Source organism: Oncorhynchus keta, chromosome 19, assembly GCF_023373465.1.
Source record: "Oncorhynchus keta strain PuntledgeMale-10-30-2019 chromosome 19, Oket_V2, whole genome shotgun sequence".
In the NCBI taxonomy this organism is placed as follows: Eukaryota; Metazoa; Chordata; class Actinopteri; order Salmoniformes; family Salmonidae; genus Oncorhynchus; species Oncorhynchus keta.
The window spans coordinates 33,072,838-33,361,195 of NC_068439.1; the positions used below are offsets into that span (position 1 = coordinate 33,072,838).

The 288,358-nt window shown below is 42.2% G+C and overlaps 6 protein-coding genes, 1 long non-coding RNA gene and 1 pseudogene across 11 annotated transcripts; 5 read left to right on the forward strand and 3 right to left on the reverse strand.

Moving 5' to 3' along the window:
- The first annotated feature begins 5,035 nt into the window (after positions 1–5,035).
- LOC118398087 (protein rapunzel-like) lies at positions 5,036–7,638 on the forward strand. Its single transcript, XM_035793096.2, has 2 exons — positions 5,036–5,130; positions 6,137–7,638. The coding sequence occupies exon 2, from the start codon at positions 6,157–6,159 to the stop codon at positions 6,853–6,855; it is 699 nt and encodes a 232-aa protein (XP_035648989.1). The 5' UTR covers positions 5,036–5,130; positions 6,137–6,156; the 3' UTR covers positions 6,856–7,638.
- A 4,627-nt stretch (positions 7,639–12,265) lies between these two features.
- LOC118398088 (krev interaction trapped protein 1-like) lies at positions 12,266–29,277 on the forward strand. Of its 4 annotated transcripts, XM_035793098.1 has the most exons (17): positions 12,267–12,464; positions 12,994–13,172; positions 13,669–13,825; positions 13,987–14,079; positions 23,435–23,564; positions 24,064–24,307; positions 24,497–24,612; positions 24,867–25,010; positions 25,259–25,415; positions 26,722–26,829; positions 26,945–27,101; positions 27,240–27,391; positions 27,656–27,822; positions 27,987–28,074; positions 28,177–28,383; positions 28,619–28,735; positions 28,945–29,277. In XM_035793098.1, the coding sequence occupies exons 2-17, from the start codon at positions 13,071–13,073 to the stop codon at positions 29,032–29,034; spliced, it is 2,229 nt and encodes a 742-aa protein (XP_035648991.1). In that variant the 5' UTR covers positions 12,267–12,464; positions 12,994–13,070; the 3' UTR covers positions 29,035–29,277. The 4 variants fall into 4 exon arrangements, with proteins under 4 accessions (XP_035648992.1, XP_035648990.1, XP_035648991.1 ...); XM_035793099.1 differs by lacking the exon at positions 26,722–26,829 and having other exon boundaries at positions 12,266–12,464; XM_035793097.2 differs by lacking the exon at positions 28,945–29,277 and having other exon boundaries at positions 12,266–12,464; positions 28,619–28,921.
- Positions 29,278–35,553: 6,276 nt separating this feature from the next.
- LOC118398089 (lanosterol 14-alpha demethylase) lies at positions 35,554–41,484 on the forward strand. Its single transcript, XM_035793101.2, has 10 exons — positions 35,554–36,049; positions 36,233–36,331; positions 36,555–36,731; positions 36,917–37,043; positions 38,042–38,216; positions 38,510–38,629; positions 38,789–38,984; positions 39,318–39,413; positions 39,671–39,839; positions 40,125–41,484. Exons 1-10 carry the CDS (start codon positions 35,882–35,884, stop codon positions 40,301–40,303), a joined length of 1,506 nt encoding a protein of 501 aa, XP_035648994.1. The 5' UTR covers positions 35,554–35,881; the 3' UTR covers positions 40,304–41,484.
- Positions 41,485–41,689: 205 nt separating this feature from the next.
- LOC118398090 (A-kinase anchor protein 9) lies at positions 41,690–162,809 on the reverse strand. The gene is given in 55 exon segments (XM_052470292.1): positions 41,690–42,455; positions 42,638–42,895; positions 43,232–43,326; positions 43,465–43,697; positions 43,875–44,081; positions 44,325–44,510; positions 44,740–44,845; positions 44,994–45,223; positions 46,180–46,485; positions 47,101–47,457; positions 47,596–47,746; positions 47,960–48,173; positions 48,438–48,567; positions 48,806–48,973; positions 49,826–50,026; positions 50,159–50,280; positions 50,635–50,695; positions 50,951–51,673; positions 51,789–51,833; positions 52,051–52,191; positions 52,367–52,411; positions 52,510–52,650; positions 52,860–53,906; positions 54,334–54,420; positions 56,296–56,448; positions 56,800–56,904; positions 57,805–57,972; positions 61,812–61,931; positions 62,237–62,469; positions 65,410–65,448; positions 66,587–66,704; positions 67,021–67,115; positions 77,910–78,072; positions 89,295–89,533; positions 92,513–92,703; positions 93,110–93,243; positions 99,808–100,049; positions 100,052–100,085; positions 100,745–101,077; positions 102,144–102,204; positions 116,113–116,350; positions 116,522–116,633; positions 124,214–124,311; positions 124,625–124,754; positions 125,236–125,315; positions 125,596–125,731; positions 127,267–127,353; positions 128,801–131,707; positions 131,998–132,195; positions 137,752–137,907; positions 138,841–138,990; positions 139,922–139,981; positions 140,573–140,617; positions 143,948–144,217; positions 162,542–162,809. Coding segments are annotated over 55 exon segments (12,441 nt in total). The 5' UTR covers positions 162,590–162,809; the 3' UTR covers positions 41,690–42,411.
- A 4,830-nt stretch (positions 162,810–167,639) lies between these two features.
- On the reverse strand, positions 167,640–170,560 carry LOC127909355 (uncharacterized). The gene is made up of 3 exons (XR_008070897.1): positions 169,299–170,560; positions 168,575–169,179; positions 167,640–168,437 (listed from the first exon to the last, which is right to left on the reverse strand). It is a non-coding gene; the product is annotated as an uncharacterized LOC127909355 (long non-coding RNA).
- Positions 170,561–179,271: 8,711 nt separating this feature from the next.
- On the forward strand, positions 179,272–186,129 carry LOC118398091 (interferon-induced protein 44-like). 2 transcript variants are annotated; one of them, XM_035793108.2, is made up of 8 exons: positions 179,272–179,772; positions 180,707–181,220; positions 182,022–182,073; positions 182,175–182,370; positions 183,610–183,762; positions 183,878–184,049; positions 184,488–184,588; positions 184,743–186,129. In XM_035793108.2, the coding sequence occupies exons 2-8, from the start codon at positions 180,740–180,742 to the stop codon at positions 184,926–184,928; spliced, it is 1,341 nt and encodes a 446-aa protein (XP_035649001.1). In that variant the 5' UTR covers positions 179,272–179,772; positions 180,707–180,739; the 3' UTR covers positions 184,929–186,129. The 2 variants fall into 2 exon arrangements, with proteins under 2 accessions (XP_035649001.1, XP_035649002.1); XM_035793109.2 differs by lacking the exon at positions 179,272–179,772 and adding an exon at positions 179,894–179,971.
- A 7,576-nt stretch (positions 186,130–193,705) lies between these two features.
- Positions 193,706–197,303, reverse strand: LOC118398093 (frizzled-1-like). The gene has a single exon (XM_035793110.2). The coding sequence runs from the start codon at positions 197,012–197,014 to the stop codon at positions 195,359–195,361; it is 1,656 nt and encodes a 551-aa protein (XP_035649003.1). The 5' UTR covers positions 197,015–197,303; the 3' UTR covers positions 193,706–195,358.
- Positions 197,304–243,321: 46,018 nt separating this feature from the next.
- LOC118397673 (tRNA-dihydrouridine(47) synthase [NAD(P)(+)]-like) lies at positions 243,322–258,199 on the forward strand (annotated as a pseudogene).
- The last annotated feature ends 30,159 nt before the right edge of the window (positions 258,200–288,358 follow it).

Here is a 288,358-nt window from a genome sequence, read left to right on the forward strand (position 1 = left end):
TCATACCACTGTCATGACCCATATATGTTGTGACATATATTGCATTATTTTATGATTGGTTATGACACCTACAAAGGAGTGTCAAACCCACATTTTTGAAAAGTGTTTTTTCCCTACCAAGAAGTTTTCTTTTGTTTAAAAGTTGGTTTCTTAAGTCCTTTGTTGTTGTTATAATTAATTCTCCACAGTTATGTTTGTTTCATCATTAAATAACTTGTAGAAAATGCACTTTATGACACTGTCAAGAAACATTATGACCATCATAATCATATAAGCCAGATAGACCTACCTATCACGTACATGCCCTTATGTCAGTCATCAGTCAAAAAGAGGGTGTCTTGTCCTGCTCCTGAAATCTGTTCCTGCATTCATCCCAGTCACCAGAAACAGAGCATTGGGGTATGTGCATGTCTCACTTCAATGTGTGCGCAATTACAATAATAATTCAACATGGTTAATCTCACAAAATGTTATATAACAAACATACTGTTCAGAAAATCTAATCAAATTTGATTTGTCACATGCGCCGAATACAGCAGGTGTAGACCTTACAGTGAAATGCTTACTTACAAGCCCTTTACCAACAATGCAGTTTTAAGAAAAATACCTGAAAAACTAAGAAACACCGGGGACCGGTAAGTTGAGGTAATTGAGGTAATATATACATGTGGGTAGTGTTATTTAACTGACGTATGCATAGATAATAACAGAGAGTAGCAGCAGCGTAAAAGAGGGGGCAATGCAAGTAGTCTGGGTAGCCATTTGATTAGATGTTCAGTAGTCTTATGGCTTGGGGGAAGAAGCTGTTTTAGAAGCCTCTTGGAACTAGACTTCGGTACCGCTTGCCGTGCGGAAGCAGAGAGAACAGTCTATGACTAGAGTGGCTGGAGTCTTTGACAATTGTTAGGGCCTTCATCTGACACCGCCTGGTATAGAGGTCCTGGATGGCAGGAAGCGTGGTCCCAGTGATGTACTGGGCTGTACACACTACCCTCTGTAGTGTCTTGCGGTCGTAGGCCGAGTACGAGGCAGTGATGCAACCAGTCAGGATGCTCTCGATGGTGCAACTGTAGAACCTTTTGAGGATCTGAGGACCCATACCAAATCTTTTCAGTCTCCTGAGGGGGAATAGGTTTTGTCGTGCCCTCTTCATGACTGTCATGGTGTGCTTGGACCATGTTAGTTTGTGGACACCAAGGAACTTGAAGCTCTCAACCTGCTCCACTGCAGCCCCGTCGATGAGAATGGGGGTGTGCTCGGTCCTCCTTTTCCTGTAGTCCACAATCATCTCCTTAGTTTTGATCACGTTGAGGGAGAGGTTGTTGTCCTGGCACCACACAGCCAGGTCTCTGACCTCCTCACTATATGCTGTCTCGTCGTTGTTGGTGATCAGGCCTACCACTGTTGTGTCATTGGCAAACTTAAAGATGGCGTTGGAGTCTTGGCAGGCCGTGCGGTCATGAGTGAACAGGGAGTAAGTACCCTTACCACCTGGGGGCAGCCCGTCAGGAAGTCCAGGATCCAGTTGCCGCGGGGGGTGTGTAGTCCTGGGGTCCTTAGCTTAGTGATGAGCTTTGAGGGCACTATGGTGTTGAACACAAAGCTATAGTCAATGAATAGCATTTTCACATAGGTGTTCCTTTTGTTCAGGTGTGAAAGGGCAGTGTGGAGTGCAATAGAGATTGCATCATCTGTGGATCTGTTGGGGCAGTATGCAAATTGGAGTGGGTCTAGGGTTTCTGGGATAATGGTGTAGTCATTTGGGCAGGTTACCTCATGGTTATTGGGGCACAGGAACTATGGTGGTCTGCTTGAAACATGTTGGTATTACAGACTCAGACAGGGAGAGTTAAAAATTACTATTATTTATTTATTTAACCTTTACTTAACCTTGCAAGTCAGTTAAGAACAAATTCTGTTTACAATGACGACCTACCGGGGGACAGTGGGTTAACTGCCTTGTTCAGAATGACAGATTTTTACCTTGTCAGCTTTCGGTTACTAACCACTAGACTACCTGCCGCCCAAATGTCAGTGAAGACACTTGCCAGTTGGTCAACGCATACTCAGAGTACACAACCTGGTAATCCGTCTGGCTCTGCGGCCTTGTGAATGTTGACCTGTATAGAGGTCTTACTCACATCGGCTGCAGAGAGTGTGATCACACAGTCATCCGGAACAGCTGGTGTTCTCATGCATGTTTCAGTTGTGATTTAGCTCGTCTGGTAGGCTCATGTCACTGGGCAGCTCTTGGCTGTGCATCCCTTTGTAGTCTGTAGTAGTTTGCAAGCCCTGCCACATCCGACGAGCATCGGAGGCGGTGTAGTACGATTCGATCTTAGTCCTGTATTAACGCTTTGCCTGTTTGATGGTTCGTCGGAGGGCATAGCGGGATTTCTTATAAGCTTCCGGGTTAGAGTCCCACTCTTTGAAAGTGTCAGCTCTACCCTTTTACTCAGTGCGAATGTTGCCTGTAATCCATGGCTTCTGGTTGGGATATGTACGTACAGTCACTGTGGGGACGACGTCCTTGATGCACTTATTAATAAAGCCAGTGACTGATGTTGTGTACTCCTCAATGCCATCGGAAGAGTCCCGGAAAATATTCCAGTCTGTGCTAGCAAAACAGTCCTGTAGCTTAGCATCTGCATCATCTGACCACTTTTTTATTGACCGAGTCACTGATGCTTCCTGCTTAAATTTTTGCTTGTAAGCAGGAATCGGGAGGACAGAATTATGGTCAGATTAAAAGTGGTCAAGAGTTTTTTTCCCTCTGGTTGACAATTTAACATAGAAATGAGGTAAAACAGATTTCCCTGCATTAAAGTCCCCGGTCACTAGGAGCGCTGCCTCTGGATGAACGTTTTCCTGTTTGCTTATGGCAGTATACAGCTCATTGAGTGTGGTCTTAGTGGCAGCATCAGTCTGTGGTGGTATGTAGACAGCTACGATAAATTCAGATGAAAACTCTCTAAGTAGATAGTGTGGTCTACAGCTTGTCATGATACACTACCTCAGGCGAGCAAAACCTTGAGAATTCTCTAGATATCGTGCACCAGCTGTTGTTTACAAATATACATAGACCGCCACCCCTTGTCTTACCAGAGGTTGCTGTTCTATCCTGCCGATGCAGTGTGTAACCCGCCAGCTGTATGTTAATCATGTCGTCGTTCAGCCACGACTTGGTGAAACATACAGATATTACAGTTTTTAATGTCCCGTTAGTAGGATGTACGTGCTTTTAGCTCGTCCAATTTATTTTCCAGCGATTGTGCGTTGGCCAGTAGTACGGATGGAAAGGGCAGATTAGCCACTCGTCGGAAGATCCTCACAAGGCATCCCGATCTCTTTCCGCGATCTCTTTTCCGTCTCTTTCTCCTGCGAATGACTGGGATGAGGGCCTGTTCCGGTGTCTGGAGTAAATTCCTCTCGTCCGACTCTTGTACTGTTGACAAGAAGGCTAACATGTAATGGAATGTTTTGCCTTGTGTGGTAGGTTTTGTGGGTTTTTACACTCTTGTGTAGTTGTCATAACCAGCAATAAAATAACTTCTGTGGTAGGTTTTGTGGGTTTTGACACTTTTATGTAGGTGTTATAACCATCCATATATTAATGCAATATATGTCACAAAAGGTTATGTCAAGGTATTTCAGCTGTTATGACATTTTATAATAATATAATAATAATAATAATATATGCCATTTAGCAGACGCTTTTATCCAAAGCGACTTACAGTCATGTGTGCATACATTCTACGTATGGGTGGTCCCGGGGATCGAACCCACTACCCTGGCGTTACAAGCGCCATGCTCTACCAACTGAGTTTATGACATGGTTATGACCGTGTCGTAACGTGTTATGACGCTGGGTGTCAAGTAAAGTGTTAACAAATTTTATTTTTACATCACAATGGCAATGTTATACCACCAATAAAACTCTTAAATAATTGAAGAGGAAAATAATGGAGTCAACGTTTGTTGTCATTGGACAATGAAAACAAATGAATATAGATGAGAAAATTTGAAGGGGGGCAAGGAGACATGTATATTGTTATAATCTTTGATGAGCCTTTATGAACAAGGCTAATTATGTATCTTTATGTTTTCAACTTGTCTTTTTGACTAGAGAACATATGTAGACACTAGTATGATGCTAGAGATAATGAATATAAGGTTAAAAAGTGGTGAAATGCACCTCTTCTTATACCTTTGTAGTAACAGTGTAATTACTACAGTGTTGTTGCATAGTAACTTAGTGATTGCTTTGTAATTGAATAACAAATGGTTGAGCAGTTTTTGTAATTAAATATGTTTAATGAGTCCCTGATTGTTGTGTGAAAAACTGCTTCATTTCATTTCTGTACAATTCAAATGAAATTACTGAAATTCAATGTAACATCAATAATATGTTATTACTAGTGTAATAACAGTGTTACACAGGTATAAGATACATTTAATGTAAAGTGAGTAATACAGGCTTACAACGTATTCCTAACATGTGATCTCATAGGGCTGCTCACTTTAGGACCTACAGTATCTTCTCTCTAATCATAATACAGGGCAGGCTACTGAGAGTGTGGCGGCAGCCGGAGGGTTGTTGTCATTAATATCCCATATGCTACCCACTGCCATTGTGGCCTTGAGTAAGGCACCTAACCCCCCAACACTCATTCAGGGGGGCTGCTCTCTCTCTCTCTTTCTCACTCTTTGTGTGTGTGTGTGTGAGATAGTTGTGGTGTGTTGGTTTTGTACTATGAGAGCAGAAAATAAAGAATTGCCATGCAAATTGTACACATATATTCTATTCTGATGGATTCCCTCTACCCTTATCCCTACATTCAGAGCACTATTAAAAACTCTTGCTACTGAAGGTGTGGATGCATTTGATATGCCTAAAACAATAGACATCCTGCTTTGCCTCTGCTTGGTTTACAGCCACAAAGCAACCAGCTGCATTTCCCCCTCCATCCAATCAGCACAGCCCAAACAAGAGTCATGTTTCCTTGTTCCTCTGTCCTTATATGGCAGAAAGTAGGCTGGGCTTCTCAGACTGGGGGATTCTTGGAAAATGGTCGCTTGGAAATACTGACAGCTTGTATAAAGATAAGGATAACAACAGCTTGACCTCAGGTAAACAGAAGATATTTAGCCTTAAGGGCTTTGTATTATCTTTTGAGATTTTATCTGAAAAATAACACTTTATATTTAAGTCAAAAGGGAATCAGTGGTTCATGATACATGTTTGTGGTTGGAGAAACAGGAAATGAGTGTAGTTAGATCAAAATTAATGTGATTTACTCAAATGGATCTCTGAATTGATGTACAGTACATTGGCATGTGCCTTTATCATTTTGTTTTTCTTTAGAAAATCCTGCCGGTGTAATAGGAGGTCAATGATTGTATTTAATGTATCCAGGCGACACACCCACTGGTCTTCCAGATTTTTTTTCCTTGGGCATGATGAGTAAGAGCTAAGCTATGAACTAGGGTTGTATACGATTTGCAGAGCCACACAAATCAGTTAGTGTACACACACAGGACAACATACACTCCCTTTCATAGGTGACCCAAATGTATGTTGTCCTGTGTGAGGTTTGAATTTAGAAGCCCTGTATCTGAATGAAATACTGTACTTGATTCCAACTGATTGCTAACAGCCATAAATATGAAAAGAAAAGATTGATAATGAAAGATATGTTCTCTTAGAAAGACATGGTCTCTAATTCTATCTCAAACAAGATATAACAGTTAATCTTGGCTTCTGAACCGAAGTCATTATTGACTTGTTGCCCTGGCCTAGTGACTTGTTACTTACTACACAACTAGAGGCTTTGTGAGAGGTGTTACTCTGGAGTATTAAAACTGTAGCTTGATACATAAAGCTAAAAGACACAAAGTGACATAATGCATGTGTGGAATGCAACTTGAGAACTAAGATGCCCAATTTTTTCAGCAGCATTAAAAGTAATAAGATTATTGTGAAACATTGGTCGATCTCCCCCATCTACAAGACAAACTGAAATAGAAACTGTTCAGTTCATTGACTACCCTCACACAACAGCCTGACACTGTCTCTCTCTCTCTCCTTTTGCTTTCTCTTTCTCTTCATCATTATATTTTTCGCTCTCTCTGTCAGAGTCACAGACGCTAACAGCAATGGCTGAGGCCGGGCAAATCAGAAAGACAGCGGCCAAGGTGTTGGGTTGTGTGGAGAAGGTCTCCTCCTTCGCCTCATCCATCGACCCCCTCTTCGGCATCGTCTCCTCCCTGGTGGGGGTGGTGCGCACAGGCCTGGTGGGCGAGGAGGCGCACGCCCTGGACAAGGACTTCCAGGTGGTACACGGCAAGTTGCAGAGCATTTCGGCGAAAAACCATCAGTGCCTGCGGCAGATCCGTGTAGACGAGGTCAATGAGACGTTCGGCAAGTATGAAGAGTACATCAAGCACCAGTATACCGCCTTCAGCTCCATGGTGACGATGGTGAGGAAGGACCCAGAGGGAGCACGGCGCCACATGGCCAACTTCGAGCGGGCCTACGAGAGGGACAAGAGTGACCTGAGCCTGGACGTGTACTACCGAGGCGTCATGGGCACCGGGTCGGTGTTTGGAAGGTCCCTGCTGAAGGTGTACCTGGAGCACTGCGACGGAGACCGCAGGGTTATGGAGCACCGGTGCTCTCACCTGGGCCACCTGTTCCACATCGGCCTGATCGCTCTCATGGCCTACACAGCGGTGACGGAGGACGACGAGGAAGAGGTGCGGGAGAAGTGGGCCAAGCGTGTGGAGGACATCCAAGCCAAGATGCAGGAGGTTTTGGGCCAGTGCAAAGAGGAGGAGGAGAGGAGTCCGCCCTAAAGCTTGGGAAAGGGGAGAGGAGGGGGCCCTGTCCAGAAATAACCCCTACTCCCAGTCCTGAAGTGCTACTGGGTGTGCAGTATGTCCTGGGTGTTTCTGCCCTGCTCTAACACATCTCATTCTACTAATCAGCTGCTCATCTTGAGCCTAATTAGCTAAACCAGATATGTTAGAGCAGGGATGGAATAAAAGCCTGCAGACCCCGTTCCAGGTGTTGTTATTCAGGAGGAGGGATGGCCACCCCTGCTCTAACCCCCTTGTTAGAACTGGATAGTTACGCACAATATGGCTGTTGCTCCACTGTGCCCTCTGAGAGGCATGGTGGAATTTTTGCAAAATATTTTGCTTAGACCTGTCCAATTTACTCCGATCAACACAAGTGCCAAGGGGTAGGGGCTAAGGGTTGATTGTCGACAGGGCCAGCGATTGAAGGGAGCTTCGGTGGGTTAGAAGTAGAGTTTTGTGGTTAAAACTGTAGAGAAGTGGTTCCCACTTTCTCAGCAACCACACTCATTCAAGTGGACCAAGTAAAACAAGGAAATCATATATTATGTGTATTATGAAGATGGAAAACCAGATTCACAGTTAAAGCAATCAAAATACGTTTTCTTTGTTTGTCCACAAAAACTGCATGTTTATTTTGGTTAACTGAACTCTCTGTTATTGTGGTAATTGTTCCTAGTTTGAATTTGTGTTCATATATTAGGCTACCTGCCAATACTTGCTCTGGTCTGGTAATCTATTATACTCTGTCTTCAATAAAGAAGTCTAAATTATGACCAATATTAGAGTATGTACAATATATATGACTGAAAACCTAGTACCATTTCTCTCTTTCTCACACACAGAATTGTAGAGCACTGCCCCTATTAGTTATCTTGACTTGACCTAAAGATTATGGATAGACCTAAAACATGATATATTGGTCTTACAGTAAAGAATAGCCATACATGGGGAAAGTTTGCTATGTTGCCTATGGCACCATACATCAGGGGTTCCCAACCTAGGGACCTTTCTTGATTTGAGAGATACAGTTTGCGATTGATAATACCGATCAAAAACTGAGCTAACCTACGACCTTCTAAAGTCGAGGAGTCAAATAAATCGAACGTTGCTTGGGAAGTAAATGCATACACAACCTAGGTTTCCATCCAATTGGCGACAGCTTTTCATGCGAATATTCTAGAATGCGCATTTTCCCACCAGTGGTGTTTCCGTCAAATGGAGTTGTTGCAAAAAAATAAATAAATGCGTGATGACGTTATACACACAAAATGGACTTATTCGCTTAAATGTTCACGTACCGAATAAAAATCAAACGTTCAATATGTTTACATTACTTTTTCAACTATAATGATAGTTTTGTCACAAAAACTTTTAATTAAATGGTAAATGGTCTTGGCACCTGCGCTCTAGCCAACAGCTCCCAGATACAGTGCGGATAGGCTTTGCGATTTGTCTAGTTTACATGATATTATTATGGATAAAAGCGATAATATTTGTATTTGTCAAACGGCAGCGAAACATCGATCATCATGTCAACAGAATAAGACCCTCGGTAGGGCTATTTATTGGAAAGCAGCATCAAGCTCATCACCGTGCACTTTCACCATCCTGTGAAGTTCATCATTATTTATTTCATCTGTAGCCTAATAAACGGCATGGTTTCCCGAGTCGTGGTGGCAGAACTACACACCATATCATTGCGTGACCAAATGTACTTCGATATGATGGTTATCATGTCAATATTTGCGCATAAAGGCGTTTCCACCGCCATATCCCGCATAATACATTTTACTGACAGAAAAAGATCCCACTGTGTCAAACGAACAAATATACCTATCTACATGTTTTTTCCATTACACCGACACTTCCTGTTTCCATCACAGAGTTGTCGTGACTTTAAAAGAATTACAATATCACTTTACTCGGGTAAAAACTGTGGATGGAAACGTGGTTAGTGTGTGATTAACACTTCATCGAATCACTTCGGGTAAAATAGAACATGTATAATTAAATTAAGGGTTCCTATAAATTATCATAGTAAATCATATGTAATTCACATTAAGACCACTAGATGTCCCAATTATTTCCCCAACATTTTCCCTGGCAGCAACTGCTCTTACTCAACAAAAACTGTCCTCTGTATCATATCACAACTTTTGGAGATATTTCAACAAAACGATTTTGTGGTATTAATTTTAATTATTATAATTATTATATATTCTTTAAATGTATAATTAGGAAAGCCTTAAAATAAATAATCCGCTTGTTTCGAGAGAAAAAAATGTAGATCATTTTTTGTAAAGTAATATGGTGGATGAGTGTGTTGGAGAAACCCCCCCTGGTGGCTAGTTACCGCTTTATGGTTATGAATGTGTCATTTAGACAATGACTAGCCCGGTTGCCCTAGTTTATGCTAACTTGCTAGCTAACAACTTCACTAGTTGATTTGCATAAGCGGCTAGGATTGCTAGCTAGCAAGCTTACTACTAAACCCTCTGAGGTAAAATACATTTAAAAAGATAACATAACTTAATTGCAGTTGCAAATGTTTCCACAGGTGACTGATAGGTTTACAGTTAATGTTATTTTTTAGCTATTCTACACAGCATTTTATTTCATATAGCTAGATAGCTACATTTTTAAGAGAGAGCTTTTCAATTGACATCTCTCCCCCTGTTTTCAGTTACAGGTGGGGACTGGATTAGGTGTGAGCAGTGCAAGAGGTGGGCTCATGAGTTGTACTCCACTTCTACTGGAGATAGCTTTGTTTGTGACCTATGTACAAATTAGCAATAGCAGAGCATAAGAGAGTTGCCACATCATGATTGATTTTTTAATTTACATTTACATTTAAGTCATTTAGCAGACGCTCTTATCCAGAGCGACTTACAAATGTATTTCCTTTTTCCTTTATTTAACCAGGTAGGCCAGTTGAGAACAAGTTCTCATTTACAACTGCGACCTGGTCAAGATAAACAAAGCAGTGCGACACAAACAACACAGAGTTACACATGGGATAAACAAACATACACTCAATAACACAATAGAAAAATCTATATACAGTGTGTGCAAATGTAGTAAGATTAGGGAGGTAAGGCAATAAATAGGCCCTAGTGGCGAAATAATTACAATTGAGCATTAACACGAGTGATAGTTATGCAAAAGATGAATGTGCAAGTAGAGATACTGGGGTGCGAAGGAGAAAAAAAACAATATGGGGATGAGGTAGTTGGGTGGGCTATTTACTGATGGGCTGTGTACAGGTGCAATGATCGGTAAGCTGCTCTGACAGCTGGTGCTCAAAGTTAGTGAGGGAGATATAAGACTCCAACTTCAGTGATTTTGGCAATTCGTTCCAGTCATTGGCAGCAGAGAACTGGAAGGAAAGGCGGTCAAACGAGGAGTTGACTTTGGGGATGACCAGTGAAATATACCTGCTGGAGCATGTGCTACGGGTGGGTGCTGCTATGGTGACTAGTGAGCTGAGATAAGGCGGGGCTTTACAAAGAGCAAAGACTTATAGATGACCTAGCATAGACTTATAGATGGCCTGGAGCCAGTGGGTTTGGCAACGAATATGAAGCGAGGGCCAGCCAACGAGAGCATGCAGGTTGCAGTGGTGGGTAGCATGGATGGATTGGAGATGCTTAATGCGAGTCTGGAAGGAGAGTTTACATTCCAACCAGACACCTAGGTATTTATAGTTGTCTACATATTCTAAGTCAGAACCGTCCAGAGTAGTGATGGTAGGCGGGCGGGCAGCGATCGGTTGAAGAGCATGCATTTAGTTTTACTTGCATTTAAGAGCAGTTGGAGGCCACGGAATGAATGTTACACTGAATTAATTAGTTAATTTATGAGCTGTTGTTATTAAATGTTATATTCCAATGTTATTTAATGGTATTAGTTATTCCATTCCAATATTATATTATAATGAATATTTCTTTTAATTAATTTACACCTGAATGACATTTTTCAAATAATATTTAGGGCATCATTGTAGGGCAATTGTACATTATTGTACATTTAGGGCAATTGTACAACAACAAAGAAAATGTATGTGCAGATGAGTTAAAAAGAGGGACTTTACATCAAATCTCCTCATAGTGCGGATATTAATGGTGACATGTGCAAAACCATTTCCCTCGGGGGCCTGTTACCCCGGTACTTTTAAAAATGCCCCTTTTCTAATAACAACTTTTCATGAATATCTAAAAAAGTGTAAACTGTAGCCATTTATTTCCCTTTATAGTTTATTTGCCTAAGCAGTGGTGTAAAGTAAAAATACAATTTAAGTAGTTTTTTGGGGGTATCTGTACTTTACTTTGCTATTTATATTTTTGACTCCTTTCACTTCTACTTCACTACATTCCTAAAGAAAAGGATGTACTTTTTACTCCATACATTTTCCCTGACACCCAAAAGAACTCGTTACATTTTGAATGCTTAGCAAGACAGAAAATGGTCCAAATCGCACACTTATCAAGAGAACATCATTACTGCCTCTGATCTGGCGCACTCACTAAACACAAAATGCTTTGTTTTTAAAGCCCTATGGCTAGGTCACACCCCAAGAAGAAAATTGTGCGGTATAAGGAATTTTCATACATAATATAAGGAATTTTCAATTATTTGTACTTTTACTTATGATACTTAAGTATATTTTAGCAACTACATTTACTTTTGATACTTAAGTATATTTAAAACCAAATACTTTTACTTAAGTAGTATTTTACTGGGTGACTTTCACTTTTACTTGAGTCATACATTAATAGAACATCATTTTCCTCCACTGCGCCGAAGCATGATCTTCATCTACATACCGATTTTTTTTCCAAACGTTGCTTTTTTGGGTCAGCAATTAGACATTGTTTTTAGGGGGGGCTAGTTACCCCCTATTAACCTAACATTTGGGGAAATATTATTATTATTATTATTATTATCATAATCATTAAATAGCCTACCTAAAATATATCACGAGTCTTGTTAAACTAGGTAGAATTGCAAGAAATTTGCTTCAAAACAACATATTCCTAGATCATCAAATTAAACAAAATTAAGCTGTTGTTCCATTCAAATGTGAAAAGGGGGTCCTTGGGGAAAAATGGTTGGGAACCTCTGCAAAACGTAACCTGAAACTGGCAAAAGTGTACCTTAACTATTTAACATACAAATATTAGGAAACATGGACAATAAATGTACACTAGAATTGCCTGAATGCAATAAAAAATAATTCAGAAAAAAATTACGAGTCAATGGCGTTACATCATACCAAAGAAAATTACTTTCACATCCGATTTGATTTCTGTCGCCTTTCATTTCTTTTAATCTGTCTACATTTTCACAAGAAAATATGCGCACTAAGTCCACCCGACCAGCAGAGTTCCCTGTTGTCAAAACGAGTCAGTCCAGGCATAATGTGACTCTTGTCTATTTCGCTTGCTGTGGTCGGCAACCGATGTTATGCTTTTAGGAAACACAAATATCTACTTAGAAGTTTGCCTAGATTATTTATTCTGCATGTCTATGATTTATTCCACCCGGGAAAATAAAGACACCGACACCATATACTTTTTAAAGTTTGTGAGAAATCATAACATCAGGTATGTTTGAAAGCGTTTCTCAAAATGTAGTTATCTGACGCATAGTTTCACGTCTACTTCTAAGGACACAATGTAGCTTTACTGAAAATTCGTGCTGCATATTAATTTTCATGTTGTATTTTACACTGTATGTGATATCAATAGTCTTCAACTGAGGAAGGCAACAGTGTGCTTGGTTTCCGGGGCGTGACTTTTGTTGGGACAGAATAACTTATTTTAGACTTTTAAACGCAATCAAATGTGCCCTTTGAAAAGATTTTCAACCTAATAGTGCTACTATCATTATGCTATTTTATTTGCATGCGTTAAAGTAACAACCTAGGCTAATGTTGACATTATTAAGTCATTTATTACAAGTTAACAATTTAGAAGTCTTTCAAGATTGATCAGTGATGAGAACGATATAGCATACTGCTTTTAAATAATTAAAATACACCCTGCAATAGAATATAGATTATTAATAGAATAATCATGTTTTGCTGGCTCCCAATTAGATTCTGATTATATTTGATTATTTATAACATTTCAGACATGGTGCTCCTCATCTTCCTCATAAATCGGTCCTTATGTAGGATACCTGATAAAAATTGAAGGCAAGTCAACGCCATGGGCAACCAAGACATCTTGGAAGATGTGTTTGTAGCTGTCGTTCGTCCAAAGAACCATGTCAGTTTGAGCTCTAAGGAATATCGGGCTAAAGCCTATGAGGTAAGACTACAGTACCTTTCATAAGATACAGTAGTGATTAGCGACCATTCAACACCTAGCATCTGAAGGTTAGGATCTCTTTGCATAACAGCAAGGGGTTGGACTGAGAGTCGCAGGGTGCTGTGTTTGAGTCCCGGTCTAGACTACTTCCTGGATTTGTTATGTTGGTGTCAGAAGTGGGATACACATTATTTTGTATACATGCTTAAGTATCCTTGCGAGTAGCAGACTATGGTTACTGCAAAGTGGCAACACCTTTATTAATACATTTAGTGTAAGGAGGCTCAGTTCTGGAAAGCTCCCTGGAAATGCAGCTATAGTTTTTGCCATATCATCCACCCCAAATCTTCTGCAATATAATTTTACTTTAACCCAAATATTGTTAATGGCAAATCGCTATTATTTAGCTTATGGTTTGATTTCATAAATGTGTTTCTAGTTCAGTTTATCTTCACCAGTGACATCATGTGTAATTCTGTTATTACCCCTCCTTTAGATCCTGTTGATAGAAGTTCCTTTGGAAGGAAAAGAGAAGAAACGGAAGAAGGTCTTACTGGCGACCAAAATTCAAGCCAATGGGGACACAGCCAGATCCATTTTGGATTATGTAGAAGAAATGACTAAACCCATATCTAACAACAAGGGTTTTATTGGTAAATAAATATCACTTAGTTGCTTTTCTGTAATTATGGTGGCTTTCCAGATTTGGATGTGATTCATTTGTTAATATAAATTTTCTATGAAGAGTAGAAAGACATTTCAAATAATAATTGTGTCAAAGTACTAATCCCTCTTATGCTGTTGCTCATCACAGGAAAGCGTGTGGTGCACATGAAGAAATTCCATCTCGATGGTGACAATGAAGGAAAAGAGGTCTCCCTCTTTTTTGTGCCAATTAATGTCAAAGGTAGAACTTGACACTAACTTGTCAGCACATAAATCATTTGGTTTACAATAACTTATAAATTATTAGAAATGTTATAAATGGGGGCCTCCTGAGTGGCGCAGCGTTCTAAGGCACTGCATCACAGTGCTTGAGGCGTCACTACAGACCTGGGTTTGATCCCAGGCTGTGTCACAACCGGCTGTGACCGGAAGTCCCATAGGGTGGCGCACAATTGGCCAGTGTCGTCTGAGTTAGGAGAGGGTTTGGCCGGGGGGCTTTACTTGGCTCATCATATTCTAGTGTCTACTTGTGGCGGGCGGGGCCCGCGCAGGCTGACTTCAGTCGTCAGTGGAACAGTGTTTTCTCCGACACATTGGTTCGGCTGGCTTTCGGTTTAAGCGGGCGGATGTTAAGGAGTGCAATTTGAAGGGTCATGTTTTGGAGGATGCATGACTCAACCTTTGCCTCTCCCAAGCCCGTTGGGGAGTTGCAGTGAAGAGACGATCTTAATTGGATCGCAATTGGATATCACAAAATTGGGGTGAAAAAGGGGGTAAAATCCCTTAATAAAATAAGCAAAAAATGAGGTAGAAAATAAATAATGCTAATACTGAGCATTAGTATAGTGCCTTTAGAAAGTATTCAAACCCTTAATTTATTCAACATTTTGTTGTTACAGCTTGAATTAAAAATGGATAAAATTTGATTTTTTTCTCGCCCATCTACACACAATACTCCATAATGACAGTGAAAATATGTTTTAGATTTTTAGCAAATTTATTAATAAATGACATACAGAAATATCTCTTTTACGTAAGTATTCACACCTTTAGTCAATACTTTGTAAAAGCATCGTTGGCAGGGATTACAGCTGTGAGTCTTTCTGGGTATATGTCACTAAGAGCTTTCCACACAAGGATTGTATAACATCAAATCAAATCAAATTGATTTATATAGCCCTTCGTACATCAGCTGATATCTCAAAGTGCTGTAAAGAAACCCAGCCTAAAACCCCAAACAGCAAGCAATGCAGGTGTAGAAGAAGCACGGTGGCTAGGAAAAACTCCCTAGAAAGGCCAAAACCTAGGAAGAAACCTAGAGAGGAACCAGGCTATGTGGGGTGGCCAGTCCTCTTCTGGCTGTTCCGGGTGGAGATTATAACAGAACATGGCCAAGATGTTCAAATGTTCATAAATTACCAGCATGGTCGAATAATAATAAGGCAGAACAGTTGAAACTGGAGCAGCAGCACGGCCAGGTGGTCTGGGGACAGCAAGGAGTCATCATGTCAGGTAGTCCTGGGGCATGGTCCTAGGGCTCAGGTCCTCCGAGAGAGAGAAAGAAGGAGAGAATTAAGAGAACGCACACTTAGATTCACACAGGACACCGAATAGGACAGGAGAAGTACTCCAGATATAACAAACTGACCCTAGCCCCCCGACACATAAACTACTGCAGCATAAATACTGGAGGCTGAGACAGGAGGGGTCAGGAGACACTGTGGCCCCATCCGAGGACACCCCCGGACAGGGCCAAACAGGAAGGATATAACCCCACCCACTTTGCCAAAGCACAGCCCCCACACCACTAGAGGGATATCTTCAACCACCAACTTACCATCCTGAGACAAGGCTGAGTATAGCCCACAAAGATCTCCGCCATGGCACAACCCAAGGGGGGGCGCTAACCCTGACAGGATGACCACATCAGTGAATCAACCCACTCAGGTGACGCACCCCTTCCAGGGACGGCATGAGAGGGCCCCAGTAAGCCAGTGACTCAGCCCCTGTAATAGGGTTAGAGGCAGAGAATCCCAGTGGAAAGAGGGGAACCGGCCAGGCAGAGACAGCAAGGGCGGTTCGTTGCTCCAGAGCCTTTCCGTTCACATTCCCACTCCTGGGCCAGACTACACTCAATCATATGACCCACTGAAGAGATGAGTCTTCAGTAAAGACTTAAAGGTTGAGACCGAGTTTGCGTCTCTCACATGGGTAGGCAGACCATTCCATAAAAATGGAGCTCTATAGGAGAAAGCCCTGCCTCCAGCTGTTTGCTTAGAAATTCTAGGGACAATTAGGAGGCCTGCATCTTGTGACCGTAGCGTACGTGTAGGTATGTACGGCAGGACCAAATCAGAGAGATAGGTAGGAGCAAGCCCATGTAATGCTTTGTAGGTTAGCAGTAAACCTCGAAATCAGCCCTTGCTTTGACAGGAAGCCAGTGTAGAGAGGCTAGCACTGTAATAGTAGAGTAATATGATCAATTTTTTTGGTTCTAGTCAGGATTCTAGCAGCCGTATTTAGCACTAACTGAAGATTTACATTTGCCCATTATTCTTTTCAAAATTCTTCAAGCTCTGTTGAATTGGTTGTTGATCATTGCTAGAAAACCATTTTCAGGTCTTGCCATAGATTTAAGTTCAAACTGTAACTCGGCCACTCAGGAACATTCACTGTGTTCTTGTTAAGCAACTTCAGTGTATATTTGGCTTTGTGTTTTAAGTTATTGCCCTGCTGAAAGGTGAATTAATCTCCCAGTGTCTGGTGAAAAGCAGACTGAACCAGGTTTTCCTCTAGGGTTTTGCGTGTTCTTAGCTCCATTCTGTTTCTTTTTTATCCTGAAACTCCCCAGCCCTTAATGGTTACAAGCATACCCATAATGCATAATAAAAACATAATGCAGCCACCACTATGCTTGAAAATATGGAGAGTGGTACTTTGTAATGTGTTGTATTGGATTTGCCCCAAACATAACGCTTTATATATGCTGTTCATTGACTACAGCTCAGCGTTCAACACCATAGTGCCCACGAAGCTTATCAATAAGCTATGGACCCTGGGAATAAACACCTCCCTCTGCAATTGGATCCTGGACTTCCTGACGGGCCGCCCCAGGTGGTAAAGGTAGGCAACAACATGTCTGCCACACCTCAACACTGTACTCCCACAACTGCGTAGCCAAACACGAATACCACACCATCATTAAGTTTGCTGAAGACACAACAGTGGTAGGCCTGATCACCGACAACGACGAGACAGCCTATAGGGAGGAGGTCAGATAACTGGCAGTGTGGTGCCAGGACAACAACCTCTCCCTCAATGGGAGCAAGACAAAGGAGCTGATCATGGACTACAGGAAAAGGCGGGCCGAACAGGCCCCCATTAACATTAACGGGGCTGTAGTGGAGCGGGTTGAGATTTTCAAGTTCCTTGGTGTCCACATCCCCAACAATTTTTTTTTATTTTTTTTATTTCACCTTTATTTAACCAGGTAGGCTAGTTGAGAACAAGTTCTCATTTGCAACTGCGACCTGGCCAAGATAAAGCATAGCAGTGTGAACAGACAACACAGAGTTACACATGGAGTAAACAATTAACAAGTCAATAACACAGTAGAAAAAAAGGGGAGTCTATATACATTGTGTGCAAAAGGCATGAGGAGGTAGGCGAATAATTACAATTTTGCAGATTAACACTGGAGTGATAAATGATCAGATGGTCATGTACAGGTAGAAATATTGGTGTGCAAAAGAGCAGAAAAGTAAATAAATAAAAACAGTATGGGGATGAGGTAGGTAAAAATGGGTGGGCTATTTACCGATAGACTATGTACAGCTGCAGCGATCGGTTAGCTGCTCAGATAGCAGATGTTTGAAGTTGGTGAGGGAGATTAAAGTCTCCAACTTCAGCGATTTTTGCAATTCGTTCCAGTCACAGGCAGCAGAGAACTGGAACGAAAGGCGGCCAAATGAGGTGTTGGCTTTAGGGATGATCAGTGAGATACACCTGCTGGAGCGCGTGCTTCGGATGGGAGTTGCCATCGTGACCGGTGAACTTAGATAAGGCGGAGCTTTACCTAGCATGGACTTATATATGACCTGGAGCCAATGGGTCTGGCGACGAATATGTAGCGAGGGCCAGCCGACTAGAGCATACAGGTCGCAGTGGTGGGTGGTATAAGGTGCTTTAGTGACAAAACGGATGGCACTGTGATAAAATGCATCCAGTTTGCTGAGTAGAGTGTTGGAAGCAATTTTGTAGATGACGTCGCCGAAGTCGAGGATCGGTAGGATAGTCAGTTTTACTAGGGTAAGTTTGGCGCCGTGAGTGAAGGAGGCTTTGTTGCGGAATAGAAAGCCGACTCTAGATTTGATTTTCGATTGGAGATGTTTGATATGAGTCTGGAAGGAGAGTTTACAGTCTAGCCAGACACCCAGGTACTTATAGATGTCCACATATTCAAGGTCGGAACCATCCAGGGTGGTGATGCTGGTCAGGCGTGCGGTGCAGGCAGCGAACGGTTGAAAAGCATGCATTTGGTTTTACTAGCGTTTAAGAGCAGTTGGAGGCCACTGAAAGAGTGTTGTATGGCATTGAAGCTCGTTTGGAGGTTAGATAGCACAGTGTCCAAGGACGGGCCGGAAGTATATAGAATGGTGTCGTCTGCGTAGAGGTGGATCAGGGAATCGCCCGCAGCAAGAGCAACATCATTGATATATACAGAGAAAAGAGTCGGCCCGAGGATTGAACCCTGTGGCACCCCATAGAGACTGCCAGAGGACCGGACAGCATGCCCTCCGATTTGACACACTGAACTCTGTCTGCAAAGTAGTTATTGAACCAGGCAAGCCAGTCATCCGAAAAACCGAGGCTACTGAGTCTGCCGATAAGAATATGGTGATTGACAGAGTCGAAAGCCTTGGCAAGGTCGATGAAGACGGCTGCACAGTACTGTCTTTTATCGATGGCGGTTATGATATCGTTTAGTACCTTGAGCGTGGCTGAGGTGCACCCGTGACCGGCTCGGAAACCAGATTGCACAGCGGAGAAGGGACGGTGGGATTCGAGATGGTCAGTGACCTGTTTGTTGACTTGGCTTTCGAAGACCTTAGATAGGCAGGGCAGGATGGATATAGGTCTGTAACAGTTTGGGTCCAGGGTGTCTCTCCCTTTGAAGAGGGGGATGACTGCGGCAGCTTTCCAATCCTTGGGGATCTCAGACGATATGAAAGAGAGGTTGAACAGGCTGGTAATAGGGGTTGCGACAATGGCGGCGGATAGTTTCAGAAATAGAGGGTCCAGATTGTCAAGCCCAGCTGGATTTGGGTAAAGGAGAACCTGGAGAGGCTTGGGCGAGTAGCTGCGGCGGGTGTGGGGGGTGGAGCGGTTGTCCGAGGTTGGAGTAGCCAGGCGGAAGGCATGGCCAGCCGTTGAGAAATGCTTGTTGAAGTTTTCGATAATCATGGATTTATCGGTGGTGACCGTGTTACCTTGCCTCAGTGCAGTGGGCAACTGGGAGGAGGTGCTCTTGTTCTCCATGGACTTCAGTGTCCCAGAACTTTTTGGAGTTGGAGCTACAGGATGCAAATTTCTGCCTGAAGAAGCTGGCTTTAGCTTTCCTGACTGACTGCGTGTATTGGTTCCTGACTTCCCTGAACAGTTGCATATCGCGGTGACTATTCGATGCTATTGCAGTCCGCCACAGGATGCTTTGTGCTGGTCGAGGGCAGTCAGGTCTGGAGTGAACCAAGGGCTATATCTGTTCTCAGTTCTGCATTTTTTTGAACGGAGCATGCTTATCTAAAATGGTGAGGAAGTTACTTTTAAAGAATGACCAGGCATCCTCAACTGATGGGATGAGGTCAATGTCCTTCCAGGATACCCGGGCCAGGTCGATTAGAAAGGCCTGCTCACAGAAGTGTTTTAGGGAGCGTTTGACAGTGATGAGGGTTGGTCGTTTGACTGTGGCTCCGTAGCGGATATCATGGTCCAAACACACCAAGGCAGTCATGAAGAGGGCACAACAAAAACTTTTCCCCCTCAGGAGACTGAAAATATTTGGCATGGGTCCCCAGATCTTCAAAAAGTTCTATAGCTGCACCATCGAGAGCATCTTGACCGGTTGCATCACCGTCTGGTATGGCAACTGCTCGGCATCTGACCATAAGGCGCTACAGAAGGTACTGCGTACGGTCCAGTACATTACTGGGGCCAAGCTTCCTGCCATCCAGGACCTATATACTAGGCAATGTCAGAGGAAAGCGCAAAAAATTGTCAGAGACTCCAATCATAGACTGTTTTCTCTGCTACCGCACGGCAAGCAGTACCTGGAGCACCAAGTCTAGGACCAAGAGGCTCCTTAACAGCTTCTACACCCAATGGCCACTGGACTATTACATTGACCTCCCTCCACTTGTTTTGTATACTGCTGCTACTCACTGTTTATTTTTATTTAATTTTTTATTTAACTAGGCAAGTCAGTTAAGAACAAATTCTTATTTTCAATGACGGCCTAGGAACAGTGGGTTATATGCCTGTTCAGGGGCAGAACGACAGATGTGTACCTTGTCAGCTTGGGGATTTGAACTTGCAACCTTCCGGTTACTAGTCCAACGCTCTAACCACTAGGCTACGCTGCCGCCCCATCTATGCATAGTCACTTCACCCCTACCTACATGTACAAATTACCTCTAACCTGTACCCCCGCACACTGGCTCGGTACCCCCTATATATAGCCTAATTTTTGTTATGTTATTGTGTTACTTTTTATTATTCTTAACATTCGTTTATTTGGTAAACATTTTCTTAACTCTTCTTGAACTGCACTGTTGGTGCCATTTCACAGTAAGGGCGGCAGGTAGCCTAGTGGTTAGAGCGTTGGATTAGTAACCGAAAAGTTTGCAAGATCGAATGCCTGAGCTGACGAGGTAAAAATCGGTCGTTCTGCCCCTGAACAAGGCAGTTAACCCACTGTTCCTAGGCCGTCATTGAAAATAAGAATTTGTTCTTAACTGATTTGCGTAGTTTAAAAAGGTAAAAAATAAATACAATTAAAATAAAGGTCTACACTTGTTGTATTTGGCACATGTGACAAATAAAGTTGGATTTGATTTGTATACAGGACAAAAAATGTATTACTTTAGTGCCTTGTTGCAAACAGGTTAGAGGTTATGAAATATTTTTATTCTGCACATGCTTCTTTTTTTCACTCTGTCAATTAGGTTAGTAGGGTTTGAATACTTATTCAGTTAATTTGTAAAATAAAAATAAAAAATCCACTTTGACATTATGGGGTATTGTGTGTAGGCGAGTAACAACAAAACTCAATTTAATCTATTTTAAATTCAGCCTGTAACAGTGGAAAAAGTGAAGGGGTGTGAATACTTTCTCAAGGCACTGTGTAATTTAAAAAAAAGTTATGACTTGTATAGTAATACAATTGCTCAGAGGAAGAGATTTTGTTTAACAAGAAATATCGTGGTCAAAATGATTGGATCCACTGTTTACAATTCTCAAGCACTCTCCCCTTGCGAGGATAATGACACCTTGAACCTTTTTCTAAAATGTTTTATGAGATTGGAGAACAAATTGAGAGGGATGTTAGACCATTCCTCCAAAGAGAATATTTCCAGATCCTTGATATCCTTCATCTGCAGTTACAGTGCCTTGCGAAAGTATTCGGCCCCCTTTAACTTTGCGACCTTTTGCCACATTTCAGGCTTCAAACATAAAGATATAAAACTGTATTTTTTTGTGAAGAATCGACAACAAGTGGGACACAATCATGAAGTGGAACGACATTTATTGGATATTTCAAACATTTTTAACAAATCAAAAACTGAAAAATTGGGCGTGCAAAATTATTCAGCCCCTTTACTTTCAGTGCAGCAAACTCTCTCCAGAAGTTCAGTGAGGATCTCTGAATGATCCAATGTTGACCTAAATGACTAATGATGATAAATACAATCCACCTGTGTGTAATCAAGTCTCCGTATAAATGCACCAGCACTGTGATAGTCTCAGAGGTCCGTTAAAAGCGCAGAGAGCATCATGAAGAACAAGGAACACACCAGGCAGGTCCGAGATACTGTTGTGAAGAAGTTTAAAGCCGGATTTGGATACAAAAAGATTTCCCAAGCTTTAAACATCCCAAGGAACACTGTGCAAGCGATAATATTGAAATGGAAGGAGTATCAGACCACTGCAAATCTACCAAGACCTGGCCGTCCCTCTAAACTTTCAGCTCATACAAGGAGAAGACTGATCAGAGATGCAGCCAAGAGGCCCATGATCACTCTGGATGAACTGCAGAGATCTACAGCTGAGGTGGGAGGCTCTGTCCATAGGACAACAATCAGTCGTATATTGCACAAATCTGGCCTTTATGGAAGAGTGGCAAGAAGAAAGCCATTTCTTAAAGATATCCATAAAAAGTGTTGTTTAAAGTTTGCCACAAGCCACATGGGAGACACACCAAACATGTGGAAGAAGGTGCTCTGGTCAGATGAAACCAAAATTGAACTTTTTGGCAACAATGCAAAACATTATGTTTGGCGTAAAAGCAACACAGCTCATCACCCTGAACACAACATCCCCACTGTCAAACATGGTGGTGGCAGCATCATGGTTTGGGCCTGCTTTTCTTCAGCAGGGACAGGGAAGAAAACCTGATGGAGTCTGCAAAAGACCTGAGACTGGGACGGAGATTTGTCTTCCAACAAGACAATGATCCAAAACATAAAGCAAAATCTACAATGGAATGGTTCAAAAATAAACATATCCAGGTGTTAGAATGGCCAAGTCAAAGTCCAGACCTGAATCCAATCGAGAATCTGTTGAAAGAACTGAAAACTGCTGTTCACAAATGCTCTCCATCCAACCTCACTGAGCTCGAGCTGTTTTGCAAGGAGGAATCGGAAAAATGTTTAGTCTCTCGATGTGCAAAACGAATAGAGACATACCCCAAGCGACTTACAGCTGTAATCGCAGCAAAAGGTGGCGCTACAAAGTATTAATTTAAGGGGGCTGAATAATTTTGCACGCCCAATTTTTCAGTTTTTGATTTGTTAAAATAGTTTTAAATATCCAATAAATGTTGTTCCACTTCATGATTGTGTCCCACTTGTTGTTGATTCTTCACAAAAAAATACAGTTTTATATCTTTATGTTTGAAGCCTGAAATGTGGCAAAAGGTCGCAAAGTTCAAGGGGGCCGAATACTTTCGCAAGGTACTGTATAGAATGCCCTCTTCAAATCAAAACAGGGGATCCAATATTTGTTTTTTTATTACTTGTTAAACATAATGTCTTTATCTGAGCAATTGTATTACTATAGTTTATTACCATATACTTTTTTTGTTTTTTTGAGCATACAATATCGCTCAGTATTTTGTATTACCGGTATTTATTTTATAGTCTTTTTTGCTGATCTTTATCAAGGGATACAATTCCTGACCCTATGGTAAGTGTTAGAGCACTTGTATCTGGGGTATCTGGGGTACTTTTTAAAGCGTTCCTTAGAATAATTCCTTAATAATATTGTTTAGCTAACAATGTTTTTTTATTATTGTGTGCTGCTTATTGGTCTTTCGGGAACAGATAATAGCAAGCCTATCTACAACCCTGGGAGCCCAAGTTTTTACTGCCTCCAGGATATCATGCGTGTGTGTAGCGAGACCAGCACTCATTTCTCCTCCATCACCTCAAAGATGCTCCTGGCCTTGGACAAGTAAGTCTTTGTCTATGATTTCATATTGAAGTAATTTAGCAGGTGCCCTGATCCACTGTTTTTTTCTGTGTATCAAGAGAGCTTAAAACCAGTGTATATGGTAGCTTCACTTACTCTACCATCTTCATGGCTGTTGTATTAATGCCACTTCGGGGGCGGTAGGTAGCCCAGAGGTTAGAGGTGGACCAGTAACAGAAAGGTTGTTGGTTTAATTCCCGGGCCGGACGATGAACTAAGTGTTGAACTAGACTGGTTACTGGAGGCCTGCTGGTTTCAGATTATTACTACTATCCACTGCTGTTGTGCCTTTGAGCAGTCTCGTGACTGTGTATGTGTGGTGTCCGGGGGTTGGGATTGGAAATAACATAAGATATTTAAAACGACTTACAGTGCAGTGAGTGACACAGTAGATATTTCACCCACCATAGAGACATTGGTAAGCCTTACCAGAACGTCACCACTAAACCTTGACCTTTGAACTTGTACCTGCCCTATACAGGTGGCTGGCAGAGAAGCACACCATGCCTCACGCCATTGCAGCTCTGTTCCGGCCCGCACCGGTGGACCGAGTCAAGACCAATGTGAGTAACCCTGCATACACCAGCGAGGGCAAACCCAGTGATGGAGATTTGCACATGGGCTACACCGCCTTGGAGATCAAGAGCAAGATGCTGTCACTGGAGAAGGCCGACATGTGCATTCAAAACCCTCTCTACGGCTCAGACCTGCAGTATACCAACCGGGTGAGAGCCCAGATACCGTTTTTTCCAATTCCTACCCTCTCCCGAGGGACGGCTTACAAGACAGTTCACATTTTTGTTTTAGCCCTGCACGGACACACTTTTATTTGAACAGAAAGTGTGTATCATAATCAAAATATGTGAAGATAAACTACAGTGTTTACGTATCCTCTCTATTTTTGCCATTTCTAGGTGGACAAAGTTATCATCAACCCTTACTTTGGCCTTGGTGCTCCAGATTACTCTAAAATCCAGATCCCTACTAGAGAAAAGTGGCAGCACGGCTCTAACAATGTGACAGAGGAAAAGTGAGTGTGCCTCCCAAAATTTAACTTCAAAACAACTTAATGAATTCTCCAGACCTGGGTTCAAATAGTATTCTTTTCCCTTCAAATAGTTTGAGCCTGTCTGGATTTGCCAAATAGGTGACATTTCCACATTTGGGACTATTCTATCAGTTCCATTGCGCCAAGCAATCTGGCAGTTTGGGCCTTTTCAAATGCCTCATGACATTGTGACGTTCAAGTGATTGAACGAGGCCTATTCTCTGTCTCCTCCATAGGGAGCACCAGTGGGTGGATGACTTCCCCCTACACCGCAGTGCCTGTGAAGGTGACACAGATCTGCTCACCAAGCTCCTGGAAAGTGGCTTCTCAGTCAAACAGCTGGACAGCGACCACTGGGCCCCCATCCACTACGCCTGCTGGTACATCTCATACGAGTAGTGTTTTGTTCTAGCACGGCTGTACACCAAAACAAGTGGCAGGGCTGCCATTTTGCTGAAAAACTCATCCTAGATTGTAAACCAACCTGTAAAATAAAGTAAAAATAAAGTGTTACCCAAATTCCCTAAAGAAAATTAAAGTCTCTAAGGACGTTAACATTTATATATATATATTTTTATTGTACAGCTAACGTCAAATAAGAGTAAAATGTCTGTTGTTTTGAATGTAGGTATGGCAAAGTGGAAGCAACAAAGCTACTGCTGGAGAAGGGAAACTGTAACCCCAACCTGCTGAATGGCCAGCTGAGCTCCCTGCTGCACTTTGCAGCTGGAGGGGGCCACTCAGAGATAGTACAGCTTCTGCTCCAGCATCCTGAGATAGACCGGGTAAGACTGAGACAGATGCACTAAAACAGGTTTAGATCCTGACAGGGGTCTCCGACTCTAGTCCTGAGGAGCTATTAGGTGCATAGGCTTTCATGCTAACCCTCCAGTAGCACATCTGATTCCCAGGCTGAAGATCATGCTTAGTTGATTATTTGAATCAGGTTTGTTTGCGATGTGCTCAGTGGTTAAATTGAGCCAAAGCTGCCAGGAGCCAAGCTCCTGCACCTTGGGTGAAATGGAGAGCCAGGCAGAGCCAAGCTTCTACACCTAACAGGTCAAAAGACAACAGTAGGATAAAAGTATGCTAAATCAAGATTAGGGTTAGTGTTGAACATAAGGCTAAGGTCAAGGGTTAGATTTATGGTTCAGGGACACAGGTTAGGAGAGAATTTTTGCTAACCCTAACCCTTTCCCTAACGTTAAACACAGTCTCCTAACCTGCTACATGAATTATCCTAACCTGCTGCATAAGTTCTCCTAACCTGCTACGAAAAAGGAACTTTGGTATCAGTGGCTTGAAAAGAGTGTTTCCCTTATGGGTAAGGTTATGAATGGAACACTAGTCACTTGAATAATGTTTACATATTTTGCATTACTCATCTCATATGTATATACTGTATTCTATTCTACTGTATCGTAGTCTATGCCGCTCTGACATTGCTCGTCCATATATTTATATATTCTTAATTCCATTCCTTTACTTAGATTTGTGTTTATTTGGTATATGTTGTGAAATTGTTAAATTTTACTTATTAGATATTACTGCACTGTCGGAGCTAGAAACACAAGCATTTCGCTACACCCACAATAACATCTGCTAAACACGTGTATGTGACCAATAACATTTGATTTGTTGACTAGTAGGCTCGTGGTTGAGTCGGGGCGTGGACATGAACCTCGGGATAGGTTTAAGTTAAGCATTATGGCTATGGTTAGAGTTGAGCCAGGGTGTCGACGTGAAGCTAGGGTTAGGGTTGAGCCAGGGTATGGACAAGAGGAAAGTGTGGAGAGACAGCAGAAGACAGTGAGCATGGCTTAACCATAATCCGTACACTTTTGAATTCCCAATTCAACCCCTAAATGTGCTGGAATAAAAGCCTGCACACCCAGTAGCTCTTCAAGACCTGCATTGGAGAACCCTGGTTGAATCCAGTATATCCGCAATCCTATTTGCATTATGACCACATACTGTAGGGTGTGCTGGTACCAGTGGAACTTCATAGCTGAGTATTTCAATATGTTCCCAGTAGTAAGTAGCAGTAAGAAAGTCAGTCACTTTGCTTGCTTGTTTCTATACTCTTATAAGCACATAGAGGATCAGCAAAACAGATCGCCCCTGCAAATCTGTGAAGAGAACAAGCAAAACGAATGGGAGGAGACAGTGAAACTCCTACAGCAAGCCAATAACAAACCAGTGAGTGTGAAGTGTGTGTGTGTGTCAGTGTGCGTGACTGTATGCTACTCCAACAGACTTGTCAAAGTATTTTATTACCATTAGCAGTTGATGAAACTGTGTGTTCGTTCCGCAGTACGAGAAGGTACGCATCTACCGCATGGACGGCTCGTACCGCTCGGTGGAGCTGAAGCACGGCAACAACACATCAGTGCAGCAGATTATGGAGGGCATGAGGCTTTCCAAGGACACCCAGCAGTACTTCACCATCTGGATCTGCTCCGAGAACCTCAGTGAGTCACACATACACAGATCCAAAATGGCTGCCCAATATTTGGGCATAGGTTATATTATTGTATCTGTAGTATCCTATTTCCATGCTACCTGTGCTCATGACACCCTTTGTGTGTGTTTGTCTTGTCTTCCATCAGACCTGCAGCTAAAGCCCTACCACAAGCCCCTGCAGCACCTGCGTATCTGGACAGAGATCGTCACTGACCTCACTGTCCTAGACCCCCAGAGGGAGAACCCACAGCTCTTCCTCCGTAGAGATGTCCGTCTGCCCCTCGACATTGAGAAAAAGGTTTGTAACCTATTTGATTCTGATCAACTTTATTATCCCCTTGGGAAATTCTTCTTGCTGCATCTGTAAAGCAAGGATTTGGGATATTGAATATTGCTTAGATCAGTGTTTCTCAACTCTGGTTAAGGGGGACCCAGAGGGTGTGCATGAATTTATTTCAGCCCAGTAATAATAAACATGATTAAACTGATCAAGGGTTTGGTGTTTAAGTTCATTCATTTGTTCATTAATCCATCCACGATTGGCTTGAATCTTCTCCTCCAGATTGAGGACCCCCTGTCCATCCTGATCCTGTTTGATGAGGCCAGACACTGCCTCCTCAAGGGCTTCTTCCCCTCCCCGGACAGCAAGCTGATCACCCTGGCCAGCCTTCTGCTGCAGATTATCTACGGAAACTATGAGAGCAAGAAGCACAAGCAGGGTTTCCTTAAGTAAATATCTTAAATTGGTCCCCGAATTCAGTCAATCTAGCATAATACTCTTCTTTAAAACTGGGGAAATCTTGGTATGATATTTGAAGATAAGGTACATAAAGCTGTGGTAATATGATATACTATTGACATAACTGTCTGTGTAAATGTTTTGTTTTCAACAGTGAGGAAAACTTGAAATCTATTGTCCCAATATCCAAGGTGAAAAGCAAAGCACATCATTGGACAAGCAAGATTCTTCATGAGTATAAGGTCAGGTTTATTTTCATTATTTAGTTTTTGTGAAATAACTTGTAAACATTTATATCTGTGGGGTCAAACTCTTAGCCTTACTTCACCTTATTGGCCCCACAGTGCTTCAGTATGAGTGAGGGTGTGAGCAAAGAGATGCACCACCTCCAGAGGCTCTTCCTGCAGAACTGCTGGGACATCCCGACCTATGGTGCCGCCTTCTTCACAGGCCAGGTCTTCACCAAGGCTAGCTCCAGCAACCACAAAGTGATCCGCGTCTTCGTGGGTGTCAACACCAAGGGCCTGCACCTCATGAACATGGAGACCAAGGTACCCCGGGGCTATTTGTTGGTTGGGGACAGATTCATATGAATACAGAGAGAACCATGTTTAACCATGCAGTATACAGAATACATTCTTATTTAGTTGTCACAAAGTAAGCATGGATGTAAATATCTAAGCATATAAATAAGGCTCAAAAGTATCCAGCTTTGTATATTTTGAATGTTTTCATGTAAATGCCCTCTTACTGATACTGTGCATATGTTTTACTGTGTATTTATAGGTACTTCTTATCAGTCTGGGGTATGGCTCTTTCATGTGGCAGCTAGGGCATGCTGATCAGTACTTTCAGATTCACAGTCTGGAAAATAAGATGAATTTCATTGTGCATACCAAACAGGTAAATATAGGACCTTTCCCAAGTCATTCCAATGGATGTATCTGTGAATATGTTGAATCAATGTGTTGTAGCCTGGAAAACAGTGCAGATTGTATGATTTATAAGAAAATATTTACCATAGCATATAGCTCTAACTGAAGAGTTGATTGTGGGCAATATTACATGAAATCGCTTGTATTCATTGGATCCTTTTCTTCTTTCCTCAATAGGCTGGCCTAATTGTTAAACTGTTAATGAAGTTGAGTGGACAAATGACTCCAAATGACAGAAGTTTAACAGACAAGTATGCATATGGTTGATTCACCATGTACTTTTCCCCCCATTTGTTTTGCTTTCTTGTATTGTAATTAGCTTTTTTGAGGAAAAAGTATTTTTCACCAATTACATAGTTTTGTATCACAATAGAACAAGACATGTTTCACATTTGGTTTATTTGATATTAAGATTTGTTACATTTGACATTCTTACATGCTGTAATTTTTATGGTTGTAAATAATGTGTATTTAAAGATTAAATAAATTTAATGATTTAATAAAATGAATACTATACGAGTGTAATTCCTTCTGTTTTGATGAAAATAGCACTGCCCATATAACTCAATCTTATGAGCACAATTTATTTGTTATCTGTGTGCATTTTGTGGCTAGAAAGGGTTTCAGTTCTGCAATGCAAAGTAAAACGACATTAGGACAAATTAATTCCCTAAAACTTGAAATCAGTGAAAGATAATGAAAATGTAATGTCAGAAATCAGACGGACTGACATCGGTAACATAAGTAACTGACACATGAGGGAGCTCTGCTAAAATAAATGACTGAACTTGTCCACAGTACGGTCATTTCAAACGGCTTGAACAAGATAACGTTGTTAAATTTGTATTAAAACGTTTAAAACCATGTGAAATTAATTGAAGTGAGTAATAAGACATTCTGCAAGATTCAGCCAATTTCTAAGCACAAGGGGAGAGAACGTCATTGTTTACATTATGTAACCATGGTAGCCATGATAGTAGCCTGCTGACATCTTCTGTATCACTGAAAGTCAGTGAAATTGATTTAACTTATTCATTTATATGGCGATGTTGTGGACAAACCAAAGGTAACATTAAAATGATATGCTTGGCAACGATACGCTTTAAATTAGTGACATGCGAAATTAGCCCTGCCATCTTGTTTGGAAGCTTGCCAGCCGAGAGCATTATAACAATATCTTCACTCAGCAAGTGTTGTAACAATTTGTGGAATGAGACAGGCACAAGTATCATTACTGTAACATTCACCAACAACAGTATCTATAATTGTAACAGTATGGAAATGACAGATGCACTTTGGGCTCTATAGAGCCCCACTGTGGAGGTATCATAATACCCATAAAACCTAGGGGTCAAACAGGGAAATGGTTCCAGTCATTTTTCCACCATTCTTTTTCCCATAGAGAATTTTAGGAACACTTCAAATAAGGTCTGTGTTTTGATAGCCATGTATATTTCTCTCGGACAAGGTGACTTTAATCAATATATTTGGTTCTATTTACTCTCAGATTTCGAAAACACTAATTAGCATCAAAGTAGACATAATTAAAGACTACAAATCCCTGCAAGCTCCTGCACGTCGTGTCTCTAGCTGACACCTTTGCTAACAGGTATTGTGTCAATTTAAATAACATTTAATTTTTGGGTTGTAAATACAGGTGAATATATTGATTAAAGTCACCTTGTCTTAGAAAGATTTACACGGTTATAAATGTCACGCCACAGCCCTTATTTTAGGTGTTTCTAAAATCCCCTATGGGGAAAAACTATTGGAACCATTTCCTTGTTTGACCACTAGGTTTTATGGGTATTATGACTCATACTGTGGTACTCTATTCCATAGCCATGGGAAGTAAGGGTGCTGTAGCACCCCCTGAAAAAACAATCTGTAGCGTGGGCAAAGAAATTGCACATCCCTACCCCAAACATCTTCCCGCTGCTATGCTCTATTCAATCTGTGCTACAAATGTAAAGGTAATTTCTGGTTGAGCCGACATATGCTGTGTTTACCGTGAATGCAGTCTCTGGTAACATTGCCTTTACATTTCAATCACGCTGTAACGCTGAATTTACAGATTGAATACAGTCCAAAATCTAACCGCTATCTTGTTTCGCAGGGTTAATACAAGTCAGAGATAATGTTGGAAGACATGACTGACCAAAACTCTCCTTTGGAATTAATTCAGGAAAAACCTGTGACATTCCTCACTTTATCAAACAATGAGCTAAAACACTTCCAGAAGAAATAGGAGACTTGAACAATGTGGAATTATTATCTCTCCAAGGAAACAAATTAACTTCAATACCTTCAGCTGTCCACTCCCTGCACATCCTCAAAGCCCTTGACATCAGTAATAATACAATTGTAAGGCTTCCGGATGAAATCTGTCAGTTGGAGAATATCACACATCTCAATTCAAGCAACAACAAACTCAAACTCCGATTTGACACACTGAACTCTATCAGAGAAGTAGTTGGTAAACCAGGCGAGGCAATTATATGAGAAACCAAGGCTGTCGATTCTGCCAATAAGAATGTGGTGATTGACAGAGTCGAAAGCCTTGGCCAGGTTGATGAATACGGCTGCACAGTAATGTCTCTTATCGATGGCGGTTATGATGACGTTTATGACCTTGAGCGTGGCTGAGGTGCACCCATGACCAGCTCTGAAACCAGATTGCATAGCGGAGAAGGTACGGTGGGATGCCCGTTCCATGATCTCGCCATCACAGTTGACAACTCCATTGTGTCCTCCTCCCAGAGCGCTAAGAACCTTGGCGTGATCCTGGACAACACCCTGTCGTTCTCAACTAACATCAAGGCGGTGGCCCGTTCCTGTAGGTTCATGCTCTACAACATCCGCAGAGTTCGACCCTGCCTCACACAGGAAGCGGCGCAGGTCCTAATCCAGGCACTTGTCATCTCCCGTCTGGATTACTGCAACTCGCTATTGGCTGGGCTCCCTGCCTGTGCCATTAAACCCCTACAACTCATCCAGAACGCCGCAGCCCGTCTGGTGTTCAACCTTCCCAAGTTCTCTCACGTCACCCCGCTCCTCCGCTCTCTCCACTGGCTTCCAGTTGAAGCTCGCATCCGCTACAAGACCATGGTGCTTGCCTACGGAGCTGTGAGGGGAACGGCACCTCAGTACCTCCAGGCTCTGATCAGGCCCTACACCCAAACAAGGGCACTGCGTTCATCCACCTCTGGCCTGCTCGCCTCCCTACCACTGAGGAAGTACAGTTCCCGCTCAGCCCAGTCAAAACTGTTCGCTGCTCTGGCCCCCCAATGGTGGAACAAACTCCCCCACGACGCCAGGACAGCGGAGTCAATCACCACCTTCCGGAGACACCTGAAACCCCACCTCTTTAAGGAATACATAGGATAAAGTAATCCTTCTCACCCCCCTTAAAAGATTTAGATGCACTATTGTAAAGTGGCTGTTCCACTGGATGTCATAAGGTGAATGCACCAATTTGTAAGTCGCTCTGGATAAGAGCGTCTGCTAAATGACTTAAATGTAATGGATTCGAAATGGTCGGTAATCTGTTTGTTAACTTGGCTTTCGAAGACCTTAGAAAGACAGGGTAGGATAGATATAGGTCTGTAGCAGTTTGGGTCTAGAGTGTCACCCCTTTTGAAGAGGGGGATGACCTCGGCAGCTTTCCAATCTTTGGGAATCTCAGACGATACGAAAGAGAGGTTGAACAGGCTAGTAATAGGAGTTGCAACAATTTCGGCAGATCATTTTAGAAAGAGAGGGTCCAGATTGTCTAGCCCGGCTGACTTTGCAGCTCTTTCAGAACATCAGCTATCTGGATTTGGGTAAAGGAGAAATGGTGGGGACATTGGTGGGTTGCTGTGGAGGGTGCCGGGCAGTTGACCGGGGTAGGGGTGGCCAGGTGGAAAGCATGGCCAGCCGTAGAGAAATGCTTATTGAAATTCTCAATTGTAGTGGATTTATTGGTGGTGACAGTGTTTCCTAGCCTCAGTGCAGTGGGCAGCTGGGAGGAGGTGCTCTTATTCTCCATGGACTTTACAGTGTCCCAGAACCTTTTTGAGTTAATACTACAGAATGCAAATTTATGTTTGAAAAAGCTTGCCTTAGCTTTCCTAACTGCCTATGTATATTTGTTCCTAACTTCCCTGAAAAGTTGCATATCACGGGGGCTATTCGATGTTAATGCAGAACGCCACAGGATGTTTTTGTGCTGGTCAAGGGCAGACAGGTCTGGAGTGAACCAAGGACTATATCTATTCCTAGTTCTATCTATCTATATGAGGAAGGCACTTTTAAAGAATAGCCAGGTATCATCTACTGACGGGATGAGGTCAATGTCATTCCAGGATACCCCGGCCAGGTCAATTAGAAAGGCCTGCTCGCAGAAGTGTTTTAAGGAGCGTTTTACAGTGATGAGTGGAGGCCGTTTGAACGCTGACCCATTACGGATGCAGGCAATGAGGCAGTGATCGCTGAGATCTTGATTGAAAACAGCAGAGGTGTATTTGGAGGGTGAGTTAGTTAGGATGATATCTATGAGGGTGCCCGTGTTTTCGGATTTGGAGTTGTACCTGGTAGGTTCATTGATAATTTCTGTGAGATTGAGGGCATCAAGCTTGGATTGTAGGATGGCCGGGGTGTTAAGCATGTCCCAGTTTAGGTCACCTAGTAGCACGAGCTCAGAAGATAGATGGGGGGCAATCAATTCACATATGGGAGTGGAGCTAGGCACTGCAGGACCTGGATTAACCTCTACATCACCAGAAGAACAGAGGAGAAGTAGGATAAGGGTACGGCTAAATGCTATATGAACTGGCCGTCTAGCACGTTCGGAACAGAGAGTAAAGGGAGCAGGTTTCTGGGCACGATAGCATAGATTAAAGGCATAGTGTACAGACAAAGGTAAGGTAGGATGTGAGTACATTGGAGGTAAATCTAGGCATTGAGTAATGATGAGAGAAATATAGTCTCTAGAGACGTTTAAACTAGGTGATGTCATCGTATATGTAGGAAGTGGAACAACATGGTTGGTTAAGGCATATTGAGCAGGGCTAGAGGCTCTACAGTGAAATAAGACTGTAATCACTAACCTGGACAGTAATGGGCAAGGCATATTGATATTAGAGAGAGGCATGCATAGCCAAGTGAACATATGGGTCCAGTGAGTGGTTGGGCTGACTGGGAACATGGCGATTCAGACAGTTAGCAGGCCGATGCTAACACGCTAACAGTTAGTAGGCCAGGGCTAAACAAGCTAGCAGTTAGCAGACCGGGTTAGCAAGCAAGCAGTTAGCAGGGGCTAGCAGTTAGCAGACCGGGGCAGGCAAGCAAGCAGTTAGTAGGGGCTAGCAGTTAGTAGACCGGGGCTAGCACGTTAGCCTTTGGGGGACGTCGCGGTGGGGGTAAATCTGTTTTTGCCGATACACCAGTGATCTGAGATCACTTGAAAAGTTGAAAATCTGCCACAGAAGAGGCATCAAGGTAAGCTATAGTAAGCATAAATTAAGATAACTTTTTTGCACCAACCATTAGAGCTAAAATACAATTCATTAACATTTTGGACAGATATCAGAGCTAAGGTTTTCCTCAAAAGTTTCTCATCTGTGTGTCTTCTTGACAGCTAACCACACTGCCAAAGACCTTGTCGAAACCAAGATGTTTGAGAGAACTGGACTTTAGACAACGTAGGGTAGCAGATTCCTGAGAGCATCGGATTCCTGAGAACAGTGGGGACAATACACAAGCATTCCACAGTACATTTCATATTCAAATTGTATTGTTGTTTACTGTATGCTTAGCAAGTGAGGTAATGTTGCAACTTTGTTATTTTGTTATAGAGCACATCTTACAAAAGGCTTTCCGGTCTCTGGCCAATAACTTGCAGGGCGATGACTTAAGATACACACTAAGGAGTTTAAGTCCAAAGAGAATAAACGGTATGACTTGAATCATCGTATAAACCTCTAATTTGGCATAGAATTTCAGTGATAATGTTCCTCAATTTCATTTCAGTGTCCAATTACAATCAAGGAATTGATAGGAAATAGAATCACTCAATTTGATTTGACACTCAATTTGATTACTTTGTGTGTGTAGGGCATCCCAGAAGGAAAAAAACATGCAGGCCCTGACTCTGTGGATAGACTTATTCCATAGTGACCAGGAGGCATCTGTCATAGCTGAACAACTTGTGAGGACTCTGATCTTGGCAGGCCTATACACACTCTCCTCTCAGGTTCAGGCCATCAAGATATATGCCAAAGCCAGAAGACAATGAATACACTATGCCAAATGTGCTATATGAATAGAGGCGTAATTCATGACATTGTGAAGTTGGAAAGTGAGAGGAGTCATTTGTTTTTCATAAATGTACATTTACCAAGTGAATCCATACCAAAGTATTGATTATTGTTTGACCATGAGAATAAATGCAATTGGATATGCATCAACATTGTGTGAAAGTGGTTATTGATGGATTACAAAATCAATTATAATCATTCAAAATCATAACAGCAACCTACACGAACATAGCCTAAATCTAGGCATATTGCTTTGTAACGTTCACTGGTATAACAAATTCGATTGAATTTGACACCCTTTAGTGACTACAGTAGCTACATCTATACCTATTCTACGGTGTATGTAGTTCAACCAATGTGATTCTCCTATTGGGGCAGTGACATCATATAGCCAGACATCAGTCTAGGTAGTGATAGCCAACCAGAGTGCAGGAAGGCAGCTGCGGAGCGTGGAGTTATTTGACCGACACACAGCACCTAGCAAATGAAATAGCTTTATTTGTTAGGCGGGGGCACGACTAACTTCAGATCTACAGGTGGAGATGCCAATGAAACAATACAATCTGTCACGTAATTTCATTTAGTGCTATAATGACAATGGATGAAACTATGCCTTTGGACTAAAGAGGGATTTTACTGAGCACTGGGGAACACTATTTTCTGCTAATACTAATAGCTGGGGCCTTCTGGAAAACCGAATTAGATGTGGTAGAAACGACACCACAACCGGGTAACAGATTTGTTGCAAATTCAAGGAGTCTGGCGCAGTAGCCTACAATATTTTACAACATTAAAAAAAAACATAAGACGTAACAATGGCTATGCATTTATATCAAGTTAGTAGTATGCTAATAGAAAATACAGTCGGGAAAATGAGTGACAACTTGACATCAGTGGTCCTTGCAGTGTCTGTGATCACCCTAACGTTGGGATATATTTCTAAACTGGTGCTCAAACAGTCACAATCTTCAGAAGAACACAAGGTATGTACATGAAGAATAAATCAATTGAGTTACAGTATATATTACATTATTATTAGGTCCGCTACAGTGAATGTTACAGCATCACGGCGCATTCATAGCCCATTGCATATTGTCCAAAATCACAAAATCATTTGACCTGTGTATTTTATTTTTGTAACTAAATTAATGTTTTTATTTTCTCAGAAATACCCACCATACATACCTTCTAGCATTCCATTTCTGGGTCATGCCATAGCATTTGGGAAAAGTCCCATTGAATTTCTGGAGAATGCATATGAAAAGGTAAGAATACAGTACTGCTGTAAAGTATACTTAATATATTTTAGTGCTCAAAGTGCTACCTATTTTGTTTATAAAACATGCAGTAATAAATTGCATTCACTTTACAATAACTTATTTCATATAATACAGCTTTTGAATCTCTACCTTACTGGTGTATAGTGCCATGTGAAAGTGCCCTTTATTGTAGGTGCTAAAACAAGGTTGATTTTCTTTCTATTCACAGTATGGGCCCGTTGTCAGCTTTACCATGGTGGGCAAAACCTTTACCTACCTTCTGGGTAGTGAGGCAGCCACACTGATGTTCAACAGCAAGAACGAAGATCTCAATGCAGAGGATGTCTATTCTCGATTGACCACGCCAGTTTTTGGAAAAGGGGTTGCCTACGATGTACCAAACCATGTAAGCGAATAAATACTTACAGAGATACTCCCTGTTGCACTCACAAATGTAGAGAGAATGTTACCACACACAACAAAGTGTTGACATAAGTTTGTTTGTCTCGTGTTTCATCTCATAAACCTATCATAAACTAAGTATTGATTTATCTAATTAAGTCCAATTATGCCGCTCATTTTCTTTTGTAGATCTTCCTGGAACAGAAGAAGATGTTTAAGACAGGACTGAACATCGCCCATTTCAAACAGCACGTTGAAATTATAGAGGAGGAAACGAAGGAGTACTTTTCACGATGGGGAGACAGTGGGGAACAAAGTAAGATTTACCGAGCCATTACAATTGGTCGGAGTTTCTACAGTATTCCATGTGGAAAGTAATCCAAATGCCCAGTTCCAAATCGACCCCTAGCCCCTACTGTAGCTACTTCATGTAGACCTAAAAGGATTGAAAAGCCGTAAGCAGAATGACACATTTCCCACGTGGCCTATAAGATGACAAAGTTGAATTATTAATGCAGTATGCTTATCCTTTCAGACCTATAAGAAGAGCTGACTGGATAGGGACTTGGGTGAAGCACAGTGGACTTTAGGTGTCAGCAGTGTAAACTGTTCAGAAAATGAGCCATTCAACACAATTTCCCATCAACATGGTTCTCTAGTAATACCTCATGTTTTCAAAATCAAATCAGTTTATTGATCGCGGACACAGATTTGCAGATGTTATCGCAGGGGCAGCGAAAGCTTGTGTTTCTAGCTCCAACAGTGCAGTAATACCTAAACAATACACCATAATCAATGTGTTGTAACTACTGTAATACAGTTTGAACCTTGCTATCCATTTTAATATAGCTACTTTTTTAATCTGTAAAAGGTAGGGTAGCGATATGATATTACCAAAAGTAGCATTTAACAGAGCTACCCCTGACACGAATAAAGAGAGTAAGAAGCAAATCAAGTCAACATTTGCTGTCATTTATTGCAGCTATTACATTGCTCAAGAGAGCAGTGATCTCCCATGCACATACTCAGATACTTAACGGGTTACTAATGACCGCAGCCTTTTGCTTCACACTCTTGATAGAATCTGTTTGCAATGTGTCGCCGTTTATGAGTACGTCATAACGCTTGTTTACACGCCATAACATTTGAGCCATAGCGCAGTCAAAGTTATCCAGTCAGCAATTCTGACCTCTGTTCTCTCTCCCTCTCTGTCTCACTCATTCACTATTTCCATCCATCTCCATCTTCTTATCTCTTCCGCTCTCTCTCTTTCACACCTTCCTTAACACCCCATCTCTTCTACTCCTCCCTCAGACCTGTTTGAGGCCCTGTCGGAGCTGATAATCCTGACGGCCAGTGCCTGTCTGCATGGGAAGGAGATCCGCAGCATGTTGGACGAGAAGGTGGCCCAGCTCTACGCAGACCTGGACGGGGGCTTCAGCCACGCTGCCTGGCTACTGCCCGGCTGGCTGCCCCTGCCCAGTTTCAGGTAAGAGAAAGACTTCATTCATACTGTCCTTTCCTCAACCAAGGGTAATTTCAAACTGTTCCACCTTCAGGTTAGGTTTTTTGTTTGACAGACCAAGTTAGACTGAGTTACCAGAACAGTTGCTGGAAATTAATGATTCATTAAACTTTATTCATTGTTCTATCCTCAGGTTAACGTTTTTGGTGATCGACTGAGTTGGACTTAATTATTATTGTATTCATTCTGTAATAGCAATATGAGAATATCTTATTTCTATAAGGCAGGAAAAAACAGGTTTTGTCATTTTTGTACAGACGACGGGACAGAGCACACAAGGAGATCAAGAACATCTTCTACAAGGTCACCCAGAAACGCAGAAGCTCTGGAGAGAAAGTGGACGATATGCTGCAGACCCTCATAGATGCCACCTACAAGTAAGACATAAGTGGAACAGATGCCAGTATTACTACATGTGGTACAAGTATATGCCTCCCAACATAACTGAAGTGAATTGATATTTGGTTTAAAGGTGTTCTACAACTGTTGTACCATTTTAGACTGATTCAATCTTAACCATTTTTGCCCTTTTTAAGAGATGGGCGGCCCCTAAATGATGATGAGATAGCGGGCATGCTGATTGGTTTACTCCTGGCCGGACAGCACACATCTTCCACTACTAGTTCCTGGTTGGGCTTCTTCCTTGGCAAAGATAAGGCCCTACAGGACCGCTGCTATGCCGAACAGAAAACTGCATGTGGAGAAGATTTGCCCCCACTCAACTTTGACCAGGTCAGAATCGGCATATTAGACTACACTACAGCTTTGTTGTTGAAAATATGAATTATGTTCTTATACTGCCTTACAAGTGTTGACTACATTCAATCCATTATATTAAATATAGGTACATACATCTTTCTGAATTATTTTGTTGAAACTTATTTAGATCCGTTTATTGACCATATTCTATTTAAACTGGGTAATTTTATATTGATGTAAGCAACTTCAGTGTAGAACCTTTTTTCTAGACTGCTAAACCCACAAGTTCCGGTTTTCATTTGGACAGTTATCATTTAAATATTTGACATGGTCTTTTACTTACCTGTTCTCTTGTTCATACATCAGCTGAAGGACCTGACTTTGTTGGATCGCTGTTTGAAAGAGACCCTCCGACTCCGTCCACCCATCATGACCATGATGAGAATGGCACGCTCTCCTCAGGTAAGCTCAATATCATTATTTGTTGGGAAGTTAACGAATACCCATTAAGTCATTCCTTCTGTCAAGAGATTTTACAAATCCATTAGAATAGCAGTTAATTGAAAAAACGTTTTAGACACTGAATTTAACAGAGAGAAATGGGAATAATGTAAATTGTCCATATATTTATTTATTTACATTAAAATGGAATGTTTTCCCAACCCAGCTAAATGCATGTGTGTACAATAGGTTTTTGCTTTGCTTCAATCCACTCCCAGACTGTAGCAGGCTACACCATCCCAGCTGGTCACCAGGTGTGTGTGTCCCCGACAGTCAACCACCGTCTGCAGGACACCTGGACAGAGAGGATGGAGTTTAGGCCTGACCGCTACCTTAACGACAACCCTGCTGCAGCGGAGAAATTTGCCTATGTGCCCTTTGGTGCAGGTAAGAATACTTAGTAGTTTTTTTCATCCCTATTAGCATCTTATACGTTAGGTGATCTGCCGTCTTTAAGAGGAAACATAAGTGTCAAAGCATGTACACAATGGTAGGGGAAACATCTTTCATGCAGTATGCATTTTGATTCGTAAAATTCTGTCACTAAGTGGGGCTCTTGCTCAATAAATGAACTTTACTCCCATTCCAAGCTGTCTCATGCCACAAAGTTTCAGATCAGACCCTCATTTCCATGACAAAAAAACAAAAACACAGATGTTCACTGTCTTCTAGGCCGTCACCGCTGCATCGGGGAGAACTTTGCCTACGTTCAGATCAAGACCATCTGGTCTACCATGCTGCGCCTTTACGAGTTCAACCTGGTCGATGGTTACTTCCCCACAATCAACTACACAACCATGATCCACACCCCACACAACCCCGTCATCAGATACAAGAGGAGACAACACTAAGAGACACTGAGTGCAAAAACACAGCAGCGAAAAGAGCAAGGCTTTGTCCAACATGGTTTCCTAGTCTATATGGTACTACTTTCGGCCATAGCCTCATAGGGCTGGCTCTCATAAGGGTCTGGACAAAAGTAGTGCACTATATAGGAAATAGGGAGCCATTTCAGATTTGCCCCAACAACCTTACCTTTAACGGTTTTATTTAGAGAACATTCTTGTACTTGAATTTAGGAACTGTTCAAATTAACGCAGAGTTCTGTCTGAAAATCTAATTCACTTTACTTTTTGTTGCCCCCACCTTATGTTTGCTGTGTTTTTAATTTGCTGGAATGTATTGTAAGCCACAGGAGGATGGTGAGGGGAGGACGGCTCATAGTAATAGCTGGAATGGATTAGTGTCAAACACATGGAAACCACTTGTTTGATGGGATACCATTCCACTTGTTAAGTTCCAGCCATTACTATGAGCCTGTCCTCTGATTTAAAGGGACACCAGCCACCATTGATGTAAGCCTAAACTGAATCAGTTAGTTTATTCATCAAAACCTCATCTTTTGTAGCCTGATCCCAGATATAGTCCAACTACCATAGGATTTGGCTATACAACACAAACCGATCTGGAACCAGGCCTCAGCTTTTGGCCGTTCTATTTCAAAATGTCATGGTAATGCATATAGCTTTCAAGCTTCCACTGTCTGAAATGTGGTATGGAGTCCACTGTGTAGGAGTGAAAATACTACTGTAAGAATGAATATTACTGGAGTAAAAAAGCACTTAAGCACTGCCTTTTCTAGAGCTGTGAGAAATATTAAAACCACTGATCCTTATCCATTGCTTCATAGAGATCAGTGATCAAACCGACCATCACTGACTTTGTATGTACTGTCCATTCATAATTGTACAAAGATAGAGGACCTAGGCTGGGTCAAACAAAGACCAAGGACTTTAAAAGGGGAGGGACAACCTGCACTTGCTTAACAAAAGACACATTTTCTGTTGTGTGCCCTAATAAACACGACTTGGCATATCGAGTGGGAATGTTGGGAGGTCATAGTGTAGTTTGACCAATGTAGTGCCTTGATGATGGAAAATTATTACTCCATTTTATTTAGATTGATTTTACTGCTTGAAGCCTAATTTTGTGAACATTTGCACCTTTTAAATAAAAATTATATCTGAGATGATGCCATGTGAATTCCAGGAGTCGAAATCATGTCCAATTTGTCTTCACACCATAATTGCATTGACCGTACATTTCCCCCATACCAGATTCACATTTTAGCTATAGTTTTATTTTGTTTTACAACAGTTAGAACTAATTACATGCGTACTTGTAAAATCGGATTGTGTGTCAGTGATGCTGAATTGAAAAAACAGTGTGACCACATATTTCAAGTGTTAAAATGCATCTTTAATTACATTTCTAACAAAATACCCAGAAAATTCAAAGTTCCTACCTTTACAAAAATATGTCTTCTACAAATTGTAGTCAGTCCAAGAAACCATTCTAATAAAACAGTGTAGTGTATATAGATCCTGTAGCAGCCTCCTCAACAGTAAAGTCAAACATTCTCCACGTCAAGAGTTCTCCTAATTCCCGTCTTGGAGAGCTACTGGGCGTGCCAGCCCGGCACTAACAACAATTTCCAATAAATCAACCAATCATGGTCTTCCATTTAAGAAACCACGGTTACTTTAATCAGGTGTGTTAGAGCTGGGCTGGAGCAAAGACCTGCACACCCACCCGGTACGTCTCCAGGACTGGAGTTTTCCGGCAAAGCCTGCACTACATATTCTTCCACCCACACAGTATAAATTAAGTTAATCAATGTTTTTTGTTTAAATTAGCATTCCACAAATATACATTTAACGTGATTGTGTTTATCCACAACAAAGAGGCAGACCAAAGTTCACAAACATAGAAGCTGTTTCAAGTGCTGGCGACAAAAAGCCTGATTATAAGATGTCCACACACAAAAAAATTGTTCTTGGTCCCCACGTAATATATATAGATATATACTGTACACAGCAGAATGATACAAAATACCAAAGCTCAGCACAAGAAAAGGCAACAGTTTCTTCAAGACAGTTTCAATGTAAATTATAGACTTCTATCTTCTTATTCCAAAGTGCAATTGAGCATATGAAGAAGAACCTAGGAAGGGAAAAATGAAGTTGTTTAGATCCCAAGACGTAACTCTTGACAAGAACATTGGAAGCATCATCTGCACATATTTTGTGGAGTGATTGAATGAGAGGGCAATTTCTGCTTATGGCATTACATTATTTAACATTAGATCGTATGAGGTAGTATAGTTGGAAGTGTGTGTGTGTTACCTGATTGCACACTCCCCAGTCTCCTCTGCAGGGCCTCCAGTCTGGAGATGTAGTCGGTGAGCGCTCGGTCAGGGTCGTAGTTCTGGAGGTGAGAGCAGGTCAGAGGGTCCCCAGCCATGTGGAACCTGTGTTGTGCAGAGGAAAGGGCGGAACTGGGGGAGTCTCGTCCAGTGCGCCCCATGCTGGCCCCTCTGATTTCCCCGTACACCTCCACACTCCCTGGATGCAGGTAGGGTGAGTCTGTCCTCATCTCGATACCTGAAGAGGAAGAGAAACAGTTGTCAGTCCTCTGTGTGGTTTTTCTCTCAAAAAAACGGATTAATGAGTCAGCAGGACAACTTTGAATACCAATGAAAAGGTCATTATTAATTTTCTGCTTTTGTTTGAACCTGGCACTTTAGAATATTTAGGTTATTTATTTAGATTAGCTAGCCATGTGGACCACCTGACCAATCAGCACTTAATTGATTACAAGTGTGTAAGCCTAGGTTAGCAGAGCTTGGTTCTTTACCATTTAACTCAATAACCAGTTCATTCATTCCCAGTTAATTTTCTTTGTGTTGGGGTTAGTGTGAGGGAATGTGATTTCCATACCTGGTGACTGTCCCAGACCGTTTCTGTTCACATTGCCAGATGTTATGGACTTCATCCCCGTAGCTTTATGCCATCGCTTGACCAGGAAACGCATTCTGAAAGAACAGAACAGTTTGATTCAAAAAGAAGGGATAGAGGACCATTAGAGTACATATATCATAAGTATTAGCTATACCATAGCCTCTTCCTAACAGTTGCAACACCATCCTACCACTTCAGTTCCCATTTTTTACCTGGAGAGGGCGATGGAGACGCGGACAGCCGAGCGGAAGCGCGTCAGCCCTCGGCGGTGCTGCGTCGGGGACTCCAGGCTGCAGTGGGAGGGCCGGCCGCCCATGCGAGCAATAAGCGACAGCGTGGCTTCCTCACACTCCTGGAAGCCGCCGAGCAGCAGCAGCAGGTACTTCTTCTGGTAGATGAGGGCCTTGCGGAAACTCTCGGAGCGCAGGTACTTGCCATACATCCTCTAGAGAAGGGGAACAGAAGAGAGAGAGAGGAGTGTTGTAATAGTGTAAGTTAAGTGGGTTTTATAGATGTGCAACAATTATTTTCTATTCAACTCTGACAAAGAGTGGAAAAGTGGTCAATTTGTAAAGAGGTGAGTATAGTGTTATGGAGAGATGCAGGGCAGCTTTAAACTCACCTTCAGTGTGGCGTTGTCTGTGTCCGGTCCGGTCATGTCTCTGAGGGACTCTGTCCTGATCTCTCCCCTCATTCGGGTCACCTCGGCCTGGGCTAGACGCAGGCCCTTCTCCAGCCGGCTCCTCTCCCTGGTCCAGGACTCGCGCTCCGATGAAAACAGAAGGCTGGCCGCCTCATGCTGCTTGTTCACGCCGCCTCTCCTGCTGGACTGGAGGGAGGGATAGAGGTAGAGAGGAGTGATGTTGGGGTGGTGCAAATTAACACAATGTCGCCACACATGTTTACTTCTCTGTCATTTCTAGGTGCTTCTGCAATCCAGTATTGTACTCTCTCTGTCCCATCTCTAGATTCCCACCCTGCCACTGGACCTGTATAGTATTAGACTATTATTGTACTGGTCCCAGACCCATCACCAGCCCTGAATTGCATTAGATCTAGTATTGTAACTCACGCTGTCCCCTGATCCCAGACCAGCCTGGCGGTAGCGTCGAAGCTCATCTTCCAGGCGGAGGACCTGGTTGCGCAGATCGTTCTTCTCCTCTGTCAGACGGCTGACGAAGCCTGTGAGCTCAGCATTCTGCCTCAGCAGCCGCTCTGTCAGGGAGCTGGACTGGCCTCCCGCCAGCAGGGCGGTGCTCTGTAGACACAGCAGAGAAGAAATGTCAGTACTCAGTAGCCACTGAAATGGAATAGCTTATGTGCAGGTGTTGGGCAGGGGGATACTATTTAAGTCTGACTAAGACCAAGGTTTGTTTCCTGTTGGGTTTTCTATGTGGTTTATGTATATAATGTGTGAGCTGTGCTAAGATATTTTTGTAGGACAATAAACAACAATCTAATCAAAGTAGTCTGAAGTGCCATCTCACCTCAGGGACCAAGGGGAGTGCTGGAGACTGCTGCAGCATAGTGATGACCTCATCAATATTGGTCTGCAGCCACGACAGCACTTCACTGTCCACCTCCGAAGTCAGCCTGTACATACACACATATATGGATTAATCCACACAACATCAATCTACACCTGCACATACGGATCAGTTCACTTCAAAGAGAAGTTGAACGGATGTATATAACATGTATAAATGTGTTGAGACAAAGTTGTTAAGTAATTGTGAGATACCTGCCAGAGCCCTTGCTGACCATGGTTCGGATCTTGGCTGCGATGAGCTGCAGTTTGCCCAAGACCTTGTCTGAGTGTTTTGGGTTATGGTGGGGGACGAGGTTGACCCCTGTCCCAGTGACCTCAAGGAGGGAAGGTGCGCTGGATTCGATAGTAAGCATGTTGCCAGGTTTCTGCTGGAACACCCAGTCTCTGGTCCGGTCAGTGGGAATGCCTCGCCACACAGCCTGCTGCTGGCACAGACACGGTACAGAAAAGTTTCAGCTCAGAAGACACATAGCATAGTAGAGTTTAAATAACTTATGACCAACAGACTCTCAAATGGCCATAATTGTGGATTATAATACATTATAATTCTGTTGCTGAGCATAAAACAGCTCCACCTTAACATTATTACACTACATGGCCAAAGGTATGTGGACACCGGCTCGTCGAACATCTCATTCCAAAATCATGGGCATTAATATGTAGTTGGTCCCACCTTTGCAGCCCTAGACCATTATTCCGACTTCACCAAACTTTACAGTTGGCACTATGCATTCGGGCAGGTAGCCTTCTGCTGGCATCCGCCAAACCCAGATTAGTCAGATGGTGAAGTGTGATTCATTACTCCAGAGAACGCGTTTCCACTGCTCCAGAGTCCAATGGCAGCAATCTTTAAAACCAGAGCTTGTGTGGCTGACCACTTTGTGTTGTTGCTCCTAGACGTTTCCACTTCACAATAACAGCACTTACAATTGACCGGGGCAGCTCTAGCAGGGCAAATATTCCGAACTGAATTGTTTGGAAAAGTGGCATCCTATGATGGTGCCACATTGAAAGTTACTGAGCTTTTCAGTAAGGTCATTCTACTGCCAATGATTGTATATGGATTGTATGGTGTGTGCTTGATTTTATACACCTGTCAGCAATGGGTGTGGCTGAAATAGCCGAATCAACTAATTTGAAGGGATGTCCACATACTCCTGTATAGTATATAGTGTGATTATTTTATCATACATAGCCGGGTTCTAACAACAAGAGCTTAATAATCGCAATATATTGTAGTACCAATAGCTAAGAAAACAATACAATATTCCTATTGGATTTTTCTATAAAATGCATTTCAATTGTACCATCTGATTCAAAAGCGCTGTATTTGGTTCATTCAAAGTGTATGAATGTAGGATATAGGAATGTGACCCACGTTTTGGTTATCAGGCTGCTGCTGCGTCCCGCTCCCAACCGTCTCCCCCCCTCTCATCTCTCCCAGCCGGACCACTTTCTCCTGCAGCATCTCCTTCTCTTGCTCCAGTCGCTTCCCCTGCTGCACCTCTCTCACCAGCTGCGCCATGGCGTCCCGCGCCTGCTCCCCCAGGCTTTCCAGCTGGCCCCTTGCCTCACGAAGAGCCTCCTGGTCCTGGCATGACCTCTGAGCTGCCGAGGTCAGCTTCTGTTCCCGTCCCACAGCCTCCAGCTTCTGGGCCTCCACCTCGTCCAGCAGACTAACCACCTGAAGAGGGAATAAATAGGAGGTCACATGATTTTGTGGGAATGCAGAAGTGGAGGTAACTATTGTTACTATAATAGTAATGCCTATGTAATGTTGTCATGACAATTTGAAGAAAGCAGATGCACCACCTGATAAGCCAATAGGGTGGCACAATTTAGTAGGGGTGCAGAATCACATGACATAACTGGTCATAATGCCAACCCAATATTTTCGCTAGCACTTTCAGTGAATCTCCTGTGTGCAGGGCATTGATAGCAGCCTGGCTGATGCGACCACACAGCGTGAAAGAGCTGTGACTCACTGATCTGGACAGGAGGCCGTTTGTTAATGCTCAGAAATTGTGCGGACTTGATTGGTTCTCTCATCCAGAAGAAAAATCCTGGGGGGTTGAGACTTTGTTGTTTGGATTTGAAAATACAACAGTTGTAATGGAAGGGGGTGGCGCTTGGGGGCCGTGTGTGGCTGTGGGTGTTTGAGTGAGAAAGACACAGTGAAGAACCAACCGGTAAAAGTACAGCCCCCTTGCATCATAAGACTTATTGTAAGTAAACTAGTGTGAATGTACTTGTGTGTGTGTGTGCATCTGCTTCAGCTACAAACAAACAAACAGCCCACCTGAGCATGCTTCTTGTCCATCTCCCTCCGCAGTCCCTCCAGAAGAGCTTCGGATGACATCGCCCCTCCCACCACTTCATCCTCCCCACTCTCAGCCCCCTTCCTCTCTGGGATTTCACTCCAGGAGGAGCCGTGCTGGCGGAGCTCCTTCTCTCTCCCCAGGGCGCTACTCAGCTCCTGGGCCCGGGCTCGCTCTGACTCTAGTTGGATGTGGAGCTGCGAGGCCTGGGTCTGCAGTATGGAGCGCTCCTGTTCGGCCTGGACGGAAAGCTGGGAGGTGGACTGGCGCTCCTGGTCTAGGGCTGAGGTCAGCTGGGCTACGTGACTCTGCTGCTCCTCCAGGGCCAGTTTTAGATCCTGGAGGAAAGGGGTGTAAATACAAAGTGTGAAAAACACAAGTAGACCTATTCCAGTGACTAAGGTGAACACTAAAGTGAAGACGTGTGAAATTACACTGGGACACCTGTCTACTACCTCCCCTAAAAACTGTCTTACCTCCAGCTCCTCGCTCTCCAGCTCCTCTTTCTTGTCAGATTTACACTTCTCCTTCTCAAAGGCCCACTGCATCTCTCTGGCCTTCTTCTGTTCGTCTGCCAGTCTGTCCGTCAGGGTGTCCACCTCAGCAGCCTTCTGTGACACCTCCATTCTAGAAAAAAAGACACCGGTCTGGATCCATCCAACAGCAACTAGGAAGGTAAACTAGATGTGTATGCAATACCAATGCTGGGAAGGTGAGTGTAAGTCGATGTTTGTTTCTGTACATCTCTAAATAGTCTTACCTGAGAATGTTCTGCTCTTTTATGTATCAAACTAAGACACTGATGGTGTGTGTTTGTGTGAGCGTGCATTAAAACCTTACCTGACTGTGTCCAGTTCCTTCAGGTGTTTTTGCTGGGCCTGGAGCGTGGTCTCCAGCTCTAGTTTGGTCTGGGACAGCTCTCCCTTCAGCTCCTCCAGCAGAGCCCTGTCAGCCTGCTGCAGTGTGGGGGGCTCCTGAACGCCACACAAACCAGCCTGAGGGGCTCCTCTCTCCCTCTGCTGCTCAATACCATGCGACACACTGGGCTGAACACCTAAGTGGGACAAGCAGCCAGACAAAACAACATGCAAGACATTAGAATCAGCTGCTGTTTGTCCTTTTTAGATTCATTAAATTGGTTGCATTGAGTTGAATAACTGTGACCTCATCTAAGACAATTTACTATAGATATTACTCAATCAAAAAATCAATGAATTTATCCATCCATCCAGCCCCCACAATTTCATCCATCATCCCTATGTGTCCTTACCACCCACCCACACAGCACGAGAAGCAATTGGAGGGCCAGACTACAGACCTTGATTGGATCTGCCAGGCTCCTGGGCTTGGATTTGTTGTAGCTGGACCCGGAGCTCCCGGACCTCTGTCAGCAAACTGCTTCTGTCTGCAGCCTGCAGCATCCCCATGGCATCCCTATGATGGGCATCCTGTAGATTTACACACAGACACAGTTTAGCCTTGGAACTTAAAAACAATGCATATGACCACCAAGTTTTCCTACGAAGTGGAGAAATAGACCCTAGACTAAAACTGCTCTATATTTCTTAATTACCTGTTGGCTATATCCCACACTCCAGCTAGCTAATAGACTGATACCAAGATAAACAGGTAATGTCTAAGGCTAACCTGAGTTTTAAGTTAAAGTGTACATAGTTTTTCAGTAACCTGCTCAGCTAGCCTGTGCTCCAAATTGTTGAGGTGGATGACACCGTCGCTAGTGTCCAGCTGGTCCAGACGGGCATAGAGGGTGCTCTTCAGCACACTCCGCTCCCTCACAAACACCTGCTGCACTGCCCCCAGCAGCTCTCCACGCCAGTCCGCACTACCTGGAGTCTGAACATACACAAGCACATAGACATGCATATTTACAGACAATGAGGGGGAAAAGGGTTTCTGAAGGCTTAATTAAGCCTTAAAAGCTGTGTTTCACTGAACCCATCAAAGTCTTAGCCCGGTCTAAGCCAGGGGAGGGGGGGTTCTACTAAGCTTTATGGAATTGTTTTAAGAAGGTCATACCAAGGATAATTTTGCTATTTTATTTGGAATTTTAAGACCCCTTGAAGTACCAAAAAAAGTATTTTATGAAAATATTTATTTGGCCTTACTGCTATTAGCCCAGACAAACGCATTGAATAACAGATTCACTAAACTTCCAAAGGGTCTATCCTAGATCTCAAAGATATAAGAAAGATCAGGAAACATTTGTTATATATACATACATGTTTTTTATGTATTTATTACATGTATTTAACCTCTTATTTTTGTCTCCATATATATTTCCACAATTATTTTTTGACTGGGACCTTCAGACGAGTCTTGTGAGGCCTGTGTGTTTCCTAGAGCCCAAACTCTTCGGACGCTACAGACAGAAGTTGGTAGATCAGCTGTACCAACTTCAGACGAGTCCCAAAATGCTTGTGGGGGTCGTAGAGCATAATGTCTCATGGTCTGACAAACACCGCTCTAGCTTTGTCACCTTTCATGCAGATGCAGAAGTGCGACAAATATCTCTAACTTAAACTGATGTTTTCGGGGGGGATTTATTATGCTAATTCGATTTTAACAGGGACACAGACATCAACCTTGGGGGTTAAACTGAGACCAACAAAACCCCTACGGTATTTAAGTGAGGCTACTAGTACAAAGTATCCACGTCCCACAGTACAGATGCTACCAGTACTGTACCTGTGTTTCCCTGCTGTGTGTCTGCATCTGGGCAATGAGGGCCTTGAGGGACTCCACAGTGGCCAGCAAGGCCCCTCTCTCTTTGGGCCAGCCCTGAGCATGGTGGATCAGGATGGCTGGGTCAGCCTCGCCCTCTGGGATTGGCAGCTCCGACAGGGATAGCACCTGCATACCCTCCTGGTGCACCTCGCGGAGCAGGTTCTGGAGGGGACACATGTACAGAGATACATCTCATAAACATTAAACCATGTGCAAACTAGACATCTACACTAATACACAGATTGGCATACAAAGACATGCTTAACTTTACATTTCCAAATGCAGTTCTTGTACCTTAATTCTGTCAGGCAGGGCTTCATCTGTCTCTATCCTGGCTCCCTCTGGCGTGGTCCTGAACTCCTGCTGCAGATTAGGCAGGTCATAACCTGTCCGCTGACTCCATTCAGAACTGCTGTCTGCAATAGGGTACACACAAGGTTAACATTGCATACCAATGGAAGCAAAAAACTCTTTCTTTGAATAGACATGAAAAATAACATTTTTTCAAATCATGAAAAGCATCCTTCGTCAAACACTAGCAAACATACGCATCAACTCAAAAGACACACACCATGACTCGTAAAATGCTGTGTTTGTTGATAATGTATTGTATACATATTTATGCATTGATTGTGAAGGTGTTATATCGCCTAAGGTATTGTGATTACTAGGGAAAGCATGCAACCTCTTGAGAGACACTTGGCATAGCATTGAATACAGAGGCTCACATTTGGCATGGAGGTGCAATGTGTGACACTACAACAACTTACCACTGGTGTAGCCGTCTTTAAATTGCGATCCTGCGGGACGCTCTGGTCTCGATGAGGGGGCCTGGAGGGCATGAAACCAGGTCAGAACACAGAAGAGTTTGAGTTCCTTTACCTTCCCACTCCCCCATAAAAATGTCAAGCTCATCATATCGGTCATGTTTATTAAGCACCAAATGAAAGAAAACAGACCAAAACCGGGTTCTGCAACAGAAAACGAAAACAAGCTTCCGGGTAGACTTTTGTTCTGTTACTCACTTCTGTTTTGTGCCTAATGAACACAACTCAGGTCTGCTGAGATGTCACCCAACAAACTCACCTCATGAGAGCGTTGCAGCTTCTCGATGACGGTCTTGAGAGCCCTACACTCCTCTTCCAGCATCTGAGCGTCCTTCTTCAGGGCCTCGCTCTCTGCGATGTGCCGGGCCTCCATGTCCAGGATCTCCGCCGCGTGCAGCTCCTGCATCTGTACGATCTTCTCCTGGTACTCCCCGATCATCTCCTCCACCTCTTCCTCTGACACAGACCTGGGATGGTCAGATGTCTGGGAGGAAAAGGTCTCCGTCTGGGTGCCAGCATCTGTACGAGGCAGACGTTGAGATACATTAAGACCAGACGATTTGTCGGAGGACGTTTGGTTCTCCGCGGCAGAGATCTTCCTGGAGAGCGATGGTTTGTCTTTGGCAGTGGCGGACATTTTTCCCTTGGCTCCATGGCGGTGGTCTTGCGGTTTGACTCCTTTCTTTTTCGGATTGGAGGCTGGTACCGGCTGCTGCTGCTGGGGTGAGGGAGACTGAGATGGTGATAGTGGGAATAGTGGTGACGGTGACTCTGTGGTTTTCGCCAAGGCTATTCTGAGCTGTTGGAGCTCCTCTTGGAGCTGTGCAATGGACAGGTCACGGACTTGGAGTTCGTTCTGGAGTTTGTCGCTGCACTCCCTGAAGCTGTTCAGGTGTTCTTTGGTAGCAGCTGCCTCTTCTCGGACCTCCTGGAGCTCTTGGAGAAGTTTAGACGCGGTGGCACTGTCACCTTCCGATGAGGCCTGTAAAAGTTCGGAGACACCAAAATCGATACAGAAGTGAAGATATGCCAATAGATATTTTTCCATATTGTTGACTAAAGTTGGAATATTCTTCCATGCAGCAATATACACTTACCCGGTGGAGTTCTCCCTTGAGATGTGCTATGGTCATCTCTCTCTCCTTCGGTACAAAAGAAATATTTAAATGGTCGGATTGGTTAATTACTGAAAAGACTACAAACATACAACTTCCCATTTGATCAACATTTTTAAATGTACAGTTTTCCACACAAAATGGACAGTTAATAAAATTGACAATTGAGTTTGGCACCCGAAGACTGCGACTCCCATAGTTCTTTGCTCTGCTGAACACTGGTTGATTGGGACTGTGTTCATACCTGTAGCAGCTCCTGTAGTTTGTCACAGCGTTCCCTGTAGCTGCTGAGCTCCTCTTTGGTGGCAGCGGCCTCCTCTTTGACCTCCTTCAGCTGCCGATGGAGCTCAGACACCTTGGCCTCACTGCCTCCCAATGACACCTGCTGTCAAAGGTAGATGTGTTAGATGTTAGAATTTCTAGAATTTGGATTTCAAGACAATGAATTTAAGGGAATGTCAAGAACAAGAAAGTATCGCAGTACTTTAGCAACACTGAGACAGTAGAATTGTATTGTGTCTGTGCCTATGGTAAACGGAGGAACTCCCTTTGTTTCTTACCCTTTGAAGGTCTTCTTGAAGCTTTGCTATGGCAACCTCTTTTGCCTAAAAAAGGAAAATATGTGATAATTGTAACTCCCTTTCAAGCAACAAGTTGAATAGAGCACTAATCAAACATGGTTGTTGAGTGTGATATGACATACCATGAGCTCCTGCTGGAGTTTATTGCTGTTTTCCCTGTAACTGCTGAGCTGTGCTTTGGTGGCTGAAGCCTCGTCTTTGACCTCCTGTAGTTCCTGTATAATCCCAGATACAGCTGGCTCGTTTTCTCCAGAAGATGGAGTCTGGTTCAGAGTTCAAAGAGATAGCAGCTTGTCAGCAATTAAACTGTGAAAAACATTACAGGCAGTGTAGGCTACAAGTAATCCAATCATCGATGGGAAGTACTACAGGCTAACACTAACACCTAAAAAGTTAATTTATAGGAGGCAGTGCAGGCTAGAGCTAACTTAACCTTAGCCTTAACTTATTGCCTATGGGAGATAAGGCCTACCTCTTCGGACAGAAATGTTCTCTGGAATCCACCAGGCTTGGTCGTCCTCATCTGATTGAGCAAATCCATGAGCATGACCAGCCTCTTCTCGTACTCCAACACCTCCTCCTCGGAACTGGAGAGCAGCTGCTTCTGCAGCTCCTGGTCCTTCTGTATGCCACTCAGTCCCACCTCCAGCTCGCGAAGCTTCTCCGTCAGGAGGACCACCTTCCCCGTGGGGCCCTGTTTGGCTCCTTGGATCTCCGCTGCTCGGGACGTTCCTGCAAACCCAAAGTCCGGTACCTCCATCTGTCCCTGGGGATCCTGGTGGCCAAATTCTTTGGTTCTCTGGCCCTTGGACTCCTGCGATTGATGCAACTGTTGCTGGATGGCGCCCAGTTGGGCCTGGCTGACAAGCGCGGCCGCCACCCTCTCCCTCAGCTTGTCCTCCAGATCCTGGACCTTGCGCTGGAGCTCGTCGGCGTCCTCCTGGGCACGCTCCACCAGGAATCGGCAGCGGATCAGTTCAGAATCCCTTTCTCTGACACAGGCTTCAAGTTCCTGGATGCGGAGGCTCAGCTCCTCCAACCTGGAGGTGGCGCTCTGTTCCAGCGCCTGGATCTGAGCCTGCACCACCAAGAATTCTGCAGTCTTCTCCCTGAGGGCATCTTGCAGCTCCATCGCGGTGTCGTCCGACTGCTCCTTTTCCGATTCGGCTAATGCTAGCCTGCTCTCCTGCAAGCACCGGTACCTCTCCAGGAGCATGCATTGCTCGGCTTTGATGGTGTCCAGCTCTTGGGTGGCCAGGTCCATCTTTTGCTTCATTTCGTCGTACTCCTCCTTGCTGGGACCTCCGACCTGGCTCTCCAACTGGCCCTTGAGCTCCTCGTCCGTCTCTGAGGATTGCTTCCGCTCGATGTTGGCTAGCTCCTCCTGGAGCTTGTCGATGACAGCGTTTAGCTGCTCCAGCTCCTCCTCGCTGTTCTTCTTCAGGCGCTGCTGCTCGCTCCGCATGCACTCCACCTGGGACTCCAGCTCCCACAGTAGTTCGTCCCTCGCATTGATTTCCTGAAGGGAAAGATGGAGCAGCGAATGTAGGCATAAGGATGAAGATGTGGAGGAAAAAGACTGGCTCATGCTTTCTGGTAAACCTCTGAGACAGTTGTGCCACGGCAAGATAGTTAATATTGATAACATTTTTGTGATATATTATCTATGGTTGAAACTCAATCAGGTAACAACAGTACTTCAGGAACAAATTCTGATTTGTTGGACATTTCTAGGGTGTTCCAAGTGTTCTCAGATGTTTAGTAAGCCAACATAAAAACCATATATCACAAGACAACAGAGCATGGGAGGCCCACTTGTCAAAACAAAAATAAAAAATAAACGGCTGTCACACAACACACACGCTGATCCACTATCACAGAGATATACATATATGTGGACAGAAGATCAAATGGTCTGTCTGTAACATATATGTATATGGGGTTACCTTGTTATCAGGGGCTGATTCCGTGTGTTGAAGCTTAGCCATCTGCTCATTAAGAAGGGCTATTTCCCTGTCCTTCTCCTCCATCACCTTCAAAAATGTATCATATGTTCGGAGATTATAATCTGCTGGCTTTCAACACAAAAAAAAAAATCACCCTTAATAAACTGGGACTAAGACAATAGGGAAGGAACATTTATGGGGGATTTGTTTATCTTTAGGGTGGGGATACTACCTATCACTTCTACCATATTAGCCTAACAGGTCCCACATTTGTTGCTTTGGCTAATGTGGCTTTGTTTAGCAGATGGAAACCATGTGTCAACCTTGTTGGATTAAGGATTACCTATAGTAAATGTTAGCCTTTTTCGTGGCTATTTGTTGTGTTTTACCTGGTTGCTGCTAGTCTAACTGTCTGGCATATCTAAATGTTAGCCTAGCTGTGGCTAAGCTATCAACATGCTATCCTAGCGTTGTGTCCCAGGCTACCTACATGCTAGCCTAGCGTAGTGGCCCAGGCTGCCTACATACTAGCTTGGTTATGTGGTGGCTAAGGCTACCTACATGCTAACCTAGCTGTGTGGGGGGCGAAGGCTACCTACATGCTAACCTAGCTGTGTGGGGGGCGAAGGCTACCTACATGCTAGCTTAGCTGTGTGGGGGGCGAAGGCTACCTACATGCTAGCTTAGCTGTGTGGGGGGCTAAGGCTACCTACCTACATGCTAGCCTAGCTGTGTGGGGGCTAAGGCTACCTACAGTTGAAGTTGGAAGTGTACATACACTAAGGTTGGAGTCATTAACACTTGTTTTTCAACCACTCCACAAATTTCTTGTTAACAAACTATAGTTTTGGCAAGTCAGTTAGAACATCTACTTTGTGTATGACAAGTTATTTTTCCAACAATTGTTTACAGACAGATTACTTCATTTATAATTCACTGTATCACAATTCCAGTGGACCAGAAGTTTACATACACTAAGTTGACTGTGCCTTCAAACAGCTTGGAAAATTCCAGAAAATAATGTAATGGCTTTAGAAGCTTCTGATACTCTAATTGACATCAATAGAGTCAATTGGAGGTGAACCCGTGGATGTATTTGAAGGCCTACCTTCAAACTGAGTGCCTCTTTGCTTGACATTATGGGAAAATCAAAATAAATCAGCCAAGAAGAAAACAACATCTTAGAAACAAAATTGTAGACCTCCACAAGTCTGGTTCATCCTTGGGAGAAATTTCCAAACGTCTGAAGTATCACGTTCATCTGTACAAACAATAGTATGCAAGTATAAACAGCATGGGACCACGCAGCTGTCATACCGCTCAGGAAGGAGACGCGTTCTGTCTCCTAGAGATTAACGTACTTTGGTGTGAAAATTGCAAATCAATCCCAGAACAACAGCAAAGGACCTTGTGAAGATGCTGGAAGAAACAGGTACATAAGTATCTATCCCACAGTAAAATATCAACATCACCTGAAAGGCCGCTCAGCAAGGAAGAAGCCACTGCTCCAAAACCGCCATAAAAAAGGCAGACTACGGTTTTCAACTGCACATGGGGACAAAAAAACGTACCTTTTGGAGAAATGTCCTCTGGTCTGATGAAACAAAAATAGAACTATTTGGCCATATTGACCATCTTTATGTTTGGAGGTAAAAAGAACACCATCCCAACCGTGAAGCATGGGGGTTGCAGCATCATGTTGTGGGCGTGCTTTGCTGCAGGAGGGACTGATGCACTTCACAAAATAGATGGCATCATGAGGTAGGAAAAGTATGTGGATATATTGAAGCAACATCTCAAGACATCGGTCAGGAAGTTAAAGCTTGGTCGCAAATGGGTCTTCCAAATGGACAATGACCCCAAGCATACTTCCAAAGTTGTGGCCATTTTGTTTTTGGCTAAGGTGTATGTAAACTTCCAACTTCAACTGTACATGCTCGCCTAGCTGTGTTGGCCGATTACCTGGAGCAGGTGGTCCTTGGTCTCCAGGTCTTTCTGCTGGGTGCTCAGCTCCTTCCTCTGGATCTCCAGCTGCATGTCGAGCTGCTGCACCTCATCACTCTTGTTCTCCAGCTCCTCCCGGAACTGCTCCAGCTGCTCCTCCAGGTTACTGATCTGGAAGGGAGGAGGGGAAAGGGGAGAGTCAAGCTGGAGTGTTGTGTGTTCTTATCCATCTAACTGAGGACCAGGGCAACGACACATGAACAGGGGACTTGAAATCTAAGTGGGACCTGTCTTGTGTCCATCATTGGCTATTGTATGAGCGTGATTTGAGGCGAAGTGAAAGATGGCGGGCAAAGGGTTGCAACAAGTAGAGGAAAGGTCTACTTTATGTAAACCATCGGGGGAGGTGATAACCAATCAAGGTTTTCGCTGGCTAGCTTTGACACAGTGCTGGACTGGCTACTTAGAAATCCCCTTCCAAACATGTGAAAGAAAGAAACCCCCATAAGAACAATACATTACCTCTTTCTCTTTCCTGTCCAGAGCCTCTCTTTCAGTCTGTAGCTGAGCCTCCAGTGATGAGTCCCCAAGCTCACAAACAGACACATCCTGCCTCTTATCATCCACCTGAAACAGACATGCATGCAAGCAAGCAACGTGCACACGCAATACGTTATTATTTAGCGACCAGTCATGCGCGGCGCATGCACACACAAGCAAACATACACACATCACACGCAAGATTATATACAAGCATACACACAAATATCAGGATAGCCACACACACACAGCCATACATCATATACAGTATCTGTGATGTCATGCACTTAATCAGCTGTGCAGTAGCAAGGTATGGGGACATTTCTTTCACTGCTCTGTTTCAGCCTGCCAACAGTGATATTGGTTTCAATACTCATTACTATGGGCACACACATTCTCAGCCATGATGTCGGGTATGCAGGTACACTCAGTCTCCTTTATCAATGCACACATACACCCATATATATGCAAATATAGCTTCACGCTGTCACTCACACTCTACCAGAACACATACTCATTCTGACACTAACATGCACACGCACTCCATTCTCTCTCTCACACACACGTTATGTTCTTCTATTCTCGTGCGGACTTAAAATGTATTTCCATTGAAAATCCTATCCCTAATAGTAACCCTAACCACTAAGCTTAAAATAGCCTTTATCCTCATGGGGAATTTTCCTTGTTTTACTATCCTTCTGGTGACTGAGATTTTAGGTCCCCCCCCAACACACTCCCTCTGGGGAGCAATCTTGGCAGTCGCTAGTCTTAACACAGCATCATCAACAGCAGTGGCGGGAAGGAGTGGGGGAACTGTCTCTTTCTCTCTCTCCCTTTACCTCTCCCCACTCCTCTTTTTCCCACTCCCTCTTTCTCTACTTGTCCCTCCTCTCTTTTTCCATCTTCCTCTCTTTGTTGTTCTCTCAGTCTCTATCCCACTTCATCCATCCCCCCTTCCTCTCTACCCATCTCTCTTTTCTCTCTCACCGTCTCAGTGCTGGCCAGCAGCGCCTGCTCCAGCTCGCGGATGCGACCCTCCAGCTTGTCAATCTCCTCGTTGCGCTCGCCCACCTCGCGCTGCAGCTGCTCGGACGCCAGCAGCAGCTCGCTGCACCAGTCCGCCTTCTCCCTCAGCTGCTGGGTCAGCTGGTCCACCTGCGAGAGGAGAGGGATGAGGAGGAGGAGAAAGGAGAGGGAGGGAAAGAGGGGTTTCAGTCTGGATCGTACAGTCTGTAGCTTCAGTGTATCACTGTGGCTAGCTTCTGTAGCTCAGTTGGTAGAGCATGGCGCTTGTAACGCCAGGGTAGTGGGTTCGATTCCCGGGACCACCCATACGTAGAATGTATGCACACATGACTGTAAGTCGCTTTGGATAAAAGCGTCTGCTAAATGGCATATATTATATTATATTTAGTAGTAACAACACAGTAGCTGGGAGGTCAGCTGATCCACCTGCCATTTTGAAGAGAGGGGGAAAAGAGAGGAGGTAGTAGGGCTGGGAATTGCCAGGAACGTCACGGTACGATATTATCACGATACTTAGGTGCTGTTGCGATTGTCATGATTTTATATGTATTGCGATTCGATACTGCGATTTTATTGCAATTTTATGTTCCAAACATATTGCTCACTAAATGTCTGCTGCAGAGAGCATTAGGAAATTAGTTTTGATGAGTCATGGAAATAAAAGTGCTGGAAAACACATTGGCTCACGCTATAAGATTAAACATACCAGAGTTTTGGTATAGGTACAGCCGGCCAGCACCAGCTAACGCCACATAGCAAAAAATGTGTATTTTTTACTAATCGATACTTTGCGTCAAAGTCACCCCCCCCCCCCAAAAAAAACTGCGATATGTAACTATCAATTTCCCCCCCATCACTAGGGGCTAGAGGGAAAGAGGGAGAGAGGATAATGTAAACAGGAGCAATATTATGAGGTCAGATGATCCTCACCTGCTATATGGTGGGGAAAGGGAGATGAATAGGGGAAAGAGGGAGATGAATAGGGGAAAGAGGGAGATGAATAGGGGAAAGAGGGAGATGAATAGGGGAAAGAGGGAGATGAATAGGGGAAAGAGGGAGATGAATAGGGGAAAGAGGGAGATGAATAGGGGAAAGAGGGAGATGAATAGGGGAAAGAGGGAGATGAATAGGGGAAAGAGGGAGATGAATAGGGAAAGAGGGAGAAAGGGGGGAAGAGGGAGGTTTTGAATGCAGCTAATGATATTTAATGGAAGCTCCTTTTCAATGACGCTAGCACCACTAATCGCTGGGATCCACCTGCTATGGTAGACAGAGGAATATTCAACGGGACAAAAAGGAGAAAAAGAGCAGAGGAAGGGAAAGAGGGGGGCTCTAATGTGGTTTGCAATGACAGGCTGCTACCATGCAACTGATGGAGTTTTGTTAATAGAGAGAGGCTGTTTCAATGCAACTAATAGCAATACCTGGGAGGTCAGCTGATCCACCTGCCATGGGAGAGAAGCAAAGAGGAAGAGAAGCAAAGAGGAAGAGGAGGAAAAAGGGAGAGAGAATGGCCTTTAATGAGCATAGCAGTGACTAATAGGAGAAGGTGATGGGAGAAGGAATGGTTCTATGATTCTGATAGCAGAGAAAGGCTGCTGTGACATTGTCAACTGCATATATCTTAGCGAAAACAAGCCCTTACAGTATCAATAATGGTGTTTAAATAATTCTGATAATTATGAGTTACTTGTAGTGACACATTTCCACAACACATGCCACTATAATACAGTTAAAGACTGAACACAAACAACAGTATGGTAACAAATGTAAAACATAGCTGATGGCAACAGCAAGGAGAGCCACTGCCACAGCATGCCAAAGAGATGTGGAGCTATGATGATGCTAATGACTTTTAGCAGAAACCAGCCGCAACAACTCTGTTGACGTACAGCAAACCAGAGAGAAGCAGTATATCACAGCTGTTATGATAGCAGATGCAATTATAATGCAAAGACAGACCTCCATGGTCCAGATGATGATGCTCAGCAGAAATATCCTAATGTAATATCTAATTACATTTACTAGCTACAACATGGTGCGAGAGTAAATACAACCTCTCCATGGACACCGCTTTTTTTGAAAGATAAAAAATATATTAAGTGTTTAGGACAAGACCACTGTTAAAACCATTAATGTTCAATAAAACGTTCTATAAAAAAAAAACTAGAATACTAGTTGTACAAAACGCATTACAAATCACACAATACCCACAGCCCCCTCAGTTAATATACAAATCACACAATACCCACAGCCCCCTCAGTTAATAAACAAATCACTATGGCGATGATTGACAAATCAGCCCTCACCCCAAAAAAACACATCAAAAATCACATCCAGCATATAAACTCAGCAAAAAAAGAACCGTTATTTCACTATCAACTGCGTTTATTTTCAGCAAGCTTACCATGTGTAAATATTTGTATAAACATAAGATTCAACAACAGACATAAACTGAACATGTTCCACAGACATGTGACTAACATAAATGGATTAATGTGTCCCTGAACAAAGGGGAGGGGTCAAAAGTAACAGTCAGTATCTGGTGTGGCCACCAGCTGCATTAAGTACTGCAGTGCATCTCCTCCTCGTGGACTGCACCAGATTTGCAAGTTCTTGCTGTAAGATGTTACTCCACTCTTCCAAGGCACCTGCAAGTTACCAGACATTTCTGGGGTGAATGGCCCTAGCCCTCACCAACAAGACCCAGACGTGCTCAATGGGATTGAGATCCGGGCTCTTTGCTGGCCATGGCAGAACACTCACCGAACGGGCAGTATGGCTGGTGGCATTGTCATGCTGGAGGGTCATGACAGTATGAGCCTGCAGGAAGGGTACCACATGAGGGAGGATGCCTTATAACACACATCGTTGAGATGACAACAAGAATGACAACAAGCTCAGTCCGATGATGCTGTGACACACCGCCCCAGACCATGACGGACTCTCCACCTCCAAATCGATCCCGCTCCAGAGTATAGGCTTCGGTGTAACGCTCATTCCTTCGACGATAAACGCGAATCCGACCATCACCCGTGGTGAGACAAAACCGCGACTCGTCAGTGAAGAGAACTTGCCAGTCCTGTCTGGTCCAGCGACGGTGCTTGTTGCTTGCCAGTGATGTCTGGTGAGGACCTGCTTTACAACAGGCCTACAGCACTCAGTCCAGCCTCTCTTAGCCTATTGCGGACAGTCTGAGCACTGATGGAGGGATTGTGCGGTCCTGGTGTAACTCGGCAGCTGTTGTTGTGCAGGTGTTGTTACACGTGGTCTGCCACTGCGAGGACGATCAGCTGTCCGTCCTGTCTCCCTGTAGCGCTGTCTTAGGCATCTCATAGTACAGATATTGCAATTTATTGCCCTGGCCACATCTGCAATCCTCATTCCTCCTTGCAGAATGCCTAAGGCACATTCACGCAGATGAGCAGGGACCCTCGGCATCTTTCTTTTGGTGCTTTTCAGAGTCAGTAGAAATGCCTCTTTAGTGTCCTAAGTTTTCATAAATGTGACCTTAATTTCCTACCATATGTAAGCTGTTAGTGCCTAAACGACCGTTCCACAGGTGCATGCTCATTAATTGTTTATTGTTAATTGAACAAGCATGGGAAACAGTGTTCAAACCCTTTACAATTAAGATCTGTGAAGTTATTTGGATTTTTACGAATTTTCTTTGAAAGACAGGGTCCTGAAAGAGGGAGGGTTATTTTTTTTGCTGAGTTTATGTCCATTATCCTTCAGTTCCAGTTTGACAAGTCTGGGATCATATTTGGGTAACCACGGGCAATTCTACCTCCCCACTGTCTTGGCTGACACTGAGCCCTCATGTACAGAGCAACAACAGTCAATTTTTACAAGACGAGCATATACATTACTGCCTTTCCCATTGTGAGGGAACAAAAGGAGGGAGAAACTGCCTGTGGGGTCCAACAGGGCTCAATGCTGGGGCTATTGCGGAACTGAACTGTTACCTCTCTGCTTCTTTGCTCAGAGCCGGGCTGCAGCTTCTGGCTGTTCTTCAGCTGCTGCTCCAGATTCAAGATCTCCTGCTGGAAGACGTCCCTCTCGTGTTCCCGGTCAACGGCCTGCTCCTGGGGTTCAGAGATGAAGACAAAGCCTTTAAAGGAGAGTTGCTATGGGAAATACCCATTACATATCAAATTAAATTATATATACATTGAATCAGAAATACATGGATGATTAATAAATTATGGATCAAGTGTAGTGCTTTATGCACTGCCTAACCCCCAATAACCAAAGTGCACATTCATATAACATTCATGTAAATCTATATTCTTTTAAACGATAGACTTCCCTATGGTCCTCCCCCATCCACCCATCTCTCCCATCTCTATCCATATCCATCCATCCCCATTCCCTGCCCTCTATTTCTTACATCCAGGAACCTCCGATTCTTCTCCAGTTGTTTCTCCAGAGCCTGGATCTGCTGCAGCAGGTCGCCGCTCTCAGTCTTGCGGGCATGCTCCAGCTCGATGACCCGGTTGATCTGCTCCTCCAGCTCAGCCTCCAGTGTTTTCACCTGGTGCAGAAGGTCCAGGCTCTCCTTCTCCGCCTGCCGCTGCACCTCTACCTTCTCAGCCATCAGCTTCTCTGTCTCCTCCAGGAGGTCTGGGGTGAAGGGAGGGAGGGACAGACGGAAGGCGTCACATAAGGTGGCTTTGGAGGGGAGGAGTCAATGATTTTGGACATACAGGTTTGATTCCAGCAATGAACAGGACAGGATGCTGAGATGGAGGTGTTGTGGACTGTCAATAATCTGCAAATCAGTTACAGGCCTGTCAGCGTTACGATTTGTTTCAAATCTAAGTATATTTATCTGTTTTTGTCTCAGAACTTCTAAACTTGTGTTTTACGCATTTTAACAGCATTACAGTATTGAGATGGCTGCTTTCAGCAAAATGTCACCAATACAGTCCTCCATTTCAGAATCATGTAGCTACTGTATATAATAGACAATCTCACACCCAGTATCTTCCCAACATATCCCTTTAGTAACCCACTGCCATCATTTAACCAACATTGAACATCGCTTACCCCCAGAGAAGATCGAACCCCATTGTATTAGTACAACAGATAAAAAGGTAAGAGAGTGCAAACCACAGACCAACGACGTAGACAGTGCTGTGATGGTGCAATATCCATGCCCCATATGCATTTGCAGGCAAGGGGTGGGACAAATTCCTAATTGAGCAATCATCTTACTCCAAAGGTAGCAGATATTGTCACGATGTTAGCATGGAAAATGTGAAGTAAAGTTAGGGTGAGCTAAACTCTTCTGAACATCTCCATCAAAGGATTTTAATTTAGGAGCAAAGATGATTGCCAATAAGGAAATACTTATGCTTACAGTACCAATGTCTCAAAATACAGTTCATCAGATTCCTTCAATCGTGCTCAATCATAAATAAAATGAGAATGTTAACGCTGACCCATAAGACATTAACATGACAAACCATGATATAGAAAAGGGAATCAAAAGAAAAAGCGTAAGCAAGGGTTAGTGATTGAGTGAGTGAGCCCATAGCAAGCAAGCTCCAAGCTTTTTTTGTGAGTTGCTGATTCTGGCGTTAAAAAAAAAACAGTACCAGTCAAATGTTTGGACACACCTACTCATTCAAGGGTTTTCTTTATTTTTGATATTTTCTACATTGTAGAATAATAGTGAAGACATCAACACTATGAAATAACATATGGAATTGTTATGGGATTTTTTATGAATAATGGCTAAATGATGTATACATTTAACATAGAACTATAACTAAAGAGAATACTACCCTGTCACTGTATGAATGTATGAATCTTATTATAATCGTAACACTGAATATAATGCGTTGCAGTTTTAGTCAAGAATTAGAACAAGGACTTTCTGTTCCTTGTTAGAAACGAATGGAGCTATCGTCAGACCGGCTGGAATACTGTGTTCCTTACAGGACATTCTGTCCCCACCCAGGGAGGGGAGAGACCTTGGGCTTGTAGTAGATTGTTTAACAGGTGGCAGACAATTTGTGAGTAGGAGAAGACTTGTTAACTATATTGCCCTTATATCTGAGAGGGACATTTATGACGAAATGTGAGGTATATAGACCAATGTACCGGAAATGATAGGGAGAACGTCCCCGTGAATAAACATTTAACTATTGTACTATTGTAGACTGGGCCTCTGTCTGTCTTCATTTCTATCAGTATCCTACAAATCCTGATCAAACAGACTGGTTAATGAACACGAGAACTAAATTCTCCTGACAGGAATCGTGCCTTGTTAAAAGTTAATATGTGGAACGTCTTTCCTTAATGCGCTTGAGTCAATCAGTTGTGTTGTGACAAGGTAGGGAGGTATACAGAAGATGGCTCTATTTGGTAAAAGAACAAGTCCATATTATGGCAAGAACAGCTCAAATAAGCAATGAGAAATCACAGTACATCATTACTTTAAGACATGAAGGTCAGTCAATACGGAACATTTCAATAACTTTGTGCTGTCGCAAGAAACATCAAGCACTATGATGAAACTGGCTCTCATGAGGACTGCCACAGGAAAGGAAGACCCATAGTTACCTCTGCTGCAGAAGATAAGTTCATTAGAGTTACTAGCCTCAGAAATTTCAGCCCTAATAAATGCTTCACTGAGTTCAAATAACAGACAACAACATCAACTGTTCAGAGGAGACTTGTTGCAAAGAACCCACTACTAAAGGACACCAATAATAAGAAGAGACTTGCTTGGGCCAAGAAACACAAGCAATGGACATTAGACCGGTGGAAATCTGTTCTTTGGTCTGATGAGTCCAAATGTGAGATTTTTGGTTCCAACCGCAGTGTCTTTGTGAGACGCAGAGTAGGTGAACGGATGATCTCCACATGTGTGGTTCCCACTGTGAAGTATGGAGGTGGTGTGATGGTGCTTTGCTGGTGACACTGATTTATTTAGAATTCAAGGCACACTTAACCAGCATGGCTACCACAGCATTCTGCATCGATACGCCATCCCATCTGGTTTGTGCTTAGTGGGACTATCATTTGTCTTTCAACAGGACTATCACCCAACACACCTTCAGGCTGTGTACAGGCTATTTGACCAAGAAGGAGAGTGATGGCATGCTGCATCAGAAGACCTGGCCTCCACAAATCACCCGACCTCAACCCAATTGAGATGGTTCGAGATGAGTCTGACCGCAGAGCGAAGAAAAAGCAGCCAACAAGGGCTCAGCATATGTGGGAACTCCAACACTGCTGGAAAAACATTCCTCATGAAGCTGGTTGAGAGAATGCCAAGAGTGTGCAAAGCTGTCATCAAAGCAAAGGGTTGCTATAAAATATATTTAGATTGGTTCAAAACTGTTTTAGTTACTACATGATTCCATATGTGGTATTTATTAGTGTTGATGTCTTCACTATTATCCTACAATGGAGAAAATAGTATAAATAAATAAAAACACTTGAATGAGTAGGTGTGTCCAAACTTTTGACTGGTACTGTATGTATTTGTGAAGTGCCCTCGACTAGAGACAAAAAAGTAACAGACTGGCCATGCTCTGATGTGGGACACACCTGCTTCAGGTGCTGCATCGACTGCAGCTTCAACTAGGCCTATAGGAAGAATAAGAAAGCACAGTATTTCAACATGCACTTGTTTTGTCATAAAAAGGAGGAAGACTGGAGGAGAAAGGATGTGAGAGGTGAAAGCGAGAGGGCGGGGCCTCCCTGCATGTGCTGTGGTGGTATTGGTTAAAGCTGTGTCGGCAGAGGATGGATGAGCCAATGCTGTAACGTGAGAGCCGGCGTGAGGTGTTCCTAAAATGGCCCCCTGTACATTGAATTCATGTGCTTGTCGAATACTTGCCATTTCATTATGGATTATTCCTTAACCTTTGAAATAGTACTGGATAGAGGTAATGAATCAGAAAATTATTTTAAAATGTTTTGCAGTGTGTGTCTTATTAGACAAGTCAAGGTAGTTCCTCCCTGTTTCAGTCGACTTAATTCTATTTGTTGCCTAATGAACACGACGCAGGTGAGACTTTTCAGATGCAGTACTTGTGTAACACATGTTCCAGGATTCTGTTTTATCCCAGAGGATTTCCATCAAAAACAGTTATCAATTGTAAACTTCATTACAACATGAATTCATCATGGTCACCCTTTCTACAGGAATGTAGCAAAGTACAGTAATAACAAAGTACATTAATAAAAATGCCAAGAATTTATAACACAGAATAAAAATTGTTACAACGTCATTGAGTGGTAACACAATAACAATGAGTGGCTCCTGCTAAGCTGACATACTGTGTGATGACGAGTCATACAAATAGTCAAATGTAGATCTAATCAAGGAAATAAACCAACCTTCTGTATGCAAAAGAACATGGGCCTGTTTTATCTTCGTCATAGGACCCACAGAAATAAAATGACTGTCAAATTGCGATGGTCTGAAGGGCTTTTCTCATAATACCAGTATTTCTATTTCAATGATACGAGCCCCACTTCACCCTGCCCACTCTTTGGAGTAGTGATGTCATATAAGACGTAGTCACAGTTCTCTATTATCATCAACTGCTTGTTTTTGAGCATCTGTATTGGAATAGGCACTGTGCATATCCAATACACTTTACATGATATGAAAGTAACATTTTTACGATTATTTCACTGTGTAGAATACTTGAATGTTTGTCAAAATGTATATTTTGTTCCATTCAGACCCACAAGGAGTAAGTGGTGGGGTACATACGTAACTCGCGGGGGCCGGCATGCTCCCTCATGGCGTCCTGTTGCCGTGACAGTATCTCACGCTCTTCCTGCATCTGCAGCCTCTCCTGCTCCAGTTCGTGTAGGCGGCTGCTCGTCACCTGCAGGAGCCAATGACAATCAGTTAGAGTCAGGTTGACGATATGGTTAGCCAATTAAAAAATGACAAAGAGAACAAACTGCCCTTGCAGTGTGCGAAGTTGCCCGACAGAGGTAAAATTTGAAACCTATGGGAAACAACTTGCAACATAATTGTCCACCATTTTCTTTAAATCTGCATGGATAGTTTTGAGACAATATTTACCTAGTGGGCATAACTGCTTGAAATGACATAATTACATCAGAGCATGTCACCCTAAACGGTTATAAAACACAGTGATTATGGTGGTTGTAGACTGAAGAGTGGGTCTGTCTTACCTGCAGCTCCTGCTCCAGGCTTAGCTGTAGCTCCTCCTTCTGACGCACCTGCTCCTCCAGCGCAGCACGTTCCCCTGTGTAGCCATCAATCAGACCTGGGGGGGGGGGTTAATATATAGATTTAGAGATTGTTGAGTGAAACATTCACACAATCACAGACATAGTATCAGTTCAAGCACACATCAAAGCGAAAATACAGACTCACACAACCAAAATCAATTGATTGATGCAATTGATTGGACATGATTTGGAAATGCACACCTGTCTATATAAGGTACCACAGTTGACAGTGCATGTCAGAGCAAAAACCAAGCCATGAGGTTGAAGGAATTGTCCATAGAGCTCTGAGACAGGTCAGATCTAGGAAAGGGTACCAAAACATTTCTGCAGCATTGAAGGTCACCAAGAACACAGTGGCCTCCATCATTCTTAAATGGAAGAATTTTGGAACCACCAAGACTCTTCCTACAGCTGTCCGCCCGGCCAAACTGAGCTATTTTGGGGGAGAAGGGCCTTTGTCAGGGAGGTGACCAAGAACCCGACGATCACTCTGAAAGAGCTCTAGAGTTCCTCTGTTGAGATGGGAGAACCTTCCAGAAGGACAACCATCTCTGCAGCACTCCACCAATCAGGCCTTTATGGTAAGAGTGGCCAGGCGGAAGCCACTCCTCAGTAAAGGGCACATGACAGCCTGTTTGGAGTTTGCCAAAAAGGCACCTAAATACTCTCAGACCATGAGAAACAAGATTCTCTGGTCTGACGTAACCAAGATTGAACTCTGAATGCCAAGCGTCACGTCTGGAGGAAACCTGGCCCCATCCGTATGGTGAAGCATGGTGGTGGCAGAATCATGGTGTGGGGATGTTTTTTCAGCGGCGGGGACTGGTAGACTAGTCAGGATCAAGGGAAAGATGAATGCCAAGCGTCACGTCTGGAGGAAACCTGGCCCCATCCGTATGGTGAAGCATGGTGGTGGCAGAATCATGGTGTGGGGATGTTTTTTCAACGGCAGGGACTGGTAGACTAGTCAGGATCAAGGGAAAGATGAATGGAGATCTTTGATGAAAACCTGCTCCAGAGCTCTTAGGACCTCAGACTGGGGCAAAGGTTCACCTTCCAGCAAGACAACGACCCTAAGTACACAGCCAAGACAACGCAGGAGTAGCTTCGGGACAAGTCTCTGAATGTCCTTGACTGGCACAGCTGGGGCCCGGACTTAAACCTGATCGAACATCGCTGGAAACACCTAAAAATAGCTGTGCAGCAACACTCCCCATCCAACCTGACAGAGCTAATACAGGTGTGCCAAGCTTGTAGCGTCATACCCAAGAAGACTTGAGGCTGTAATCGCTGCCAAAGGTGCTTCAACAAAGTAATGAGTAAAGGGTTTGAATACTTAAGTAAATGTAATATTTGTTTATTTTTAACACATTAAAAAAAATGTTTTTTTTGCTTTGTCATTATGGGGTATTGTGTGTAGATTGATGAGGAAAAAAATATATTTAATCAAATTTAAAATAAGGCTGTAATGTAACAAAATGTGGAAAAAGCCAACGGGTCTGAATACTTTCCGAAGGCACTGTTTGTGCACAACACTATACAAATATGCTACATCCAAAAAGCACTCACATGTAACACCCACCCACTCCTCCCCAAGGAGCACACAAACACAAAAATATTCAGACAAACAAACACAGGTAGAATGTCAGACCAATTTAACTAGACAGAGTGTAGTCTAGAGGGCTAAGCTGCCAACAAATGCAATGAAATATTCTATTATTAAACATCTTGTTACCGGTCACTAGGCAAATGCACTACTGGCATGTAATTCAGCTGATGATAAATCTGTTTGGAAGACGTGAGTGCATACTAGCAATGTTCCCAAAGATCTGAGAGATTCCTTACAAAATCATATCTAGTATGTAGTAGCTATACTAAATAGGTGAGGCGAATATGTTTGTCAGATGTTCTTCCAAGAACATTGTTGTGTTGATGAGTTACATAAGGTTGCGGTGCTCCAAACTCTTTGTTTACTGTAAACACAAATCATTTGAATGGGTGGCTCGACCCTTCTGTCTTCATTTATTCTGTTAGTATTACAAAAGTATACGACCCCACGTAGAAGTAACACATTTATCACAACTAAGGAATGCATCTTAGTTACATTCCCAACATTTAATCATTCACAGTGGATTAGACCACTCCAAGAAAGCCTTCTACATAAAAATGACAACTCATATATGGGCCAACCTTTAAGATTTCAATGCTGTCACTAACGAGGTTTCCATCCAACCTTTTAAGCGAGTAAAGTACGTCAGTTTAAAAAAAACATCACGACAGGCCTGATGGAAACAGCTAATTTGTCCGTAAACTTTCCAAATGTTCACAAAACAAAATAGACAATATTTTTTATTTATTTAACCTTTATTTATCCAGGCAAGTAAATTAAGAACAAATTCTTATTTACAATGACGTACTGGCCAATGTGGGATCTTTGTGTCTGTAAAATTAATTATGCAAGAAATGGCGGTGGAAACGATTTTATGTGCAAATGTTGATAAAATCACCATATCAAAGTAAACTTGGAGTCATGTAATCATAGGTTGTGTTGCCCTCCCACTTGGACTTGGGAAAGCATGCAGTTTATTAGGCTACAGGTGAAAAAAGTTACGATTAACTTCACAGGGCGGTGAAAGTGCACAGCGATTTACTTTGTATTTTTTGCAATTTTACCCTCTTTGACACAATTTCGTGATATCCAATTATGATCTTGTCTCATCGCTGCAACTCCTCAATGGGCTTGGGCTCAGGAGAGGCAAAGGTCGAGCCATGCGCCCTCCAAAGCATGACCCTCCAAGCCACACTGCTTCTTAACACCTGCCCGCTTAACCCGGAAGCCAGCTGCACCAATGTGTCGGCGGAAACACCTTTCAACTGACGACCGAGGGTCAGCTTGCAGGCGCCCGGCCCGCCACAAGGAGTCGCTAGAGCGCGATGAGCCAAGTAAACCCCCCCGGCCAAAACCTCCCCTAACCAGGACGACGCTGGGCCAATTGTGCATCGCCCTATGGGACTCCCAGGCTGTAGTGACGCAACACTCCGATGCAGTGCCTTAGGCCGCTGTGCCACTAGGGAGGCCTGCACGGTGAGGAGTTTGACGCTCCTTTCTAAATCGAGGGTCTTATTCTGGTGACATGATGATAGATGCTTGGCTGCAGTTTGACAACTAAAAATAATCGTGCTCTTTTGTCAATAATCTCATGTAGGCTATACCTGCACTGTATCTAAGACCTGTTGGCTAGAGCGTACATGCCAACACCAGAGTGAGCACATTCGCTATATAAATGCCATTTGTGTGACAAAACCATCAGTAGAGTTGAAAATGTGATGGAAACACATTTACCCTGTTTTTTTATTTGTATTTTTTATTGGTAAATGGTATTTTTATGCACACTACGTCATCACGCATAGGCTTTAATCCGTAACAAGTAAATTTGATGGAAACATCTCCGATGGAAAAACGCTAGAAGAAAAATGTATGCAAAAAAAATATATATATTCACATGAAAATCTGGTCACCATTTGGATGGAAATCTAGCTAGTGTCAATTGATACAAATATTGTTTGTGTTGAATTAAAAGGTTAATGAGCACAGCAACACTATATTAATTGATTACTTGTAACTATGCACCATGTTAGCTAACACAACTAAAATGACAGGGTAGTTTAAACAATAACTCATGTGTTAACTCATTACTCATATGTTGAAACTTGGAATGCTGCTCTCGTGGCAAGGGGCCGTTTACCAGAAACTCAGCACTCTTGGATCTGAATTCCTCTGGTGATAAGAGGTTGATTGTCACAATCAATCCACCAACCAACAATTCACGGTTTGTTAAGGAAGTTACGATTTATAATAAAGCTGAAAAAATAAAAGTTGATAATCGAGTACTGATGAGACGGCTCTGGTCTTACGTATCGTGTCATTTCATTAGACCACAGTCATGAAGCCTATATGCATCTTGATAATATCAGATGTCTGATATAGCCTAACACTGGAAGCTTGTGATGGCCTCCTGGCTTCACCCTCCAGGTACTGCAACAGCCAAAACTGGTTGACATGATCTCATTAAAGACAGAAATGGCAGTTTTGCCCTCTGGGTAGTGATGGGAGGGGGGAATCAATACACTTACAGATAGCAATATTATTTTGGACAATATAAATTACTTTGACTCCAAGTATAATTTTTTGTTGTTGTTGCTTGGTAGTGTTAGACGGCGCTCGTCAGCTGTACCGGCACCAAAACTATATTTTTCATCCTATTGCTTGTTCTCCATCTTCTTTTTAAATAGTGAGCCAACATGTTTTCAGCACTTTTATTTCCATGACTGATCAAAACTAAATTTACTCATGCTCAGGAAGGAATCCCTTATGGCTGAAACGCATAAGGCTCTTCTAGTCTTATGAGAGAATCTGTGTCATCTCTGTCTCATGGAAACAAATTGCGTATGATTAGGTGCAAATAGAGGACCATCGATCAGGGTGCAAATCAAACTAACCACTGTGCTGACACTGGCTGTCACACACGCATGCACACACTATAACTCACTTGCATTAAAGACACTTTAAACTTTTAGAATGGACAGCACTGTCTCACCAAATGTGTAATCTCTGCACACACTTGAGGTCCTTTGCTACAAAATGTCCACAATGGCATCCCGATGTCATTATATTTCCTTGAGCAATGCAGTTAAACCCCACAACAACTAGTCCCTGGGCACCGATGACATGGATGTCGATTAAGGCAGCCCCCCGCACCTCTGATCCAGAGAGGTTGGGTTAAATGTGTTGGACAAATTTCGGTTGAATGCATTCAGTTGTGCAACTGACTAGGTATCCCCTTTCCCCTTCTTAAAAGGTCTATGTCTCGCTCTAATGCTCTACTATAAAACCTATCCTCTGCAAAACATAATACAGAACTACATCATAACTCCCCCCAAGAGACTTGAGTGGTCTCAGAGCCTGGCTAACATTTTCAGAATCAGGCGACCATGATCCTGTTCCTCAGTCTTCATTGAAATCAGTTTTCCACACCAAAAGCTAGGTATTACATAGTGAATCAGACAGGACAAAAGCAGGAAATCATTACGGCTTGACATTAACCGTGTTTGAATATGTGGATGGGGGAGCAAACACAATGGAGGAAGACCGAGTCATTTTGGATGGAAGCGTGCTTGAAAGCTTTTAAGCGCCTGAAATGCATGTTGAAATATGTAGGCTAATACAGCCGGTCAAATCACGTAATTGCACGTAGTAGTGATTTATTAAACTTTAAATGTCTGGGTGATGTTTTCTTTTTAGTATACGAGTCTGAATAAGAATGTCCTTCTACCCTATGCGTGAGTCATGAAAAAAAGCAAATGTAGAGGCAGAAACACTTAAAGTACTCTCCTTATCTTATTTGTCCAGCTACATTTGGCTGCGTGTATTTACTCTATTTAAAAAAAAAACTGCAAGTCGCATTTCAGAAACGTACGCAGATGAAGACATATCCCAAACTTCAACATTGCTGGTGAACATTACAGTTGAAGTCGGAAGTTTACATACAGTGCCTTGCGAAAGTATTCGGCCCCCTTGAACTCTGCAACCTTTTGCCACATTTCAGGCTTCAAACATAAAGATAAAAAACTGTATTTTTTTTGTGAAGAATCAACAACAAGTGGGACACAATCATGAAGTGGAAAGACAATTATTGGATATTTCAAACTTTTTTAACAAATCAAAAACTGAAAAATTGGGCGTGCAAAATTATTCAGCCCCCTTAAGTTAATACTTTGTAGCGCCACCTTTTGCTGCGATTACAGCTGTAAGTCGCTTGGGGTATGTCTCTATCAGTTTTGCACATCGAGAGACTGAAATTTTTTCCCATTCCTCCTTGCAAAACAGCTCGAGCTCAGTGAGGTTGGATGGAGAGCATTTGTGAACAGCAGTTTTCAGTTCTTTCCACAGATTCTCGATTGGATTCAGGTCTGGACTTTGAATTGGCCATTCTAACACCTGGATATGTTTATTTTCGAACCATTCCATTGTAGATTTTGCTTTATGTTTTGGATCATTGTCTTGTTGGAAGACAAATCTCCGTCCCAGTCTCAGGTCTTTTGCAGACTCCATCAGGTTCTTCCAGAATGGTCCTGTATTTGGCTCCATCCATCTTACCATCAATTTTAACCATCTTCCCTGTCCCTGCTGAAGAAAAGCAGGCCCAAACCATGATGCTGCCACCACCATGTTTGACAGTGGGGATGTTGTGTTCAGGGTGATGAGCTGGGTTGGTTTTACGCCAAACATAACGTTTTGCATTGTTGCCAAAAAGTTCAATTTTGGTTTCATCTGACCAGAGCACCTTCTTCCACATGTTTGGTGTGTCTCCCAGGTGGCTTGTGGCAAACTTTAAACAACACTTTTTATGGATATCTTTAAGAAATGGCTTTCTTCTTGCCACTCTTCCATAAAAGGCCAGATTTGTGCAATATACGACTGATTGTTGTCCTATGGACAGAGTCTCCCACCTCAGCTGTAGATCTCTGCAGTTCATCCAGAGTGATCATGAGCCTCTTGGCTGCATCTCTGATCACTCTTCTCCTTGTATGAGCTTAGAGGGACGGCCAGGTCTTGGTAGATTTGCAGTGGTCTGATACTCCTTCCACTTCAATATTATTGCTTGCACAGTGCTCCTTGGGATGTTCAAAGCTTGGGAAATCTTTTTGTATCCAAATCCGGCTTTAAACTCCTTCACAACAGTATCTCGGACCTACCTGGTGTGTTCCTTGTTCTTCATGATTCTCTCTGCGCTTTTAACGGACCTCTGAGACTATCACAGTGCAGGTGCATTTATACGGAGACTTGATTACACACAGGTGGATTGTATTTATCATCATTAGTCATTTAGGTCAACATTGGATCATGCAGAGATCCTCACTGAACTTCTGGAGAGAGTTTGCTGCACTGAAAGTAAAGGGGCTGAATAATTTTACACGCCCAATTTTTCAGTTTTTGATTTGTTAAAAAGTTTGAAATATCCAATAAATGTCGTTCCACTTCATGATTGTGTCCCACTTGTTGTTGATTCTTCACAAAAAAATACAGTTTTATATTGTAACGGCGTTCTTCGTTTGTAGAAAGAGAGTCGGACCGAAATGCAGCGTGGTGGTTACTCATGACTTTAATGGAAAAAGTGACACATGAAATAACTATACAAAATACAAAACAACAAACGGAACGTGAAACCTAATTACAGCCTATCTGGTGAAACTACACAGAGACAGGAACAATCACCCACGAAATACACAGTGAAACCCAGGCTACCTAAATACGGTTCCCCATCAGAGACAACAAGAATCACCTGACTCTGATTGAGAACCGCCTCAGGCAGCCAAGCCTATACTAGACACACCCCTAATCAACCACAATCCCAATGCCTACAAAATCCCCAATAAGACAATACAATAACCCCATGTCACACCCTGGCCTGAACAAATAATTAAAGAAAACACAAAATATTAAGACCAAGGCGTGACATATATCTTTATGTTTGAAGCCTGAAATGTGGCAAAAGGTCGCAAAGTTCAAGGGGGCCGAATACTTTCGCAAGGCACTGTACATCTTAGCCAAAAACATTTAAACTCAGTTTCACAATTCCTGACATTTAATCCTAGTAACAATTCCCTGTTTTAGGTCAGTTAGGATCACCACTATTTTAAGAATGTGAAATGTCAGAATAATAGTACAGATAATGATTTATTTCAGCTTTTATTTTTCACATCACATTCCCAGTTGGTCAGAAGTTTACATACATTCAATTAGTATTTGGTAGCATTGCCTTTAAATTGTTTAACTTGGTTCAAACGTTTCGGGTAGCCTTCCACAAGCTTCCCACAATAAATTGGGTGAATTCTGGCCCATTCCACCAGACAGAGCTGGTGTAACTGAGTCAGGTTTCTAGGCCTCCTTGCTCGCACACGCATTTTCAGTTCTGTCCACAAATGTTCTATAGGATTGAGGTCAGGGCTTTGTGATGGCCACTCCAATACCCGACTTTGTTGTCCTTAAGCCATAACTTTGGAAGTATGCTTGGGGTCATTGTCCATTTGGAAGACCCCTTTGCGACCAAGCTTTAACTTTCTGACTGATGTCTTGAGATGTTGCTTCAATATATCCACATACTTTTCCTACCTCATGATGCCATCTATGTTATGTTATGTCGATATAGGTCATTGCTAAACATCCATTTTCAGGTCTAGCCATACATTTTAGAATTGATTTAAATCAAAACTCACTCGCCCACTCAGGAACATTCAAAGTCTTCTTGGTAAGCAACTCCAGTGTAGAATTTGCCTTGTGTTCTAGGATAAAGCAGACTGATCCAGGTTTGCCTCTAGTATTTTACCTGCTATTCGGTTTCTTTTTTATCCTGAGAAGCTCCACAGTCCTCATGATGCAGCCACCACTATACTTGAAACTATGGAAAGTGGTACTCAGTAATGTGTTGTATTGGATTTGCCCCAAACATAACACTTTGTATTCAGGACAAAAAGTAAATTGCTTTGCCACTTCTTTTGCGGTATTAATTTAGTGCCCTGTTGCAAATAGGATGCATGTTTTGTCATATTTTATTCTGTACAGGCTTCCTTCTTTTCACTCTGTCAATTATGTTAGTATTGTAGAGCAACTACAACGTTGTTGATACATCATCATTTTTCCACCCATCACAGCCATTACACTCTGTAACTGTTTTAAAGTCACCATTGGCCTCATGGTGAAATCCCTGAGGTTTCCTTCCTCTCTGGCAACTGAGCTGGGAAGGAAACCTGTATCTTTGCAGTGACTGGGTGTATTGATACACCATCCAAAGTGAAATGAATAACTTAACCATGCTCAAAGGGATATTCAATGTCTGCTTTTTTTAAAACCCATCAACCAATAGGTAACCTTCTTTGCGAGGCATTGGAAAACCTCCCCAGTCTTTGTGGTTGAATCTGTGTTTGAAATTCATTGCTGGACATAGGAACCTTACAGATAATTGTATGGGTGGGGTACAGAGATGAGGTAGTCATTCAGAAATCATGTTAACCTCTCTTGGGTAGGGGGCAGTATTTTGACGTCCGGATGAAAAGCGTGCCCAAAGTAAACTGCCTGTCACTCAGGCCCAGAAGCTAGGATCTGCATATAATTGGTAGATTTGAATAGAACACACTCTAAAACTGTTAAAGTTGTGTCCGAGTATAACAGAACTGATATGGCAGGTGAAACCCAGAGGACAAGGCCAAGTCCTCCCAGATTGCAGATCCTAGGGCTTCCACTAGATGTCAACAGTCTTCAGAAAGAGTTTCAGGCTGGTTTTCAGAAAAATTTGCCAGAAATTTTAGCTTTTCTAGGTGGCTCCCATTTTGGCTGTAGTGTTTCCAAGCGCGCGGACGAGATCATTTATTTACGTATTAGGGTACCTAAGGTTTGATTATAAACGTTGACTTGTTTGGAAAAGTTTATTAGTAACGTTTGGGATTCATTTTGTATGCATTTTGATGGAGGGAAACTGGGTAGATTATTGACTGAAGTGCGCCAGCTAAACTGAGTTTATATGGATATAAAGAAGGACATTATCGAACAAAAGGACCATTTGTGATGTAACTGGGACCTTTTGGAGTGCCAACAGAAGAAGATCAAAGGTAAGGCATTTTTTATATCGCTATTTCTTACTTTCGTGTCGCACCTGCCCAGTTGAAATGTGTTTTTCATGTGTTTGTATGCAGGGCGCTGTCCTCAGATAATCGCATGGTATGCTTTCGCCGTAAAGCTTTTTTGAAATCAGACACAGCAGCTGGATTAAGCTTTCTTTTATGTATTACACTTGTGATTTTATGAAAGTTAAATAATACTGTAGTTTGAATTTCACGCTCTGCAATTTCACCGGTTGTTGGCCAGGTGGGACGCTACCTGAAGTAGAACACTATTATTGCACACGAAGTTGCACATAAAGTGAGTCCATGTAACTTATGTGACTTGATAAGCAAATTTCTACTTATTTAAGCTTGCCATAACAAAGGCGCTGAACATTTCAGCTTTTAATTTTTTATTAATTACTACAAAATTCCAAAAAACAGAATTCCACTTTGACATTGAATATTGTCTGTATGCCAGTGACAAAAACAATCTCAAATGAATTTAAAATTCAGGCTGTAACAACAAAATGTTGAAATAGTCAAGGCGTGTGAATACTTTCTGAAGGCACTGTACATGTTACTATTAACAAGCCAATGGATGAAAATATGTCTTAATTTGCTTAACAGTGTGTGGAACTGAGCGTTGTTAGTGAATCGGGTGGGCTGTGTCACGTGTGTGAACCTGTCACGCCTCTCGTCGGTCAGCTGTTCCTGATAGGGATGTCACATCATAATCTCTACCTCCGACAAGGATGTTTGGCATGGAGCAATTGAATGTGCTGATGGCGCAGAATGTGTCACTCCACTATTAAAAACATGGTAAATTGGAGCATAAATCTCTTAATACTAGATTTCAAGTGTAGTGTATGGAAATGTAATTGTTCACAAACAATTGCTACATCTTTAATTACACAGACACTTTCCTTTGCCATCTAAAGTACTCACACACCCTCTCTACAGTATATATTAATTTCTGTTTCACCCACAGATCCCCTAGCCATATGACTCACCAAATCACACAACACACACCATCCCCCACAAACAACCCCAGACACACACTTCCACTCGTCATATGGCATTCTCACTGTCCTTCAAACACACACACACCCACCCACATTTAAAAACAACCCCAACACCATCCACAAACACAACACCCCCCCGCCACTCACCCTCAGCCCTGTGGAGCTCCAGGGCCAGCTGCTCGCGGGCACGCCCCTCCTCCACCAGCCTCTCCTGCAGATCCTCCTGCCGCCGCAGCAGATCGCCCATCTCCTGGTTGTGGCGGAAGGACTCGCGCATCAGCTCCGTCTGGGTGACGCGTGCATGTTCCAGCTGATCAGGGTTGGTAAGATGGGTGGAGAGACAAAGATAATGACTTTAGTGAGCAAAGAACCTATAAGGAAATACTGGTTGAGGTGGTGAATAATTCTGAGTTAGAAGTTCCGATACATAAAGCCTTGAAACAAGTTGGTCCACACAGTGTGGCTCAGTTGGTAAAAAAGCATGGCACTAGCAACACCAGGGTTGTGGATTCGATTCCTACTGTGATCACATATACAAGAAATGTGCGCACTCAGTGCACTGAAAGTTGTTTTGGATTTTAAAAATCTGCTCAATGGAACATGTTATATTATTAAATATATCCCATGCCATGAATGAATGGGCATCTCTTCTGTCATTTAGGACATAATCTCTCATTATGGACAATATGCTGAGCCTTGTGACAGTCAGTATATAATGTCATATTTATGATCACCAGTAATGGTTTCCAGTTAGTGTCCTAAGAGAAAGTAAAACAATTATGACCACTTAATCAAAGCTGTAGCCCACTTCAGGATAATGGATGATTTCACTTAGCACATAAGATACACAGAGTGAAACAGTGGGTTCACAACACACATGGCCTGTATTGTTATGCTTAAAGGAGTATCCCAATAACAACTACAGGGCAATGTACAGATGTGTGGAGATGGTTAGCTGTGTACAGTTCAGTGGTAAATCTTGAGTTGTACAGTGGCACATCATGACAGTGTAAATATTCTCACTCGCTTCAAGTACTAACATACTGAACCTGCATAGCTACAACTAGGCCTATTGCCTTATCATTGTGGGATAATTGTACACATGCAGTCATTTTCTATAAAGTTATGTTGGTGAAAATGCATGCCATATAAGTATTCTTATTCAAATGAGTAAACCTATGCAGTTTGACACTGATCAAGGAACCAACATAACATGTATGACATTTCAATCATAACCCTTTAACTTGGGACACAGATGAGGCACGTTTAGTAGACATTGCCCTGTGACGCATTCACAAAAGCCTTCTTTCCTGGCTGAATTATCATGGAATTGCTATTGTGCAATAAACCCCTGACTTATTAGCACCACAACTCACATGCAGTTGGTTTTACAGGGCGAGACTCCCACAACAGCAAAGGTCATACTGCAACATTATGACAACCAGGATGTAGTCACGCGACTGTGCCACGCTGAAATCTTGAGAGTCATTTTTTGCTCACCTGCTCAGATGAACGCAGAGCAGGGAGATCTAGGACTGTATACAATACTCTCACTGTGTTTTACACTGCACAAGTTGCCCAGTCAAAACTATTGCTGCCAATTAAGTTAGCAGGATAATGTATACGTGTAGACTCCCGATATAGCAGGGGTATGCAAGTCATGAAATGTATAAAATAATGGACAAAACTGCAGTTTAGAAGATCAAGTCAACCAAATGAAAGACACTTTCATTCAGATAAATAAGATAACTGTCCAGACGGAGTGAGATTTACTCACTAGTTATACAGTTTCATATAGGTTACATGGCAGGCCAGCAGCTGAATGGTAACTTACTGTATAGGGTGGTGTGGGGAGGGAGATCTTAGAGATCACCTTAAGGAGGTGACCATTGGTCCTGTGGTTGACGTGTGATATTTGAGTCTGTACCACCACCGCGTTTTTCTCATTGAGGACGCTCGAGAGGGGGAAAGGCCGGGGCAGGGGCACACGAGATTCCACCTCGTACACATCCTGATCTTCCCCTTCCACCCACATGGCCTGGTGGCTCGAATTCCAGTATGAGCGGTAGGAATCCATGGTGGTAGACAATTTAACTGCTTTCAATGACCTACTAGTTTATCCTTGTAGTGCTTTCCATCCTCTTCCCTCCAGTGTTTCTTTGAAGCATCTACAATGCACCTGCTACCATGGATGGAGTCTTCAGCGGAGGCCCAAGAGGGAACAGCAGCGGAGAGCAGACAAGTCCCGATGACGTAGCCGGGTTCTAGGCAACAGTTTCTACGGAGCTGCCAAGCACAGAGCCTTGGGTAAACACACGAGTCGCAGTTCAGACTCAGATCCACGAGCATGGCGTACCACAGTGAAGAGACAAAAAAGGTCCCAGGTAAATACTGAGAACTAGGTAAACCCTTGAAACAACAAAACAAAATTTTAAGTCAGAAAATAAGAGATACCGGTAGTGCTTCTCCTCGTGTAATCCTTCCTGGGGGAGAAAGTTTGAAGTCACATCTTGCACATGTGAATCCTGAGCGCAACTGGGGAGGGATAAAATAAAGAGAAACCTAGCTTTAAGATCCTGTGCATCTCTCTCAGTCAGGCTTTTCTCTCTGTCTATTTTACTCACTCTTTCAGAGCACAGCGTGACCCTGCCCCTCAGCAGTACTCACTCCCACTCCCTCGCTTGCCCTCTCCCTCCCTATGGAAGCTCATTAACAATTCCATGCCGCCACAGCAACACAGCACCGATCCGCAGGGAAGGGAAGCCTCCCGGTCCCCCCTTAACTGCTTTACACAATGGGCAGCCAACCAAGGGTGAACTTTGAAGCCGCCAGTGGGGCTCTCGCTGCACTTCTTTCTCTTCTGTCAAACTCTCTCTCCCTCTTTCATTCTCCCTCTCATTCTTGATCTATCCCTGTAGCCTCTAACTTCTTTCTGTTGTTTGTCACCAGTTTTCTAGCTCATTCTAGCTCCATGTTCCTCACTCATGCCCGCTCCCCGTCTCTACTAATATCCCAGCCTGACTTTCACTGTGTATCTCGGTCTCTCGAAACAGACACAAAAGAAGAGGTTGCGGTCTAAACTGTTCTCCCAGAGGGTTTTTCAGCAGGCAGTCTTTCTCTCTCTTTCACTTCCTGGATGCATAGCATCGGCAGGGTATTGTTCAGTGAAAAGGGGGAGGGAATAGTCAGCGTGGTTTCAACCCCCTGGGCTAGTTGGGCAGGTATAGCTTTGCAAATAGACATTTTCCCTCTCCCTCACACCCTCATACACACACAGCCTTTTTGCAGGAGCTTGTCAAACCAGATTTATATTCCACGTCAGTGCAGATGAACTGACTTAGGCATTGTCTCCTTCGATCTTGTGAGCAAGTGAACTGTAAAACAGTAATGGACCTACACAATCAACACGTCGGCCCAACATGTCGCTCTCAATGATCTATAATAGGAGGATTAGTGAGCAACACCTACTCCAGCAAATTATTTCCAAAGCCAACCGACAGGACACTTAACATTCCAGAGAAACTCATTACATTAAGCCTTATTCACACAACCTGGCCCTCCAGACAGGAAGCAACGATCCACAATCATTAATGATCATTCAATCACAAGGAACCAATGCAGATCTAATCAATTCATTCTGGAAGGAATAACATTAAAGGGATAGTTAGGAACTGTCCCCAGAGTCATATGAACACCTGGAAACAATTTGTTATGTATCTGTGTCCAGTATGAAGTAAGTTAGAGGTAGTTTCGTGAGCCAATGCTACCTAGCATGGTAGCTATTCCCATACAGTGGGCCAAAAACGTATTTAGTCAGCCACCAATTGTGCAAGTTCTCCCACTTAAAAAGATGAGGCCTGTAATTTTCATCATAGGTACACTTCAACTATGACAGACAAAATGAGAAAAAAAAATCCAGAAAATCACATTGAGATTTATGAATTTATTTGCAAATTATGATGGAAAATAAGTATTTGGTCATCTACAAACAAGCAAGATTTCTGGCTCTCCCAGACCTGTAACTTCTTCTTTAAGAGGCTCCTCTGCCCTCCACTCGTTCCCTGTATTAGTGGCACCTGTTTGAACTTGTTATCAGTATATAAGACACCTGTCCACAACCTCAAACAGTCACATTCCAAACTCCACTATGGCCAAGACCAAAGAGCTGTCAAAGGACACCAGAAACAAAATTGTAGACCTGCACCAGGCTGGGAAGACTGAATCTGCAATAAGTAAGCAGCTTGGTTTGAAGAAATCAACTGTGGGAGCAATTATTAGGAAATGGAAGACATACAAGACCACTGATAATCTCCCTCGATCTGGGGCTCCACGCAAGATCTCACCCCGTGGGATCAAATTGATCACAAGAACGGTGAGCAAAAATCCCCGAACCACACGGGGGGACCTAGTGAATGACCTGCAGAGAGCTGGGACCAAAGTAACAAAGCCTACCATCAGTAACGCACTACGCCGCCAGGGACTCAAATCCTGCAGTGCCAGACATATACTGGCTTAAGCAGGGGGACATGCCCAGGCCAGTCTGAAGTTTGCTGGAGAGCATTTGGATGATCCAGAAGAAGATTGGGAGAATGTCATATGGTCAGATGAAAGCAAAATATAACTTAATAATAATATAAAGTATTGAGATAAACTTTTGTTATTGACCAAATACTTATTTTCCACCATAATTTGCAAATAAATTCATTAAAAATACAATGTGATTTTCTGGATTTTTTCTCTCATTTTGTCTGTCATAGTTGAAGTGTACCTATGATGAAAATTACAGGCCTCTCATATTTTTAAGTGGGAGAACTTGCACAATTGGTGGCTGACTAAATACTTTTTTGCCCCGCTGTATATGTCCAGTAATTGCTCTAACGCAAGTTAGCAATTGCGATAACGCTAGTTGGCAACCTCCATCAAACTGAAAGCTGCGACATAGAAATGGCATCCACAAGTTTCTGACTCTGGGTAAGTAGATAAAAAGGGCCTCAAATCCCGAACTATCCCTTTAAATGAACCATTCGGTCTTGTGAAGGCGGAGAGCTTGATTGATTTCTGAGCTTGCCTTCCCATTACTAGGCAGTTACAGTGCCTTCAGAAAGTATTCATACCCCTTGACAAAATGACTTTCACTTTCTTGTTCTGAAGTTAATCCAGCATTTATTTGGCTGTATGCTTGGGGTCATTGTCCTGTTGGAACGTAAAATCTTTGTCCCAGTCTAAGGTTGTTTGTACTCTAAAGCAGGTTATCATCAAGGATTTTCCTGTATTTTGCTCCATTCACTGTTTCCTCTATCCTTACCAGTCTTCCATTTACCTGCCACTGAAAAGCATCCCCATAGCATGATGCTGCCACCACCATGCTTTACGGTAGGGATGGTGTTAGACAGGGGATGAGCATAACCTATTTTTCCTCATAGCACTTTGCATTCAGGCCAAAGAGTTTTGTCTCACCAGAACACCATCTTTTGCCTTATGCTCTCAGTCTTACACGTTCCCTTGAGCAAATTCTATGTGTGCTGTCATGTGCCTTTTTCTCAGGAGTGGCTTCAGTCTGACCACTCTCCCATAAAGCCCAGATTGGTGAAGTGCTATGGAGACGGTTGTCCTTCTGGCAGGTTTTCCCATCTCAGCCAAGGAACTCTGAAGTTCTGTCAGAGTGGTCATTGGGTTCTTGGTCACCTCCCTGACCAAGGTCCTTCTTGCTCAGTTGCTCAGTTTGGTCCGACAGCCAGCTCTACCCACAGTCTGGGTAGTTCCATATTTTTTCATTGATGGAGACTACTTTGCTCTTGGAATCTTTCAACACTCTAGAAATGCCAGTTCCACTGTGTTTTTTCACTGTTCCCCTCTAATCTGACTTAAACGTGAAAAGCTGTCATCAAGGCAAAGGGTGGCTACTTTGAAGAATCTCATATAGAAAATATATTTTTCTTTGGTTACAACATGATTCCATGTGTTATTTCATAGTTTTGATGTCTTCACTATTATTCTATAATGTAGAAAATAGTCCAAACAAAAGAAAAAGCCCTGAATGAGTAGGTGTCTAAACGTTTGACTGGTACTGTATGTAAATGAGATATTTCTATAATTCATTTTCAATAAATATTTTCACTTGTCATTATGGGGTATTCTGTGTAGATAAAATATCAATTTTGAAATCAGGCTGTAACAACAAAATGTGGAATAAGTCAAGGGGTATGAATACTTTCTGAAAGCACTCTCTCACTATTTTGAAATTACACTTAGTATTTGACATGTATTCACATAATCCTCGCTCAACATTCCATACAAAAAAATATATATTTTATTGATTTAAGGTTGAAACTTTAAACTCGCCGACTGGTTCAGAGTACACAAACTGCTGACTTTATTGGGCTGTCCGGGTAGGGAGCTAGAGATATTGTATTTATCTCCACACACGGACACACGCTCACACAGTCTATCTGTGTAACATCAAGCTAAAGTTGCAGGTGGCTTGTTTGGTTTTTAAACACCTGATATGAGCTTTCTTAAAAGGCGTATTGGAATATGCTTATATCATACATGATTCAAGAGAAGTTTCCACACAAAGTTGAGCCTTTTTCCATCAAATGGAAGCAAGCAGTGAATCACTAAAACCTACACTGACCCTAGCACAACATTATTTCAATGTTAAACCAATGTTGATGTTTTATGGATCAACACAACCATCATAAACTCAGTGATTTCTGTAGCGTTGACACTACATTAATTATTGTCCTCAACTACTACACTGAGTAATAGGACAAACGGAAAAGAAGAAGTAGCATGATGCAGAAACTGTACCACATTTGAATGATGTATAAAGTATCTCTAGGTTGGCAGAGGACAGATGCACAGTGCACGGGCAGTAGTAGTAGCCTGAGGGGGAGGAGTCGTCAGAGTTCAACTGGATTAGAATAGGGGGAGGAAGGGAGACAAAGCTCTATGCAAATCGGCCAGTATCTACAGGCAACCGCTAGGAATGAGACAGCCCTATTGTGTGGTGAATGAATTCTAGCTACAGCTATCTTCTTGCAAAGAGGATTCTGCAGTCTCATCTCTAAAGGGACTGGGTGTGACCAGACTCAAATACCACAGGGGGTTATGACTGTGCAAAAGGCATTGTGTATTGTCAGTGACTGGCCATTTACACTTTTGACAATAACTGCATGCATGTCATGTATTTCACGAAGAGTACATTAATGTAGTTGTAGCTTCCTAGAACTTAACAGCCACAGCTAACTTGAATTAAGTAACAATATGGGAATATTAAGACCATGTTTAGGTGACAAAGCCATTCATTACCAACAGTTGTACAGCGCTGGTATTTTGCTCACACACAGTACCCGGAACGGTGTATTTACAGTATGTGGCCTACCGCCAGGGTAGTGATGATACCAGTAAAGCAATATTATTTTCATGCCAAAAATGAAAACACAAAGCAGACTGAACACTTTGGTCCTTTAAAAACCTGCTGTATGTAAAATATTGTGTGCTATAGCTTGCAAAACAAATGTGACTCTGGATGACAACATGATGTTTGTTTCCAACATCAGAGCCGTTTTCTTAAAGAAGTTAAATTCGCTATGTGTTTTGTTTCCTTGCCGCGATGTGAATAGCAAAACTGATATTTACTGATATCGCTAGAATTTTAAAAAAAAATGATAACGCTAGATACAGTGAGTATTGGGACAATTACATTTTTTCATGTTGTACCTGCTCGTCAAACATCTCATTACAAAATCATGGGCATTAATATAGAGTTGGACCCCCCTTTGCTGCTATAACAGCCTCCACTCTTCTGGGAAGGTTTTCCACTAGATGTTGGAACATTGCAGCAGGTACTTTCTGCCATTCAACCACAAGAGTATTAGTGAGGTCGGGCACTGATGTTGGGCATTTAAGCCTGGCTTCGCAGTCAGCGCTCCAATTCATCCCAAAGGCATTCGATAAGGTTTGAAGTCAGGGCTCTGTGCAAGTCAGTCAAGTTCTTCCAAACCGATCGACAAACCATTTCTGTATGGACCCCACTTTGTACACAGGGGCATTGTCGTGCTGAAACAAAGTTTGAAGCACAGAATTGTCTAGAATGTAATTGTATGCTGTAGCATTAAGATGCCCCTTCACTGGAACTAAGGGGCCTAGTCCAAACCATGAACAGCAGCCCCAGACCATTATTTCTTCTCCACCAAACTTTACAGTTGGACTGAATCATGGTGAAGCGTGATTCATCACTCCAGAGAACGCATTTCCACTGCTCCAATGGAGGAGAGCTTTACACCACCTCAGCCGACGCTTGGCATTGCGCATGATGATCTTTGGCTTGTGTGCGGCTGCTCGGCCATGGAAACTAATTTCACAAAGCAGTTATTGTGCTGATGTTGCTTCCAGAGGCAGTTTGGAACTAGGTAGTGAGAATTGACTCGTACGCGCTACGTGATTCTGCACTCGGTAGTCCCATTCTGTGAGCTGGTGTGGCTTAACACTTCGCGGCTGAGCCATTGTTGCTCCTAAATGTTTCCACTTCACAATAACATAACTTACAGTTGACCGGGGTAGCTCTAGCAGGGCAGAAATTTAACAAACTGACTTGTTGGAAAGGTGGCATTCTATGACGGTGCCATGTTGAAAGCCACTGACCTCTTCAGTAAGGCAATTCTACAGCCAATGTTTGTCTATGGAGATTGCATGGCTGTGTGCACAATTTTATACACCTGTCAGCAACGGGTGTGGCTGAAATAGCAGAATCCACAAATTTTAAGGGGTGTCCACGTACTTTTGAATATACCGTGCATTCGGAAAGTATTCAGACGCCTTAACTTTTTCCATATTTTGTTACGTTAGAGCCTTCTCTTTTTTCCCCCCTCATGAATCAATTCATTTGATTGGACATGATTTGGAAAGGCAAACACCTGTCTACACCTGTATGTCAGATCAAAAACCAAGCCATGAGGTCGAAGGAATTGTCCATAGAGCTCCAAGACAGGATTGTGTCGAGGCACAGATGTGGATACCAAAATAATGTCTGCAGCATTGAAGGTCCCCAAGAACACAGTTCCATCCTTAAATGGAATAAGTTTGGAACCACCAAGACTCTTCCGAGAGCTGGCCGCCCGGCCAAACTGAGCAATCAGAAAGACCTTGGTCATGGAGGTGACCAAGAACTTGATGATCCCTCTGACAGAACTACAGAGTTCCTATGTGGAGATGGGAGAACCTTCCAGAAGGACAATCATCTCTGCAGCACTCTACCAATCAAGCCAAGATGATTGGGGCGGCAGCGTAGCCTAGTGGTTAGAGCGTTGGACTAGTAACCGGAAGATTGCGAGTTCAAACCCCCGAGCTGACAAGGTACAAATCTGTCGTTCTGCCCCTGAACAGGCAGTTAACCCACTGTTCCCAGGCCGTCATTGAAAATAAGAATATGTTCTTAACTGACTTGCCTGGTTAAATAAAGGTTATAAAAAAAAAATTTAAAAAAAAATTGAGTGGAGAGACGGAAGTCACTCCTCAGTAAAATGCACATGACAGCCCGCTTGGAGTTTGCCAAAAGGCACCTAAAGATTTTCAGACCATGAGAAACAAGATTCTCTGGTCTGATGAAACCAAGATTGAACTCTTTGGCCTGAATACCAAGCTTCACTTCTGGAGGAAACCTGGCACCATCCCTACGGTGAAGCATGGTGGCAGCAGCATCATGCTGTGGGGATGTTTTTCAGTGGCAGGGACTGGGAGACTAGTCAGGATCAAGGAAAGATGAACGGAGCAAAGTACAGAGAGATCCACCTGCTCCAGTGCTCTTAGGACTTCAGACTGGGGTGAAGGTTCACCCAACAACAGGACAACGACCATAAGCACACTGCCAAGACAACACAGGAGTGGCTTCGGGACAAGTCTCTGAATTGCATGACATAAGTATTTGATACGTCAGAAAAGCAGAACTTAATATTTGGTACAGAAACCTTTGTTTGCAATTACAGAGATCATATGTTTCCTTTAGTTCTTGACCAGGTTTGCACACACTGCAGCAGGGATTTTGGCCCACTCCTCCATACAGACCTTCTTCAGATCCTTCAGGTTTCGGGGCTGCCGCTGGGCAATATGGACTTTCAGCTCCCTCCAAAGATTTTCTATTGCGTTCAGGTCTGGAAACAGGCTAGGCCACTCCAGGACCTTGAGATGCTTCTTACGGAGCCACTCCTTTGTTGCTCTGGCTGTGTGTTTCGGGTCGTTGTCATGCTGGAAGAGCCAGCCATGACCCATCTTCAATGCACTTACTGAGGGAAGGAGGTTGTTGGCGAAGATCTCACGATACATGGCCCCATCTATCCTCCCCTCAATATGGTGCAGTCGTCCTGTCCCCTTTGCAGAAAAGCATCCCCAAAGAATGATGTTTCCACCTCCATGCTTCACGGTTGGGATGGTATTCTTGGGGTTGTCCTCATCCTTCTTCCTCCAAACACAGCAAGTGGAGTTTAGACCAAAAAGCTCTATTGTCGTCTCATCAGACCACATGACCTTCTCCCATTCCTCCTCTGGATCATCCAGATGGTCATTGGCAAACTTCAGACGGGCCTGGACATGTGCTGGCTTGAGCAGGGGGACCTTGCGTGTGCTGCAGGATTTTAATCCATGACGGCGTAGTGTGTTACTAATGGTTTTCTTTGAGACTGTGGTCCCAGCTCTCTTCAGGTCATTGACCAGGTCCTGCCGTGTAGTTCTGGGCTGATCCCTCGCCTTCCGCATGATCATTGATGCCCCACGAGGTGAGATCTTGCATGGACAGAGGGTGATTGACCGTCATCTTGAACTTCTTCCATTTTCTAAAAATGTCAGTCTCTCGATGTGCGAAACTGACATACCCCAAGCGACTTACAGCTGTAATCACAGCAAAAGGTGGAGCTACAAAGTATTAACTTAAGGGGGCTGAATAATTTTGCACGCCCAATTTTTCAGTTTTTGATTTGTTAAAAAAGTTTGAAATATCCAATAAATGTCGTTCCACTTCATGATTGTGTCCCACTTGTTGTTGATTCTTCCCAAAAAAATACAGTTTTATATCTTTATGTTTGAAGCCTGAAATGTGGCAAAAGGTCGCAAAGTTCAAGGGGGCCGAATACTTTCGCAAGGCACTGTACCTTTGGTCCCTTAAAATAGGAGACTATGTACAAAAAGTGCTGTAAATTTCTAAACAGTTCACCCGATATTGATTAAAATAGCCACAAATTAAAGCTGACAGTCTACACTTTAAAGTCATTGTATCCTTTCAAATCCAAAGTGCTGGAGTACAGAGCAAAAATAATAAAATATGTGTCACTGTCCCAATACTTTTGTAGTTCACTGTATGTCAGAGTGCCTTTAGATTGCTCCACCTTGATTTAATCAAAAACGGCCTTTTAAATGACTGTCAATTTGTACAAGACATCAAAAATAGCTTTTGACACTTTGATTCACAGGAAAATGTATAGTTAAACAGAACAGATACATTTTCTGTGTGGTCCCACAATTTATTATGCTGTGATGTACCTGATTGGTCGTCTCAGTAATGGCCACCAGCAGTTTCTCCACGGCAGCCTGGAGGCGGGAGCTAATATTCATGAGGTACTCCTCGTTCTCCAGCTGAAGCTCCGGCAACAGGCTGTGACTGTCCGTCATCATCTGCTGGGACATCTCCAGGCCCTCGTCCGTCTCCGTCTCGCCCGACCACACGCTCAGGTTGTCCACCCCAGGCTCGCTTCCCTGGCAACTCTCAGTCGCCAACGCATCTGGGCATGAACGACCAAAATAGAGGGCAAGGTTAATTGTCAGGAGAAAACACTTAATTGGAAACAATAGTGTTAATTGTCACCAATATCAACCAGTCATTAATTTTATTATTTTTATTCAAAGAATACATTTTTGGCCAAAGCATTTATCAACATATTATAATATAAGGGATAGTATCCCAGATGTTAATCAGACACAAGGCTTCCGAAGACTGGAGTTGCCCATCCCTTCCCTGATCTAGTAGACGGAGCACTGTCCTTGTGCCAATATCACATTCAAACTGCTACATAATGTACAAGTATAATCCATGAAAACAGAGGTTACAGACTATCCTAGCTGACTGGTAGTGCCACCCTAGACACGACCACACACAGAACTAAACAGCAAATAACGGACATGATGCGACTGAACAAAATCAGAATAAAATATCTTAGAATCTTTAAAGGAGTCAGTACTATTGTGCACATTGATAATTATTTTGTTCACCCAAACATCAAGTTCACTTGACAGTCAAATTAACCCTGTCAACAGCTCTAATTCATTGATAAAATACCAGACCGTATGAAAAGTTGTAAAAAGGTAAGGGGTTGGTTAAATAGCTAGTTCTCTGAACTGTAAAATCTAACCACAATAATTCACCTAATTTTGCATTAATGCATAGGTGTCTGTGTGTTTGTTTTATGTGTATATGTGCACACTACAGTATCTGTGTGTACACACATATGCATGTTTTGTGTGTGTCGAGAGGGCAGGCAGCTGTTTACTTGACTTTGGAGCTTAAAAGGATACTGCGAGGTTCTGGCATTTAAGGCCTTGTTCTACTTACCCAGTCAGATGAACTTGTGGATACCATTTTTATGTGTCTGCGTACAGTATGAAGGAAGTTAGAGTTAACATCACAAGCCAATGCTAACTAGCGTTAGCGCAATGACTGGAAGTCTACAGGTACGGTAGCATTGCTACTGTACCTGTAGACTTCGTCATTTCACTTAAATGCCAGAATCTGGCAGTATCCTCTTAAGCCTGTAGACACAGAAGGGAGAGAGATATGGCTACGCTTGGCAGGGTGTTGTTTCTTAAACACACTTGTCACATTTAACGACTCCACCTTTGGGCCACATAACAACATATGAGAGATGAGACTATACTGTAGACACTAAGGAGTATAATGGCATAACGATTATTGTCTGATAGTTAGGGAGTGGTTGGACCATAAAATTGCAGGTTCAAATCCAGGGTAGGGTATACTGGAGGTTGTGCCCTTGAACAAGTGCACCTGACCTCAATTGACCAGGAAAAACTCTGAGCTCTACAATAAGAGTCTGCCATGTCACCTTCAGAGTTGGATTCATTCCTATGATTCATCAGTTACAGCATGTGATTCTGAAATGATGCCTACTAGTGACAGGTCTGTCAGTCTGGCTGGACTGCTTTTCCTCTGGCAGCTGTGGGAACTTGATTTTTAACAATGTTAGGCGCAGGGCAAACAAAATGCCATGAATTCTATAGTCCCTGGGGGATCAAGTGTATTTCTCTCTCAGTCTGCATAATGAAACAGATTTTTGTGCACTAAGCAGCCATTGGCTGTAATGATGAAAAGATACAAACGTGATAATATTTCATGTTTTGGTCAGCCTGACGAAGGTTGTATGATGAAAATATTTGTACAATAAAGTGAAATTTGCATTGATATTACATGTATGAATTTCCCCTGTATCCTAGCAGCCTTATTAGGATCAATGCCATTTAAATTCCATTCAATTCAGGAAGTATACTAATATTTCAATTCCAATTATCTTCTATGATTTTCAATGAGGAACATTTTGAATTGGAGTTTGGTTCACTTGTTGAATTGACTTGAGTTTAAACGGAATTCACCCCAACTCTGTAATCCAGTTGACTTCCACACAAACTGCATATTGGCAAAATTGATGATACTGTACACACCAAGAGCACAAAACATTAGGAATGCCTTCTAATATTGAGTTGCAACCCCTTTTGCCCTCAGAACAGCCTCAATTCGTTAGGGCTTGCACTCTACAAGGTGTCGAAAGTGTTCCACAGGAATGCTGGCTGGTGGAACATTCTTGATACACACTGGAAACTGTTGAGCATGAAAAACCCAGCAGTGTTGCAGTTGTTGACACTCAAACCAGTGTGCCTCCCATACACCGTTCAAAGGCACTTACATATTTTGTCTTGCCCATTCACCCTCTGAATGGTACACATACACAATCCATGTCTCAATTGTCTCAAGGCTTAAAAATCATTGTTTAACTTGTCTCCTCCCCTTCATCTATACTGATTGAAGTGGATTTAACAAATTACATCAACAAAGGATCATAGCTTTCACATGGATTCAACTGGTCAGTCTATGTCATGGAAAGTGCAGATGTTCCTAATGTTTTATACGCTCAGTGTACATCCACAATTAATTCAATGTGATGCGTAGCAACTCCTTTATATATTTTAACCTGACTTCCCTTACTCTGATGCCATAGAGAAAGGTAGAAGGTAACCAGTCAGTCAGGACCTCTTTAGATTTTCAAACCAGTATTGCTACTGGCAGGCCTTGTTAGCAGCCAATTAAAATTCATATAAAATTAAATCTGACATTTTCCATGGCAATAAGTATTCTCTCTCTCCCCATCTTTACTTCCGGTCCTGTGTATATTTCTGTCACACAGCGAGCCCTCAACCCTTGCACCTCTTCTGGTTTTGTCTGGATCTATTTAATAAAACCTAAATCATCTTGATGGAGAGAGATATAGAGCTCTTCCAAGACTTCGATCCACAAGGTGGCCTGATTGGTGTCAAACGTTTGTCACAGCCCTAGCTACTAATCATGGTCTTCAGTTAAGTGTAATCAGATGTGTTGGTTAGAAATTATGGCCCGGGGAGCCATAATGCTCACTACATTTTACTACAAAACATGCACAGGTGGTAGGGGTTGATTTGGAATTGGCTGCTCAACTAACCTCCCGCAGCCTCTGTGGCAGGCCTGAAGGGCTCGCCAGCAGCTCTCTTCCAGGTGGGTCTCTGTGAGGAGGATGGGGGTACCAGCAGCCCCTCCACGTGGCGTCCAATGGTCTCCTCAGCGGCCGCTGTGGTCTTGAGCACATCACTCAGCACCTGGCGGAGGCTCTCGTTGGCCTTACGCAGCAGATTCCTGAGGAAAGAAGAGAAGAAAAGTTGGTGGGACAAAATATTATGGTCTTTCATTCACTTGAAACAAATGTTTTGGATACGGGTGAGGTTGGCAAGATGCATATCGCACAAGTGCTTTGGTTGTGGTCCTTTGTCATCGTCACTACATAAATCTGTTTTTGAATGAACTCTTTGTTTGTGTCGTAATATTGTTCTTTAAGAGCTCCTGTTGAACTAACCCACTTATATAAAAATATTACATTGTCATATTCAGTATAGAACACAGCTTATACTTAGACATTTTAGGATAGGTTGGGTCCAATAAAATGTGCAGAGGTAAAATCATGACGTGCACTGGAGTTAAATACATTTTCTACAATATAAATGAAATAGAAACTTGAAACATTTATATCGTTCTATAGTCAAACCTCTCAGTAGTGATGACCTGATGATCTGGACAGGAAGAGCCATCCCCTCCAACTTGTGACGAAACGATTCCACTAACTGCCATCTTCCTCCTGACCTCTTCATCTTCCTCTCCTTCTTCCTCATCTCCTCTCTTCTTCAGCAGACGGACCGGCAGGAGGGAGAAGAACGACAACAGCCCTGTCATCATCACCCGTTTACAGACAAGCACACACTTTCACACTGTGTTGACGATCCCTGGAAACATGCGATAGTGACGGCTAGGCAAGCTAAAGGCATGACCATTATAAGGATGGTGGATTCAAATCAGATGAGTCCCAGTGTGCCCCAGTACAGACACACTCACAAACACATTTACTTCCATGGAAGCGAGGGAAAGACTAGTATCTGTGCTGTTATGGCAACAAGTGCACCTGAGACAATGGGCTGATGCAGGAAGTAGAGTGGCTCCCTCTCTTGGTGAGGGAACAGAAATGCTGCTAATTCAGATATACAATCGAGAGATGTTGTCATTTAGGAATGGACGTGAACATTGTGTATACTGGTTGAGGCTGTTGAGGTTTCTGCCATAATCTTTTAACCTTTGAGCAATTTGACATTTAAATGAAATTAAAAACGGTTATAGAGTAGGTACTCTTCATGTCATAATAAGTTAGGCTATAATGCAAAGAGTCCCAACTGAACATCAGTAAATGCAGTCAATAGATTAAAGGGATTGCATGAATTGCAGGTATAACATTAATAACGAAACACATCAAGGGGCCAAAAAGGTTGAGTGACCGCCATCATGGATGTTCCAGGGGCTGATTGTATAAACATAGCCTGAAGACATTTCAATTCACACCACTGAGTGAGTCTCCATTCATCAAACACTGCATAACATAATGGATTCCGAACGCAATTCACTTCCATTCACACCCCGAGGGGCAAGTCTCCATTCATCATCACTGAAAAACTGTATTATTATAATGGGTTCTGAACAACTCTGATAGGCTGAGGCGGAAAGTAGTAGAGGTGCAACTGAACTGTAAAATAAATATGACCTTTTCTTTCTGTGAGCCTCTGCTTTTCATTTGTGATTTTGCCCTTTCCTTCTTTCCACTTTGTTTTCTCTCGTTCTCTCCATCGGAGGAATATCCCATCTGCAATCAATAAGCAAGTAGCTTTAATTTATTCAATGATCAAAAAGATAACATTCACGACAACTTAGAATCGTTGTTCGCCGCTTCATATTGTCTTTGAATCAAAACGTTAGAACATTTGTGATGTAGTGGCTTAAACATTAGCTGGTCGCTTAGCTCACCCCTAGTATCAGTTTGTCAAATAACTGGTGAACTTATTTATACATGCAATCTCTTCAATGCAATGAAAAATGCTCACACACACTCAAACAAAGGGAGAAAGTTGCCTGAATGCAATCAAACTCTAGCTATGAACAACCCCAAAAAATACAATCAGGTAAATTGCAGTTAAATAACTTCTTTGCCAAGTTGTCCTCAACATTACAAGATTAGTCTTGAGTGCGTGTGAGGACGCTCGTCACATCACGAACATCGTACCCGGCATCCAATGTCATCATGCAGGTAATGACTAATCATGCAATAAATGTTTTGAGAAAAGCCTGCCGGAGCAAGGGGGTCTGTGTGTTTGTGTGTGTGTGTTGCACACCTTAAGTGTGGTCAGGTCTTCCCACAATCATCTTTCAAAATACATTAATATTTAGTTCAGCATCAATGTCTCAATGATGTAAAACACAGGGCTTGAATGACAGCTCAAGTACTCAGGTACTCACATCATACCATGATGGTGCTTCAATTCCATCCCACACATCACTTATGAGGACATGGAAAAATTATATCAGGGAAAGTAGGCAAGCACTGTTACATTGAGGCTTGCTAGACCCTTTAGCAATGCCAAAAATCAAAACGAAAAGTTACTATGGCATGGACATGATGTAAAAGGCTATGGCTTAGGCAAAAAAATAAAATTGATAAAAAGGGCTAGAAGGAGAAGGGGAACAACTAGAGTAAGGACAGTGTTGTCCTTCAAAAGGCCCCTAGAGGGTTTGTACAAAGCAAACCACACCACGTGAGGTATAATAATATCCCTCAGGTGATCAAGTGGTTGAACCCACTAAGTGCTTCTCAATATGAAGAGCAATGGGATAGAAGAGACAATACCTGGCAGGTGGATGAAAATCATTGTCAAACTCCTCAATTAACACATAACTACATTCAGCTTCTACTCAGGGTGGTTGCATTTGGTCTTTTAGATTGCATGCTTTGTTGAGCTTAAGACCTATTCAAAGTACCAGTGACTCCCTCAATACGGAACTGGTCAGATGATGCGGATGCTACGCTACAGGGCTGTTTTGCTAGCACAGACTGGAATATGTTCCAAGATTCATCCAATGGCATTGAAAAATATACCACCTCAGTCATCGGCGACGTCCCCACAGTGAATGTACGTACATATCTCAACCAGAAGCCATGGATAACAGGCTACATCCACATTGAGCTCAAGGCTAGAGCTGCTGCTTTCAAGGAGCGGGACACTAATCCGGACGCTTATAAGAAATCCCGCTACGCCTTCAGACCAACCATCAAACAGGAAAAGCGTGAATACAGGATTAAGATTGAATCCTACTACACCGACTGACGCTCGTCAGACGTGGCAGGGTTTGAAAACTATTACGGACTATAAAGGGAAACCCAGCCGAGAGCTGCCCAGTGACGTGAGCCTACCAGACGAGCTAAATGTATTTTATACTCGCTTCGACGCAAGCAACACTAAAGAATGCATGAGAGTTCCAGCTGTTCCGGAGGACTGTGTGATAACGCGCTAGGTAGCCGATGTGAACAAGACCTTTAAACAGGTCAACATTGACAAAGCCGCGGTGCCAGACGGATTACCAGGACATGTACTCAAAGCACGCGCGGGACAACTGGCAAGTGTCTTCACTAACATTTTCAACCTCTCCCTGTCTCGAGTCTATAATACCAACATGTTTCAAGCAGGCCACCATAGTCCCTGTGCCCAAGGAAGAGAAGGTAACCTGCCTAAATGATTACCGCCACATAGCACTCATGTTGGTAGCCATGAAGTGTTTTGAAAGGCTGGTCATGGCTCACAACAGCATCATCCCGGATACCCTAGACCCAATCCAATTCGCATACCACCCCAACAGATCCACAGATTACGCAATATCAAATCGCACTCCACATTGCCCTTTCCCACCTGGACAAAAGGAACACCTGTGAGAATGCTGTTCATTGACTACAGCTCAGCGTTCAACACTATAGTGCCCACAAATGTCATCACAAAGCTAAGGACCATGGGTCTAAACACTTCCCTCTGCAACTGGATCCTGGACTTCCTGACGGGCCGTCCCGAGGTGGTATGGGTAGGCAACAACACGTCTGCCACGCTGATCATCAACACTGGGGACCCTCAGGGATGTGTGCTTAGTCCCCTCCTGTACTCCCTGTTCACCCACGACTGCGTAGCAAAACACGACTCCAATACCATCATTAAGTTTGCTGATGACGGGGGGCGCTGGTGAGCAGCAACATGTGAAGATGCTTTTTCTTGGTGCTCCGATCCAGGGGCAACAATTTACTATTAATACTTGACCAAGACAGTGTTAATTTTGTAACATTTAATTTGGAATCGAACCCAATTTACTAATCTGTACTTTTTCCCTGAAATGTTTTGCCTTTTAATCGTAAAAACTTGAGACAACAACGGCTACGGGCCACAAAGGAGCAGGCCTCTGCTGAAGCCTCGGGATCACCTGACAAGGACTCTGATCCCCCCCCGACCTAGCCATGGTAATGGCGGCTATCATTAAACAGACTGTGCTGGCTAAGGTGGAGTCACGATCCACTGACCTATCCATACAAATAGCTATTATTGCCACCGAGATCAACAAAGATTGACTCCGTTAACGAAGACTTGGCGAGACAAGACACCCGTCTGAATAGCCTGGAAGATGGTTCAAATGTTTACTCCGACAAAGTGGTGACACTGGAAGAGCAAGTCAACCGGCTATCAACAGATGTCATCAAACTCCCTTCCAAGGTTGAGGACCTCGAGTACAGACAGCGCCGGGGGAACGGTTGCATTTTCAGCTTGAGGGACTCTAGACCATAGGCGGAATGCGGACAACCCAGTCCATAGCTAAACTGCTACAGGAAATCCTATGCCTTGATTACGCCCCCACTCTTAACCATGCGCACTGAAGCATATAATCCGCACCGAAGAATCGGGAGCCTCCCATAGTAGTTAAATCCCACTACCTTTAGGAGAAGGAGGATGTCTTCCGTAAGGCAGCGCGAGCGGCTCCCATCACCCACGACGGCCAGAATATTAGCATTTACCCAGACTACATGGCGACAGTCATGAAGAAGAGGTCAGCCTTAAACGAGGTGAGGGGGTTCCTACACCGCTGTCTAGACACCAAGTACGGCATTCTTTACCAGCTGTACTGAAGATCACTACTCCCTGCCGCAAGCAGAAGACATTCCTAGACCCAACCAAGGACAAAGAATACATTGTCTCGCACCTACATCCACAGGAGGACAGACGACATAAACCTAAGGCTAGCCAGTCTCTTTCTATGCCTGAATAGGATACCATTTTTTTTACACTACTACTGGTCAGCAAATAAATCTAAATGTGTTTATTGGGTTTCTACATTTGAAAACAAGGATGGCCCAACTTGGGCTATCATGGAGTTACAGTCTCCGGTCTCACACCTGTGCTCCCTAATGCCCATGAACCTTGGCACCCATGTTTTAAACCCCATTGTTAAGTACTCCCTTAAAATCTGGTCCCAATTCCATAGTCACTTTAGCCTTAAACAAGCAAGCGGTGTCTCTCCATTAACATCTAATAATCTCTTCCCAACAGAGTGACACGGCATTCCAGTTCTGGCATAGGAACGGTCTGGTGTTTTTTTTGTGACCTATTTGTTGATAACACATTCATCTCATTCGATACTCTGAGGGTTGACCATAACATTCCCAATACCCACTTTTTTTTAGATACCTGCGAACTCGCAGCTTTGCTCCAAAACAATTCCCTTAATTTCCACTCGAGCCAACTAAGTGTCCAGTCGAGTGGTGCTTAGATCTTAACCCTTATCTGAAGGGCACAATCTCCAGATTATATGACATAATACAGAACATTAATCCACCTTCCTTTGCAAATACAAAATCTGCATGGGAGCAAGACATAGGTGGCTAGCTACCCAATGATATATGGCAACAAAGTGTATCTACACTAGAAGTCGCCCGATTATGATTTTTCAACGCCGATACCGATTATTGGAGGACCAAAAAAGGCGATACTGATTAAATCTGCCAATTTTGTATTTATTCATTTGTAATAATGACAATTACAACAATACTGAATGAACACTTATTTTAACTTAATATAATACATAAATAAAATCAATTTAGCCTCAAGTAAATAATGAAACATGTTCAATTTGGTTTAAATAATGCAAAAACAAAGTGTTGGAGAAGAAAGTAAAAGTGCGCTATGTGCTGTGTTCAGTTCCTTGCTCAGAACATATGAAAGCTGGTGGTTCCTTTTAACATGAGTCTTCAATATTCCCAGGTAAGAAGTTTAAGGTTGTAGTTATTATAGGAATTATAGGACTATTTCCCTCTATACCATTTGTATTTCATTAACCTTTGACTATTGGATGTTATTATAGGCACTTTAGTATTGCCAATGTAACAGTATAGCTTCCGTCCCTCTCCTCGCTCCTCCCTGGGCTCGAACCAGCAACACAACGACAACAGCCACCATCGAAGCAGCGTTACCCATGCAGAGCAAGGGGAACAACTACTAGAAGGCTCAGAGCGAGTGACGTTTGAAACTCTATTAGCGCGCGCTAACTAGCTAGCCATTTCACTTCGGTTACACCAGCCTCATCTCGGGAGTTGATAGGCTTGATGTCATAAACTGCGCAATGCTTGACGCACAACGAAGAGCTGCTGGCAAAACGCAAAGAAAGTGCTGTTTGAATGAATGTTTACGTGACTGCTTCTGCCTACCAACACTCAGTCAGATACTTACATACTAGTATGCTTGTATGCTCAGTCAGATTATATGCAACGCAGGACACGCTAGATAATATCTAGTAATATAATCTACCATGTGTAGTTAACTAGTGATTATGATTGATTGTTTTTTATAAGATAAGTTTAATGCTAGCTTGCAACTTAGCTTGGCTTACTGCATTCGCGTAACAGGCAGTCTCCTTGTGGAGTGCAACGAGAGAGAGGCAGGTCGTTATTGTGTTGGACTAGTTAACTGTAAGGTTGCAAGATTGGATTCCCCGAGCTGACAAGGTGAAAATCTGTCGTTCTGCCCCTGAACAAGGCAGTTAACCCACCATTCCTAGGCAGTCATACTGGTACCACCTGTACATAGCCTCGTTATTTTATTGTGCTACTTTTTATTATTTGAGTTTAGTTTATTTGTTAAATATTTTGTTAACTGGCGCATGTGACAATTAAAGTTTAACTTGACGTACTAAGCCAGTGCAACCTTACACCTAATGCCAACCTAGATGTCGTAACCCCAAATACTAAGCAAAGTCTGGTATCAACTGCCTCCATCCAAGACATTCTGCTGTGGAAATCAAACTCACTCATGAAAGCGCAATCTGGAAAGCCCCATTGCTAACCTGCTCAGATCCAGGACCTCCGTGCCAAAGCTTCCCTTCAATCCTACGGAGCTCCGCAGTCCTCTCTTCCAGCTCTCTCTCCAGCCTCTCTTTATCCTCCACGAACGTCCTCTGCACCGCCTCCGGAGAGATCCCCTTGGCGAGTGAGCTCCTGGGGGTCTGCGGCTCCTCTTCCTCCTCAGATTGGGTCTGCATGGCCGAGGTTGTCTCGCGGGCGCTCTTGGAGATTCGGGCCAATCTCTCTGCTGGGCAAACTCCACTGACATCTGAACTATGACCTAGGAGAGATGCGTATGAGGAATCATAGTGGAATGCTTTAGTGAAAGAAAAAGATTCAATAAAAAGTAGATTTTCAACTAAATTTGAAAGGCAATTCAATCTAGATAGTACTTAAAGCACTACTACCCACAAATAAATGCTAAAAGAGCATATTTGTAACAAAAAACTTTTGGTGCAGCTTAAATGGTATGCTTGGTACATACGTACTTATGACTACTGTGTGTGTGTGTGTTATTTTTAGATGCTCACAGGATTCACTGTGCCCTAGGATACAGTTAGTGCTTTAAACATAAAGGCTACTCATTAAATGAATGGCCAAATGTCTGCACTCTCCAAATTCTCCAAGATTTGTTTCCATGCTTGTTAGTCGTTTAAGTCATTCTACAAGAAGAAAATTGTATTGGTTTATACTCTTCAAAGTACAGTAGGACCTTGTTCAGAAAACTAAAATATTTGTCATCATGAAATCGACTTAAACTATGTAGAAAATCTGAATTGCATACCTACACATATTTAACCAGACACTCACTGTATGATTGAACTGTTGTTAGTACATGAAAGCAACATTTAAGTTTGTCTGTACCTTCAAGAACAATTTTTTGCGGGGTTTAATAATTGTCCCCGTTCAATATTGCCTGTTCGACAATCAACTTCTTACCTTAGCTATCTCTTCCTCCACCCTCTCCTGGTGTCTCCTCTCCTCCTCGCTGGGCCCTTCGATAGAGCGGACACCCCCGTTGATGCCCTCTGGATCCTGCTTCACCTGTGACCACACCTCCTCCCTCCCCTTCTCTCTCTTTTCCTGCTCCCTCTCTTCTCGGAGTCTGGTGAGCTCGGCACAGTGTTGCTCCTTCAGCGCGGCCACCTCCTGGAGGTACTTGTGGTAGAGCGCTCTCCTCAGCGCCTGCAGCTGCGCCGTCAGGCTCATAGACTTTGCCGGCCCGCGTAGCTCCGCACCCAGGCCCACCAACAACGCCTCCTCCTCCACCAGCTAGATGAGGTGGAGGAATGGACAGGGAAAAGGACAGGAAAAGGATGGACACAGACAAAAATCAATGCGCCGGAGAGAAACGTGTATGGAAAGAAAAATAGGAGAGAGAAACAGGGATTGAGCAAAAGCCAGATGAGAAAATAGAGGGAAAGATCCAGAGGCTTTTCAGAGTGTGCCCCCTCACTTTCCCCTTACGCCTCAGCCACCAGCTAGAGATGAATGCACCAATTCTACTTCCTATGCCTCCAAGGCTGATTGACACACACTGATAAATAGATGTCAGACATCCCATAGAGCAGAGTTTCAGTTCGGATAGAGCACCAGTATGTCCAGCTACAATAGTAAGTCTTTCCTTTTTCTCTCTTTCAGTCTTTCACTCAGTGACTCGTTATTGTGCTATAATGGCGCCTGGTGTTGGTTGCTCTCGTTGCTCCATCAATCTCCCTCCCCCTATTTTTCTCGTCCTTTCCCTCCACCTACTTGTGTTCCCCATCTTTCCTTCCCTCACCTGACACCTCTCCATTTCTCACCCTTTCTTTCTGTATTTTCTTTCTCCCTCAATCTCTCAGCTGCTCTCTTCTCATGCTTTCTCCTCGGATGTGCGGGACAGCGTCTCACGCTGCTAGACTGGAGAGCAAGGGAGGTAGAGGGAGAGAACAAGCGGGTGGTGCAGTGATAGTGAGCGGGAGGCTTGACTGAAATGAACCGGGTCACTCACGCAGATAGAATCATGCAGCCGTAGTCTGGCGTACCGTAGTACTATATTGCCAACACTAGCATCAGCGCTACGCTAACCATTTACATAACTGGCACCTCGACTCTGAAACTTCCCCTCAGATAAAAATCCATTTGAATGTGGCCTCTCACTGCAGCAACCACCCAGAGATCTGGGGCAGGTTTTAGCCAAAGGCTGCATTCTCCCCCATCCCCCTCCATCCATCTCTCCTCCTCATCCTTTGCTCGCAGTGACGGCTAATGGAGTGTCTTAATTCAAATCAGCATTTGGGCTCAGATCGAGGGGGAGGTGGTGTGTAATGGGGAAGATTTGGATAGTGAGTGTGCAAACCTTTAGTTCCTCTGCATCCTCTTCCTCTGTCTGCAAGCCAAGCTGGGCAGCACTGAACAGGCTGAAAGACAAGTCAGTTCAAAATGTAAGAAATTAGTAGTCTTAAAAGCAAGCACATTAAAAAAAAGACACCTTCACTTATGAAATGTAGCACCAATAGGTACCGATAACAACTTCACAATGTGGTCAAAGAAAGTTTGCTACAGCAGAATTCAATATAAAGGCCAAAGACAGTGAAAGGTAAAGGGTAAACAAACATCCGCTATAGTGAATAGCCTACTGGTGAATCTACTAGTATTATCTTTCAACATCTGACTTTTTTAAAGGATGGAATTCATGGTCTGATCCAAGTTCAGTTCATTTCCAACCACCCAGTGTATGAAATGTACAGGGAACTGCTCCACCCGGGGCGGCAGGGTAGCCTAATGGTTAGAGCGTTGGACTAGTAACCGAAAGGTTGCAAGTTCAAATCCCTGAGCTGACAAGGTACAAATCTGTCGTTCTGCCCCTGAACAACCCACTGTTCCTAGGCCGTCATTGAAAATAAGAATTTGTTCTTAACTGACTTGCCTAGTAAAATTAAAATATATATATATTTTTTTAAATTAAAATTCTCCTTTGGGATTAGCTAACTGGCACCATTCTATCAATCAATGTCATCATGGAGCATGTTCAGTGGGCTGCAATGTTTTAAAATTTGCAGATAGGAATGCAATGTATAAAACTGACACACGATTAGAAGTAATTTGAGGGTTATTCAGATAGAAATGTATCATGTAAAAAATAAATGCTTATCTGATTGTTCGGTCACCTTACCCTGCCCTAAATAAGCCTTCAGGCCTCAATGCCAAAAGGTTCCAAGTATTAATATAATTTAACAGCAGGGGGCAGTAGTAAATTGAATTATACCCATTAGATTAGAAACGGGTTGGGCAACTGGTGGCCCGCGGGCGAAATCCCCTCCCCGTGAAGGCCCTTGGATCAATAATTTTTTAGGATAGCAAATCAGTTGGGGTCTCAACTTACTGTTGCAAATTAGAATAGTAGAATACACAAGGCGCAATTTCAAAATTTGGTTGTGCATGTTGGTACGCAGACCAGAAAGCAACTGCTCCCCCTCATGATGAGTTTCGATTTTGTGGACACCCCCATCAAAGTTGCCCATCCCTGTATTAGAATATGGTTTATCATAGTGTAACCTAACAGCAGGCGTAGAGAGACGCTGGGAGCGGAGTCCACACTTCCGTTTTTCAGGAGAAATGGAAGTTAGGTTGAAAATACTGTATCCCCAAAAACCAGAAACATCTGCTTTCTGCCAACACCCCAAAGGGTGATCATAGTGAAAAAGGACTCTAGAGTAGATGGTAAGCAATACTGTACTCAAATAAAAACCAGTGGAAGTCAAAATATTCCAAATTAGCATGCGTCAACTTGCATGCCCAAAGCGTGGAGACTGAGAGCAGTCTATTTGTCCAGACTATTTACAGGGCAAATAACAAAATGTCATTTTCAAATTTTGGAGAATTATCCCTTCAATTTTCTATTGATATGAAAACACCTTGAGGAGGGCCAACTGGGGAGACAGATATTTATGCTCCTTGCCTAGATCTGTTGGGCAGAAGAACCCCTACTTTTTGGGGTTAGTGACTAACATGACTCTAGTCTAATGCTTTTAACCACCACCGTAAATATTTCATAAGCTGGGCTGTGCTGCTGGCATATAAGGTATCATTGCTTCACTACTCTTCCAATGTTTTACATAAGGATAAAAGGTTAACTCTAAGAAATTACATTTGCCACTGTCTGGAAGCGCAACTATTGGCTTTATCATACCCTCTAGGGGTTAATAAAATTGATTCAATGCAATTAAATTGCAACAGGATAAGTAAATGGATCTTAAATTTTCAATATAGCCAACATTATATAGGGATTATAGGAGGGAATTATATAGTAGAGGAGATCACTCCATAAAAATGTCAAAATCATTTGATTTTGAGTGAAATCCAAAGTTGTGCTATATATTCATTGGCTATGTCATAGCTAACTTGGAAAATATAAATATTGATACATTTCCCTTTGAAGATAATAGGCATCTAGATACACAGGCTCCGATACGATTCGGTGCAAGTCAGTTTGATTAGAGAACGAATCGATGCGATTCAGTTCGATGCAATACAATTCAATGCACTAACATTTGTTGCATAAACACATTCATTTCCATTCTAATATAAAATCTGCTGCTGATGGAACTCATGAGCTGGACCCAGCTGAGCGTACGTCTGTGGTCTGTAAATTATGTATGTCTATGGTGTATGTACTGGGGGAATGTTTTTGTCCCCCCACTTCGGTTCTGACATCCTCATCATCCTCTGATTAAATAAATGTGATAGAAATTGTAATCTACATAGTCACCAAAAGTATTTATTTATCATACTGCATACTCAAAGAAATGTTCAAATCTCACCTTTCTAGTAAAAATAGTTATACATTGCTGAGGTGTAGTCACTTGAGGACACAAGCTCAAGTACAAATAAGAAATATTTTATGATGCATTTCCAATTCAACAAAAATGTATGAATAAGGCTTGAAATGACTTGGATGCTTTCTAAATATAACACAATCAAATTATAAAATGACTAAGAATTCCTCTTTATAACTGTAAAATACAAGGTCTCTAGATCAAAACGTCTGCCCCCATCGCTGTGAATGTCTCACAGAGCTCTAGCTTGTTAGGAACTCTCCTTTCATCTCATAATTAAACTTGTCCGTTTATGACAAAAATAAAAGGGATTGTTTAAATTCTATGAATTATTTTAGATTAATGGCAATAAATCGATCTCTGAATGTACTACCCTGATGAAACCACTCTCTTCTGCTGCACTACAATGTAACAATTGCAGGCATATGCTTTGTTAGTGGCTGTGACTTAGGCTTCATCCAGGAGTTAGACAGTCGGAAGAGCAAATTAAATAGTAGTGGTTTCAGATTTCACATCATATGCTACACAGGCTCAGAAAATATACTCGTGTCCATGGGAACCAGATTGATTTAGAAGCAAAAATGACAGTTCGAACCAGTACCAGATGCACACAGCTCCACTAAAATGGAGACCTTACATCCAAGAGATTTCAACTTGTCATTTTTGTTGATTAACTGTTTGAGCTAGTAACGTATCAATATTTATATTTTACAAATGAACTATGACATAGCCAATGAATACATAGCACAACTCTGGATTTCACCATCCATATCAAAATTAAATGGTTTTGACAGTTTGGAAGCTATTACGGAGTGATCTTATCTTCTCCTCTCGCTTAGGCCATGAGCCTCGCAAAAGTGATTGCAGTCCTTGTTATGAAATCATCACCTTCACCCTGTATATCTAAAAATTACCATATACACTGAGTGTATGCTATTTCCATGACAGACTGACCAGGTGAATCCAGGTGAAAGCCATGATCCCTTACTGATGTCACTTGTTAAGTCCACTTCAATCATTGTAGATGACAGGGAGGACACCAGTTTAAGAAGGATTTTTAAGTCTTGAGACAATTGAGACATGGATTGTGTATGCGTGACATTAATAAGGTGAATGGGCAAGACAAAGATTTTAATGCCACTGAATGGCGTATGATAATAGGTCCCAGGTGCACCAGTTTGAGTGTGTCAAGAACTGCAACGCTGATGGGTTTTTCACGCTCAACAGTTTGTGTGTATCATGAATGTTCCACCAACCAAAGGACATCCAGCCAACTTAACAACTGTGGGAAACATTGGAGTCAACATGGTCAGCATTCCTGTGGAACACTTCTGACACCTTGTAGAGTCCATGCCCGACGAATTGAGGCTGTTCTGAGGGCAAAACAAAGTACAACTCAATATTAGGAATGAGTTCCAAATGTTTTGTACACTGATTGTTTAAAGCAAAACTACCAAACCTATTGCTGATGGTGAACCTGAACGATCAAAATATAAATATATTGTAAGCTCCGTCCAGCAGGTATAGCCAGATGAGTTCTCTCTCCGGTAGCTTACCTTTATTTCAGCAAAACACAATTTAAAACAGAGCATTTGATAATACCTATCAAATTACAGTGACCTAATATTGCGCAAGCCATTTTACAAACATTTGAATGTTGAGTGCAGATGTGTCAGATCTCATTGGTCAGGCTACTGGCATTGCCTGGCGTTGTTCGGCATGCAAAATGACTTGTAGATAAATGACTGTCAAAACAGTTACATGCAGTTCAACACCGAAGGAGAGGACGCATCAGTTGTCATAAAAGTGGAGAGGTCTTTTCAGAAGGTAGAAAGAATGTAGTATGATCAACAAAAAAATGTGACCCGGCCGTCAGTTGGACCTCGGTAGTCAGTTGAACAGTGTTTCCTCCGACACATTGGTGCGGCTGGCTTCTGGTGTAAGCAGGCGGGTGTTAAGAAGCGCGGTTTGGCAGGTCATGTTTCGGAGGACGCATGACTCGACCTTCACCTCCTGAGCCCGTTGCTACAATGAGACAAGAACGGAAAGCGGGCAAAACACCGCCCCACCCCACAAATTTCTTTAAATAAAAAATGACATGGAGCGAAAGGACGAAGAGTCCTGTTTACTGTAGCAGTCTTAACATAACTTACATATGGACCTAAAGGCATACTTCAATATATATCAATCATTCATGCAAGTCATATAGCACACATACATCTTGTCGACATCTACATGATTACATCGGGGAGATGTTAATTTTACATTTTACCTTCATTTAACTAGGCAAGTCAGTTAAGAACAAATTCGTATTTTCAATGACGGCCTAGGAACAGTGGGTTAACTGCCTTGTTCAGAGGCCGAACGACTGATTTTAACCTTGTCAGCTCAGGGATTCGATCTTGTAACCTTTCGATTAGTAGTCCAACGCTCTAACCTCTAGGCTACCTGCCACCCGTGTGGAGAGTGTTTGCACATTGGCAAGATGTCACAGAAACTTCGGCATTAGATTGCATTTGCCCTTCAGCCCTGTTTGGATGATGGGTGTCAAAGCGGCTAAATACATATATATATATTTTTTTACATTTTAGCAGTGGTGTAAAGTACTTAAGTAAAAATACTTTGAAGTACTACTTAGGTTTTATTTGATTTAGCCTATATTTAACCAGGTAGACGAGTTAAGAACAAGTTCTCATTTACAACTGTGACCTGGCCAAGAAAAAGCAAAGCGGTGCGTACAGGTGCAGGTGCAGTGATCTGTGAGCTGCTCTGACAGCTGGTGCTTAAAGCTATTGAGGGTGATATGAGTCTCCAGCTTCAGTGATTGTTGCAATTCGTTCCAGTCATTGGCAACAGAGAACTGATAAGAAAGGCGACCAAAGGTGGAATTGGCTTTGGGGGTGACCAGTGAAATATACCTGCTGAAGCACGTGCTACGGGTGGGTGCTGAAATGGTGACCAGTGTGCTGAGATAAGGCGGGGCTTTACCTAGCAAAGACTTATAGATGACCTGGAGCCAGTGGGTTTGGCGATGAATATGAAGCGAGGGCCAGCCAACGAGAGCATACAAGTCGCAGTGGTGGGTAGTATATGGGGCTTTGGTGACAAAACGGGTGGCACTGTGATAGACTACATCCAATATGCTGAGTAGAGTGTTGGAGGCTATTTTGTAAATGACATCGCCGAAGTCTAGGATCAGTAGGATAGTCAGTTTTACAAGGGTATGTTTGGCAGCATGAGTGAAGGATGCTTTGTTAAGGAATAGGAAGCTGATTCTAGATTTCATTTTGGACTGGAGAGGCTTAATGTGAGTCTGGAAGGATAGTTTACAGTCGAACCAGACACCTAGGTAGTTGTCCACATATTGTAAGTAAGAACCGTCCAGAAAAGTGATGCTTGACGGACGGGCAGACGCGGGCAACGATCGGTTGAAGAGCATGCATTTAGTTTCACTTGCATTTAAGAGCAGTTGGAGGCCACGGAAGATGAGTTGTATGGCATTGATGCTCGTCTGGGGGTTAACACAGTGTCCAAATAAGTGCCAGAAGTATCCAGAATGGTGTCGTCTGCGTAGAGGTGGATCAGACACTCACCAGCAGCAAAAGCGACATCATTGATGGGTACAGAGAAGAGAGTCGGCCCAAGGATGGAACCCTGTGGCACCCCCATAGACTGCCAGAGGTCCGGACAACAGGCCCTCTGATTTGACACACTGAACTCTATCTGACAAGTAGTTAGTGAACCAGGCGAGGCAGTCATTGACAGAGTTGAAAGCCTTGGCCAGGTCGATGAAGACAGCTGCACAGTATCGTCTCTTATCGATGGCGATTATGATATCATTTAGGACTGAGGTGCACCCATCACCAGCTCGGAAACCAGATTGCAAAGCGGAGAAGGAACGGTGGGATTCGAAATGGTCGGTGATCTGTTTTTAACTTGGCTTTCGAAGGCCTTAGAAAGGCAGGGTAGGATAGATATGTCTGTAGCAGTTTGGGTCTAGAGTGCCTCCCCCAGCAGCTTCCCAATCTTTGGGGATCTCAGACGATACGAAAGAGGTTGAAACGGCTAGTAATAGGGGTTGCAACAATTTCAGCTGATAATTTTAGAAAGAGAGGGTCCAGATTGTCTAGCCCCACTAATTTGTAGGGGTCCAGATGTTGCAGTTCTTTCAGAACATCCAGATAGCTGATTTGGGTGAAGGAGAAATGGGGGAGGCCTGGGCAAGTTGCTGTGGGGGGTGCATGGCTGTTGACCGGGGTAGGGGTAGCCAGGTGGAAGGCATGGCCAGCCGTAGAAAAATGCTTGTGGAAATTCTCAATTATCGCAGATTTATCGGTGGTGACAGTGTTTCCTAGGCTCAGTGCAGAGGGCAGCTGGGAGGAGGTGCTCTTATTCTCCATGGACTTTACAGTGTCCCAGAATGTTTTGGAGCTTGTGCTGCAGGATGCAAATTTCTGTTTGAAAAAGCTAGCCTTTGCTTTCCTAACCGCCTGTGTATTTTGGTTCCTGACTTCCCTGAAAAGTTGCATATCGCGGGGGCTATTTGATGCTAATGGTCAAGGGCAGTCAGGTCTGGAGTGAACCACGGGCTATATCTCTAACTGGTTCTATATTTTTTGAATGGGGCATGCTTTTTAAAGATTGTGAGGAAAGCACTTTTAAAGAATAACCAGGCATCCTCTACTGATGGAATGAGGGCAATATCCTTCCAGGATACCCGGGCCAGGTCGATTAGAAAGGCCTGCTCGCTGAAGTGTTTTAGGGAGCATTTGACAGTGATGAGGGGTGGTCGTTTGACCGCGGCCATTACGGACGCAAGCAATGAGGCAGTGATCACTGAGATTCTGATTGAAGACAGCAGAGGTGTATTTGAAGGGCAGGTTGGTTAGGATGATATCTAGGAGGGTGCCTGTGTTTACAGATTTGGGGTTGTACCTGGTAAATTCATTGATAATTTGTGTGAGATTGAGGGCATCTAGCTTAGATTGTAGAATGAATGGGGTGTTAAGCATGTCCCAGTTTAGATCACCTTGCAGCACGAGCTCTGAAGATAGACGGGGGGCAATCAATTCACATATGGTGTCCAGGGCACAGCTGGGGCCAGAAGCTGGTCTATAGCAAGCGGAAACGGTGAGAGACTTGTTCCTAGAAAGGTGGATTTTTAAAAGTAGAAGCTAAAATTGTTTGGGCACAGACCTGGATAGTATGACAGAACTCTGCAGGCTCTCTCTGCAATAGATTGCAACTCCGCCCCCTTGAATGCATGTAACCAAGGCTTTTACAGAAGTCAACAAATGAGAGGGCCTGGGGAATGGGAGTGGAGCAAGGCACTGCAGGGCCTGGATTAACCTCTACATCACCAGAGGAGGAGTGTGCTAAGGGCTATAAGAACTGGTCGTCTATTATGTTTGGAACCGAGAGTAAAAGGAGCAGGTTTCTGGGCGCGGTAGAATAGATTCAACGTATAATGTACAGACAAAGGTATGGTAGTTTGTTAATACAGTTGGTATTGTCTCTAGACATCAATTAAACATAGTTTTTTGGGGAATCTGTACTCCATACATTTTCCCTGACAACCCAAAGTACTTGTTACATTTTGAATTGCTTAGCAGGACAGGAAGTGTGTGAAATTCAAGCACTTAACAAGAGAACACGTGGTCATCCCTATTGCCTATGGTCTGGCAAACTCACTAAACAAAAATAAATGTCAGGGTTGGAGTGTACCCCTGGCAACCGTACATTTTAAAAACAAGAAAATGGTGCGGTCTGGTTTGCCTAATATGGAATTTGAAAGTATTTTTACTCTTACTTTCACTTTTGATACTTAAGTATATTTTAAAACAAATACTTTCACTCAAGTGGTATTTTACTGGGTGACTTTCACTTGAGTCTTTTTCTATTAAAAAAGGTATCTATACCTTTACTCAAGCATGACAATTGGGTACTTTTTCCACCACTGCATTTTAGCAGATGCGACTTACATTTCCATTTTTTTTTAAAAATATATTGTGTTATTGTGTGTGTACAGATGAGGGGGGAAAAACAATTTAATACAATTGAGAATAAGGCTGTAATGTAACAACATGTGGAAAATGTCAAGGGGTCTGAATACTTTCCGAATGCACTGTACATCACTTTACAGTATATGTTACATCCCTACTATATACACTGATAATAATTCATATATCAGGAGATAAAAGCTATGCTAATAATAATGGACCCAGGACAGGGTGAGAATAAAACTGAAATTTACTTTCAAATTAATAAGGAGATGGCCAATACCTTGGCAATTAAAGTGGGCCTGAATGGCAACTGTAGAAGTTCACTGCCTGGTGCTTTCAGGTAACAGTGATCTGATAAGTGCTGCTGCACTCTTTCTATGTATGCACAGACACACAGATGAGGGAGATGAAACATCTCTCACTTATGCACTGGCGGTGTTTCTTCAATAAAATGTACAGTACCAGTCAAAAATGTGGAAACACCTACTCATTTAAGGTTTTTTCTTTATTTTTCGACTATTTTCAACATTGTAGAATAATATTGAAGACATTAAATATATGAAACACATAAGGAATCATGTAGTAACCAAAAAAGGGTCAAACAAATCAAAATATATTTTATATTTGAGATTCTTCAAAGTAGAGATCCTTTGCCTTGACAGCTTTGCACACTCTTGGCATTCTCTCAACCAGCTTCATGAGGTAGTCACCAGGAATTAACAGATGTGGCTTGTTACAGGTAATTTGTGGAATTTCTTTAAGCCAAATCAGTTGTCACAAAACAAAGTAGGGGTGGTATACAGAAAATGGTATTTTACCAAATATGGCTAAGTCCATATTAAAGCAAGAACAGCTCAAATAAGCAAAGAGAAACAACAGTCCATTAACTGAAGGTCAGTCAATCAGGAAAATTTCAAGAAATGTAAAAGTTTCTCAAGTGCAGTCACAAAAGTCATAAAGCGCTATGATGAAACTGGCTCTCATGAGGACCGCCACAGGAAAGGAAGACCCAGAGTTACCTGTGCTACAGAGGATACGTCCATTAAGAGTTACCAGCCTCAGAAATTTCAGACCAAATAAATGTTTCAGAGTTCAAATAACAGACACATTTCAAAATCAACTGTTCAGGGGAGACTGTGTGAATCAGGCCTTCATGGTAGAATTGCTGCAAAGTAACCATTACTAAAGGACACCAATAAGAAGAAGAGATTTTTGAGATGTGCTGGTCCCCACGGTAGAGTGTAAAACGACGAGCCACATAGAAAGGACAATATGAAGTGCTGGAGAGAATAGAAGAAGTTAATGATTGGATCTGACAGCCAGGTCGTCGGCCCCCGGGAGCAGATGTATCACATAAACCTGTTAAAAGCATGGAGAGAAAAACCCCAATTGTCACGTACCCCACACCCACTCAGGAGGCAGCCGCTGTGTATGTGTCACCTACTCTGTCCCCTGCACAAGTACAGGAAGTAAAGACCCTGATCCAGAAAACAGATGTGTTTTCAGGGACACCAGGCCGAGTAGATAAACTGTTGGAGAAAATTGGTCAAGTTCTGTACATTACGACCCTGCACCTAGCCAAAGGTTACTGCCAAACTCATCTGACTCCCAGAGTCAAATAAAGACAGCCTTTGCAATCCCTGATGATTTGTTTCAATACACAGTCATGCCATTCGGCTTACACGGGGCCCCAGCCAACTTTCAACGCACCAGGTCCTAAAACCGAACAGAGCTTACGCCGCAGCCTATTTACATGGCGGATCTACAGCCCAGATTGGGAATCCCACTTACCTAGGGTACAGGCAGTGCTAGACGCCCTTAGGAAAGCAGGACTCACGGCAAACCCTGCCAAGTGTTGTGGGGTTAGAGGAAACCGAGTATCTGGCAAGAGGGTTCATCAAACCCCAACTTAAGGTCGAGGCAATTAGAAAGTGGCCAAAACCAGGAAATAAGAAGCAGGTTCGAGCCTTCCTAGGGTTGACCAGTTACTTCCGGAAGTTCATCCCAAGTTATGCAATAGTGGCCGCCCCACTCACCGACATGACTAGTGCCAGAGGGCCAAACATGCTAAGATGGGATGAAAAAGCCAATAAATCATTTAGAACATTAAAGGAGGCTCCCTGCTGTAATCCAGTGCTGGTGATACCAGACTTTGAGCATGAGTTCATTGTTCAGACGGATGCGTCAGAGGTCGGCTTGGGAGCCGTGCTCTCCCAAGAGGTAGATGGGGTGGGAAAGCTGGAACCACGGGAGGCCAACTACTCAGTCTTGAGAAAGAGACTGTGGCAGTAAAGTGGGCTCTAGAAAGCCTGAAATACTACCTGCTAGCACGCCACTTCACTCTACTCAGTGACCATGCCCCACTCACCTGGATGCAGGTGTTTTTTGAGTCTCCAACCGTTTCACTTTGACATAAAACACAGAGCAGGGAAGGAAATGGGAAATGTGGATGGGTTGTTCCGCATGCACGCCTATTTTGCTGCGGTAGCCCGACCTAGGGGATGCTCAGCATATGTGGGAACTCTTGTAAACTGTTGGAAAAGCTTTCCTCATTAAGATGGTTGAGAATGCCAAGAGTGTGCAAAGCTGTCATCAAGGCAAAGGGTGGCTACTTCGTAGAATCTCAAATATAAAATATGTTTTGATTTGTTTAACACTTGTTTGATTACTACATTATTCCATGTGTTATTTCATATTTTTGATGTCTTCACTAGTACTCTACAATGTATAAAATAGTAAAAATAAAGATAAATCCTTGGTGTGTCCAAACTTTGGACTGGTACTTGTGGCAAAGAAGGGGGCCGAGTGATAAATGGCAGATATGTGAGGGCAGAACTAATAAACGGGCTCTGCCCTCACACTAAAATGGCCATCCCTGAAAAGAACGACATATCACAAAATGTCCGACCGCCAAAAACAACAATCCCCAGAGGAAAGGGGAACGCTCAGAAGGTGGGGGCGACCCACAGATAAGGGGTCAAAACAAACCAGGAAGAGAGAGGAAGGGGCTGGTGGATCTGTGAACCATAGAGAAAGAGAAAGTAACAATATATAGTAGCTGGTTTATACCATATATGAACTGGACTGTTTGGACTTCTGTTTGCATTTGGACTAGAGGTCGACCGATTAATTGGCATGGCTGATTAATTAGGGCCAATTTCAAGTTTTCAAAACTATCGGTAATCACATTTTTGGACGCCGATTACATTGCAATCCAAAAGGGGACTGCGTGACAGGCTGACCACCTGTTACGCAAGTGCAGCAAGGTGCCAAGGTAAGTTTCTAGCTAGCATTAAACGTATCTTATAAAAAACAATCAATCTTAACATAATCACTAGTTAACTACACATGGTTAATGACATTACTAGTTTAACTAGCTTGTTGCATATAATCAATGCAGTGCATGATAATTTATCATCGAATCACAGCCTACTTCGCCAAATGGGTGATTTGGCCTTTAACAAAAGCGCATTTGAGAAAAAAGCAATCGTTGCACCAAAGAACCTAACCATAAACATCAATGCCTTTCTTAAAATCAATACACAAGTAAAAAAATGTTTAAACCTGCATATTTAGTTAACAGAAATGTATGTTAGCAGGCAATATTAACTTGGGAAATTGTGTCGCTTCTCTTGCGTTCAGTGCAAGCCGAGTCAGAGTATATGCAGCAGTTTGGGATGCCTGGCTCGTTGCGGACTGTTTGAAGACCATTTCTTCCTAACAAAGGCCGTAATTAATTTGCCAGAATTTTACATAATTATGACATAACACTGAAGGTTGTGCAACGTAGCAAAAATATTTAGACTTAGGATTGCCACCCATGTTCGATGAAATACGGAATGGTTCCGTATTTCACTGAAAGAATAAACATTTGTTTCCGAAATTATAGTTCCCGGATATGACCATACCTAATGCTCGTATTTCTGTGTTTATCATATTATAATTAAGTCTATGATTTGATATTTGATAGAGCAGTCTGACTGAGCGCAGCAGCAGGCTCGTAAGCATTCATTCAAACAGCACTTTCCTGCATTTGCCAGCAGCTCTTCGCAATGCTTGAAGCATATCGCGTTTATTACTTCAAGTCTATCAACTCCTGAGATTAGGCTGGCAATACTAAAGTGCCTATAAGAACATCCAATAGTCAAAGGTATATGAAATATTAATGGTATAGAGAGAAAGTCTGATAATTCCTATAATAATTACAACCTAAAACTTCTTAACTGGAAATATTGAAGACTCATGTTAAAAGGAACCACCAGCTTTCATATGTTCTAATGTTCTGAGCAAGGAACTTAAACGTTAGCTTTTTTTACATGGCACATATTGCACTTTTACTTTCTTCTCCAACACTGTGTTTTTGCATTATTTAAACCAAATTAAACAGGTTACATTATTTATTTTAGAATAAATTGATTTTATTTATGTATTATATTAAGTTAAAATAAGAGTTCATTCAGTATTGTTGTAATTGTCATTATTGCAACAAAATATATTTTTTTAAATTTTATTTAAAAAATGGCCGATTAATCGTTATAGGCTTTTTTTGGGGTCCTCCAATCGGTATCGGCGTTGAAAAATCATAAACAGTCGACCTCTAGTTTGGACCTGGACATACAGAGAACCCGATTCATATACCGGACCCTGCAATCCTTGACCACGCCTGCGGCCTGGGCGGACCAGAACGGAGAAACCAACATACAGGTACTGTACGGTCTTGCTCTAAATTTGTCCTGTTCGATTTTGGTGACGGTCTCCGCTTAATTTGTGACAAACTCTCCTAACCTTGAAGAGGTTACTGTAATACACATACTGTAATACCCATGAGGTGTTCGTGGACTAAGCAATTCATATGTTGACTTGGATTCCATAAAGTTGGATTTAGTTTGAGCTCAATTATTTGTGTTTATGGGCAATGTGAAAGGGTCGATGGTGATCTTTTGAGAGGCTACTCAGATTCCTTGCTCCGGCCACACCCACAGACAGTCTCTTCTCCGGAATGAGTCTGGATCTGTGTACCTCCCCGACCATTCACAGAATGTGAGCACATTCATGGCCATCTGATTGGTCCAGAAACCAATAGGTTGGACCAGAGCCAAAACCCATGTGGGTAAAGAAGAGGTTTGAAAATGTGTCATTGGCTTTGATACTCTGATTGGTTAGACGAGCTACTCCTCACCAAAAACATCTTCAATGATGGCTTCCTCAGAATAAAGTATGTAGTGAACAACAGAGCAGGGGTCTAACATACCACCTAGATACCAGGGGCTTGTTCAGGTAGATGCAATGGTAGAAAAAATTCAGATAGAAAATGCATCCGTCATCCATTGAAAATGACTGATTCCATTAGTTTGACAGAAGTAGTGCCTAGTATAAACACTGAGAAGTTCATGCATGTGATTTATGTACAGCTTTGTCTTGGCCAGGTCGCATTTGTAAATGAGAACTTGTTCTCAACTAGCCTACCTAAATCAGTTATCACCATTACCTGAACTGGGCCTCAGTGCCTGTGACCTCATCAAGGTGCTGCTGTAGCACTAGGAGTTCGGTAGAGTAGCGCTCCTCTGTCTCTTTGGCATGCTGCTGGTAGTAGGCCCTAAGGTGCTCCACCTCCAGTCTGTGGCATTCCTCCAGCTGGGCCCGCTGCTGCTGGACGTCGGCCCTCAACTTCTGGACGTCCTCAGCAGTGTGGGAGGAGGGCGAGGCAGTGGTCAGCTCCCTCCCATCTGGGTAGAGAGAGATAGTGTAAGCATTAGCATGGCTATGTCGACGGAAGCAGACGGGCTCTATCTTTCCCATTCATTTTGGTATTGAGGCTTGCAGACATTCCAAATGCAGATGGTATAGAATATGGGCACCACATAATTCGGCACCATTTTGGGGTGATCAAGATTTACCATCAAGGCCGTGTGTGGAAGTAATAGAGCTGTCGATAATCTTGCGCAGGCTGGCGATCTCCTCCTGACTGCTGCGCTTCAGATCATTGTACCCCAGCTGTATCACCTCAATCTAAGAATAACAAGTAGTTTGACAGCAGAGTTCATTGGCGTTATCATTAAAATCAATTAGCTAGAGTGCCTTCTGGAAGTATTCACACCCCTTGACTTTCCCCCCCAAAAATCAAAATCGAAATTGTCACCGTCCTACACACAATACTCCGTAGCGTCAAAGTGGAATTGTTTTTTTCTTTTTATAATTTTTTACAAATTAATAAAAAATGAAAAGCTGAAATGTTATGGCAAACCAAAATAAATTCAGGAGTAAAAATTGACTTAACAAGTTGCATGGCCTCAGTCTGTGTTCAATAATAGTTTTAGACTTGATTTGTGAATGTACCCCACACATACAATTATCTGTAAGGTCCCTGAATCAAGCAGTGAATTTAAAACACAGATTCAAACTCAAAGATCAGGGAGGTTTTCTAATTCCTTAAAAAAAAGCACTACTGGAGGTTAAAAAAAGAGAAAGAAAAAAAAATAAACATTGAATATGCAAGTTATAAATTACACTTTGGATGGTGTATCAATACACCCAGTCACTACAAAGCTACAGGTGTAGTTTAAGGCAAGAGTTTAATTGCTGTGATAGAAGAAAAATTAGATCAACATTGTATACTAAACAAAAATAAACATGTGACGTGTTGGTCCCATGTTTCATGAGCTGAAATAAAATCCCAGAAATGTTCAATAAACACAAAAAGCTTATTTCGCACACATTTGTTTACATCTCTGACAGTGAGCATTTCTCCTTTGCCAAGATAATCCATCCACCTGACAGGTGTAGCATATGAAGAAGCTGATTGAACAGCATGATCATTGCACAGGTGCACCTTGTGATGGGGACAATAAAAGGCCACTAGAATGTGCAGTTTTGTCACAACACAATGCCACAGATGTCTCAAGTTGACAGTGTGCGCAATTTGCATGCTGACTACTGTAATGTCCACCGGAGCTGTTGCCAGAGAATTTAATGTTAATTTCTCTACGATAAGCCACCTCTAACATTGTTTCAGAGAATTTGGCAGTACATCCAAGCGGCCTCACAACCGCAGACCACGTGTAACCACGCCAGCCCAGGGACTCCACACCCAGCTTCTTTACCTAAGAGATCGTCTGCAGACCAGCCACCAAGACAGCTGATGAAACTGTACGTTGCAAAAAAGGATCTGTACACAATTCCTGGAATCTGAAAATGTCCCAGTTCTTCCATGGCCTGAAAATGCAGACATGTCTCCCATTGAGCATGTTTGGGATGCTCTGGATTAACGTGGACCACAGCGTGTTCCAGTTCCTGCCAATACCCAGCAACTTCGCACAGCCATTGAAGAGGAGTTGGACAACATCCCACAGGCCACAATCAACAACCTGATCAACTCTACGCAAAGGATATGTGTTGTGCTGCATGAAGCATATGGTGGTCACACCAGATACTGACAGGATTTCTGGTATCTGTGACCAACAGATGCATATCTGTATTCCCAATCATGTGAAATCCATAGATTAGGGCCAAATTTATTTATTTCAATTGACGGATTTCCTTATTTGAACTTTAACTCAGTAAAATCTTTGAAATTGTTGCATGTTTCGTTTATATTTTTGTTCAGTGTAGTTACTCCACAATTCTAACCTCAATGACAGTGATGAATGAAAAGAAGGAAGTCTGTACAGAATAAAAATATTCCAAAACGTACAGTAATACTGCAAAAAACAAATTGGAAATGCAATTAACTTTTTGTCCTGAATACAAGTGTTATATTTGGGGCAAATCCAATACAACACATGACTGAATATCTCTCTCCATATTTTCAAGCATAGTGGTGGCTGAATTATGTTATGGGTATGCTTTAATAGTTAAGGACTGAGGAGGTTTTCTGGATAAAAAAAAGAAATGCACAGGCAAAATCCTAGAGGAAAAGCTGGTTCAGTCTGCTCTCCGCCAGACACTTGGAGATGAATTCCCCTTTCAGCAGGACACAAGGCCATATCTACAGTGGAGTTGCTTACCAAAAAGACAGTGAATTTTACCCATAGCGGCCTAGTTACAGTTGTGACTTAAATCTATTTCAAAAGCTATGGAAAGAGCTGAAAATCGTTTTCTAGCAATGATCAACAACCAATTTGACAGATCTTGAAGAACTATGAAAAGAATGGGCAAATGTTGCACAATCCAACCCAGCTGTAATCGCTATCAAAGGTGATTCTAACATGTATTAAAATACTTATCTAATCAAGATACATTAGTGTTTTTATTTGAAATCTATTTTTACTTTTAAATTTTTTTTTTTTTTTTTACAAATGCATCATCCAGGTTAGGGGAGGATTTGGCCGGCTGGGTTGTCCTTGTCCCATCGCTCACTAGTGACTCCTTGTGGCGGCCAGGCGCATGAACGCTGACTTCAGCGGCCAGTTGTATGGAGTTTCCTATGACACATTGGTGTGGCTGGCTTCCAGGTTAAGCAGGCAGTGTGTCAAAAAGCAGTGTGGCTTGGCAGGGGTCATGTTTCAGAGGACGCATGGCTGTCAACCTTCACCTCTCCCAAGTCCATACGGGAGTTGCAGCGATGGGAAAAGACTAAATACCAATTGGATATCACGAAATTGGGGAGAAAAAGGGACATAGATATACACACACACACAGTTGAAGTCGGAAGTTCACATACACCTTAACCCAATACAACTAAACTTAGTTTTCACAATTAATCCTAGTAAAAAAATCTCTGTTTTAGGCCAGTTAGGATCACCACTTTATTTTAAATTTGAAATGTCAGAATAATAGTAGAGAGAATTATTTATTTCAGCTTTTATTTATTTCATCACATTCCCAGCGTGTCAGAAGTTTACATAAACTCAATTAGAATTTGGTAGCATTGCCTTTAAATTGTTTAACTTGGGTCAAACGTTTCGGTCAGATTGGTAGGCCTTCTTGCTCGCACATGCTTTTTCAGTTCTGCCCACAAATGTTCTATAGGCTTGAGGTCAGGGCTTTGTGATGGCCACTCCAATACCCTGAAATCCGAGCAAGGGTAGCATTCCAGAGGGACATCAGAGACTGTAACGTTCTTTGCTTCACGGAAACATGGCTCACTGGAGAGACGCTATCGGAGGCGGTGCAGCCAGCAGGTTTCTCCACGCATCGCGCCGACAGAAACAAACATCTTTCTGGTAAGAAGAGGGGCGGGGGCGTATGCCTTATGGCTAACGAGACGTGGTGTGATCAAAGAAACATACAGGAACTCAAATCCTTCTGTTCACCTGATTTAGAATTCCTCACAATCAAATGTCGACCGCATTATCTACCAAGAGAATTCTCTTCGATTATAATCACAGCCGTATATATTCCCCCCCAAGCAGACACATCGATGGCTCTGAACGAACTTTATTTGACTCTTTGCAAACTGGAATCCATACATCCTGAGGCTGCATTCATTGTACCTGGGGATTTTAACAAGGCTAATCTGAAAACAAGACTCCCTAAATTGTATCAGCATATCGATTGCGCAACCAGGGCTGGAAAAACCTTGGATCATTGTTACTCTAACTTCCGCGACACATATAAGGCCCTGCCCCACCCTCCTTTCGGAAAAGCTGACCACGACTCCATTTTGTTGATCCCTGCCTACAGACAGAAACTAAAACAAGAAGCTCCCACGCTGAGGTCTGTCCAACGCTGGTCCGACCAAGCTGATTCCACACTCCAAGACTGCTTCCATCACGTGGACTGGGATATGTTTCGTATTGCGTCAGATAACAACATTGACGAATACGCTGATTCGGTGTGCAAGTTCATTAGAACGTGCGTTGAAGATGTCGTTCCTATAGCAACGATTAAAACATTCCCTAACCAGAAACCGTGGATTGATGGAAGCATTCGCATGAAACTGAAAGCGCGAACATGACCGAATACAAACAGTGCAGCTATTCCCTCCGCAAGGCTATCAAAGAAGCTAAGCGTCAGTATAGAGACAAAGTAGAATCTCAATTCAACGGCTCAGACACAAGAGGCATGTGGCAGGGTCTACAGTCAATCACGGACTACAAGAAGAAAACCAGCCCAGTTACGGACCAGGATGTCTTGCTCCCAGGCAGACTAAATAACTTTTTTGCCCGCTTTGAGGACAATACAGTGCCACTGACACGGCCTGCAACGAAAACATGCGGTCTCTCCTTCACTGCAGCCGATGTGAGTAAAACATTTAAACGTGTTAACCCTCGCAAGGCTGCAGGCTCAGACGGCATCCCCAGCCTCGCCCTGAAAGCATGCGCAGACCAGCTGGCCGGTGTGTTTACAGACATATTCAATCAATCCCTATACCAGTCTGCTGTTTCCACATGCTTCAAGAGGGCCACCATTGTTCCTGTTCCCAAGAAAGCTAAGGCTGAACGACTACCGCCCGTAGCACTCACTTCCGTCATCATGAAGTGCTTTGAGAGACTAGTCAAGGACCATATCACCTCCACCCTATCTGACACCCTAGACCCACTCCAATTTGCTTACCGCCCAAATAGGTCCACAGACGATGCAATCTCAACCACACTGCACACTGCCCTAACCCATCTGGACAAGAGGAATACCTATGTGAGAATGCTTTTCATCGACTACAGCTCGGCATTCAACACCATAGAGACCCTGGGTCTCGACCCCGCCCTGTGCAAATGGGTACTGGACTTCCTGACGGGCCGCCCCCAGGTGGTGAGGGTAGGCAACAACATCTCCACCCCGCTGATCCTCAACACTGGGGCCCCACAAGGGTGCGTTCTGAGCCCTCTCCTGTACTCCCTGTTCACCCACGACTGCGTGACCACGCACGCCTCCAACTCAATCATCAAGTTTGCGGACGACACAACAGTGGTAGGCTTGATTACAAACAACGACAAGACGGCCTACAGGGAGGAGGTGAGGGCCCTCGGAGTGTGGAGTCAGGAAAATAATCTCACACTCAACGTCAACAAAACTAAGGAGATGATTGTGGACTTCAGGAAACAGCAGAGGGAACACCCCCCTATCCACAACGATGGAACAGTAGTGGAGAGGGTAGTATAAGTTTTAAGTTCCTCGGCATACACATCACAGACAAACTGAATTGGTCCACTCACACAGACAGCATCGTGAAGAAGGTGCAGCAGCGCCTCTTCAACCTCAGGAGGCTGAAAAATTCAGCTTGTCACCAAAAGCACACAAACTTCTACAGATGCACAATCGAGAGCATCCTGGCGGGCTGTATCATCGCCTGGTACGGCAACTGCTCCGCCCACAACCGTAAGGCTCTCCAGAGGGTAGTGAGGTCTGCACAACGCATCACCGGGGGCAAACTACCTGCCCTCCAGGACACCTACACCACCCGATGTTACAGGAAGGCCATAAAGATCATCAAGGACAACAACCACCGAGCCACTGCCTGTTCACCCCGCTATCATCCAGAAAGCGAGGTCAGTACAGGTGCATCAAAGCTGGGACCGAGAGACAGCTTCTATCTCAAGGCCATCAGACTGTTAAACAGCCACCACTAACATTGAGTGGCTGCTGCCAACACACTGACACTGACTCAACTCCAGCCACTGTAATAATGGGAATTGATGGGAAATGATGTAAAATATATCACTAGCCACTTTAAACAATGCTACCTAATATAATGTTACATACCCTACATTATTCATCTCATATGCATACGTATATACTGTACTCTATATCATCGACTGCATCCTTATGTAATACATGTATCACTACCCACTTTAACTATGCCACTTTGTTTACATACTCATCTCATATGTATATACTGTACTCGATACCATCTACTGTATCTTGCCTATGCTGCTCTGTACCATCACTAATTCATATATCTTTATGTACATATTCTTTATCCCCTTACACTGTGTATAAGACAGTAGTTTTGGAATTGTTAGTTAGATTACTTGTTGGTTATTACTGCATTGTCGGAACTAGAAGCACAAGCATTTCGCTATACTCGCATTAACATCTGCTAACCATGTGTATGTGACAAATAACATTTTATTTGATTTGACTTTGTAGTCCTTAACCCATTTTACCACAACTTTGGAAGTATGCTTGGGGTCATTGTCCATTTGGAAGACCCATTTGCGACCAAGCTTCAACTTCCTGACTGATGTCTTGAGATGTTGCTTCAATATATCCATATAATTTTCCTCCCTCATGAGGCCAGCTATTTTGTCAAATGCACCAGTCCCTCCTGCAGCAAAGCACCCCCACAACATGATGCTGCCACCCCCGTGCTTCGCGGTTGGGATGGTGTTCTTCGGCTTGCAAGCCGCCCTCTTTTTCCTCCAAACATGACAATGGTCATTATGGCCAAAAAGTAATATTTTTGTTTCATAAGACCAGAGGATATTTCTCCAAAAGGTACAGTCTTTGTCCCCATGTGCAGTTGTAAACCGTAGTCTGGCTTTTTTATGGCGGTTTTGGAGCAGTGGCTTCTTCCTTGCTGAGCGGCCTTTCAGGTTATGTGGATATAGATACTTTTTTACCTGTTTCCTCCAGCATCTTAACAAGGTTAATAGCACGCTGTTGTACTGGGATTGATTTGCACTTTTTGCACCAAAGTACGTTCATCTCTAGGAAACAGAATGCGTCTCCTTCCTGAGCGGTATGACGGCTGCGTGGTCCATGGTGTTTATACTGTGTGCTGTTTGTACAGATGAACATGGTACCTTCAGGCATTTGGAAATTGCTCCCAAGGATGAACCAAACTAGTGGAGGTCTACAATTTTTTCCCCCTAAGGTCTTGGCTGATTTCTTTTGATTGTCCCGTCATGTCAAGCAAAGAGGCACTGAGTTTGAAGTTTGGCCTTGAAATACATCCACAGGTACACCTCCAATTGACGCAAATTATGTCAATTAGCCTATCAGAAGCTTCTAAAGCCATGACATCTTTTCTGGAATTTTCCAAGCTGTTTAAAGGCACAGTCAACTTAGTGTATGTAAACTTCTGACCCACTGGAATTGTGATAGAGTGAATTATAAGTGAAATAATCTGTCTGTAAATAATTGTTGGAAAAATAACTTGTGTCATGCACAAAGTAGACGTCCTAACCGACTTGCCAAAACTATATAGGTTGTTAACAAGAAATTTGTGGAGTGGTTGAAAAAATGAATTTTAATGACTCCAACCTAAGTGTATGTAAACATCCGACTTCAACTGCATGTGTGTTATATATATATCTCAATAAATACATGTTAAACATTTTCTTCCAATTTGAGATGTGATTTGTGTTGATCGTTGACAATAAATCCATGTTAATCCCACCTTGCAACCCAACAAAACGGGTGTGAATACTTTTAAGGCATTATCATCCATCATAACATTATTAACAAGCACAGTTAGAAGTTAAAAAGCTAAGTGCTAGTGTCCTAGCAATTACTGTACAATAATCAAACCATTGTTGCTTTCATCCCAGTCATAACACTGTGATTATATGTCAAACCCTGACAAGAGGTTGGTGTTGTAACGTCTAAACACAACCAATCAATGACGTTTCATGTTTTTTTCCCACCAATGCATAAATTGAGCCTAAACCTCACAAAATGTTAACTAAAATCAACAGTTTTACACACACCGTATTGCCATCTGCCTTCAGTAAGGACTGGAGCTGTAGTAGACGACCATGCTCCTGTTCAATCCTTTCCTTCACCTGCTGAAGGTCTCTACACATTTCTATTGAACGAGACAGAAGAAATGCCCATTACAAATATGTCCTCATGCAGTTATTCTCAGGTACTGTATTTGTATCTTAATTACTAAAAGATATTTCATTTATCATTCATGTAGCTTTATTTGATGTATGTATGCAAATGAAAACTGGGGGAAAATACAATATATACTAATTTGTAATTTTATCATGCCACAGTCAAAATCGTTTGGTGACTTATTTATTTGGACTTTTCCGTTAGTCAGCGACTCATCTCATAGGCTGCATGTTTATGTAGCATTGTTATCATTCGGGTAGACATCCCAACCAATTCAGCACCTTTTGCATCCTGTAAAACAGCACTGGGATCCCTGGTTTCTTCCTTTTCACATGAATGAATCGTCCAGTCCTCAACATCAGTGGGGTGGAGATACTTCAATAATTCCTCCCCGAAAAGTTTAGCAAAGGACTGTGAAGAGAACGGCAAAATAGCTCTCAAACATCGATGTCTCAGTGAATATTTGATGCACTCGTGTGGTAATAATCAATGTCCAAACCTGAAATAATTAGGTCAAATAACATTCTCAGAAATCGAGAAGTAATTGACAATGCAAAGGAACACAAACCAATACCTGGTTTATTAGGTTTGCTCTGTGTGTCTTATCCTTGTGGGGACATAAAATTACCAAAGGTCCCCATAAGGATAGTAAAACCAGGAAAATTCTCCGCTGTGCAGACATTTCCCACGTCCCCATCAGGACAAAGGCTATTTTAAGTTTAGAGTTACAATTACAGTTCCGGTTAGAATTAGCGTAAGGGATTAGTGGTTATGGTAAGGTTTAGATTTAGGAGTTAGGTTTACAGGTTAGGGAAAATTATTTTCTGGAAATTAGGTTCCCACAAGGATAGAAGAACATAACACATGCGTGTGTGTAATTAATGTTAACTACCAGGATGAGCTGATTGCATTCTTCAGACACAATTTGCACCACATTCTGGTACTTGGAGCTTTTGGGATCATCTGTGAAGTCTGAGAAAAACGACAAAAGCATACAGTATTATTGTCTTATATTGAGCATAAATAGTACACCATAATTCAATTACTAAAATAAGATGAAAGCAAAAGTGACTGAATAACTTGTGTGTGAGTCAGTGTCCTGTTTTCTATCTACAGTTTGTAGCATGGTTTAAGTCATGAATGATAGATTAAAATAAACTTCAATGTGGCCCGTCGAGCTCCATAACCCCAGATACACACACACAATGAAAAATGCATGTGCGCACACACAGTGAAACACACACGCCCGTACCCCTTGGTTCTTTGAGGCGGCCCAGCTCAAGTATGCAGGCACGGGCGTCTGTCTGCTCCTGGAGCAGCTCCAGCTGCGCAGCGTGTATCTGAGACAGGCTGATCCGCTGGGCCTCCAGCTGCAGCCTGCACTCCACCTTCACAAATAGACAAGAGTGGAGAGAGCATAAAATTAGATACACCAGAATGTATACACTCACTCAGTCTACCTACTGTGGCACAATATAAACTGTTTCAGGAGTAGGACACAATTCCACAGGATTATATGTACTTGTTGCAACTTACACACAATGAATTTAAGGTATTTTTCAGCAATATGACATTATAGAGGTAACACAATTGTCAACCAATATTGGCCTCTCCAAATGTAGGCATGCCTGTTGTTGTTGATATCTGTAAGCAGGAAGTCGGCCCGCTGTGTATGATGCCATATTGCTGAGTGTACCTTGTGACCACCATCCCACTCTGTCTGCCGAATTCTCTCTTTGCTCTCGTTTTCCTTAATAGGATGTCGGTGGGCAGAGCTAGGAGGGTCGTCAGTGAAATGGGACACACCTGGGCTCGGGTGTATCCCGTGATAAATACACCTCTTCCTCAATTATTGAGGAGACTCTCTCCATGCAGACACAATGATAGAGGTTGGTTGTGGCATTTTTGTGGCAATTTTGTTTGTTTGCTTTGGCACCTTTTAACACCCCTCATTATCACATTTATGCATGCAAACACTCACACACCATTGCTAATTGTATTTAGTTTACATCAGTTAATAAATATATTTTGTTATTCCTTTTGTTGTCTCCCTTTTTGTTACGAACTTCATGCCGGTTCGTGACAACCTTTAAACAAACATTCCAAATGGACAGTCCATCCAGCACCTTGTTTGAATGAGAATGCCTGTTTCCCTGATTCAGATTTTATACGCGAGACAGGGGGGAGCACCTGGGCTTTAGCACAACAAATGAGGGGCAAGCTATTATCCATTCTTCAGCCAACAATACAATGGGGAGCTGGCAAGGGTTTGTGGATGTGGATGGATGTGTAAATGCGGATGTGTAAATGCAGATGTGTTGCAGCTACACTAGCGTGAAATTGTGATTTTATTTTATTTTGATGACAGTGCATTTTGCTGTGCACAGTGTTTTTGTGCTGGTTGGCAACACTGTTGTTTTCATAGTGCTTTGTAAGACAAGAATTGATCCAACCAATTTAAGCGCTATACTATAAATATTACAGTAGGACATCAAATTGATAAAATTGATGTCAAGCACATGCCTGGTAGCCTCATGCATGTAGCTATGTAGAATATGATCCTGTTCTTTAGCAAATACTGCTATGAAACAGATTGAATAATTGCATACTGCAACTTCCTAAACAAATTCATAGTTCTTACTTTGGTTATTTCACACTGATTATTAGCACAGTCTGGGTAGTACAACACTTGCTGACACAATAACAACCAAGCATATGACTCTTGAAAATAAATATCGGTGTCAAAAGAAAAGCTTTGCCTTTCATCACAGTCTTACTACTGGGTGCCCATAGTTTCTCTATGAAGCTTTGCCACCTATTGATTGACCTTCCCAACCCGCTGTACTACTCTCTGATGGATCAAAGGCAGCCACTCAGGCCGGAGCTAAAAGCACAGGCGGATGTGAGCTCAGGTGACATTTACATGCTCTATGGTCTCGTTGTCCCTTTCGTCCTCCTCTCGCTTCGCTACATGGTCCGCCCGACACTCCATCCCATCTACTCTCTTCCGCTGAAAAGAGGAGAAGAGGTCGCCATTGTAACAAGAGTTTAAACATGTGAATATAAAACACATGTTAACAGTGTTGATGAGGTCTGGCGACAACACGTATGGCATATAACACAATGAAGCGCTTACTGAGAAGGCTACACTGTAAACATTGAGACAGCTTTGGAAGCATTTCACAACATATTTTATTAGCGATTCATTAATATCAATGAATACTATGTCATCTCAAATATGGTGTACTTCACTTGCACACAGTACTGATAACAAAAACAAGAGGCAATAGCACCATTAAGTTGTTTTTATAAAGTCATTGATAAATAGATGTAAATGTTGCTTATGAAGATGCTCATGAAGATGCTACTGTGTATAGTCTATTAAGGGGTCCTTCCCAGTAAGAGAAATTGAACATAATGTGGTGCACTGATGCAAGATGAGGGACAAATGCTGTGCATCTTTGACAATGCTCTACTGAGGTGAAGCCTTGGACATGTATAACACAGGTGAGACACATATGAGTGGCAGTGACATAAAATGGCTTCTCACCTTCGAGCACTTACTCCCTGCAGGACGGAAAGAAACTACAATGTATACATTTCTCTACATAAAAGCAAAGAAGTTCTTCAGCGAGAGAAAGACATTGATGAAAGATAACGACGTACATGTCATGTCTTTTCATGCTCTTTTTAATCTTTGAAGAGAATAGTTGTCACAGAATCTAATTCTTACATAACAGCTTGAGTAAAGCTTGGTGATTTCAGCGTAATAATTTAAACAATCTGAAAATGTTACATAGAGTGGAGCGTCAATACTCTGTGTGTTTATGCAACAGGCTCTCCTCCAGACTCTCTGTGCATTGAACCAATTGACGCTCCCCCTTCAGCTTCTCCTGCTTTACAATGAGTGGTATGTGTGGCCTGACAACCACAGACAAAATATTGAGCCTCTTCTTACCTAAGGGTGTACTTATGAGAGCCAGCATCTGTCAGGTGCTTTGTAATCAAGCCTATCAATCACTAGAGTCACAGGCTGAATGAAAGAAACCCGTCAGTGCTAGAACAGGCAAACCTCACCTCAGCCAGGTTTTTAAATAAGCCTTCGGTTCAGTCTACGCAGCGTATGAATACAGATACCATTCACCTGTATCAAGTAACGATCAACAATTCTAAGATTTAACAAGGGAGTAATGATACATCGTTGCGTAGTACTGGTTGTGAACGTGATCAACTGTTAACCTGGTTATTTCAACAATAGTGACGATTGAACGAATGAAAAAAACTCTATAAAACATTAACAGTTCAATCAGAAAGATTGTTTCATCAAACTTATTAAAAGGCAGGGATTGCGAGAGAGACATAAAGACAGAAATTCAGCAAGGCACTTAACGTTTCGGTAGTGGGGGCCATTCCAGCTAAGAGGACTGCAGCAGTAGCTGCTGCGTGTGAATGCCTACCTGCTTCCCAATGTCGTCTCGCTCTCCGTGGTACCCGAAGCTGGAGTCCTCCTCCCCGGTCCTCTGCTGTGAACTCGACGGAACCTGGCTCTCCATCTGAGCCCGCGACTCCCACTCTGCTGCAGCAGTAGAACCTCTAGCTTTGTTTCTCTCCACCACCACCTCCTTCTCTCTCTTCTCTTTGGACTGGGCAGAGCTCTGGCGTTTCTTCTTGCCTCGCCGCTGCTGTGTCTTGCGCCTGTCTGACCCAGAGGATGAAGGCTCTACAGCGGAGCTATGCTCAACAGGTCCCTCCCCCACAGTCGAGACCTGAGATGGGGCTGTAGACGGAGCGAGTGTTTGGCTCTGGTGCCGAGCCTCCGGGGTGTGCCGGAGGCGATCTCGCTCTATTTCGGCAGCATGTAAGGAGGAGCGGAGCACCTCTACCTCCCCTTGGAGAGATTTAATCTGGAGATGATGATCCTTGATGGAGCAAGCTAGGACTGCAGACTGAACAGGCTGCTCTCTCTGTTGGAGATGTGATTGGCTCAGAGCAGCTCTCCCTCCCTCCTCTCTCTGCAGTTCCATCTCTCCCTTTCTCTCCTTCAGAGTCTCCCGCTCTCTTTTGAGCTCTTCCTCAAGGTTTTCGTTTTGGGCAATGACCTCTTTGTTTTCCCTCTTGACCTGACTGAGCTCTCCTTCCAGCTCATCCAATTCGCCTTCTGTAACAGTCAGCTGCTCGGTAACTTCGGACAGCCTCACTGCGAGTTCCTCCTTTTCTGTCAGAGATACCTTCAGCTTCTCCATCAGCTCAGTAGTGTCTTTCTCTATCGAAGCACCGCCGTTGTCCTCCATTTGGATATTTTCCTTGCTCTCCCTCAGCTCCTGAATCTGCGACTGAAGGCTGGCAAGTTGAGACTCAAACACAAGTGTCTCCTTGAGAATCCTCTCTTCCAACTGCGCCTTTACCTCAACAAGGCACGTATACTCCTCCGTGAGCTCCTGATAGTTCTTTTCGGCAAAAGAGAAAGTGTTCCTTTGCTTTTCAATCCCCTCTTGCAACTCTACCACTTGTCGCTGCTTTTGTTCATTTTCTGTGGTGAGAGATATACATTTTTTCGTCTTGGACTCCACTTCCTCTTTCATGGTGTTGTTGGTTTCCATCAAAATCCTATTTTCTGACTCCTGCCCCCTCCATTTGTTGTCCCAGCTCTTTTCTCTCTCCTTGGACTCCTTTTCTAGCAACTCATTTTTTTTCAACAGCATTTGGATTTCCCTTTCCTTTCTGACACTTTCTTCTCCACGCTTTCGCAGTTCCTCAACCTCCAACTGAAGTTCCTTGAGTTGCGCCACCAGCTCTTCGGCTTTTGAGCTGTGCAGTGCCATCTTTAGGTCGTCTTTCAGTGTAACAATTTGGTGTAACAGCTCGTCCCGCTTGACCTCGTAACCATTCCGCAGTTTCTCCAGGGCTCGGCCGTGCCGAATGGATGCCTCGTTGAGGAGGTTCTCAGCATTGAGATGGCTTTCCCTCTGGAGGTCCTCCCGAAGGAGAATGAGCTCCTCCTCGTGGCTGAAGAGGAGCTGTGTCCTCAGCCTCTCCAGTTCCGACTCCTGTGACTCTGCCATGCGGTCCAGCACTGCATCCTTTTCACGCTCCATCATCTCCAGTTTGATCTTGTAGTTGGTTGTCTCCGACTCGTGCTTGGCCTCAATCTCTTCTGCTGACTCTGCAGCGGCAGCTAGCTGGGCCTTCAGGTCATCAATGGTTTCCTGGAAGCGCTGCAGATCACCCCGACAACGCTCATGGACAGCAAAGTTATGGGAGGCCTGCTCCATTTTGGCATGGGCTGAGCGGAGGTCCTGGAGCAGGTCAGTCACCTGACCCTGAAAGTTGAGCTTCTCCTGCGCCACCTGGGTCAGCTCCTGTCTGGCCTTCTCATGGAGAGCCTGGGCCTCTAGGAGCCTCTGCTGAAGCTCTGCGATCTTGCCCTTAAGCTCGATCACCACCTCGGGACTGGGCGTGGGTTGCTGAGCTCTTAGAAGTGCTAGATCTTCGCGATGCTGCTCCGTGACCCGCTCCAGGGCCGCAGAGTGCTGCAAGCGAAGTTCCAGCTTCATCTGGACGATCTGCTCACCGTACATCTCATCTAGCTCTGCCCGAAGATGCTCCAGCCTGCGGGCTGAGTCCTCCTCTATTCTCTGGACGGTGTCGCTCTCTGACAGGCTCCCCTGATGGTATCGCTTCTGGAGATCTTCCACAGTGCCCATTAGCTGCTGGATTTCACTGGAGGACATCCGCTCCTTCTGCCTAGAGGCTGAGAGTTCGCACCTGCATGACTCTAACTCATCCCTACAGCTATCCCACTCACCCTTACTGATCTCCAATTCAACCCTACAGCTATCCAACTCACCCTTACTGCCCTCCAGCTCAACCCTACAGCTATCCAACTCACCCTTACTGCTCTCCAGCTCAACCTTATAGCTATTCAACTCACTCTTACTGCTCTCCAGCTCAACCCTACAGCTATCCAACTCACCCTTACTGCCCTCCAGCTCAACCCTACAGCTATCCAACTCACACTTAGTGCTCTCTAAGTCCCTCTTACAGCTCTCCAGCTCTTGAGCCTTTGAGGACATTTGCTGGTTGAGGCCGTTTAAGTATTTCTCAGAGGCCGTCAACTCACCCTTTAGCTGGTGGAGGGAGGAGTCATGTTCTGACATGACTCTCTCTTGCTCGGCAATCAGCAGTTCTTTCTCGTTCATCTTCTGTGCAAAAGTCTCCTCAGTCATCCTTCCCACCTGTGTAAGCTCCACCTTGAGCATGGTCAGTGTACGCTCATGTTCTGTTATTATTGCAGTTTGTTCCGAAATCAGCAGGTCTTTCTCATTTAACCTTTGTGCAATTGATTCTTCTGTTCTTCGTCCCACCTGTGAGGGAAAAGTAAGAATTAGACATACAGGTAAAATGTCAAATATAATTCAAATCTCATACTAAAACGGTATAAATAAAACTTCTACAAAACAGCCCTTAAACTAAATTATGTTTTTGTAAGGTAATAAGCTAATAATAGTAAGAAATGTAATCAGATTTCAAAATGCACCCTGTAATCAACCACCTTTAAAAGAGATCCATTGAATAGATCAATACATTTCATACAAGAAGACATTTTCACCTGAATGACAGACATTGACTAACAGCAAATACGCAGCCGTCTCACCATCTCAGCCTCGTTGAGCCGGTGCTGAAGCTGGCTGACATGCAGCAGATGCTCCTTGCTCATCATTTGCTGCGCTCTGACCTGGCCATCCATCTCCTCCAGCTGCTGCTGGTATTGGACAAGCTGCTGCTTGGACTGCAGGAGGTCCTGTGCTGTGCTGCTGTGGCTGGTGTTCCTCAGTGTCTCGCCTGCCTGCAGCTGTCAATCAAACCAGAGGGTGTTCATTTCCCATGAAAACTGGGGAAAACAACAATACCACCACCACATCTGTTGTATAATTATTAGAAGGGTAATAAAAATCCATGAAATGTTGATAGAGCAGGGTAAAGCTTGAGACAGAATAAGATCGCATAGGACTAGCACAGGTATGTCTAACCTAGAATTGCAAAATTCCAGTAACTTTCCCCAAATTCCTCGGTTTTCCAGAAATCCCAGTTGGAGGATTCACAGAATTCTGATTTCCCCCCACTGTTTAAAGGAATATTCCAACAAGGTTCTCTGGAAAACCAGGGAAGGATACCGAAATTTTGCAAACGACCGATGGTTCTCCCAATCACGGCCAGTTGTGATACAGCCGGGAATCGAACCGGGGGCTGTAGTGACGCCTCTAGCACTGAGATGCAGTGCCTAAGACCGCTGCATAGACCGCTACTCGGGAGCCCCTTCATTAGGAATGCTTTTCCACATATGCTGAGTACTTGTTGGCTGCTTTTCCTTCACTCCATGGTCCAACTCATCCCAAACCATCTCAATTGGGTTGCGGTTGGGTGATTGTGGAGGCCAGGTCATCTGATGCAGCACTCCATCACTCTCCTTCTTGGTTGAATAGCCCTTACATAGCCTGGAGGTGTGTTGGGTGATTGTCCTGTTGAAAAACAAATGATAGTGGGACTAAGCACAAACCAGATGGGATGGCATATCGCTGCAGAATGCTGTGGTAGCCATGCTGGTTAAGTGTGCCTTGAATTTGAAATAAATCACTGACAGCGTCACCAGCTAAGCAACCCCACACCATCACAACTCCTCCGTGCATCACGGTGGGGACCATACATGCGGAGATCATCCGTTCACCTACTTTACATCTCACAAAGTCATGGGTTGGAAAAAAATCTAAAATTTGGACTCATCAGACCAAAAGGACAGATTTCCACCGGTCTAATGTCCATTGCTCGTGTTTCTTGGCCCAAGAAAGTATCTTCTTATTGGTGTCCTTTAGTAGTGGTTTCTTTGCAGCAATTTCGCGATGATGGCCTGATTCACGCAGTTTCCTCTGAACAGTTGGTGTTGATGTGTCTGTTACTTGAACTCTGTGAAGCATTTATTTGGGCTGCAATCTGAGGTACAGTTAACACTCATGAACGTATCCTCTGCAGCAGAGATAACTCTGGGTCTCCCTGTCCTGTGGCGGTCCTCATGAGAGCCAGTTTCATCATAGTGTTTGATGGTTTTTGCTTCTTGCAAGCACTTGAAGAATCTTTCAAAGTTCCGGAAATTTTACGCATGACCTTCATGTCTTAAAGTAATGATGGACTGTCGTTTCTCTTTGCTTATTTGAGCTGTTCTTGCCATAATATGGACTTGTTTTTTTTCTATCTTCTGTACACCACCCCTGCATTGTCACAACACAACTGATTGGCTCAAAAACATTAAGTCAAGACAATCCACAAATTATCTTTTAACAAGGCACATCTGTTAATTTAAATGCATTCCAGGTGACTAACTCATGAAGCTGGTTGAGAGAATGTCAAGAGTATGCAAAGCTATCATCAAGGCAAAGGGTGGCGAAACAATATATTTAGATTTGTTTAACACTTTTTTGGTTACTACATGATTCCATGTGTTATTTCCTAGTTTTAAGTCTTCACTATTATTCTACAATGTAGAAAATAGTAAAATATTGAAAAACCCTGGAATGAGTAGGTGTGTCCAAACTATGGACTGGTACTGTACATATGTCTAGTTTCCTGAAACGGGTCACATGTCGCAATTCCCGACTTCACAGGTGAGCAATTCTAACTTAACTTTAACTGCATTTTTGGGTGAAAATGTGAACTTTCATGTGCCTTAATTACAAACCTGTATGAAAACTGTAAATACGAATAAAATTGTTAAATTACCAACCTTGTTGGTTAAGCCACAGAAACAGACAGCAACCTTCCCACTGATGGATGGGCTGGATAATGAGTGGGCTGGACAAGCCGAGGAGAGAGGATTGGTTTGCCATATAGACTGCTTCCGTCTATTTGAGCCGGTCAGTCTGATGGTAATCCTGTCAAACGCTGCTTTTTAAATAAAAAAACTGATCGCGTAGTGGAGCTGCATAAGTGTTTCTCTCCACTTTCTGGAGGACCGAGTTTCGAATTCAGTGGAATTAGATTTATGATAGCTAAAGAGATGTTGTACTAATGTTAGCTGGCTGGCTCCCTAGCTAAAGTTATTTGTACTATTCGTATCCCAGAACCATTTGCTTTGCTAGTTAGAGCCCAATGTTAGCTAGCTAGCATTGAATCTGGTTGGTTAGCTCCCAGCAGATTCATGCAGGGTAGTAAGGACATGATTTGGCACTGTGTTCATTGTTGTTTAACTAGCTAACATTATCTGGCTGGCGCGTTAGCTAACGTTACGTGATATGTGTGATCTTACACGTCGTTTACCTAGCTAGGTTCTTGTTAACCTAGCTAGCGAGCTAGATACATGTCTTAAGCTAAAGTGTACAACACCCGTTGAATATGGCCGGTGTCAGTAAAATTCAGCAAAAAAGATAAATGAAATTGTTGCCATCAAAGCTCGTTAGACTGTTGCCATGTTACCCAGGAGGTAAACAAATCATCGGCCAGAGCATCAAGTGCGTGCTCTGAACGCACCGAGAGCAAAACGAGATGGGTGGGGCAAAAGCTTAAGACAGTGTGAACAATGCTGAATGGGAGTAGACAAAGAGCTCTTCACTAGATACCAAAACATTCAAAGGTAATTTTCTCAAAAGTGAGTTTATCATCAACTTTCAAAGCAGAATTACTTTGGAGTACTTAGAGTACAATAGGCTGAGAGAGGCTGGACTGAAGGCTTGTAGGCCTGTTGTAAGGCAGGTCCTCACCAGACATCACCGGCAACAATGTCGCCTATGGGCACAAACCCACCTCAAAACTGCCGTGTACAATATACCATTTTGTGGCTCTACTTTTATCCAATGTAAAAAGCACTTTTTCAAATTTTGTTACGTAAGACCAAATCCGGGTGGTAAGTCACATTTACATACATAAACTCAGCAACAACAAAAAAACGTCCCTTTTTCAGGACCCGGTCTTTCAAAGATAATTTGTAGAAATCAAAATAACTTCACAGATCTTCATTGTAAAGGGTTTGAACACTGTTTCCCATGCTTGTTCAATGTACCATAAACAATTTATGAACATGCACCTGTGGAATGGTTAAGACACTAACAGTTTGCAGACGGTAGGCAATTAAGGTCACGGTTATGAAAACTTAGGACACTAAAGAGGCCTTTCTACTGACTCTGAAAAACACAACAAAAATGCGTGAACGTGCCTTAGGCATGCTGCAAGGAGGCATGAGGACTGCAGATGTGACCAGGGCGATACATTGCAATGTCCGTACTGTGACACGCCTAAGACAACGCTACAGGGAGACAGGACGGACAGCTGATCGTCCTCGCAGTGGCAGACCACGTGTAACAGTTCCTGCACAGGATTGGTACATCCGCACATCACATCTGTGGGACAGGTACAGGATTGTAAAAAACAACTGCCTGAGTTACACCAGGAACGCGCAATCCCTCCATCAGTGCTCAGACTGTCCACAATAGGCTGAGAGAGGCTGGACTGAGGGCTTGTAGCCCGGTTGAAAGAAAGGTCCTCACCAGACTTCACCGGCAACAACGCCGCCTATGGGCACAAACCCACCGTCGCTGGACCATACAGGACTGGCAAAAAAGTGCTCTTCACTGACGAGTCGCAGTTTTGTCTCACCAGGGCTGATGGTCAGATTCGCTTATATCATCGAAGGAATGAGCGTTACACCGAGGCCTGTACTCTGGAGTGAGACCTTTTTGAAGGTGGAGGGTCCGTCATGGTTTGGGGCGGTGTGTCACAGCATCATCGAACTGCGCTTGTTGTCATTGCAGGCAATCTCAACACTCATCTCATCCTGACATGACCCTCCAGCATGACAATGCCACCAGCCATACTGCTCGTTCTGTGCATGATTTCCTGCAAGACAGGAATGTCAGTGTTCTGCCATGGCCAGCGAAGAGCCGGGATCTCAACTACTACTTTTGCTCCCCCCCCTTTGCTCAGGGACACATTATTCCATTTCTGTTAGTCACATGTCTGTGGAACTTGTTCAGTTTATGTCTCAGTTGTTGAATCTTATAGTCATACAAATATTTATACATGTTAAGTTGACAGTTTCTTTTTTTGCTGAGTTTACACACACACACACACACACACACACACACACACGTTTGGGGTCACTTAGAAATGTCCTTGTTTTTTAAAGAAAAGCACATTTTTTGTCCATTAAAATAACATCAAATTGATCAGAAATACAGTGTAGACATTGTTAATGTTGTAAATGACTATCGTAGGTGGAAACAGCAGATTTTCTTTGGAATACCTACGTACAGATGCCCATTATCAACAACCATCACTCGTGTGTTCCAATGGCACGTTGTGTTAGCTAATCCAAGTTTCTAATTTTAAAAGGCTAATTGATCATTAGAAAACAGTGTCTAGTTTGAGAAACAGACGCCTCAGGTCCTCAAATGGCAGCTTCATGAATTAGTACCTACAAAGCACTTGTCTCAACATCAACAGTGAAGAGGCGACTCCGAGATGCTGGCCATCTAGGCAGAGTTGCAAAGAAAAGCCATATCAGACTGGTCAATAAAAATAAAATGTTAAGATTGGCAAAATAACACTGACACTGGACAGAGGAACTCTGCCTAGAAGGCCAGCATCCTAGAGTCGCATCTTCACTGTTGACATTGAGACTGGTGTTTTGCAGGTACCATTTAATGAAGCTGACAGTTGACGACTTGAGCCATCGGTTTCTCAAACTAGACTCTAATGTACTTGTCCTCTTGCTCAGTTGTGCACCAGGGCCTCCCACTCCTATTTCTATTCTGGTTAGGGACAGTTTGTGCTGTTCTGGGAAGGGAGTATTACACAGCTTTTTCTGAGATCTTCAGTTTCTTGGCAATTTCTCACATGGAATAGCCTTCATTCTCAGAACAAGAATAGACTGAGAGTTTCAAAAGAAAGTGCTTTGTTTCTGGACATTTTGAGCCTGTAATCGAACCCACTGTAATCGAACTAGTCTAAAGGCCAATTTTATTGCTTCGTTAATCAGGACAACAGTTTTCAGCTGTGCTAACATAATTGCAAAAGGGTTTTCTAATGATCAATTTGCCTTTTAAAATGATCAACTTCGATTAGCTAACAACGTGCCATTGGAACACAGGAGGGGTTGCTGATATGGGCCTTGGTACGCCTATGTAGATATTCCTTTTTTTTATTTTTTCTGACGTTTCCAGCTACAATAGTCATTTACAACAATAGCGTCTACACTGTATTTCTGATCAATTTGATGTTATTTTAAATGGACAAAAAAAATTGCTTTTACTTCTAAGTGACCCCAAACTTTTGAACGGTAGTGTTTTCTTCTTGTATTATAGACTAGGGTGGGATAATATGGTATAGTGTAGTGTAGTGTATAGATTAGACAATAATGTCTTACCTGCTGGAACTGAATGTGCAGTTTCTGGCTCTGCTCAGTCATCTCCAAGAACTCCCTCATGACCTCATCCTTCTCTTTGCGAGACTGCTGCAGATTGGCTGTGAGTTGGGTGATGATGCCGTCTCGCTGCTTTAAGGCAGCCTTGAAGTCCTGCAGCTGGAGGAGAAAAAGAAGTGCAGTGTGTATACATTGCATAATAAACATCAGTGATTCACAAGTCACACTTTCGTATGACAAAGAAAACAGTACACTGGCTTGACTTGATAAAGACAAAATGTGGTCTCAAAAACAGAAGTAGCAAGTTGTGATATTTAAGGGTAGAGGTGATTTTTGTATTTTATTTTACCTTTATTTAACTAGGCAAGTCAGTTAAGAACAATTTCTTACTTTCAATGACGGCCTAGGAACAGTGGGTTAACTGCCTGTTCAGGGGCAGAACGACAGATTTGTACCTTGTCAGCTCGGGGATTGGAACTTGCAACGCTCTAACCACTAGGCTACCGTAGCGCCCCATTTAAAGGAGTATGGATGGTAATACAACCACCAATCAATGTTTTTAAACCAAACAACAAAAGGGATGCATTCCATTGAAAAGGGAAATAACAAGAATAGTTTATGTACTTGTTCCGAGTGTTTGACAATTCACTTGATCTTCTCAGAAATCTCATATATTTAAGTAGTAATCTGAATATCAGTATATAAATGCTTAGAAATAGGTTCCTTGACAGATAAGAACAAAAATAAGTAGGCCTAAACTACAAAACTATACAAATGATTGAAATAGAGAACCACAGAAGTGAAAAAAGGAAATATTAAATCGTAACATGAATTTTTAACAGTGACTCCTGCTGGGTAGCAAAATTATTATCAATATGAGAGCTGCACCCTCAAATGAAGTTCAGCCCCTTAGTGTGGGCTCAGCAAGGCAAACCCCTTATGCAATCTGGTTGATGAATTAAGACTCAAACACACACTACAACCAATGTTTAATGTTTCATGAACAGTTGCAGATGACAGGTGAAGCAGGTTATCTACTACTTTCTAACTACCAATCTTAATTCCTTCATACATACACAGAGTGCATATTACCTGTTGTACCCCCTCTGAGCCGAAAGCCACTCTAAATTCCTCCAGCTCTCGGCTCAGCTCCTCTACCGCCAGAGTCTTGGCAGCCAGCTCTTCCTCCATGACCTGTACACTTCCACCCCTCGCCTCCTGCTGAACAGAGCCCACTTCCTCCTGTCGTGGGGGGGGGGGCGGCTAGATTAGCAATTACCTAACATCCAAAACTGACACAGAATGGAGGGAAATGGTAGCTAGCTTAGCATTTAGCTAACCTACAAAACCACCACTAAAGCAATTAGTTAGCATCCAAGGCCGTCACAGAACTGAGGGGAATGGTAGAAATTAACTAGCCAACATCAAACTGCCAAAGACCTGGCAGCCATTAAAGAGCACGGTGCTGATAATGGTGCCCTCTTTCGCTTTACCTCTGTACTTCACTACTCTTTGCTTAATCCATCACACTCTTCATTTTTCTACCTCGCTCCCTTTTCTTTTCCTCAGAATGATTTTACTTCTTTACTCTCAAGCAGAAACAGTCAATCACTGCATTTGTTGTCACTCAGACTCTGTCCCCTCCTTCTCCCTTTTCTCTCTCCCTCCATCCCTCCCTCTTCCTGCCTGCAAATGGCAGGATTACCCGTGTGCCTTGAACAAATGAACAGCTCTTGCATCCCTGTCCAACGCCCTCTTCTCTAGCCACTTCACCATTCCATCCTCCTATCCCTCTTTCTACTTCTCTTCTTACCTCTGTTTTCCTCTTTATGGTCTGACTTCCAGAGTAATTTACACATCTGAAATGTCAAGCAGCCCCCATTCCATACTCCCCATCTCTGCTGTTAAAATGGGGTGTAAAAGTTTAAGTATGACTGCTGCAGCCCACGGACAATGCTGCACTGTAGTCCCTGGCCTTGAATCAAAACCACTTCACAAGCGCACACTGAGGATTCCAGGAGTAGAGAATAAAAAAGCAACTTAGTTAGTGAGTTAGTCGGAGGACACTCTCAGGGTTAGGAGGTCAGAATGCAGTGTGGAGACAGAGCAAAAGTGTTACAGTAAAAAAAAAAAAAGACAGTAGCTGGTTGCCTATTTAATTGTTGTACTGTACCCAGATAAACTCCTTGTAAGTCTCCATTGGGTTCTCGGTCATCTCAAGGCAGCCATTCACCTGTTAATTCACAATACTGTTTGGTAAAGCAGGGAGATTTCATGGTTCAGCTTCCCACTGTTCACTGGTGTACAGAGCACAGAGTGAAGGATATAATTCAATTTAGAATTTTGGTTCTGTCGTCCATGTCAGGCTTTAAAATACTGACTGGCGCCTTCTCCAAACCGTTATACTCGGTGTCACAGGCAAAGCTTTTAATGGCGGCTCTGTAGAAGAGGGGAGGGGGTGAGGTGCGACGGGACTACTTTGACTTGTCGAGTTCAGATAAATGCCAGGCGGGGACTTGGGGAGCTGAGTGTCTGGCAACAAGCTAGCTAAGTCACATTGTCTGTTCCAAAAGGCAACCTGGGAAAAGGCAGGCCTGTCCAAGGACCTAAGCCCCAAACCGTAACACTAATCCTAGCAAAGGACCTTATTAACAGATCTAAGATCAGCTTACCCTCTCAAATCTGAACCTTAACCACTAGGGGAAATAGTTTAAGGTGAGATAACAAGACATTTTGCAATTTGGGTGAACTATCCCTTCAAGTACAGTGTATTAACTCCATTTAAAAGTGTTCTCTGGTATAAACTACAACGAAGTTAACTCACCTCGGAGGAGTAGTCTTCGGCTGTGGTGGACACTTCACTATCTGGCTGAAATAGGAAACAAGAAGGGGATTCATCAGATCCTGCATCGGGAGGACCATAATAGGCCCCATAATAGTCACCAGTACAAGTGGCCCACACAAACAAGCAGAGGGAACGGGGCCTCCCAAGTGGTGCAGCGGTCTAAATGCTAGAGGCGTCACTACATATCCAGGTTCGATCCGGGCTGTGTCGCAGCCAGCCGTGACCAGAAGACCCACGAGGTGGCTCACAATTGGCCCAGCATCGTACATGTCAGGGGAGGGTTTAGACAGCCGGGATGTCCTTGTCCCATCGCACTCTTGCCTACTTTATAAGACAGCTCCTTTTCAATGGAATAATGGCCATGATCATTAGAGCCTATTCTCGATGGGCTAATTTCACTTGAACCAGATCAAAAGCTGGAACACCATGGTGCAAGACGAGGAGAAATGAAATGAGAGCTTTTATTGTCCGAGTTTATGGAGCAGTAGGCCGATAGTTCCTGTGGCGGGCCGGGCGCATGCACGCTGACACGGTCACCAGTTGGACGGTTTCCTCGGACACATTAGTGCAGCTGGCTTCCAGGTTAAGCGAGCAGTGTGTCAAAAAGCAGTGCGGCTTGGCAGGGTGTGTTTCAGAGGATGCATGTCTCAACCGTCGCCTCTCCTAAGTCCCTACAGGAGTTGCAGCGATGGGACAAGACTAACTACCAATTGGATATCACGAAATTCAGGGGAAAAAGGGGCAAAAAAAATTATACATTTTTAAATATAATTTAAAAAACAAGCATAGGGAAAAACAAAGCTTCAAAGTGCATTAAAACTGATGGACCATAACATGAGTATGCAGTTTTAGCTAAAACAAGCCCATCCTAGGTCAATATTGAGTGTACAGTTAGAATTCTGCTGTTCATGATATGACAAGGCTATTGCCCTCTCATTTCCGATTAGCCTTTGTGCAGCCAGTTCTGGTCAGTTTCGGAAGAAGAATGGGTTAATTATGGCGATGTCAAATGCTGTCAACCCGTTTGACCGACATTCATTGGGGCATTTTGGAAGCATGGGGTGCCACATTCAATAACCGGGCGCAACCTACTTCTATAAGACAGCTTCTTTTCAATGGAATTATGGTTAGCACTCGCACAGATCTCTGTGAACCAGTCTGCCTATACAAGTAGCTTGGAGGGGAACACTTTGAAGCTGGTGTTTCCACAGCAACCCCTCTCTGCAAGGGAAGTTGTATGGCTACTTAGAACGTCTCCGTGTTCATTCAATGGTGCGCCCAGGGCCAATTACACCCTTTGTCTTGGAAATGAAAACCCATTGTTTGGAGAACAAACAGACTTAAAAACAAAATGGTTTTAACTAAATGTTTGAACCATTTATCAGTCCCATTATTACAAATATGGATTCAGGTAAGTCTGAACTCAAAGGCATGAGTCTAAACTCATGAGCATCTTGGACCTACCTATTTTATCATAAATGACAGAAGTAGGAATTCATGACAAACAGGTGCTGCTCAAAATGTCTGCATGCCTATAGAAATACAGTAGGAGAAAGTGCTGAGCTATACCTCAAGAATACCGACCACCAAAAGAAAAGACAGGAAGGAGCCACTCTATTCAATCACCTCCGTGTCCATTTTGTGCTGCAAGGCCACAAAGCTCTCCAACCAAAGAATGAGGCGGCTTAAACAGTTTAAAGGCAATTCTGTTGCCACGGCAACCCATCATTTCCTAGTCACATTCGGGTGGCAAGGAGAGAAGAAATACTGTGTGGTTTTTCAGCAACAGAGGGAATGAAAACTAATGTGGTTCGTGACACAAGTAGTACAAAGGAACAGAAGGGAGGGAGAAAAGAGAGGAGTTTGCATTGTTCGGTGTAGGTGCAGAGTTGGGGGTGGCATGGTGCATACAGCCTGGTTGATGCTTGTGAATGCGCTCAAGGTTGTGAGGGGCTTGCCGATTGTCTGTGAAACAGACATTTTTTCACATTGGTGATGTAACGGCGAGCTATATTAAAAATGACAGGATAAGACGGTCATTTGAACGAAGGAGAGAATCATTGAGCAAGCTTGCAATGAAGCTTTATAAAGAAATGTCTGAAGAGACAGGAAGAAGTCTGAACAAAATTTTCACCAAATCCTTTACTTATCTATTTGGTTATTATTTTGCTCATTATCTAACCAAAGTTGAAAGAATACTCCAACCCAACCCTCTAACAATATTCACACAAATAAAATAAATGCAGTTTGCCAGCTGTAACTCAGGTGTTAAACTCAGCAAATCAAGAGGTAACACAGCACTAACAAGGACACTTATTAGCTGCTCATCCCTTTAACCCAGAGTTTCCCAAACTCGGTCCTAGGGACCCCACGTAGTGCACGTTTTGTTTTTTGCCCTAGCACTACACAGCTGATTCAAATAATCAACCTTTAATCATTTGAATCAGCTGTGTAGTGTTAGGGCAAAAATCAAAAGGGTCACCGCTTAGGGCCCTTAGGAAAGAGTTTGGGAAACACTGCTTCAATATTGCGCCTTCGAAAAACGGCACTCACAAAAGTCGCTCATAGCAACGCATAGGTTGATTCCAGAGACTGTTATCTGAGACTTGAGACACTGCCCATTCTGCTCGAACGGATTCAGACAATGTCTTTTATGCAACAAAATGTGAATCCCTTATCAGGCAGTGAATATGCGTGATTACCAAAACCTTTTTATGTCATGTTTGGACAGCATTTTATTATCCAATGTTCTATTCAACATTTCACATGTACATCTTAGTCATTTAGCAGATACTCTATCCAGAGAAACTTACAGTAGTGAGTGCATAAATTATCATACTTTTTCAAGCCAAGCAATTAAAATGTGCATCTTAAAAACTGTACCAATGCTTTAGAAGTAAAGAGCACATTTAGTGTTAATTCAAGTTACCATGATCTTTCCCTAGATGATCAGTATGGACAATACAGGAAGCCACATAAATATAGGCTACTACTGCTTACAGTGTATCCCTACACACAATAGGCTACTTCAACATAGCATCAGCAAAAAAAGAACCTAGAACTAAAATACATGATCCATCTAATCTAGGTCTTGATGAGTGGTTGATTAGCTCAATCAGTTCGCCCTTGTGATAAATTCAGCACAGAAGACCAATATCATTTTAATAAACTGTAATTTCAGGGCCAGGAGAAGTAGCAGTTCTCATCCCTTTTCACACTACTGAGCCAAGCCAGTTTCTTCTCTAGTCTTTTCAACGCAGACTCTCCAAATCAAGCAAGGCTGCACGCTAGGAGAAGCTCAATTCAAAATGGTAAATCAATGGTTAGGGATGGTAGAGAAGTTTTTGGCCTTACCTCTATGGTGTACGTCTGGTCGTGTTTGACTGTCTCACCACTGTGCAGGGTCCTGGCGAAGGTAAACTCTGTGGTAGGGGGGTCCAGTTTCCCTCTTCTTCCTACCTCCCCCCCATTCCCCTCCCCCACTGACTGATCGAACTCCTGCTCGGCCTCCCCTCTCGCCGGTCCATCCCCACCCGGGTTGTCGTCTGTTTCTCTCCTCTTTTTCTTCTTCTGCTTCTTCTTCTGTCTGTCGGCATGAGCTTTCCTCTGCCGGTACTCAGCCAACTGGGGTCACACAGGGAGAGGAAAAGCAGACAACAGGCAAGTCAGGGTCAGTGAGGTTAAATACAGAGATTACAGTGTGTCTGCACTGATTAAGAAGCAGTCCAACAAATTTAGCAACATTCTAGGTTTATTAAGGCTAGAGGCTATGCTACACTGACTATACTACATCTATAGGCTAAATGCTACACTTTACACTCCTTTAAAAAAGCAACCACAATCAATGTCAAATTATCTTTGATGATTAGTTCGATGAGGCCTACCCAAGAATCAACTACTTTAGTTGGTGTTACAAATTCAAAAATGTTCTGGGGGGAAAAATCTACAAGAGAAGAAATACCTACAGTAGTGCTACATAGCTTGGTAAAGCTCATGTGAAACATTGCATGCGTCCCGGCGCTAGCAACCTCGGATGCAAATGTGAATCCTTACCGTACATAGGCCCCTAATGACCAACAGTTAGCTTCCTGTTGTGGCTACCCCTAATCTTTTAAATACCCGCTAAAAGGATTACATTTTTTAAACTCCCTATATGTCAAACATCTAATGACTTAAACGCATTGGTAATTTGGTATATGGATAAACTGCTGTTTTCACCACCCCTTAAAGCTTTCGCCATTTACAATTGTCCCCCCTCCCCTAAATATTAGTGTGCAAAGTGATGTCTTTAGTAACAAATGGAAGAGAAACGGTTTGATAGGAGAGGAGGATTACATCTGGATCCATGTAAATCTCAAAGATGGCCAAATGCTACATAAGCAAATGGCGGTTTTGGAATTAGCGAAAGTCTAAAAGTCGCCCAAAATCCATCCTAATCTACCACGGTGCTCCCTTCATCGAGTTTCAGACTTTCATTTCCATATCCCTTGAGGGGGCAGGCTTTCTTTGAAACATAGATCGAGGGTGTGTGAACAATCCCAGGTTAATCTGGAGCGGCACTTGGACAAATCTGATGCTTTTAAGAGTGTATCTACTAGAAGCTGACCTCCCCTGCTTTTCACAAGCTCTAACAGAGCACAGAGACCTGGAGAGAAAATGTGGGCGGCTAGTATATTTCAGATGCATCATGCCAGGCCTGCTAAATTGAGGGGTATCAACAGATTAATTGCTCTTATGTTTTAGTTAATGAGAAAAACATCAATTTCCATGTAATATGCCAATGTCTAATTTTACAATATGTAAACACAGGCCAAGTCTCGAATAAGGTTTTTCAGTCAATCATACTGAACAAAAATATCAAACGCAACATGTAAAGTGTTGGTTTCATGTTTCATGAGCTGAAATAAAAGATCCCAGAAAAAAAAGCTTATTTCTGTCAAATTATGTTTACAAATTTGCAGTGGTAGACAGTACCTTAAGTAAAAAAGACTAAAAATTACTACTTAAGTAGTTTATTGGGGCATCTGTACTTTAGTATGTATATATTTTACTTTGCTACAATACTATAGAAAATAATGTACTTTTCACTCCATACATTTTCCCTGGCACACAAAAGTACTTGTTACATTTTGAATGCTGAGTTGGACAGGAAAATGGTCCAATTCATGCACTTGTGAAGAGAACATCCCTGGTCGTCCCTACTGCCTCTGATCTGACACTACCGTTCAAAAGTTTTAGAATACCTACTCATTCAGGGTTTTTCATTATTTCCTACTATTTTCTACATTGTAGAATAATAGTGAAGACATCAAAACTATGAAATAACACATATTAAATCATGTAGTAACCAAAACATGTGTTAAACAAATCTAAATATATTTTATATTTGAGATTCTTCAAATAGCCACACTTTGCCTTGATGACAGTTATGCACACTCTTTGCATTCTCTCAACCAGCTTCATGAGTTAGTCACCTGGAATGCATTTCAATTAACATGTATGCCTTGTGAAAAGTTCATTTGTGGAATTTCTCTCCATCTTAATACAGTTGAGCCAATCAGTTGTGTTGTGACAAGGTAGAGGTGGTATTCAGAAGATGGTCTTTTACCAAATAGGGTAAGTCCATATTATAGCAAGAACATCTCAAATAAGCAAAGAGAAACGACAGCACATCAATACTTTTATTAACACATGAAGATGAAAAATTTCAAGAATTTTGAACGTTTTTTTAAGTGCAGTCTCAAAAACCATCAAGCACTATGATGAAACTGGCTCACATGAGGACCGCCACAGGAATGGAAGACCTAGAGTTACCTCCGCTGCAGAGGATAAGTTAATTGGAGTTACCAGCCCAAATAAATGATTCACAGAGTTCAAGTAACAACACCAACTGTTCAGAGGAGAATCAGGCCTTCATGGTCAAATTGCTGTAAAGAAACCACTACTAAACGACACCAATAATAAGAAGAGACTTGCTTGGGCCAAGAAACATTAGCAATGGACATTAGACCGGTGGAAATTTGTCCTTTGGTCTGGAGACCAAATTGGAGAATTTTGGTTCCAACCGCCATGTCTTTGTGAGATGAGGTGTGGGTGAACAGATCATCTCCGCATGTGTATTTCCCACTGTAAAGCATGGTGGAGTTATGGTGTGGGGGTGCTTTGATGGTGACACTGACTGTTACTTTTGACCACCCCTTTGTTCAGGGACACATTATTCCAGTTCTGTTAGTCGCAGGTCTGTGAAACTTGTTCAGTTTGTCTCAGTTGTTGAATCTTGTTATGTTCATACAAATATTTACACATCTTAAGTTCTGAAAATAAACGCAGTTGATATTGAGAGGATGTTTCTTTTTTTGCTGAGTTTATGTTCAGTCTCGCCAAAAAGCTTGTGCATTTCATGTAGGCAAATATCCACAACACCTCTTATTTCCTTGATTTCTCCAACATGCCAATATTTAGAGTTTGCTTTTTTGGTTATAGGTCTACACTCCCCCCAAGGGGTTCTATAGACACACACATCAAAAGTGTCATTTATATTTTATTTTTCCTTTCTGTGAGATAAAGTTGTAATTTTGCATGCAAAAATAACATCCCTAATGCTGGAATTGCCCAATATTAAAATCACAGTAGAACACTTGGTGGTACAGAGGTTGAAAAAGTAAGGGTAGATGTAACTAGGGATGAAACAGTTACCAGTTTCACGATAAACAATGGTCAAATTCCAGATGGTTAGCATTACCATTTCAAATTTGAATTATCTTTAAAACATTGGTTTGAAAAACCCGCAGCATTAACCAAAGTTAGCAACAATCTGACGCAGGCACAGCATGCAAAGTGGGTTTTGTTTTGTGTGAAAACATGCCGGAAGGCAGTGACGGCACTCGGGAGATTTGTCACCCTTCTAAGAGGACCAAATCTGAAATGTGGTCGTATTTTTGGTTTTACAAGAGTGCTGAGGGAAACGTAATCAAAGACTGTCACCGTGTCTGCCGTACACGCAAAAAGAAAATTGCTGCGAAAGGGGGCAAAACGTCAAATCTCCAGTTATCTTCGTGACCATCACCTTTATAGCGAATGCAAGGTAACTTTAAGCTCAATGCATTATGTGGGGACTTGGGAATAGGGGAAAATGTCATGGTTTGTCTGTCTAACTTGCTAATAGCTTGTCAATAATGTAAAGTGAAGCCTTCAGCGTTACCTACTCTTGTAAAAATACTACACGTTATTCTGCTGCTGTATGCGTCGTGTGTCTGCAGACTATATGCCCATTGCACACAATAACATGAGATGTAGTTTAGTCACCCAACCAACAAATTTTGTTAATTTAAAATCCGTCAATTGTCGACTTGGTTGTAAAAGTGTTCCAAAAGGAGAAAAACGATATACAATACTGCTGTATTTATGTCAATTGTTGGGCTCATTGCAATTACTATCACTGTCTTATTAATTCTTAAGACTCATTTGTATTTATGTAAATTGTGAATGGGGTCATTGCATATACTCAAATGCAACAAAGAGTGTGTGTGTGTGTGCGTGAATAATAATAATAATAATAATGTAACACAATAATAACAAACGCACAAGAGTTTTTAGAGAATATGCTGGAATAGTGGGGGATCAACAAGAAAGCCGTAGTCTGCAAAACCATAGACAATGCAACAAACATGATCAAGGCTTTTGAAGAGTTCCCAGATCTGTGGCTTGGGCTCTTTGGCCATAATTGTTACCTGGCCATCACAAAGGCTCTGAAAATTCAGAGTTGACAGAGCAGTCAAGGCCTGCTGTCATCTGGTCCAAGGCTTCTCACAGGGCTGGAAAAGGAGAGAACTGCGAGAAAAGCAAGCTGCCCTCAACATGCCACAGAAGGCTCTGATCCATGATGTGGTAACCCAATGGGGATCTACACACACGATGCTTGAGCGTTTCCTCAGCCAATAGCAGCCAGTCTGTGTGACACTGGCTGGGGAAAGAGGAACATGACATTTGATGCCCAAGGATGCCGACAAAGTGTCATGGAGCAACTGTGCCAGCTCCTTGAACCTCTGAGCAAGTTTACAGACAGATACACTTGCCTCAGAGTCACGAGTGACACTGTCAGCCATCAAGCCTGTCCTGGACCACATCATCCGTGACGTTCTGGTGGAAAAGGATACAGAGCCATCCCTGACCAAGGAGATGAAAAGGGTAATGAGAGAATACCTTAACAACAGATACACAGAGAACGCAAAGAGTCATGCACATGGCTTGTTTCATTAACCCCTGCTTCAAAAGGAGCTTTTTAGATGAGCCTAAGCTGCAAAAGCTGACATTGACAGCTGTATCCAGGAGGCCTTGAAGCTGCACAAGTCAGGGAAGAACCACAAAGCGGCATCGGAGGGGAAATGTCTGGCTTGGTTGGGGGCAATGCATCAGAGCTGCCTCACCTTGCCAGGAAGCTTTTGTGCATCCGAGCAACAGAGTGTTCAGTGTCAACGGGCACATGGACTACCCTCACAGATCCCTACTTAAACTGGACAAAGTAAATATGCTAACATTTTTTACATTTCAATCTCAAGTGAACAAATATGAATCCATACAGGATGTTAGGCCAGCAGAATCGTATTTCTTTATGAAGGAGAGAACGGACATACAATCAGTGCTGTTCATTTGATTTGGTTACATATTTTAATGTAAACACCTGCACATTGGATTTGTTTACATATGGTTGTATTGTTCTTACATGCACATTGCTTTACTTACTTTGCTTTACTTACTTAAGGTTGTGTTCATTTAAACCTGCACTAGGGAAACTTTTACCTCTCATGGCCACATGGTGCCATCTTTAATGTTAAAGTTATTATTTTAATGTTTATACACACAAAAAGTGCAGAGTGCTGATAATTGTATTTGTTTTTTTTTTTTAATAATTTCAGTGTGTGTGTGTATCAGTACTTTTGGTTCATACAGATTATATCTTCATAAATACACACTCAGTGTCATTAGGCTAAGTGTAAACTGCAACACGCAACAACTAGGCTTACTTTAACACATAGGGAGGCTGGAGAGTTACTGTATGTCAATAGAGTTTCAGCTAGCATTATCCTTGTACTGTAGTCTAATAGTTTGTAGATGGTCTGAGCAAGTCCAGATCTGTGGAGATATGCACAGCATAAACAAATTCAATTTATTTTCTCCCAGTAAATTGAAATACTGGGAATACTACAATACTACCAAGGCAAATGATGCTGTGTTGCCCTATTTGGCAGAGGACCATCGAGTTGGATAAGCATATGGGACTGCGGCCTACGTAGGTGCATAATGCCATCTGCATCTTCAAAGATGGAGCAAGTGACAATGTTTTGCAAACATTCTTTATCTGGGACAAACATGTAGCCTACTTGGCAGTCAGCGAGCGTAAATCGTCGCTGCTTATTCATATAGCACTCTAAGCACTTGAAATCTAAATACTGGCTTGTTGGACGATAATTCTAGAGATTTCTGCATCAAGCATTCCACCTCATTGAGTTGTTTCACAAAGGTTAGCTAATGCAGCCACTGGTGCCTTTACAAGAGAGCGATTATCTGTTCCTCAGTGTCACTGCTTATCCCCACAGATAATAACGATAGATTAACACAATTCATGCCGAAAAGAGCACACTGTACCATGCTAAATTCAGTGTTTTTTGGGGGCTTTCTATTTGATCAATTATGGCACATTGAGTAATGTTTGCGGTAAGTGAGTGATCGTTCATTTAAACAGAGAGCATTCCCATTATAGATAGCCTAGTGGGTACAGAAAACAAACTACTGTGAAAACATTTTTGTAACCCAATGTAAAGGCACGGATTAAAACACAATGAACACGAATCAACATAAATAACCAGATTCAATTTGTCAGTAGTGCAGTTATAGGCCTATATATGTGGAACCTTAATCACATTTGTAACACCCGCCTTCATTGCCAAAACAAATACAAGAAAGACTTAACCTCTGAGCATCTAATGCTATAGCCTAAGTCTGAACAATACACGAACCACACCTGGATGTACAAACTGGGAAAATTTCAAGGTAACCTAACAGTTTTGTACCTCCAAATGGTCATGAATGTGTTCAGTGGTGGAACTAAGGGCACTCAGCTCTGGTGATCACAATGGCCGATCTTGTATACCATTACACAAGATAGCTTGAGACCGAAATTAAATCATTAGCGGAGTCGAGGCTGATTAATTATCCAAAGGCTCTGAACGTACAATCAATATGGACTAAACAGAGTAGGACCACCGTACGGGAGAATAAAACTTGATTCAGGACAAAAGTTGTAATTGCTTGTGAATCGGAAGTAGCACAGACCTTTTTGCTATAGGGATTGCAGGATTGACTCAAAGTGCAACCTCCAAGAGCATAAACAAAATGCCATACACCCAACAATAAGCCCCCAACGTAAAGTAATGTCAAGATATCCTTAAAGTAATAGGCCTCTTGTAGACATTTTTATGGACAGAATTTTTTTTCTGGATTAAAACGGGCCTAAAGTAGTGGGAGTGGCAGGGGGTGTGGCAATGGGCATGTTCAGCCCATTGGTGTGGCTGAATTGTCGAGAACATTTTAGAGACACCCATCTTGGCGGTTTAGAGAAATTTGACTTTTTAGGCCAATTTCCTACAATTATAGAACTTGCTCCATGGAGCTGAGAGAACCTTCTGCAGATTAAAGCTAATTTCCTGCAATTCTATTCATTTTGCCATGGCTAATGCTGCATTATTTTGCTAAAACATAACAAAAAATCAATACTGATCAATTCAGTGTTGTTTTGTATTTTGAAATTATCCCTGACTGACTAGCTTCTACTGATTGTAAATTCTTAAAGATTATATTATTGTTATGGGATTTATATGAATAATGACTAGATGATGTATAGATTTAACGTAGAAATATAAATAACCGAATACTACCCTGTCACTGTATGAATGTATGAATATTATTATAATCAAAACACTGAATATAATTTGTGTAGTTTTAGTCAAGAATTAGAACAAGGACTTTCTGTTCCTTGTTAGAAACTAATAGAGCTATCGTCAGACCGGCTGGAATACTGTGTTCCTTACAGGACATTCTGTCCCCACCCAGGGAGGGGAGAGACCTTGGGCTTGTAGTAGATTGTTTAACAGGTGGCAGACAATTTGAGAAGGCTTGTGAACTATATTGCCATTGTATCTGAGAGGAGGGACATTTATGACGAAATGTGAGGTATATAAATCAATGTACATGGTATTATGAGCAGAGCTCTCGGGAATAAACACTATTGGCTAAGTTTACTGACCTTTTTCCGTTTCATTTAAATAAGAACCTTACAAATTCTTAGAAACAGACAGAGTGTATTAATTGCATTGGAAAAATGAACATGAGAACAAAATTCTCTTGACAATTATTAAAAATAATAATAAATGTATGTATTGTTTTATAATTTTTTCTACATACTTTAAATCTGGTTTTAGTCATTTCAGTTTAAAAACAAAGCTTCTTGCCATCCTAAAAATCATGATTTATTTTACATAAATGGCACTGTTTAGACTTCGGCACCCCCACAAAAAAAAAAACAACGACACTTAGGTCACCCGCCCAAGGATTTGAATGGAAGAAAAATCCCTGAATAATATTAAAATCAACTAGGTCTAAACTCCATTTACGTGAACAGTCAAATAGGCTGTGTCAGAGCTTGAAAACACTATTAGTGTCGTTCCTGTGATGAGGTAAGCCAACTTGCTGTTGCTGGCACAATGCCCGAACAGCTTAGAAAACAGCCATCTTGACAGCTGCTGCGATGATCAACAGTTGGCATGTCAACACAGACTTGAGCCAACACTTCATATACTGTTTCTTACTCAATATGTACAGTATGTACTGTATTTTAGTCATCTCATAATATACAGTACCTTCAAAGTATTCACACCCCTTGACTTTCTCCACATTTTCTTGTTTCAACCTAAATTTAAGATGTATTAAATTTAGATGTTGTGTCAATGGCCTACACACAATACCCAATAATGTTAAAGTGGAATTTTTTTTTTTACAAATTAATAAAATATGAAAAGCCTGAATGTCTTGAGTCAAGTATTCAACCACTTTGATATGGCAAGACCAAATACGTTCAGAAGCAAGAACTTCCTTGACAAGTCACAAATTGCATGGACTCACTGTGTGCAATAATAGTGTTAAACATGATTATTTAATTACTACCTCATCTCTGTACCCCACACATACAGTTAATTGTAAGGTCCCTCAGTCAAGCAGTGAATTTCAAACAGATTAAACTACAAATACCAGGGAGGTTTACAAATGCCTCGCAAAGAAGAGCACCTACTGGTAGATGGGTAAAAAAATACAATACCTCTTTGAGCATTGTGAAGTTATTAATTACACTTTAGATGGTGTATCAATACACCCAGTCACTACAAAGACACAGGTGTCCTTCCCAACTCATAGAGGAAGGAAACCTCTCAGGGATTTCACCATGAGGCCAATGGTGACTTTAACCTCTCTTGGGTAGGGGGCAGTATTTTCACCTCTGGATGAAAAGTTTGCCCAAAGTAAACTGCCTGTTACTCAGGGCCAGAGACTAGGATATGAATATAATTGGTAGATCTGGATAGAAAACACTAAAGGATTGGGATACCCTCATTATTAGGAAACTGGTTGCAGTTCCTATGGCTTCCACTAGATGACAGCAGTCTTTAGAAATTGTTCAATGTTTTTCTTTTGAGAAATTAAGAAGTAGTCCTATTCATTGTAAGTGTCACTCCAGGTGGACTCTACTGTTTAAATGTCCGTGAACTGGAGCACGCTTCACATTGTTTTTATCTGGAATTAGAAACAGTTTATTCGTCTTAAATTGTATGGATTATTTACGTTTTAGGGTACCTGAGATTGGAATAGGAACGTTGTTTGAAATGCTTGGACCGTTTACAGGTAACTTATTAGATACTTTGTAGGCATGTTGGGCAAGTTGAAACCGGTGTATTTCTGAATCAAACGTGCCAAATAAATTTAGATTTTTGGGACATAAAGAAGGACATTATCTAACAAAAGGACCGTTTGTGATGTAACTGGGACATTTTGGAGTGCCAACAGAATATCTTCAAAGGTAAGGCATTAATTATATTGCTATTTCTGACTTTTGTGGCGCACCTGTCTGGTGGAAATATGATGTATTTGTTTGTATGCGGGGCGCTGTCCTCAGATAATCGCATGGTTTGCTTTCGCCGTAAAGCCTTTTTGAAATCTGACACAGCGGCTGGATTAACAAGAAGTTAAGCTTTCTTTTGATGTATAACACATTTTCAAGAATGTTAAATATTTGAATTTGGTATTTTAGAATTTCGCGCTCTGCAATTTCACCGGATGTTGACATGGTGGGATGTTACCGTCCCAACTGCCCATAAGAAGTTAAAACAGTTACAGAGTTTAATGGCTGTAATAGGAGAGAACTGAGGACGGACACTATAGTTACTCCAAAATACTAATCTAAATGGCAGAGTGAAAAGAAGGAAGCCTGTACAGAATAAATTATTCCAAAACATGCATCCTGTTTGCAATAAGGGATTAAAGTAACACTGCAAAAAATGTGGCAAAAATTTTACTTTATGTCCTGAATACAAAGCATTATGTTTGGGGCAAATCCAATACATCACTGAGTACCACTCTCCATATTTTCAAGCATGGTCGTGGCTGTATCACGTTATGGGTATGCTTGTCATCGACAAGTTCATGGGAGTAACAACATGAATTTGTTCATGAGGCAGAAATGATGGGAGAGTGGAGGGATGTTGAGGCAGACCCTCAGTCTGCTGCGCTCCCCCCTCCACTGAGACTGACCATCAGATCCAGGCACCATCAGCCCAGCAAAATAAAAAGCTAATTATTTAAAATGTATGCTCACTCATTGGAAATGAACACAACAACGGATCTATTACCGCTGTGATCATATAGCCTACCTCAAAAAATGTCTCGAACTACTATGCATTGGCAGGGCAATTCAAGCAAAGCCAATATGCGGTGATAAGGTATTGGGCCTATAGCTTACTACACAAACCTCATTGAAACAGTACTGTTTCTAATTGGTTAATGCGAGATATTTCACTCTTGCCTAAATCTGTTCAAAATAAGCCCAATGTGTTTCTATGGGCTTATATTGGACCTAAGGTTGTCACCTGCCTTCCCGCCTTTGGGACAACAACTCCCATTGTAAGGGCATAGGGTTACATTTAAGTCATGTTAAAACAAAATCTGAGCAGTAGATCTCTGCTTGCATTTTGACTCAAAGTGCTCTTGACTAAGAAGTTCTAGAGTTTCCCTTGTTAACACAATCAATGTTTTCCTTTACAGTGGCAATTGTGATGGAATCAACACAATATTAGCCATTTTCAATGCAACATAACAAAACAAACTACGCAAAATATTTTGTTTTGGCAGAAGGCATCGGAGTAGGATTCTATTGCATTGACATGCACTACTCACCCCATACTCTACACAGACTTGTGCGGCATAAACAAGTAGGCCTAAATGCAAATAGAGCATTGCCATATATGGATCTGTGCCATTTACTACAAACTGGACTGTGTTTACTAGAGGTCGACCAATAAATCAGAATGGCCGATTAATTAGGGCCGATTTCAAGTCTTCATAACAATCGGTTATTTGCATTTTTGTACACCGATCATGGCCGATTACGTTGCACTCCACGAGGAGACTGCGTGGCAAGCTGAATACCTGTTATGCGAGTGCAGCAAGGAGCCAAGATAAGGTGCTCGCTAGCATTAAATGTATCTTATAAAAAACAATCAAACTACACATGGTTGATGATATTACTAGTTTATCTAGCTTGTCCTGTGTTGCATAGAATCGATGGGGTGTCTGTTAAATTTATCATTGACTCACAGCCTACTTCGCCAAACGGGTGATTTAACAAGCACATTCGAGAAAAAAAACACTGTCGTTGCACCAATGTGTACCTAATCATAAACATCAACGCCTTTCTAAAATCAATACACAAGCATATATTTTTAAACCTGCATATTTAGTTAATATTGCCTGCTAACATGAATTTCTTTTAACTAGGGAAATTGTGTCACTTTTCTTGCTTTCTGTGCAACAGAGTCAGGGTATATGCAGCAGTTTGGGCCGCCTGGCTCGTTGCGAACTAATTTGGCAGAATTGTACGTAATTATGACATAACATTGAAGGTTGTGCATTCTAACAGGAATATTTAGATTTATGGATGCCGCCTGTTAGATTTTTACTGTTCCGTATTTCACTGAAAGAAGAAACTTTTTGTTTTCGAAATTATAGTTTCCGAATTTTACCATATTAATGACCTAAGGCTCGTATTTCTGTGTGTTATGTTATAATTAAGTCTATGATTTGATATTTGAAAGAGCAGTCTGACTGAGCTGTGGTAGGCAGCAACAGGCTCGTAAGCATTCATTCAAACAGCACTTTTGTGCGTTTGCCAGCAGCTCTTCGCTGTGCTTCAAGCATTGAGCTGTTTAACTTCAAGCCTATCAACTCCCAAGATTAGGCTGGTGTAACCGATGTGAAATGGCTAGCTAGTTAGCGGGGTGCACGCTAATAGCGTTTCAATCGGTGACGTCACTCGCTCAAACCTTGAAGTAGTTGTACCACTTACTCTGCAAGTAAGTGGTACTTGCAGAGTAAGGCTTTTTTGGAGCGATGGGTAACGATGCTTTGAGGGTGGCTGTTGTCGATGTGTTCCTTGTTCGAGCCCAGGTAGGGGCGAGGAGAGAGACGGAAGCTATACTGTTACACTGGCAATACTAAAATGCCTGTAAGAACATCCAATAGTCAAAGGTATATGAAATACAAATGGTAGAGAGAAATAGTCCTATAATTCCTATAATAACTACAACCTAAAACGTTTTATCTGGGAATATTTAAGACTCATGTTAAAAGGAACCACCAGCTTTCATATGTTCTCATGTTCTGAGCAAGGAACTGAAACATTATTTTTTACATGGCACATATTGCACTTTTACTTTATTTTCCACCACTTTGTGTTTGCATTATTTAAACCAAATTGAACATGTTTCATTATTTAGTTGAGGCTAAATTGATTTTATTGATGTATTAAGTTAAAATAAAAGTGTTCATTCAGTATTGTTGTAATTGTCATTATTACAAATAAATAAATACATTTATATAAAAAAAATATATAAATAAATTAAATATAAAAACAGCCCGGTTTTAATCGGTATCGACTTTTTTTGGTCCTCCAATAAATCGGTATCGGCGTTGAAAAATCATAATCGGTCGACCTCTAGTGTTTACAGCATGAGCGGTTATTAGTAGATGCATTTGTTTTGAGATCAATGCAAGAACTGCAGGAAGCCACATGTGAAAATTGGTTTCATATCCTTTGCTAGTTAGTGAGCAATTAGCCCAGTTATAGGTCATTTGTAGTCAGCAATAGGGGAGTGATTGCTTCCTACAACAGCACAAAATGTATACATTTCTAGCTTATTTTTGTCTTAAAGGGACAGTGTTAGTGTTGTATTTTGAGACAGGCCTGAATAATCTAAGTAGCCAATAGGCAGAATAATTTGTATTTTTGTAAAGTGGTTTCTTGCATCAAACAACATTTTCAATCATCTCCATGTCTGAAGGACAAGTGGATAAACAGCTTAATGTTAAGCCCTGCATGTTTTGTTTTTTTCAAAAGTCTCATGGAATGTAGACTTACATTGAACACCACACATTGGCTGCTAATATAGACTGAATTATAGAACAGCTATTACAATTGTAAAATGTTATGGGATGCATTTTCGCCATTGTTTCTTTATGGTAGGCCACTCTGATAGGCCTGCATTATGATCAAATAGCCACAGTCGCCTACATGGGCACTGTTAAAACTGTACCTTAAAATAATTGAGGGAACATTGCCCACACCTGTAATTGCTGCCAACGGCGATTCAAACTTTCTATTGACTCTGGGGTATTAATACTTAAGTAAATTAGATATTTCTGTATTTAATTTTCAATAAATTTGCCAGAATATCTAAAACCACGTTTTCGCTTTGTCATTATGGTAGTGCTGAGCAATTAACAAAAAAAAGTGTTGGGGGTGTTTGGTTATTTAACAACTTACTGACCGACGTCGGTTCAATTACTTGAATTCCATTTAGTTCCTTTTTTTGAGCCCAACGCGCCATTTCTCTAGAGGGAAATCAAATCATTTGCGACACAATTCAAGAACTGTGTGTGATGCTGGGCTGAAGGGAGTTACAGTTTTCATTACGCAAATGTAAAAACTAGTTCAGCTCAGAATCGTGGCAATTAACTATAATCCCATAATCCAATGCACCATTTTTGGGGGGCTTCGACGGAGATGGATCAGAGAGGCGAAGCGAGAGGTTTCACTCTTGCCTAAAACTGTTCAAAATAAGCCCAATGTGCTTCTATGGGCTTATTTTGGACCTAAGCTTGTCGCCTGCCTTCCGCCTTTGGGAGAACAACTCCTATTGTTTGGGAGGAGACATGAGCATCTTGTCATCAAATATAGATCTCTGGACGGATACACTTTTACGCCTGCTACGTTAAGTTAGATACACACCGACCGCATGAGAGAGGAATGTACACAACGACCAGAGGGACAGAGACAGTTTGTTAAAGTATGCCTTATCTAAGAACTAGTAAAATAATTTTGTCAGACAGCTCTGCAGTATAGGCTACTAAGGTAGGCTAGCTAAATAGGGTGACTAAAGACAGTACAGTATGGGAAGCACATAGATAACTAGGGATGCACCGATATGACATCTGGCCGATACCGATATGTTCCTTGCAAAAAAAAAAAAAAATAGTGATAACCAATATTTAAAACGTTTGCAGCCTTTAAGCATTCTACTACAGTTAAATAGTTAACACACACACACGGACGCAGCGGTCTAAGGCACTGCATCTTGGGGCAAGAGGCGTCACTACAGTCCCTGCGACTCCTGTGGCGGGCTGCGCGCAGTGCGCGCTAACCAAGGTTGCCAGGTGCACGGTGTTTCCTCCGACACATTGGTGCGGCTGGCTTCCGGGTTGGATGCGTGCTGTGTTAAAGAAGCAGTTGGTTGGGTTGTGTATCGGAGGACGCATGACTTTCAACCTTCGTCTCTCCGTACGGGGGTTGTAGCGATGTGAGACAAGATAGTAGCTACTAAAACAATTGGATAACACGAATTTGGAGAAAAAGGGGTAAAATTCAACAACATTTTTTAAATTTGATTTAATAATATATATATTTTAAATAAACGTATTTTATGTTTATGCCAGCAGCATACCACCCTGCATACTAATGCTGGCTTGCTTCTGAAGCTAAGCAGGGTTGGTCCTGGTCAGTTCCTGGATGGGAGACCAGATGCTGCTGGAAGTGGTGTTCTAAAAAAAATATATATATCCCAATGCCCCAGGACACTGCTCTGTGTAGGGTGCAGTCTTTTGGATGGGACGTTAAACGGGTGTCCTGACTCTGAGGTCATTAAAGATCCCATGGCACTTATCGTTAAGAGTAGGGGTGTTAACCCCGGTGTCCTGGCTAAATTCCCAATCTGGCCCTCAAACCATCACGGTCACCTAATAATCCCCAGTTTACAATTGCCTCATTAATCTCCCTCTCCCCTGTAACTATTCCACAGGTCGTTGCTGCAAATGAGAACGTGTTCTCAGTCAACTTACCTGGTAAAATAACGGATTAAAAATTGAAATTAAATTAAAATAAAACAGTTCTCCACGACAGATCATGGAGAGGGCTCTTCTGAATGATTATTGAGCAAGAGCCTTTTGGGCCTCTGGGCTCCAAAGAACATCTGAAATTATAGGTTTTATGATTCTCATGTACAAATTTAGTACATAATGGCTCCAGTCCTTTAAATATTTAGTATAATATTATAACACACAAGAAAATTGTGAAAGGAGAAACTGTTGAGGCACAATTACCATACCATGGAGCAGAGGTACACACAAAAGTACACACTTTATATGAAATGCATTATCGACCTGGCTGTCATTTTTGAATGTGTAGAAAGATGGTGTGGAATTCACTACAAGGCTAAGCTATTGGCTCTGTAAAACCCATGAGGTTTGATAAAGCTGAATGGGTGAATGAGAAACAGGAAAAGTATGGACTCGGTCTCGGTCTACTACGGTCTCAAATAGGCTAGTATCTTTGAAAGTCCAGTGGGAGTCCAGTGTTTGCTCTATTAATTTAGCATTTATTCAAAAATATGTTTTTTTTTAAACGCAATACAAATCTATTTTGAATGGATATTCTCAGTGAATGGAAGTGTAAATACCATGCATGATGGTTTATAGCGGCAGGGTAGCCTAGTGGTTAGAGCGTTGGACTAGTAACCGGAAGGTTGCAAGTTCAAACCCCCGAGCTGACAAGGTACAAATCTGTCCCTGAACAGGCAGTTAACACCCTGTTCCTAGGCCGTCATTGAAAATAAGAATTTGTTCTTAACTGACTTGCCTGGTTGCATAAAAAAATAAAAATAAATAGCAGGGATGGGCAACTCCAGTCCTCAGGGGCCGGAGTGGTGAAATTTTGTCCTCATCCCTAGCAAACACAACTGATTAAACTAATTGTATTCTAAACTGAAGATCATGATTAGTTGATTTTTGGAGTCAGGTGTGTTAGCTGGGGCAAAAGTGTGACACCAATCAGGCCCCAGAGGACTGTAGATGCCCATCCATGGTTTATAGGAAGACTCAATTGGTTTTGCTCGACTCCTCGTTTCCTCTGGTCCATCCTCTCCTCGCCTCCTTTTGAAAAAGATAGTCGAGGAGCGGAGGCAAGGAAATGCGCTCGTATGAAATGAGAATCCTTCTCCACTCGTGCGTCATCAGGCAAATTACATTTATCATATCTTAAAAATAAATGTGTAATGTGATAAAAACAAATTTAGTGCAATACATTTGAAGATAAAAGGATAAGTAGTGTATCATGTTTTAAATGTGTAAATGTTTTTCTCCTTCGAGAAAACAACAGCTGATTCAAAGAGGGTGTGGTGGATTTTAAAACTCTTCCTTGTTAGCTGCCGGGATGATACTTGTGTATCCTCTACCGAAGTAGGTAATCGAGGAGGGGAGAATACTCCGTTAGCCTACTAATGAATTAACACACTCCTCAACCATTTATCGGTTTCTGGGTCACGGAGGAGAGGCGTACGGACTTTATCCCAATTGAGAATCTGAGAGTCATTACATTTCTTTGAATCTTAGATGGCCTTGGCCTATACTTTTGCAACCACCCCCTGAAGAACTTCTAATGCCAGTCAAGTAAAAATTGGTGTTTGGATTTGATAGACAAGAGGTCAACTTTACATTTCTGACTTACAAAATAATCAGACTTCGTATGCCAAGACCCATCACAAACAACTGAACACATTTAAACCAATAGGACCAGTAGGCCTAAATCCTCTTAATCTATTGCTATTTCCACACAGTTCACCTGGCTGGAGAAAGCCTATAAATCTGACATTTTTGTTCAAGGGTCAAATCAAAGACAGGTGGAGAAGTGATGACAGTAGGGAGTAAAACCAGGTTACATGTGGGTGACCAGGTCAGTCATAGTGTCACAGGGTTGTACAAACAGTTGTCATATTGCAAGAGAATTACATCATAAAGAATGCAAATTAGACTAGCTAGATTGTTATTGAATGTTTGTTACCAAACTCTGTATGACTATGTTAAAGAGCCATATGACCTTCCTATGCTTACTACGGTAGTCAGAGTTGAATCATCACAGGCATCAAAGACGTGTCTCATTCAAAATCCTTACTGCTAAAGTCACTGAGCATTTAAATATAGTCTAGTCAATTTATAGGTTAGTTTTGATTAGCACCTTCCAAAATTTTTTCAGGTGTGGTGACAAAAAGTGATTTCCCTTTCAATAGCATCTAGCCATCTCTTCAAATACTGCATAAATACTACTGACTCAAAATAAACCTCTAACGTCATAGGTATGGGTGGTGGAGTGGTGTCAAGTCATGGTATTGTGCATTAGGGCCTAAACTCGTCAAGGGATTAAGGCAGAGGAATGACACTGCAAAGGCAGTAACCTCAAATTCTGAAAGCAGTCCAGTATACTTTCCTTCCATCTGTCTCCAAGTACCCTTTTACATTTTTAGACTAAAGCAGTGACGTGATTTTCATCATCCTTCTCAGTTGACTATGACAGTGTGTTATCGTATCATCTTACAAGTAGGCAGGCTACTGTGGACCCCAGGAAGAGTAGCTGCTGATTTTGCAAAAGCTAATGGGGATCCTAATAAAATACCTAAAATACTGTACCATTTCACTGGATACTTCGAAATTGTTTTGAAAATGCAATGATGGTTGAAATAATAGTTTGTGTGACATCCATCCCTTTCTGCATGACATGAAGTTGTTTTACATTACTCAGTTAAACTTATTTGTAACACTGGTTGTTACAGTGTAACGTTAGTATGCTATAAAATAAAATATGTATGAGACCATTTGAGTCTGCTCAAGCTAACTTGGGGCATGTCCTGAAAAACCTGTCACACAATAAGATCAACCTTTTAAATCACGTGACTAATAAAACCTGACGTTGACCGGAACGGCTGAACTGGTTAGCTGGCTAACATTCATACTTTTCTTCAAAACTGGTAGATTTTAGGAGGAAACAGCACGTTTATATGAGATGCCAATGGCTGGGTCGCATGACAAAGGAAGTCCGGCTAGCTTGCTAACCCGGGCTGTCATCCACATCCACATTGGGGGACATGTTTTCTAGTAGTGACAGCAGACAAGGACAGGAACACGGAAGGGGCTTCCAAAACAGCTACTAAATTAAACTATATAAGACAATGTATTACTGAGCACGCGCAGCAATAAATGTTGTTCCCAAGGTTGACTAGTAGAAACACAGAGAAAGTGCTATCATACCTTTGCTTTGCCGGCCTCGAGCTTCTTTTGCCTCTCCTCGTCTTCCATTGCCGTTGTCCCTGTGGCTGAGAGAAGAGGAAAGGGGCTTCATGCGATGTGTCAGCGAATACGCTCAGAGTCTGTGGGGAAAGTGTCTGTCTATTGACATTAAAATGGTTTGGTAATGGTGTCAAATCACTGCGACGAACTCGCATTAGGAGCCGACTCCTTGCTACAACCACATCTCCGCCGCCATGTTCTCCACGTAAACACGAGACTGATTGTGATGACGTCACATAGGTGGCTGTTTTCCGCAGCTACGCCCCTTTGGGAACGTCAGAATGTCACTCACAGTTCAAAACGTTTATTTTATTCTTATTTTTACAGAGGGAAACATACTGTGTGTACACAAGTACAATATAGATTGATTATAGATTGAAATCATTTGCATGAGTAAATACATATTCTCTTTTCTGTGGAGGTGCAAACAAGATCACTGGGTTGCATAATCGCTCATCAGGATGAATTTCACATTGCCCCAGTTAAAAACCAGATCTATTTTAAATTAAATTAAATATGGTATCTCCATATGATTATTTCGGAAATTGTGGTATTAAAACAAATACAAAATGAGAGCACACTTTGCACACCTAAAATCCTCACAAACTTTTACAGATACACAATTGAGAACATCCTGTATCTCCGCCTGGTACAGCAATCGCAGGGCTCTCCAGAGGGTGGTGCGGTCTGCCCAACACATCACCGGAGGCAAACTACCTGCCCTCCAGGACACCTACAGCACCCGATGTCACAGGAAGGCCAAAAATATATTCAAGGACAACAACCACCCGAGCCACTGCCTGTTCACTCGGCTATTATCCTGAAGGTGAGGATAAAGGTGCATCAAAGCTGGGACAGAGAGATTGAAAACAGCTTCTATCTCAAGGTCATCAGATTGTTAAATAGCCATCACTAGCATATTAGAGGCTGCTGCCTATATACATAGACTTGAATTCACTGGCCACTTTAATAAATGGAACACTAGGCACTTTAATAATGTGTCTATACTGTATTCTATTATATTCAATTGTATCTTAGTCTATGTCGCTCTGATATTGCTCATCCATATATTTACCTATATATATTCTTAATTCCATTCCTTAGATTTGTGTGTATTGTTGTGAAATTGTAAGATATTACTTGTTAGATATTACTGCACTGTTGGAGCTAGAAACACTAGCATTTCACTACACACACAATAACATCTGCTAAACACATGTATGTGACCAATAAAATTTGATTTGGATCACAGTCATAGAACATGTCTATTTGACATTTACACGCATTGCTTCCACCCCAACCCAATCACAAGTTATACCACTTATAGCATTTAGGGAAATTCTCTGGATTCTCCATTGTGCTGGGAAGCCATGATGGCAACCCCTGATATTCAGCATTGTACATGTGATTTAGGTCAAGAAAGCTCACAGAAAAGAAAAACCAAACCTTTGAAGCTTCTACACAGACCTACATACCGGCAGCAGCAGGAGAAGGTGGTCTGTGTCTTCGGCTGATGGGAGCTGTGCAGCTTATGGTCTGGCAGATCTTGAATTCCACCCATCTTCTCTTTGACATCTTTAGCTACCCACTTCGAATCCCAAATAAAGGTGCTCAGCTCCCACCTGTCAGCTTTTGTTGTCTGTGCAGTACCTTCAGCAAGACCTGCTGCCCATCAGAAAGTTTTTGGCCTTTAATAATGGATGGCTCTGAGGAGTACTATGTCAGTATCACAGTAACCCAAGAACCACCACAATTGCAGGGCATCAACAAATAGATCAGGAAACTGTAACACAGTGAGTCCACAAAGACACAAGCATTTTGATGGTAAAACTATAGTGGTTGGGTTGTTTTGGTTAAGATTGCTTCCAGTTGATCTTGGAAGAAAGAATAAGAGAGGCTGAGAAGAGACTGATAATAGGCTATGGAACATTAGTGTTGGTCACTCAAATCTATTTCCCTATTGATTTAGTCTTGAGGATCCCAAGCCTGCTAAAAGCGGCGCTGATGAATGACAACAATGCATAGTCGTATCAGATGACCACTGCTGCCATATGAGGTCTCAACAGAATTCCCTAACAAATGCATTTGAGCAAAAAATACTACAAGGCTGTGATTTGGACTGAATAACATTTTTAAAAATGCATCCAAGGCTTAAATAAATAACCATTGCTTACAATAATAAACCTTTATTTTTTTTATATATCACCTTTATCTAACCAGGTAGGCCAGTTGAGAACAAGTTCTCATTTACAACTGTGAATTGGCCAAGATAAAGCAAAGTAGTGCGACAAAAACAACAACACAGAGTTACACAAACAAAAGTACAGTCAATAACACAATAGAAAAAATATATGTACAGTGTGTGCAAAGAGTAGGGAGGTAAGGCAATAAATAGGCCATAGAGGCAAAATAATTACAATTTAGCATTGACACTGGAGTGATATATGTGCAGATGATGATGTGCAAGTAGAGATACTGTGGTGCAAAAGAGCAAGAAGATTAATAACAATATGGGGATGAGGCAGTTGGGTGTGCTATTTTCAGATTGGCTGTGTACAGGTAAACTGCTCTGACAGCTGATGCTTTACGTTAGAGAGGGGCCGAAGAGTCCAGCTTCAGTGATTTTTGCAATTGGTTCCAGTCATTGGCAGCAGAGAACTGGAAGGAAAGGAGACCAAAGGAAGTGTTGGCTTTGGGGATGCATAGTGAAATATACCTGCTGGAGCATGTGCTACGGGTGTGTGTTGCTATGGTGACCAGTGAGCTGAGATAAGGCGGGGCTTTACCTAGCAAAGACTTATAGATGACCTGGAGCCAGTGGGTTTGGCAAAGAATATGTAACGAGGGCCAGCCAACGAGAGCATACAGGTCGCAGTGGTGGGTAGTATATGGGGCTTTGGTGACAAAACGGATGGCACTGTGATAGACTACATCCGGTTTATTGAGTAGAGTGTTGGAGGCTATTTTGTAAATGGCATCGCCGATGTCAAGGATCGGTAGGATAGTCAGCTTTACGAGGGTGTGTTTGGCAGCATGAGTGAAGGAGGCTTTATTATGAAATAGGAAACCAATTCTAGATTTAAATTTGGATTGGAGATGCTTAATGTGAGTCTGGAAGGAGAGTTTACAGTCTAACTAGACACCTAGGTATTTGTAGTTGTCCACATATTCTAAGTCACAAACGCCTAGAGTAGTGATGCTAGTCGAGCGGGCGGGTACGGGCAGCACATGGTTGAAGAGCATGCATTTATTTTTCCTAGCATTTAAAACCAGTTGAAGGCCATGGAAGGAGTGTTGAATGGCGTTGAAGCTCGTTTGGAGGTTTGTTAACACAGTGTCCAAAGAAGGGTGATCTGTTTGTTAACTTGGCTTTTGAAGATTTTAGAAAGGCATGGCAGGATGGATATAGGTCTATAGCAGTTTGGGTCAAGAGTGTTTCCCCCTTTAAAGAGGGGGATGACCGTGGCAGCTTTCCAATCTTTGGAGATCTCAGACGATATGAAAGAGAGGTTGAACAGGCTGGTAATAGGGGTTGCAACAATTTCGGAAGATAATTTTAGAAAGGGAGGGTCCAGATTGTCTAGCCCAGCTGATTTGTAGGGATCCAGATTTTTCAGCTATTTTAGAACATCAGCTGTCTGGATTTGGTATAAGGCGAAGCGTGGAAAGCATGGCCAGCCGTAGAAAGATGCTTATTGAAATGATCGGTTATAGTAGATTTATCAGTGGTAACAGTGTTTCCTAGCCTCAGTGCAGTGGGCAGCTGGGAGGAGGTGCTCTTATTCTCCATGGACTTTACGGTGTCCCAAAACCTTTTGGAATTAGTGCTACAGGAAGCAAATTTCTGTTTGAAAAAGCTAGCCTTAGTTTTCCTAACTGACTGAGTATATTTGTTCCTGACTTCCCTGAAAAGTTGCATATTGCGGGGGCTATTCGATGGTCATGTAGAACACCACAGGATGTTTTTGTGCTGGTCAAGGGCAGTCAAGTCTGGGGTGAGCCAAGGGCTATAACTGTTCTTAGTTCTACATTTTTTGAACGGGGCATGCTTATTTAAGATGGTGAGGAAAGCACTTTTAAAGAGCAACCACGCATCCTCTACTGATGGGATGAGGTCAATATCCTTCCAGGATACCTGGACCAGGTCGATTAGAAAGGCTTGCTCGCTGAAGTGTTTTAGGGAGCGGGAGACAGTGATGAGGGGTGGTCGTCTGACCGCAGACCCCTTACGGATGCAGGCAATGAGGCAGTGATCGCTGAGATCCTGGTTGAAGACAGCAGAGGTGTATTTAGAGGGCAAGGATGGTCAGGATGATATCTAATGAGGGTGCCCATGGTTACAGATTTAGGGTTGTACCTGGTAGGTTCCTTGATAATTTGTGTGAGATCGAGGGTATTTAGCTTAGATTGTAGGACTGCCGGGGTGTTAAGCATATCCCATATTGTGGCGTTCTTCAACAAAGATGGCTGACAAAACATTACGGTGTAACCAGATGTAAGTTGTTATAACATCATAAAGAGTCAAGCAAAAAATGTACAATTGAGAGGAATATGTTAGTTAATGTAGAGAATAACGTTTGTGCATATTTTTTTGTTATAAAGTTCATTTACAAAAACGCAATTTAGCAAGTATCTGACTAGCTAACATTAGTCAGCTAGCTAGTGTTAGGAGAATGAATTTGTAATTGGTTGTTTAATGTTTTAGGGACTCCTTAGAAAACCAGAAAACCAGGCTGCTGTCTTGTGAAACAGTAGATGTAAAGAATCTAACTAGCTAAAGCATTTACTGCAAATTGAATACAATCGTGTAAGCTTGCCTTGCAATGCAGCTGAAGTAACATAGCTAGCTAACTATTTACTTGCTTATTGTGTAGTGGAGGATGAAAATAACTGTATGCCTATGGATATGTAGCTTGCTACAGTAGTTAGCCGATCTGTGTATGGACCCTAAAACGTTAGGTTCTGAACTAATATTCATACCAATCTATGAACCTCAGCTATCATAGTTGTTGTATCAACTTCAAGTCTAAATGGCATTAATGAAGCCTATGGATAGAGTAGAATATAATAACTTTATTGTGCCAAGTCCTATATACATGTGTACTTTAGTTATTACAACGCATGAGATTCCCACATTGTAGCCTGTACATTGAATATATTCAATGATCATGTACTCTTCCTTGGCAAATAAAGGTGTGGTTCAGGTATGAATCTCTGAGACATTTTTCAGTCATATCAAACTCCATTATTTGAATGATGCTGTGTCTGCATGTATGTATTACAATTATACACTTCAACAGTGTTTAACACTCCTGCTCCTGGGACATCAATGAGTACACATTGTAACTATACAATAGACGAGAAACATGATTGATAAGTAATTCATATATACAGGGAAAAAAACGATGCATATCTAACTCCCTTCATCTGCATTAATCTGAGGACACAGGATAGTATTTCAATGAGATATATAATTTCAAACAGTGGAGAATGCTTTATTGAAAGAAGTTCATTATCCAGGTGTTATAAATACATAAATGCATTATAATTATGATAATTGTAATATTATAAATAGAAGTTCAATCTGTACTTCAATGCACATGTGGTGTGCATTATAAAACGAGGAAGAAAGACAAGGTGGGGAGAGAGGTGTAGAAGACAGAAAGGGAAAGAGGTAAGAACAGTGGAAGACCGCATTTGATTCATGAATTACAGTGCTACCCCAATATTCTCCCAGCTCATCACAATTGCGGTGTCTCCTAACCAGCTTTGGGCCCCCAGTTGGCCCGAAGGTTATCTTAAGTGCGGGTGAGGTGGCGATGACGGGACTGGCTTCCTCTCTCACATCAAAACATACCTGCAGACGAGTGACAGATGGATAGAGAGAGAGCATGATTAAGCCTTGTTTTTTTTTTTATTCTAATTTATTCTTATTTCAATGTAAAGCATCTCTTTAACAATACTTCCTGTTGACCCGACCAAGTGATATCTCACCTATGATCATGCTGTGCCCTCTGTGTCAGCCAGTTCAGATGCGGGAGGGGTTCACCAAAACAGCTGATATAACCTAGAGGATTTAGGGAGAAGGGGGAGAGGGATGAAGTGAAGAAGAGAGACTGTTATTGTGTGTGTGTGGTCTCACCTGGTGTCCGCACTTGGTGGCTACAGAGTACTTTATGCTGAAAAACAGACACATGAGGACAAACAATAGAAGGTAATGTCAATAGAAGATACTGTATGTGATGGAGACACCTACCTGAAACATTTAAATATAGAGGGCTATGTGTCTCACCACTTGGTTATTGCAAGGCTAACCCCCAGGGAAATCATGACTTGGCAGCAACAGATCGTCCGGTGAAAATGGCTGTGTTCATGTGGTGTAAAATCTGAAAATTAGCAGCTGACATCTTAAGGGTTTTAATTAATGCATGTGAGACAGGTACAACAAGACAGGCAGAGATGGAGAAAAATAACACACAACAGTTTACTTACCTTTGGTTATGGACACTTTTGCCAGCAATAAAGCTTCCACGGCCTGTTCCTCGGACAGTGAACATTTGGCAATGTCTACATTTTCAACCCCTTGATCAGCTCGCTCTCTGAAAGTAAAGAAAACGGCTTATTTTTATATAGATGTGAAAACAATAACTAAGATATGACCGTTCAATCTAAAACAGCAGCTTTATAGGATACGTCAATACAGCCCAGTGCTGCTTACCTGAGATGCAATCTTTGTAGATGTCCGCTTTGACTTCCTTTGTGTCGCTAACTAGCTAGCCATTTCACACCGGTTACACCCGACTTTAAAAAAATCTAAATATACACATTGCGAGATATTTGACGTAATAGACAGACATGCCTATATTTCCCCCATAGGAAACAACGGGAAGGTCGCAGAGTTCCAATATTATTTTTGTTTGTTACATTTTAACTATAAAACAACGTGAGCAGGTCTCATTGTCAACAATAGCGAAACAGGCATTGTGACGTTGAACAATAAACTGGGAATAGAATGTTCGGAAGGCGAGTTGGTGCCACGGTGCTCAATAGAACTAATAGGAGCTGACAGGGTGAAAAATGCACTAAAATAAGGCATGTTTTTTTTCACGATTACTTCAAAACGACGGCAAGCAGCTGGAAAATATGGTCATATTATGAAACTGGGCTCCACGGCGGATGCAATGAACTCGTTTTTATCAGAAAAGAACATTGTCAAAAATTGAATGTGTCCAGCCTACTATCTACAGGGATTACAGAGCACTCTCCTCTGAGTAGGGCCCGTTGGCCGGTGTCAGTAAACATCGGGAAAAAAAGCGTAATTAAATTGTTTCCAGCAGCACATTTACAGTCACCAACGCTCTGGTTAACACAAAAACTGCCTTACCAGCTCTACTAGGGCGAGTAAAATGGTCAGTGTGGTCTCAATTGTGTCTGGGAGTAGCGAGCCAACGCTAGCTTGGGTGCTTGACTGCCGTTGTAAGGCCAAAACGCTCAAATCAACCCTACTCCTCGGTCCGAACGTCCAGTGTGCGCTCCGAGAGCGAAACGGTATGAATTTACAAACTGACCATTTTTTCTGACTGGAAACACCATAATATTAATCAAATTCATTTAGCTAAATGTCTTAAAATCAATCCAAAATACTATGTTATTACACAAAAGATGTTAAATTCTCTGGTAATGCCAATACGGAATTCTATCAAATGCTTCTCAAAGATGCGGTGGTCAAACTAGAGAGTTGGCAAGTCAGTCAAGAACAAATTCTTATTTACAATGACGGCCTACCCGAGCCAAACCCTAACGACCAATTGTGCGCCGCCCTTCGAGACTCCCAATCACAGCCGGTTGTGATACAGTCTTGAATCAAACCAGGGTCTGTAGTGACACCTCTGCACTGAGATGTGATGCCTTAGTCCGCTGTTTTACTAGGGAGCCCCAATTTAGATGAGTATAACTTAGGCAAGAACACAAGGATGGACCTTCCTGTTTCATTCTCTTTAGAAGGTAATGTACTTGCAAAGTGTTTGTATATGACTGAAAAGCTGGTCCAAGGCAGGCCTATTTTGTTTCCTTGGGGTTACAGACACAATTTAGTTATTAAAGGTCCAATGCAGGAATTATTATCAATATCAAAAACATTTTTAGGTAACAATTAAGTACCTTTTGCGATTGTTTTCAATTAAAATTGTCAAAAATTAACAAAAATAGCTTCTTAGCAAAGAACAATTTCTCAAGCAAGAATTTTGATAGGTCTGTCTGGGAGTGATCTGAGTGGGGAGAGAAAATCTGAAAACAAACTGTTATTGGTGGAACGTTTTTTTTTACGTCACTGGGCAGGCCAAAACTCCACCCCACCAAAACAGGCTTACATTTCAGGCAGTCTTTTCAAACAGCTTTTACACTCAAAGGGCATTATCACAATTTTAACAATTCCATAGTGTTATCCCAACCTCATAATGTGAACATATATATAAAACACATGTAAATCACAATTTTGACTGCACTGGGCCTTTAAACATACAGCAGCATAACTTTACGCTTATACAACTCTGTCATATGGTAAAGAAAGCCAACTATAGCCTATAAGGATGACAGAAAATGCAGGGTGATTTACAGAAATGTGTATAAATACCCGCCAAGGAGGCAGTAACACAAATATTCTCAGTTTATACCAATAAACCTCTTATAGAAAGTGAATGGCGCCACCTAGCGTATTGCTACATATTGCATGGCATTACAAACTGCATCCACAGTGATCGAGCGCTGAAGTGAATTGAATGTAAACAAACTGCCTGCGTACTCCTCGTTCGTTGGTAATTGGGAAATGGCATGCAGTGTGTGGTAGAGGAGAAACCAAACTCCATTATAAACTGGGTGGATTGAACCCTGAATGCTGATTGGCTGACAGCCGTGGTATATCAGACCGTGTACCATAGGTATGAGAAAATATGTATTTTTCCTGCTCTAATTACGTTGGTAACCAGTTTATAATTGCAATAAGGCACCTCAGGGGTTTGTGATATTTGGCCAATTTACCACCGCTAAGGGCTGTGTCCAGGCAGTCCGCTTTGCATTGTGGCTAAGAACAGCCCTTAGCTGTGGTATATTGGCCATATACCACACCCTCTTATTGCTTCAATAATTTCTTGTTTAGGTAGTTAGCTACACAAGCAAATCAATTTATTGAAAAAGCATTTACAATGTGGTACAAACAATGCGTGCACTGTCAATGGGAGAGTAATTAGCTAGCTAGCTGGTAGCTGCTCTTAGCAACGCTAGCATTTACATACTACTATACTGAACAAAAATATAAATGCAACATGTAAAGTGTTGGTCCCATGTCTCATGAGATAATATAAAATGTCACAGAAATGTTCCATATGCACAAAAAGCATAGGAGAAAAGCATTTCTCCTTCACCAAGATAATCCATCCACCTGACAGTGTGGTATATCCAGAAGCTGATTAAACAGTATGATCATTACGCAGGTGCACCTTCTGCTGGAGATAATAAAAGGCCACTCTAAAATGTGCAGTTTTGTCACACAACACAATGTCATAGATGTCTCAAGTTTTGAGGGAGCATGCAATTGGCATGCTGACTGCAGGAATGTCCACCAGAATTGTTGCCAGAGAATTGCATTTTAATTTCTCTACCATAAATCACCTCCAACGTCATTTTAGAGAATTTGGCAGTACCTCCAACCGGACTAAACACCGCAGAACACGTGTAACCATGCCAGCCCACGACTTCCACATCCGACTTCTTCACCTGTGGGATCGTCTGAGACCAGCCATCCGGAAGGCTGATGAAACTGAGGAGTATTTCCGTCTGTAATAAAGCCCTTTTGTGGGGGAAAAATTAATTCTGATTGGTTGGGCCTGGCTCCCAAGTGGGTGGGCCTATGCCCTTCAAGCCACACCCATGCAAAATATTTGTATTTTATTTTACTAGGCAAGTCAGTTAAGAACACATTTTTCTTTACAATGACAGCCTACTCCGGCCAAACCCAGACGACGCTTTGCTAATTGTGCGCCGCCCTATGGGACTCCCAATCGCAGCTAGATGTGATGCAGCCTGGTTTCAAACCAGGGACTGCAGTGATGCCTCTTACACTGAGATGCAGTGCTTTAGACCGGTGCGCCACTAGGGAGCCCAATAGATTAGGGCCTAATTAATTTATTTAAATGAACTAATTTCCTTATATGACCTGTAATTCAGTAAAATCTTGAAATTTTTGCATGTTCTGTTTATATTTTTGGCTCAGTATAAATGAGCGTTACTAGGAATTAGCCTGCAAAAAAAAACGGAATATCCTGCCATAAATTAAATAAAATTCCAATTTCAATTTATACCCTGCTGATTATCCATAGTGTTGGTCCTTATGCATGGGGACATTGAGAAAAATAATCTAATATAACATAAATTATACAGACTTTCCAAACGTGGGCCCGGTCTGTTGTAGACTCACTTTCTCTCTGCTAACATGCCCCATGTCAAAATAAAAGTCCTGCAGGTGTGCCATACCTTGGGGGAAAAAAGCAATAACTTGGGGGATCTTTAATTTTGATATGAGGTAAGCAGAGAGGAATTGACCTCGCTGAGGAACTGCATGTTTCGACAACAGACCTGGGTTTGGATTTTCTGTTTAATTATACTATGTTCTATTAAGTTTTTTTTTCCTCAAATACCCCCATGAATAAGGACCAAGCCTACAATCAACAGAGAAAGGCTAAATGTAATTGTATTGAACTATTCCGTTTTTTTTGCAAGATAATTCCAGCGTTGTAAAAAGCAGCTAGCTAGCGAGCTATGTTAAGTTACAGCAAGCTAACTTTAGTTGTCTCCAAGAAACAATTAAAATATATTGTAAACTGCATCACAGTGCTAGCTGTGCCACCAGAGACTCTGGGTTCGAGAAGCCCATGGGGCGGTGCACAATTGGCCTAGCGGTACCCACGTGCCATTTTATACCCACCTGGGTGATTGAAAGACGAACTGTTTTGCCGGTAGTCGTGGTAAAAGTGTAGATGCCAATCACCATATAAATTAAACAATGAAAAAGCCTGGAAGTAGGAGAGGTGACTAGAAACGATTTGGTTGACCGTTTATATGTGTGGATTAATTGTCGAAGTAGAGGACCTTTTGCATTTAATGTAAAATAACAACTCAATGTTTATATCCCTGGACAAATTATCTAGCAACAGCAAGCTAGCTAAATAGGACAAATTAGCTAGCAAGTGCAAGCTAACTAGCTAAATTTCCATAAATGTTTAATGCTTTTCGACCTGTCCCCAAATTAATGTAGTTGGTTCAGAGTTTGTTTTGATATTTTAACCTGCGTGTCGTAATCGCATATGGTGTAGGGGGACAAAATACATTTATGCACGATGGCGCCCACGCGCAGCCAGTTTGGGTTCCGTGTTAGGCACTGCATCTCAGTGCTAGAGGTGTCACTACAGATCCTGGTTCACTGTATCACAACCGGCCATAATTGGGAGACCCATAGGGTGGCGCACAATTGGCCCAGTGTCGTTAGAGTTTGGATGGGGTAGGCCGTCATTGTAAATAAGAATTTCTTCTTGAGGATGATGCAGAATACAGTTCCCATGCAGGAACATCACTCAGCCGAATTTCAGAGCGCCACCGATAGTTTTTGATAAAACTCAAACTTTCATTAAAACACACATTCAAGGTAGTGAATTAAAGCTACACTCGTTGTGAATCTATCCACCAAGTCAGATTTGTAAAATGCTTTTCGGCGAAAGCATGAGAAGCTATTATCTGATAGCATGTACCCCCAAAATACTGCAACGTCACCTAACACGACAGATTTTGCGGTAGCCGGCGCTACCCAAAACGCAGAAATAAAATATAAAACATTCATTACCTTTGACGAGCCTCTTTCTTGGCACTCCTAGATGTCCCACAATTAATTTGTTTTGAGATCCACACACTCTAAACGGAATTTGCCCAATGACATGAGAGAAGTAGCGTCTCATTTCAAGCAAGCACATTTCCATCCACGCGGACTCTCAAATCAAATCAAATCAAATGTATTTATATAGCCCTTCGTACATCAGCTGATATCTCAAAGTGCTGTACAGAAACCCAGCCTAAAACCCCAAACAGCAAGCAATGCAGGTGTAGAAGCACGGTGGCTAGGAAAAACTCCCTAGAAAGGCCAAAACCTAGGAAGAAACCTAGAGAGGAACCAGGCTATGTGGGGTGGCCAGTCCTCTTCTGGCTGTGCCGGGTGGAGATTATAACAGAATATGGCCAAGATCATATATTATTATTATTATTATGTTCAAATGTTCATAAATGACCAGCATGGTCGAATAATAGTAAGGCCGAACAGTTGAAACTGGAGCAGCAGCATGGCCAGGTGGACTGGGGACAGCAAGGAGTCATCATGTCAGGTAGTCCTGGGGCATGGTCCTAGGGCTCAGGTCCTCCGAGAGAGAGAAAGAAAGAAGGAGAGAATTAGAGAACGCACACTTAGATTCACACAGGACACCGAATAGGACAGGAGAAGTACTCCAGATATAACAAACTGACCCTAGCCCCCCGACACAAACTACTGCAGCATAAATACTGGAGGCTGAGACAGGAGGGGAACAGGAGACACTGTGGCCCCATCCGAGGACACCCCCGGACAGGGCCAAACAGGAAGGATATAACCCCACCCACTTTGCCAAAGCACAGCCCCCACACCACTAGAGGGATATCTTCAACCACCAACTTACCATCCTGAGACAAGGCTGAGTATATCCCACAAAGATCTCCGCCACGGAACAACCCAAGGGGGGTGAATCAGCGAACAGTGAATCAACCCACTCAGGTGACGCACCCCCTGCAGGGACGGCATGAGAGAGCCCCAGTAAGCCAGTGACTCAGCCCCTGTAATAGGGTTAGAGGCAGAGAATCCCAGTGGAAAGAGGGGAACCGGCCAGGCAGAGACAGCAAGGGCGGTTCGTTGCTCCAGAGCCTTTCCGTTCACCTTCCCACTCCTGGGCCAGACTACACTCAATCATATGACCCACTGAAGAGATGATTCTTCAGTAAAGACTTAAACGTTGAGACCGAGTTTGCGTCTCTGACATGGGTAGGCATACCGTTCCATAAAAATGGAGCTCTATAGGAGAAAGCCCTGCCTCCAGCTGTTTGCTTAGAAATTCTAGGGACAATTAGGAGGCCTGCGTTTTGTGACCGTAGCGTACGTGTAGGTATGTACGGCAGGACCAAATGAGAGAGATAGGTAGGAGCAAGCCCATGTAATGCTTTGTAGGTTAGCAGTAAAACCTTGAAATCAGCCCTTGCTTTGACAGGAAGCCAGTGTAGAGAGGCTAGCACTGGAGTAATATGATCACATTTTTTGGTTCTAGTCAGGATTCTAGCAGCCGTATTTAGCACTAACTGAAGTTTATTTAGTGCTTTATCCGGGTAGCCGGAAAGTAGAGCATTGCAGTAGTCTAACCTAGAAGTGACAAAAGCATGGATTAATTTTTCTCCATCATTTTTGGACAGAAAGTTTCTGATTTTTGCAATATTACGTAGATGGAAAAAAGCTGTCCTCGAAATGGTCTTGATATGTTCTTCAAACGAAAGATCAGGGTCCAGAGTAACGCCGAGGTCCTTCACAGTTTTATTTGAGACGACTGTACAACCATTAAGATTAATTGTCAGATTCAACAGAAGATCTCTTTGTTTCTTGGGACCTAGAACAAGCATCTCTGTTTTATCCGAGTTTAATAGTAGAAAGTTTGCAGCCATCCACTTCCTTATGTCTGAAACACATGCTTCTAGCGAGGGCAATTTTGGGGCTTCACCATGTTTCATTGAAATGTACAGCTGTGTGTCATCCGCATAGCAGTGAAAGTTAACATTATGTTTCCGAATAACATCCCCAAGAGGTAAAATGTATAGTGAAAACAATAGTGGTCCTAAAACGGAACCTTGAGGAACACCGAAATTTACAGTTGATTTGTCAGAGGACAAACCATTCACAGAGACAAACTGATATCTTTCCGACAGATAAGATCTAAACCAGGCCAGAACATGTCCTTGTAGACCAACTCTCCTTAATTAACTTTGACCTTTTTCAAAAGGAGGTGAGAGAGGACGCAGGAGGTGAGCAAATCGAATTGATAAAAAGCCAGAGAATAGGACACATTTCTCCTAATGGTAGGCAGTTAGCATCAGGTACTACAGTAACTCAAGTCAGATTATTTCAACCCAGAGCTTTATTATGATTGCTTTTGCATGGCCAGTTCTGAGAGCACAAGGAAAAATTGGATCAAGAAAAATGTATAAGAACTTCATCGCTACCTATCAGAAAATGTAAAAGCCTAGCTGGGTACGAGTCAATCATGACCCACAGGGTTTTAACACAGGCCTTTTGATTGTCATTAAACTAGAATAGATTGTCATTAACGTTGAATTACCATACTACACTTTTGAAGCACTTGGTAAGTTTTCAAATGACACCAACTCTGCATATTTGAATTATTCAAACGTTCAAATGATATTCCTCAATTACTTTAAATTATGAATTTGTTTAATTTCTACTAAATATGAAATACTACATTTCATCAAATATTTATTGAATCTTTACAAGGAATGACATCCCGTATCCCACTAGAAAGGCTTTCTAAGATACTTAATATTTGAAAAATACCTCCGTTAACTTCACAATTCACTATTTTCCAAACCTAGAGCCCAGATTCCATATTTTGGTTTTGCGAGTGTCCTATCTTTTCTGTTGATTGACTCTTTATCCACACCCACACTGGGTGGTTCCCCACATCCACCTCCCAGCTGTGCTTTCCTGAGGTGAACCCTACAGAATCCAAAATGTTTCCGTTAAACGTGCATCGGTCCGGATTATTTGTCAGGTTCTGCTGTGTGCCTGTGTTTCACACACTGGTCAGATCATCAGACAAAGTGAGAAAGTAAAGGGTAAAGAGTAAAGATAAGGAAATACGCTGTCAGTTCCATATAGTGTATAACTTTTCTTTGGTATAGCTACATCATGAAAACTGACTATAAAGACAAGTTGTGACACAAATAAAATGTTATGTTTAACCTTCTCTATCGTCGACAATACATCATATTAATCACAAACATATTCTCTTTTCAGTGTTACTCACTGTGGTTAACAATCACCGGCATCTTCTCCATGAGTCTAAATTTGAGGTTACCCAGGATTTTTTGGGCCACATGTATGAGCACTCCCGTTATAATCTTTGGATTCTGTGGTGTGCACTGCAGCTGGGCCCGACAACAATAAAGAAAAATAATGGGTGAGTGTTTTCCTTACAAAGTAAGGAGTCAATGGACAAGGAAAGAGTCCTAACCACTAATGTTAGCATTTTAACCAAAAAACAATGGAAATCAATGAAACCGATATCAACATGTTTTAAATCAAGCACCACAGTAACCTAACATACAGTGCCATATACACACTTTAAAATAAAGGCAAGACTTTAAAATGGCTGTCTAGCAATGATCAACAACCAACTTGACAAAGCTTGAAGAATTAAAAAAAAAAATAATGTGCAAATATTGTACAATCCAGGTGTGCAAAGCTCTTAGATACTTATCAAGAAAGACTCACAGCTGTAATCGCTGCCAAAGATGATTCTAACATGCATTGAGTCAGGGGTATGAATACTTATGAAAATATATCAGTATTTCATTTTCAATACATTTGCAAACATTTGTTAAAACATGTTTTCACTTTGACATTACGGGGTATTGTATGTAGATGGGTGAGAGATTAAAAAATACAAATTCAGGCTGTAACAAAACAAAATATGGAATAAGTTAAGGGGTATGAATACTTTCTGAAGGCACCGTAGTTCACAACTGCTAATGCATCCTCTGCGTCCAAATGAAAACTGCTATCAATAGAAATGCATGTGGCTCGTATATTACCTTTATTATATCCCCTTTCCTCAAAGCTTTTACAGTAAAATATCCAAGACGTACCAAACCTGGTGTTCTGAAACATTGTACGATTACTTCCATTTAGTTCTCTAGGATGTTTGCCTTCTGTGCCCAGTAGGTGGCAGTATGTTACAACTGCTCTGTGTTCCTGAATGTGCAAACCTCCGCCAAACTGCCCTGTTTTCAAACACAATGATAAACAGTCCTTGCCAATGACTGATGAGTTATTCAAAGAAAACCCCATTCTGACAAAAAAACAAGCACACAATGTAACTTCCATTCTGCCATCCACCACAGCCCCAAAGCGTTTTGAAATTGACACATTTTAAAGTATTTCAGCTTATTCTGCACCCATACATTAGATTCAGATAAAAGCATTTTCTAAATGGCATGTATTATTATTATTATAAATTCATTTTAAACAAGCGCAGGTGGTAATTTACACAAGATTAATATTACTGAGCTGTTGTTAATACTATATTTGTTCCAGTGTTCTGTATTGAAAAATCAAGGTAAATGAAAAACAGTGCTGTTACTCATTGCACTATATGAGCATTCATTCAAAGTCGTGCTCTATTACATTTTTTGGGCATCTGTAAACTGCTTTCTACAAATTGCAAATCCAATCCGACAAAAACCAAAAGAGCTAGCTGTGTTTTTCTTCTGCACGTTGTCTGTCCCATTGCCGAGTATCTGCCCACAGATTTTCAGGGACACGCACATGCCTCGAATCAGGCCTTCTTGAAGCTCATTGGCATCTTAGATGGGGTTGGTATAGAGGCTTTCTGACGGTCATGGGTCTGTGCAACTTCCATATCAGCAACCCCTCAATATTTTTCACCGGCCCGCCACACACTCTGGGGACTGGGTAGATAGGGACTGGAGGGGACAATCAACATGTTGAATTGGAAAAGGCCACCATTCAAGGTGGTCCCCGAACACACTGCTGGGACAGCAGGCGCTGCTTGGCTACTGGCAGTTGTCAGGGTGTTTTAGCTTTAGAAGTTGAATTTATAAAAGTGAAAGTGAAACTTAAGACTCCAGAGGACTCCCAATCGTGTGCAACTGCAGCCCGTAATTCGGGGCGTTTATGCATGTGGGAATTCCTGCACCGTTTCTTCCTCTTTTGGAAAGTCCCTGAAATGTAGTCAGCCTCCTTTTCATAAGACAAGGACATAATGTTTTTACTCTGGTTGGTTGGCTAAACGGAGAGACATACAGTCCATCTGAATAATTTGCAGGTAAGTTGGTTAAGGACCTGATTCCCTTCTGTGTGTTAATTGCGTAGTGTGCCTGTTGTACTGTTAAACATATAGCTAGCTGACATTAAAAGCCCAATCCTTGATTCGTTTTTCAGTCAAATGGTGGTCCGCCTTTTTTTTGCGATAAAGCTGAAGGACAAAGCTGGAGAATGTACATTCTTGGATAAAGCTATGGAGGGTAGACCATGAGATAAAAGTTATATTCAAATAGTGCTTTGAAACGATATATTGTTTGTTTACAAAGATATTGTTTGCAAACATTGAAACAACTTGGGTTATGATGGATTAAGAAAGCTGTACTGCGCTCACGAGGCATTTCTAAGTTATAAGATTTTTTTTTAAATACACCTTTAACCATTTAGTAGCTTTGATTTAATTAGCAAGGCCACATGGCAAGCTTGAAGTTGGTTCCAGCTTTTACTTTCGGGTCCATCTTGTACTTTCAAGTACAATCTGTGATACTTTTGTTTCCAGCTCGTACTTTCTGAGATGTCTATAAGACATCTTGGAAAGTACAACCTGGAACTGAAAGTAATAGCTGGAACACACCTCAAGCTTGCCATGAAGCCTTGCTTGTGTGCAGAGTGGCAACATTTTCCAACCTACTCAGGAGTATGATGGCTCCTAACCACACATAATGTGAAAAAATATATTTGTTTAATATTTTGAAACAATGTCACACCAACATCTTTAAGTCTGGTTCTGCTGTCGCCTTTCTTGACCATGTGGCTTAACCATACAGGAAAGCCTCTGCCCTGGTTGTACATATGCATGGCCCTGGTTGTATAACCAGGGCAGAGGCTGTCCTGTATGGTCAAGCCACATGGCCAAGAAAGGTATCAGCAGAACCAGACTTAGGATTTTGATGTTTTTCTTTTAACCTTGCACGTGATTTATTTGTCTTTCCTATCAGGTGTCTTTCCTACCAAACCTCCTGGGTGTCATCATGAGTGTGGTAACATCCAGTCTATCAGGTGATCAGGAGAAGAAACTGCTTTCTCTGTTCGGCCATGTCCGACTCAGTCTGCTGTACAAAGCCAGTGTCCAAGGCTACACGGCAGCTGCCTTTCACGCACGCTGCAACAGCCAGGGACCCACTTTAGTCGCTGCCTACAACAAGGCTGGCTTCCTGTTCGGAGCCTACACCAGCAAAGACTACACTCAGAATGGGCAGCCTATTAATGACGACAAAGCCTTCCTCTACAGCATCAATGATGAAAGAAAAAATCCACTGCGTGTGTCTAGTGCCAATGGCCAGTATGGTTTTACAGATGAAAACACTGGCCCGAATTTTGGTGCCTTGGTGTTTCTGTTCAATGACACAGCTACAGTCCAATATAACGCAGGGAACAGCTATAACTTTGAGGCAGCACATATGCATGGCGACGACCTGCAGCTGACTGAATGTGAGGTTTACAGAGTGGAGGGTGAGTGATATTTACATACCTACTTAGGAGTATGGTGGCTCCTAACCACAGAATATATTTCAGTGCACAATCTTGTTTTACATTTTGAAACAATGTCACACCTACATGTTGTTGTAATAACAAACAGTATATGTTTTAAAGGTGCTGCACAATCTATTTTTGTTTTTGCATTGTAATTTAAAAGAAAATTCAGAATATAGTAATAGTGGAATTATAGTGCTTTACCGTATTCCTTACCCACCAGTGTTGTGATTGGCTGTGATATTCTCCTATTGATTTCTCCCACCGGAGCGGCATCTGTTGTCAAAATGGGAAGGCTGTTCTGACTTTGTGGCTGCGTTATCGAGTGGGAACCGCTCTAACATTTCCTGGTTGCTAAAATTCTACACTGTTCGCTCCATTTCACTTTATGAGAGAAATCAACCACTGAATAGTGTAGGGAATAATTGTACTAATAATCTAAATCACTGTGAAATATATTTTCAATAACAACAAATATCGTTTTTACAGAAGTTTAAATCTGGTGGACCAAAACCAAAGGTTAAAGGCTCAAGCGCGAGTCTCCGCCATGTTACGGGAAATGGGATGCGGAGAAGGTGGAGATTTGTTTTGAATGAAGCCTAGTGCTGTTGCAATTCACCGAGCACTAGGCTGCATTCAAAACAAATCTCTTTGTGAAACACTATCATTCCACTATTACTGCAGATATATTCTGGACATTTTCTGAATTTACTATGCCCAAAAAATGTAAATAATCCTACCTTTGTAAAAGATCATTCAAACTAATTTCTCCCCATTCAGAATTGGGAGGTTGTTTGACAAAGACTTGGAGAAACATGCAGTGGACCTCTGAGTATGTAATGCTAACTTTAAGCATAACTGTAAACACACACACACACACACACATTACATTACATTGTGCTTAACTATCCCTGCACCTTTATGACTTTCCAGGAGGAAACGGCAGTTGAAGGAGAAAATCAAGAACTATAAGCCTGATGTCATGTCAGTGAGTCATGCCAGGGTTCTCCTCGTGGGTCCTGTTGGGGCTGGCAAGTCCAGCTTCTTCAACTCTGTCAACTCTATCTTCAGAGGAAACATGACCAGTCAGGCCATCTGTGGCAGCGCAGGCACCAGCCTGACCACCCAGGTAATATGTGTATGTGTGCATGGGTGGGTGCTTTCTTATGTCAGTTTGACCAGGTACCACATCTAATGTGTGTGTTGATTATGCATGTGTGTGTTGGTCCCGTGCCATTGGCATGTATTAATGGATGCCAAGGGAAGCCAGGCTTCCCCCAAAAATTGACCAAGGAAAAAAATAAACAAAATACTGTGTCTTTCATCTCTCAGTGTTTAATACATTTCCTTCACTTCGCAAGAGGCCGAATGTTTTTCACCAGAGAAAGCATCAGAGCTAGCTAAAATAGTCCCTTTCCTAAATTAGCCATGGGTGGAGATAGGGATTTGGACTTGTGGTTTTACATCATTCTCTGTACTGGCCAATGATTATATCGGTGATTCTGATCCAACCATAAATTCAGACATTGTGTCACTGGCCTGAGGGGATGGAAGTTCAATATGTACCTAAATGTAGTAGTAGGCTAATTATGTTAACTAGCTGGGCCTGGCACATCGTTGCCCATGAAAAGAAGTTAGGTTAGGTAGCAAGCATTTTAGCCAGGTAGCCTAGTACAACAAAAAACAAAGTGTGTACTGTATGAGTCATAGACCATTTAGGCAACATGAAAGGGGTGGATGGTATTGGCGTTTCTCTACAAGTAGGGTAAGTCAACGTGTTTTTTCTACTTGCACGTACACACACACAAATCACTAGGCTATGATGGACATCCACATCATATTTAGCTTATGTTGATTGGACAAAATCGTTTTTTGTTATCTTTTAGTTGTCACTGTGTTAGACTAAACATCGGTGATTAGATTGTTAAAATGTTTAAGTCAAAATGGTGCTGGAATTAGTGGAGGCAGTGCCTGTTTTCTTTGCGACTTGCAGTAACTGTTGTTCTAAATCAGTAGTTGTTTAGTACTCCAAAAATGTCAGAAACATTAACTTGACCATGCTGTAGGTCATGTAACTGTTTGTTACATGCAATATGTGTTGAGGACTGCTCCGGTTTTGTGATGAAACGAAGGTGTGGTTGAATTTATTCAGCCACTGTGTCTTCTTATTGTCTCGGCCTTAGGTCTGTATACCACGTTGTCAAGGCGTATGAACTAACAGGTTATAGAGCAAACAGCCCAATTATCACAACACACAGGTTATAATATGGCTTTTTTCCCCCCTGGCTTGGCTTCCCCAGGGATTTTACCCACATGCCACTATTGCCAACCACCCAGGTGCGTGCTTGACTGTCTTATCTTTCCCTAGTTCCGTACCTTCACCATCAAGTCGGGGAAGAGTGGTGAGCCTATACCCCTGATCCTGTGTGACACCATGGGACTGGAGGAGGCGTCAGGAGCTGGCTTGGACATGGAGGACATAGTCAACATTTACAAAGGCCATGTTCAGGACCGTTACCAGGTATGCAGACTTGTCTGGAGGCACAACGCAAACTAGCAGTAGGAGGAGAGAATACACCATTGATCAAATCTAATAAACCAACAACAACAAAAACCTCCATGTTTGTCATTTATAGTTTAATCCCATGACGCCCTTGAGTGAAGACGTACCTGGGTATCGTAAGCATGTCAGTCTAAAGGATCAGATCCACTGTGTAGTGTACGTGGTGGACGCCTGCAGAGTCTCTCTGATGTCTGCCAAAATTGTGGAGAAGTTTGCCGCCATTCGCAAGAAGACCAATCAGATAGGTGAGCGAATGGTGGACGATATGTGTTGAAAAGGGACGAGTCAGTGTCAAATCAATGAGCCTTCTTATAATTGACATATTTGTACATACTGTTATACTGTATATACTTAATAGTGTGTCATAGAGCATTATGAAACTGTACGATAAAACAAAAAGGCACAAGAGGATGTGGATATCATTTGCATGAATGTTGTATATTGTGATTATAAGGGGCAATTGTGTGATTTATAGCTTTTTTTCTACAGTTTCATAATGCTCTATGAATATGAGGTGCTTTCAACTCCTGTTTCTAAAGAAATATGGAACACCTTGTGAAGAAACACTCCATAAGAAGGTGTTCCACGTGTGTATCCTATTTCAATGGGTAACTCTGTATGGAATTCTCTCATATTTAAACATCCTGACATATTCATTGTCTTGTTCTGCATGTTTGTCCTAGGTATTCCCCAACTGGTGTTAATGACCAAAGTGGACGAGGCCTGCCCCCTAGTGTCAGAAGATCTGCAGAATGTTTATATGAGCCATTACATACAAAGGAAGGTGAGCCGTTTGGCAATGGCAATTGAATCAAATGAGTCAATCTTAAATCCTAATCCTTAACGTCTCTTACGTCTTGAGCAGATTGTTATTTATGTATACAAAAGTAAGTGGTCAACCACACTGCATTTGGTGTGTGTGTGTGTCTGTCTTTCAGATCCAGGAGTTGAGTGCATCCCTGGGCATTCCTGTGTCCGGTATTCTGCCAGTGAAGAACTACAGCCAGGAGCTGGAGCTGAATCAGAACACTGATATCCTGATACTCAGTGCTCTGGATCAGATGTTGAACTATGCTGACAGCTTCTTCGAAAACCAGCCTGAAGAGGAAAAGGAAGGGCTCTAACCCTCTTCACAGTCCCACTGTCAAGTGTCTAATACTCTGACAAAAATGTTTTTTTTGCAATCCCATATTATTTTGTAACTGTGCAAGATATCCATATTATTTTGGTACATGTTATCATGCAAGTGGACATTATCATAATTGTTTTGTGGATATTATAACACGTTGCTCTTTCTTACTGCTATCTTTACTTAGACAATTTTTTTGTGAGCTTTTCACGTGACATGAAAAATACCTTGCCCTAATGTTCCTTTAACACCTTAATTCAGTTTGTGATAGAGCTTTGATGTGACAGTGCAAAGCAAATTCAAGGTCGCCTTTGCCTTCTTTCAAGCAGTAGTAACGTACCTAAACAATGCATGCATGTACCAATGCAAACGGACTGTTCCCCAATTGAGTAAAGGGTTAAAGGGAAAGGGTGGGGCCTAGTGAATAATCTTCTGACAAACCAACTCTACCTGTGGACTGTTTGAAGCGTGGGAAAACAATCTATTTACTGTCTCTATAAGCAAATGTCTATTGTATGCAAGTGCCCCAGAGCACAGTAAAGTTGCATCACTGTAATTTGAAAGCATTGTTTATGTAGAGAGTTTTACCCTAATATCGTATGTTATTAATTCTATTCTTGGTAACGCTTTAGGCTTGGGTGATGACACAATGCACTGCAGTGTTGGTTGATTGACAAATTGAGTTGTTGTCCAGAGGACGATATATTGCCTTTCTGTGGCTCCTGTCACCATATTCAGTGAACTAGGATAAGACGCAACATGACCAATTCATAGTGCTACAGTGTGTGCATTCAAAAACAGTAAACATAAAACATGAGATAAAGAGAGGTGTGTTTTGAAGCCATCTGGTGGCACCTGGTGGTTACTATACTACTATACTGAGTCCTTGGAGTTACTACTGTAAATTGGAAAGTAAACAAAAACAAATAACTTATTTGACAGGTGTTTTCAAGTTAATGTCTCCGCATGGTATGTAATTATGATATTTCACACATTCTAAAACCACTAAAATCATCTCTCACAGATGCATGTGCGCACACACACACACACACACACACACACACAGGTAGTTTCACATTTGTGGTTATTTGTTTCATATATAATGTTTCCTATATTGTTCAATACATTGATCCAATCACATTTCCTGTTGTGCATTCCTGAGATGTTACATGAATAATAAAGATGACAAAAGTTTCCTCTGAGCTTGGTCAAATGAGAACAAGAATGCAATATTAGTACATTTCATGCATTTGGAAATAAGCAAATATTTCCAGTCTTTGAAATTCCAGACAAGAATGCAACAATATATGCCAGTGGTTCTTTTATGCACCAAATCCCACATACCAGCAGACATTGATAAGGATTCATGCATGAGTAGGCAGACACAGACCCTCCTTTATCTTGTGACCAAAGCTGGTTGGTACATTGAACCTATTGACTGCCACTCTGAAGGTTAAGTGAAAGGTAAACCAGACACTGCCACTACCACTACGTTTAAGCAAAGCGGACATAACTCACCGGTTATTAGATGACAGAGGGTCTGGTATCATGCAGTTTCCTGCCTGTGAAAAACTCATTTGTCTCAAAGCCATTTATCACAAAGCAGTTGACCTTTTCTAGACTAGAAATGGGTCGTACAGGAATGGCCATCTTTGGATGGGCATTTGTTGATTTACCTTGAAGATCTGGAATACAATGTTATTTGTAGAGATACATTAACACCAGTTGTTCTCTTTTGTGGATGTAACACTTTACGTATGCCCACGTACACATAAACATGCACACACTTCGACAACAGCATCCCCACCAAAGTGAACTGTAAATGTATCTTAGGAAATGTCAACATCTGTTAGCTTACAGAAACTATCCAACTTCTCATGCTCCATACCCTCACCCACGGGGCATTAACTGTGTTAATGAGAGTTCATGACCTTTTGTTGTCTAATAAACACTTTTGAAGTGACTTAAAGGCAAACCATCTGGCACCATGGCAGTCGAGCTATATATTGCAATCCACGTTCACTGATTGGAATTATGAGAGGCTCTCTTAGGACCACTCTTTGTATCTAATCCTAACTGTGCAAGTCTTTCGCGTACATCATACATTTATATCAGTAGGATATGTTTGTTACTTGAACGTATCTCAAGTGAGCAATAGGTCCATATGAGCCGGAGTACTTGATTTAGGCTTGCAGAGCCCAAGAAGAGGAATCTTCTTTAATTTTGGTAATTAATAGAAAATCTATGGCTGTCACGACTTCCGCCGAAGTCGGCTCCTCTCCTTGTTCGGGCGGCGTTCAGCGGTTGACATCATCGGCTGCTCCATTTTTCATGTATCCATTTGTTTTGTCTTGTTCCCTGCACACTTGGTTTTCATTCCCCAATCAATCTACATGTATTTATTCCTCTGTTCCCCATCATGTCTTTGTGTAAGATTGTTTGTGTTACTTGTTTGTTGTTGACGCACCAGACTGGTTTGTTTTTTTTCTGTTGGAATTTCACGAAGATGTTTATTGTTAAACATAATTCTTGTGACTGTTTTGCGCGTTTTGCCTCAATAAAGTGTGCGCCTGTTCACAAATCTCTGCTCTCCTGCACCTGACTTCGCTACCAGTACGCACACACCTGACAATGGCAATCTATGGTTACTTTGGTCATTTATACTCTAATAACGTCGAAAGGATATATTCACATATAGTATTTATTTTTTATATCATTATCTGTCATGACTTCCGCCGACGTCGGTCCCTCTCCTTGTTCGGGCAGCGTTCGACGTCACCGACCTTCTAGCCATCGCCGATCCACTTTTCATTTTCCATTTGCTTTGTCTTACACACCATGCTTCAATTCCCCAATTACTTGTTCATTTTTTAACCCTCTGTTCCCCCATGTTTGTTTGTGAGTAATTGTTTATTGTATTGCGGTCCGTATATGTGGTCTTGTATTTATACGACGTGTATTGTGATATTATTGAGTAAAATTGCTTTCATTACGCATAACTGCTGTCCTGCGCCGGACTCATCTCACCTGCTACACACAGACGCTTTACATTATCCATGAGTTTCTAGTCGATAGACCATGTGGTTCCAGAGAAAATAGCCCAATTAATGAAAAAGCATCTAATATCAACAATGCCATAATTTTCAATTTCAACTAATGACTTTCTTCACATTTGCCACCAGTTTGACTCAAACACTGACAAGAAATACATATTGACATGCTAAAATAAATAAAAGTGTGTAAAAAATCAATATAAAGGATATTTCATGCTGAAACCCTCATATTTAACACCAATGATATCCACTAAGTTGATGGTTTATATGTAGGATAATGTTTAACAGCTTTGTCATTCTAATTTTATATTTTGAAATAATCTTATTGAATTATTTAGGATATTTCATGTGATAAGGCCACACATAGAGTTAGAAAAATTCTGGTAGTTTACTCGTAAACTTTGAAAGTTTCCAGTTATATACCCTCCCTTTGCAAACTTAACTTCGTTAAAGTTGCCCCCAAAACAGCATACGCTCCTAGAATGTGTTACATCCAGTTTTTGTGCAGATTACAGGCACACATATTTGTTGCCCATTTCAAAAATACTTTCTCATAATGACTCATGACATAGCATTCCTGTGTACAGCCAAACCTGTATTACCCTCGAAAAATGTACTAGACCTGTCATCAATTCAAATGTTAACAGACAAAGCTGTAGTTGACAGACAATGGAGACATGGGAATTTATCATGGCCAAAGTTCTAAATCACAATTTTGGGTCAAGACAGCAGTGTGTAGCTGTCTAGTCTAGAGGCGTTCTAGAGAAAGAGAGAATGCCTCAGCTATGACACTGAAGAAGGCCATGGCTCATTGGAGTTAAAAGGGAAAATGGAGATTGTTGGGTTTTCATGGTGAATAAATGATTCAACGTTATCATTCGTGGTGCCGTTTATCTCATTTCCCCTATGCTATCAAAACCGATGATTGAATTTGACAGAAGAAAGTACAAAACAGTTTATGCAAAAATGCACATTATTATCTTCAGACAAAAAGTAATTATATTAAGTCACATGTCATAAGGCGACACCAACTGGGATGATTGATGCCATGTTGGTACGTTACAAACAAAACAAACATATAGAGAGCTGATTGGTGTCACAGTGTTACATGTATGGTGTCAGGGAAAATACCAGGTTTTAGGTTCAACTATAGAGTTAGGGCCCACCATGGCAACACAAACACCCCTAACACGCTCCACTAATTCATCAATAGCACAGTAGTAAGTGAATGGGAAAGTTCTCTACGGAAATGTACATGTACACACACACACACACACACCCACACTGAAATCCATAAGCTACAGGACTGTAACAACCTTCGCCTACTCACAGCATGTTATGTAAAATGTATGTTTTGCTCTGCTGTCAAAAAAAGGTCACATCTGATCAGGAACTATCTGTTTCCTGGTTCTCCTCAGGTCATGGTTACAATAACAGTTGTGGCTAATATGCAGAGGCTTGGTGTGTAGTAGTAGGCCTATAGCAGGGGTGTCAAATTCATTCCATGGAGGGCCTAGTGTCTGCAGGTTTTTGTTTTTCCCTTTCAATTAAGTCCTAGACAACCAGGTACGGGAAGTTCCTTACAAATTAGGGACCTTAATTCGTAAATCAAGTAGAAGGGAGGAGCGAAATCACGCACACACTCGGCCCTCCATGGAATTAGTTTAACAGCTGTGGCCTATATGAAGCAACCTTTAACATTTCTAAGTATGAACATATACGTGGAACTCTGGGATCCAAGCCCAATTTTCCACAATTCCCCTCCCCCAACATGTTAAAACAATTATAATCTATCTGAAACATAAACTATGATATATTTACTTGTTCAGAGCCCATGGGCCGCCCCACCAAATAGTTAACAAAAACACTTTCAACTTTCAGAGTTTCTGACGAAGGCTCTGACAAAGGGCTTGAGGCCAATACGCAAAGCTTAATAAAGAGCATTGATACAAGCAAGAGCAGTGTGCGGGTTTCTTTTTTATTCTAATGTTATTTAATTGTTACCATGCACTTGCAACAAAGATAGCGCAGATGTGTGAGTGCCTTTTGAATTTTTTACTTCCAGAGTTTCCAAACATGCAATAAACAAAACCTGAATACACATTTCATGGCTCTGCATTGATTTGTTTCTCCGAAAAAAAAGCTAATTATTTCTTCAAACTAATTTCCTATTTCCTCTCTTAGTTCAGTCAATGCTGTTCAATGGGGTAGTTTTAAATAGAGACAATATATTCAAGTTACGTAAAAGAGCAATAATACTCATTTAGATCAATTGTAACAGATATCCTTTGGGTTATATTTGTGTGGAACAAATCATCTAAAGGGAGAAAAAAAGAGAGTGAAGAGAGATCGGGGCGAGAGAAGATAGAAAAATAGAGAGATGAGAGAGCGTGCTAGTACCTCAGACAGACTGAACAAACACATGACTGACTCCAGTCATTACTTGTTTCCTGCCCCAGGGCGTTGGTCTGCCCCTGCCTGTAAAACACTCAGCCTGACCATCTTATCTCATCTTAACCCATCAGCTTTTCCCCTCCCCTTTACAGAAAGACATTAGGTACTGGGAAATACAGTAGTTTCCTTTTCTCAGCTTCTTGTCTCCACTGAAAGACCACTCACAGACTATCTATGATGGTTTTTGGGGCGTTATAATCCTAATGTTACATCAAAACCAAATCAGAACTATCAGTTAATGTCCTGGGAATGTTATTGGTGTGCTGGGCATAGGGTTGTGCATCGGATTTACAATGCATTAAAACAACAAAACATAAAAGGCACCCAGGTCTCCATGACCAACCCTTTACATGTTGCGTTTATGTTTGCTCAGTGTAATAGCATCTATAGGGGTGGAAGTAACTCTTTTTAATCAAGTCCCCCCCCCACAAAGACTGAGTTTAGTCTGCTGAGGAGGCCTTGGTCCACTAACATTTGGCTCAATTCCCCTCAGCTTTCAACCAGTAGCAATAGTTGGGCCACTTTTCGGTCTATGAATTCCAGGGAGTAGGAAGTCGGGTTGCCTGCATCTGTAAGCAGTGGCTCGGGGACTTGGGAGAACACTAATGAGGGCTGGTGCTCGTTTGGAGGAAGCATTTGGAGGCTGAACCCACCCACCGCCTCACGTCAACATTCAAAATGTTGAATTTCTTTTAAAAATTAGATGAGTTATAGGTCTCCATTGTCAATGTTTGGGGAGAATGATGTGGCTAAACTTTTCAAGAAAGACCTTGTCACATAAACCAAACACAATCAATTCTATGTTGTTATGCGGTGTACTGTGCGGTGATTGACCACTGTTTCATTCAGTGTGTGTCGTGTGCCATCGGTCCCGATCTCTGCTTGATTTATCATATTGTTTCCAAACCAACAACATCTTTTCTGGAAACAGATGTTTGGCAGTGCAGCGTGTTCCATGCAATTTCACGTATCTGGCTTGTTTTCATAGCCTTCCAGTGACTCACGTGTCCTTGGCGGCCTTGCCAAAATAGCTGTCTGACTGACTGACTCCATTTCAGAGTGCTATCAGGAAATATATGTTCATCATGGATGTGATAGCGCAAGTGTGCTTTATGTGTGAGAACATTAATGCCACAGTCATTCATTCGTTTTTCAGCAAAACTGCAGCCACGTTTTTGCCATCAAGCTGAGGGATGGAGAACTGTAACCACAGCTGTAAATATTTTTTTTATTTAACCTTTATTTAACTAGGCAAGTCAGTTAAGAACAAATTCTTATTTTCAATGACGGCCTAGGAACAGTGGGTTAACTGCCTGTTCAGGGGCAGAACGACAGATTTTGTACCTTGTCAGCTCAGGGGTTTGAACTTGCAACCTTCCGGTTACTAGTCCAACGCTCTAACCACTAGGCTACCCTGCCGCTACCCTGCCGCCCCGAATATCACAGTGTCTTAAGCAGCATTTCTGCAGTACCAGACCCAATGGAATTTCATGATGTACGACAAGTGGGCTAGTCAGACAACTTTGATAAACAGAGTTTCTAAGTCCTGAATAATGATGAATATAGAATAAAAATCGGGCTCTATTCAACTTCATCTTTGTGAACTATGAAATATAGAGTAATGTCAGAGCTTTTTGTCTGAATTGCTAATATTAGCCGACTTACTCATTGATTCTACTATGTGAAGGAAATGAATGACTAAAGCCTACATTATTTGTAACACCATTAGCATGTTCATTCTCTGACTAAAAAGTAGCAATGTCTGCCATTGGAAGTTCAAAGTACTGATATAGACTAAGTATACAAAACACTAAGTATACAAAACATTTAGAACACCTGCTCTTTCCATGACAGACTGACCAGGTGAATCCAGGTGAAAGCAATGATCCCGTATTGATGTCACTTGTTAAATCCACTTCAAATCAGTGTAGATGAAAGGGAGGAGACAGGATTGTGTATCTGTGCCATTCAGAGGGTGAATGTGCAAGTCAAAATATTTCAGTGCCTTTGAATGGGGTGTTGTAGTAGGTTCCAGGCACACCGGTTTGTGTCAAGAACTGCAACGCTGCTGGGTTTTTCGCCCAACAGTTTCCTGTGTGTATCAAGAATGGTCCACCACCCAAAGGACATTCAGCCAACTTCACACAACTGTGGAAAACATTGTAGTCACATGGGCCAGCATCCCTGTGGAACAATTGACACCTTGGAGAGTCCATGCCCCGACAAATTGAGGCTGTTCTGAAATTAACACTATACCCTAGTTAATGCTGGGCGTTTCATATCTATTCAATTTGAGGTCCAGCAGGCTGTCCCAACACATAATGACATGAAAACATCTAATAGTGTAAAAGGCCTCTTAGGTTGACACTACATATATATTTTATATCCATTTGAAGATAAGTTCTTTATTTTCTTTGATAAGATTACAGACTTTCTCAGGGGACACCATTTAAATTTTACCCCAAGTTTGGGAACCACTGGTATAGGCACTATACTTTACTACCTTCTTTCAAAGTATACTTTTATGTTCAGTAACACCAGGGGTTGTGTTTATTAGAGAACACAATTGGAAAAATGATTTAATGTTATGCATCGGAAAATGAAGTCTTGGTTGTGCTTCCCTGTTTTTTCCCCACCATTTGGTGTCTAACGTACACTGCCCAGTAGTAAATCAACTAGACTGTCAGCGGTTTCAAATAGTGTCACAAAGTTCTTCGTCTAAAAGCTTCAAGTTACCTTTGTTGGCCTACATTTTTGACACAGTGTAACACTATCTACTGTACATAAAGACAACCAGGAGCTACAGGGAAGCAGAACGCACTATACTGCCCTACTAAGCAAAAAGGCAGTAACTGCTCAATTGGTCAAAAATGAGTTAGTTATATTTGATACATTAAATATATGCTTAATCATGTGGACAAGTATCCTGCCTCAATTGTATTTTGGAGAAAATGGGGGTCATGTTAGCGATAACTGCATAAACTTGATTTGAAACCAAGGTAAATAAAAGCCATTCTTCTAAATTCCACACTATTAGCAGTTACTGCCTTTTTGCTTGGTAGGGCAGTATACACTTCCCAATTGGCAAGATTTTAGCTGAAACTGTTGCAATTCAAAACTTTCACCACAAAGAAAGATGAATTCCAAACCAGGATTATAGTGTATAAAAAAAAATGGAGGGAGCTTTTATTTTCATTTAAAATGATGGTATGCTAAGATTATCTGTTCAATATACACATTGGTAGAATGAAAAAGGTTACTAGTAGAACGTTATATGCAATTTATAAAACATTGGTCAGTATACAAACAAGATTGACCTACAAATGTAGCACCATAAAAATGGCTCTGATTAAGAAAATGTAATACCTGGGTAAGAAAATATACCACAGCGCTAAAACACTAAAATCAATATCAGCGTTGATGCCTTTGATTTAAAAATAAATAAATGTGTAACTGGAGATGAAGAATCATTGAGAACAAGTGAACAACATGGTTGTGTTCATTAAGGAATGCAACAGAAAACATTTTGCAATGGAAAACTTCTTATTGGACAAGTCCATACATTCCCTCCCTGTGTCTGTTTTCTACTGTTTGGTACCTAATGAACACGACTCTGTGTGTTAGGGAAGCAAGAGCTCAATGAATTACCTTTGACAAAGGAGCTATAAAATTACCCTTGTCAAAACACCATCCATTACAGAGCTGTGACTGACAATTGGATACGAGCTTTGCTTTGTATGATAAAATAACGACTATGACATATGCGCAACATGCACGCATGCATGAATGTGACCGATTTCTAAGGACTCATTAAAGTTGAGAATGTTTTATTCAAGGATGCCATGTGGGGTGAGGTATTAGTACATTTTCACCCATTTAAGCAGAGTAATGTGCTTGAAGTCACCAGAGAACAATCCCTTGGTGACTAGAAAGAGGTTGATCAACAGCTAGCTGTTGGATAATTGTGTAGACAGCTGGATTATTGGACTTCAAAACACAATAACTCCACCCACACACTCTTCATTAAAACAAAAAGGCACTGGACTGAGCATTCCATTGTTGTCAAAGTCAATTCCAGTTGTATAGCTTGTGGGTAGAGAAAGTAATCATTTTGGAGCTATCCCCATAGGTAAAAGGCTTTTGAATGAGTGCTAAATTCAAAATAGCTCAATAGCGACAGGCCTTTTGTTAACACATTGGGATATAGATCTCAACCCCTAATCCAATATTTCTTTGGAGCAGTCTACACTCACTGTAATGGTAAAATATCCCCAAAACACAAAATACACATGGGGAAAGACAAATTAATGCGCAAACATCCCCTGAAAACACATGGTAAAACAAGGATGTCAATAGAAACGAGAATAAACTATAAAGTGGCCAATTTCAAGGTTTGAAATAGTGGACAGATTACGGGCTAATTTTGAACAAGGTCATTATGACCCATAAAATACAGCAAAAGTCCAACAGAACTTTGTTGACTTTTTCTCAAACATAGGGAAGATCTCAATTGCATAGGGGAGGGACCTCTGGCTTTCTCATCTAATGGGTTTCGAGAAGGAGATGAGCGAGGACGCAAGGACTATGCAATTGAGATATTCCCATAGTTCACATGAAAACGCTACTAAAGGGATCACATGAAAAAGTTCAATGGAGCACCAATAGAATGAATGAAAATGTTCATACAGTCCAATTCTCCTCATTGAACTAGATAAGAACTTTTCTTCCTTTTGGATCAAAGTGTGATTGATGAGAATCAAAATGTGTGGTCTATTTTAAATACAAATATACATACAAAAATGTCCAGAAAAGTGTATTTACATTTTTTTCATTTGTGTGTGTCACAGTAGCCTTTTCTTCAATTCATGTGTCTGTCATAATATAATAATATTCAGGGGATAACAAACAGTATAAGTTCTCACACGGTCGTCTCACCCTGTTTATTGACCGCCAGTCTCGTATAAAATCTCCTCCACGAATTCAGCGTCTTACTCGACCAAATCCAAAAGCCAGAGGTGATACCCACGATCAACGTCATCAGGTACTTGATCATGAAGACGGTAAAGTCTGGCGACATCTGCGGTTGATGGTGCCCGGGGCACGGCACGGCGTAGTTTTTACACGTCCGACTCACCCAACTCTTCTCCCACTGTTCCCTGAACGCCTGCTCATAGAAGTAGCATGCGATGACGATGGTGGCGGGCACCGTGTAGAGCACGCTGAAGATGCCAATGCGCACCATGAGCTTCTCCAGCTTCTCAGTCTTGGTGCCGTCGTGCTTCATGATGGTCCGGATGCGGAAGAGCGACACGAAGCCGGCCAGAAGGAACGAGGTGCCCAGGGAGAGGTAGATGAAGAGCGGCGCCAGAACGAAACCTCGGAGAGCGTCCACGCTGTTATTGCCCACGTAGCACACGCCGCTCAGAACGTCCCCGTCCACCTGCCCCACCGCCAGGATGGTGATGGTCTTGACGGCAGGTACTGCCCATGCCGCCAGGTGGAAGTACTGCGAGTTGGCTTCGATGGCCTCGTGACCCCACTTCATCCCAGCTGATAAGAACCACGTCAAGGCTAGGATGACCCACCAGATGGAGCTGGCCATGCTGAAAAAGTAAAGTATCATGAACAAAATGGTGCAGCCCTCCTTTTTGGTGCCTTGGACGACCGTTTTGATGTCGCTGTCAAAGCGGTCGTTGCATACCACCTTGTCCCCCAACAAGAAGCCAGCGATGTAGACTATTGACACCATCGTGTAGCAGCCTGATAGGAAAATGATGGGTCGCTCTGGGTAGCTGAACCTCTGCATGTCCACCAAGTAGGTCAAAACCGTGAACAGAGTGGACGAGCAGCATAACACAGACCATATTCCAATCCATATCTTGGCAAATTTCAACTCATCCTCATTGAAGTACATCATGCCATGGGGTTTTGAGGGCTCACAAGGCGCACCACAATACTCCTCCCCAAGAAAACGGTAGTTCAAATAGGGGGGTACTTTCAATGCAACTGGGCATCTAAACTGTCCCTTTACAGTCCTATGCTGCCCATAAGATGATTCTGTTACATCTGATGTAGGATTAATAGGAGCACTTCTATCAGACACGTTTTGCCCGACGCACAACTCACCCGCTCCGTGAACAGGGAAAGATTCACAGGCGAGGCTGTCAGGCCATTGGAAGCCGAATTTATTCATCAGAGCCTCGCAGCCCTGCCTCGCTCTCTCGCAGAGCGAGCGGCACGGAGGCAGTGCTTGTTCCAGCACCGTACAAACGGGAGCATACATGGAACAGAGGAAAAACTTCAGGTCAGGAGAGCATTGAACTTTCACAAGCGGATAAAACTGGTGCACTTCAAGCCCCGCGTCCTCTTGGTTTGTGTGCCCTAATAAATTTGGCATGATAGTCTCGTTATAGGCAATATCCGTACAGAGAGGAATGGAAATAGGTTGGCAAAAGCCATGTTCAGGAACAGACATTCCACGCTCACCATACTGACCATCTGCTTGCGGTAAAAGTGCAAAAATAATCAGAACCAGCAAATGGGAAAACATCCTACAAACTTTGTCGTTCCCCATTCCAAATAAATTCCAACACGCCACTTTCCAACCGCGAGTAAACACGCAGACTCGAGACACACTGGATTATTTTCCAGGATAAAACAAAAGCATACACGACTGTACTGTTTCCTATGACAGGCGACATGCGTTACTTTATATCTTTGCCGAGATGGTCGCTTCCACAATTTAGCTCGGCTACTCACAAGAGATTTTAAATCCGTCTGTTATCAGTGTGTAGCCATTATCTGTCTCCAACTGTCTGTGTGACTGTTCGGTTTCCAGTCTTCCACTATTCACGAAGGGAGGAGCCTTGAAACAGATGATAGGTTACATTTTAGGGATCATCTCAATCTTCCAAGATTGTTAATATTTGGTCCCCAAAATTATATATATATTTTTTGACTATTCTATTTGTTATCCTACTAAACCACGAATTTTAAAACATCATGCAATCTTCCTATTTTTGATTGAAAGTTGCTACATGTGTAATAAAAACTGTATCCAATTTGTATATCTTGCAGTAGAGGTGCTTGTTAAAAATCACCGGGGAACATGTTCGTTTATATGCCTTGACACTGTGATATATATGCCTAAAGCCAAGACAATAAGAAGACACAGCGGCAGAATAAATTAAACCACACTGGAGAGAAGCAACCACAAAACATATTGCATATAACAAACAGTTACATGACTTACAGCATGGTCAAGCAAGTTAATGTGTCCAACATTTTCAGACTAATAAACAACTAGAACCATGGAGAGTTATCACAATTCACAAAGAAAACAGGCACTGCCTCAACTATTCCAGCATAATTTCAAAATCACCTAATCATCTATGCTTAGTCTAATACAGTGACAAAAGATACCAACAATTATTTAGTCCAATCAAAGTAAGCTAAATATGATGCAGCTGTCCATGGTACTGATTTATGTGTGTGTGTGTGTGTGTGTGTGTGTGTGTGTGTGTGTGTGTGTGTGTGTGTGTGTGTGTGTGTGTGTGTTCATGCAAGTAGAAAATACATTTTGACTCACCCTACTTGCAGAGAGGCGCCAATGTCATCCTTCTCTTTCATGTCATCACGCTTTTAGTTTTTGCTGTCCTAGGCAACCTGGCAAAAATGCTTGCTCGCTAACCTAACTTCCTTTCATGGGCATTGATGCGCCAGGCCAGATAGTTAACATTTGCCCAACGTTACTACATCTTGCTACATGTTGAACTTCCATCCTATCAGGCGAGGGCCACAATGTATACATTTATGGTTGGATCAGAATCGCCAGTCCAAATCCTTATCTCCATCCATGACTAATTTAAGACAGGACAATGACACAAGAAGATGCAACAATTCAAGTTCTGTCAATTACGTTTAGATTCTAATGTGATCTGATTGGTGTGACGGCAAATCCAAACTGGCTTCCCTTGACACTTTTTTTGGTGTGCCAGGACCATTCACAGCTGACCTCTCTCAGTTTAGCTCAATGCTGATTCGCTATTATTTTATATATTTTTGTCAATTGAGGCCAAATGCTCGCTGGCTTCCCTTGCATTTAATGCTACGTACTCTTTTTGACCAGACAGCATAGATGGGCTACACATACAGACAGAGGGCACTCTTTCATTCGCTTGGATGCTTTCTCCGGTGAGATACATTCAGCCTCTGCTGAACTGGAAGACATTTATGAAACACGAGAGAGGAAAGATAAAAAAAAAAAACGTTTTTTTCTTTATAATTTTTTGGGGAAGCCTGACTTCTCTTGGCATCCATGAATACACTGATATGCTGTTAGTATTATTTCCTTACAAACATTAGTGACTCGGTATGTGTTTTCATCACACTTTTGAGAGAAAACTTGCTTAATCTGATACAGTTTGACTGATATAGTTTCCATTAAAAGACAGACAAAAATTCACAGATTTTGACATTGGAAATTATTTGGGCCGACCAATTCATTTATAATAGTCACACATACGTTACCATTTCATAATCACCTTGGAATCAAATAACTTCCCTAATCATCTTAATTGTCTCTATTAGACAGACCACTAATATAAACCTTATCTACTCTACCACCACCATGCCATCATATCATATGGGTATTGAAAGTTGCACCCTCCCTCTTCCTTGGAGGCTGGGAGAGAAGGCTGCTGTGGCCCACGCCAGAGGCCCAGCTCTTACTCACGCAGCTGGGCCTGTAGGGGTCTGCTGTCCCTGGTCGGATTAACGCCTGATGGAGAGGAGGTGTGAAATTTAAGCCGATTGTGGAGTGACAGACTCAGAGCTGGCCCCAGTGACCCTACGGGCTGCTGGGGGGGGGTGTAGCTATGCCAGTCAGGCAGAGGAGGAGGATACAGAGGCAACCACAAAAGCGACATATTGCAGCACATATCCCCATACACGTGCACGTACACATGCACATACATGTACACATATGCACGCACGCACACTAATGAATATTAGCAAAAACCCTATCCGTCTATGTTTGTCACTACAGTCCCAGCAGCAGTCCGGATCTGACCACATTATCTTGCCTTAATAGGCTGACCTCGCGGCTCCCCCTACTGAATTATGCATGCTTCCCCAGTCCCCCTCCCAGTCCTTGGAAGTCAGCACTTCCCAGCAGATGTGGGTCTCAAAATGCCTGAAATCTGCACTTTTGGAAGAATGTCTCTTTTTCTGCACCACAGATTAGGACACATATTTTGTTTTGTAATGGGCAGCACTGTAAAACTGTCTGATAATGGAAAAGCAGTGCTTCAAATGTTGCGTTTTGCATCCCAGATAATGATACTTACAGTATTTTCATGAACAACAGGTGAAAAAAATAGTGTTAATTGTATATTGTTTGAATGTGCTCTTACTTATTACAGGTCATTCAAAGTGGAGCTATAGGAGTCAATTTTGCTAAAGGTTATCTTTTAATCAACCATTTTCAAACCTCACAACTTCATTGTTCCATTATGTCATACTGTTCACTATTACCACTAGCACTCAAATAATACTTCACAGGGTATAATAATGGTTATGAAAACAACTGTCTTGATTATGATTGTGTCATTGCTACTGTAGTACATTAACTGTAGTACATGTCCTATTAATACCACTTTTGACGGAAATTGTTTTTCCTCAATGTTCCTCATGGGTGACCATTCAAAGGCTCACTCCTCATGAAAGAGGAGCAAAAACTAGACTTGCATCTTGTGTGTCTTGAACTCTCTCTGAAATGGACACATTTTACTTGGTCTCCACACTAAGCTACAGTGTGTTCCAATTACACAGACAGTGCCAGTGTGCAAACACAGCTTGTCCCGGCTCTCGGCATGACCCACCAAGCAAAACAAAAGCCACAAACGAAGGAAATTCACACAGGTTCAGCTTCCAGCATTTTCTACTATGAAAGGATTAGTTCTTAATTCAATTTGAGTTAAAATACAGGGAGAATGTTATTTCAAAATAAGAGGGTACATGAAAGATGGTAAAATGTTGAGAATCATTATTTGGGTGCCTGTAGGGAATGTTTGAATACATTGTCATCGCTACGCTGGTGGTGGTACCAAGTCAAATGTAATATTATAACAGTTACTCTGAATGGGGTTGACATGTTCCCCTCTGCACAATTGTAAGTTGCTGCAAGGGGTGTGTAGGTGTGTGACCGCCTGTATAAGGCCTGCCCCTGTCTTAAAGGAGAACACAGAACATACATTAGTAAACAACACCCTATTCCTCTGTGGCTCCACACAATACGACAATTGGAATGTTTCATTGGACTAGTCCAGGTAATTCCCCATTTTACTCAGTTTTCTTCTCTTTGCTGCCTACTGAATACAACAATGTAGTCTGCAGTCTGTGTGCTGAGTGTACTCCACCAGTGAGCACCACTTCCAATACCGCTGCATGGGAAAGCTGTTTTAGCTTATTCCTGCCTCGGAGCAACAAGCTGACAGACAAGAATGAAAACTCTCCCCTCCCTCCTCCTCCTCTCCTCCCCCACTGCAGATATTATCAACAAACAATAGAGCTCCAAAGAACACAGCGTATCAGGTTGAATCGCCTCGGGGTCTCTGAGTACACTGGTTTAGGAGAGCTGCAGTACAGCAGACTCATGGGGTTGCTGTTCTAAAGTTGATGAGTTGATGAGTGTGAAGAAGAGCATAGTCGTTTTCATCAGTTTACTGCAAACAAGGTTTCAAGCTTTTTAAAATATTTTATTTTGTTTTATGTAACTAGGCAAGTCAGTTAAGAACAAATTCTTATTTACAATGACGGCCTAGCAGAAGGCAAGTGGCCTCCTGCAAGGATGGGGGCTGGAATAAAAAATAAAAAATAAATATAGGACAAAACACACATCATGACAAGAGAGATACCACAACACAACATAAAGAGAGACCTAAGACAACAACATGGCATGGCAGCAACACATGACTACCCATCATGCTAGCAAGACAACATGAGAACAACATGGTAGCAATACAAAATGGCAGCAACAAAACATGGTAGCAGCACAAAACATGGTACAAACATTCTTGGGCACAGACAACAAAACAAAGAGCAAGAAGGTAGAAACAACAATACATCATGCGAAGCAGCCAAAACTGTCAGTAAGAGTGTCCATGATTGAGCCTTTGAATGAAGAGATTGAGATAAAACTGTCCAGTTTGAGTGTTTGTTGCAGCTTGTTCGAGTCGCTAGCTGCAGCGAACTGAAAAGAGGAGCGACCCAGGGATGTGTGTGCCTTGTGGACCTTTAACAGATTGTGACTGGCAGAACATGTGTTGTATGTGGAGGTTAAGGGCTGCAGTAGGTATCTCAGGTAGGGGGGAGTGAGGCCTAAGAGGGATTTATAAATAAGCAGATATACAGAGATGACCAGTTTACAGAGGAGTATAGAGTGCAGTGATGTGTCCTTTAAAGAGTAATGGTGGCAAATCTGATGGCCGAATGGTAAAGAACATCTAGCCTCTTGAGAGAACCCATACCCGTTGATCTATAAATGAAGTGTCCGTAATATAGCATGAGTAGGATGGTCATCTGAATCAGGGTTAGTTTGGCAGCTGGGGTTAAAGAGGAGCGATTATGATAGAGGAAACCAAGTCTAAATTTAACTATAGCCTGCAACTTTGATATGTGCTGAGAGAAGGACAGTGTACCGTCTAGCCATACTCCCAAGTACTTTTATGAGGTGACTACCTCAAGCTCTAAACCCTCAGGGGTAGTAATCACACTGGTGGGGAGAGGGGCATTCTTCTTACCAAACCACATGATCTTTGTTTTGGAGAAAGCTTGTTGGACACTAAGAAAGCTTTGTTGTAGAGCGTTTAACACAAAATCTGGGGAGGGGCCAGCTGAGTATAAGACTGTATCATCTGCATATAAATGGATGAGAGAGCTTCCTACTGACTGAGCTATGTTGTTGATGTAAATTGAGAAGAGTGTGGGGCCTAGGATCAAGCCTTGGGGTACTCCCTTGGTGACATGCAGTGGCTGAGACAGCAGATGTTCAGACTTTACACATTTCACTCTTTGAGAGAGGTAGTTAGCAAACCAGGCCAAAGACCCCTCAAAGACACCAATAATCCTTAGCCGGCCCACAAGAATGGAATGATTTACCGTATCAAAAGCTTTGGCCAAGTCATTAAACATATCTGCATAACATTGCTTAGAATCAAGGGCAATGATGACGTCATTTAGGACCTTCAAGGTTGCAGTGACCAGTGGCGACCCGTCATTCAGGGCAGGTGGGGTCCCACCTGTTTCAAGCACAACATGTTTTGCAAAAAAATATATATACAAATAAATATGTAGGGCATGCCTGTTTTGCATGTTATTTTGGCATTAATACGTGTCATATATCAGTTTGCAAACAATGTAAAAAAAATATATATATATCATTGAGTTAATAAAGCTGCTTACAAACTAGAGGTCGACCGATTATGATTTTTCAACGCCGATGCCGATTATTGGAGGGCCAAAAACCCCACAAAATCGATGCCGATTAATCGGACGATTTTTAAAAATGTATTTGTAATAATGACAATTACAACAATACTGAATGAACACTTATTTTAACTTAATATACAGTGAGGCAAAAAAAGTATTTAGTCAGCCACCAATTGTGCAAGTTCTCCCACTTAAAAAGGTGAGAGAGGCCTGTAATTTCCATCATAGGTACGCTTCAACTATGACAGACAAAATGAGGGAAAAAAATCCAGAAAATCACATTGTAGGATTTTTAATGAATTTATTTGCAAATTATGGTGGAAAATAAGTATTTGGTCACCTACAAACAAGCAAGATTTCTGGCTCTCACAGACCTGTAACTTCTTCTTTAAGAGGCTCCTCTGTCCTCCACTCGTTACCTGTATTACTGGCACCACTTTGAACTTGTTATCAGTATAAAAGACACCTGTCCACAACCACAAACAGTCACACTCCAAACTCCACTATGGCCAAGACCAAAGAGCTGTCAAAGGACACCAGAAACAAAATTGTAGACCTGCACCAGGCTGGGAAGACTGAATCTGCAATAGGTAAGCAGCTTGGTTTGAATACATCAACTGTGGGAGCAATTATTAGGAAATGGAAGACATACAAGACCACTCATAATCTCCCTCGATCTGGGGCTCCATGCAAGATCTCATCCCGTGGGGTCAAAATGATCACAAGAACGGTGAGCAAAAATCCCAAAACCACACGGGGGGGACCTAGTGAATGCCCTGAGAGCTGGGACCAAAGTAACAAAGCCTACCATCAGAACAGGGACTCAAATCCTGCAGTGCCAGACGTGTCCCCATGCTTAAGCCAGTACATGTTCAGGCCCGTCTGAAGTTTGCTAGGGAGCATTTGGATGATCCAGAAGAAGATCGGGAGAATGTCATATGGTCAGATGAAACCAAAATAAAACTTTTTGGTAAAAACTGAACTCGTCGTGTTTGAAGGACAAAGAATGCTGAGTTGCATCCAAAGAACACCATACCTACTGTGAAGCATGGGGGTGGAAACATCATGCTTTTGGGCTGTTTTTCTGCAAAGGGACCAGGACGACTGATCTGTGTAAAGGAAAGAATGAATGGGGCCATGTATCGTGAGATTTTGAGTGAAAACCTCCTTCCATCAGCAAGGGCATTGAAGATAAAACGTGGCTGGGTCTTTCAGCATGACAATGATCCCAAACACACCACCCGGGCAAAGAAGGAGTGGCTTCGTAAGAAGCATTTCAATGTCCTGGAGTGGCCTAGCCAGTCTCCAGATCTCAACCCCATAGAAAATCTTTGGAGGGAGTTGAAAGTCCGTGTTGCCCAGCAACAGCCCCAAAACATCACTGCTCTAGAGGAGATCTGCATGGAGGAATGGGCCAAAATACCAGCAACAGTGTGTGAAAACCTTGTGAAGACTTACAGAAAACGTGTGACCTCTGTTATATACCCTTTGTTGGCAATGACAAAGTATTGAGATAAACTTTTGTTATTGACCAAATACTTTATTCCACCATCATTTGCAAATAAATTCAATAAAAATCCTACAATGTGAGTTGAAGTGTACCTATGATGAAAATTACAGGCCTCTCATCTTTTTAAGTGGGAGAACTTGCACGATTGGTGGCTGACTAAATACTTTTCCCCCCACTGTAATACATCAATAAAATCAATTGAGCCTCAAGTAAATAATAAAAAAAGTAAAATTTGTTTAAATAATGCAAAAACAAAGTGTTGGAAAAGAAAGTAAAATTGCAATATGTAAGAAAGCTAACTTTCCAGTTCCTTGCTCAGAACATGAGAACATATGAAAGCTGGTGGTTCCTTTTAACATGAGTCTTCAATTTTCCCAGATAAGAAGTTTTAGGTTGTAGTTATTATAGGAATTATAGGACTATTTCCCTCTATACCATTTGTATTTCATTAACCTTTGACTATTGGATGTTCTTATAGGCACTTTAGTATTGCTAATGTAACAGTATAGCTTCCATCCCTCTCCTCGCTCCTACCTGGGCTCGAACCAGCAACACAACGACAACAGCCACCATTGAAGCAGTATTACCCATGCAGAGCAAGGGGAACAACTACTAGAAGGCTCAGAGCGAGTGACGTTTGAAACGCTATTAGCGCACGCCAACTAGCTAGCCATTTCACTTCGGTTACACCAGCCTCATCTCAGGAGTTGATAGGCTTGAAGTCATAAACAGCGCAATACACTTGAAGCACAACTAAGAGCTGCTGGCAAAATGCACGAAAGTGCTGTTTGAATGAATGTCTATGCGCCTGCTTCTGCCTATCACCGCTCAGATACTTAGGTACTTGTATGCTTCTATGCTCAGTCAGATTATATGCAACGCAGGGTACGCTAGATAATATCTAGTAATATCATCAACCATGTGTAGTTAACTAGTGATTATGATTGATTGTTTTTTTATAAGATAAGTTTAATGCTAGCTAGCAACTTACCTTGCCTTACTGCATTCGCGCAACAGGCAGTCAGTCTCCTTGTGGATTGCAACGAGAGAGAGGCAGGTCGTTACTGCGTTGGACTAATTAACTGTAAGGTTGCAAGATTGGATCCCCCGAGCTGACAAGGTGAAAATCTGTCGTTCTGCCCCTGAACAAGGCAGTTAACCCACCGTTCCTAGGCCGTAATTGAAAATAAGAATGTGTTCTTAACTGATTTGCCTAGATAAATAAAGGTATAATAAAACCATTTTTAAAAAATATATACAATTTTCCGATTGCTATGAAAACTTTAAATCATCCCTAATTAAATCGGCCATCCCGAATAATGTCGACCTCTAGTACTAACAGGCAGCTCCAAAATGCAGCTGTTTCAGCCTAGCTCAGTGCTTACTGTGGTGGTGGGGCAGGTCAGCAGAAAACAGGATCATTGTACTGTGATTGGCTCAGCATTGCACCGTGATTGGCTCAGTGTTCTGTTTCTCATGGGGACACTATGTCACCTGCCTTTAGTAAGGGTAGTCATCAAGAATGTGAGCCCTTTGGGTGCTGCCATAGAGTTACATTAGAAGTGCCCTTCCATGAAGGCTCAAGGTCATTGGCCACAGAAATTACATCATATCACGTTACATATACTGTACGTACAGTAGCTTTGATTGGACTGATCATGTCAACATCTTACTTTCACAATCATAGCTAGCAGTCATCATCATGAATCAAGTCTATTTGGCAAATCCTTTTTAAACCTTGTCATCCAAAGATGAATAATGAAGAGAAAATATAGATAAAACGTCGGTGCTCATCGGCCATAAACATTACACAACAATTTGGAGATCGCAAATTCAACAATGAGTGGTTTGTATAAGGAATCGGTGACAGTGGCTAATTGCAAGTATTCCAACTGGGAAGTCGGAAATCAACAGCTCAAACTGGGAAAGTATGTTTTGAACGGTGATTCAACTCGGATTTGTAAATCCGTCATCTTTCTCTTTAATGACAAAATGTACAAAATTTGCCCATGAAAGACCCCCGCGCCACTTTCCTGTTCAAGCCCATCACAACAACGTGAGTCCAAAAATGTCTTATGCTGCTTCATAAATTATGTAGGATGCCAGAGAGATATGTATACTGTAGCTAAGGAAGTAATACTAAGTCTATGTTGTGTAGTAATTTTCACCAAAGCGGTATTGTAAACACATCGTTCGTGACCGGTGTGTGCTTGTTTGCAAACTTTTTTTGTACAACTTTGACAGTGCTACTGATAGCAGTACACTGTAAGAAAGGCCCATGATCTGATTTCTGTCGCTTTACATATCAAGAGCGCTGAACAAATAGTTATATTGACTACGTCCGTCGCCACTTGCTCATTAATGTCTTAATCGAAATTTAGGATTGCCCCTTATACCCTTGTTGTCCACTTATGCCATAGTTTGTACATCTCAATTGTCAGTAGAAACCACATTTGTTTAAGCAAGTCAGCCATATCAGCAATGCTTTTTTAAAGGCAGTAAATGAGGCTGAATGAACCGTTTCGCTGCCAGACAAGGCTCTGCTGAAAGCCAGGTGTAGCAGTGGTAAGGTGTTGGGACTGCTGTTAGAACTCTGCTGTTAGGACAGCTTTATGTGGGCCCTAACAGTTTGTGGACACCATTTGTCACCGTTATTATAAGGGCACAAGGCAAGACCCAAATGCAGACACAGGAGGCAGATGGTAGAGCTCTGTTATTTGTTATAACAAAGGGAGTAGGCAAAGGCAGGTCTGGGACAGATGAGAGTTCATAAACCAGGTCAGAGTCCAAACAGTACCAGACGATAGGCAGTCTCTAGGTCAGGCCAGGCAAGGGTCAGAAACCAGATCTGAGTCCACAAACAGTACAAGGGAATAGGCAGGCTTGTAGTCTGAACAAGTAGAGTGGTCAGGCAGGAGGGTTTGTAGTCAGGACAGGAAAGGGTCAAAACCAAGAGGACTAGAAATAAACATAGCCTGGGGAAAAATAGGAGCAAGGAAAACTGCTGGTTGACTTGGCAAACAAGATGAACTGGCACAGAGAGACAGGAAATACAGGTATATATACACCGGGGATAATAAGCGACACCTGTAGGGGGTGGAGACAATCACAAGGACAGGTGAATCAGATCAGGGTGTGACAGTTACAGTGCAATTAATGCATTGTTTAGTGTTGTGTTGTGTAGTGGCTTTATTCTTTTTTGTCTCACCGAGATTGTATTTTTTACTGTACCTCTGCTTAGTCTACTAACTAGCGAACAGTGTACAGAAAAATGTTGGAGGTGGAACAACTACTGTATACGGTTTCGCCTCTTGACTATGTCAGAAAGGCAATGGGAATACTGCAACTACTGTATCTCATACCCTGCAGAGGTGATGTCCCGCAGTTCTGAGAAATATTTACAATGCAGAATTGCCATATTCACAGAAAATATAGAGCCAACTCAGTACACGCCAAGCACATGGAATTATGAGAGAGGGTTCATGAAAGGTTTGCTTCAAAACCCTTATATTCAACTAGGTCATGTCCTCGGGGAGAAGGTAGGAAAAGGACACATTGGAAGAGGGGGCATTTTTCTGGTGGAATTTGAAGTGCCAAGACAGATAGTTGCAATTACTGTGTAGGATCTGTTGCATATGCAAAGTATTGTATGTTTATGTCTGTGCCTTGGTTTGAAGTTACTTACTTACTTGAAGAGACATTTTACTCCTTGTACCCTTATACCTCAGCTATAAAATGTTGATTAATTTAGACTGTGTCGAACACTGTAGAATAGATCATCAACGGCCGTTACAGTAACAAACATAATTCATTCACCCTATTGTTGGGAGTAGGTAGGAAAAGCAACACTTGATTTCATAGTCAACTTTTAGTTAAGACTATTTTGACTCTAGCAGAAGAGGCTGGTGGGAGGAGCTATAGGAGGACAGGCTCATTGGAATAAATGGAACAGAGTCAAACGTGGTTTCCATTAATCCATTCCAGTTGTTACAATGAGCCCGTCCTCCTATAGCTCCTGCCACCAGCCTCTGGAGACTAGAGTACTGTGCGTTTAATATATTGTCTCTAGTGTATAAATTAGGCAACTCCGTGCAAGTCTAATTACCCAGTCAGTTTAATGAATTTATGTGTGTGCATAACAATTAAAGATGAGACTTGAAGAGTAAATCTGCTCTGAAATGTGCTGCTCATTTGCATACATTTATAGACCCCTGAGACAGGATGTAAATAGGCTATGATTGGAAATGTATTCATAAAATATAAATGTAGTGTTTTTGGGGTAAGTTGGCAAGATACTTGGTTTTAAGTTGGCTACTTCTTTCATTCCAGGTGGAAAATTCTGTAAATGTTTTTGTTATGTCGTATTTTTATTTTCTTCTCACTATTCTCCATGACTTCTGTTCCTGATATCTACAGTCAATGAGATTGGAGCATAGGCCATGGGAAATGAGGCATGTGAAAAAGGCCTTGTTTTAGGAGGCAAGCACATGCATGGTACAGTAATACATAAGTGTGAAACTGTAGGACCTTAGACACATATATTATGGTACCATATGACCATAAATGAATAGAACAGACATGTTCTGAGTTCAACTGTCTTAGAGTCATTGTAACATTGTAACGACTTATAAGATTGTCTCTTGTATACAGTATTTAGAGTATCTCTGGATTATGTTATTATACCATCTAACATTACATTAGAATGACAAGGCACACTCTAAAAGCTCAGCAAAACCTTTGACAAACATTTAAAGATGCAGCACTTACGAATTCGAAATTCGTAGCATATCATACGAATTGCAAAATATATACTGTATATATATATACAGTTGAAGTCGGAAGTTTACATACACCTTAGCCAAATACATTTAAACTCAGTTTTTCACAATTCTTGACATTTAATCCTTGTAAAAATTCCCTGTCTTAGGTCAGTTAGGATCGCCACTTTATTTTAAGAATGTGAAATGTCAGAATATTATTAGAGAGAATGATCTATTTCAACTTTTATTTCTTTCATCACATTCCCAGTGGGTCAGAAGTTAACATACACTTAATTAGTATTTGGTAGCATTGCCTTCCACAAGCTTCCCACAATAAATTGGGTGAATTTTGGCCCATTCCTCCTGACAGAGCTGGTGTAACCCGTACAAATAAGCTGGGCTAGACAATCTGGACCCTCTAATTCTAAAATTATCCACTGCCATTGTAGAAACCCCTATTACCAGTCTGTTCGACATCCCTTTCGTATCGTTAGAGATCCCTAAATATTGGAAATCTGCTGCGGTCATCCCCCTCTTCAAAAAGGGGGTGACACTCTAGACCCAAACTGTTATAGACCTATATCCATCCTGCCCTGCCTTTCTAAAGTCTTTGAAAGCCAAGTTAATAAACAGATCACTGACCATTTCAAATCCCACCGTACCTTCTCCGCTGTGCAATCCAGTTTCTGAGCTGGTCAAGAGTGCACCTCAGCCACACTTAAGGTACTAAACAATATCATAACCGCCATCAATAAAAGACAGTACTGTGTAGCCGTCTTCATCGACATGGCCAAGGCATTCGACTCTGTAAATCACCAAATTCTTATCGGCAGACTCAACAGCCTTGCTTTCTCAATGACTGCCTCGCCTGGTTCACCAACTACTTCTCAGTTGGTGTTCAGTGTGTCAAATCGGAGGGCCTGTTGTTTGGATCTCTGGCAGTCTCTATGGGGGTACCACAGGGTTCAATTCTCGGGCCGACACTTTTCTCTGTATATATCAATGATGTCTCTCTTGCTGCGGGTGATTCTCTGATCCACCTCTACGCAGACGGCACCATTCTGTATACATCTGGTCCTTCTGTGGCTCAGTTGGTAGAGCATGGCACTTGTAACGCCAGGGTAGTGGGTTCGATTCCCGGGACCACCCATACCCATACGTAGAATGTATGCACACATGACTGTAAGTCGCTTTGGATAAAAGCGTCAGCTAAATGGCATATATTATTTATTATTATTATATTACATCTGGCCCTTCCTTGGACACTGTGTTAACTAACCTCCAAACAAGCTTCAATGCCATACAACACTCCTTCCGTGGCCTCCAACTGCTCTTAAACACTAGTAAAACCAAATGCATGCTTTTCAACCTTTCGCTGCCCGCACCCGCCTGACCGCCCGACAAGCATCACTTCTCTGGACGGTTCTGACTTATATGTGGACAACTACAAATACCTTGGTGTCTGGCTAGACTGTAAACTCTCCTTCCAGACTCATACTAAACATCTCCAATCCAAAATTAAATCTAGAACTGGCTTTCTATTTCGCAACAAAGCATCCTTCACTCACACCGCCAAACATACCCTCGTAAAACTGACTATCCTACCGATCCTCGACTTCAGAGATGTCATTGACAAAATAGCTTCCAATACTCTACTCAGCAAACTGGATGCAGTCTATCATAGTGCCGTCCATTTGGTCACCAAAGCCCCTTATACCACCCACCACTACGACCTGTATGCTCTAGTCGGCTGGCCCTCGTTACATGTTCGTCGCCAGACCCACTGGCTCCAGGTCATCTATAAGTCTTTGCTAGGTAAAGCCGCGGCTTATCTCATCTCACTGGTCACGATAACAATACCCACCCATAGTAAACGCTCCAGCAGGTATATCTGTGGATCGCATGCAGCGACCCAAGGAAACGACTCCGAAAAAGAGGGAAACGAGGCAGTGTTCTGGTCAGACTCCGAAAAAGGGCACATCGCGCACCACTCCCCAGCATTCTTCTTGCCAATGTCCAGTCTCTTGACAACAAGGTTGACGAAATCCGAGCAAGGGTGGCATCCCAGAGGGACATTAGAGACTGCAACGTTCTCTGCTTCACGGAAACATGGCTTACTGGGAAGACGCTATCCGATGCGGTGCAGCCAACGGGTTTCTCCACGCATCGCGCCGACAGAAACAAACATCTTTCTGGTAAGAAGAGTGGCGGGGGCGTATGCCTCATGACTAACGAGACATGGTGTGATGAAGGAAACATACAGGAACTCAAATCCTTCTGTTCACCTGATTTAGAATTCCTCACAATCAAATATAGACAGCATTATCTTCCAAGAGAATTCTCTTGGATTATAATCACAGCCGTATATGTCTCCCCCCAAGCAGACACATTGATGGCTCTGAACGAACTTTATTTAACTCTTTGCAAACTGGAAACCATTTATCCGGAGGCTGCATTCATTGTAGCTGGGGATTTTAACAAAGCTAATCTAAAAACAAGACTCCCTAAATTTTATCAGCATATCGTTTGCGCAACCAGGGGTGGTAAAACCTTGGATCATTGTTACTCTAACTTCCGCGACGCATATAAGGCCCTGCCCCGCCCCCCTTTCGGAAAAGCTGACCACGACTCCAGTTTGCTGATCCCTGCCTACAGGCAGAAGCTAAAACAAGAGGCTCCCACGCTGAGGTCTGTCCAACGCTGGTCCGACCAAGCTGACTCCACACTCCAAGACTGCTTCCATCACGTGGACTGGGACATGTTTCGTATTGCGTCAGATGGAAATATTGACGAATACGCTGATTCGGTGTGCGAGTTCATTAGAACGTGCGTCGAAGATGTCGTTCCCATAGCAACGATAAAAACATTCCCAAACCAGAAACCGTGGATTGATGGCAGCATTCTCGTGAAACTGAAAGCGCGAACCACTGCTTTTAATCAGGGCAAGGTGTCTGGTAACATGTCCGAATATAAACAATGCAGTTATTCCCTCCGCAAGGCTATTAAACAAGCTAAGCGTCAGTACAGAGACAAAGTAGAATCTCAATTCAATGGCTCAGACACAAGAGGCATGTGGCAGGGTCTACAGTCAATCACGGACTACAAGAAGAAACCCAGCCCAGTCACGGACCAGGATGTCTTGCTCCCAGGCAGACTAAATAACTTTTGCCCGCTTTGAGGACAATACAGTGCCACTGACACGGCCTGCAACAAAAACATGCGGTCTCTCCTTCACTGCAGCCGAGGTGAGTAAGACATTTAAACATGTTAACCCTCGCAAGGCTGCAGGCCCAGACGGCATCCCCAGCCGCGCCCTCAGAGCATGCGCAGACCAGCTGGCCGGTGTGTTTACGGACATATTCAATCAATCCCTATACCAGTCTGCTGTTCCCACATTCTTCAAGAGGGCCACCATTGTTCCTGTTCCCAAGAAAGCTAAGGTAACTGAGCTAAACGACTACCGCCCCGTAGCACTCACTTCCGTCATCATGAAGTGCTTTGAGAGACTAGTCAAGGACCATATCACCTCCACCCTACCTGACACCCTAGACCCACTCCAATTTGCTTACCGCCCAAATAGGTCCACAGACGATGCAATCTCAACCACACTGCACACTGCCCTAACCCACCTGGACAAGAGGAAGACCTATGTGAGAATGCTGTTCATCGACTACAGCTCGGCATTCAACACCATAGTACCCTCCAAGCTCGTCATCAAGCTCGAGACCCTGGGTCTCGACCCCGCCCTGTGCAACTGGGTACTGGACTTCCTGACGGGCCGCCCCCAGGTGGTGAGGGTAGGCAACAACATCTCCTCCCCGTTGATCCTCAACACGGGGCCCCACAAGGGTGCGTTCTGAGCCCTCTCCTGTACTCCCTGTTCACCCACGACTGCGTGGCACGCACGCCTCCAACTCAATCATCAAGTTTGCGGACGACACAACAGTGGTAGGCTTGATTACCAACAACGACGAGACGGCCTACAGGGAGGAGGGAGGAAAATAACCTCACACTCAACGTCAACAAAACTAAGGAGATGATTGTGGACTTCAGGAAACAGCAGAGGGCATCCTGGAACAGGGCTGTATCAGTTCCCCGCCACAGACAAACTGAACGGTCCACTCACACTGACAGCTGCTCAGGAGGCTCAGGAGGCTGAAGAAACCGTCGTCTTGTCACCAAAAGCACTCACAAACTTCTACAGATGCAGAGGGGGCTGTATCACCGCCTGGTACGGCAACTGCTCCGCCCTCAACCGTAAGGCTCTCCAGAGGGTAGTGAGGTCTGCACAACGCATCACCGGGGGCAAACTACCTGCCCTCCAGGACACCTACACCACCCGATGTTACAGGAAGGCCATAAAGATCATCAAGGACAACAACCACCCGAACCACTGCCTGTTCACCCCGCTATCATCCAGAAGGCGAGGTCAGTACAGGTGCATCAAAGCTGGGACCGAGAGACTGAAAACAGCTTCTATCTCAAGGCCATCAGACTGTTAAACAGCCACCACTAACATTGAGTGGCTGCTGCCAACACACTGTCATTGACACTGACCCAACTCCAGCCACTTTATAATGGGAATTGATGGGAAATTATGTAAATATATCACTAGCCACTTTAAACAATGCTACCTTATATAATGTTACATACCCTACATTATTCATCTCATATGCATACGTATATATACTGTACTCTACATCATCGACTGCATCCTTATGTAATACATGTATCACTAGCCACTTTAAGTATGCCACTTTGTTTACTTTGTCTACATACTCATCTCATATGTATATACTGTACTCGATACCATCTACTGTATGCTGCTCTGTACCATCACTCATTCATATATCCTTATGTACATATTCCTTATCCCCTTACACTGTGTATAAGACAGTAGTTTTGGAATTGTTAGTTAGATTACTTGTTGGTTATCACTGCATTGTCGGAACTAGAAGCACAAGCATTTCGCTACACTCGCATTAACATCTGCTAACCATGTGTATGTGACAAATAAAATGAGTTTTGATTTGATTTGATTTGATCTCACTGGTCATCTCCAAAGCCAACACCTCCTTTGGCTGACTTTCCTTCTAGTTCTCTGCTGCCAATGACTGGAACAAATTGCAAAAATCACTGAAGCTGGAACTTTACATTTTCCTCACTAACTTTAAACATCAGCTGTCTGAGTAGTGTCATGACGTTGGCCTGGGGGGTTGGTTTATGACAGTCATAAATACCTCTTTCCCACTTTTTCCTCTCTACCCTACTAGGTTACATTTGCAAAACCCTTGGTTAACATAGAGATTCTGGGAGCGTCAGAATGTGGGGGGAAATTAACTATATTCTGGTAATCCGAACAATTGAACATATGCAGTGGTACTTAATGAATATGATGTCAGTTCGGTTGTCATCTGAGACATTCTCATCAATGATAAGATGACATAAACTTTACAGTGGAAAGTTTACACATCAGAGTTATCGGATTCACATGGAATTGTTGATCAATTTAAATGTTTGAATATTAAATTATTTGTGATGGGATGAAATGTGATTTTAGCTTCTAAAATGAGAGATTTGGATTTTCATAAGATAAGGCTGCTCACTCAGTGGCCCACCCATGTGAAGAGACAGAGGTTGTAAACTATGACACACACCCCTTTACTCACTTCCTATATAAAGCCTTGACAACAATAGCACTTCCTGTTCCGATGAGGCAGAATGACGATCCTATGTCAGAATGGTTCAGAAAATAACTACAGGACGAAGCCAACATCAGCAGAAGCTTTGGTTGCGAATGGTATGAACTTTGAACTCTTTTCATTACAGAAGTGATACATTCTAGCTGTTGAGTTAGCAACTGCAGCTGTAAACGCAGGTTAGGAAGGAACAGACAGAGTATCCCGTCTATCATACAACGACGTTACTACAACGTATCCAATTGACAACCAGAGACATTCTTCAAGGGACAGAGGACTCGGTTTGGAAACACGGCCTTCCATCTACCACCAACCTACTGAAGCGCAGCTCAGAGTAAATATTTATTGCATTTTCCTTTTCCAAATGGGCGGTAATTTAGAATGCATAAGATACTGTATTTACGATAGCACAGCTTCGCCTTTGTTCCTATCTTCCCGCTCTTTCACTCAACCCAGCCCCTTTTCCTTTGTGTAACAAGCTGTCATATCTGTTCCGCCAGCTAGGGACGTTTTCATTTATGACGTAAATTGTAATCAAGTTATGAGTAATTATGTGTATGTGTGATTAGTTAGGTATTTAGAAAATAAATTATTAAACCCAATTTTGTATTGCTGATTCAAATTGTTAGCCATGGTTCTTGCAGATAACCAATAATTTACAACTTTCAGATTATGAGACTGAAGTAAAATGAAGATTAATGTTGACTGCTATTGATGTAAAATATTACTAGTTCTTTAAGAGTTTATTCGGAAGATAACAGCTCTATAAATATTATTTTGTGGTGCCCGACTCTCTAGTTAATTACATTTACATGATTAGCTCAATCAGGTGATATTAGTGAGAAATGATTTTATAGAATAGCATGTTTTATCAATTAATCCGGCATAGCCAAAGACACGACAGCAGCTAACCGATCGCTGCAGCTGTACATAGCCCATCTGTAAATAGCCCACCCAATCTACCTACTTCATCCCCATATGGTTTTTATTTACTTTTCTGCTCTTTTGCACACCAGTTTTTCTACTTGCACATCACCATCTGCACATCTATCACTCCAGTGTTAATTTGCTAAATTGTAATTAGTCTGCTACTATGGCCTATTTATTGTCTTACCTCCTCACGCCATTTGCACACACTATATATAGACTTCATTTTTTCTATTGTGTACGCTTGTTTATTCCATGTGTAACTATGTGTTGTTGTTTGTGTCGCACTGCTTTGCTTTCGCTTGGCCAGGTCGCAGTTGTAAATGAGAACTTTTTCTCAACTAGCCTACCTGGTCAAATAAAGGTTGAAAAAAAACTGAGTCAGGTTTGTAGGCTTCCTTGCTCACACACGCATTTTCAGTTCTGCCCACACATTTTCTATGGGATTGAGGTCAGGGCTTTATGATGGCCACTCCAATACCTTGACTTTGTTGTCCTTAAGCCATTTTGCCACAACTTTGGAAGTATGCTTGGAGTCATTGTCCATTTGGAAGACCATTTGCGACCAAGCTTTAACTTCCTTCTTGATGTCTTGAGATGTTGCTTCAATATATCCACATAATTTTCCTGCCTCATGATGCCATCTATTTTGTGAAGTGCACCAGTCCCTCCTGCAGCAAAGCACCCCCACAACATGATGCTGCCACCCCCGTGCTTCACGATTGGGATGGTATTCTTCGGCTTGCAAGCGTCCCCCTTTTTACTCCAAACATAACAATGGTCATTATGGCCAAACAGTTCTATTTTTGTTTCATCAGACCAGAGGACATTTCTCCAAATAGTACGATCTTTGTCCCCATGTGCAGTTGTAAACTGTAGTCTGGATTTTTTTTATGGCAGTTTTGGAGCAGTGGCTTCTTCCTTGTGAGCGGCCTTTCAGGTTATGTCGATATTGGACTTGTTTTGCTGTGGATATAGATACTTTTGTACCTGTTTCCTCCAGCATCTTCACAAGGTCCTTTGCTGTTGTTCTGGGATTGATTTGCACTTTTCGCACCAAAGTACGTTCATCTCTGAGCGGTATGATGGACGCGTGTTCCCATGGTGTTTATACTTGCGTACTATTGTTTGTACAGATGAATGTGGTACCTTCAGGCGTTTGGAAATTTCTCCAAAGCATGAACCAGACTCGTGGAGGTCTACAATTATTTTTCTGAGGTCTTGGCTGATTTCTTTAGATTTTCCCATGATGTCAAGCAAAGAAGCACTGAGTTTGAAGGTAGGCCTTGAAATACATACACAGGTACACCTCCAATTTACTCAAATGATATCAATTAGAAGCTTCTAAAGCCATGACACCTCCTATTGACTGTCACGGATTCCTCCGGAACTTTCATTAAGCACACCTGGTCTCTATTCCCACTGATTATATAGTTGAAGTCGGAAGTAAACATACACTTAGGTAGGCGTCATTAAAACCCCACAAATTTCTTGTTAACAAACTATAGTTTTGGCAAGTCGGTTAGGACATCTGCTTTGTGCATGACACAAGTAATTTTTCCAACAATTGTTTACAAACAGAATATTTTACTTATAATTCACTGTATCACAATTCCAGTGGGTCAGAAGTTTACATACACTAAGTTGACTGCGCCTTTAAACAGCTTGGACAATTCATGGCTTTAGAAGCTTCTGATAGGCTAGTTTACATAATTTGAGTCAATTGGAGGTGTACCTGTGGATGTACATTACCTTGCGAAAGTATTCGGCCCCCTTGAACTTTGCGACCTTTTGCCACATTTCAGGCTTCAAACATAAAGATAGAAAACTGTATTTTTTTGTGAAGAATCAATAACAAGTGGGACACAATCATGAAGTGGAACGACATTTATTGGATATTTCAAACATTTTTAACAAATCAAAAACTGAAAAATTGGGCGTGCAAAATTATTCAGCCCCCTTAAGTTAATACTTTGTAGCGCCACCTTTTGCTGTGATTACAGCTGTAAGTCGCTTGGGGTATGTTTATCAGTTTTGCACATCGAGAGACTGAAATATTTTCCCATTCCTCCTTGCAAAACAGCTCGAGCTCAGTGAGGTTGGATGGAGAGCATTTGTGAACAGCAGTTTTCAGTTCTTTCCACAGATTCTCGATTGGATTCAGGTCTGGACTTTGACTTGGCCATTCTAACACCTGGATATGTTTATTTTTGAACCATTCCATTGTAGATTTTGCTTTATGTTTTGGATCATTGTCTTGTTGGAAGACAAATCTCCATCCCAGTCTCAGGTCTTTTGCAGACTCCATCAGGTTTTCTTCCAGAATGGTCCTGTATTTGGCTCCATCCATCTTCCCATAAGTTTTAACCATCTTCCCTGTCCCTGCTGAAGAAAAGCAGGCCCAAACCATGATGCTGCCACCACCATGTTTGACAGTGGGGATGGTGTGTTCAGGGTGATGAGCTGTGTTGCTTTTACGCCAAACATAACGTTTTGCATTGTTGCCAAAAAGTTAAATTTTGGTTTCATCTGACCAGAGCACCTTCTTCCACATGTTTGGTGTGTCTCCCAGGTGGCTTGTGGCAAACTTTAAACAACACTTTTTATGGATATCTTTAAGAAATGGCTTTCTTCTTGCCACTCTTCCATAAAGGCCAGATTTGTGCAATATACGACTGATTGTTGTCCTATGGACAGAGCCTCCCACCTCAGCTGTAAATCTCTGCAGTTCATCCAGAGTGATCATGGGCCTCTTGGCTGCATTTCTGATCAGTCTTCTCCTTGTATGAGCTTAGAGGGACGGCCAGGTCTTGGTAGATTTGCAGTGGTCTGATACTCCTTCCATTTCAATATTATCGCCCGCACCGTGCTCCTTGGGATGTTTAAAGCTTGGGAAATCTTTTTGTATCCAAATCCCGGCTTTAAACTTCTTCACAACAGTATCTCAGACCTGCCTGGTGTGTTCCTTGTTCTTCATGATGCTCTCTGCGCTTTTAACGGACCTCTGAGACTATCACAGTGCAGGTGCATTTATACGGAGACTTGATTACACACAGGTGGATTGTATTTATCATCATTAGTCATTTAGGTCAACATTGGATCATTCAGAGATCCTCACTGAACTTCTGGAGAGTGTTTGCTGCACTGAAAGTAAAGGGGCTGAATAATTTTGCACGCCCAATTTTTCAGTTTTTGATTTGTTAAAAAAGTTTGAAATATCCAATAAATGTCGTTCCACTTCATGATTGTATCCCACTTGTTGTTGATTCTTCACAAAAAAATGCAGTTTTATAGCTTTATGTTTGAAGCCTGAAATGTGGCAAAAGGTCGCAAAGTTCAAGGGGGCCGAATACTTTCGCAAGGCACTGTATTTCAAGGCCTACCTTCAAACTCAGCGCCTACAATCTTGACATATTGGGAAAATCAAAAGAAATCATCCAAGACCTCAGAAAAAAAGGTAGACCTCCACAAGTCTGGTTCATCCTTGGGTGCAATTTCCAAATCCCTGAAGGTACCGCGTTCATCGTTACAAAGTATGCAAGTATAAACACCATGGGACCACGCAGCCGTAATACCGCTCAGGAAGGTGATGCGTTCTGTCTCCTAGAGATGAATGTACTTTGGTGCGAAAAGTGCAAATCAGTCCCAGAACAACAGCAAAGGACCTTGTGCAGATGCTGGAGGAAACAGGTACAAAAGTATCTATATCCAGAGTCAAACAAGTCTAATATCGGCATAACCTGAAAGGCCGCTCAGCAAGGAAGAAGCCACCGCTAGAAACCAGCCATAAAAAAGCCAGACTACATACAGTTTGCAACTGCACATGGGGACAAAGATCATACTTTTTGAAGAAATGTCCTCTGGTCTGATGAAACAAAAATAAAACTGTTTGGCCATAATGACCAGCGTTATGTTTCGAGGAAAAAGGGGGACGCTTGCAAGCCGAAGAACAACCGTGAAGCACGGGGGTGGCAGCATCATGTTGTGGGGGTGCTTTGCTGCAGGAGGGACTGGTGCACTTCACAAAATAGATGGCATCATGAAGTATGAAAATTATATGAATATCTTGAAGCAACATCTCAAGACATCAGTCAGGAAGTTAAAGCTTGGTCGCAAATGTGTCTTCCAAATGAACAATGACCCCAAGCAGACTTCCAAAGTTGTGGCAAAATGGCTTAAGGACCTCAAAGTCAAGGTATTGGAGTGGCCATCACAAAGCCCTGACCTCAATCCCATAGAAAATTTGTGGACAGAACTGAAAATGCGTGTGCGAGCATGGAGGCCTACAAACCTGACTCAGTTACACCAGCTCTGTCAGGAGGAATGGGCCAAAATTCACCCAACTTATTGTGGGAAGCTTCTGGAAGACTACCCAAAATGTTTGACCCAAGTTAAACAATTTAAAGGCAATGCTACCAAATACTAATTGAATGTATGTAAACTTCTGACCCAATGGGAATGTGATGAAAGAAATAAAGGCTGAAATAAATCATTCTCTCTACTATTATTCTGACATTTCACATTATTTTAAGAAAGTGGTGATCCTACCTGACCTAAGACAGGGCATTTTTACGAGGATTAAATGTCAGCAATTGTGAAAAATGTGTTTAAATGTATTTGGCTAAGGTGTATGTAAACCTCCGACTTCAACTGTATATGCCCTTTGGTTTCCATTGTGTTGTCGATTAGTGTTACAATGTCCGTTGGTGCGTGTGAGTACCTGTGCTGTGTTGTTTTGGCTTTTGTGCCGCTTGTATTGTGCAGATGATTACAGGTCTCGTCCCGTGTGGCATCATTGTGTGCGTGAATGTTATGGGTCTCGCCCCACTGTATTTATTCGAGGTACTCCTAGCTCTTTTGTTTGGGTTTCACCCTGTGTTTTGTTACGTGTTTGTTTGAACTTCGTCCCGTGCCTTTACATGGCACGCCGTAATTTGGGTCAATAAAAACTCCCAGTACGCATTCCTGCGCCTGTCTCCCGATCCCTTAATACCAACATGACAGCCTCGCAACTGTTATTTTACTGCTGCTCTTTAATTATTTGTTAGTTATTTTAGATTTATTTTGCTTATATATTTTTTACTTAACACTTATTTTTCTTAAAACTGCATTGTTGGTTAACGGCTTGTAAGTAAGCATTTCACTGTAAGGTCTACAGATGTTGTATTCGGAGCATGTGACAAATGCATTTTGATTTTGATTTCATTTCATTTGAAGCAGGACTGGGTTAACAACTTTCAGGAAGTGGCCCCTATAAGTTTTCCTTCCTCCCAATTGGTATAATGCATTCACCATGTAAATAGCAGGGTTAGCTTGCTCATAGTCCTCATCTCAGATCTGTCCACCTGCTGGGCGGTGACAATCCCCCACACCAATGGGAGGCCTGCGACCATTCAGGCGGTCTCCGCGGCAACCTCAGTTGCCTCATTGTATGCTAGCCCATAGCTCTTGCAAATCAGGCTTGGTGGAATTGAATTGAGAATTGCTTGTGCATGGAGGCTTGTTAGCCAACAACTGAGCGTAAAATTGCCGCCCTTCTATGCCAGCATAACGAGTCAATCGATCTCAAAAGCTTTTCTTTCATTAAAAAGATGTCGCCTGAAGGATTGTCGGTGAACACACACACCAGTTTATAGAGACACATTGCAGATCAGACTGGGAGTTTTTCTTTTTCCTTTTTTTTTTAATGAGCAAAAATGCATCTCCTGTTCATTTAAAGCGCTGACTGGCAGGGGAATACTTCCCAGATATTCAGGCTGTATTGAAAGGGGATTCTGAAATCATTTAAGGGTTTTTGATATCAAGGATTTTTTTTTTTTTAAGGGTTTTTGATATGCATGGATAGAAAAACTTGATCGATTTCAATTTATGCCTACATGCATTATTAAAATGTTGTAAATTCTGTCCAAAACATGTTTTTGTGCCATTCACTGTGTATTTGTGCCATTCACTGTGAATCCTTTTTTCTTGAAATAAATTCGTTTTTCCAAGCCTTCTAAATGTTTTGAGTCCAATCATTCAAAGACCAGCATAATGCAAACTTTGAGGGATCCTTTGATTTTCCAAGCATGACTAATATGAATAACACAGCAATGGCTTGGAAAACACACATATTCACTCCCTGAACAATGTCGAGGCACTTTTAATTAAACTTGATCAAAAGATGAATTATGCATATGCCTAATACCATTCCCTCTAAATTCTACAGCACTGCCAGAACCGAGAATGCAGGCTTTGCTCAATCAATATGTGCTATTTGAGAGAAAAATATACATTCCTATTTCCAAGATTGTGAAAAATTATGATATTAATATCTACAATTTGTTTATATGAAGACTAGTTACCATACTGTACATCAACGTTTCTGGGTGGAGATGCTAATGACATATGGTGGATATACACTCAGTGGCCAGTTTACTAGGTAAACCCATCTATCACCGGGTCAGACCCCACTTTGCCTCCAGAACAGCCTGAACTCTTTGGGGCATGGAAACGTTTCTCAATTGGTATCAAGGGACCTAACGTGTGCCGGGAAAACATTCCCAACACTATTACATCACCACCACCAGCCGGTACCGTTGACACTAGGCAGGATGGGGCCATGGACTCATGCTGCTTACTCCAAATCCTGACTCTGCCATCAGCATGACGTACCAGGAACCGGGATTCGTTGGACCAGGTCATGTTTTTCCACTTCTCAATTGTTCAGTGTTATTGTATGCCCACTGGAGCCGCTTCTTCTTGTTTTTAGCTAATAGGAGTGGAACCCAGTGTGGTCGTCTGCTGCAATAGCCCATCCGTGACAAGGACCGACAAGTTGTGCGTTCCGAGATGCCGTTCTGCACACCACTGTTGTACTGCTCCTTTATTTGCTGTTTGTGGTCCACGATTCTTGCCATTCTCCTTCTATCTCTCATCAACGATCTGTTTTCACCCACAGGACTGCCGCTGAGTGGATTTTTCGCAGCATTCTCTGTAAACCCTAGACACTGTTGTGTGTTAAAAGCCAAGGAGGCCGGCTGTTTCTGAGATACTGGAACCGGCACACCTGGCACGACGATCATAACATGTTCAAAGTCACTTAGGTCACTCGTTTTGCTCATTCTAACATTCAGTTGAACAGTAACTGAATGCCCCGATGCCTGTCTGCCTGCTTTATGTAAGCAAGAAACGGCCACGTGATTGACTGTCCACAGGAGCGAACCATTTTCGTGAAGGGGGTGGTGTACCTAATATACTGACCACTGAATGTATGCAGCTTATCCATTGGTTATTTAGCAAGGACAACTGTATATCGTAAAGATTAAGGCATATCTTAAACTAAATGGTAATTAATGAAAGCAATGCCTCAAAATAGAAAAAGTGCTCTGCCACATTGATATATGACATTTGACAATAAGTTTGAAGCTAAGACTGGCTACTTCAGGATTAAGGTATTTATTTATAATATTTTCCCAGATTGACCTCTTTCACACAGGAGACCTGTACAAGGCAGGGTAATCTGACCTCCCATAAGTACTTATAGGGGAAACTTCTGCAGTGTTGACTCAACATGCCCAGGCCCCCTGTCCAACCAGCAGGAGTTTTCAGACTTTCCAAAAGGGGTCGTCCATTTTGGGTTGTGCTCCTGGTGGGAACAGACAGGCCCAAACAAGCCAGCCGACAATGAACCCATACTCCCACTCCTAGAGATGCCTAACACACCTCTCAATGGGGAGAAAACATGTGGATAAAAAGAACCAACTTCTTCCTGCTGACAAAGTGGCGAAGAATAAATGAAAGCACTCAAGGGTGGCAGCGAGCAACAAAGAGTTGATGAGCTGAATACATTAGGCTACAGAAAGCCTGGTGGGACTTTAAGACTCTCTGTGGTCTCGCTTATACCAATATGATTCCTCCAAATTGCGCCTCACAGCTTTGCTTAGTTTGTTGTTTCCAAGACAAAAGTTCAGAAGCACTTGCAATTTTCTGAATATCTTCGAGCTCTCTCTGTCAGACGCAAAGGTGCTTCCCTATAATACATAGAGTGAGGCAGCTACAAGGTTTGCTTTGTAAAGACAAATCATGGAAGACAATAGAAAATGGAATAAATGGAATAGTGTTTGTTTCATAAGGAACATGCTTTGTCATCTGTTAAATAAAACTTGGATTTTTCTTTACTTCTTTATTCTTTATCCCTAAGGTAGACCAAGATCCAGTTTGTTATGATGTTACACACACACACACACACACACACACACACACACACACACACACACACACACACACACACACACACACACACACACACACACACACACACACACACACACACACACACACACACACACACACACACACACACACACACACACAGCAGCCAATAACTCATCATATCCATGGAAGACATCGACCTGTGGGCCAACATTGCAGCTTTCAGGCCCGATTCTTCCCTCTTTCACACCCCACTTCATTCCAGAACAAAACCATGACTGACAATACTCAAATCTTCTTTCTCAGATTAGCCCCCTGCCTTCTTCTGTTCTCCCTCAATCCCCTCCTCTCGCCCACCCCTGCCCTCTGCTTCTTTTCAAGGCAGCGTATGCTAATAGCTCACTCAATACCCTGAAAATAGCTATCTATTTTCCTGCCTTGCTATTTTACATCTCAAGCGGCTTGTCTTACCCGTTGACAAGGGGACCAGCCTTCCAATTCAGTAGCTTTCACTGCTCTGACAGTTGGATTCCTGAGCCTGCCACTGGTTTCAAATAGAGACTCGTTTAGTCCTAATGAACTATTCTGCACAAACTCCTAAAGGTATGGCGGCTTGTACTAAAAGTGAAAACCTGGTCTATTCATGTTAGCATTCTTCTCAACTCTCTCTCTCTCTTTCACACTCTGTCTCACACTCTCTCTCGCTATATCAGTCCAGTTTTAGGGTTTACCCTATTTTTTTGTTTATGCTTGGATGACTTGTTAGGCAGGGGATAGAGAGATAGATGTGAAAGATGGGTTGTTTAGCTTTAGTATGTAGTAACATCACTGCCAATAAACAGCTTGACTCCAACCTTCACACCTTACTTTGTTTTGTTCTGGAGGGAGAAAGAGGAGAGATGGAACAATCGCAAGACTGCAAAAGTTCCAGAGATGTGCAGGGAGATTATGCTAATGACCTCATTCATAGTCAAACCACCTCCGCACATGTCAGGGAGGACTGCATTTGTCCCCTCTAGTGATAAACAAATTATACATGAAATCAATTCCTTCTCTCTCACTACTTTTCCCTGTTGGCCATCCATTGAAGCCTCATGGTCTCTTCTGTTAGGCTAACATGCTGCATTTCTTCTGCTAATGAGAGCATGGGAGCAGCCGCAGTGCTAAGGCCCCCGCCTGCCTGCGCCGAGCAGCTCCTCCCATTACAACCACAGTCAGCGTTAACTAGCCACCTGACGCTAAGTCTCCGAAAGCTAAGAAGCCTAACTGTATCCCAGCCTAGCCACATCAACTTTACTCCCTGTGCTAGCTCTCAGTGGGCTAACTATATTCCTGATGCTTACTAGCCTCCTGGTGCTAGCCCTACATTCTGTAACTTGCCACATCAACTTTTCACCTCACAGCGCCAGCTAATCTCAGTGGGAAAACATTACTAGATGCACTAACAAGCCTTCTATATCACATTTCAGATAAGAGCCAAATGCAGACAACGCCTGTAACAACAGTTTATTAATCGAACAGGGGCAGGCAAAAGACAGGTCAAGGGCAGGCAGGGGTCAGTAATCCAGATAGGTGGGGCAAAGTTACAGGATGGCAGGCAGGGTCAGGGTAGGAAGAGGTCAGTAATCCAGATAGGTGTGGCAAAGGTACAGGATGGCAGGCAGGCTCAGTGTCAGGGCAGGCAGAATGGTCAACAAAGGGAAAACAAGTAAACAGGAACAATCGAGAGACCAGAGCAGAGGGAAAAACTCTGGTAGGCTTGACAAAACAAAACTAACTGACAACAGACAAACAGAGAACACAGGTATAAATACACAGGCGATAATGGGGAAGATGGGCGACACCTGGGGGGGGGACAGGAGACAAAGGGCTGCGAGACATGGATTTAACTCTGGACACATGAAAGGTGGAATGTATATGAAGGGTCCGGGGTAACAGAAGACGAACAGCAGAGAGGCTAAGGATTTTGGAGATGGGAAACAGGCCGATAAACCGGGGGGAGAGTTTACGGGTTTCCACCCGGAGGGGCAGATCCCAGGTGGACAGCCATACATTCTGCCCGAGATGATACCGACGATCCGCTTGGAGGTGGTCTTGGGGAGGGCTGACCGAGCTCTCCTTCAGGTACGATGACAGCGGAGGACAAACATCTGGGTAGAAGGTATGCCGACCTCTTCTTCCTGCTCAGGGAAGAGCGGTGGCTGGTACCCCAGGCAACAGTCAAAAGGGGATAGGCCTGTGGCAGAGCAGGGAAGGGTGTTGCGGGCATATTCAACCTACACCAGCTTCTGGCTCCAGGTGGTGGGGTTGGCGGAGACCAGGCATGACAGAGTAGTCTCTAGGTCCAGATTGGCTTGCTCTGACTGGCCATTGGACTGGAAGTGGTACCTGGGGGCCAGGCTGGCCAATGACCCAATGAGGGTGCAGAACACCTTCCAGAACCGGGACGAGAACAGAGGGCCTCCAGTCAGAGACCATGTCGACTGGTAGTCCATGGATCCGGAAGACGTGCTGCACCATGAGCTGGGCAGTACTCTTTGGCAGAGTGTAGTTTGGGGAGAGGAATGAAGTGGGCGGCTTTGGAAAACCGATCCACCACTGTCAAGATGGCGGTGTTGCCATCAGATGGGGGAAGACCCATAACAAAGTCCAGGGAGATGTGAGACCAGGGACGGTGAGAGACAGGCAGAGGTTGGAGGAGACCAGTCAGTGCTTTTCGAGGAGTCTTCTATGTGCACACACTGTGCAAGCGGCAATGAATGAAGAGACATCAGGGACCGTGGTAGGCCACCAAAAGCATTGTCGCACAAAAGCCAGGGTCCGACGGGAGCCCGGGTGGCAGGCCAGTCTGGAGGAGTGACCGTGTCAGGCACGAACATCCAGGCCCATCCCAGTCTTTTCTCTGTATATATCAATGATGTTGCTCTTGCTGCGGGCGATTCCCTGATCCACCTCTACGCAGACGACACCATTCTGTATACTTCTGGCCCTTCCTTGGACACTGTGCTATCTAACCTCCAAACAAGCTTCAACCCGCACTGCGTTCATTAATGAGGTGTAAGTTCATTAATTATGCAATAAGTTGTAAAAGCCAGGTAAACAGCTAATTGCCATACAACACTCCTTCCGTGGCCTCCAACTGCTCTTAAACGCTAGTAAAACCAAATGCATGCTTTTCAACCGTTCGCACCCACATGCCCGACTAGCATTCCACCCTGGATGTTTCCGACCTAGAATATGTGGATATCTATAAGTACCTAGGTGTCTGGCTAGACTGTAAACTCTCCTTCCAGACTCATATCAAACATCTTCAATCCAAAATCAAATCTAGAATCGTCTTTCTATTTCGCAACAAAGCCTCCTTCACTCACACTGCCAAACTTACCCTAGTAAAACTGACTATCCTACCGATCCTCGACTTCGGCGATGTCATCTAAAATAGCTTCCAATACTCTACTCAGCAAACTGGATGCAGTTTTTCACAGTGCCATCCGTTTTGTTACTAAAGCACCTTATAGCACCCACCATTATTAAGTAAATAATATAAATGATTTACTTAAAATTCATACGATGGGATTTTCTGGATTTTTGTTTTAGATTCCGTCTCTCACAGTTGAAGTGTACCTATGATATGAATTACAGACCTCTACATGCTTTGTAAGTAGGAAAACCTGCAAAATCGGCAGTGTATCAAATACTTGTTCTCCCCACCGTATATACACTATTTTTTTCTTCTTTTTTTCCTACTGTGTTATTGACGTGTTTATTGTTTACTCCATGTGTAACTCTGTGCTGTTGTCTGTTCACACTTCTATGCTTTATCTTGGCCAGGTCGCAGTTGTAAATGAGAACTTGTTCTCAACTACCAGTAGCCTACCTGGTTAAATAAAGGTGAAAAAAATGAAAAAAGACACAATCCATGTCTCAATAGTCTCAAGGCTCATACATCCTTCTTTAATCTCTCTCCTCCTCTTCATCTACACTAATTAAAGTGGATTTAACAAGTGACATCAATAAGGGATCATAGTTTTCACCTAGATTCACCTGGTCATTGTACGCCATTGAAGGAGCAGGTGTTCTTAATGTTTTGTATACTCAGTGAATAAGGGCACAGGACGAGATCCAGATGCAGACACGGGTGGCAGATGCAGACACGGGTGGCAGATGGTTCGAATCTCTGATATTTATTACAATCAAAGTGGCAAGCAAGAGAATGGTCGTGGACAGGCAAAAGATCATAACAAGGTCACAGTCCAGGAGGTACAGAGCGGCAGGTAGGCTCAAGGTCAGGGCAGGTAGTATGGTCAGGCAGGCAGGTTCAGAGTTAAGGCAAGCAAGGGTCAAAACTGGGAGGACTAGCAAAAGAGAGATAAGAAAAAGCAGGTGCACGGAAAAACACGCTGGTTGACTTGACAAGACAAACTGGAAACAGACAAACTGGCAACAGACAAACAGGGAACACCGGAATAAATACCCAGGGACTCATGTATGGGAAAACGGGTGACACCTGGAGGTGGGTGGAGACAATCACAAAGAGGTTTGTATTGTTAGGTGAAACAGATCAGGGCGTGTGACACAGTGTATATTTCAGCATAACTGTGGGAAGTAGGGGTATTGCAGCACCCCCTAATAAATTGAAAAAATGATTCCAAAAGTATATAGTTAATCCTGTCTGAACACTAGGCAGCACACATGCCAAATGTCAAACGGCTTGTTGTGTTGCAGACAGAAATATAATCCATAGAACCCAGATAGCACATAACGCTCTGAGAACCATATGTTTCTTAGAGCTTGGTGAGAGCATTGTTGTCCTATGATTATTTTGCATTCTACTTTCTCATAACATTTCCTACAGGTTTCCTCAAGGTTCTATTTAAAGTAATGTTCTCAAATTGTTCTATTTCTCTTTGAGCTGTCTGTGGTTAGCTAAAGGCCTTTTGCAAATTTCTAAATACAATTGCAGGAAATACATTTGGCAAGCAAATGCCTACTGCTTTGTCAAGAACTCGGATTAACAGCAATGTTTTTCAAAGTATCTCAGGCCTATCTTGAGGCCATCACCGATACAGTGAGAAGCCTAGGCTACACATATTCATGCTATCTTCATCATTGGGCGAGTCAGTGCCACTGGAAAGTTGATTTTGTGGCCTACTGTAACCTACAATATTTATATATTTCCTCCTAAATATATGTATCAATCTGGGTGTCTCCCTTCTTTTTATTGTCCACGGGCCAGGTCAAGACCAAGGTCCGGTTTTCCAAAAGCATCTTAAGGCTTCAGTTCATCATAGAACCATAGGTTCATATGGTTCTAAATATGAATTTAGCCTAAGATGCTTTTGGGAAACCAGGCCCAGGTTGTTTTATTTATCTGTTTGACAGTGTCAGAGTAGCCACTCATTTTGGTCATTTATGTAGTACAGTGGTTCGCAAACTTTTTATATTCCCGTACCCGTTCAAACATTCAAACGCTCTTATAGGACCAGGGCACAAATAATAATAAAAGAATAATCAATAATTTTGCTCTTTATTTAGCCATCTTACATATAACACTTTATTTGTTCATCGAATATTGTGAATAACTGTCACAACATTCCCGCCGAAGTTGGTCCCTCTTATTGTTTGAGCGGCGTTCGGCGGTCGACGTCACAGGCCTTCAAGCCATCGCCGATCCATTTTTCATTTTCCATTTATTTTGTCTTTGTTTTACACACCTGGTTTCAATTCCCCAATTACTTGTTCATTATTTAACCTTCTGGTTTCCCCTTTGTTTTTTGTGAGTGGTTGTTTTATTGTAAGTTCGGTCTGATGTTTGTGGGCTTGGTATTACTTCATGTATTTGGAAATTTTAAGTAAAGTTCCTTGTGTTACTCATCTCTGCTGTCCTGCACCTGACTCCTCTGCACCAGCTACAGCCAGATCCTTACAATAACTCACCATAGGTTCATGAGAAGGGTATGCTTGAAAGGATGCACATAACTCTGCAATGTTGGGTTGTGTTGGAGGGAGTCTCAGTCTGTGCCTGTATTTAGTTTTCATGCAAGTGAGGGCCGAGTATCCACTCTCACATAATTACATGGTTGCAAAGGGCATCAGTGTCTTAACAGCACGATTTGTCAAGGCAGGATACTCTGACCGCAGCCCAATCCAGAAATGAGGCAGTGACTTCTGATTCAATTCCATTTTCACAGAACAGCTTGTTGCAATTTCGATGACGGTCTCTTGTTCAGATATCGGTGGACTGGAGGCAGGGCATGAAAGGGATAACGAATCCAGTTGTTTGTGTCATCCGTTCCGGGAAAGTACAGTTGATGTCGGAAATTTACATACACCTTAGCCAAATACATTTAAACTCAGTTTTTCACAATTCCTGACATTTAATCCTAGTAAAAAGGCCCTGTTTTAGGTCGCTCTGGATAAGAGCGTCTGCTAAATGACTTAAATGTAAATGTCAGTTAGGATCACCACTTTCTTAAAATAATGTGAAATGTCAGAATAATAGTAGAGTGAATGATTTATTTCAGCTTTTATTTCTTTCATCACATTCCCGGTGGGTCAGAAGTTTACATACACTCAATTAGTATTTGGTAGCATTGCCTTTCAATTGTTTAACTTGGGTCAAATGTTCTGGGTAGCCTTCCACAGTCTTCCAACTCCAATACCTTGACTTTGTTGTCCTTAAGCCATTTTGCCCATACTTTGGAAGTATGCTTGGGGTCATTGTCCATTTGGAAGACCCATTTGCGTCCAAGCTTTAACTACCTCTTGTCTTGAGATGCTGCTTCAATATATCCATATAATTTTCCTACCTCATGATGCCATCTATTTTGTGAAGTGCACCAGTCCCTCCTGCAGCAAAGCACCCCCACAACATGATGCTGCCACCCCTGTGCTTCACAGTTGGGATGACATTGTCCATAAGCTTGAGTTCATTTGCACACAAAACAATCATACAATTATGGAAAGACCTGTGTATTGTCCTTGTTAATGCAGACAGAGAAGAGCTCCAACTTCTTAATCATAGCCTCAATTTTGTCCCACACATTGAATATAGTTGTGGAGAGTCCCTGTAATCCTAGATTCAGATCATTCAGGCGAGAAAAAACATCACCCAGATAGGCCAGTCGTGTGTGTAACTCGTCATCATGAAAGCGGTCAGACAAGTGAAAATTATGGTCAGTTAAGAAAACTTAGAATCGTCTCTCAATTAAAAAAAAACATGTCAATACTTTGCCCCTTGATAACCAGCGCACTTCTGTATGTTGTAAAAGAGTTATATGCCCTTGTAATTGCATAGGGCAGAAAATACACGAGAGTTCAGGGGCCTTGCTTTAACAAAGTTAACCATTTTCACTGTAGTGTCCAAAACGTCTTTCAAGCTGTCAGGCATTCCTTTGTCAGCAAGAGCTTCTAGGTGGATGCTGCAGTGTACCGAAGTGGCGTCGAGAGCAACTGCTTGCATGCGTGTTACCACTCCACTATGTCGCGCCATCAGTAAAGATACCAACACATCTTGACCACCAAAGTCCATTTGAAGTCACAAAGCTGTCCAGTACTTTAAAAATAGCCCCTCCTGTTGTCCTGGTTTCCAGTGGTTTGCAGAAGAGGATGTCTTCCTTAATTGACCCCCCATAAACGTAACGGAGTTGTGCCAGGCCCTGTTGACTCATCCAGCTGTAACGCATAGAATTCACTGGCTTGTATGCGAAGCATTAATTGTTTCAAAACAACTCCTGTCATGTCACTGATGCATTGTGAAACAGTGTTGTTTGATGAAGCCATTGTCTGTATAGTTTTTTTTTGCCTTTTCCCCCAGGATTGTCCCAGCCATATTAAGTCCTCCACAATAGTATGGGGCTTGCCTGTCCTAGCCACTCGGTAGCAGACCATATAAGACTCTACTAGCCCCTTCTTATTAATGGTATCTGTTGCTTTTATACTCGAATGTCGTCTTAATTCTTGTTCAAAAACTCCTGTGGCTTATTTTTCTAATTGCCATGTTTTGTTTCTAAATGTCTGTGCAAGAGTGAAGGTTTCAACAAGTTGTGAGATAGTACTTTTGCACATATGACACACGGTAGCTGAGGAAAGGCACGACTTCCCAATATAAGTGAACCCCAAATCAACGTAGTTCTCATCATATTTGCATCTCTTCGATGGTCCAATGTCCTTGTCTGTTGTTTGATGCTTTCCCGGGTAAGGGGGCAGTAGCTCTTCAGCTCCATCGTATTCACAACTGTCAGTGTCCATGCTAGCTGGGCTATCAACAAATGTAGAATTACCTCTAATGTAGAAAAAAAAACTCACCCAAATGTATAGCCCCGTTGGAAAATATAAATGGACTGCTTGAAAATGTTAAAGGGAAATAAAATATTAAAATGTAAAATAAATGTGAATCACATTTTTATTTGGCATACCCTCGTCGGCATTATTTGGCGTACCCCAGTTTGGGAATACCTGATGTAGTATAAAATGTCTCCTGTCACGTAGGCCTAAATAACGTAGGGGAGTATTCATCCTAGGACATATGTCCAAAACAAGTGGTCTCTTGGTACAACTTACCCCAGGTAAGCATAGTGACTGACACAATTTTAACACTATATAGGCCATGGTGTTACCTCATATCCCAGTGACTATGCCTTGCATTACACCTGGGAAGAAAACACTTCAATTTTGGCCTAAAGGGGGGCGAACCAAATTGAGGAAGGCCTTTTTCATAATTTGAACTTGACTGATGACACGAATGCAAGGTGTTTTCAAAATGCTATGCATATTATGTGTGAAACTGACAGAATGCATCATCATGTGTATGGGGTATTTTGATTAGCCATTGGCTCAACTTTCCCCTGGCTAGATGGCAGAATTTACTCCAAAGCAACCATTTTGACTAATTAGCAACAAGGATGGACTTTCATGCTAGGTTCAGGACCTTATATTGTATTACACAGTCTAAAAACTATTTAATTTGGTTTAGCTACAAGCATCATGAAACATATAACACAAAAAAATATTTTAACTTTGTGAAAATAAGTTTTATTGACACTTTTGCCATGTGGTTTCCTCCTTTTTAAAAATTATTTTAACTTTATTTAACTAGGCAAGTCAGTTAAGAACACATTCTTATTTTCAATGACAGCCTAGGAACAGTGGGTTTAACTGCCAGTTCAGGGGCAGAATGACAGATTTGTACCTTATCAGCTCAGGGGTTTGAACTTGCAACCTACCGGTTACTAGTCCAATGCTCTAACCACTAGGCTACCCTGCCTCCTTCACAAACTTTATGAAATTGTGAACTCTTCCTAAATATTTGGGCACATGATACATTTTGTGTATGGTTTCCTAAGAACAAGGGGTGGCTCAACTAACTCTTTGGCACGACTTATCCCACTCTCCCCTATGCAATCTAACCTCCATTCAAGTTGAGGGCATGGCTTTTTAGACAAAACAAGCCATTGTGTACCAAAGCATGTCATAATCAATAACGACTAGAATCTTTTCTATCCTCATTTAAAGCATATTTGTCATGGCCATGTTTCAACCAAAAGCAAAGTCCATTAAGTTTCACTAAAACCAGTTCACTGTCCGGTTTTTGTATTTTATCCAACCATCATTCCAAACCGTGATTTCCATGACAAAAAAGTGAGACTTGTCCAAACACCTGTCCAGGGATTGCTGAGAGGGAATCACATTTTTTACCATACAGCTGTGCTCTTGTTGAGCTTTGAGTCAGGAACACTCGAATGCTATTAAAATTTTCCAATTAAGTCCTTCTCAAGCAGCAATTGTGTGTCCCCATTTTATCAGCAGCCCTCTTAAAGTGCAATTGAGGTGTGTGTTTGGAGGAGATTTGGTGGTGGGGGGGACATTGAGGAGTGTGTTGATGGAGGGATGTTAGTGGGTTGGGAGAGAGCGAGTGGGCATTTGTGTGTTGGGGCGGGGGGTATTCATCCAAGAAAAGCTCAAAGACGCTTATAAATCTCTTTGCACCTGCCAGTTATTTCAAATGTAATCCTTAACCTTAATGATGGTCATTTGCTTGCGGTAACTCGTCATTATAACCTACTGTTAGATTTCTCTGCTTTGACATCCTAACTATCCATTCAACAGCTGCTTGGTGTAAAGGACATTTTTCTCTTGTTGGCACTTCATTGTTTCAGTGGTCAGCCACAATGATATACAGTGCCTTGCAAAACTATTCATCCCCCTTGGTGTTTTCCTATTGTGTTGCATTACAAACTTTAATTTAAATGGATTTTTATTTGGATTTCATGTAATGGACATACACATATAGTCCAAATTGCTGAAGTGAAATGAAAAAAATTCCTGTGAAATGAAAAAAAAAGAAAGTAAAACAGAAGTGGTGCGTGCATATCTATTCACCCCTTTGCTATGAAGCCCCTAAAATAAGATCTGGTGCAAACAATTACCTTCAAAAGTCAAATAATTAGTTAAATAAAGTCCAACAGTGTGCAATCTAAGTGTCACATGATCTGTCACATGATCTCAGTACATATACACCTGTTCTGAAAGGCCCCAGAGTCCGCAACACCACGAAACAAGGGGCACCACCAAGCAAGTGGCACCATGAAGACCAAGGGGCTCTCCAAACAGGTCAGGGACAAAGTTATGGAGAAGTACAGGTCAGGGTTGGGTTATAAAAAAATATCAGAAACTTTGAACATCCCACGGATCACCATTAAATCCAATATTAAACAATGTAAAGAATATGGCAACACAACAAACCTGCCAAGAGAGGGCCGCCCACCAAAACTCATGGACCAGGCAAGAAGGGCATTATTCAGAGGCAACAAAGAGACCAAAGATAACACTGAAGGAGCTGTAAGGCTCCCCAGCAGAGATTGGAGTATCTGTCCATAGGACCACTTTAAGCCACAGAGCTGGGGTTTATGGAAGAGTGGCCAGAAAAAGCCATTGCTTAAAGAAAAAATAATAAGCAAACACGTTTGGTGTTTGCCAAAAGGCATGTGGGAGACTCCTCAAACATATGGAAGAAGGTACTCTGGTCAGATGAGACTAGAATTGAGCTATTTGGCCATCAAGGAAAATGCTATGTCTGGCGCAAACCCAACACCTCTCATCACCTGAGAACACCATCCCCACAGTGAAGCGTGGTGGTGGCAGCATCATGCTGTGGGGATGTTTTTCATCGGCAGGGACTGGGAAACTGGTCAGAATTGAAGGGATGATGAATGCCGCTAAATACAGGGACATTTTTGAGGGGAAACGTGTTTCAGTCTTCCAGAGATTTGAGACTGCTGTACACCAGCGGAGCCAATCCAACTTTAAGGAGCTGGAGCTGTTTTGCCTTGAAGAATGGGAAAAAATCCCAGTGGCTAGATGTCCCAAGCTTATAGAGACATACCCCAAGAGACTTGCAGCTGCAATTGCTGCAAAAAGTTTGTTTTTTTGTCTTATTTCTTGTTTGTTTCACAATAAACAAATGGCATATTTTGCATCTTCAAAGTGATAGGCGTGTTTTGTAAATCACATGATACATTAAAAATCTATTTTAATTCCAGGTTGTAAGGCAACAAAATAGGAAAAATGCCAAGGGGGGTGAATACTTTCGCAAGCCACTGTATACCTCTACAGGTATGCCATCAAGCCTTGGAGTTTTTCCAGACTGAAAGGATGTAATAGCCTCAAAGTTATTCCTACTTTCGCAAGCCACTGTATCACATATATTAGGCAGATTCTTGTAGATATCACACCCACCACCACCCCTCTCATTAGTGTTCCACTCCGTTTTGATTGTAATACCCTATTTTGAGTGTGAGATTTTTATGTCTCTGTAATTTTCCTTGTAGACAGAGTAGATAGAAAGAAAAGATTTCCCTATATAGAGACTTCAATCATCCTTGTAGATATAGAGGCTTAAATATATAGGCTTCAATCATCCTTATAGACAGAAATACAAGGTTTCCCTATATAGAGGCTTCAATCTAGCAAACACTTTGACTACAGTCAGATAGTCTCCCCCCTCTTCCCCCTTTCAAAAAGCTTCCCTACTTGTGTTCACTGCAAGCACACATCAATGAATGCCCGGTGGTGAGGCTTGTGCAAATAACCTGCTGGGCGCTGATAAAAGGATTAATACCGAAAGTTCCTAATCTGCAAAATTACAAATTAAATTCTTCTATTAAAAAAGGATCACCCAGGAGTTGGCTGCTTCTCTTCCTCATGCATTTGATTCCCCCTCTGGCGTGCTGCGTATATGGAGTGATATTAGTGCCAACAGAAACGTGCTATTCTAGCTATAGCGTGTGAGTCAGAGAGATGCTTCGACTTCTGTCTTGGCAAACTGCTTGTGTTTGATAACAAAGAGCAAGAAGTATTGTGAGTAATCATCAGTGCATGGATGGGAGGAGGGGGGAATTCATCTAGAAATTGAATGCACATCGCAGGGTTGCTATGTGCATTGAACTGAATGTTTGAATGTTGAACTATGCTGGTCAGATGGCTGGTATTTTCAAGTAATTGTTGCGTAACACATTTAGTGCTTCTCTGTGTTCTATAAAAAACAATTGATTATATTCTATGGGTATTTAGGAAAAACAGTGCATGTGAAGTCATAGCCATGGGATTTAGGCATGATGAAGGTGCTGCAGGAGTCCTGAATTTATTATTTTATTTTTTATTATTCAAAAAAGTAGTAAACCGGGCCTTTAAAAGCGGACCGATATAGTGTCTGTAGCACAGGCAAACTTATTTTTTCAGCACCCCAACCCCTTGAAAATACAACAGGAAAAATGTTTTTATAATAAAATATGCACCACCACCAACCTATTTCCCATGGCTATGTGTGAAGTAGAAAAGCTCTAGTAATTTTGTTTCTAACGAAGAGGTTGATAAACGTAAAACTTGCCCGATGACACCCTACAGTGCATAGTGTACTAACACCAGATTAGAAAGGAGGCCCTGATGAAGTATTCAGTCTCAGTGTCTACCCACACTTTTATTAGTGTGCCTATAGAGATGTATCTACAGTATCTATGTATGATCTTTTTTGACGACTACCACAATGATATAGGTAGAGGAAATTTGACCCCTGCAGTTGATCATGTTACAAATGAAATTCAGGAATAAATATCGGCTATGAACGCCAACTTACAGTTACTCCTGAGGTGCTGACCTGTTGCGCCCTCTACAACCACTGTGATTATTATTATTTATGAACGTCTATGAACGTCTGATCATCTTGCCCATGTGCTGTTATAATCTCTACCCGGCACAGCCAGAAGAGGACTGGCCACCCCTCAGAGCCTGGTTCCTCTCTAGGTTTCTTCCTAGGTCCCTGCCTTTCTAGAGAGTTTTTCCTAGCCACCGTGCTTCTACATCTGCATTGCTTGCTGTTCGGGTTTTAGGCTGGGTTTCTGTATAGCACTTTGTGACATCGGCTGATGTAAAAAGGGCTTTATAAATATATTTGATTGATTGATTGATTGATGACAATAAATACATTCCAGTTGCATTCCAATCCTCCACTATCCCCTATACACTTAGATGTGCATAGATGTAAAAGTACTGGATAGGTGATAGCAGCATGGCAGCAGCTCCATAATAAACGGCATCGACTCATTGCACGTCAATTTAAACATGCATTTTCACAGTGCAAAAAGAAGGCCTGTTGTCAAATTGTTGACTCTCACTTTAACTCTAAACGTTGTTTTGGAAACCCAATTAATACGCTTACCAAAATAGAGCCTCTGGTCTGATCCTATGTCTATGGGTATGATGGTTAAACCAGCCATCCTCTGAAGAATCTTCCCATCTCATCATAGGAGCTCTGCTGTGTGCTCTGTTGAGACAGAGGATTACATGGTTTACGACCTAACAATGAGACACTTGATTTATGCTGCACTCAGATGGAGGAAATTACACTTGTATTACTGTTTGCTACATGATGAATGTGAATATGTGCCAAAAGATTAACCACAGTTACATATTTGCATAAATCCATAGAGAAAAATATATTAAGTAATGAAATAGGCAACATGTATGGTAACCAAGGGATTAGAATGTGTTTTATCTTGTGTTGGATATAGGCCTAACTGCCCAAAACCAAACACTTATGGAAAAGTTCCAAGGATGCACAATATCTCTCTCTTCCTCTATCCAACTTTACTCACTTCATTGAACCCAAAGTTAATTTGACTGAGAAAAACGATATGCTTTTCAAAACTGGAGTTAAAAACACAATCTATCCCAATTGTTGTATTCATTAGAGGGTTGTTTTGAAATCACATCAGCCTCACCAAAGTTTGACATGCAATAAAAGGAGGTCAAATCAGCAACAGTGGTCAGCATTCCAGAATGTTCGTTCTTCACATATTTTATTTCCTCATGCAGTTATCTACCACGAGGCTATATCTCAATGTTATAACATTTTAGGGACGTCCAGTGCAATGAGGCACCGTCTAACAATATACAGCTCAATTAAAATGAAGCCACATTGTGGTAGTTACCCATTCTGGGCAAATAAAACAACATAACAGGAGGGTTTGTGATACTGTAAAAAACATTACTAGCCAACTACAGGCTGGGTTGTTCCACAAAGAGTGCTTTTTGCCTCCCTTTAACGTCCCTTTGATATTTTAAGTAGAAATTCTGCACCAATATTGAATTTTAAAGGCCTGATATGTTAAATGAAGAAGTGCCCTTTAATATAGACCACATGGAGAATTCAATAAATCATATTTTTTTATATGAATAAAGGCTTGCAAAAGTGTAAACATTCTGCATTTTGGCATGTCCCTCTGTCAACACTGTGTCACTTCTAAGAAGATTTCAATCCACTTAATCCAAAAATATATCAAAGTTTCACCATTATTGCAAAGCCTCGGTTAATTGTGTTGCTTTGACAGTCATTTCTGAAGATTATTATTCATTTCATGTGATTGGTGATTCATTTGTCTGTCATTCATTTTAAGCTCCACCCTGTTACATGAACTGAACTCTCATTTTAATGCTGATTTTCTTTCAAAATGTTTTTTTTTTTTTTTACAGGCGAGAAATGTTTTAGCAATGTAAAAAAAAAGGGTGAAGCTTGCATTCAATTGCCACTCCCTGAATATGTTCTCTTAATGACAGAATGTTAAAATTTGGTGAAATATATATATATATATATATATATATATATATATATATATTACCAAGTTATACTTCTCAAATGGCTCACATAGATGTTTTCAGAATAGGATGTTTGGGTGCAGTTTGTAAAGACAACTAATAAGCATTGCTTTGATGGCTTGTATTGAATTTCAGAGAGAAGACTTTACCCATAGTTAACTGTTGTCATCTGTAACGTTAAACTGATTCCCATAAGATTTGATAAGTCATAAATAAATCATGCTCTATTAACTCTTGCATTAATGTTTTCACTTCACAAGGACATGCAAGCCTCAACATGAGCATGCTTGTCACGATCGTCGTAATGAGCGCACCACCGCGCAGTGTGAGTATAGTTCCACATATTTTTTTAAATCTCTGTGAAACAAACAAAACAATATCCCACAAAACACAGGTGGGGAAATGGCTACCTATATAAACTCCAATCAGAGGCAACGATAAACAGCTGCCTCTAATTGGGAACCACATTAGCACCGACATAGAAATATACATACCAGAACACCCCCTAGTCATGCCCTGACCTACTACTATAGAGATCCAAGGTGTCTCTATGGTCAGGGTGTGACAATGCTGTTATGAGGCAAAAACATAATACTTAAAAAAAAGGGGTAGTTATTGCTGTAGCACATGTGTTTTAGTAATTTTGCCTTTGGGCATTTTGACAATGAAATTGATAGGTACAAATAATTTATGAAGCTGTCATGAATCACATACTGGTTTGACTTTGCACGGGCAATAACATAACATAATTTCTACATAAGGCATTAATCAAAACTGGTTACTCAAAAACACATTCTGTCCCCTGCAGTGAGAGATCATGTTTGAAGCAATGCATTTGCAACATACAGTATTTTATCTAACATCCCTCTCATTTAGGTATTTATTTAGGACTTATTTTATGATTTTGTTATTTAAACTGAAAAAAAAATATAAACGCAACATGTAAAGTGTTGGTCCCATGTTTCATGAGCTGAAATAAAAACAACCCAGAAATGTTCCATACGTCTGAAAAGCTTATTTCTCTCAAATTTTGTGCACAAATTTGTTTACATCCCTGTTCGTGAGCATTTTCCTTTTGTCAAGATAATCCATTCACCTGACAGGTGTGGCATATGAAGAAGCTGATTAAACAGCATGATCAGTACACAGGTGCACCTTGTGCGGAGGACATAAAAGGCCACTCTAAAATGTGCCGTTTTGTCACACAACACAATGCCACAGATGTCTGAAGTTTTGATGGAGCATGCAATTGGCATGCTGATTGCAGGAATGTCCACCAGAGCGGTTGCCAGAGAATTTGATGTTATTTTCTCTACCATAAGCAGCTTCCAATGTCGTTTAAGAGAATTTGGTAGTATGTCGTGTAACCACGCCAGCCTAAGACCTCCACATCCCATTTCTTCACCTGCAGGATTGTCTGAGACCAGCCACCCCGACAACAGATGGAACTGAGGTGTATTTCTGTCTGTTATAAAGCCCTTTTATGAGGAAAAACACATTCTGATTGGCTGGGCCACTTGGGAGCCAGGCCCAGCCAATCAGAATGAGTTTTTCCTCATAAAAGGGCTTTATTAGACAGAAATACTCCTCAGTTTCATCTGTTGTAACTGGCTCCCAAGTTGGTGGGCTGATGCCTTCCCAGGCCCATTCATGGCTGTGCCCCTGCTCAGTTATGTGTAAATTCCATAGATTAGGGCCTAATGTATTTATTTAAATTGCCTGAATTCCTAATATGAACTGTAACTCAGTAAAATCGTTGAACTTTTTGCATGTTGCTTTTATATTTTGGTTCAGTATACTTGAATAAACAAGGCTAACTGGACTGTAGGCCAGAGAAACATGAGCCTACCGATATTATTCAGGCTGAAGGATTAACATCCTACCATTTCTCTCTTGAAAGAGCAAAACAACACCCTTTTCAAAGTTGGTGCCTAGACCTGTTCCCCAGAAAGTTTTACCTCCATTGTGTGACTTAAGTGTTTCATGCTAAATGTAAGCCACTATCACTAGCGGAGGGTCTTTCTGCTGAAGGGAAAAGGCCTCTGAATACATAATATAACATGGCTTAAAGCTGTGCCGAGAGTACAGAAGCGCACACAAAGTCATTTCATCTATGTTCATCTCAGTAACATCATGCCAGCACACATCAGATGTTTGTTATTGTAGCGACCTCTTTGGATCTCTTGGAGTAACTGGTGTTGCGTTGACAGTTGCTGAACCCGGTTTGGAGTCCCGGTTGGTGCTACCCCGCGAATTTGCTACAATAGTGTGGCGGGGCACTGAAGCGAATTGCGTTCGGCAAGTGGGCGTGGGGATGTGTAGTCAGGCGTCAGGCCATGGATGTGAAGGCATGTAACTATTTTGAGCCCAAATCTTCATCAGGCAACAGCGTCCTCTGTTGTCTGAAATACCAAAAAACCTCGACACAATTTAGTTGAAAATCGTTGTTTTTTAAAATCAGCGATTAACATTTCGGTTATCTTTCGGTTTGTAAACTACTAATTGACCAACGTTGATTCAATAAATTGAATACAATTTCGTTTTAGTTATTTTGTGAGCTCAATGAAGTTTCGCCAGAGATAAATCAGATCAAGCCCAAATATTCGATACAGTTTAGCGCAGAAAACGTGGTAATTAACTACAATGACCATAATCTATTGCAAGTCTACTTGTCAGGTCTGTGTTTCTTTTTATGCCAGCTACATTTTATGCAATCCAGAGGAGAGCAGTTACTTTGCCAGGTACATGCTCTCATTGATTGATAGTTGGTATTCAGCAGTCACATGCCTTATATACTTTGAAGAACTACTAAAATATTGATTTCGTCTTTCATTAATTGTTTTATTCTGTGTTGTTACAGCATTCAACCCATATAATGCATAGTGCATTTAATGTTTATCATAATACCTATGGTTATTGCTTTTCAGAATGTGTACTACTGACACATTGCAGTCGTATTCTGTTTCGGACACATGCATTTCTAGCTAGCCATAATGCATTGTAAGCAAAGATAGCACCCATGTTCAAGCCAGCCAAAGGCCGAGCCCAGTGTCTACTCTAAGTGTGCAAGCAAGCAAGCAACTGTCTGCCACGTTAGCAAACAATGCTTGCTAGCTTTCCAAATATTTTTATTTATTTTTTTATTTCACCTTTATTTAACCAGGTAGGCTAGTTGAGAACAAGTTCTCATTTGCAACTGTGACCTGGCCAAGATAAAGCATAGCAGTGTGAGCAGACAACACAGAGTTACACATGGAGTAAACAATTAACAAGTCAATAACACAGTAGAAAAAAAGGGGAGTCTATATACAATGTGTGCAAAAGGCATGAGGAGGTAGGCGAATAATTACAATTTTGCAGATTAACACTGGAGTGATAAATGATCAGATGGTCATGTACAGGTAGAAATATTGGTGTGCAAAAGAGCAGAAAAGTAAATAAATAAAAACAGTATGGGGATGAGGTAGGTGAAAATGGGTGGGCTATTGACCAATAGACTATGTATGTACAGCTGCAGCGATCGGTTAGCTGCTCAGATAGCTGATGTTTGAAGTTGGTGAGGGAGATAAAAGTCTCCAGCTTCAGCGATTTTTGCAGTTCGTTCCAGTCACAGGCAGCAGAGTACTGGAACGAAAGGCGGCCAAATGAGGTGTTGGCTTTAGGGATGATCAGTGAGATACACCTGCTGGAGCGCGTGCTACGGATGGGTGTTGCCATCGTGACCAGTGAACTGAGATAAGGCGGAGCTTTACCTAGCATGGACTTGTAGATGACCTGGAGCCAGTGGGTCTGGCGATGAATATGTAGCGAGGGCCAGCCGACTAGAGCATACAAGTCGCAGTGGTGGGTGGTATAAGGTGCTTTAGTGACAAAACGGATGGCACTGTGATAGACTGCATCCAGTTTGCTGAGTAGAGTGTTGAAAGCCATTTTGTAGATGACATCGCCGAAGTCGAGGATCGGTAGGATAGTCAGTTTTACTAGGGTAAGCTTGCCGGCGTGAGTGAAGGAGGCTTTGTTGCGGAATAGAAAGCCGACTCTTGATTTGATTTTCGATTGGAGATGTTTGATATGAGTCTGGAAGGAGAGTTTGCAGTCTAGCCAGACACCTAGGTACTTATAGATGTCCACATATAATCATTAGTCTCATGAGATGTTTATTTCAGAGAGATTTTTGGAGACTGAGACAACCCCAAATATAGCCACAGAAAGCCATGTGCATGGGATGAATGGGACTGATAAAGGCAGAGCTGCCATTACAACTCAGTAAGTGTGCTTGGCTGGAACAAAAGCCTGCACCCACAATGGCCCTATGTGAATATAACTGGCCACCCCTGCCCCAGACCATCACCAGTCTGACATGAATACTGATGGAACAGGCATCAATGAGAGAAACTACACAATTAAAAATATCACACCAAAAAGGGGAATCTAAAAGTATTAGCCATACCTATTGAATTGTCTCAATTATATGTCAATGTGATTTAGCATTCTCTGTTTTTCAGGTTTCTCACAACGAAAGAAAAGTTCCATGAATTACTGGAGGGAAGGGTCCTAACGGTGACAAGGCCAGCGGTGATGCAGGACCAAAGGAGACGACAGAGGACTCTATGGAAGAGCCTCAAGGGAAAAAAATGAAAGTGGACCCGGATGAGCAGGAGAGGACGGGGAAACCGGACAGCAAGCGAATGCGAGGGCAGGACAAGTCCAGGCCGCACATGAAACCCACGAGCAAAGAAAACAGACTGTCCTTCCATTATTCAGGTAGGAATGCCACTTTAGGGGATAGATGAAAGGGCCAACTACTTTTCATGCAACCTGGGACTTTCCATCTTAGAAATCCCACCAAGTCATTCAGTGATGTTTTCCCTTTACCTATCAGGAGCATGCTCAATTGAGTTTCCTGTAGACCTAATTGTTTATCAACACCAATTTAATATCCCCCCCCCCCAGGAGCGTGAGGCCAAATGTGTCTAAGGCGACAATTGCAAGTTCTTCCATAACATTGTGGTGTACATGCGGCAGGTAGGCTAGTGGTTAGAGCATTGTACTAGTAACCAAAAGATTGCAAGATTTAATCCCACAGCTAATGTAAAAATCTGTCGTTATGCCCTTGAACAAGGCAGTTAACTCACTGTTCCTAGGCCGTCATTGCAAATAAGAATTTGTTCTTAACGGACTTGCCTAGTTAAATAAAGGTAAAATAAACATGGCCTCTTAGCCCACCGATGTTGGAGAGCGCTGCTACCTCTGACACTTTTGGTAAGTGGCACTACGGCCTGAGCTGCCAGTTTGCCTGGGCCAACACCAGCGCTGACCTCAAAAACCTGGTGAACGAGGAGCATGTGAAAGCCATGGAAAGGAGAACGCCAGTGAGGAATAGCCTGGACAAGGACATGCAGTGGCGCTTCCACAACAAGGTGGTCCCCTTTACAGCGTCTGACGCCTACACGAAGACCATTTTCAAAGGTGGACACAAAGCAGGAAAAAGCTGCAGCAGCAGAGAACGGTAAGGCTGGGTGGTTCTGCCATTATGTGGGAACGGTATGTTGCCTGGGTTGTATTCATTAGTCACACACCATAGCAAAATGTTTTGTAACAGAAAATGGTTTGCAACAAAAATAGTTTCTATTGGACAAATTCAGGTAGGGGCCTTAATCTTCGAATAACAATTAGAGGTGACTGGTGACAGTGGCAAGGAAAAAACTGCCTGGCTAGGAAATATAATAGATCTGTGCGATTAAAAAAAATCAATAATAATAATAATCATTTTACATTTTTTGAAAGGGGGGGATACTCTTCCAATGACTGTGAATTTATTTTATGGTGTCTAGAGGTTTTTCCTTGACAAGTTGTTTACCTTTTGAAAAATTGCAGGTTAGCCAGGAGGACCTGGCTCTAGTGAAGACCATTGTGCGTTGACTGATGCTGATGTCATAAAGCTACTACAATGTGAAAAGAAGCTGGTACGTTTGAGCTGTTCGTCTGAAACACAGTGCAAGGTTTTTTGTCTTGCATGTCAGGGATCTGAGTGGCACTTTGTATATTAGGCTCATTTAAATATTAACAACCCATTTTAATATTAAGAAGTTATATAAACCAAATAGTACATTTATGAATATTGTTTTTATTCTTCCTAAAGGTGGACTTCAAAGACAAGCTGTATCTTGCACCCTTAACAACAGTAAATTGGTCCTTGGAACAGAATTGGCCACTTTCCCAGACTTAGATTATCCCTACTCCTGGACTGAAACCCAAGCTCAACTGAATCTATTTTTAAAATAGTTTCTTAGTCCAGGAATAAGCTTCTTCTGGGTCCTGGAAACCGACCCAATGTGCTTGATATGTCAACTGTATGTAAACTGTAACAGTTTAGCTTCCGTCCCTCTCCTCGCCCCTACCTGGGCTTGACCCAGGGACCCTCTGCACACAACAACAGTCACCCACGAAGCATCGTTACCCATCGCGCCACAAAAGTCACGGCCCTTGCAGGGCAAGGGGAACAACTACTTCAAGGTCTCAGAGCAAGTGACATCACCGATTGAAACACTATTAGCGCGCAACACCGCTAACTAGCTAGCCATTTCACATCGGTTACATAACCATACTCCAAAGAGGATCACAACTTTGTGCTTCATATACTCTATGATTTTGTGTGTTGTGTTCTGCATTATGTATTTTAGAATTATCGAATAAAACGAGAACGAAGACCAGGCTGAAAGTAATACTTAGATTAGTATTTTTTTTAAAAACTGATTAGCAATGATAATCTGAATACTCGAGGAGCATAGGCCATCGATAACTCCTGTCCATTGCACTTTGTTCTGGGCAGTATGCTTAAGCTTGTTCCACCCCATGCCGGTTCTAAAAGTGATAGTCGTGGAAGTGGTAGTAGATCACTCCAAAGTTTCAGATTTATTTCTCGTTTGTTGTGTGGATCTAGCTATTTGCCTCAATTTGAAATAAATGGGAAAGATTGGGATAATTTTCGTCCATTTCAGATTTGTCCTCCTGGGAATTTGAGCTCAAAGTAAAGGTATTGAAACAATACCAAAGTCACCCCACCTATGTTTTTGAAAAAAGCTGAGGGATAGACAGAGTTATGGATGCAAGGGCTGATAATAATGCCAAAATGATAATAGAATAATACAATTACAATTTTAACCATGTTTAGAGGCTATAGTGTTTGTTTACATTTACTTTGTTTAAAACATTGGAGTAAAACGAGCTTATATTAGGGGTTCTGGTGGGGTACAGCAGTTGAACTAAGCTCATGGGGCATTTACAACTTATATTACTTAAGAATCTATGCGTTTAGTTGCTACAAAAAAAAAAACATGTAGCAACTAAGGATTCTAGCTTTAGGGCCTTGGTCTGTACTAAAAGTCTGATAATTTAAAATTTTAGGTGGAGAGATGCTTTCTTGACGCAATGACCAGATGTACAGAGCAACTCAACAACAAAACCGACGTGGACTTTGTGGACTTCAGCTCGGGGTGTCCCATTGACTTTGTGTGCAAGAAGGCATAAACTTCTGAACCTATCACGTGAGGAACCTATCACGTGAGGACCGAAATAAGGTATTTCAATGGACATTCTCCATTGAGCTTGCTTTTAAATCCAGGATAAATCTTAATCTGTGTGGGGAAACCAGCCCTCTAAAACAGATGATTAATATGGTCTTCCCTTTCTTTAGGGCGGAGGTTGTGGCCTGATGACGTGCACCAACAAGTTTGAGCAAATCATCCGAGGAATGAACTCTAAGCGATGCTTCTATATATAGAATAATTCCTTATTTGCTCAACTATGTTATTGGAGATGTTGCACTCGATGCAGGCTCAATAAAACGCTCAAAGCATTTGAAAGAAAATAAATATTACTTGAACTCAGTTCTGGTATGTAAAGGGACTTGGTTGTTCTGTCCTCTGGTTCTGGATGTTCCATTGACTGTCAAGATTTGTACCGGCGTTCAGGATAAGGCCAACATCGCGCACAAACTCATCCCAGAGATGAAGTGGGTGGTGTCCATGATCACCGTACGTGTGTCAGAATGTAATGCTGAATCCTAAATCGATCTAGCCCAAGTAAACTGTTGTGTATTGTTGGGGTCTTTGGTTGTGTCAGGGATGTGTAGCATAAGAGTAATTTAAAGTATCTATGCAGCTGCATGGCAGGTCCAGGGAACAGTGCTATACCAAGTCAGCTGACTGGGACTACATTAATACCTTCTCCGAATTTGCCAGCCCCATCCCACTCTTTGGTGAGTTAGATTTGGAGATTTCATTAGTCAGATGCAGATGTAATAACAGTGAAATTCTTAAACTCCGAGCTCCAACAGCGCAGGCCAAAGGGAAGTGAAAGAAACAATAAAGATAATGGTCCCGCTTTAAATGACGTGCAGTTTATAAAGGTTTCATAAATACCACAAATGTTTTACAAATTATCTCTAACCCTATGTCATGCTTTATAAAGGGTTCATAAATGTGGCATAACTGTGTGACAGGACCAACAATGTAAAATGTGACATAACCTACAATGTTTTTGGTTACTGGCCCAAAGAGCTTAACTGCTAGGCTACCTGCCACATATGGCGATAATCCCTGAGAACTCTCTCTGGAAGGTAAAAAGGGCGACATTTGATGACTAAGTATTCCAAATTGGGAGAGCAGAACCTTGCAAGTTCCTATACGTTTCCCCTGTCGCACCACTTGTTGCTGATCATAGAATGGAGCCCTTCGCCCTTGTTTTGTCCCCTCGATAAACTGTAAAACCTATTGGTTGTATATAATCCGTTTGGTTGTTGAAGGAAAGCCAAGTCTCATTGAAACAATGTATGCTGCAGGATCTGATGTCCCTCACACTGAGTTCAAGTTTATTCATTATTGATTGAACATTGGCGAGTGGTAAACTCTGTAATTGAGGACAGGTTGCCGGCGTCTCAATCTCACAAAGTGTGTATGTTCGTGCATGCATCTTTGTGTGAGCACCTGTTAAACCTAATATCTCTTCTATGTAGGTAATGGGGACATTTTGTTTTACGATGACACCATGAAGGCTAGAGAGACTGAAGTTTCGGGTATTATGCTGGCAAGGTTAGTATCTTAATGGAAAAGAAAAGACAGTGCATTCGGAAAGTATTCCGACCCCTTAACATTTTCCACATTTTGTTACGTTATGGCCTTATTCTAAAATGTATTAAATCTTTTTTTCCCTCATCAATCGACACACACAACCACATAATGACAAAGCAAAAACTGGTTTTAAGACATTTTTGCAAATGTATAAAAAAACAGAAATATCTTATTTACATAAGTATTCAGACCCTTTGCATGGAGACTCAAAATTAAGCTCAGGTGCATCGTGTTTCCATTGATCATGCTTGAGATGTCTTTACAACTTGATTTGAGTCCACCTGTGGTAAATTCAATTGATTGGACATGATTCTGTAAGGTCCCACAGTTGACAGTGCATGTCAGAGCAAAAATTGTATTGTCCTAGGAGCTCTGAGACAGGATTGTGTCGACACAGATCTGGGGAAGGGTACCAAAACATTTCTGCAGCATTGACGGTCCCCAAGAACACAGTGGCCTCCACCATTCTTAAATGGAAGAAGTTTGGAACAACCAAGATTCTACCTAGAGCTGGCCGCGCAGCCAAACTAAGCCATCAGGGGAGAAGGGTCTTGATCAGGGAGGTGACCAAGAACCCAATGGTCACTCTGACAGAGCTCCAGAGTTCCTCTGTGGAGATAGAACCTTCCAGAAGGACAACCATCTCTGCAGCACTCCACCAATCATGCCTTTATGGTAGAGTGGCCAGACGGAAGCCACTCCTAAGTAAAAGGCACATGACATGACTCTGGCCTGAATGCCAAGCATCACGTCAGGAGGAAACCTGGCACCATCCCTACAGTGAAGCATGGTGGTGGCAGCATCATACTGTGGGGGTGTTTTTCAGCGGCAGGGACTGGGAGACTAGTCAGGACAGAGAGATCCTTGATGAAAACCTGATTGAGCGCTCAGGGCCTCAGACTGAGGTGAAGGTTCACCTTTCAAAAGGACAATGTCCCGGAGCACACCACCAAGACAATGCAGGAGTGGCTTCGGGACAAGTCTCTGAATGTCCTTGAGTGGCCCAGCCAGAGTCCAGACTTGAACCCGATTGAACATCTCTGGGGATACCTGAAAATAGCTGTGCAGCAATGCTCCCCATCCAACCTGAGAGTTTGAGAGGATCTGCAGAGAAGAATTGGAGTAACTCCCCAAATAAAGGTGTGCCAAGCTTGAAGTGTCTACCAAGAAGACTCAAGGCTGTAAACGCTGCCAAAGGTGCTTCAACAAAGTACTGAGTGAAGGGTCTGAATACCTATTGTAAAAATGTCTTCACCTGTTTTTGCTATGGCATTCTGGGGTATTGTGTGTAGATTGATGAGGGGAAAAATTATTTAGTCCATCTTAGAAGAAGGCTGTAACGTAACAAAATGTAGATAATGTCAAGGGGTCTGAATACTTTCCGAATGCAATGCATCGTACTTTAGATTTCACGTCATTTGACCGATCAGAGGAGTGTGCTCTGAGGCTGAGTGGATAGAATATAGCTTACTCTTAACCAATTCTTTCAGATCTACACAAGTGCATAGGGAGGCTTGATGAGGGGCTTGGGCAAGGTTCGCACAAGGTATATTTCAATGTGTTTTGTGCTCTGGTTGCCAGATGAGCTTGCTCATTCCACCCACACTGCCATTCAGTCAGGCGGGTACAGAACTGACTGATTAGGCCTGCCAAATGTCACATCAATAGCTAAAATGCCGGGCAAAATATATTAAATCTAGCCTTTTGTGCGTATGGAGCATTTCTAGGATCTTTTATTTCAGCTCATGAAACATAGAATCAGCACTTTTCATGTTGTGTTTTAAGTTTTTGGTCAGTATTAGTTTACCCATTTTTTTTCTTTTACCACTACATCACTGGACCCAACCCACACAGTGTAAGGTGCAGTAAATGCGTCGGACTTTGACATTGCTAGCATGGGTGAATCGGCCCTGGAAGGGGAAAGACAACGCTACATCCTGCACTGGCTCCAGTTCTACATTGTGACTTTTTCTCTCCGGAGCTTTTTTGCCTCATTCACTTTATCAAGGGGCAGCCATGCTCCTGCCGTTCTGGTGGCCGTTCACGTGCAGGTTACCTCACACAGCCCACCCGCCCTTCTCCCGACCGGCGACATTAAAGCTGCCAGTCTGAGCAAGACTCTTTTTCTTAGCTATTAAGTAGTAGAATCCCAAATGCCCAATAAAAATACAATAGTCATTAAGCTGGAATTGTGTAGTAATTCGAATAGGAAATGTGTGTTCACCAGTAGGCATCTCCCAAAACTCTGCTCATCACTACTCAAATTACATCATTAGTACTGACTTACCACTCATGTATACAGTAAATAAGTAGTGAAACACATATTATTGAGTAGAACTTGTGATGAGTTGTACATATTTAATTATTTCATGAGGTTGAGGTGATATACTGCCATCTGGTGGCGACTAAAAACATTTGCATAATACAAACTATTAGAAATTGGTCCTTTTAAAATAAGTATTAGTGCTTGCAAAAGTACTTAAGTTCTTGAATTTGACTTGCCACTGTCTGTACGAACCTTGGGCTAAGGGTTGATTTGAGATGGGACGCACGTCAATTCAGTCTCTTAACCCTTAACTCAGTGGTTCTCAAACCTCCTCGGGGACCCTCCAGATATTTCACAATTTTGTTGTAGTCCTGAACTAACTCACCTAGTCAAGGGCTTGATGATTAGTTGACAATTGTGATCAGGTATACTTGCTGTGGATTAGTTAATATACATGTAAAGTTTGGGGTCCCCGAGGTGAGGTTTGAAAGCCCCTGCCTTAAAGCTGCAATATGTTACTTTTTGGGACAAGCTGACCAAATACACATAGAAATGTAAGTTATAGATCTGTTATTCTCGTTGAAAGCAAGTCTAAGAAGCAGTAGATATATTCTATGTGAGCTATTTCTATGCTAATTGGTCATTTTTACGTCTCTTACTTTCGGTTCTGTACACCAGCTGAAAATGTTTGGTTATAGAAAATATATTTCACAGCGGTTTAGATGGTACAATGATTCTCTACACTATACTTGCTTGTTTTGTCACATAAAGTGAAATTAGGCAAACCATTAGAATTTTTGCAACCATGAAATGGCGGTGTGATTTCACCATAGTGCATCTTTAATTGACTCCAGCTCTGGTTGTAAAACAGACCTGCCAAAATGCACGCATTTTGCGTACAACTACGCAATTCTCTGTCCATGTACGAGATCCGAGTTAAAGGTACACAGAAATGAATAGGGCCTGATTATTATTACTATTATTATATTTATTTTTTAAAACATTTCAATAAAAAATAAATCCACTGTGTAAATATAACATCCCGATTCTAAAGCTGCAACACACAGACATGTACGGAGTTTGTGTCAGCGGACATGGAGATTAATACAGCATTATTCAACGTAGTTACTCCATGTCTGTCCCTCCTGTTTGTTGTGATGTTGAGTTTGCCGACTGTCAGCTACCGAGGTAAAGACAGATTCAGGTTGGATATTCAAAGGATATTCGCCTGTAGTTTTCCTTATGTCCACCAACAGCAGTTAGGGACTGTCAACATAGTGACAAATCAACATTTTCTCATTTCAATAGCTCTTTAACCATTACTCCTAAAACATCCAAAACTGGTTCTAGCTAACCCGATGGCATAGTCACACATTGCACACACCTTTTTTTGGTTGATTCACATCTCACACTATTTTAAATTATTTATTTACATTTTTCAATTTCAATAGCTCCTTGGTCATGTGACCTACTGACTTCACACAAGGTTTAGCATGTACACTCAGTGGGCCTACACATTGCACACCCTTTAAGTTTGTCCATTTTCATCTCACGCAATTGACATGAATTTTCAATGTTTTCAGTGGTTCAAATTTCAATAGCTCCTAGGTCATGTAACTTACTGTCCTCAAACAAGGTTCGGAATGTCCACTGACTACCATTCTATATTGCACACCATTTAGTTTGTCCATTTTCATCTCACTCGATTTTACACACTTTCAAATGTCAGTAGCTCCTTGGTCATGTGACCTACTGCCTTGAAACTACTTTCAGAATGTCCACGCAGGTTAAAATATCAAAACAAACTCTGAACCAATTATATTAATTTGGGGACAGGTCGAAAAGCATTAAACATTTATGGTAATTTAGCTAGCTAGCTTGCACTTGCTAGCTAATGTGTCCTATTTAGCTAGCTTGCTGTTGCTAGCTAATTTGTCCTGGGTTATAAACATTGAGTTGTTATTTTACCTGAAATGCACAAGGTCCTCTATTCCACCAATTAGTCCACACATAAAACGGTCAACCAAATCGTTTCTAGTCATCTCTCCTCCTTCCAGGCTTTTTCTTCTCTTGACTTTATATTGCGATTGGCAACTTTCATAAATGACGTGCATTACTGCCACCGACCTATTTTGTCTTTCACTCACCCACGTGGGTATAACCAATGAGGAGATGGCACGTGAGTACCTGCTTCTATGAACCAATGAGGAGATGGGAGAGGCAGGACTTACGCGATCTGCGTAAGAAAATAACTGACTTCTATTTTAGCCCTTGGCAACGCAGACACTCGTTGTTGCGCACAAGCAGTGTGGGTGCAATAATTGAATAATCTAGATTTCTCCATTTATTTTTGATACGCTTGCGCACGTGATGCGAGCGGTGTCGTCAGCCCGGAACTTTTTCAAGCTAACATTAGCGAACATAAGATGGACATTCAGTGGGTTCTAAAGTGCCAGCAGTTCACTTGCATTTTCCAGGGAAAGAAATTAAATGCAAATATGAAATTTAACTGGTCGCGTTTGTGCGAGTGTGATATACATTTAATTCTGCGTCCCATAAAGTTGTATTTCCCACCTAACATTACGAGGATCATGAAACCTGATAGACTGTAACTGTAATTATGATTCACGTCACAAAAAGCATTACAAAATTATAATAAAAAATAAATATAAACATCTTGGCATTAAATGGAGTTGGGAGTTATCTACAGAGGCAATGCTTCTAAAATGCCTTTGCACTAGATTTGAGATGTTATCAATTTTGAAAATCTTAAATGATGTATGTGTTTTACAGAAATAGGCTAAAACACCGGACTCTTCAGGCTGAAACACCGGACTCTTCAAGGGAACAGTGTTCAGATTCCCTTTGCAGTAGCCTACTTAAGCTTAGTGTAGACAGTTTTTGCGGTCTGTGTTGATGCAATCATTTGTTTTTATGTTTTCAAAATGATTTAGCTTTAAGTGATGATTAGGAACCGTGCCTAAAAAGCCAATTCTTGTGAGCTGGCGCTAGTCATTGGCCCTGTTTGAGAGGTGCCAAGCGTTCCTCTACTACAGTATAGAGACTAAACTTGGGGCCAAGGCAAGCTGGATCTGAAAACCTATGCAGATGTCAGAAACATGGCCTGGTCTACTCCCACCTTTTGACTGTGATGCTGGGGATATTGGTCATATTCCACAGCAATGCGGACTGCGAACAAATATTCAGTCTCGTTTACAAGAACAAAACCCAGTACAGAGCCTCCCTCAGTACAGACATGCTGAGTGCCCTCGTTACCAAGGTTTCAATGATTGCCAGAGGAACTGTTTGCCACCGAGAAGTCTACCCTGATGCACTGCTGTGTAAGGCTAAATCTGCTAGCTACCAGGCAGATCTGTCTAGGAAATGATTTCCTGAACATTTGAAGGTCTCCAGAAGATTAGTTCTCACCCACTGTTTCCTATCATAGTTTTTTCCCCGTTTTTATTATGTTTATGTTTATTTGATACTGATGCTCTGCTTCAAACATTTGTTCTTATCATAGAGTAAAAAATGGCTTTACTGTGTATGAGATGTTTGTATATTTTGTACCTAAACAAATAACTTATTATTTGTTTAATAAAATTTAAAAAACTCCAAGAATAAAGGCCCTTTGTGTGTTCTTTCAAATCACACCTTGTTAGTGACTTTTACCATATGTGTAAATGGAATGCTGTCAAGAAAGAAAGTACTCCAACCTTTTTATAGACTTGATTTGGTACAATTCTATTATTGCGATCAGACTCTAACAGCGTGTGCACTCTCCAATTTGCCACACGCATCTGGTACTCTTAAAAAGTTGGACAGGGTTAGACGGTCTCTTTTACTTTTCTTCTCCTGCAGGAGTGCCCTCATCAAGCCCTTAGTTTTCACAAAGATCAAGGAGAGGCGGGACTGGGATATCTCGTCCAGTGAGAGGCTGGACTGACTTCACCCACTACGGCCTGGAGCACTGGGGCTCGGACACCCTAGGCCTGGAGAAGACCAGGAACTTCCTGCTGGAGTGGCTGACCTTCATGTGCAGGTGTGTACTCGTATAGACAGGAAGTATCAGGTGGTATTCACACTTTGTAGTAATACTTAGAAACATGCTCATTTGTTTTTTTGGTGTGCATTATAGGTTGATCAATAGATTGATGTAGATGAGGACAAACAATTATTGAAGAGAACCTGCAGGACTGTATTTGCCACAAAACGTAGAGTTCAACCACTTAAAATATTATTGAACATATTTAATGTGGACATGCCAATCTAAACCTCTCTCCTTTGTAGGTACATACCAGTTGGGCTGTTGGAACGAGTGACACAGAGGATCAACGGGCGACCACCCTACTACACGGGCAGGGACTACCTGGGGTCTCATGGCATGTCAACACTTAGGGCACTGGATCAAGATTACGTGAGGATCACTGTTGCCTATCCTAACCTAGGTTCTTTTGGCAGTCAGCGTGTTTTCATTCACATTGATCTTTTGACTCATTCTGTGGTTGAAACTTCCAATACAGAATTGCTTGGTAGGAGGTTGCAAGAGCAATGTCTGTCTCAACCCTTGTTCTCGAGGACTGTATATGGTGGCTTCTTAACAAGTCAATAAGATAAGGAGAGATGGACAGTTAATGCTCTGTAAAAATAGTCCCATTAACATTTGTCAGTTGGTTTGAATTAGTATAGATTACCTCTATACCAGGGGTCTGCAACAGGTCAATTGTGAGCTACCAGTAGCTCGCAGCCCACCTATGAGTAAGTACATGCAATTTTCACGTGTTCTACCGCAAACTGTCATTAAAACTTCTTAGAGCTAGGGGGCAGTGTTCGAAAGTTCGGATAAATGACGTTCACAAAGTAAACTGCCTGTTACTCAGGTCCAGAAGCTAGGATACGCATATGGTAGCATTGGATAGGAAACTCGCAGAAGTTTCTAAAACTGTTAAAATAATGTCTGTGAGTATAACAGAACAGATATTGCAGGCGAAAACCAGAGGAAAATCCATCCAGAATTTAAAAAAAATTGATTTAAAAAAAATTGAGGTCACAGTCCATTTCAACGCTTGTCTGTAGGATATACAAATAAATAGCTCACAGATTGCAGTTCCTATGGCTTCCACTTGATGTCAACAGTCTTTAGAATGTGTTTCAGGCTTGTTTAAAAAAAATGGAATTAGTAGTTGTAGTTGTTGTTTTTCAAGGTGGTTATCATTTTGAGTGTAGTCTTGTGGCACGCGTGGATGAGGGTGAGCACCTCATTATTTACCTCCGGTAATGAACATACTACATTCCGTCTTATATTTTATCGTTTATTTACATATTAGGGTACCTGAGGATTGATTAAAAATGTTGTTTGACATGCTTGGACGAAGTTTATTGGTAACTTTTGTGATTCCTTTGTATGCATGTTGAACTAGTGGAACGGGTGGATTACTGAATCAAACGCGCCAACTAAACTGACTTTTTTGGGATATAAAGAAGGACTTTAATCGAACAAAACTACCATTTGTTGTGTAGCTGGGACCCTTGGGATTGCAAACAGAGGAAGATATTCAAAGGTAAGTGATTTATTTTATCACTATTTCTGACTTTTGTGACACCTCTGCTGGTTTGGAAAATGTTATTAATGCTTTTGTATGTGGGGCGCTGTCCTCAGATAATCACATGGTATGCTTTCGCCATCAAGTATTTTTGAAATCTGACAACGCGGTTGGATTAATAAGAAGTTAGGCTTTTAAATGATGTAGGACACTTGTATGTTCATGAATGTTTAATATTACAATTTTGTCATTTGAATTTGGTGAGCTCCAGCTTCACGGGATGTTGTCGATTTTGATCCGTTAACGGGATCCATACGCTAAGAGGTTTTAACAGACACCACAAGCTCCCATCTACTCTGTAATCAACGCAACATTTAATTTATCCCACCCCTGGTTAGCCACTATTTTGCACACTCTTGGCATTCTCTCAACAAGCTTCATGCAGAATGCTCTTCCAACAGTCTTGAAGTAGTTCCCATATATACTAAGCAGTTGTTGGCTGCTTTTCCTTCACGGCGGTCCAACTCATCCCAAACCATCTCAATTGGGTTGAGGTCGAGTGATTGTGGAGGCCAGGTGATCTGATGCAGCACTACATCACTCTCCTTCTTCGTCAAATAGCCCTTACACAGCCTGGAGGTGTGTTTGGGGTCATTGTCCTGTTGAAAAACAAATGATACTCCCATTAAACACAAACCAGATGGGATGGCATATCGCTGCAGAATGCTGTGGTAGCCATGCTGGTTAAGTGTGGCTTGAATTCTAAATAAATCACTGGCAGTGTCAAAAGCAAAGCACCATCACACCTCCATGCTTCATGGTCGGAAACACATATGTGGAGATCATCCATCCTACTCTGCATCTCACAAAGACACGACGGTTGGAACTAAAAATCTCTCATTTGGACTCATCAGACCAAAGGACAGATTTCCACCGGTCTAATGTCCATTGCTCGTGTTTCTTTGCCCAAGCAAGTCTCTTCTTATTGGTGTCCTTTAGTAGTGGTTTCTATGCATTAATTCGACAATGAAGGCCTGATTCACACAGTCTCCTCTGAACAGTTGGTGTTGATGTGTCTGTTACTTGAACTCTGAAGCATTTATTTTGGGCTGCAATTTCTGAGGCTAGTAACTAATGAACTTATCCTCAGCAGCAAAGGTAACTCTGGGTCTTTCTTTCCTGTGGCGATCCTCATGAGAGCCAGTTTCATCATAGTGCTTGATGGTTTTTGCGACTGCACTTGAAGAAACTTCTTGAAATGTTCCAGACTGACTTATCTTCATGTCTTAAAGTGATGATGGATTGTCGTTTCTCTTTGCTTATTTGAGTTTGAGCTGTATGACAACCCTACCTTGTCACAACACAATTGATTGGCTCAAACGCATTAAGAAGGAAATAAATTCCACAAATTAACTTTTAACAAGGCACACCTGTTAAATTAAACACATTCCAGGTGACTCATGAAGCTGGTTGAGAGAATGCCATGAGTGTGCAAATCTGTCAAGGCAACGGTTGGCTTCTGAAGAATCTCAATATAAAATATATTTAGATGTAACACTTTTTTGGGGGGGGTTACTACATGATTCCATGTGTTATTTCATAGTTCTGATGTCTTTCTTGACTATTATTCTACAATGAAGAATAAAGAAAAACCCTGGAATGAGGAGGTATGTCCAAACTTTTGATTGGTACTGTATATCATGAGTAAGTTTATAATTTGTATATATTATTTATTTGCAAACTTGTCCATGAAATGAAAAGCAGCCATACAGAACCAGTGCTCGACCGGCACATTCCTCACTCGCTCTCTCGTGTACACTAAGGACCTGGGGAAGAGTTGCAGGGGAGAAGAGAACAATGTCCCTAGTTAATGTCTAGAAATAAAATAGGAGCTCGCAACGTGTTTCATTTTTTAAAAATCAGCTGAATATCTTTTCCAACTACACACAACACGCTGAATAGTTTCATGGAAAAGGGTTTTTAATAATAGTCAATCATATGTTCCCTTCTCCACAGTGGAATGCTGCTTGGACATATGTACCCAAGAATATCAACTTTCTGCCCAAGCATAAGACAAATGCTTACAAATGAATGTGTGTGAATGCTCAACAAAATGTTATGATGGTAAAGCTTTTTTCATTCTTTTATTTATTTTATTCAAGTCAACAGCCATGAATGTACTTTACCTATTACATGAGTAATACACTGGAGTGATTTAAAAATGACAGTAAGTTTATGTAAATTATTTATAAAGAATGTATTCGGAGTGGTGTGTATCTTTTACTTGGAAATGTATTTTCTTACCATTGCACCAAATAAATACTGTATATGAAAAAAATAAAATAGAAAATACAACTGATCTTTTCCCAAAAGCATCTTAAGGCTAAGCTTGTTAGAACCATGGGATCCCAAGGTTCTAACAATGGGATCCTATGGTTCGAACAATGAACTTAAGATGCCTAAGGGAGACCGGGCCTTGGTCACTTCTGGTCTTCATGTTTACACTGATCACAGCACAGACCATCCCCAGCAGATCACAGCGCAGCAGTGTAGAGCACACAGAAAGTTGAGTCAACGCCAAAAGGGTTCCTCCAGAAAAAGTCTTAGGGACTGACACACACACACCTTGTCATAGAAGTCAGCAATCCAGTACATAGCCGTGGGAAGTAGGGGTGTTGGGGGGAGGATGCAGCACCCCCGTGAAAATGTTGAATAAAATAAAGTAAAGTTCTTACTAAAGTAGTGCACAGGGCTTTTACTAGTCCTGTATTAGTGGACCGGATTTATAGCTGTCTGTAGCGTGGGCAAAATAGAAATCTCCCCACCCCCAAACATCTTCAAGCAGCTATGTACCAGTACGCCACACTGTCCTCCAGTGAGTTTGGAAAGGACTAGAAAGGAGCGAGATGTAATTGTTTGGCCATCCATGTCTTTGGGCATTGCTGAGCAGTCTGTCTGTACACCACACAACCCTATCAAACTTGGTAAGATCATAGTTACAGCTGATGTAACCGATGTGAAATGGCTAGCTAGTTAGCGGTGATGCGCGCTAGTAGCTTTTCAATCGGTGACGTCACTCGCTCTTGAAGACCTTTAAGTAGTGGTTCCCCTTGCTCTGCAAGGGCTGTGGCTTTTGTGGCGCGATGTGTAACGATGCTTCGAGGGTGACTGTTGATGTGTGCAGAGGGTCCCTGGTTCGAGCCCAGGTAGGGGCGAGGAGAGGGACGGAAGCAATACTGTTACATTGATGCTGTTGATCCGGATCACAGGTTGCTGCAGAAAAGGAGGAGGTCAAACGGGGGGGGGGTGAGTGTACCGACTTTATATGCGCTACAGTCAATTATGATTGCATGTCTACTTATATTAACTATATAATTATTAATATATGTCTACTGTATGATAGCTAACAAATTAATTTGCTAACTGATGTTAGCTTGCTTAGCTGGAACTTCTGAAGAAGGAAATTGTTTTATTTTTACAATTTCCAAAAGCTAACCAAACACAAACATTACTGTTACTAGACGTTTGTGCCGTCGTGCATTAGTAGTACAATTTCTACCTTATTTACATTCGTTTTTACATACACTTGTATGTTGACTTCTCCATATTGACGTTGAGGTTTTAAGTCTTAGCGTATGTACAATCATCACAAATTGAATTATGGGGCATTTCAGGCCCGAAGTGAACATAATTGTACACTGTAAACTCAATCAAAAACGAGGGCTTTGGGGCTTTGCAAACTTCCCTTGCCTGGCTAATTATTTGGACCGACGACAAAGATGGCCACGGGAATTCCCTCAAGGGCATAAGGCGAGGGTAAGTGGAGAGGGTGTGTGCCTGCGGGCTGACCCCGGATGCCATTTGAAAGGTGTTTCCTCCAACACATTGGCTGCATTCCAAACACTTAAGACACCCTATCCCCTCAGCCCTCAAATTAAGTGGACACTTCTGATGACGTATCATTAAGTCTGACGAGTATACACTTGCAGGGCGAGGAAGGAATGATTTTTAAATGGACCGCCCTTGCCCGGATATTCTTCACTCATTCATCCTGCGATGATTGTGATTTCAGCCGCCGGTAGCTTGTGAGTGCTTTATATGCGCTACAGTCAGTTATGATTGCATGTTGACTTATATTAACTAATTTTTTAAATATTAACTACAACTTACATGAATTACATTCCGTTTGGTCACCAAAGCCCCATATACAACCGACCACTGCGACCTGTACGCTCTTGTTGGCTGGCCCTCGCTTCATACTCGTCGCCAAACCCACTGGCTCCAGGTCATCTACAAGACCTTGCTTGGTAAAGTCCCCCCTTATCTCAGCTCGCTGGTCACCATAGCAGCACCCAGCTGTAGCACGCGCTCCAGCAGGTACAGTGGGGCAAAAAAGTATTTAGTCAGCCACCAATTGTGCAAGTTTTCCCACTTAAAAAGATGAGAGAGAGGCCTGTAATTTTCATCATAGGTACACTTCAACCATGACAGACACGGCTCTCACAGACCTGTAACTTCTTCTTTAAGAGGCTCCTCTGTCCTCCACTCGTTACCTGTATTAATGGCACCTGTTTGAACTTGTTATCAGTATAAAAGACGAACAATCAGATTTTTGTTCGTCATTATAGCCTGTCCCTTTGCGGAAAATCCAATTAACATCTGAGCCTGCACTGTTCGCCGTGCATTACAACGGGAACAAATTATTGAACAATTTACTCAACCCGCACATAGCCAATGTAACCCAAAGCAGTTACGCTCTGACTGCTATAGGCCTACAAACTACAAAAGTAAATGTATTACTTATTTTTTTAATTACCACGGGAAGTTTCCTGTACATTTCTGAACGATTTGGCAATGCCTCGCATTGAGAGATATTTGAATGTCTTTGTTGCATTCCCTGGCCTTCAAGCTGTCCATATAATCAAAGAGGACTTTTGCATAATAGCGGGTACAGTAGGCTGCGGTCAGTTGACTGCCAGCAATGCTTTGCTAAGCCATGTGTGTAAGCTAGGCCTATTAGATATTGGAATAGTGCCACTTCACTTGCACATTTACTTTGTCTGCTATTTTCTGCCAGGCTCCCTCTCTTTTTTTGGTAAATATGTGAACATATTCATTGTATGTTACAATTGTTTCTTGTTCTAGACTTGTGAAATTTTTGGTTCGGTCTTTTGACTCCCTCTCTATCATTTGTTTCTGCCATCAACATGACAACCTTTTTGAATGTTGTACTCACCCGCCAGTTGTCCGATCAACTAATCTGTGCTTCGCTTAAAGGCTCTGCATGGTCAATCTGACATCTGCAGTGGCCATACAGCATTTACTGTGATAAGGCCTATGCAGAAGACAGGGCATTCATACTTCTTGAGAAGAGCAGAGCTGTTGTGAAGGAAGTGTCAATACGGAGCTATGTGGAGTCCTCCGCAGTGTCAATAATGGGGGGAAAAAGTATAGATACCTTAATAGAAAGTCACTACTTGAATAAAAATTATTTGGTTTTAAATATACTTAAGTATCAAAAGTAAATTAAATGGATAAAATATACTTAAGTATCAAATATTCCTTATATTAAGCCAACCAGATGGCACCATTTTCTTGTTTAACATACATTGTTAAAATGTATTTTATAGCCAGGGTGACATTCCAACACTCAGACATTATTTACAAAAGATGTGTTTAGTGAATTTGTGTTTAGTGAATCCGCCAAGACATAGACAGTAGGGGATGACCACGTGTTCTCTTGATAAGTGCATGCATTTCAAAATTGGCCTGGTCTGCTAAGCATTTACAACGTAACGAGTACTTTTGCGTGTCAGGGAAAATGTATGGAGTAAAAATTACAATATTTTCTTTAGGAATGTAAGTGAAGTAAAAGTAGTAAAAAATATAAATAGTACAGATACCCCCCAAAACGACTTAATTAGTACTTTAAAGCATTTTTACTTAAGTACTTTACACTACTGCGCATTGTTACAAAATGTGGGAGACACATAGCGATGTGATACAAAGCTCGATTTAGCCTCCACACAGAGCCTTTGGATTGCATTGCCAGACCAAGGGAAAAATTGGCTTTAATTGGGCCTATTTAAACGAGAAGCAGCCATTCTGGAACCAACAAATCCCGGACTCCCTCAACTGGTTAAAGCGAAGCCGGAAATGTTAAACCCTCTTTCTGGAATACCCACCAGCCGGGAATCCTACGAAGCAAACGATATATACTCAGGGGGTTCTAAAGCTATAACCAGCTTCAGTTAGCTTCACATTCCAGCTAAGGCTTCATCCGTACTATTACGGTGGATATTGCTCGTCCACCTGCCGCTAACTCTAGCAGGTTTGTAACTAACTGCATGTGTAAAGGGGCTTAATACAGTTGTATTCCAGCCACTAGGGGGTACTCTGGTGAAGCCCATGGGAAATAAAGAAATATAGTTTAAGTGAATTGGGGAGAGGAAGAATAAGAAACAAAAAAAGGGCTGTAAACTTCTGTTACATGTGCTGACACGATTAAAGGTGGAGTAAACCGTACCTTCCGCGTTTAAATTTATATTACAAGCTCATAGAAGGGGTAAAAAATGTGTAGGCACCGCTGAGATTTATTTTCATGTGAGCACCAGCCCATATTCCTGGAACGGACAACGAGTGAGAGACATTGGGAGAGTAGCCAAAGAAGATTGTAGCTATCTTGCCATTGCCTGCATTGACGTTGTTGCCACGTGAGTAGGACCAATATGAGTTGAGAGAGGGAAACGTTGGATGAAATCGAGCAGAGTTTATGGACTTTAACTGAGGACAATTTACGGCACTTGTGTGTACGTTGTGGAATAGGAAGTGTAGATGACTGAAGTAAAAGGAAAGAGCCGTCGCGCTTTGCGGTGCAAATTGATGGAAGATTACTGTGAGAAGGAGGATTTAATGGAATCAGAGGATGAAGGAATGTCCTGACTGATTCAACTGAAATACGAAATCAAAGGAATATCGGACTCTGAGGATAATGTGAAAAGTCTGCCTACAAGTCCCAGCCAGTCGGCGCCAATGATGAAAGTGGACAGCGAACCCAGCGGAGAGATGGGAGCTGCGGCAGAACGAAAAGAAGAGGGAGGGGGTCCTCAGCCCAGCAGAGAAATGGTATCAGCTCCAGAAAGGCACCCGCCACAGATAGCGAATGGAATGAGTATGTCTAGTTATAAAGACGTTAAAATCCATGGACAGATAGGAGATGAGAATCAGAAAGATAAGCTCAGCTTCAGCAGGCTAGGACATCAGATTGAAAATGGACAGAGAAAAGGGTACCATGAATTAGAAATCATACAAGCAGTAACCAGAGCTGTGAGCCCAGGACTTAAAATGAGGAGTTATCTGGAGGGAAAAACAGACATGACACTCTACACACTTAAGGCAAATCTTGAGGACACATGCAGAGAAGGATGCAACTGAACTGTATCACAAGATGACTAAAGCAACACGAGCCGGGAGAGTCTGCCTTGGACTTCCTAGTCCGAGTCTTTGACCTGAGACAGAAAGTGTTATCCGCCTCAGCTCAAGCCCAATCAGGACTGAAATATGGCACAGAGTTAGTCAAGAGCCAATGCCTGCAGGCCATTGTTACAGGATGAATAAATGATCATGTCAGGGGAGAGATGATAGTGCATCTCCAGAATATTAACACCAGTAATGAACTGTTGCTTGAGAAAATGCTAATTGCCCAGGGCAATGAAAGCGAACGCATGCAAAAGGCCAGGATTTCACGTAAGTTCACACCCACACGAGTGAACGCAGTACTGAGTGAGGATAACGGGGATAGCAGATAGGAATGTGCACAGGCAGAGCCCTCACGGACAACAGTCCAAAAACAAAATGAATACAATCCTCTACTGAGTAAAATTGATGCGAGCAATGAAGCAATCAAAGAACTGACCTGTCAGGAAGCCTCATTAGTACAGTCAGTGCATGGCCAGGGTGACAGTTCAGTTAGGAATCGCTCCAACAGAAAACCAAGTCCTACCAACAGGGAGAAAAGAAAAAGCAAAAGTTGTTATGAGACTGGTCAACAGACATTGCTACATTGTTACAAATGTGGCAGTGATAGCCATTGGGTAGTAAGTAGGATGTAGGATCAAAAACCATCAAGCGCTATGATGAAACTGGGGCGGCAGGTAGCCTAGTGGTTAGAGCTTTGGAATAGTAACCGCAAAGGTTGCAAGATTAAATCCCTAAGCTGACAAGGTAAAAATCTGTCGTTCTGCCCCTGAACAAGGCCGTTCTTCCACTGTTCTTCGGCCGTCATTGAAAATAAGAATTTGTTCTTAACTGACTTGCCTAGTTAAATGAAGGTAAAATAAAAATGGGCTCTCATGAGGACTGCCACAGGAATGAAAAGCCAAGAGTTACCTCTGCTGCAGAGGATATGTTCATTAGAGTTACCAGCCTCAGAAATTGCAGCCCAAATAAATGCTTCACAGAGTTCAAGTAACACACATCTCAACATCAACAGATGAGACTCTGTGAATCAGGCCTTCACGGTCAAATTGCTGCAATGAAACCACTACTAAAGGACACCAATAAGGAGAAGAGACCTGCTTGGTCCAAGAAACATGAGCAATGGACATTAGATTGGTGTAAATTTGTCCTATGGTCTGGAGTCCAAATTGGAGATGTTTGGTTCCAACTAGAGGTCGACCGGTTACGATTTTTCAACGCCGATACCGATTATTGGAGAACATAAAAAGCCGCTACCGATTAATCGCCCGATTTTTAAAATGTGTGTGTATGTATGTGTATATATATATATATTACATTTTTGTAATAATGACAATTACAACAATATTGAATGAACACTTTTATTTTAACTTAATATAATATAATACATATGGGCTTTTGGATGGGTGTTCTTAATGTGATTCCACAGGTTGGTGGTATTTTTTTATTTTGCCATTGCTGACCCCATGCTTACATCTTTATCACAAATAAGACACCTTGCTTTCCCTGGTGCCAATTCCATGTAATAGTCCCACACTGGTGCTCTGCTTTTCTCTGCCATCTGTAAAACACACACACAACTCTGATGTGACAATGATACTGAAGAGTCTTCTTAGGAGACAAATATTCTCAACTGTTTGAATAAAAATAGAGTTTAAGTTACTTGTGATGAATGTTGAAAACAAAAACTGTAATTTCTATATGCAGGAAATCCTATTTTAATAATGGACATGGTAAGAATTGACTACCAAAGTGCGAGTCATAATTCCCATGACACCTAGCAAAATCTGAAAAGCGGTTCCTTCATTAATTTATTCCATAGGATATTTTTTAGATTCACTTAAAATAAGGTCTGTGTTTCGTGTAGGCTTACACCACCGTGGCAATTTTATAACTGTGTAGATATCCATAGGACAAGGTAACTCTGATCAATATTGGCTAAATATAAGCGAAGATTTAAAAGAAAATGTAGAGTGGATTTATGAAAATATTTTGACAAATGTTACCTTATTCTAGTGAGATTTACACGGGTTTCAAAACGGCGAGCCTGCACGAAACAGACCTTATTTGAAGTAGATCGAGACATTCTGGTAAAATAACGATGGAACCCCTTTCAAGTTCAGCCGCAAGTTATTACAGGAATTATAACGCGTCAACTATTTCTCTCTAAACCATATACCTTTGACTATTATGAGGCTGCTGCTGCCTACCACCTCTCAGTCAGACTGCTCTATCAAATATCAAATCATAGACTTAACTATAATAAACACACAGAAATACGAGCCTTAGTTTCCGGATTTGACCTATCACCTCAAACAAAACGTTTATTCCGTTCCGTATTTTATCTAACGGGTGGTATCCATGAGTCTAAATATTACTGTTACATTGCACAACTTTCAATGTTATGTCATAATTACGTAAAATTCTGGCAAATTAGTTCGCAAAGAGCCAGGCGGCCCAAACTGTTGCATATACCCTGACACTGCGTGCAATGAACGCAAGAGAAGTGACACAATTTCACCTGGTTAATATTGCCTGCTAACCTGGATTTCTTTTAGCTAAATATGCAGGTTTAAAAATATATACTTGTGTACTGATTTTAAGAAAGGCATTGATGTTTATGGTTAAGTACACATTGGAGCAACGACAGTCGTTGATTGATTGTTTTTTAGAAGATAAGTTTAATGCTAGCTAGCAACTTACCTTGGCTTACTGTATTCGCGCAACAGGCAGGCTCGTGAGGCAGGTGGTTAGAGCGTTGGACTAGTTAACTGTAAGGTTGCAAGATTGGATCCCCCGAGCTGACAAGGTAAAAATCTGTCGTTCTGCCTCGTTTCTAGGCCATCATTGAAAATAAGAATGTGTTCTTAACTGACTTGCCTTGTTAAATAAAGATTAAATAAAGGTGTAAAAATACAATTTAAAAAAACATCTGCAAAAACGGCGCCCAAAAATACAGATTTACGATTGTTATGAAAACTTGAAATCGGCCCTAATTAATCGGTCAACCTCTAGTTCCAACTGCCGTGTCTTTGTGAGACGTGGTGTGGGTGAACAGATTATCTCTGCATCTGTATTTCCCACCGTAAAGCAAGAAGGAGGAGGTGTTATGGTGCTTTGCTGGTTACACTGTCTGTGATTTATTTAAAATTCAAGGCACACTTAACCAGCATGTCTAGCACAGTATTCTGCAGCAATGCAGAATCCATCTTGTTTGAGCTTAGTGGGACTATCATTGTTTTTCAACAGGACAATGACCCAACACACCTCAAGGCTGTGTAAGATATATTTTACCAAGAAGGAGAGTGACGAAGTGCTGCATCAGATGACCTGGCCTCCACAATCCCCCGACCTCAACCAAATTGAGATGGTTTTGGAAGAGTCGGACCGCATAGTGAAGGGAAAGCAGCCAACAAGTGCTCAGCATATGTGGGAACTCCTTCAAGACTGTTGGGAAAGCATTTCAGGTAAAGCTGGTTGAGAGAATGCCAAGAGTGTGCAAATCTGTCATCAAGGCAAAGGTTGGCAATTTGAAGAATCTCAAAAATCCAATATATTTTGATTTACACACTTTTTGGTTACTACATGATTCCATATGTGGTATTTCATCGTTTTTATGTCTTCACTATTATTCTACAATGTAGAAAATAGGAAAAATAAAGAAAAACCCTGGAATGAGTAGGTGTGTCCAAACCTTTGACTGGAACTTAAAAAACAAGTACAGAAACAGACTCAATGCTGAACATGACCTCCGTGTTGTGCTGTCAAACCCAGAATAGACAACCTGTGTGATTTGATCAATCAGTTTATTACATTTCAGAATACATGAAAAAATTGTATTTTAACAGCAACAGTTCTAACCTAGACTTTTTTTCAACAATACTTCCTCCAGTAAGATGTACAGTACGCCTGCATTTTTCATCTACTATTACTTAGGGTTGCAATATCAAAAACTCAACCTGTGTGATGTGATCAATGAGTTTATTCCAGTTAAGATTTAAAATCATTGATTGTATTTTAACAGCAACAGTTCCAACCTAGACAGATGTCGAGTGTTTTTAATGGGAAAAAATAAATATGCATAGCTATTTATATGGGTATTTCATTGTTATTTGTTTTTGGCTTAAGGGCAATGAAATGTACCTGTATTTACGTATAGTTTTTCTTTTTTTAAATTTACTAATATTTTCATAAACTTGGGTTTCAGGAAAAAATCATTTCTAATTTGGGTCCCAGGCTGAAAAAGTTTAAGAACCTCTATTATCAACGTTATTTTTACAATTATGTTATATATATTTATTTATTATTTTGTGTTAATAAAACTACGTAAAAAATTAATGCCCGTGTTAAATGAATATGTGACGTACAGTCATATCCAGGTCCTGATTGGACAGAAAGCTTATCGTTGCATTAAATAGTGTTGACTTGTATATTTTTTGACACACAAAGGTCGAAACGGTGTTCTATTTATCCAGGTCCTGGTTGGTCAACAAGCTTATTTGACGCATCAAATAGTTTGTATCTTTTTTGACACGCAAATAACCAAACTGCATTCCATAGTTGACAATATGTGAACTCTTATTTATTCTCCAACGTTTATTTAAAACAAATACGTTTGCACAATGAGCAGTTCTCTCTCAAAACATCGTTACAGTTGTTGTTTAGCTAGCAAGCCAGCCAATCGTAGACATTTAACGTTACATTGACATGACATCAGTCAAAACACCTCAAAACAAGACATGGTATCAATAACAAGCTGAAACAAGTCACGTACGATTCCCCACATGCCAGTTTCTGGTCGTTGTTGGTAGAATCACAACAACTTTGGCCGTTCTGACGATTGTAATTTACATAGAAAGCCTATGGCAGACCAGGGCTTTTGGCACCGCTGGGTTGCTAAGCAGTAGCCGATCAGCAGAGCTTGTGACTTCACACTCCAGACCGGACAACGGGGGCCTGCAAAGACCAGCTACATCAGTCAGAATACTTCACTATTGTAGTCATATTTTGTCTCTACAGCAAGAGGGCGCCAAATTATCAGGTTCTGGTTAGTTATTGTTCAACATACAGGCCCGGTCCAAATACTTTGAAAATGCAGTCTTATATGTCTGAATCGGTGAAAGCTAACATTACAAGTTTTCCAAGAGCCATTATGTGGAGTGTGGAGCTTGCAATGCCAGGGTCGGTTCCCGCTGGAGTCCTCCACACACAAATTTATGCATGCTCTACTGTTGTTCGCTTTCAATAAAAGCATCTACCAAATTATAATATAAACTAAGCATGTACTGTTCATCTTTCATGTCATACCATGGCATTCACACATAAAACAAGAGGATGTTCTTTATCGTGGATGTAATGGCATGTTCAATAGAACAGATTCAATGAATCTAGAACACCTTTCAGAGTCATAGTAGAAGTCAGGGAAATGTTAGGGAGTGAGTCAACTCTTAAATGAACATACTTATTATATAAGATCTAATGACAAACCAAACCAGTTTTAAATCAACCATGACTGTTTAGGGTGTGTCTAGTTATTGGAGGATGGCAATGCCTAAGACAACAATAAATAATCAGAAACTTGAAATCACATTTCACATATCCAAATAGTGTTGTGTAAGGGGGTAAATTGTACAATTCACATCTGATAAATATAAGTTATGATTGGGTCACTGCAAATCGTTAGTTGGAATGTGTGCCAATTTTAAAAAAAATCATTGGTCAAAACACTGACACACTGACTGGGGATGTTGCTCTTTGCAAGATGACACGTTTTCTCTAACTGAATACATTTCTACCTGTACATGTGTTTTGTTTACTGTGGCAAGTAGCCATCCTATAAGCAGGAAGGAGTTCTATAGAAATAATCCACTTCACAGAGGTATAACGGCATGCACCAGGCCAATTTTTATAGTACGATAGTATAAATTTAGTTGTAAATACACCTGGCTGGCTAAGTTTGAGGAAATATCCTGTATATATCCAATATTTGTATTTCATTCTGACTCTAAATTCTGGTTAGACTAAAGTTGTAAAAACTATAATGGGCTTTTCACAATGCTGAGACAAACAGAGCCAAGCTCTACTGAGCTGTCATCCACTAGTTGCTGGAAAGGACAATGTTATAAGAAATTATCCAAGCCAGCACAGTATGGTTTGGGTCAGTTTAATAGTGTGAAAGGGTATACGTTAACACAGCAACTTACCTCACCACCTTGATTAAGTGGTAGACAATTCTCATGAATCATCTTAAAGTAACTTAGCAATGAATTGATCAATGAAACACTGTATTTTGCAATGCCTCACCAGCCTGGAAAGCTTTCAACACATATGTTCTGAGTTTGTCATCAACATATTTCACACATTCTACGTCATATGCAGAGGTGTCTCTACATGTCTGGGTGTTATTATGTGTAATTAAGACAGTCAGACAGACGCACACCAGAATAGAAAGGGCGGTTATTTAGGAACATTCCAACTCAAGGTGTCTTAAAAAAAGGCACTCCCTTCCCCAACGTCAAAATATCTTCACAAGACCCTCAACTTGTATTGTAAAAAAAAATTGCACACCCTCCGTCCTCATAGAATTAACTCAAAATAATGTTTAACGATAACTGTAGCTAGCGACCCTGTGTTTATAGACATGGATATCAACTTTGCCACTTCAGCATGTTTTTGTGGCACAGTAGATGCCATACAGGGCTATGGGCCAGAAGGTTGAGGGTTCGCCGACCACCACAGACTCTACAAACTCATACAAATGAACATTTCCCATCCATAGTTACAGTCAAGTTCACTCAAAGAGCACATATACAATATTAGTGCCTTATGGAAAGAGTAAACATACTGATCATCTGGTTTTACAAATTTGCTTTCTAGGACAGAGAAAATATTTCAACATATTCTAATGGACACCCTTATTTTGAATGCCTTATTTTACATACCGATACTGGGGTGGGGAGGTCATCCATAATACGGGAGGGTTGTCTGTCTTTTTTTTGTGTTTTTGCTTTTGGGAGGGTTGTGTGTTTTTTTTTTATTGGAAAAGGGGGAGGGTAGTGCACCCCCCCCGGTTTACATTTGCTTTTTTGCAGGTTTTACTATATAATGTATTCAATCTTAGCCACATTTCCTCATCTGCTTGCATGCCCCTCCCCTATATCAAGGTCTTTTGGTACTTCCCTTAAGCACTACGCTTTTCCTCATGCTAACTTTTACTATACCACAGGTCAGTATAGTCTACCAGTATATCCTGCCCTCCATCCACCATTCATAGTGACAATAGTGGTTGGTGGATCATTTGTTCAGATCTGCAGTAGGATAACTAGCAATCATACCACATATAAAAGCATTCAAAGCTGCATCAATTTTCAATATGAATCCATAATAAGAAATATGAATAGCTGATTTATTTATCTGTTATTTTACCAGGTAAGTTGACTGAGAACACGTTCTCATTTTCAGCAATGACCTGGGGAATAGTTACAGGGGAGAGGAAGCGGATGAATAAGCCAATTGTAAACTGGGGATTATTAGGTAACTGTGATGGTTTGAGGGCCAGATTGGGAATTTAGCCAGGACACCGGGGATAACTCCTACTCTTACGATAAGTGCCATGGGATCTTTAATGACCTCAGAGAGTCAGGACACAGGCAGCAGAGAGGCCAGGTGCATCATTGCGCATGAAAGAACAGTGAAGACATGAAACACGCAGCTCAAAAAGTTCCCCTATTGATCATGTTTAGAGACAATATGCTACCTAGACTAGCCTACAACACCACAATGCAATGAATAATTGCATTATTGTTTTCAAGTGAATACAAAATTCTACTCTAGGCTGCTTTGAAAATGTCATTTGAATAATGGCGCAAAAGCCCTGTGTTTCATTTAATTTGGATCAGTTGTGGGTCTACTCTCGACAGTGTAGAAGTTCTAGAAAAATAGAATAGCAGGCCTATCTGGCTTTTTATTTCTGATACTGAGATGTGGTCTGTTGCTGATCATCATTCGTACAATAATGTGGCCACATGCTCCCGGCAGGCCCAGTTATTCAGGAAAGATTAACATGAGCTCTGCTTAAACTTCAATCCGAGCGGCTATTCCTTGCACACCTCGAACCTAACGTATCAATATAGCCTAAATATTGGTCATTTAACTTTATGTGCCATGAACACAACCAGTCACAGTGTTTTAATCTGATTATTAGGCTACTTCAAGTCTCCTGTAGGCATGTGCATGTTTGTCCAAAATATGATTCCAGCTACTTCAAAATGGCTTCACATTAACCAGGTTTCCATCCAAATCAAATCTAATTTTATTTGTCACATGCGCCGAATAGTGAAATGCTTACTTAAATGCCCTTAACCAACAATGCAGTTTTAAGAAAAATAAGTGTTAAGTAAAAAATAAATAAAAATAACAAATAGTTAAAGAGCAGCAGTAAAATAACAGTAGCGAGGCTATATACAAGGGGTACAGAGTCACAGGTTAGTTGAGGTAATTGAGGTAATATGTACATGTAGGTAGAGTTAAAGTGACTATGCACAGATAATAACCAGAGAGTTGCAGCAGTGTAAAATGGGGGGAGGGGGATATAGAGGTCTGGTATAGAGGTCCTGGATGGCAGGAAGCTTGACCCTAGTGATGTACTAGGCCGTACACACTACCCTCTGTAGTGATGCAACCAGTCAGGATGCTCTCAATGGTGCAGCTGTAGAACTTTTCAGGATCCGTGGACCCATGGGGGGAATAGTCTTTGTCGTGCCCTCTTCATGCCTGTCTTGGTGTGTTTGGACAATGATAGTTTGTTGGTGATGTGGATACCAAGGAAATTGAAGCGCTCAACCTGCTCCACTACAGCCCCATCTATGAGAATGGGGTTGTGTTCGGTCCTCCTTTTCCTGTAGTCCACAGTCATCTCCTTTGTCTTGAACACTTTGAGGGAGAGGTTGTTATCCTGGCACCACATGACCAGGTCTCTTACCTCCTCCCTATAGGCTGTCTCATTGTTGTCGGTGATCAGGCCTACAACTGTTGTGTCATCAGCAAACTTAATGATGGTGTTGGAGTCGTGCCTGGCTATGCAGTCATGAGTGAACAGGGAGTACAGGAGGGGACTGATCACACACCCCTGAGGGGCCCACGTGTTGAGGATCAGCATTCCTTTTTTCCAGGTGGGAAAGGGCAGTGTGGAGTGCATTAGAGATTGCATCATCCTTGGATCTGTCGTGGTGATATGCAAATTGGAGTGGGTCTAGGTTTTCTGGGATAATGGTGTTGATGTGAGCCATGACCATCATTTCAAATGACCAACCTGGCTACAGACAAGAGTGCTACGGGTCGGTAGTCATTTAGGAAGGTTACGTTAATGTTCTTAGGCACAGGGACTATAGTAGTCTGCTTGAAACATGTTGGTATTAGACTCAGTCAGGGACAGTTTGAAAATGTCAGTGAAGACACCTGCCAGTAGGTCAGCACATGAGTACACGTCCTGGTAATCCGTCTGGCCCCGCAGCCTTGTGATTGTTGACCTGTTTTAAGGTTTTACTCACATCAGCTACGGAGAGAGTGATCACACAGTCGTCCGGAACAGCTGATGCTAACATGCATGCTTCAGTGTTGCTTGCCTCGAAGCGAGCATAGAAGTATTTTAGCTCGTCTGTTAGGCTTTTTTTGGGCAGCTCGCGGCTGTGTGAGCTGTGCTTCCCTTTTTATGCGAGTAAAGTACGTAAACAAAATTTTAGGACAGGCCTGATGATAACAGACATTTTGTGTAGGTAAACATACCAGATGTCGACAAAACAAAATAGGCTGGACAAGGTGGGATATTTTTGTGTCAGTCAAATTAATAATGTGAGAAATGTTGGTGGAAAATGCTTTTCAAGTAGGCTTGGATTCATGTGATGATATGTTGTGTGGTTCTCCCAATACAACTCGTGAAAACATGCAGTTTATTAGGCTACAAATTAAATAAGTAATGATGAACTTCACAGTGTGGTGAAAGTGCACAGTGATGAGCATGATTCTCCATTCAATAAATATCGAAGGTCTTATTCTGGTGAGATGATGACCAAAGCTGCCGTTGGACCTCGAAGCCAGCTCCACTGCATTTTTTTCATTGTCCCCCTCTAATCAGGGACTGATTTAGGGACACCAGGTGTGTGCACTTAATTATCAGGTAGAACAGAAAACCAGCAGGCTCTGGACCTCGTAGAGTAAAAGTTGAATACCCCTGATGTAGGCTATACCCACAATGTATCTGCTAGCTGTTAGCTAGAGCACACGTGCCAATACCAGAGTGGGCACATTTGCTACACAGTGCATTCAGTATTCAGTATTCCGCCCCTTGACTTTTTTCCACAGTTCGTGAGGTTACAGACTTCTTCTAAAATGTATTTAATATTTTTTTTCTTCATTTATCTACACACAATACCCCATAATGACAAAGCAAAAACAGGTTTTTAGAACTTTTTGCTAATTTATAAAAAATAAAAATCTGAAATATCATATTTCCACAAGTATTCAGACCCTTTACTCAGCACTTTGTTAAAGCACCTTTGGCAGTGATTACAGCCTCGAGTCTTCTTGTGTATGGCACTACAAGCTTGGCACACCTGTATTTGGGGAGTTTCTTCCATTATTTTCTGAGTGCCCAGCTCCCAGTTGTTTTGAACATGGAAATAAATAGTGACGACGTCAGCATCACTGGCTACTGACGTATTAAAAATGAGTGTGTTCATCAAACATGTCAGGGAACTGTCTTATGTGGGACACCATACGAAGGGATGACGAATGACAGGTGCCGTATCTGTATTGGTTGGGAATGACAATAGAAGATGAAAGACAATTATAATATTTGCACATTGTTGTATTAGCAGAACACTAAGGATGGTTTACTCTACATGGAACCGTTACACTTGAAAGGTATCAAAACACTTTGTTTGGAATATCTACATTAGTTTAGCAATTTGCACTATTCTCACATTACTTTGTAGGCTTCTGGTGGACCCTTGGTTTGAGGCAAACTCTGTCATATCCAGGATGAAGTGTCATGCACTCCACCCCTCCTGCCACCCGATTGCACCTGTACGTACATGAAAACCAAACCTCACCCAGAGACCTGGGAATGTTGGTATGTGGTTAGACTGCCAAATCCTTAGAATTTCCCATAGAAATAGAATTGAATGCCATGCTATTTCTGGGACAGCTGAAGTTGTACCGAAGAACAAGGAGCATACAAATCTATCTGCGGTTCTCCTCTACACACAACTTATTTGTATTTTTGCTAGGTAAAGTGTAGGCATACTGTCTTTACAAGCACATCAATATTACAGCAGAAAATGTTGTGTCTTTACATGAAATTACAAAACTTCAAATTGCAAGCTACTTTCGTAGAACAAGTGTCTCTTGCAACACATTGCAGACACTGGTAAAACATGTGTATACTTTAAATGCATACATTCAGCAGCTGATGATGTTACCAAAATTGTCACGGCCATTAAAAGAAGTAGACCAAAGTGTAGCGTGGCGAGCGTACATTCTCCTTTTAATAATTAATAATGTCACCAACAAAACAACAAACGAAGACACAACCGTGAAGCTTACAGGGATAAAGTGCCACTAACAAAAGTCAACTACCCACACTGAAAGGAGGGAAAAGAGGGCTACCTAAGTATGATTCCCAATCAGAGACAACAATAGACAGCTGTCCCTGAATGAGAACCATAGCCGGCCAAAACATAGAAATAAAGAAACATAGAAAACAAAACAGAATGCCCACCCCACATCACATCACACCCTGACCTAACCAAATAGAGAAATAAAACGTCTCTCTACGGTCAGGGCGTGACAAAAATGAACAAATGACGGGAAATCACGCATTCGATGCGTTCGCAGTATGAATATGCCTAATATGTTGATATTCATTGCTTACTGCATATGTTTTATAGAAGCTAGCTAGCTTACTAAGAATAACAACAAAAAATATCTAGTTAACAGAAGAAAGGAAGACAAAATAAGGACAAAAGAAGGACAGAAGAAAAAGGAAAAGAAAGAGGACAACAAAGTGAAACAGTCAGCACTTCTATTGCAACTTCGTATTTCGTCGTCCTAATGTAGTCTACACTGCTATCTGCCCAGCAGCTAGCCAGCTAGCAAACGTCCACCGTCTACCGAATAGCAGCACTGTAGAAACTATTACACTCAACTGAACGACTTGATTAGTGTAGTGTTAGATAGCTACATAGCTGTCTTTGCTGTCTTCGTATCCAAGATAATTGTGTAGTCTTATAGTGATTATCTTAATTTACCGAGGTTAGCTAGCCAGCTATTTGTCGTCCTTAACGTAGGAGACACTGCTAGCTAGCCAACAGCTAGCCAACGTCTACTGAATAGAACTTCCGCACTCAACAACCCGGTCGCATTCCGCTTCGCTCCACAGGTAGTATCACATTTTCATTTAATTTCATTACAGCACAACGGTTTGATTTGTTTGATCGTAGCTAGCTACATAGCTAGCTACATAGCCGTCTGTGTATCAAAGATAATTGTGTAGTCTAGAGCGATTTTCTAGGTTAGCTAGCCAGCTATTGTCGTTCTTTTAACGCAACGTAACGTAATCAACACTGCTAGCTAGCCAGCTAGCCCCCGAAAAGCAGCACTGTAGAAACTATTACACTCAACGGAACGACTTGATTAGTGTAGTGTCAACAACGCAGCCACTGCCAGCTAGCCTACAAAGTCAACAACGCAGCCACTGCCAGCTAGCCTACTTCAGCAGTACTGTATCATTTTAATCATTTTAGTCAATAAGATTCTTGCTACGTAAGCTTAACTTTCTGAACATTCGAGACGTGTAGTCCACTTGTCATTCCAATCTCCTTGCATTAGCGTAGCCTCTTCTGTAGCCTGTCAACTATGTGTCTGTCTATCCCTGTTCTCTCCTCTCTGCACAGACCATACAAACGCTCCACACCGCGTGGCCGCGGCCACCTAATCTGGTGGTCCCAGCGCGCACGACCCACGTGGAGTTCCAGGTCTCCGGTAGCCTCTGGAACTGCCGATCTGCGGCCAACAAGGCAGAGTTCATCTCAGCCTATGCCTCCCTCCAGTCCCTCGACTTCTTGGCACTGACGGAAACATGGATCACCACAGATAACACTGCTACTCCTACTGCTCTCTCTTCGTCCGCCCACGTGTTCTCGCACACCCCGAGAGCTTCTGGTCAGCGGGGTGGTGGCACCGGGATCCTCATCTCTCCCAAGTGGTCATTCTCTCTTTCTCCCCTTACCCATCTGTCTATCGCCTCCTTTGAATTTCATGCTGTCACAGTTACCAGCCCTTTCAAGCTTAACATCCTTATCATTTATCGCCCTCCAGGTCCCCTCGGAGAGTTCATCAATGAGCTTGATGCCTTGATAAGCTCCTTTCCTGAGGACGGCTCACCTCTCACAGTTCTGGGCGACTTTAACCTCCCCACGTCTACCTTTGACTAATTCCTCTCTGCCTCCTTCTTTCCACTCCTCTCCTCTTTTGACCTCACCCTCTCACCTTCCCCCCCTGCTCACAAGGCAGGCAATACGCTCGACCTCATCTTTACTAGATGCTGTTCTTCCACTAACCTCATTGCAACTCCCCTCCAAGTCTCCGACCACTACCTTGTATCCTTTTCCCTCTCGCTCTCATCCAACACTTCCCACACTGCCCCTACTCGGATGGTATCGCGCCGTCCCAACCTTCGCTCTCTCTCCCCGCTACTCTCTCCTCTTCCATCCTATCATCTCTTCCCTCTGCTCAAACCTTCTCCAACCTATCTCCTGATTCTGCCTCCTCAACCCTCCTCTCCTCCCTTTCTGCATCCTTTGACTCTCTATGTCCCCTATCTTCCAGGCCGGCTCGGTCCTCCCCTCCCGCTCCGTGGCTCGACGACTCATTGCGAGCTCACAGAACAGGGCTCCGGGCAGCCGAGCGGAAATGGAGGAAAACTCGCCTCCCTGCGGACCTGGCATCCTTTCACTCCCTCCTCTCTACATTTTCCTCCTCTGTCTCTGCTGCTAAAGCCACTTTCTACCACTCTAAATGCCAAGCATCTGCCTCTAACCCTAGGAAGCTCTTTGCCACCTTCTCCTCCCTCCTGAATCCTCCTCCCCCTCCCCCCCCTCCTCCCTCTCTGCAGATGACTTCGTCAACCATTTTGAAAAGAAGGTCGACGACATCCGATCCTCGTTTGCTAAGTCAAACGACACCGCTGGTTCTGCTCACACTGCCCTACCCTGTGCTCTGACCTCTTTCTCCCTCTCTCTCCAGATGAAATCTCGCGTCTTGTGACGGCCGGCCGCCCAACAACCTGCCCGCTCGACCCTATCCCCTCCTCTCTTCTCCAGACCATTTCCGGAGACCTTCTCCCTTACCTCACCTCGCTCATCAACTCATCCCTGACCGCTGGCTACGTCCCTTCCGTCTTCAAGAGAGCGAGAGTTGCACCCCTTCTGAAAAAACCTACACTCGATCCCTCCGATGTCAACAACTACAGACCAGTATCCCTTCTTTCTTTTCTCTCCAAAACTCTTGAACGTGCCGTCCTTGGCCAGCTCTCCCGCTATCTCTCTCAGAATGACCTTCTTGATCCAAATCAGTCAGGTTTCAAGACTAGTCATTCAACTGAGACTGCTCTTCTCTGTATCACGGAGGCGCTCCGCACTGCTAAAGCTAACTCTCTCTCCTCTGCTCTCATCCTGCTAGACCTATCGGCTGCCTTCGATACTGTGAACCATCAGATCCTCCTCTCCACCCTCTCCGAGTTGGGCATCTCCGGCGCGGCCCACGCTTGATTGCGTCCTACCTGACAGGTTGCTCCTACCAGGTGGCGTGGCGAGAATCTGTCTCCTCACCACGCGCTCTCACCACTGGTGTCCCCAGGGCTCTGTTCTAGGCCCTCTCCTATTCTCGCTATACACCAAGTCACTTGGCTCTGTCATAACCTCACATGGTCTCTCCTATCATTGCTATGCAGACGACACACAATTAATCTTCTCCTTTCCCCCTTCTGATGACCAGGTGGCGAATCACATCTCTGCATGTCTGGCAGACATATCAGTGTGGATGACGGATCACCACCTCAAGCTGAACCTCGGCAAGACGGAGCTGCTCTTCCTCCCGGGGAAGGACTGCCCGTTCCATGATCTCGCCATCACGGTTGACAACTCCATTGTGTCCTCCTCCCAGAGCGCTAAGAACCTTGGCGTGATCCTGGACAACACCCTGTCGTTCTCAACTAACATCAAGGCGGTGGCCCGTTCCTGTAGGTTCATGCTCTACAACATCCGCAGAGTACGACCCTGCCTCACACAGGAAGCGGCGCAGGTCCTAATCCAGGCACTTGTCATCTCCCGTCTGGATTACTGCAACTCGCTGTTGGCTGGGCTCCCTGCCTGTGCCATTAAACCCCTACAACTCATCCAGAACGCCGCAGCCCGTCTGGTGTTCAACCTTCCCAAGTTCTCTCACGTCACCCCGCTCCTCCGCTCTCTCCACTGGCTTCCAGTTGAAGCTCGCATCCGCTCAAGACCATGGTGCTTGCCTACGGAGCTGTGAGGGGAACGGCACCTCAGTACCTCCAGGCTCTGATCAGGCCCTACACCCAAACAAGGGCACTGCGTTCATCCACCTCTGGCCTGCTCGCCTCCCTACCACTGAGGAAGTACAGTTCCCGCTCAGCCCAGTCAAAACTGTTCGTTGCTCTGGCCCCCCAATGGTGGAACAAACTCCCTTACGACGCCAGGACAGCGGAGTCAATCACCACCTTCCGGAGACACCTGAAACCCCACCTCTTTAAGGAATACCTAGGATAGGATAAAGTAATTCTTCTCACCCCCCCTTAAAAGATTTAGATGCACTATTGTAAAGTGGCTGTTCCACTGGATGTCATAAGGTGAATGCACCAATTTGTAAGTCGCTCTGGATAAGAGCGTCTGCTAAATGACTTAAATGTAAATGTTAAATGAGTACGATTAGTAAACAGAAGTATGTACTTTTAGTAAGAAGTAGGCAAGACATATATTGGACACGGACCAAGCCTCGGGATTTGATGAATGTGAAATGTCATATGAATATAAATATCTTCTTTCCCAGCACTGTCTCTAAGTAGGTTGGTATACAATATGAGTTAACTCTGGTCACACCCTAAAAAGTCACACCCTCGAAGATAAACATACCCTCTAAAACTTGTTGTGTTTGCACCTAGCAAGTACAACGGAAATGCACAGACATTACATCCATATAAACATTCCTTATTAGTCAAGAAGGCTCTGATAGTAACAATTAGACATGTTGAGTCAGGCATCACTCTCAGGGATGTACAGGTTCAAAAGTGATACTGACATTTTGAAAGAGACTCACCCGAATTGTTTAACTAAATAAGTTGGGTAACACGTTGTGAATGTTAAAGGTGTCATAACAACCTAATATTTAAAAATAATTCAAAAGATACCAGAATAATTTAGTTTTTCATTACAGTATTTAGTAGCAGTATTGTTGCTGACTGGATTAGTCCTGTGCACCACAAGACTGTATTAGACTGCTGAGCTAAAGCCAAGGCATAAGCTTCTGGCTCAATGGGTGTTAGGCCGTGTATCTGTAAAGCACTTCCTGACCACCGCTGTTGTAAAAAGGGCTTTATAAAATAAATGTGATTGATTTGATTGGAGCTAATACAGGTCTTCAGGTATCAGGCAAGGTTACTGAACACATTACAATGCCATCATTTGCTCTGACCTGAGTTCAAATAGTATTGAGCCTGTCTGGAGTAGAGTGCCAGAAAGATGTGGTTTGCTCTTTTGGGACTATTACAATGGAGTTTGTGCCAGGCAAGCTCAATCATCGACCACAGCTCATTATTTATCCAGGTCTGGTTCCAACCCCTTCTGCCATTGTGTCCTTGAGCAACCTGAACTGCTACCTGGGTACTGCTCTGAGGCTTACCTGATGCTCCCAGACTGTTGCGTGAATAGTATGTCAGAGGGTTGGGTACTGTGACAGGTGGAATACATATTTTCATTGTATTTATAAACAAGGCAACATTAAACATGTCCTCCAACTAATAAATGTAAGTTATTGTGTGTGACCACATTTTATCCAATATATTGACCAGATACTCAAGTGGCCGCTCTAACAATGAAAATAAATGTGTTCAAAATAGAAGGCAGTTAGCCTGGGTAAAAGTCCAGGGCTTGACATTCAGGTAATTTCAATTGTGAGTGATTTCGTGTTTCATTTGCATAATAAAATGATGTGATTTTTACAGTGATTATAAATATAGGATAATTGTGTGAATTTTACAGAGAGTATAGGCCTAATGTTTATGAATTAAAATGGCCAACGTGCTTCCCGTGGTTACTTTTTTGTATTGTCATGCCAGATTCTCAAGGTTGTGACCTGGTCTGTGTACATCTTAGACAATGGTTTTCTGATGTAAAACGGAAACATCAGCAACGTGAAAAAGGCACGTTTTTCTTTCCTTTTCAATCTTTTATTTTCTTTTTACATAAAACACATTGATTGTTCTTATCTCGTTTTTTGCAGATGAACAAAAAAAACTAGATGCCGAGATGCAGCAGTGTGTATGAAGACTCTCCGGTGTCAGTGTCCGAGGGGTTGGCTGAGAGAGTTTTTAAGGTGACTGTGGAGAGGGCCAGAGCGGGGAGCTTCCCTTTTTTATTGCATGCATACAGCCATGGAGCTATCGAGAACACTCTCTGTGGTACAGCCATTACTGGTAAGATGGGGAGAAAGAAGGGATGAGGGAGGAGATGTGTGTCGGTGGTGAGGAGGCAGAACCTGTCGTACTCTTCTGTCCTGAAGAGGTTAGTGTACGAGGGCGCTAACCTGCTACTCTCCCTCTGAGGAAGAACATCCCGGAGAACATTACCTTCCTCTCCTATTTGTGTGTGTGTCCAGATGTTTTAGTCTACTCGTAAAAGTTTTTGTCTTTCAAGAAATTCCACAAATTAACTTTTAACAAGGCACACACCTGCCTCATGAAGCTGGTTGAGAGAATGCCAAGAGTGTGCAAAGCTGTCATCAAGGCAAAGGGCGGATACTTTGAAGAATCTCAAGTATATAAAGTTTATTTTGATTTGTTTAATTAACATGTTTTTGGTTACTATGTTATTCCATGTGTTTTTTCATAGTTTTGATCTCTTCACTATTATTCTACAATGTAAAACATTGTAACAAATAAAGAAAAACCTTTGAATGAGAAGGTGTCTCCAAACTTTAGACCGGTACTGAATGTGTATGTACAGTATATGTCTATATACAGTGCATTTGAAAGGTATTCAGACCCCTCAACTTTTTCTACATTTTGTTACGTTATAGCCTTATTCTAAAATGTATTAAATCGTTTTTCCCTCATCAATCTACACACGATACCCCATAATGACAAAGCAAAAATACATATTTAGAAATTTAAGCAAATTTATAAAACCTAAAAAATTCATATCATATTTACATATGTATTCAGACCCTTCACTCAGTACTTTGTTGAAGCACCTTTGGCAGTGATTCCAGCCTCGAGTCATCTTGGGTATGATACTACAAACTTGGCACACCTGTATTTGGGGAGTTTCTCCCATTCTTCTCTGCAGATCCTCTCAAGTTCTGTTAGGTTGGAAGGGGTGCGTTGCTGCACAGCTATTTTCAGGTCTCTCCAAAGATGTTTGATCGGGTTCAAGTCCGGGCTCTGGCTAGGCCACTCAAGCACATTCAGAGACTTGTCCCGAAGCCAGTCCTGCATTGTCTTGGCTGTGTGCTTAGCTGAACTTTTGCCCCAGTCTGAGGTCCTGTTTGCTCTGGAGCAGGTTTTCATCAATGATCTCTCTTTCAGTTCCTGTTGAACACATCCTGTTGAATGTGGAATGAGGGAGAGCTTGGTTTGTTGTTTTGAAAGTGTATTGGAAAGTTTCTTAGTAGCTAGCTAACTTTTTAGTTTGGATCCCGCGAAACATTTGACATCAGTTACTGGGACTGCTACTCTCTGTCCAGTGATCCTGCCGACCAAGGCTGGGTCTGAGGAGCTATTTGGCATGGCAACTAGCCTAGCTGCTTAATAGCTGGCTATCAAGATAGCTGGGTTCATTGAGGACTTCAATGTAGCCCGCGACGCGGTTAGCCATTGTGGCTGGTATCGCGGATTGTCCCAGGTTTGTGGCTGTCTGAACACAACAAACAGCAGGGATCTAATCTTCCCTGTGACCTGCCATGTCTGGAACTGTGAGTAGTAACAGTGTAACCTACGTTGCTACCTACCATGACAAAGACAAAAGCCGGCGGGAGTATTGTTGAGGACATTGGTGTCTCTCTATCACAGGTGAGGGATCTTTTAAACAAACAAAAAAAAGAGTCCAGGACCTGAAGAACAGTTTGCAGTTCTCCCTGTGTGTGAATCCCTGATAAATCTCGAGGGACAATAAAGGCAGAACAAAATGGTTGTGGACGGAATTGCAGAATTCCCACATGAGACCTGGATGAAGTCTGGGAATGTATATCTTCCTCAACAAGGACTATCCTGAAGCTGTGTGCCAGAAGAGGAAAGACCTTATCCCAGCCATGAAAGCTGTCAGAGCGGGTGGGGACATTGCTTACATCCGCTATGACAGGCTCATTGTCCACCCTCCCAGAAGCCTGGAAGGGATGAGAGAGCCAAGCCTATGGGTCCGTAGCTCCAACCCACACACACACACACCAATTGATTCATGGACTGCTGAATGTTTATTTTTATTCTCTTGCTTTGTTTGCTCTTTTCCATATAATGTCTATCTCTGATAAGCTACCCAGGAAAGGGCTGAAAATTGCCCATATTAATATGTAGCCTTATAAATAAGATGAATGAAATCAATAACTTGCTAACATCAGATAACATGAATATATTAGCCATTTCTGAGACTCACTTAGATAATTAATTTGATGATACAGCAGTAGCAATACAAGGATATAACATCTATATATGAGTCAGAAACGCTTATGGATGAGGTGATGCTGTATATATTCAGAGCCAAATCCCTGTAATGGTTAGAGAAGATCTTATGTCAAGTGTTATTGAAGTGTTGTTGTTGCAGGTTCACTTGGCACATCTAAAGCCTTTTATTTTGGGGGTGTTGCTATAGGCCACCAAGTGCTAACAGTCAGTATCTAAATAATGTGTGAAATGCTTGATAGTGTATGTGATGTAAACAGAGAGGTCTACTTTCTTGGGGACCTGAATATTGACTGGTTTTCATCAAGCTGTCTGCTCAAGAGGAAGCTTCTCACTGTAACCAGTTCCTGTAATCTGGTTCAGGTTATTAATCAACCTATCAGGGTGTTTACAAACACTATAGGGACAAGATTATCCACATGTATGGATCGCATTTTTACTAATACTGTAGAACTTTGTCCTAAAGTTAAATCTGTACCCAATGGATGCAGTGATCACAATATAGTGGCTATATCCGGGAAGGCCAAAGTTCCAAAAGCTGGGCATAAAATACTGTATAAGAGATCATAGAAAAGATTTTGCTGTGACTCTTATGTGGATAATGTTAAAAATATTTATCAGTTTGATGTGATTAATAAGGAGCATCCAGACACTGCACTTGATGAATTGATGAAGTTGCTTCTTCCAATTATTGATACACATGCACCTGTTAAGAAACGGACTGTTAGAACTGTTAAGGATCCATGGATTGATGAGGAATTGAAAAACTGTATAGTTGAAAGAGATGGAGCAAAAGGAGTGGCTAATAAGTCTGGCTGACTTACTGCAAATTGAGAAATTATGTAACTAATTATGTGACAAAAAAAAGAAGAAACTGTGTTATGAAGCCAAGATCACTGATATGAAGAATGGCGGGGAAAACTTTGGAGTACTTTAAATGGAATTATGGGCAGAAAGACATTCAGCTCCATCTTTCATTTAATCAGATGGCTTATTCATCACAAAACCATTTGATGTTACTAATTATTTTAATGATTACTTCATTTGCAAAGTGGGCAAACTTAGGCAGAAAATGCTAGCAACGAGCAGTGAGCCATCGTATTAGTGCATAAAAATACAATTCAAATAATGTAAGAAAAACATTACAAGTTTGAATTTTGTAAAGTTTGTGTGGTCGAGGTGTAAAAAATAATTGTTAACGGTCAATAATGACCTCCTGGCATTGACAAATTGGATGGAAGGCTACTGAGGAGTGGCTATAGAGTCAGCTACCATCCTATCTGTCATATCTTTAATATGAGCCTAGAGGAGTGTGGTGTCAGGAAAACAACCTCTCCCTCAACGTCAACAAAACGAAGGAGATGATCGTGGACTTCAGGAAACAGCAGAGGGAGGAACCCCCTATCCACATTGAGGGGACAGCATTGGAGAAGGTGGAATGTTTTAAGTTCCCCGGCATAAACATCAAGGACAAACTGAAATGGTCCACCCACAGAGACAGTGTGGTAAAGAAGGCGCAACAGCACCTTTTCAACTTCAGGAGGCTGAAGAAATTTGGCTTGTCACCTAAAACCCTCAAACTTTTACAGACACACAATTGAGAGCATAAAGTCGGGCTGAATCACCACCTGGTAGGCAACTGCACCGCCTACAACCGCAGGGCTCTCCAGAGGGTGGTGCGGCCTGCACAACGCATCACCAGGGGCAAACTACCTCTCTCCAGGACACCTACAGCACCTGATGTCACAGGAAGGCCATAATTAAGGACAACAACCACCCGAGCCACTGCCTGTTCACCCCACTACCATCAAGAAGGTGAGGTCAGTACAGGTGCATCCAAGCTGGGACCGAGAGACAGAAGCTATTTTTCAATCTCGAGACCATCAGACTGTTTAACAGCCATCACTAACACAGAGTGGCTGCTGCTTACATACAGCCTTGAAATCATTGGCCACTTTAATAAATGGATCACTAGTCACTTTAATAATGTTTACATATCTTGAATTTCTCATCCCATATGTATATACTGTATTTTATACCATCTATTGCATCTTGCCTATTCCACTCAGTCATTGCTCATCCATATATTTATATGTGTATATATATTCTCATTCAATCCCTTTACTTAGATTTGTGTCTATTAGGCAGTTGTTGTGGAATTGTTAGATTACTTGTTTGATATTGCTGTACTGCCGGAACTAGAGGCACAAGCATTTCGCTAAACTCGCAATAACATCTGCTAACCATGTGTATGTGACCAAGAACATTTGATTTGATTTTGTTTTCTGTTAGAGTTCAGTGCAGCCTTTTGATATTGTAACCTGTTGTTGAAAAAACATATGTGTTATGGCTTTTCAACCCTTGCCATATCATGGATTCAGAGCCATCTATCTAATTGAACTCAACTGGTTCTTTAATGTAAGCTTCTCTAATGTCAAACATGTAAAGTGTGGTGTACCGCAGGGCAGCTTTCTAGAACCTCTACTCTTTTCTATTTTTCCCAATGACCTGGCACTTGCATTAAACAAAGCATGTGTGTCTATGTATGCTGATGATTCAACCATATACGCATCAGAAACCACAGCTAATGAAGTCACTGAAACCCGTAGCAAAGAGTTGCAGTCTGTTTTGGAATGGGTGGCCAGTAATAAACTGGTGCTGAACATCTCTAAAAATAAGAGCATTGTATTTGGTACAAATCATTCCTTAAGTTCTAGACTTCAGCTGAATCTGGTAATGAATGGGGTGGCTGTTGAACAAGTTGAAGAGACTAAATTACTTGGTGTTACCTTTAGATTGTAAACTGTCATAGTCAAAACATATAGATTCAATGGTTGTAAATATGGTGAAATCTGTCCATAATAAAGAGATGCTCTGCATTTTTGACACCACACTCCAAAAAGCAAGTTCTGCAGGCTCTAGTTTTGTCTTATCTTGATTATTGTCCAGTCGTGTGGTCGAGTCCTGCAAGGAAATACCTAATTAAGCTGCAGCTGGCCCAGAACAGAGCGACACGTCTTGCTCTTCATTGTAATCAGAAAGCCTGATATAAATACTATGCATGCCAGTCTCTCTTGGCTAAGAGTTGAGAGACAGACTACATCACTTCTTTTTATAATAAATATTAATCCCAAATTGTTTGCATAGTCATCTTGCACACAGCTCCGACACACACACTTACCCCACCAGACATGCCACCATTGGTCTTTTCACAGTCCCCAAATACAGAACAAATTCAAGAAAGTTTACAGTATTATAAAGAGCCATTATTGCATGGAACTTCATTCCATCTCATATTGCTCAAGTGAACAGAAAATCTGGTTTTACAAAACAGATAAAGCAACACCCACGGCACAACGCCTCTCCCCTTTATGACCTCGATAGTTAGTGTGTATGTATAGGTATTGATATGTAGGCTACGTGTTCCTTTTTACATTATCAAAAAATTAATGTAGTTCTTCTGTCCTTGACCTGTTCTTGTTCATAAATGTTCTATATTATGTCATGTTTTGTGTAGACCCCAGGAAGAGTAGCTGCTGCTTTTGCAACAGCTAAAGGGGATCCTAATGAAATACCTGTTCATCGTTCCCTCGATCCTGACTAGTCTCTCAGTCCCTGCCGCTGAAAAACATCCCCACAGTATGATGCTGCCACCACCATGCTTCACTGTAGGGATGGTGCCAGGTTTCCTTGAGACGTGACACTCAGCATTCAAGCCAAATAGTTAAATCTTGGTTTCATCAGACCAGATAATGTTGTTTCCCATGGTCTGAGAGTCCTTTAGGTGTCTTTTGGCAAACTCCAAGCGGGCTGTCATGTGCCTTTTCCTGAGGAGTGGCTTCCGTCTGGCCACTCTACCATAAAGGCCTGAATGGTGGAGTGCTGCAGAGATGGTTGTCCTTCTGGAAGGTTCTCCCATCTCCACAGAGGAACTCTAGAGCTCTGTCAGAGTGACCATCGGGTTCTTGGTCACCTCCCTGATCAAGGCCCTTCTGCCCCAATTGCTCAGTTTGGCGGTGTGGCCAGCTGTAGGAAAAGTCTTAGTAGTTCCAAACTTCTTCCATTTAAGAAAGACGGAGGACATTGTGTTCTTGGGGACCTTCAATGCTGCAGAAATGTTTTGGTATCCTTCCTCAGATCTGTGCCTTGACTATATCATGTCATGGAGCTCTACAAACAATTCCTTTGAACTCATGGCTTGGTTTTTGCTCTGACATGCACTGTCAACTGTGGGACCTTATAGACAGGTGTGTGCCTTTCCAAATCATGTCCAATCAATTGAATTCACCACAGGTGGACTCCAATTAAGTTGTAAAAACATCTCAAGGATGATCCATTTCGAGTCTCACAACAAAGGGTCTGAATACTGAAAAAAATGTTTTCGCCTTGTCATTATGGGGTATTGTGTGTAGATTGATGAGGATGTTTTTTATTTAATCAATTTTAGAATAAAGTTTTAACGTAACAAAATGTGGAAAAAGTCAAGGGGTCTGACTACTTTCCTATAATGCACTGTATAAATTCTGAACAAAATTATAAATGCAACAGGTAAAGTGTTGGTACCATGTTTAAAATGAATAAGCTGAAATTAAAGATCCCAGAAATGTTCTATACACATAAAAGCTTATTTCACTCAAATCTTGTGCACAAATTTGTTTACTTACCAGTTATTGAGCATTTCTCCTTTGCCAGGATAATCCATCCACCTGACAGGTGTGGCATATCAAGAAGTTGATTAAACAGCATGATCATTATCACAAGTGCACCTTGTGCTGGGGAAAATTAAAGGTCACTCTAAAATATGCAGT

Bases quoted from the DNA above. Each gene is read 5' to 3' on its own strand.
- LOC118398093 (XM_035793110.2), bottom strand. From the start codon at position 197,014: ATGGGGAACGACAAAGTTTGTAGGATGTTTTCCCATTTGCTGGTTCTG.
- LOC118398091 (XM_035793108.2), top strand. From the start codon at position 180,740: ATGAGTGTGGTAACATCCAGTCTATCAGGTGATCAGGAGAAGAAACTG. The intron at 183,763-183,877 runs GTATGCAGACTT...TGTCATTTATAG, and splicing joins ATGTTCAGGACCGTTACCAG to TTTAATCCCATGACGCCCTT. The intron at 184,589-184,742 runs GTGAGCCGTTTG...TCTGTCTTTCAG, and splicing joins GCCATTACATACAAAGGAAG to ATCCAGGAGTTGAGTGCATC.
- LOC118398087 (XM_035793096.2), top strand. From the start codon at position 6,157: ATGGCTGAGGCCGGGCAAATCAGAAAGACAGCGGCCAAGGTGTTGGGT.
- LOC118398088 (XM_035793097.2), top strand. From the start codon at position 13,071: ATGGGCAACCAAGACATCTTGGAAGATGTGTTTGTAGCTGTCGTTCGT. The intron at 13,173-13,668 runs GTAAGACTACAG...CCCCTCCTTTAG, and splicing joins ATCGGGCTAAAGCCTATGAG to ATCCTGTTGATAGAAGTTCC. The intron at 23,565-24,063 runs GTAAGTCTTTGT...TGCCCTATACAG, and splicing joins ATGCTCCTGGCCTTGGACAA to GTGGCTGGCAGAGAAGCACA.
- LOC118398089 (XM_035793101.2), top strand. From the start codon at position 35,882: ATGGCTATGCATTTATATCAAGTTAGTAGTATGCTAATAGAAAATACA. The intron at 36,332-36,554 runs GTAAGAATACAG...TTCTATTCACAG, and splicing joins TGGAGAATGCATATGAAAAG to TATGGGCCCGTTGTCAGCTT. The intron at 36,732-36,916 runs GTAAGCGAATAA...TTTCTTTTGTAG, and splicing joins CCTACGATGTACCAAACCAT to ATCTTCCTGGAACAGAAGAA.